The 208,025-nt window shown below is 39.7% G+C and overlaps 16 protein-coding genes across 30 annotated transcripts; 6 read left to right on the top strand and 10 right to left on the bottom strand.

The window, feature by feature from the left end:
* Positions 1-1,717: 1,717 nt before the first annotated feature.
* p2rx3a (purinergic receptor P2X, ligand-gated ion channel, 3a) lies at positions 1,718-8,061 on the bottom strand. The gene is made up of 12 exons (XM_055034768.1): positions 7,805-8,061; positions 6,828-6,963; positions 6,649-6,720; positions 6,194-6,263; positions 5,673-5,757; positions 5,490-5,567; positions 5,252-5,378; positions 4,775-4,911; positions 4,604-4,697; positions 2,876-2,941; positions 2,711-2,788; positions 1,718-1,853 (listed from the first exon to the last, which is right to left on the bottom strand). Exons 1-12 carry the CDS (start codon positions 7,936-7,938, stop codon positions 1,734-1,736), a joined length of 1,197 nt encoding a protein of 398 aa, XP_054890743.1. The 5' UTR covers positions 7,939-8,061; the 3' UTR covers positions 1,718-1,733.
* A 3,238-nt stretch (positions 8,062-11,299) lies between these two features.
* On the bottom strand, positions 11,300-22,798 carry ssrp1a (structure specific recognition protein 1a). Of its 2 annotated transcripts, none has more exons than XM_055034766.1 (18): positions 22,740-22,798; positions 22,081-22,160; positions 21,658-21,843; positions 19,564-19,669; positions 18,927-19,120; positions 18,708-18,808; positions 18,198-18,327; positions 17,991-18,094; positions 17,254-17,382; positions 16,949-17,170; positions 16,503-16,575; positions 13,645-13,780; positions 13,527-13,572; positions 13,302-13,434; positions 13,042-13,209; positions 12,858-12,955; positions 12,585-12,765; positions 11,300-11,868 (listed from the first exon to the last, which is right to left on the bottom strand). In XM_055034766.1, exons 2-18 carry the CDS (start codon positions 22,132-22,134, stop codon positions 11,800-11,802), a joined length of 2,130 nt encoding a protein of 709 aa, XP_054890741.1. In that variant the 5' UTR covers positions 22,135-22,160; positions 22,740-22,798; the 3' UTR covers positions 11,300-11,799. The 2 variants fall into 2 exon arrangements, with proteins under 2 accessions (XP_054890741.1, XP_054890742.1); XM_055034767.1 differs by having other exon boundaries at positions 22,717-22,788.
* Positions 22,799-24,807: 2,009 nt separating this feature from the next.
* Positions 24,808-42,932, top strand: clcf1 (cardiotrophin-like cytokine factor 1). Its single transcript, XM_055034765.1, has 3 exons — positions 24,808-25,241; positions 37,709-37,860; positions 39,366-42,932. Exons 1-3 carry the CDS (start codon positions 25,220-25,222, stop codon positions 40,620-40,622), a joined length of 1,431 nt encoding a protein of 476 aa, XP_054890740.1. The 5' UTR covers positions 24,808-25,219; the 3' UTR covers positions 40,623-42,932.
* Positions 42,933-71,144: 28,212 nt separating this feature from the next.
* Positions 71,145-94,918, top strand: slc43a1a (solute carrier family 43 member 1a). 4 transcript variants are annotated; one of them, XM_055034780.1, is made up of 15 exons: positions 71,145-71,378; positions 78,161-78,324; positions 78,535-78,724; positions 80,564-80,619; positions 80,892-80,968; positions 88,665-88,757; positions 89,534-89,667; positions 89,769-89,896; positions 90,100-90,246; positions 90,336-90,368; positions 90,456-90,591; positions 90,753-90,870; positions 90,957-91,030; positions 91,538-91,661; positions 92,497-94,918. In XM_055034780.1, exons 2-15 carry the CDS (start codon positions 78,171-78,173, stop codon positions 92,683-92,685), a joined length of 1,653 nt encoding a protein of 550 aa, XP_054890755.1. In that variant the 5' UTR covers positions 71,145-71,378; positions 78,161-78,170; the 3' UTR covers positions 92,686-94,918. The 4 variants fall into 4 exon arrangements, with proteins under 4 accessions (XP_054890755.1, XP_054890756.1, XP_054890757.1 ...); XM_055034781.1 differs by lacking the exon at positions 71,145-71,378 and adding an exon at positions 71,598-71,963; XM_055034782.1 differs by lacking the exon at positions 71,145-71,378 and adding an exon at positions 73,167-73,235.
* A 36-nt stretch (positions 94,919-94,954) lies between these two features.
* On the bottom strand, positions 94,955-98,280 carry med19a (mediator complex subunit 19a). Its single transcript, XM_055034784.1, has 6 exons — positions 97,925-98,280; positions 97,390-97,512; positions 96,681-96,814; positions 96,496-96,592; positions 96,318-96,412; positions 94,955-95,322 (listed from the first exon to the last, which is right to left on the bottom strand). The coding sequence occupies exons 1-6, from the start codon at positions 98,142-98,144 to the stop codon at positions 95,257-95,259; spliced, it is 735 nt and encodes a 244-aa protein (XP_054890759.1). The 5' UTR covers positions 98,145-98,280; the 3' UTR covers positions 94,955-95,256.
* Positions 98,281-98,390: 110 nt separating this feature from the next.
* si:dkey-6i22.5 (polyamine-modulated factor 1) lies at positions 98,391-100,556 on the bottom strand. Its single transcript, XM_055034785.1, has 5 exons — positions 100,293-100,556; positions 99,945-100,050; positions 99,229-99,329; positions 98,771-98,966; positions 98,391-98,560 (listed from the first exon to the last, which is right to left on the bottom strand). The coding sequence occupies exons 1-5, from the start codon at positions 100,493-100,495 to the stop codon at positions 98,495-98,497; spliced, it is 672 nt and encodes a 223-aa protein (XP_054890760.1). The 5' UTR covers positions 100,496-100,556; the 3' UTR covers positions 98,391-98,494.
* A 70-nt stretch (positions 100,557-100,626) lies between these two features.
* On the top strand, positions 100,627-103,548 carry tmx2a (thioredoxin-related transmembrane protein 2a). Its single transcript, XM_055034786.1, has 8 exons — positions 100,627-100,878; positions 101,005-101,065; positions 101,334-101,447; positions 102,094-102,170; positions 102,431-102,537; positions 102,915-102,980; positions 103,072-103,201; positions 103,303-103,548. The coding sequence occupies exons 1-8, from the start codon at positions 100,690-100,692 to the stop codon at positions 103,453-103,455; spliced, it is 897 nt and encodes a 298-aa protein (XP_054890761.1). The 5' UTR covers positions 100,627-100,689; the 3' UTR covers positions 103,456-103,548.
* A 247-nt stretch (positions 103,549-103,795) lies between these two features.
* Positions 103,796-120,086, bottom strand: zdhhc5b (zinc finger DHHC-type palmitoyltransferase 5b). Its single transcript, XM_055034778.1, is given in 13 exon segments — positions 103,796-106,751; positions 108,501-108,553; positions 108,556-109,434; positions 111,243-111,349; positions 111,660-111,768; positions 112,102-112,234; positions 112,438-112,529; positions 112,644-112,746; positions 112,869-113,041; positions 113,942-114,099; positions 114,347-114,468; positions 116,391-117,687; positions 119,954-120,086. Coding segments are annotated over 12 exon segments (2,184 nt in total). The 5' UTR covers positions 116,540-117,687; positions 119,954-120,086; the 3' UTR covers positions 103,796-106,645.
* Positions 120,087-120,948: 862 nt separating this feature from the next.
* Positions 120,949-124,186, bottom strand: clp1 (cleavage factor polyribonucleotide kinase subunit 1). Of its 2 annotated transcripts, none has more exons than XM_055034395.1 (6): positions 124,136-124,186; positions 123,410-123,684; positions 123,058-123,165; positions 122,852-122,971; positions 121,933-122,070; positions 120,949-121,859 (listed from the first exon to the last, which is right to left on the bottom strand). In XM_055034395.1, the coding sequence occupies exons 2-6, from the start codon at positions 123,680-123,682 to the stop codon at positions 121,173-121,175; spliced, it is 1,326 nt and encodes a 441-aa protein (XP_054890370.1). In that variant the 5' UTR covers positions 123,683-123,684; positions 124,136-124,186; the 3' UTR covers positions 120,949-121,172. The 2 variants fall into 2 exon arrangements, with proteins under 2 accessions (XP_054890370.1, XP_054890369.1); XM_055034394.1 differs by having other exon boundaries at positions 124,116-124,178.
* Positions 124,187-124,887: 701 nt separating this feature from the next.
* selenoh (selenoprotein H) lies at positions 124,888-127,664 on the bottom strand. Its single transcript, XM_055034469.1, has 5 exons — positions 127,565-127,664; positions 127,121-127,235; positions 125,731-125,873; positions 125,276-125,395; positions 124,888-125,118 (listed from the first exon to the last, which is right to left on the bottom strand). Exons 1-4 carry the CDS (start codon positions 127,578-127,580, stop codon positions 125,289-125,291), a joined length of 381 nt encoding a protein of 126 aa, XP_054890444.1. The 5' UTR covers positions 127,581-127,664; the 3' UTR covers positions 124,888-125,118; positions 125,276-125,288.
* A 5,004-nt stretch (positions 127,665-132,668) lies between these two features.
* rtn4rl2b (reticulon 4 receptor-like 2b) lies at positions 132,669-137,037 on the bottom strand. The gene is made up of 4 exons (XM_055034764.1): positions 136,894-137,037; positions 135,383-135,609; positions 135,066-135,299; positions 132,669-134,565 (listed from the first exon to the last, which is right to left on the bottom strand). The coding sequence occupies exons 1-4, from the start codon at positions 136,940-136,942 to the stop codon at positions 133,693-133,695; spliced, it is 1,383 nt and encodes a 460-aa protein (XP_054890739.1). The 5' UTR covers positions 136,943-137,037; the 3' UTR covers positions 132,669-133,692.
* Positions 137,038-143,835: 6,798 nt separating this feature from the next.
* LOC129362739 (equilibrative nucleobase transporter 1-like) lies at positions 143,836-150,300 on the bottom strand. Its single transcript, XM_055034453.1, has 13 exons — positions 150,214-150,300; positions 149,664-149,932; positions 149,368-149,497; positions 148,396-148,442; positions 148,241-148,317; positions 147,182-147,274; positions 146,962-147,101; positions 146,274-146,383; positions 146,056-146,199; positions 145,787-145,894; positions 145,498-145,684; positions 145,123-145,246; positions 143,836-145,043 (listed from the first exon to the last, which is right to left on the bottom strand). The coding sequence occupies exons 2-13, from the start codon at positions 149,848-149,850 to the stop codon at positions 144,921-144,923; spliced, it is 1,470 nt and encodes a 489-aa protein (XP_054890428.1). The 5' UTR covers positions 149,851-149,932; positions 150,214-150,300; the 3' UTR covers positions 143,836-144,920.
* A 1,580-nt stretch (positions 150,301-151,880) lies between these two features.
* LOC129362547 (equilibrative nucleobase transporter 1-like) lies at positions 151,881-172,419 on the bottom strand. Of its 5 annotated transcripts, XM_055034116.1 has the most exons (13): positions 172,329-172,419; positions 160,856-161,157; positions 160,628-160,757; positions 159,698-159,744; positions 159,535-159,611; positions 158,258-158,350; positions 158,031-158,170; positions 156,613-156,722; positions 156,361-156,504; positions 155,423-155,530; positions 154,728-154,914; positions 153,725-153,848; positions 151,881-153,637 (listed from the first exon to the last, which is right to left on the bottom strand). In XM_055034116.1, the coding sequence occupies exons 2-13, from the start codon at positions 161,040-161,042 to the stop codon at positions 153,524-153,526; spliced, it is 1,461 nt and encodes a 486-aa protein (XP_054890091.1). In that variant the 5' UTR covers positions 161,043-161,157; positions 172,329-172,419; the 3' UTR covers positions 151,881-153,523. The 5 variants fall into 5 exon arrangements, with proteins under 5 accessions (XP_054890091.1, XP_054890087.1, XP_054890088.1 ...); XM_055034112.1 differs by having other exon boundaries at positions 156,361-156,722; XM_055034113.1 differs by lacking the exon at positions 172,329-172,419 and adding an exon at positions 167,605-167,933 and having other exon boundaries at positions 156,361-156,722.
* On the top strand, positions 169,659-173,371 carry smtnl1 (smoothelin-like 1). The gene is made up of 5 exons (XM_055034117.1): positions 169,659-169,914; positions 171,448-172,040; positions 172,137-172,251; positions 172,354-172,505; positions 172,676-173,371. Exons 1-5 carry the CDS (start codon positions 169,846-169,848, stop codon positions 173,031-173,033), a joined length of 1,287 nt encoding a protein of 428 aa, XP_054890092.1. The 5' UTR covers positions 169,659-169,845; the 3' UTR covers positions 173,034-173,371.
* A 4,366-nt stretch (positions 173,372-177,737) lies between these two features.
* On the top strand, positions 177,738-183,142 carry LOC129362539 (zinc finger protein 133-like). The gene is made up of 4 exons (XM_055034099.1): positions 177,738-178,115; positions 179,043-179,137; positions 179,214-179,289; positions 179,401-183,142. Exons 1-4 carry the CDS (start codon positions 177,815-177,817, stop codon positions 180,177-180,179), a joined length of 1,251 nt encoding a protein of 416 aa, XP_054890074.1. The 5' UTR covers positions 177,738-177,814; the 3' UTR covers positions 180,180-183,142.
* Positions 183,143-183,857: 715 nt separating this feature from the next.
* On the top strand, positions 183,858-204,594 carry LOC129362532 (catenin delta-1-like). Of its 6 annotated transcripts, none has more exons than XM_055034086.1 (22): positions 183,858-184,142; positions 188,767-188,891; positions 190,497-190,660; positions 193,057-193,125; positions 193,649-193,768; positions 193,854-194,110; positions 195,185-195,472; positions 195,568-195,805; positions 195,912-196,134; positions 197,036-197,222; positions 197,299-197,416; positions 197,528-197,681; positions 197,897-197,914; positions 198,201-198,269; positions 199,065-199,192; positions 199,318-199,468; positions 199,559-199,751; positions 200,518-200,726; positions 200,846-200,887; positions 200,994-201,061; positions 201,224-201,326; positions 203,052-204,594. In XM_055034086.1, exons 3-21 carry the CDS (start codon positions 190,502-190,504, stop codon positions 201,281-201,283), a joined length of 2,751 nt encoding a protein of 916 aa, XP_054890061.1. In that variant the 5' UTR covers positions 183,858-184,142; positions 188,767-188,891; positions 190,497-190,501; the 3' UTR covers positions 201,284-201,326; positions 203,052-204,594. The 6 variants fall into 6 exon arrangements, with proteins under 6 accessions (XP_054890061.1, XP_054890066.1, XP_054890064.1 ...); XM_055034088.1 differs by lacking the exon at positions 183,858-184,142 and adding an exon at positions 184,180-184,628; XM_055034091.1 differs by lacking the exon at positions 190,497-190,660 and having other exon boundaries at positions 183,859-184,142.
* The last annotated feature ends 3,431 nt before the right edge of the window (positions 204,595-208,025 follow it).

Genomic DNA, 208,025 nt, shown 5'->3' with positions numbered 1-208,025 from the left:
GGTTTATAATCTAATGTGATCTGCCACTTTTGACCAAATCACTGGGAAAACAAAGAAATTTGATTTTGAAGTGCTGCAGTGTCTGTATTATCTGAAAGGCTCATTTTAATGCTTCAGCTGGAGGAGCTGGGTTCTTGCCTTTGGCATAAATCAACCATAAAATGGAAACTGTGCGTAATGGGTAAAAACAAACTTTAAATGTCCTTGTTTTTATGGCAATTTAGATCAAATTAATACTGACCAATGAATTGTGATTAATCTTGGTCAAGATCATGGCCTGCCAAGGCATAGCGCCCCCCTTTAGCTGACTGAGCAAACAACTCTTTATACGTTCATTTGTCATCACAATGTTAAAAATGACGAAAAATACAGATATTGGATTAAGATATAGAAAGCAAGAAGTGTGATGCATATCCTGGATGGGAAAACTTTGGTATTAACTTGTCTCATGGCTCTGCATAAGAAAACCTCTCAGAAATCTGACTGACATAATTCAAGACTGATGTTTTTAGATGAGTTGATGGTAAAATAAATAAGAGAGAGGACAATGGAAATGACAGTATTAATTTATGATGCATTGACTGAGAACTAAGAAAATGTCAAAATACATAACTTATTGTGTGAAACATAAGTATGTAGGGGTAAAGCTGAGAAACAATGAAAGAAAATGAGTGTAATGGTGGTTTTTTTCCCTCTAAAGTCCCTTCCAGAAATATTAACAGCATCTGTCCATTAGCGTGCACAGGAAACATCTCATATTGATCCCGAAGTGCAGCAATTATGGCCAATTTGCAAGCCTCAAGCCACACACACATGCATGCACATGCACACATATCCCATAGTCCCTTTCCTTTTCACACGCAATGATGAGGATTATTAGATCTGTACAGTGAGATACATTAAGTCTTTATTTGAGATCACAGACATTTTGCTGTATTGCAAAAAAACATATAAACTTCTAAGCTGAAAATGACAAACAAAATATGATTTTTTTAAAATCATACGATCTTAACAGACACACAAAATGTGACACATTATTACACCTGAAAGGACTGAAGGAGCTGATGAACGACAACGGACATTTTATACTCACTCACGTCCTGCGATCCAGATTTTCAAAACATTCACGCGCCCTCAAATGTTTTGCTCTAGTCCGGCTACAACCACAAGCTTTTATGTATTTTACTGGGATCAGCACAAAGAAAATCTGACACAATTAATTGCCTTCAAAAGTCACATGGTCAGTAAACAGAAGTCACAGATGCGCAATTTAATTCAACCAAACTGACAGTCTGCTAGAAAACAGGCAGCCAAGAGGGCCAGTCAAAGCCCACACATGAATCTGTGGCAGGGATTGAAGATTGTTATTCCAGCATATTCTCCATCTGGTCTGACTGAACTTTTAGTCCCTTTTTTCCTGTACTTTTAACGAAGGAGCAGCGAGAGAAACATCAGCATGTCAACTTTTTTATATTGTCATGTGTAGAAAATTTTAAAAGTGGTCTACAATTTTCTTCCTCAGACTTAAAAATTTTACATTACAAAAAACAATTTTGGTTTGTCACTGACTAAAGCTGAAGGGAATGTTGGTGAATTTTACCCACCCTGTTGAACCACCTACAACATCCTGACCGCTGAAGAAAATGGTAAGAAAGTGTTACAAGGGTGAAGAGATTAAAACTATGAGGTTTGTCCACTATGAGGTTTGTCCAGTTTCTTTCACATTCCTGGCATCAGCAGTTGGGGGAGAGGGACACGGCTCCAGAATCATTGCAGCCACTGTTTCCTCGTCTGATTGACAGCTGACTTCCTGGTTTTGGAGTGATGGATTCATGAATCTGTTCTTCTGACACCTGGGTGGACAAGACAATTAGAAACACACCACCACAAATCAGAGTCAAACTAATATCTGGTGTGACCCTCATTTGCTTTTAAAACAGCATTGATCTGTGCAGAATCGGCTTGCACAGCATGGCATTTTTATGGAAATTTATGATGAACCACACAACACTCCACTGAAACTCATTAATTTGTTTGAAACGAAAGTAATACCAGAAGAAAAACCATATTTTTAGAATGAGAAAAAGAATAGCAAGGTCTTTGAATTCATGGTGGACGCTACACTGCATGGTTCAACCACAGCTTGCCCTTTCACCTACTTTAACCTCTCTCTCTCTCTCCCTCTCTCTCTCTCTCTTTTTCTCTCTCTCTCTCTCTCTCTCTCTCTCTCTCTCTCTCTCTTTCTTTCTTTCTCTCTCTCTCTCTATTCCCCCAGGGTAAAGACTACATGACTCAACTGTGATTTCAAAATGGCAGCTAATGGACTGATGGACGTCCAGCTGTTACTGAAATGGGTGTTTTCCAAAACAATTGAATTGAATGGTGTAGTTGCAGTTTTATCGTTATATTTCTACATGTGGAGTTTTGCTGAGGATAATCGTCCTCAACGCTGCACATTATCACCAGATACACACTGACCACGACATGACTTCACATTATCAAATATGCCTGATATTCTATGAAGAGATAGAACAATTTTACCCAACTTATATCTATAAGTGCGGAGTTATCTTTTAGCCAGTCTACCTACAACTGAATTCAAGTTTGCCTTTGAGATTCATTGCTGGTTTAAAGGCAACAAGCAAATAACCTTTAAAAGATTATTTTTTACACTTCTTCACGTTACATTATTACTGAAAACACATAGTACCTCCTCAAACTTCTTTTCTTTATAGTAGTCTGCTCCTTTCAAACAGTGCAGCAAGATGAGATCACAGAGAACCGTACCCTGCCAATACAGAAGAAAAACATGTTGAAACCACTGGCGATTACAAGAATATCCTTTTCTATTCCGAGAACATTACATAGTTCATACCATCCCAATTGAGGTGACAGCAGCGATCACATTGATCACTGTTGGAATTAAGCTGAACTTTCTTGCCTGGAAGAACAAGAGAGATCGGCATAGAGTTAATCTATTTTGACAGTGTTTTTTGATCTAGTTATATACATTCTTTTAAAGTTAAAAGATACAGTCTCAATGCTAAACCTTCATTTAACTCTTGATGACTTCTAGAGGAAATCCCCCTGTGGAGTCAAAGTCAGGAGAGGGATCTAGGCACTTTATATCTGATGGTGGATTGGATTGGGTTGTGGGGTTCAGCAGGAACCTGAGCAGGAGTCAGAGCTTGATTGGTACCAGTAAGATATAGCTGAACTCACTTCCATACACAGCTCGGGCTCTGGAACATATCTATCGGAGAGACTGCATAGTCTCTCTTACTATGCAGTGAGAGAGCTACCATCGTGGGCGTAGAGATACTAACAAGCCCCGGGCTGAGTGCCCTGTTGTTGGAGTTCTTCCCTGTGAGTTAAAGAACCGAGTCTGTGTGGCTTCAAGTAACAAGAGGGAAGGTTTTGAATGTTGTCTCTTTTCATGTACAAAGCTCCAACTCAGATCCTCCAGTCTTTGAGTCCCTGGATTTGGATGTCATCTGTGAATTCTCCTGTGGCCAAGCTGGCAATGACACAGCATCCTGCAGGGTGGAATTGAGAGAAACAGACTTCTACGTCTGAAACCAGACAAGGTTTTGTTATTGGATTTCTTTGTTAGGAATAGGATTTTGATAACAAGCACAAGTACTTGATCCCAGGTCACTTTAGGTCAAAGGTTGATGATTTAGTTTGTAATGCTATCATTAAACTTGTGTTATGTCTTGGACACATGACCGTTCTCAAACTGAAGAAGAGGGGATGTAGGTCTTGGTTGTTCTTGTCGAATTTCGAAGCACCAGAGAGGCACAGGATGACCGAACAGAGAGCGGCTTTATTGGTGGGCAAGGAAAATATTTGATTGAGAGAAGAAGCTGGAGAGGATTTTGAGAAAAACTCTTGATGGGCCTTAAGAAAGTCTTGTAAAACTGACTTACATTGTTTCAGATTGGGGCTACAGCAAGAAGGTCCTGAATCCTGAATTGGGGTCTTTTTGCATGGAGTTGGAATGATCTGTAAATGTGGATTCTCTCAGGCTACTTTGATTTCCTTCCCACAGTCCAAAAAAATGGCTGTTATGTTAATTGTCTACTTCAATTTGCCCTTACAAGTGTGTGTGCTGTGTGTCCATGAGTGTTTTTCCCCTTTATCTCTGTTGGATGTGATGGACTAGCAGTTTGTTCAGGGTGTACCCCACCTGTCACCTGATGGCTACTGGTGATAGGCACAGGCTGCCCTGCAAGAAGAAGTAGGTATAAATGGTGGATGGTTCTTGTCTGTCCTGTGTGGCTCAGTCTGTGACCCGTCCATACCTAACCCTGCAATGATGAAGAAAGCTTAGAAAATAAAGGGATAGATTTTAGTTTGAAGGATCATTTGTTTCATCTGTTTCACAGTCTTGGAAGCCTGTCCAGAGTCTTCTGGTTATTGGACCAAGGGACATTTGCACCGGTCCTACAATGTCTCTGGTGAGAATTGGGCAAGCACAGAAAATGAATGAGTGGATATTGCTTTTTAAACACTTAGGTGTTTTTTGGAAGAAGTTTTGCTTTAAAAATGTCTAGTTCAATATGCATAGTGTTTTTTCTTTTAAACAAACCAAGTAACTTACAATGCCGGTCACCATAACATCAAAACGAACTGCAAATGCTTTGTGAAGACGCCGATAATCAGTTCCATCCGCCGTCTTGTAGTATTTGGCAAATCTGGATTCAATGACAAAAGATATTTAAGGAAAAGCAAAGTGAAAAAAACAAACAAACGACCCAGTACCATAACCTACCTAAAGTTGAAACCTTTGGAGAGGCTGGCATTTTGAAATGGAGCATCCAGTTGAGAGAAAGAGTACTTGGGAACACATAAGCTAATATTACGGTCCAGGTCACATCTCCACTCTATGTTTATTCCTATTTCACCGCCCTGTCAAATAGAAAGTAAACATCAAAGCTCAAAAGCTGTAAATGCTGAACCTGTGGAGTTCAAAATCTGCACCGTAGTCCACAACTATTTGCATGACGAGATCCTTTTTAATAGAGATACGATATTACATAAATGTTATGAAATACTGGCTTTTGACAACAGTATGTTTTGTCCTTCACTTCTATCATGTGATTACAACTCTACTGTCTGTTCTTGAGTACATCTTCACCTCAACAGTTTATGACTTGTGCTTATGTAGTGTTTTTTAAACAGTTTTCTTGTGTAAGACGTTTTCAGCTCTAAAAATTAAGGACAATTTAAACAGTAGGAAAAGTGAGACCTTGTTTGCCAGCAGAGACACATTCTGCTGAGCTTCATCCAGAATATACCCCACTCGAAAGATGGGACAGGAATTATCTGTGTCGTAGGTGCAATTCTTGATAGATTTTGTTGGAGAAACATTTTCTCTGAAAAATAAAAGGTTTGTGATAAAAAAAAAAACATTAAAAAAGTAATGTCTTCTTACCCAGATTAACCTATAATCTGATTTAAATTAATAAGATGTTTGTTTGACCCACCTGGTGACATTGAAGAGGGGGAAACGAATGCTGTTTTTGATGTAAATGGTGAAGTCCACAAAGTCAAGCATTGGCTTGCTGGAGACGGTGATAATATTAACATTTTAAGTGACAGAAACAGTACAGATAAGTTTGCGTCCGTGTGTGTTTGTGTGTGTGGGTCTTCGTGTGGCCTAATCTCACATGTCCACTTTGTCATCCTCTGCTGGACACCATCCTTCAATCTCACAGTAACCAGCAGATGTGTTGCATTCACCTGTAATTATACCTTTTAAAGAAAATAAAATTGGTTATCAATTTGACGTTGTCTAATCATTTTAGAACGCTTATACAGACACTTCTATAAGTGTGTGTGTGTTCAACAACGACAATCGTTACACGATGTCTTCCACAATGGACACCAGAGTCCATATGAGGGGCTATTTTGAGTTGAGCCTTGATGTTACAGGCAGTTACTGGACCGTCTAATGGTAAGTGACAACAGATGCAAAGGAATCCTAGCAAGAGCACATTACAAGAATCTGAGTAAATTTGATGGGAGTTTCATTTTAGGATTGGAAACAATGGATGTGCAATGGCATAAATGCATCATGTAAGAACTCATTATGCCAGGCATGCAGTATAAAACATGATTATAGATGACATGAGGTGTGTGAATGCCATCGCAGACCAAGGATCCCACAATCCTGAAAGGTTATACTCACCGTCAGCGTGAATGGAGCCAAGATGTTGTAGGCAGTCTGCATCTGTGCTGCAATTAAACTCTTTCTCATACTGAAATAAACGTGGAGTCACAACAAGTTTAAGTTGTTTATGACAAAGTTAATTTTATGACAAAGCAAAATGTGTCTGGGTACACACATAGCAAGTAGCATGCAAAATGATTTCAATAAGATTTAGCAGTATGCACAGACAGGAGTGTTTTACTGCATAAAGCTTTACCAGCACCAGGTCTGTAATTTGAGTCATAAGTTGTTGGTGGAATGATTTGTATGCAGAAATTCTCATGCTATAAGTGTGTCATCTGTATGTTTGCATACTTTGTTACGTGATTCCTAACAAAATACACAAACATGAGGGTTTTAAATGTGCTAGTAAATTAAAGCTTTATCCAAGTGAACTGATAAACATTGGAAAAATATTGTTTCAAATGTGTCACCTCTGGACATCGTCCTTGGAACTGGTTATCCGTTTCTATGAGTTTAGTAATGATGCTAAACACGCCTTCACCCTGAAACACACCACAGCATGTATTTTTTATTTTTTTTATTAAAGTATATGTTGAATATGAGTTTCTGTTGTTAAAGGTGTTTAATTGTGTCGTGGTGTGTTTCACACCTGAGGAGGGTAGATATAATCAGCTACGTCCATCACAGTGTTGTTCAGTTTGCCAAATCCTTTCACTTTCGTAATGACTGAGGACTCGAAGGCTGTGTCGGCCACCTGGTAAGCTTTTTCATAGAGGAAGACGTAGCTGCAGGGCAAATGAAGCGACATTCAGAGGTTGAGCTCAGTTTCAGATCTTACCTCCAAGTCTAAAACCACTAAACCAAAACTTACGCAAATATCCAGGTTTTTTTAGGCAAGAATATCAGTTCAATGTGAAAAATATTGATAATAAAAGTAATAACGATTGTTTCGGTAATAATCCAAATGCATCTCAGAAAAGGAAAGATTTGATATCAAACTTCTGATCTTTAGGTGTTTTTGTGGTTTTTCCTTTGAATTTTTTTGTTAAAACCAGGATAGAATTTGGACAACGTTTATATTTGTCTACAAAATACTTTAAGAGCACGATGAAGTATTTTATTATTAAAATATTAAAATACATAACTTTTGTTATGTATTTCTCCTACATAACTAAAGTGTTAAGAAATTAAAACAATATCTTTTTTGAGGTAGCGTCAACACAAAATCAAAATACAATTTCGAGACAGAATCACAAACCAGAGTGAATACAAATTGCAGCTGTCAATTAATATTTTCTCATGGTGAAAAAGCCATTCAAACCAACCTTATCCTATGTGGAAAAATATTAATCCTCTACACTCACAATTGGCTGGAGTAAGTAGACTGCAACAGAAGCATCAGAGTCAGTTTTTATTACATACATTAAAATATGTATGTCTTGTTTTAAATACATCTTGGCCACCTGAGTGGACATATGAAAAACTATCCCCAGAACTACATGCCCAATAATGGAGGTTCAGGTTTCAAGATGAATAGAAAAGGCTTTAAAAATATCTGGAGTGAATCTATTTTAACTCATGCATGAACTACAACTAAAGTAAACATATAAAAAACGGATTACTGACCCAACAAAATACGAGATGATGATTAGCTGCACCAGTCGATAAACGATCCCTAAAGGCCAGCTCCTCACCACCACAGACTTGTTGGTTTCGTAGGTCAGGATGCTGGTGATGCAGCCACACAGTGCTGAAGTCATGGCTGCAGAAATCCTTTGGTCTGAGACAGAAAAAGTCCACTTTTTCTCCAGGCCTTCAACCTAAACCTTTGAAAATCAGGAAAAATCTCCCCTGCTTCGGACCAGAAATCTTCAGAGTGTCTCTCCTTCTGCTCTGAACATCAGTCTCTCCCCTCTGTGTCACTGGTTAATGACATAAATCAGACCTCACCCTCTTTACTCAAAGGAGCGAGAAGAGGATTTCTATTTCCTTCTTGACCACAAATCCCAGTCTCCCATGCTGCTCTCCACGTCTCTGGTTTGAGTGAAAACACAGCAGCCTCGTGGACGCTCGTAAACACTTAGCCAGCAATCGATAAGCCATATATATCTTCAGTCATTTCTCTGCTACTGTATCAAATTCATTTAGGAAGTGTCTTGTATGTTTTATGACATCACTCTATCAGCTAAGTGTCAGTAATCTGTGTCCAGTTCACTCACAACAGCCTGGCAATAAAAGAAAGAAAGAATGTGTCCTCTGCTTCCCTCCAATCTTTCTTCGTTTTGTCATCAGAACCGCACGATTTAATGCATTTCATTGGGATTCCACGCGATAAAAACCCCCACAGAGTAGAGAACAATGGGAAAGTAAAAGAGAAACAATGTATGGTTTTAACAATTTTAAAAGAAAACTCTGAAAAGTTTGTGTTCACTTCCCAGAATCAATGACTAACTGTGATCATTTTTATTTTCAGCCTCTAATTGACTTTCTTCCAGTGTTATCTTGTTTTTTGCTCCATCCATATTATGAGCTCTGACCAGCTTTCCATATACCAGAATAAGAAACCCATCCCCACACCATAATGCTGCCACCACTATGTTTCACCATGAGAGACTTGTGTTGTCTGGGTCAAATAAATAGTTTTCCGCTACAGGTTAGGTTTTTCTTGTGTGCCTAAAGGAATCCACTTTTATCCCACATCATAAGTTACAGTATGGAAAAAAATGTTGTTCCACTGGCAGGTCCATTCAGTTATAACTAGTACTTTTTCAGCAATATTAAGGAAGTGTTGACTTAAACAGGTTCCTAATTTTTTTTCTGGAAAGCTACTTTGTAGTTCGTTTTATTTTTTTTTCAAAGTGTATTAAGATATTTGCAATAGGTCAAAAATACTTTGTAGGAGTTTTAGTTTTTTGCAGTTGCAGTGAAATATGAAAAGCTATGGAAAATAAAAGCCATCATCTAATATAATGAATATATCAAATTAAATAATGTGACTTATTTATATCAATCCATTACCCATTTATACATGTGTAGGACCACTAATAGATTTCATCTGGTGCCTTTTCCCCTCTTACCATTTCACACTACTACACGTAAAATTTGAACTTAATTGTTTTAGTTACTTTCTATGTATTAGTTACTTGGGTTGATATCCACTCCTTATGAAAATTTAATGTCAACAGGACCTTTAAAAATATATTTATAATTAAAAAATGATCTTATCCCAAATATAAACCCACCAGATAAACATCACACATGGTCAAAAATACAGACAAACTTACATTATTTTCTTTAAGTCAAACCTCTGACAGCATTAAGGGTCTGGATTTAAATGCTTTTTTAGTGGCTTAAATTTAAAAAAAAAATAAAAACTGTTCATAAATTGCATTATGTAGCCACTCAGACATGTCTAAATGCTCAATATTGATCCATTAAACTTTTTTTTTTTTTTCCAGATTTCTATACAGAAACTATAGAAAAATGAGTCACAAGAAACAAAACAGTCTAAAAGTGCTAGAATAAATTATAGATGAATGGCAGCTGGTCATATGACAGGACAGGCAGCATTACAGACTCAAACATCAGGGAGGTAATGCAATTGTGAGACAGTCAACGTCTCTTACTGTGCATTTCTGCATGTGCGTAGACTCCATGTCATTTCTTAAGTGGCCCCCATTATGTTTGTGGTCTTTCAATGGTAACCCAATATGGCGGCAGAAACACATAAACGCATGCCGTGGATGTTTTTTTTAGGAGCACAAGCTCTCGGGCAGCACATATTTATATAAGTTATTGCGATGGCCAATTATACTCCCAAACATTTACACACGAGGCACTCGCAGAGGAAACTGTATGCAGACAGAGCAGATAATTAAGGATGAGCAAATAGGGAAATACAAACATGAGGATGCAAACAGATAGGATCAACGCTGGTACATTTGCATTAGTTATGTATGAGACAGCATTAAGTATCCAGTTCTAATTAATGGTTGTAAGGAAAGTAAGGAAAACCCCAGACATTAATTAAAGAACTCCAAAAAATAAATAAAATACAAATGAAACCAACGCCAGGAAATACTTGTAGAACTATAAAAATAATTATTTAATAGACTAAAACTATTATAACTCAAAGGGAAAGACATGGATGTATATTTCTATTACTGTGTAAGAGTTTTAAACCATCCCTAAATCTCCAAATACTTTATTTTAGTATTACTTTGTGACTTCTGCTCAACAATAGACTTTTTTCCTACTACTCTTCACTCCCAGAACTTCTAGGAGAACCCTTCTCACCAAAACCATCACTTAAAATGAACGCTTGATCCGGTGATGTTTGGCTTTTAAAAGCCACACTCCAAAACCACCTTCCTCTCAGGCTTTGGGGATTTGTTTGAAACCCTCGTCTCTGCAGCGTTCTCCCTCTAAACGCGCTCAACCAAACCCAACCGACTGGTTAAATTGGCCGATGTGCCCCAGTGTGCGTACATTCAGTGGGAATACCTTGAGCAAGACGGCTCTAAAAGCTCGCTTCACGTTCTCCAGCGTAATGGGTTGGGGAGAGAGAATGAGCTGGAGGCTTACAGGCAGAAAGTTGTTGAACGCTGATATGTCTTCCCTGATGAAGAGAATGTTTTATACGATTCACATGTTTAAAACAACAACAACAACAACAAATAATTTTAATTTATGAATTGTCTGATGACATTTTTCAATCATCTTTTCTTTCAGTTGCTTTAAATTACATTCAAAAATGTCTCAGATCAGAATAGAAATAATGGAGAGACAAGATATAAATACTCTGTAAATCATGATATTTAAACTGCATATTTAGGTGTTAAATAAAATCCAGTCTGGTCGCTCCATCAGCTGATCGGCTGGCTAATGTGAACTTTCTATAGGTCAGCATTGATCCTGCCAAAATCTGTACTGCATGTCCTTCATCACAACACAAATACTATTGTGCAAGTTGTATTTACTGCAAAAAATTATCTATGTCAACCAGATTACTTTTTTTTTTAAATTTATCTTATGTAAATCCCAAAGATGTGTTGGGATTTAAAAACCCCCAACAATAAATAATCCTTTAATCTTCCTGAATTCAATAATCACACCAACCAACATATTTGATAGTTTAATCTTATTCCTGTTTGGTTAAGGTGAATAAGTACAGATCATTTTTATTTTATAAGAAACATATCAAGGCAGTCAAGGAGCTTTGGCAAAACATATAAAGACCAAAACCCCAAGAATTTATTGAAAAATTCTGTATTTATTTTGACCTGAAAAGAACAAAAAGACATTTTTTAAAGAGCACTACGCAAGAGGAACAAAAATCGATCCCCCTATACATAGACAAACTAATAACTCCTAGCGTCCTCGGAGCGATGCAGCTAATCATTCCCATGGGTTCAACTGTTTCATTATTTCACCGAGCCGTCAGGAGAAGACGAGCTCAAATATCAGCGCAGATTGGTTTCCAGACGTAGTCACAAAATACTTGATTGTACTTTTAAAATGAAATGTGCTGAAGAAGAAGGTACAACTCAAGTTTGTTGATTGGTTTGCAATCAACGGTAAAAACAGTTGGTCCTGGGTTTGTGGATGTGATCAGTGTCTCTTCAGTCAGACTCTTCCTCTGAGCTGGCAGGAGTGGATACAGCTTCCTCCTCCTCTTCCTCCTCCGATTCCTGGGTGAATAAAACATTTCAGTAAGAACCACCGGGGTTGATTCATGTTGTCACAGTGAAGATTTCAAATAAATAGTTGAATCTGAGGCTCAATGTAAACTTTGGTTAGAAACTGATTCCATTCCTTTCAAAGATACTTTATCAGAAAGGGAAATTAAATGTTAGCTCATATCTTTCAAGTTTCTTCAAAAAGTCATACTGATGCTTAACTAGTCTAAGACCAAAGTTTCTGTCCTACAATGTGTTTGGTGAGTTAAGGGAGACACAAATATTCAGCTGAAACTTAAGACATGATGCTGAAGAAATGCTGGATGTTACTGAACTCTAGTGACTGAAAATTTGTAATATTGATATGTAATCTAACAGAACTCAGATCGACTTTCAAGAAACTAAAAAAAAACTCAAGTCTGGAAATCCAAACGGCTCCTCTGTCATCAAACAGCAAAAGAAGAAACCAGCCACTAAATTTGACTAGAGTGACGTGTTTGGATGACAATAAGTAGCTACACAAATTACACAAATACAAGAGGAAAACATGTATGTGTGCTTCCAGGGAAACTGTTGAAACTTAGAAAGAAAATCAATCATAAATCTCTTTCATCTGTTAGTCAGAATTACTTTGCTACCAGAGCGATGTTTGAAAATTGTGGCTTTTTCTTTTTGTTTTGAATCAATGCTTCATTATGCTAATAACTAATAACCATGACTGGTTTTACCTTCTTCTTCTTCTTCTTCTTGGATTTGCTCTTGTGGTCGGAGTCGGAGGAACTATCGTCGCTGGTCTCAATGAACTCTCGGCTCTTGAAGCTGTCGTTTCCTCCTCGATCCTTTTCTTTCTCTCCACCGCTGGACTTTCTCTTCTTCTCGTCTTTTTTTCCACCAGATTTTCTCTTCTCTCTAAACGGTCGGACGCGTAGGAAGACAATTAGGGATGTAACACGAGCTTCATGAGGGGGAAAAAAAAAGAGACACTGAAATAAAAGGCTTACTTCCTGGGACTGGAGGTTGATCCTCCTCCGCTCTCTTTGTATTCCTTCTTTAATTTGTCATATTGTCTCTTTGCCTCCCCTGCTTTTGATTCCCATTCCTGAAAGAAACGGAAGTACAAGAGATCAGGGGTTTTGATCAAAGTGCTGCTCAATTAAAATATAAAATCTCTAGGCCATGTCTCACCTCCTTCTCGTCTTTGTTCAGCTGTCTCCACATCTCTCCGGCCTTCTTGGATATCTCTGTGATGGAGATGCCGGGGTTCTCTGACTTGATGCGCTCGCGGCTGGAGTTCAGCCACAGCATGTAGGCGCTCATCGGCCTCTTGGGGCCAGCTTTGTCCTTCTGCTTCTTCTGCTCAGACACAAGCAAAATAAAAATGTTGCTTTCATTGAGGACAATCTGAGACTTGGGAATATAGGTATTTTCTTTTGTTGCCTTCTCACCTCTTTGCGTGGCTTTCTTTCCTTTTTCTCTTTCACAACTTTAGCTTTTTTGGCCTTTTTCTTCTTTGCGCTCTCGTCTTCGCTGTCATCTCCTTCGTCGCTGCTGTCGCTGGCAGAAGCATTGCTGTCATACCTGATTGAAAGGAAAAATAGCGAATGACTCTGTGAAAATGCAAACACAAAGCTTCGATCTGAAGTTGAAAAAGTAAAAGAAAAGGCACTTACTCTTCTGCAATTTCCTCATCTTCCTCTCCAGGATTGAAAGACTCGTCTAAGGAGAAAAATAGGAACTTAGCCTTCTACTCTTTATTCCAAGGGTTCAGATGCTGAATCCGTCACTTACCGCTTCCACTTCCATCTGAATCGTCACTGTCGTTGCCCTCCTCCCTGATCTTTCCCTCAGCCTTCATCCTCTCCAGGTAGGCATCGTGCTGGTCTTCGTCAGAGTCGCTGTACTCGTCGATGTTGCCCTTCATGCCCTGGAACCAAAACTCAAAGTCAGGAGAACACCTCCACAAAACAACATAAAACTATTTAATATAGACTGTTTGCAGCTAAGAGTCGACCCGGACCCGTCTCTGGTTTTGTTGTTGGCAGAGATGCATCAACTAATCAGGATTCAATGCAGCGTTTCTCTGTGCATAATAAGCCTGGCGGGCTACCAGGCTTCACTTGTGCCTCCACCAAACTAAGCACTGTTTGTTTATTTGTTTCAGGGTTTTTAATACTCTCTTTGATAAATTGGAAACATAATATGGTCAGAATGTGAACACATCAGGAGACTGATGTCAGGTGGTAGAGACCACTGCCTATCTCTACCAGTCTATACGCCAATGCTTCTCAAATAGTGGGGCGGGCCCCCTTTGGGGGGCGCGGTGCGATACCTGGGGGGGGCGTGTGATCCTGGGGAAAATGTTTTTTTGGCCGTACTAGTATAAAGTGTAATTGCGCACAGTAGGCGACAGTGGCGCTCTCATTGTTACTTCTGTCACGTTTGCGACAGTGCAACATTTCATGACTTACAAGACAACAGGTTTGCCTTGGTTAGCAGTGTTAAGTCAACAAAAAGCTCCGACTGCGTTCTGTCTATGGCCTCCGTTATTCAACAACCCCCAACATGAAAAAGTTTTTCACAGGGATGAAAAGAAAAGCGGAGAGAGACAAAGATAATGAGACAACAGAAAGTCAACCGAAAGCTAAGAAGAGGAAATACGAGGAAGCGTATTTAGCGCTTGGCTTCACTGTGACTACAGTTGGAGAAGAGGAAAGACCGGTGTGTTTGCTGTGTCTAAAAATGCTCGCAGCGGACAGCATGAAGCCAAATAAATTAGCGCGTCACTTAAATACGTTACATCCCAATCACGCCGATAAGCCGCTAGAGTTTTTTCAGCGAAAAAAATGTTAATAAGGAAAAAATGTTATGCAGAGATGGATAGTCACGGTGGGGAGTGGGGGGCGCGAATAGTTTTCTTCTTGCTAGGGGGGGCGTAACGGAAAATAATTGAGAAGCACTGCTATACGCCAACACTATCTTCAGCAAATAAAGTGACAAGTCATGGATAATAGATCAACTGAAATGCAAAAAAATTATTTTAATTGTATTTTTATTTTCATGTTTGCCTTTTTAAAGGCTTTCTAATTGGTACTTAGGTATTGTTAATGCCTTTGAATAAACACATAGTTAGTTATATTTTCACTTTTCCTGTCAACTGTAAACTTTTTAACTCAAATAACACAGCGGGTCACAATAGCCTACCATCATGCTAATGTGAACATTTCCCCCCTAATCTTTGATCCATGGGCCAAAAACTGAAAAATCTGTTTTCCCCCAGGGACTGGCACCGCTTCTCTTTAAAGGTCATATTTAAATATACGGTAAATGATGGAATCACTCTGGTAAAGAGTGCATTTGGTCATTTCAATATTAGTTTTCAAAACCAAGAAAAAGAAAAAGGGAAGTACATAAACAGAAGCAACTGTACAAGATAGAGTACAGAAATTTAAATCTGCCTTGGCCAGATTTAAAATATGCACATTATCCACGCTATTAATAGCAAAAATAATAATGCCTGCCATCAGTGCAGGAATCTTTAAACTTACAATTTAAATCCATTTTAAAGAGATTTTGCTGTAATTTTACTTCACATCACCCAAGATTCTGCAGCCTGCAGCTCGCTGGACCTTTGATAATGCTTCTAAATAGGTTTGGCTAAAAATAACAAAAAGCTATCTGATGTTCATAAATATAGACATAATAGCATATGTAGTTTTTTTTAAAAATAAAAAATGGCATTGAAGTTTCAGGATAGAACGAATCTAATAAGAAAAGCTTATTAGAGGGGCTTATACTTTTTGACACAAGATCTTCATCTTGAGTAAATTAACTTAAGATGCAAGTAAAAAGCCCGTTGGCTCAAACTAATACTTGGCAGACATGGAAACCAGTCGGGCTACTCTCTCCTCGCCCCCACACGGTCCGTTCCAGCTCCATGCATCTTTATCCCCGGCCTTCTGGCTGACAGAAGCATCCAGTCAGGAAGGCAGCCATTAATGCATCAACAGGAAATGGAGAGGAGCTCCATTTGTTCTCATTGCCGTTCTCTGCCGACTCCGTCACCATGGCGACAGATAATCGTGACGCGGGGAGAAAAAACTTGGCAAAGCTCGGAGCCAGCAGGAGCTCGTACTTGTCAGCACAACGCTACAGGTGGTGCAATCAACGCGGTCGAGTGTTAAAGCACCAAAAGCCCCCAGGCAGCACATTAGTCAGCACAATGCAAACACACAGAGTTATCAGAGTGATCAGCCTCACACACACACACACACACACACACACACACACACACACACACACACACACACACACACACACACACACACACACACACACACACACAGTCCACCAATCCAATGATTAGCAATAATTCATTTGAGATTCATCAAGTAATTTGACAAGATTATCCCCCAGAATCCTGCTTGAATCCATCAGCGGCACACCATGCAATCAGAAATCACTCCACACCAATCAACTCGGGTTCCTACAGCCACACGAGGCGCCCGCAACCATACCCACCTTCTTCTACAGCGTTTACAGACACAGACACACAGGAGAAGGGTGACATGAATCAATATCTGTAAAGGAAAACTACTCTAATGCTTTAATTTTACAAACTGGAATGAGTTCATTTCCTCATAAATTACCTCTTTGAAGCCTCTGTTCTTGATGTTGAGCTTCTTGGCATTAACAAAGTCAAACAGCTTGCCATATTCCTCCCTATAAATAAAAAAAGACAAAGAGAATAATTTGGGTTTAATAAAATCAATATTTTACGTAGTAAAGGAGAAAGACAACGGGGAGAACGACTGCAATATACGGTGATGTCGCATCATAGGAAATGAGCAGGAAGTCCAGATTTTGCCAAATGGAAAACAATAAATTATAATATAGCCAGAAAACAGACATTTATTCTCAGACGCCTTCAGATTCCCACCCCCATTTTTCAGCAGAGCCCAGCACAACTGGAACAAGTTCCAGAAAAATCTGATAACATAGAAAGCCTTTCAATAAACAATGAAACCCGTTCCTCTTCTTCACCAGTGCAGCTGTCGTCTTTAGCTGAAACAGCATGTGAATGAGGCGCCCTCACCTCTCGATGCTGCTGAACGTGTACTGGTTTCCTTGCTTGGTCTCGATCTCAAAGTCAAAGGAGCGCGTCGTGGTGGTGCCTCTGGCGAAGTTGACGCAGGAGATTTCCTCAAAGCGCAAGTGAACCGGGGGCTTGTGGACGTAGATGAAGCCCCTCTCCAGAGGGTAGAGGAGGCCGGAAGAGGCCTTGTAGGAGCAGGTGATGCACTGAGCGCCAGAGTGGCTGTGGAGAAGGAGAGGGCCTTATTAAGATTTATTTCTTATGAAATAAAATCTTTCACAACGCGTGCTTGAGATGCATCCTACCCTTGGAAGTTTCCAGGCACAGTGATTTTGCGGTTGACCAGAGCCTTCATCACCCTGCTGACCATCTCATAAAGAGAGCCAGACATGTTTTTACTGAGTTTGCCCTCAAAGCGTTTTTCCACATCCTCCCTGTGGTAGAGTTGACAGGAAAAAAAAAAAACTGTGAATGCAAACATTTGATGGGATTTCTGAGAAGAAAATTAAAGAAGCTATCACACTGGTAAAGCCGTTTCTGCTTTACCAGAAACTGCTTTAAGAGCATAATAAAAGACAACATAGCTCCTTCAAAGCGTTGGTGCCACCTGGTGGAAAGAATGGAGATAGTAAAGAAAGCCTTGCAAAAAGTATCCACAGCCATTGAACTTTTCCACATATTTTCATGTTACAACCAAAAAGTTTATTTTTTTCATCCACAGATAAAAATCTACAAAGTGACTCTTTTACGAACCTAAATCCTACAAAGGTGCAAACAGGAAAAACATTAAATTCATAAAAATAAAATAAGCAACGTTTTAATGACAAATATTAATTTAAACATACTTTTTTTTTTTTACCAGTATATATATTAAAATAAAAGTGTATACGCCACACTTTTCATTCATTTCAAAGAAAACCCCCCCAAACAATTGTATTGCCTTTCAGTGTTGCTTTACAATGTGACAAAACATGGAAAGGCTTTTAATGACCCATCTTCATAGTTGTGGCAATAGAAATCAGCCTTCTCCTAACGTACTCACTCGCTCATGTTGAGGGTCAGGTTGATATCCTCTTCCTTAGAAAAAAGCAGAATGAGGAAGTGATAACGCGTCTGACCCTGCTTGATGGGAGGATCCAGACTGATCTATGAAAACAAACACAGGGAAGGTGAGAAACAACAGAGTGAAGTGAGACTTCAGGACAGAAATACTAGAAACCTGGAAAGGAGAAGAGAGACGTTCACGCACCACAAAGAACATCTGGCGCTGATCCTTGTGAGGCAGCAGGAAGAGTCGCAGCACCGTGGTGTAGGGAATCTTGTAGTCGAAAGTTTTACCGTGCAAGTGGAGGAATGTCGGATATATCCGAATATCATATCTGTAAGAATATGAAACCAAAAAAAAAAAGATATACTTGGAAAACATACAAACAGCAAGATAGTCTGTGTTACCCATTTGGAAAAATAAGAACTAGAAAATAACAAAAATGTTATTCTTTTTTTAATTTGAGAGCTAAAAGAGACAACAACACATAAGTAATGCATTAATCGGTGAAAATACCAAACCAAAAATTCTTGATTGGTCAAATGTCAAAATCAAGTGGGAAATCAAATATAAATCAAATGGTTGCTTTTGTTCATAACATGTTTATCCTTTAGAGAATAGGAGGATAAACATTCATATTTATGGTAAAAGCAGATTTTATATGTTGTCAACACTATGTGGGAATCTGAAATGATGGTTTTGTTGGTCTCCTACCTTCCTCTGGGCGTGAGACACTGAAGCTCCTTGAAGATACAAACAGCGTCTCCTGTGGCCTGAATGACATCAGCCTTCGACAAAACATTCTGGGCGAACGCCTGGAGGAAACAAAACACACAAGCCATTTAATGTTACCATCAACGTTAATAAAGCCAAATTAGTTCCCAGAACCGCATTTCAATAACCATTTAAAAAATGTAAACGGTCCAGCATCACCTCCACAGGGTCTTGTCGTTCGTCAGTCTGACTGGGTGGGACGTAGAATCGGACCTCCATGAGAGAAACCTCGGTGTCGTCGTTCTGGTGGAACTCCAGTGTGACTTCGTTCTTCCCAGTGGCACACTGCGAAACGTTGGACAGAGGGATCTCGAACGCCGTGTGGTCGTTGATATCAAACGACAGCAGCGGTCCTGAGAAAAGAATAATCACAGGCATCCAGGAGGTGCTGCATTATATTTGAAATTTCCATGCTTTCCCAGACTCAAATTTATAGATTTTCTGGACACTTATTGAAATAAATGACTGATTTTATAATCCACAAGTCATGAATCGACATAACTGACATAAGTGCATATGTAAACACCAAAGGAGATCAAACTTCCAGATTTTTAAGGAATCCGCATTTTTCTGTAGATTTTGTCTGCAACTCAAAAGCCTTGTTGTGGCAAATATAACAAACGTAATCTAAATCGGAATAAAAGGGCCCTCTAATCTCTTATGCGACAGAAAAAAGAATAAAGTTTGACAGGTCAAACATTTCTCCATATTGTAATTTTCTGGGTTTCAAGATGTTTAAGGACTGTGTAGAAACAAAGTGTATTTGGCTTTGGTGATTCCATGCCGGCTTGTTTACCTGAGAACTTGGCCGTCCCCCAGTTCCAGCCCTTCACAGACATGTCCTTCTCTGACAACTCCATCTTATAGTTCAACTTGAAAAACTCTGATAGCTTCTCAAAGTCCTGCAGAACAAAAAATGAAACAGCAAAGAAACAGAAAGATGAGAGGCGTAAACGGTAGACGGAGAAGTCCTGACAGACTTCATGGTGAACGGGTCAGAGCCCATTAAAACACGGCCAAGAAGGAAGCAGGAATGGTGGATAATTAATCACAACGTGATTGGGACTGTGCCGCCAGGGAACACAGGAGATGAATGTAATCCATCCGCCTCGTCTGTCCTCCGACAATCAGCTCGTTTATTTATCCTGCAGGCCCGCTTACAACTGGAGAGGACGCACACACAGCGACAAACACATGGTCGCTGAAACACACACACAATCCCAGCAGTACAAACACATGTGGAAGTGATTGTGGGAGCAAGTGTGCATAGAGAAATCAGCTAATTTACGCACCTGGGTATCTGCCTGTCCATAGAGTCATTAGAGCCAATTAGAGCGTGTGTGTGTGTGTGTGTGTGTGTGTGTGTGTGTGTGTGTGTGTGAGAGAGAGAGCGTGTGTGTGTGTGTGTGGGTGTGAGAGTGTGTGTGTGTGAGAGAGAGAGTGTGTGTGAACACTAAAGGTCATAAGGATGTTTGTTAATTTGGATTAAAGAACTTTTTGTACCATCTGTACCAAGTGTGAATACATAAAATTGGGAGTCGTTTTGCCAAAGCCAATTTAATAAGAAGAAACACATCTCACTTCCATCACAGATAAACATTCACTTACACAACATCACTACATCTCTGTCTTTTAGGCTCCATAGTCTTTCTTTAAATCTCTTAAAGTGATTATAATCAATAAAATGTATAAAAAGGTGGGTTTATAAAAAGCACTGTGGCTCTATGTTTCCTGCTACTTTTTATCCACTCCTGGTACCAAACAATGAAGAAGATAAACTGAACAACAGGCGGCTAAGAGAAGTGACAAGGCAGAACAACAATGTGTCCTCACCTAATGTAAATTTCATCCCAACATGCTAAAGCTGATGGAAAACGATGGAGAACATCATTGTGTTAATAGAAAAATCACAACCATTGTTTTAATATCAGACAGCTCTGCCAAAAAATAAGCCACCTATAAAAGAACAGTTGCTGCTTTGATGGAAACATGAAGTATTGATTGGGCACAAACAGAACGAGAGCTGAAGAGGATTTGTTGCCAAGCCTGAGAAAAATATTGCAGGAGCCGTCAGCCTCCTGGAGACGATCGCAGCTCAGCGATTGGACAGACTCTCTGGCAGAGATTCACCATCTTCCTCAGGACGTTTCACAGGGACGGATAAATCAAACTGTCTGCTCCGCACGCCAGCAGCTAAATCTCTCGCCAATTCTCGATTACCGACACTAACTGTGGGATAATAAACAATGACATCACGGCTCTTCCTCCAGAACCAGAGGATCTATCTTCCACCAAAAATATGCTGATTAACCCCAGGAGACAGTCGCAGCCTGCAGGTTGTACCCACACCCTCATCCCTGTGTTACAGTTACATCCTGACGCTCTCCATACGCTCAGAGAAAAGAGCATTAAAATCAATGTTGAGATACAAAAGAACAATGATTTTTTTTTTCTCACCATCTTGTTTTCTGAGCTAAATTGCTCCAGTGAATTGACATAAACACCGACTCAGAATAGTCAATGATTGCGCTGTTTATAAAACATGAATACTGGCGCTGGTTTCCCTCATTAATCCCATTAGAGGTTTGAGGAGAGGAGCTGACTGATTCACAGGACTCTGACAGAAACCCACACACATTTATCGCCAGTGAAATGGCAGCCCTTTTCACACCAAGCACACTGGAGTTTTTCCTGTAGGAAACAACAGGGAAATGACGGGAGCTGTTTATCAGACGGCACTTTAAACCACAAGCTTTGTTAGGAGGAAAACCCCAATTGTTCTGAGAAACATTCTTATTTCCCAGCAATATTCAATCTGGAGAAGCAATAACTCCATGGGATTGAGTCATTTGGGAATGATTAGCTAAATACACACAGAAGCAGAGCTTACCGTGTCCCTGAAGCCGTCATATTTGTAGATGTGCCCCGTGCTGGTGCCGAGTTTTATGCCGTGGCCTAAACACACGCGCCTCCACTGCGCCTGGTTGAGCTCTCCGGCCGGGATGCTGTCCACCTTCCCAGTCTTGTTGCTCTTATAAACCACATTCTGTTTGCTGAAACGCAGCCGTCCGTCATTCTGCAGGGACACAACGCAGATCTGGGTTTCTCTTTTCATAACACAGATAAAAGTCATCACATTTATTCGTACTTCACTTTTAAAAACAACTTTAGCTGCCAAAAAGGTATGTGTTTATGACAAATAATAAGGGGCATGGATCCTTTTGAAAGGATTCGGTCTTAACAGGTTAAAAACAAAATTAGGTTGTTTTCAACTTGGTGGGTCATATAGTAAAAAGATGGTGCTGTTACTTACCCATGAGCCTTTGACCTCTTGATAGATCTCGTTGAACTCTAGCATGTCCCCCATGTTGGCTGCAGGCGATGACTGATGCTCTGCAAAGAGACCGAGAACTGGATCAGATACTCACATCCACAGATTATTCAAAGCTACTTCAAAACTCAAGTCAGAAGACGTCAGGACATATTTATCACAATTGACTCAAAAGTTTTAAGTGAGCTTGTAAACTAACAAACGGCGGGGTAGCATCATTGTAATTATTGTTAATATAAAGGAAGAGTTCTTCCTATGTGATTAGTTTTCTCTGTAGTTAAATTGAGCTGTAGTACAGTTTTGCGTTTTCCAAGAGCAGAATAGCAGCTAAGCTAGCTGAAAATACACGAGGTGCACTTCTCTTTCTTAAAATGCTTGATAGGCTCCAGCAATCCTATAAGAAGTAAACGACGCGCGCTACAACACCGCCCAGCAGGGGCACGTCGAACATTTAATCAAGCGCCCGGACAGAGAAAGGCCAGCATGAGGAAAACAAATCGCGATTTAAAAGGTTTAAACGTCAAACAAAACCACTCGAAATAAACCTCATAAGCGCTTTGCAATCTCCACTCCGTCACAACACCAACTGACTCCACTTGTATCTAAAACAGAAGATACCGTATAAAAACGTGAAACGTTACAATCACTGACGAGCCTCTGTTTCCCGCGTGTAGCATCAGGAGCTAGCGCTACGTCACAGGAAGTAGCAAGCGGCGTTCGTATCTACGTCCGGCTAAGTAAAAACATTTTTTGATTGGTTTATCTACATAATAAAAAACGTGCAATTGAATGTATTGAAAGCAGCTATATGTTGTAGGTAAATTACTGGTTTACTTAATTTTGACGACAATAAGACGGAAGGGAGTTTGCGCAGATCACATCTCACTGCAGTAACAACCAACTGCCACAAGAGGGCGCACAATGATTCTGATAAGAACTTTTCCATTGTCGAGCTGCATCCTGACTTAAAAGAGCTTTAAATAAAAAGTGCGAAGAGGCGCGACTAGTTTTAATTTATATTATTATTATTATTATTATTATTATTATTATTATTATTATTATTATTATTATTATTATTATTATTATTATTATTCAGAATCAAACGTGCTATGCTCCAACTTGTTGCATAAACAAATACACAATTAAATTTTTGTAAGTTCAAGAACAGAGCAGTGTTCTTCAGGGTCTTGACAAGATTAACCTGCTGGGATAGAAAGAACAACGGTGTGGCCAGTGGAGTTTTGTATGACAGTATATTCTGTCTTCATTAAACACATAGAAGAATGCCATAAAAAAGTGAAAAAAACAAAACAAAAACTAAACACAAGCAGTAAACTAACCAACTAAATAGAACCTGCTGAATAGAGGGCCTGAAGGCCTGTCTTAAATCAAAACCCATTTAAGGCTCCCACTCTGTCAAGTAAGATTATACTTTCAGTGCTGCGCTCTCCCAAATAAATCTCCTGTTCCATAAAAAACAAGAATTGAGTCCCAGGTCTCCTCTTTGCTCCGAATAATCCAGCCCTGAGGACCTCGACTGTCAGCTCAAATAAGTAGGCCACTTTATTCAAACTCATTCACCGCTTGACTTTTACGGATTTTTGGATCTCGGCTTGATTATGGAGGATTTTAACCAAAAAAAAAAAAAAGTCTGTGGGGATTATTTGCATGAAAGCGCAAATATTATAGGCGGATATAATTTTCTAAACGTGAATGAAATGGGTATTTAAAAAAAAAATAATAATAACAAAAGCCTAATATATTTAAGAGATGCGGGAACGATTTAAGTATGCATTTTTATTGAGTTATTTCAATTTATCTTTCTAAATCTTTTGCAGTTTTATTCTCTAAAATGTTAAGATCCTCGCAGCTTTCCGTTGTTGATTCGCTTTTTCTCAAATGAAACGTCTATTTGGCTGCCACGTTATTGCGCGAGGTTTGTTTGGTGTCGTAATCCAGAGCAATCAAAAGACCTCTGACGACACATAAACTCACACCTAACGGCATTTTACACTAGCACGTTAATTAACCTAAAATGTTTAGGTAAATTGGATAAAAGAAAACAAAACAACAACAAAAAAACAAACAAACAAACAATCACTTGTTATAGAGTGTGGAAATAATACGCCGGAGAAAAATCACAGGGGAGACTTAAGGGATCCTAACGTGGGATTTAAATAGTAATAATAATAATAATAATAATAATAATAATAATAATAATAATAATAATAATAATAATAATAATAATAATAATAACGGAAAGAAGAGAGATGAAAGACTTGTCGACATCGTTCAGGGTTTTTATTCATTTAAATTTGAATTGAAAATTGAAGGGTCAACATAACGTGAGTTTCAACACTTATCAACTTAACAGTTGATCTCTTATCAACTTTAAAAAGTTATTTGACAGCAATTTCGGTTACTTTGTTGTAAACCGACTTCAGTCACTGTGCATTTTAAAGCCGTTCTATTGCCACCAGTGTGAATAAAATAAATAAAAAATAAATAAATAAATGATTGTTGGTGAAATGAAATCCACACGACAACGACTGCCTATAATTTGGAGAGGGCATCGCAGTGAGGGCTTTATTTCCTCCCGGCCTGCGGTCAGCTGATCGGCTCCTTAGAGCGCCGCGCGGATTAAAAGATCAAACGAGCGCAGTCAGGTCGTGTTGCGGCCGGGATGACGAGCGGAAGAAGAGGCAGGAATGAGTTGCGACAAGACCGCGTGGTGGAGCGGCTCCGTCAAAGCGGTGCGTCAAAGCCCGGGTGAATCACCTAGGAAGGAGGAGGAGGGAGAGGATAACGAAGGGAAGAAGAGGAGACAAGGATGGAAAAGGAGGGCAGGAATGGGAGAAAAAGAGGAGGAGGAAAAGGCTACAAAAAGCCTCCGCCGTCATGCAGTCTGTCACGCGGACCACACAAGTCAGCGGGAAGGTCCTGCGTTTGGTTCATCGCGTCGCGCGTTGAGTTTTGTGTCAAGAAAACTCGCGTCTAGTGACTGAGGGAGGACACCACCTGTTGACTTATCTCCTGTTTTTTTTTTTCTCTCTCTCTCAGAAAGTTGAGACGTCAAGAAATTTTTTTTCATCCTCAACAACAGGAATAAACAGAGCCGGAGATGATGAGCAGCTTTTGTAGAGGTAAGGCCATTATCGTCTGATTTTTATAAGCTGTAAAAGCAACTGGGAAAACTCTGCAAAAATGTTTGACTTATTTATCCTTATTTATTAATGACTTGCAAATTGGCCTTAAATGCAGGTGCGTGTCCGGTAAATACTGTCAGGGGTGGCCATGGATGGGGGGGGCACAGAATCTAAAGACTTTGTTCATGTTGCAATGAAAGGACTGAAGATGTTGGTCAAATGAAAACAAATCTTAAAGACACAAGATGATTTGAAAGACCGTGTTTATTCATTTTGAACTCACTGGCTACGAATACGACAACAGTTCTACTTTCAAAACTAAGTATGTTATGTTGGAATTATTTACATACTTTTTTATAGTAAACTATGATTGAACAATACAAAAAAATAAAACCACAAATACATGAATAAATAATTCATAAAATGGGATGGCTGGATGAGTGTGAAGTAGTACTAAAGTTGGGGGGTAACACAGTGGATTTAGAAATAAATACTCATGCACTCACCTGTTTTAAATAAATATCAATTTATTAAGTATTAAAATAAAATAATTGACGTCAGGTGTAGACGGGTGGCACCACTGCTAAAACCTGATACAGAACAAAAATTCAATTAAACGCTGAACAAATCCATTGCAAATAAATAAAAAAAAAGTGTGTTTGGGGTGAAAGTTGTGAACGTAAAATGACAGAGAAAAAAGTAAAAGTTAAAAGTCGAATGTGTGACAAGGCTGAAGGGGGTCAGAGCAGCCAGAACCGCCTGTCTAGTTAACTGTCACCGATATGAGAAAGTACATGATTCACTTTAGTCAGGGTGTGAGAGGACACACACACACACACACACACACACACACACACACACACACACACACACACACACACACACGCACACACATAGTGTTTCCTCTTGGGATGACTGGCCCGGCTGCTTCTCCTCGTCTATAAAGGAAGGGAATATATATATATAAAAAAAAAAAGGAAATGAAAGAAGGACAGAAGGAGAATCTGTGGTAAAATCATGCACTGGACACTTATTTCTCTTTTCTACTTTCATTCTTTGACCAGTCTGAGTGGCCAGAAAGTAGAGAATATTAAACTATCAGCAAATTCAGTAGAACTTTAAAAGGATAATAAATATAAAGCGAAGCTGCTTCTCTTGACACGCAGAGCAAATAAATACACAATAAGACATTGCCTTTGACTCTCAGAGCATTAATCTCTCCAGGTTCAACCGTATCTGACTCCACACCGCTCCTTTTCTGCCTGATGCTGCAGAAGACACTCTCACACTGTCAAAAGAAAAAACAAAACAAAAAAAAACTGCATGGAGGCTTGCATTAGACTCGGTGTGTTTCAGATAAAACCTTTAGTGTGTCTTGGATCAGGGAGCTCCAATCAGAGGAAACAAAGGAAGGAGGAGAGACAGAGGGAGATGTGGAAAAAAAGGGAGGATAAACTGAACCCCTTCACATCTTCTGATTCGCTCAAGCCAATTCTTCACGGTGCATACAAGAAGTCAGGAAGGTTTGGCGAGGAGGTTACGTTTGGTCGGGTGTGTGTGTGTGTGTGAAGGACAGGAAGGAGAAACAGATAAAAGGAGAGGGGAAACTGGCTGTAGAGGGGTTAATGCAGTGCAGATTGACAGAAGTTAGGAGCACCCAGAGGGGAGGAGAGGCGAGGGGAGGGGGCCTGATATAAAATGAGTCGGTCACGCTTTGAACAGTTACACATGCTGTTTACATTTTTCCCAAATTAACATGGCCCCTCGCTTCAGAAAACGCTCCCTCCCCTCCACCTTTTCCTCTTCCTCCTCCATCTCCTCCCCCTCTGTCCGACCAGACTCTTAACATGTCCTTTCCTCCCAAAAACCTAAAAAGTTCCCATCACAATACCAATTCAAATGTTTTATTAAATCATATGCAGTTAGTACTTTTAATCTGCAGCTGGTACATTTTGAGCGTAAGGTGCTAAAACATAGAAACACAAACAACTGAGAGAAAAAACTCAAATAAATCACACTTAGCACACAGAAGTGTGAAATTCAGCCTGACAATGAGACGAGCAAGCAGCAGACAATATGTTCCTTGTTTTCTCCGCGAGTCCAAATCCCTGAAGGGTTTAATCTGCATTTCAACTCCACAAAGTTTAAGAGACTGAGCTAAACTGTTTCTCAGAATAATCTCAACAACCTGCCCAAAATAACATAAAGTTATGCATACAAGGGCAGTAGCCCAGGGCCCAGCGTCTTGGGGAAGCAAAGATTTATCTTACTTTTTTATGAATGCTTAATTTACAAACCTTTCACGAACATCTGCCAGGGGACATTTTAAACTAACCATGCATCAGTTCCTACCTGCTGATGTGTAAGCCTACCTATCACGGTACTGAATTGTAGGACAAAAGGATTATAATAATTTGCTAGAGGACCAAAACTGGCTCCAGCCCTGAGCCCCCAATAGCTGTACATTTTTCTCTTAAGAAACTTATATTTGTTATGAAATAACAACTCTATACTGAAGTATGGATTCCCACTGCAGAATTTCACAAAATACAACAGAAAATCTGCTTTGTGTACAAGAGGTAGAAGAATCGAGATAAGCAACAAGATTTAGTAAACCAACTTTCATTCAAGTCAAACGGATTCCATGTCCAAATATTTGACAAACCCAGGCAGCGTCCTTATATGTACGTATCAAATGCTTTGCCACAGATGTACAGATTACAAGTAAACACACTGGAAGAATGGATTAGATTGAAAAAGTGAATGTATAAATGTATACATAAAAATATAAACTCTGAATATGCCTTTTGTGATGACTCCAGGAGAATGTACTCATGGAAACTTCTTTTCTTTTGGAGGGTAGATTTGATCTGGAGTAATTATTTGTTTACAACTGAGAGCAAAATAAATGGAAAACATGAATTGTTGTTTTAAAGATGGTGTCTAATGTGAGCTGGCTTAATTTTACAGAGAAGCATTGCTTTAAAATCCAGTAGCAGCTCGTGTCAGAGGAACAATTTCACTTAGCAGCGGTTCAGTTTAGGTTTCTACTTTTCAGTGTCTTAAGGTACTATATTGCAATCCTTCACATTTCACATGTTTGACCCAGACTCGCTGAAGCTTCACAACACGAACATTATCTGAATCATTACTGATTAAATGTCATGCAATTTGACTGCAGGTGTGCAGCAGCAAAAACCAAACGAGAATAACGTCTCAGCACTTGTTATTTAATTTATAATAAGATATTTGTATTTTTGGGACAACATTTTCCTGGGAAAATAAATGCTAAAGTGGAATTTAATGAAAAAAAAAATAATAAAGTCAATCTTAAGTTCTTGTTTTTGGAATGAGTCTTATTTTGTGTTAAACTGACTTTATCTTTGTGCAAGAAAAGCACAAAGTTTGTTAGCTTGCCATCTTGATGAAAACAGTAAATATTGTAAAATTACTATTTTTTTTCAATTGCTGACATGTAAAGCTGTTTTTAGAGTAGATGGATTATAAGCTTGGTGTAAACAGAGCTAACAAAACAACATCTACAAGTAGAAAAAAAGGCAGACAGGGCATCATAAGGAAACTATTTCTGTTATAAACACATTTTGAAATGGAGAACTTCCAAGAATGCAACTTGTGGCTTTTAGTTTTGGCACCCAAAACCTCAGAGAAGCTGCAAATTTCAAAAAACATAAGCAGCAGGTAGGGCGGCTTAGAGAAGTTTTCATGTTCCTTGAAGGTTTTCACATTTTGCTGAGTCGCGACCACAAACATGGGTGAATTTTATTCCTTTTTTCTTTTTTTTTGATAGACCAATGCAACGGATAATTGTGAGTTGGAAGGAAAGTTGTGTATTTTTAAAAGTTTGGGTTTATGTTCAGGGTTATTGTACTGCTGGAAAAGCTTCTACAGAGCATGATGCTCCTACCGCCAAGTGTGATAGGGACATAAAGTTATTTGGTTTAGCACTCATCACGTTTGTCCCACATCACAATTTTGCCTCACTTTGTTCATATTGAAATTTGTGATTAGAGATTTCAGGACAAAAAGCGAAAAAGTCAGATCTGTTAAAGATTCTGATATACTGGATTTTGTGTTTTTTATAATTGCGTGCCTTCTGCACACAACCGCTCGAACTAGATTTTATAATGGGCCATCAAAGTAAATGATGGTTAAATGCAAATGCATGCAAAACTTTGTTGATTTTCATTAGCAAAAGAAAATAACATTTTATGGTAATTTCCATTGGCCAATTAATCAATCTAATATGTTTACGTAAATTGGACCCAAAAACTGGAAGAGTGGAATTATTGACATTAATGGGAAAATTTGGAGAGGCCACTTACAAAACAAGGGGGTCTTAGTGGGGGAAAAGGAGGCGAGTCTGACGTCTAAGGCGGATTTAGAGAAAAGACTGAGATGGATGAGGCGACAATGAAATTGAAACCAAACACAGCAATAAAAAAATGAAGCAACAGGAATGTTTTGATAATAAATAAATAAATAAATAAGATTAGCTTATAAGGTGTAGCAGGAGAGACAACAAAGCGAGAAAAGAAACAAAGCAGAGGATGTGGCATTTACGACACTAAGAAATGGAGTTTCTGGGAATAAACATAATTTTTATAGGATCTCTTTTATTGGACTGTTTCCTGTTGCGCTTGTTTTTGGGTCACTGATGTTTTTGAGTGTCTCCATTGTTAGAGGTTTTATGAGCAAACGCCGACAAAGAAATCTCCAGAGAGAAGAGAAGAGAAAAGTACATGGATTAGTGCTTGTATGTCCATTTTTAGATGCGTTTTAGGTGCAGTGATGCCTTTGGACACATGGATTTGCTGCACAGTGCACACTTTGGATGCTTGTGTGTGTGTGTTGAGTTAGCAAAGGAATGTACACGCTTGATTGAGGACAGGCTGCACATAAATCTGGCCTTTAACTGTACACAGACACAAAACAATGACCCCCAAGCCCACATGTGTGTGTCCTTTTTGCCTGTGCCTCTGTCCCCTCACATCAGCGTCCTCATCCGTCTCTTTGCCTTTTATTGTTCAGCATTCAGGAAAGTGATGTGATAGACGAAAAAAAAAAAAAACCCACCAAGATATAAAATGACTGTAATCTATCAACAGATATGTGGAAAATGAAGCAGCTTGACAAAGTTTGGCTGTGATGAGTTGTTCCCAGAGACAGAAGGAGCCTCTGGCTGCCACGTTAGCTGCATGACAGTAATTATGCAAATCAGAAATCAGGATAGAGGATGGGTGTGCTTTATAAAAAAAAAAGACATACACAAACATTTTTATGTATGCACATGTGGTAGAACACGTTAAGCTCTCTTTTTGAATAAGAATTTAAATGCAAAATTTACATTGATTTATTTTTTTTTAGTTTGAAGCAGCCAAACGTCCTTGTAATCGGTTCATCTTCATCAGTATTTTTTTCCCATGAACTTTGGCTGCTTTTCCCTCATTTTCAAGTCATGTAATTTTCAGACCTACCTGATGATTTTCCAATGTTTTGGTTTGTTTGCTAAAGCACTTAACTCTGACCTATGACTCATGCAGGCATGAGAAAAGTCAAACTCCTTGCAGGCTAAATATGAGTTGAAAGTGGGATGAATGACTCAGGCAGTTTGCGTAGTATCTACATCAGTTAAAGATGACTATCAAAGACCCGCGGGTGGAAAATGCCAAATATTTTAGTTTACATATTTTCCTCATTTCTGCCACTCATTGACGACTTAACCTGACTTATTTAGCAGAATATTAAATCTAACGTGCAGAACAGAAGCATGTTTCAAAAAAGCAGTGCAGTGACACGGATATGTTTGTAAACAACCATGTTTTTATTTATTGTGTCTACAAAATAAAGTAAGCTGGAGCTAATTTGTGTCTGTAGCTTAGAAACACAATTTCTGGGGTTAATTGTCTCTGAGGGTGGAAGTTGTGACCACGGCTTTGCTGTGCAGAGGGTTTGATACGGTTCTGAATAAGATTATGCCAATTTTCGCTGTAGTTTAGATTTATTTTACTGCAGTTTTTCTCCTTTCTTTGTGTTTTCCATCGTTACCCACACTTTTTTAGTCACGCTCTTGCCATGTGGGCTATGAGTTTTTTTTAATTTTTATTAAGACGCTTGCTGAAATTTAATAAACATTAAATAGAGTCAATATTAAATTAATAGACGTTAATCTTTTGAGACAGTAGGTTTATTCTTGATATCATCTTAACTTATTTTGAATAAGATGGCTGAGTAAAGATAAAACTGAAACCTTTTTGGTCAATCGTATATTAAACCTATGATATGAGTGAAAACAAGGTGTTATTCAGACATGAAAGCTGCAGGGCTGTAAAGGAGCAGAGAAAGGCCTGCATTCTTGATCTCCACAGTAGGAGTAATATTTTATAGACTGAACATTTCAATCTGACTTGAATCTTTGTTTTGTCAGGTCAAATGTTTAAACGGTAGAAAGGGGATTCATTTGGATTTTTCTCCTATATTGTTATAATAAATTATTATTATTTGCCCTTTTGGCTCATGCCTTTAGTGCAAAAATATGTTTTACATCAGATTTTCAACAAGCAGGTTGTGTAACTGTAGATTCACCACAATCCCAGCTTTTAAAACACTTCTGTTCTTAATCGTGTTTCCACTCCTTAGTCTTCTTACTTGTTGGTGTGTGTTGGCGCTGACATTTCTGAGTCTTTTTCACCTTTTATAATATGGATCAGTTGCATTTTTTGAGCCATGCTTCATTTTACTATGAATATTTTATTTTCTGGCAATTTTTGTTGTTGTTGTTATAATCAAAATAATGACAGCTTTTGCTTGACTTCACTGAAACATTTAATGATTTATTTGGCTCAATAGTTACTTTAATAAATCTATCTACAAAGTATTTGATTACTTAGTTCAAATACTTATGTATTCGCAATTTCCACAGATTCAAAGTAAAATTAAACATCTTCCCAAAAACATATTGCTTCCTTCGGATTGTCAAATGTTTCTGACTTCAAATTTCTTACAGGCTGAAATGTAAAGTTAGGTTGTTTTTTTTTCTGCTGTAATATGATTTCAGTCTTGTCATTAGAACATTTCATGAAGTTTTAGATTTCTCCTGTCGAGTGTGAGTGGGTTGAAGCTCATTAAAAGTAATGCACCCTAACTGAATTCATTTGTTTTTATTAGTGAGTTGAAAGCAACTTTTCAGAATGGATTTTTTTAATATAACTTATAAAAATACTTCCTTTTTATGTTAAGACGTTTGTTTTAAAATTTATTGAAATTCAGAACGTTACATGCATTATCTTAAAATTGTCTTTTATTCTGTGTAACTTGGGCCAAACATTTTGGATTCCCTTTCCTCATGATGTAATTTTATTTGTGAAATTCACCAGTTAATTCTGCAGCAAAACAGCCCACAACGTAATGCAGCAACCACTGTACTTCACAAATATTTTAATGCATAGTAATCTTAGTGTATGTAAATCTCTAATACGCCTTTTATATTCTGGCATCTCGGAAATCTAAATAATTTTGCTAATCCTATTTGACCTAAACCAAAACGTTTAGTCTGACTTGATGTCAGACAGTGAGAAAAAAAGGTTATGTTTCTTTTTAGTGTATGTAAATAACTGGTTTCACTGTAACTGATATTACCTGGTTGTGTTCTCCGCTGCAGCTCCTCTGCAGCAACAGAATCAAAGCATGTAGCAAATTTAAGTCTGGAAAACACAGCTTGGGCTCGTTTACGGTTAAATCCAGTCTTCAAATTTATACCCAGATCATGACAATCTACTTTAGCCTTCCTAATCAATGTCACATGGGAAACAATAAACATAAATTTCAGCCTGATTAACAACATCTTCTGTGCACGTACATTATGTTTTCTCTCTGTTTGGGAGCTCTTTCAAGTGGTTAGAGTGATGGAGGGCAACCTTTTTTGGCAGCCACTTTTTCCTGGAGCACACCGGTTACATTTACTTGCGCATGGTTTTCCCACCGTACCAAATTCTCTTTAAGTGCTTGTTTGAAACCTCAAATGGTGGTGCATGTTGTGAAAGATGACATACCAGCGCTCTCAGATGGAAGTGGTACAACATCCACAAACACCGGGTCACTGGTTTACCAAAACACCGTCTGGGTTGTAAAGTATCCCGTCCTTACAAGGATCTTTTTGCCCCAAAACTTATCCTTATGCCCTAAACTTCAACTCTGACCTCTGACCTTCTAGTGGTGTTTAATTTAAACCTATTTGGGGGATCAGAAGCTGTGCATGTTCTGCTTTTTTGGTCTGCTCTGCAGATGGCAGCCAGATTCCAGAGTGCCACATCTGACATTACACCAGACAACCAACCAAAGACAAAAATATGATGTGCTGTGGATAACAGTGCTCCCATGTGTATGTGTGTGTATATGTGTGCAGCTCAGATATGTATGTGCATCTGCTGTAGGATGCACAGATGCGGGTCATGGTCAGCCATTGGAGGGGACCCCTGTGATGCCGTAATGCAATCCTCCCACTGAGAATGTTCTGGTTTCATCCCTGCCCTGTGGAGTGTGCTTCCACTGCCAGGTACACACAGTCGGCCTCGAACCCGCAGGGCTCTCCTTGAAGTCAGCCGATATGCCGACTGTGCTGTAGTTACTCAATCTAATATTATATAACAACAAAACAGCTTGGAGTCTGAATTATCTCAGTTTACTCGTACAAAGAGAGATTGTTTTCAGCTGCAGCAAAGGTTGCCTTCATACATGTCAGAGCTCAATCAAAACAACAAGAGCCTTTCACGTCTGGCAATCATCTTCCGAGCATGTGGCGGCAGACAAAAGGAGCTGCTAGCAGTAGTTTGGGCTCATTTTTACCAGGAGTGCTATTCCTTCCTCTCCCCGGGACTCCTTTTCTTTGCTACCTGTTTATACCCTTTTTAATGCAACCTACTTACCTCCAGGGCTGTTTACTGTGAGTCACTGGTGTTGTGGTGAGTTCTAGGGGGTAATTCAGGATGCTCTGCGGCACCAGGAGCTGCAAATGTGCAGCTGAAAGATGCGCATTGCATCTGACAGGTGATGAGGCTTTTGCAGTTGGGGAGAACGGAGGAGGCTTTGTTGGCCAATGCTTCCCTGGTTGACTGATTTCAAGGTGTGTGTCTGTGTGGGAACATGCGGGAGCTGCTTCTTGGCTAGACCTCAGTAATTTAAATAATAGTCTGGGGGAGGTTTTTTTTTTTATGCTATCAACAACTGAAGGTTAGCAGGTAGCGGAAACATTAGCAGCTACATTATGTTTGCCTCGAGATGAGCAGTTAGGGAGTTGTTTGTTCAGGTTTCGTCCATGTCAGCGCAGCGACAGGCGTTTTCTAATCTTGATTTAATTTGAAACTGCCAACTTCCCAATCTGTCATTCAATCTGCCAGGAAAACTCATTTGGCAAATATGTTTTGAAGTGAAGTTTAGCCTGCTGGGTGGGTTGAGATATCTTGGGAAATATGTGTCATCACAGTGACTTAGTCGTTATTATCGCAATTTGTAACAAGATAATTTATGCTCCCAATTTGTTCTCTTTCTAATTATTTCCCAGGCTCTGTTTGTAGCATATTAAACAAAAAAGGTGTTTGTGTGTGTTTTCTTCTTTAAATGCAGAGCCTTGCAAAAGTATCCATAGTCCTTTTTATCTTGTTACAGACTTAAATGTATTTTACTACTAGCATTTTATTTAAGAGATCAACGGAAAGTGGTTTAGAACTAGAAAATTTGTGAAAAATGGTTTTCAACAATTTAAAAAGATGGAAATTGTGGTATTCCCACCTTACTCTATTACTTTTAAAGGAAATCCAGTGCAATATAATGTACAAAGAGAATCTACCTTTGTGTTGTTAGAGAATATTAGTCAAGAAACAGCATCATGAAGACAAAGAAACACAACAAACACGTCAGGAAGAAAGTTGTGCAAATGCTTAATGCACGCTTATGATAACCATCCAGACCAGGAAAATCTGACAGGGTCAAGGTTAGCAGCATTGTTCATCCATCTGAACATGTAGGGAGTTCAGAAGAACTGCATACCCACAGGCTGGACAAGAACAACATCAAACTGGGAAGAAGCCAAGAGAGCGTTGGTAACTCTGTAGGAGCTACAGATCCAAAGCTCAGGTTGGAGATCATGTTGACAGGATGTCTATTAGTTATGCAGTTCACAAATTTGGCCCAAAGCTGTTGCTGAAAGAAGTAAATCTGGCAGTTTCTCAAAAGACGCTGAAGGGGAGTGCTCTGTGGTTTCCAGGCACAATAAAAACAATTTAAAAGAAATGTTATTTTGCGTCAACATAACATGATACAAAGAGCAAAAAAGTTGATTTTACATGACTCCACACACACCCCACTCCTCCCAATCCACTGTAAAGTCGTTTTTCTACTAAGATGAGACCAAAACTGAATTTTGTTGGCTCATGATGGTGGGAACATCAGCATTTCTTTATGGGGGTAAGAAGAGCTGATCAGAGTTGATGGAAGATGAAAGGAGCTAAAACAGGATAAAAAGAACTATGAGAAACTGCAAAAGCCTTCCAGCAGGATGACGATCCGAAGCATAAAACCTGAGTTACAGTGGATTCATGATGTGGCCTACATATATGCCAAATCTTGAAATCTGCTTTCCACCTAATTGACTATTTTGCAAAGAAGCGAGCCGTGAAACATGGTGGTGGAAACATCATGCTGTGGGAATGGTTTTGTTCAACAGGGACAAGGTTCAGAGTGAATGGAAAGACAGAAAACTTTCGACAGTGTTGGAGTTTCAGCTTCCAGTAGGACAACAACCCTAAATATACAAACAGCGCTACAGTGGAAAGGTTTGTACAAAGGGCTGTACATTTTTGTCTGTTGAGTAGTATAGCATACATAAGAACAGTGAGTTTCTACCCAACCCTGTTTGGGAGTGGGCACCGATACGGCTGAGTCACAGGGAAAACGCGTTGGCTGTTTAAGGTCATTTCTCCATTCAGCGGCCCCAATAGCGTGTTAAAGCTAAATGTTTTGAAATATGTCAGAGCTATTTCACTTTAGGTCTCGTTCTTCTTGTGGGGTCCATCGTGGAGGATGACAGAAAGAAAAGGGAGGGAGCAAGTGAGCTAATCAGGGTTAATTGGCTGCTGTTTTTCTTTTTTTTTTTTCTAACCTGAGGCAGAAAGGAGACGGAGGAGAAACTCTGGAGGAAAAGGGAGGAAGGCTTAAGTACACTGTGACTAATTTAAAAGGAGAAAGGGATTGAATTGGTGGGGCAACAGGAGGGCCGACTGAGGTGTGTCTGAGCTGGACGGAGGCTGACTGAGCGCCAGAGAGGAATATTGTGCAATGCACTTTTCACACCTAATGAACAGCAGCATGTTTTAGGAGCATGAATCACGGCTTTCTGTCTGGGCAACGACAGGATGACAGGGAGCGCCGAGAGGATGGGAAAGGATGACAGAATACAGGAGGAGGAAAAAGTGTTGTGTTTGGAGAAATTTAGCAGGGGGAAAAAGTGAAAGCATCCAAAGAGTGCAAAAAAAAAAAAACGAGAGGCAGACGTACATGAAGTACCGTACTGTCGAAAAATCAAGCTTTCAGCTCCAATTTTCTCTGTTTGAAACCAGAGATTTGAGCTCTGAAAGGTTTCAGTGCTGCTACCCCCCACTTCCTCTGATCGCACCGTCGTCTCGCTTTTCCTCAAACACACATAACATCACTGTTCACAATCATAGCAATGTAATGCTAATCCACGTATATCATGTCGACTGCAAACATTCTAGCAAACACTCACATGTAACCTAAAGCAGCTTTACAAACAGGCTAAAACCTAAACAAGAGGGCCTCGAAAAACCGACGCAAACACGTTAATGTTTGTGATGGTAAAGAAAGCCACATGTCTTTGTTTTTGGGGGATTTGGTCAGGAATGAACATACGTGTGAGCTTTTGTGCGAACCCTGAACACAGGAGCCATTTGTTTTACTGTCTAGAGCTATTAGGCAAGGTTTTATTTAAAGCTAGAGTAAACCTCCAACAACCAGAGACCTCTAAAACGAGATTGGAAACGGAAAAGGTTTCATTGGCAGTGTCGGATAACTCTGACCCCGGCAGGGTGCAACCGGGTTAAAGTCGTCGCCACACAGGCAATAAAATAAACCTGAATATTTTTTTACAATTCCAACAAACAGGGTTATGGTGAAGTCTGGACACCGCTGCTGAATGTTATTTCTGTCCATTTCGTCATTAGATTTATTACAAAACTCAGCTTCCAATATAAATGATCTCAAAACATTTGAGAAAATAACAGCTGAAATAAATTCTGCCTCTTTGTTTTTAAAACAAATAACTCTGCTGTGCGTGCTGACATTTGGACACCTAAGACATGCACGTCATTAAAGAAGCATCTCTAATTGCCGAAGTTTTAATCAGCCTTTTTTCTTTTGATTTTCCCCCCCAACAGTCCGTCATCTGCTCGCGGTGCTGCTGGCTGCTGCGGTGGCAACAGCCGTGGATCCTTCCCACAACCTGGCCAGCGAGAGAAGTTCGATCGAAAGCACATACGAGCTGACCAAATACCTGGAGTACCAGCTCAAGGAAATCAAAGACGTATATGTGAGTAATTCTTTGAGATTATTTCTATACAAAATAGTTACACACTAAGATGCAACTTTTTCATGACCCTTGAAATTTAATTGTTTTTATTTAACAAAGTCACTCTTACTGGCAGGTAACGACAAAATAAACGTACCTAAACGATTACTAAAATGCACGCGTTCCTCTGAATGTGAATCAGAATGTCCAGAAACCTTTAATTAGGCCAGTTAATTAATGATTCTTGTTTACCTGAGGTATAAATATGAAGTGACACAGAGGACTATTTCTCCTTTCTATACTAAATGGGAAAAGCAAACATTACATTCAAGTAAAACATATGCAGATCTTTACAAGTTATGGAATGGCTACAAGACAGAGGACACTTACCTAATGTCACTGACCGTTTGCATGTGACATCACTCTCTCCTAAACCCCGCCCACTCCGCCATGACGGACGTCAAAATAACCCATGCGCTCCTGCAAAGCTCAAAAAGCGCACATCTGGTAGTCTAATATCGCTTTTATAAAGTTGATTTCGCAGTAAAAATGGTCACAAAACGTTCTGATGCTCACTGTTGGGAATGTTGGAGGATTGTTTTCCTTCTGAAGACATGCTAACATTTTTTTAAAATTTTAAACCTGAAAACAAACATTTGTTTAAAATATTTGTATCGGGTACTGAGATCCTAATTTTAAAGAATTATATGCAGTTTTTCTGACTCTTCTCCAGGAATGAGAGACAGAAAAGAAACTGATATGAAAAGTTAGTTTATTTTAGCCAAACATTTGTTTTTCATTTATCCTCCTCTTACTTAAGCTGAAGTAAGTCAAATAAATCTAATTATTTAGACACTTTGAGTTTTACTTGAAATCCAAAAGACTTAAAAAGATTTTTCTTGCTGATTTATGTAACTTATTGTGAGTGACATAAATCAACCTTTTGTTTGACCTTTTGCCAGGTCAAACAAAAGGAGAGATGGGTCTCCTTTTATTTGTCCTGGCAGTAGCACTGATTTGGCCAAAAATCCATTTGGTTCATTTTTCTCAGATGACTTGCTGCTTTTCTTTTTATTATTCCTGAGTTTTGAAGAATATTCCCACAGCAGCCTTGTTCCTGAAGGATTTCATTGAGTTTCAAGCAAAGAAAAAAAAAGCAGTTCAAAGTGTTCAAATGATGTTTTTTTTTATGCTCCAAATGTTGTTGCCAGCCTGCCTCACGAGGCCTTATTTTCATAATTAATTTGCTGAGATATGGGAATGTGTCAGCAGAGCTCTGTTGATCCAAATCTGGCAGATTTTTGTTCAAAACATTGTGGTTAACCCAACTGTTTTGTAACTTTGTTGGGAAAGAAAACAAAGTCAAACTGCTAAGTCGTCATCACTCATCGCTTTGTTTAATCTGCCGTCAAGCTTGTTTTGGTGTATTTTCGGTTTGTATGTATTGATTAAATGTGAAGACAGCCCTGTTTTTAATAGACTGCTTTATATTTTTAATAATCTCTTTCTTTCTGCTTTTTCTGCAGCTGACATATCTGGGCCCGCCGTTCAATGAGAAAGACTTCTCTCCGCCTCGGCCCAACAGCACGGCTCTGACTCTGCCGAGTGCCGCCACCCGACTGGAGCTGTGGCACGGCCTGGAGAACCAGGCCAGACTCGCACAGAACCAGAGGGCCTACTCTATCCTGCTGGCTGCTGTCAGGGAGCTGGCTCGCTCCACTCTCTGCCCGTCCCTGAAAACATCCCTGCTACACTTCTGCATCGGTCTGGATGGACTTCTCGGCTCCATTTCTGCACTGATGAAGTCCCTCGGTTACTCGTCCCCCCCTCAAGCTGCAGCTGGCGAGCTGCAGTTTCCGCAGAGGGGGACGGGGAGCAACCGGCCTGCTCCGCTCATGAGCCAGAGCTTGTACCGATCCAGAGATGGGTCAAGAACAGAGTCCAGTCAGCGTGGCAGCCAGAGAAGAAGTCGGATAAAAATGGTCAGAGAGAGGGAAGACGGCGACCAGATGGATAGAAGAAGAAGGAGAACTGGGAAGAAAACGGAGGCAACCACTGCTGTGGGGCGAAGTGGTGGACAGAGGGAGAAGGGAAGAGGAGAGCGAGTGAGAAGAGAGGAGAGGGAAGAGCAGGAGGAGGTGCAGGAGCTGAAGGAAGGGGTAGAAAACTGGGGCAGAAGGAGAAGGCTGTTGAGTATAGAAGAGAATGAGGATGAGAAGGACAGGGAGACTAAAATCAGAGTTGAAGTGTCGTATCTGGGCTCTGGAGAAACCACAAACCATCAGGAATTGAGAAACCAGTACAGCTTCAGTCTGAACTCAGATCACCGAGATGCCCTCAGAGATGACGGATTTATTTTAGAATCAAACGGCAGATTCGTTTTAAAGGGAGAAAAGGACACAGATATGGACTCGGCCTCCTCTTCCTCCTTCCAGCAGCACCAACGGCGTCCTCGCTCTCTTCTCTACCCCACCCTCCCGCCTCCTCTCTCCACCCTCTCGCTCCTGTACCAGTTCGGAGTGGGTGAGGAGCACCCTCTGCTCCCCCAGCCTGTCCCTCTTTCTCTACAGAGGGGCACCTCCCTTCTCTCTCCTCCTCTGAGTCCGCTGCTCTCCTCTTCGTCCTCCTCCCCCTCCACCTCCTCTTCACTCCTGGCAACGCGGCCAACGATGAACGATTTCGCAAGAAAGGTGGAGGGCTTCTGGATCCTGCGAGAGCTGCAGAGCTGGTTGTGGAGATCAGCCAAGGACTTCAACCGTCTCAAGAAGAGACTCCGAGGCTGAGATGTTTAGGCGGCCCAGACAAGGAGACAAAGACTCGTAAAAGTACAGCAAGGCGGAAATCTATTGTTTTCACAAAGTCTGAGAGGAAGTAACCGAGATCTCTTAAAGCACATTACCATATCTATACTGAACACATCCATTCATCCCGTACTGGAACCAGTGGATAAAGGACTTTTTTTGGTTGGTCACCATTCCTGCTACTGGAACATAAAGCACACAAAGCCATGACAAAACCGTTCTGACCACACATTGGAGGTTATTGAGATAAACTCACTGAGACTGGGTCTGAGTTACCGGACTTCACGGCTCATAGATCAACAGAAAAACCACTGTAGGTGGTTAGGCTCGAACAACACAGACACGCAACACAGCCTGGCCGAGTGACCGGCAGCGAGACAGACAGAGCAGTCATTGTGCACAAGCTGATTCAGTGACCTCACATGTGTGAATCAGCAAATATTCACTTTCTCTAAAGGAAGAAGAAAAAAAATATGAATGGGCAAAAGACAAGAGGAGGAGGAAAAATGCTCAAAGGAACGATTGAGGCAGAGGGGAGGCATGAGTCAGGGAGTGATCACGTACACTAACCAGCAGAAGGGTATCGCTGAGTAATTATTGAGGAAATTGTAGTTTACCGTAATCGCACAACAGAGCCACACATGCGGTCCAAGTTAAGCAGTGAAACACATTTTATGCCCCTGTTTAGATTTGGTGCTCACAATTTAGGCTTTAATCTACTCAGATATCACCACTTTTTATAATCTTTAGAATTTTAGAGGCTAAAAATAAAAACTTAAAGCATTTTGCAGTCTTGCTCATCATATTTTAAGCTAGCTGAGGCACTTTCCCTTACAATAAGTTTTATCTTATCAAAAATAAAATTAATGCAGTTCTTTTTTGGCCAACCTAACTGGGAAACCAGTGACTGTTTAACCACCTTAGCATTAGCTACAGTGGTTAATATCAAGAGACAAGTTCAGACCTTTTTGTTTTTTCAGATTACATTTGTTTGCGCTTTAATAAAATAAAAAAATTCTTTAAAAAAAACATTTCCCCCAAATTTCAAATGAAACAATTTCATCATGCCAGCTTTGCTAAACTACATCTTAGCACTTTTTTTAAATAAGAAGTTAAATCCAGATTTTCAGAAAACTCTTTAAGATTTTGATTTCTGGCTGTTGGCCTATTCATTCATGAAAAAAAATGACAAACATCTCTTTCAAATGTTTTATTTGGCATGTTTTTATTGAAACACTACAGATACACAAACACACTAAAATCAAAAACTGTAATATCTATATTTTAGCTAATTGTATCCATTACAGGACTAGAACTTGCTAACTGACTTGATTAGCTACATGCAGTGTCAGTCTAGTTTTCTCCTTTCTGTTAAATTTCTATATGCATATGTCATTGCTTCTGTAGCCATTTGCAAACGTGTCAACACACCAAAGCTGATGCATTCCTCTAGTCTGCAAAATTTGTGAAGCTGTGTTAACCAGATCCAACTTAGGGAAACTACAAGCAATAATAGCGATTAATAAACTTCAGTAAACAAAGCTTGTCAAAAAGTTTTGTTTATTCAAGGGGAAAGCTAAAAAACAGATTACAACAAAACTCATAATATGAATGAATCCACCATTCATCTTCTATGTTTACAAATAAACATGCATCGTACATAATCTCCCTTTCTAAAAAACAACTAAAGCGGTTAGATGTTTAGAGCAATGCACCCAATCAATACACGCAAATATTATTAATCGAACATATCTTAAATTGACTTATTTTTACCTGCACACTGTTGTAGCGATATTGCTTAAGTGCAGTCCAATAAAGGGTTTCAAATAACTTGTCCTTCATTTTGCCCTGTGGCACATCTGAGTTTAACAGCTGGAGTATTTAAGTCATATGCTGGAAAGAAAAACTGAAGTAAATCAGTGAACTCAATGCCTTATGCCTTCAACTAGCCTTCAGACTGGATCACTTAAGACACATGCTTGTGCCAGGTGTTATGACAGCAAGTTCAAGACATGTTCACCACTCTGATGTTCACTTTTCAAAATGTTGAAGTAATGCTGTAAGTTGGCTTCACATTCCTAAACTCAAACCACTCAGCTTCCCCTCCAAGCAAGTTAAAACATTTTCTTTTCAGAATAAATTTGTCGTCATGTGTTTGAAATGTGTGCTGTTATGGCCAAAGGTTATGGATCATATTGCCATTATTTATTGAACAAAAATGTTTATTTATTTTTCCCTGTGTGATAATACTGTATTGTAACTTGAGAGAGAATAAATACTAGGTTTTGTACACAGCGTGGTGTCATTGGTCATTTGGGATGCAGTAAATGAGAGAACTGGACTCTGAGGTCTGGGCGTTTTCTGAAAAACAAAGCTCAGTTCCCATTTGTGGTTGAAAAAGCGGGGCGGGGGCTTAGCAGAGGTTTTATTCGTCTGTCCTTGCGAAAATTTACGACCTTTTCCTTTTCATCTTTCCCTTCCCATCTCCTAGTTGCACCATCCCACCTCCCATTTTGCTTTCCTTTCTCATCCCACTATCTCACGAGGCTCGTCTTCCCCCAACTTCCAAAACAAAAAGAAAAACTACTATTGGACATACCTGTGTCAGAGCACATAAGGACAGGTACAAACACACCTTTCCTAATCCGTCCAACCACCCGGCTGTCTTGTTGTGTCTGTTTTAATGCCGCCACTCGGCTCGCTTCTGTCACCACCTCTGCCTCTTATCGTTTCTGGTCATCCCCTGTCTCCTGGTCTATTATCGCCTCCACACCTGCTATCTTTTTCTTTCATTCTTTCTTTCATTTTGTGCTCTCAACCACACGTTTTCCCACAGGCTCTCTGGCTCTCTGTCTTGGCCTCAGGCCGGATATTAAGGGATCAATGAGAATCTCCTCTCTATTACAGTCACCTGCAAGGTAGACACCTGCACACAGCCGCATGTTTCCACCCCAAAATCACCAAGATACTTGTGCTGGATGCAAAACAAATATCAGTTCACTGATGGCTCTCAGACGAAACAGGAAAAGGTTAACCGTGTCAGACACATGACACATGTATACATGCACACACACGAGACAATGTGTGTTTTTCACATTTAGTGAGCACTGGCTGAGAGGCTGCCAGTAGTCAACAAAGGCAGCTTTGTGGGCTCCATGTGTGCACATTCTATGTGTGAGTTTGTATTGTTTGCCCCTGTGTGGGCTTGCAGGCGCAGCACGTGTGTGAATCATTATCTCTATGTGTCAGAACTTCGTTGGAATGAGGCTTGTCGTGCATAGCTATCTAACAGCCATCACTCACCGTTGCCCTCGCGGTTTCCCTCTCTGCCTGTTTCTCCCTGTCAGCGCGGCAGAGACAAATCGCTGGAACTAATACGCAATATAACAGCTGAGCTCTGTTAGAGCGACTCAGCCAGCCAGCTCTTTGACGAGGCATCGATATTATTAGCGGACTTGGTCCGCCAGGCTCAGACGGGACTGTCTGCTTGATTGACGCTCAATGATCTCATAAACGGGGAGCGATGACCTGGGGGTTATCATGGTGAAGAGCTTTTATTTGCTTCTTGGGACTTTTCTTCTGTTCTGGCTTACTGGCTTTTCCTGCTTTTCAACACTCTAAAATTTAAATCTACCAAAATAAGGAACAACATTTTCCCATTTTCCTTCATCCTGAAGCAGACGCAACTTTTAGGCCTTCATTTTGATTTGTGAGTTAGTCTAATTCTCAAATCCTAGCTCTTCCAAAAATGTTTTTACAGATGTATTAAATGGCATCAAGCCCAAATAAACCACTAAAATATGAGTTGGATTGAGCCCCGGATCATTTTTTAACCCCATTTCATTCTTAGATATGACAATCTTGAATTTTTCTATTTCCTGCAAACTACTTTATTAATTGTAATAAAGTGTTTACACGAGTTGTGAAAATAAATGGCTATAAAAATAATCAAATACTCATGTCATTTAATTTAGTGGTATACCATCATCTGAAAACTATGCTACCTTTATTTTGGTACTGATGATTTGCTCTGTGATAGATTACAACCTCTGATTCAACCAAAACACACAAAATTGCCAACTGTATTATCTCATCTGCCTTCATACACAAATGAACTCAAATGATATGCCATTCATAATCCATAGAGGTTAACGTAATGTCAGTTCGCCCTTTTCAACTATTTGGTTTTATGGGAAAGCATTCCACAAAGTTTTGGAGCGTGTTTAAGAGAAAATATGACCATTATTCCTGTAGCCGATCTGTGAGGACTGCAGTAATGTTGGATGAGAAGACCTGTTTGCACCGTCTGCTCTAAGTCGTCATAAAAAGTGTTAGGGTTACCGAATTGAGTCCCTTTCATTGGATCTGAGAGGAAATAACTGCACATCGAAATCATCACTGCACCAAACCTTACATCTGTAACAATGCATTGCTGTTCTCCTGGTAATCCAGATTAGAGAGGGTGGCATGATTTGTTCCTGCTCTGCACTGGTATCCAGTGGAAGTGTGATTTACACTGTTGCATTTGATGCTTTGCTTTGCTCTTATTGACATACGACTTGCTGCTCTGTCATGGAGACCCTTTCCATGAAACTGTTATTGAACTAATTTGAAGACCACAGTTTGGAGATCTGTAGCTTCTGGCTCTGCTGAAAGTCAGCCACATCTGCACAACATGTTCCTCAGAATCCATAACCTGCATATCTAGCGCAGCGATTTCACATGCTCACCACTTTTTGGCTGAATTGTTTTCCTTCCCAGTTGCTTCCATTTTATTGTATTACAGCTAACACTTCACCATGGAATATTTTGTAGCTATAAAATATCAAGACTTGATCTATTGCACAAGGGACATTATATCACCAAACTATATGGGTTTTCATTGAACTCCTGGGAGTGACCCATTTTTTCACAACTGTTTGTAGAAGCAGTATTTATGCCCAGGGGCTGGATAAAATACACCCAAATCCAATGACAGAGAGGGGCGACCCAAGGCTTTCCTCATTATAATGTAATTCTGACCAAACTCCCGCTGTTGGATGTTGGTTATTAGAGTCATTGAACTGCGTTTCTTCACAGTAGATCTTGAGTAAAACAGTGGAAAACTACTTCGAATAACTGAATGCCAAATCAGGAATGAAACATGGCCCTGGTGGATACAAATTGATGCAGATCCTGTGGTGGACAGTAAAGTTTTACACCTGATAATGTCAGCCACAAAAAGACGAAATGACCAGCAGCTGTTGGATCAGTTTTCAAAATCAAGCATAAATACACCTGGATTCTCTTGGTAAATGTATATGTACACTTTCATTTTGAAAAATGCTATTATGTGAAAGTTACTGTGTCCACAATAATCATGATCAGTGCTCACTGTTCTTATCAAGATACTGTTTCTTTATGTAGAAACAGCAAAGTTTCTACATAAACTGTTTGTTTGTTTGGGCAAACAAGAAATGAAAAGCTCCTGATCATTTACTGGTTCTATTTTCAACCAAAGCAGTTTTAAAAGTGTGTTAACTGTTGGTTCATGCTTAAAAGATCAACTATAACTAGCAATTTATTTTTTAATAAATGTTCATATTCTGATAGATGAAGTGATTAATATACCTAGTAAATCTGTTTCTAAAGCTGATGCAAAGAGAACGTTATATAAAGTAAAACTTTGATTTTATGCCTGTAATAATTAACAATTAATCAAAGAACAGATTGTACTGTGAGAAAGACTGCATTGATAAAATGATTCATTAAACCATTACAAACAATAAGAGAAACCTTGTGGGGGTTTTTTTCCAGCGGTAGCGGGGACAGCCCTGACGATAGCGAAACGTTTGTTCACTATAATTGTGTTCAAAATGTTCACTTGTTCACTCTGTAACTGCGCTGTATTAACATAGAAGGTGTAGCAGCAGCAGACAGCGTTGGCCAGGTGGTTTGCATTTTACACAGTACTGACGTACAGTGCTCATCATTGTAATTCAAGTCAATTCAATTCAAAAATATTTTTTCCCCCCAAAGGAAAATGTAATGTTTCATCTCTAAATAAGGTTGGCAGGAAGGCTCTTCTACAGATCCGTTGCTGAAGAGGATGCTTTGTTTCGTCCGTTAAGTTATTTTTATTTTATGAAGCCTCCCAGTTTGTGCAAATATTTCTGGAGGCTCCAGAACAGACCCCAGAAGTAAGACATCCTGCTATATCAACTTGTTCACAGTTTTAACACTAGCCCCTTTCACAAAACACTTCAAGATGGCAACGAGGCACCTTTTTTAGCCCGGCCATGTGTTTTGTAAAATGACAGATGAAGGAAGGGGGTGGAGTGCAGCCAGCCTGTGTTTTATGTTCCTGAAATACATCAGCTGACTTGTATTGGAGCAAGCAACTCCAATACAAGGTAGTGATCACTAAACCACACTTTAGTGATGAAGTGTGGCTTGTGTGAGCAATCAAGTCCAAACTTAAAGGATTAAAAGCTTGAAAAAACTCCAATGAGAAGAAGGCGGCACTCTTTATTGAAATCTGAAGCTTTTGCTTTGCTAGTTCTCTTGTTATTTTTTTTAAAGGAATAGTACGTGGAAACTTACGATGCCGATTTGATGAGCAGTACTGACATCGGTACTTCCGACACCTCCTGTGTTTTCTGATAGACCCGCAGCTGTGTAGGATCTGAAATTGTAATTTATGAATGGCCAAATGGAGCTCAGAGGGAGGTTTATTACACAAATACGTTGTGAAAGAGGCAACTGGCTCTGATGCTGCTTTCCCAGCAAATGTTAGCAGAGGAGACTGCACTTTCAAAGACGTGATGGATCAAACTGAAAAATGACAAAGGTTTGACATGCAACTATCCTGTCACATTGACTGGTGCTATTCTAGAACGAACATAGAACTGTTGCAACTATTAATGCAACTACAAACCAGAGGTATGTGCAATGCTTCATATAGCTGAAGGTTTTTTTTTTTTTTGTCATTTTTTATTTATTTGACCTCAAAGCTTTCTTTCTTCTCTTTTGTCATTAGTCCTACCTATCAAGAAAACCAGTATTCCTGTGAGAGGATTGATTTGATCAATCTGATCCAAACAGAAGAATTGCCCTGTGCACAAGGGCAATTTTAAAAAGCAGTCTGAGTTTATGCATGTGACAAACATGCTATATTCGATTTGTTTTGCCTATTGTGAACTCAAATCTGAGTTTAAGGGACACAACGTTAGGAAAAAAACCCCAAAAGAAAAACAACCCATTATGTTAAAGTTGATATTGGGTGTGCCACTAAATTAGGATAAGTTTATGATTCCCAAGCTAAACATTCGTCGAGAAACTTGTTTTGTAGTTTGTCGCAATGTTTGTATCCACATTTTCTCTAAATATTTCATGTTTCTCATGTTTCTGGTAATCAGATTTTCTAAAGGAATACGATCTGAAGACACATCACTGTAAGACCTTCGCGTTGATTCTTGACCCATCTTCAGGATTCCGGTTGAGGAAAGAATATTCTGGTCCGAATGCTGAATGGAAAACTCTTACGTCTGGCTTTTTTGTTTGTCCTACTATCCATTTAATTAGCATTACACAGAAGCAGTTTGGTTGGCAACTTAGGGTTAAGTGCTTTGTTCAAGGGAACAGTCACATTGAACTCACAACTCTCTTACGACAAGACCGGTATTCTTCTCAATGATTCACCCAAATGTCACCCCAATTTCCCAGTAAACAGTCCCCTCCACGGATTATGGCATTGTCTGTCTTTAGCAGAATAACGATCCCAATGCTTGATCCCTTAACATCTGTGCTTGACAGTGGATGTTGTGTTCTTTGTCTCTTTTGAATTTAGGTGTTTAACAAAGAGCTTCATGTTGATTTTATGTGACCAGAGCATTTTTATTTACATTTCCACAGGCAAACTTAAACAGGCATATGTGCTTTTATTGCAGGGGGACTTTGGGGATTTTAATCCATCGCAGCTTAATGTATTGTGGTTCTTGGCGACTGTGGTCTCCACTGCCTTCAGATCATTAACAAACACCATGTTGCTGTGGACTGGCTCTTCACTTTTCTCACAATGAGTTGAGTTCAGTTTGACTTTACTGAACGTAGTGCAATAAAAGCATAACCAAAGTTATATGCAAAGTAAATGGATTCAAAGGAAGGAAGAAGGATGAGACAAGATTTATTGTCCAGATCAAGTGTGGTTCATGGAGTGTTTTGTTTCCTCTTTGAGAGTAATTTTTTCCCCCTTGTATATTTCCAGTAGAAAATAATTGCCTGCAATATGTCATTCAGAATTTATTTTCATTCATGAATTACCTAGAAAGTCACAGATACATTAATCAAGCCATTTTCTCATCCTTGTTAGCTACTTTCTGTGGGTTTTCGTCTTGTCTGGATCATTTTCTCAAATGTCTCGCTTCTCTGCGTCCATCTGTGCGCCACCTTCTCCGATGGCACAAGTAGTCATTTTGCTTTATCTGAGTCACTTTTGCTCCATTTTCACCCCACGCGCCCCATTTTTCCCTGCTACAATCAGACCCTTTCACGCTTCCCTCCAATTCCCTCGGCCACCCCCGTGCTCCGTCCATCTTTTTCCATCTGTCCATCGGCGTCTTTCTTTCTCCCCCTCCTCCCTCTGTCCTCTGCTCACCTGCAGCACATAAAAATTCCTCTTTTCCTTCTCCAGAGGATAGTTCAGCCACTCAGGGATTTACTGCATTCCTCTATGCTCTCTCTCCCTCTTTGTCTCCATATCTGTCTCCCCTTGTTTTGGCAGCACTACACAGCATCTGATTAGGCTTATTTTGTCTTTTGTCTTTTTAACACATTCATATCCCTCTTCAAATCCCTTTGTGTTTTCCCTCTCCATCCCTTCCTGTCTTCTACAATAACACTCACTAATCCAATAACTCTCGCTCCAGCGAAACCCACACTGATTTTTATTTTTTTTCCCCCACTCTACCTGCTCCACCTGGCCTCTCCCTCCTGCTGGGTCTCTGCCATGAGCTGTGAACGTCCCGCCTCCACTTACTTAGCTGGAGGCTGCAGGGTTGGGCCGTGGATTCACAGCACATCCATTTTTTTTTTTAAGTTCTAGAGGATTGGAGGTGGAGGGAGCCACAAGGCCCGGGGCCTGGGATGAGGCTGATTTATGAGTTAATCAATTGGTCGTCCGTGTGAGTGAGCATAACCGCAGAGGTGTGTGAGCTCTTTCATGTCACTGTCTGAGCTTGTTGACTTAGTCCCTCAGGAAAGCACCGCGAGCTGTCACTCCCCGTGTTGTTCAGCTCTCCGTCATGTTTTCAAAAGCAATTAGGGCGATGAAGAGGGTGGGTGTTCATTCATCTGATGTTTGAATGGCTCGTATCTGTGAGCACTTAGATGTGAGGCTATCAAAGCCTCACCGAAGCTTGTTTTGAGAAAGAAGATTCATATGTCTGAACGAGGTAACTTTTGGTCACTAGCTGGGTGTTTAATGGATTGAGCAGCTCCTCTGACTGTCGCTGACTCCGGTATTTTTACAGTTTGACATTTAAGCTGTAAAATTAAATGTCAAACCCGCACAAAACTGTGGAGTGCAAATATATCAGTACATTTTATCACATCGCAACTGTGACCTTGTGAACTATGCGTCAAATGAAGTTGCAAACTGTGTCACACAAACCATCTATAATTTTGATTCATCTCGCCAGATTAAAGAGTTGTGTTGCTTTGTGTGTTTGTACTTTGCTCTTAGCTCAGTGATTCCGATGGCTACTTTATTTTTTGGTTTTATTTTAAGTTTGTGTGTGGGGGTTTTTTTTTTTACAATGAATGTTTCCAAATCTGAGCAGGAGCGCTCCACACTTTACGTAAACAAGATGATTACCACAGCATAGTTTTTGTATTGTTGTTGCATTGTCAAAGTAGTTTATGCAGTCAAAATATCTGATGACACCTTTATAGTGTTACTTCTGAAGTGGTGTAAACTACTCAGTGGTGTATAAACTTTACTCAGAGTAAACTACTCTGCTATGCTTCTGATTTTCTGGGACTTTTCCATTTTGATTAAATAACCATTTTGGTGGTTTGTCGTGTGGGAGGAGCATCCAGTATGCATCTCTAATTAGAGTTGATTTTGGTTAATTTGACAATTATTTTGATTATTTTTTGGGGTTGTTTTTCCCTCTAACTCTTGGCCAAATCCTACAGCATACAAAAACTTCCATGTCTTTTATTGGGATTTGATGCAGCAGATGTAGAAAAACTGTCACATAAATGTGAAGTGTAAGGAAAATGATACATGATTTTTATGTTTTATCTTTTGGGGTGTGTCTCTATTCGCATATCTAGAGAATTGAAATGCTTTCCTCTGACAATTTTTTCCCATATTACAGTTAGATTTATGTTTTCCCAGCTCCTCTGTTAGTGTTACTTCTCCTTTTTCTCTTGTATCATTTCTCTTCCTCTCCCTTAGTCTGTCTCCTGCTCTCCTCTCACAGCTGCACCTTGTTTCCTAATTTCTGCTGGTCCGTTGTTCCAGCCACTATTTAACCGTCTCTCCTTCAGTCGTTCCCAACTGAATTTTTACACATTCTGGGCCATGTTTGTTCCTGCTCTCGCTCCCTGTGTTTGCCTGAGTTTTGTCTATTTTTCATCAAAATATGAATGGCTCTACTTTCCCAAGCAATGTGACAAAATATGCTTTTTTTTCTATTCTGGTTCTTGTTTGGTTCTTTGAATTTAAATATCCCAAGGCACCATATTTGTTGACTCGTGGTCTCAATCTGTGGTCTCAATCTGAGAGGTTATGGATTCCTCACTAACCTCTGAGGAATCCACAAAATTTATGCTGACATTAAATTACAGGGGCCTCTTCTGGACTAAAGAGGTGAATAAAGTAGATATTGGCACTGGATTTCATTTAGGCATTTTATCAACACTAAGGAAGGTAAATTCAAGTGCATGCCACACTTTTCAGTTTCATTTGTAAAGAAAAAATGAGGATGTTATTTTTTTTCTCCTTGTGTTGCCACGTAATCCTAATAATATGCTTTTATATTGTCAAGATTTTGTTGTTTCTCCGATGGCACAAGTCAATAAAAGCATAACCAAAGTTATGCTTTTGAAAAAATATGCACACATTCAAAAGGAGTGTGAATAACAAGCGGAGGTTTCAATGCAGTTCTGAGTCCAACATCCATTTCTAAAGTCAACTGCGTAATTTTAAGGTTTCATCTCTGGATGGTGCAGTTGGAGTGAAGTCTTTTTGAAAACATCTGTCAACAGTTATCCAGGCAAATGGTCTTTAAACACCTTACAAAACACCTCAGATCACCAGTGTGTGAGGTCCTGCTGCAGCTGTGGGTTCACGGCCACATAATACACAAATAGGACGGGTCCGAAGATGGGAATAATACGATCTGCTCCCGTTAATTTAACTCTGTCAGTGTTGATGAATGGAGCTTGTAATGTGGTTTTAACACAGCTGATTTGGATGTAAATGGTGAATTTTGGCAGAAACTAGTAGAGGGATATAATACAAAAAAACCCCATCAAAGTTAGCTGACAGATTGATCTGAACGTGAATCTGTTCTTTGAAACTGTGGGTAGCTCAACTGGTTGAGCAAGCATCCCGTGTCCTCGTTCCAGCAGGCCTAGCGTTGGATCACAGACAGAAATGCTTTATTTTGTACTGAAGTTCCCAGAAAAATGCAGTTAAATTCTTCCATAATGGATACTCAGAACAAGAAAGGTGTTGTAAAAGCCATTTGAGCCTCTGGTGATGATAATATATCGTACACGAATGTCTGAAAGATTTGCTCATTCACCGTCACACACACAAATAAACTTGAGTGACATCTCACTCTTAATCCGTAAGGTTTAATAATGTGTTGACCCTCCCTTTTACAGATATAGGAGCTTAAACTTTTCTGGGAACACTTTCTGTGAAATTTAGAAGTGTCTTTATGAGAATTTCTAAGTATTTTTCCAGAAGCACATTTGTAAGGTCAGACACTGATGTTTTACGAGAAGGCTTAGCTTCCAGTCTCCACTCTAAGTAATCTCAAAGCTATTCTCTGAATTGCAAAATGAGTAAGACAATTTATTACACAATAAATGTGCTCATCCATGTATTTATTCACCAAACTTTGCGCTTTGATTTACATGAAGGAGCCGTCCTTGTCCAAAATGTTTTATTTTCAAACAATATGACAAAAAGACATTTGATGACATTGTGGCAGCCTGACTTCCATCCACTAAAAAGCGAAGATTAACAAAATGAAAGCAGGGAGAGTTTAGGATTAACGAGCAGAGAGATAAAAACACACACACACTCATCCAAGCAAAAGACACGTCTTAACAACTTTGCCGTTTCACCAACTTGTCCTGAAGGCGTTTACCTGTAGCACAGGAATCCTCGGCGGCACATTTGTTTGAGCCGTTTTAATACTGTTCCATCATTTGTAAAATTTCAAACATGATTAATGGGTTCAGGTTGAGTAATTGAGCCAAAATATTTATTTTCCTCCTTTGATTTGCCCGAAGCTTTGAGTGCAAGTCAATGAAGCGTTTTACGTGTTGCTCTGTTGCAGCCCACGTTACATGTTTGACATGTCACGGTTTGTTAGAGACTAAAACGCCTGTTTGGGACCAGCTGTCCACCCCCACAAGAGTACTTATAGTGCTCTCTCTTTTTCTCTCTAATGCACACACACACACCACTTGAAAAAGGAGAACGGTGCGGAAGGTAAATAGAGGGCTTTTAAACTGTCTGCGCGACACACAAAGACGGGAGATTACAGAACTGCAGACTCCTTTACACGTACACAGCCACACACTGGTTTTGTCATTTTGGACGAGACATTATGTCCATACTTTGGAGACGTAATTTTAAAACCAACCCTTGAAATGAAATAAAATGTGATTCTAAAAAATATGTTTTTGCCTCTTCAGCTAATGTACTTTAACACAACAGCATGTAATTTGGCATATTTCTCACATCATGTCCTTGCATTTGTAAGATGGATTGGTTTTCTTAGAGCGGCTTTAAAGTTACAAGAAAAGCAGCAGGTTAATTTATGCCTGCATGTCAGAACTTCCCACTGTGGAAGGTGCAAGTTGTGCTGCACAACTTGCACCTTCAGAAACACAATCAGGTTTTGTGGCAATTCCAACCAATACAGCAAAGACAACAAATTTCATTGCTCAAACTGAATACTGTGAAACAAAAGGAGCAAAATAACAGTCCCTGCGTCTTCCTCCTGTACTTGTACCTGTAGGAATAAAATGAAACATCCGTCAACTCAAGTTGTTTTTGTTATTATCAGGGATTGCAAGTCAAAAGGTCTCAAGTTTTTCCACCCAAGTCTCAGAGTCCAAAATCAAAGCATGCAATTTTTGAGTTGAGTGGAAATCTTTAACTATTAATTTTGAGTCTTAAATAAATAATTTGACTAAATATGTAACTTAATTATGGTCCTATGAATTTTTCAGCTTTGAAGTTATTTTAAAAGGTGTTTTTCTTTGCCTGAGCAACCAGTAAGAGGAAGTGAACTTCATCCATTTGAAATTCACTGTTTGTTGCTTTTTACAGTAAAGATTTACCAACAAACTAGCAAAATTTGAACATAATATGCAAATTGATCCATAATAAGCAAATATGATGAATTCCATACAAAATAAGTAATTAATTGTATTCCATTGTAGTTCCAACACCATTAACCTGATTACATTTACATTGTATTATTAAAATAACTAAAACTATTTATACAACTTATTAAAACTTTTTTGTGATCAAAGTCCTTCCATAAAACATTATTACTTTGTTACTGACACACACTGGAACCTGTAACCTTCCATCCTCTATGATTAAATTAGGAAACAAACAAAAAAAAAACCCAGTTAAGATAAAATGATTTCCTATAGCGTCGAGTCTCTATTCTTTGTGTAAAATCAAATATCAGGAGATCAGATGTTGTCTCTAGTTTTCAGCCCAAATGTTTTCCTTTTTATTTTTGATCACTTTCTGTTTGGTGTAAGATATCAAATCAGTTCAAATCGAAGGTATCAAGTCAAACTGGGATCACCTGTCAGTGGTGTGAACGTCCCAAGTCTTTAATTTCATAAAGTTGAGTCTTTCAGTTTGTATCTCTATTCTAAGGAGAACTTGTGACCAGTTTACATCTAATTTGTATTGAAAGCTGATATCAAAGCACACATCGACTTAAAGCTAGAGATTAAGTCCAAGTCATTTGTGACTGCGTTTCTTTGGAGTTGTCAGTAGTATTCTGTTTCCTTTGTTAATTGAGGTAATATTGAGGCTCAGATTTGCTTGTGCAACGCCAGGTGGTCTCAACCTATATCTATGAAAACTGCACATGTAAGCAAACATCCAGGCCATCCATTGACAGTAGATTGAGGGAATTGTTGTTTATTCATCAGAACCCATATCAAGGGTGATTTTTTCTTTTTTAGAAAAATGAGCTAAAAGGTCATGTTGGTACTAAATACCTTTGTACAGAGATGAGACGTCAGGATGTCTGCAGATACAAGTTAAAGACTTTTAGCAGGTATGTAGAGAGGGGATGACCTTAAACTATGTGTTTGTCAGGCCTGAGGGCAGCAACAACCTTAATGATGCGATACGTTGTCTGTGGTCTTCTGAAAATATTTCTTTGATATGGAATCAAGTTAAAGTCGGGCAAGCTCCTTATTGACAATCCAAGCAACGTCATCCATCAACTCACTGTGAAATTTATTAGCAACATAAACATAATTGTCAGACAGCTAAGTGCAAATACATACACTGAGTTATTTGTGGGGCAAAAATATTTTAGATTTTCATTTAACATTTTTCTAGATTGTGTCTCTTATGGTTCACGTCTATTTGCTGCTTTTAATATTGACATTTGGGCTAACTAGGTTTTCTGTAGAGTGTGTCCTATTGTAGATAGATGGGAGAACCAAACTCAGACAGGAAGCAAGCAAAACTGTGAGGAAAATGAACATTTTACAAATTAAAGAGTCTAAAAACTCTCAAAATCATAAAAGGGATCAGGAGCATGAAAACTAATTAGGCAATCTGGAGGTTAGAAGTGAATTGAAGAGAAAATACGTGTGCTTGAATGAAGGATTAGTGGAACAATGAACAGGTGAGTCTAATTAAGTGCATGAGCTGCAGCTGTTGGGAGGATATCCTGCGGCACTTAGGAAGAGTGGATGGAAAGCACAAAGAGACTGCAAACATAACACAGGAGGAAACAACTAAACAAGATAAGCCAGAAAACAGAGGGACAAGTAAAACAAAATGTAAACTGAACAGGAGAAAACCCATGAAGCTAGTGAAATGCAAAATGGGCTCAAAACAACACAGAATTCAAAACTAAAGTGATAAAACAGACTCTGATCTGTTTCCCCGTCAGATTTAAACCACGTTTGCTGTTTCATCTTGTCATTTGAGATTTTTCCACCCCCTTTATTTTTACAGCTTAGTAGTTATTTACTCTACCGGTACATTGAATTACCATCAGAAACTCAGATTAATATGTTCTGTCTTGCTGTAAAAGCTTCACACAAAAACTTGAGAAGCCTCTAAAACATTTCTTTTACTGTGAATAGTAGGGGTTCACTGATTCCAGTTTTCTGGCCCATCGTCAATTATCAATTTTTTTAAAAAGCCTGACTTACCGATCCCGATTTTGACCGATGCCATTTTTTTGTTGGTCTGAAATGTTGCTCAATATATCAAAAAAGTTGCCATGACATTTTAGATTTGAAGCTATGAGTTTGACTTTTAAGTCAGCTATTTCTTGTTTTCTTTGAATTTTTTTTTCAAAACTGAAAGAAGTCTGCAATCAAGTGTCAGAAAAGATACTTACAACTAATAGGTACTCTGCAGATCCCCCAAATATTCAAATAATCAACCAAATGGCTCCAGATAGCGTATTTGTCTTTTTTCAAGTGCATCAATGAACCCAACAACATTAGACACTCTTGGAAACTCTTTGAAGCATTGTGTATTATCTGCAATTAATATTAGCATAGATATTAAGGAAAGTTGTTGAAATCTATTCCGACAGAATTACACGTGTTTAAGATTAGCAGATTTAAAAATGTTTTAAATGGTTGACTTGTTTGTTTTCTTAACAAGAACAACTTACACAAAAAACAGCTTTTTACTTGGAAACAACTGTTCACAATCTCCTCCTTTATTTTCTGTAATTTCCCCAAACTTTGCCATTTAACTCTCCCAAAGTTCACCATTTAAAATGGGAGAACAGAACCTTTCCCTCTTCCCAGCCGGAACACACTCAGTGCATATCTTTTTATGTTCATCTTAAGAACCCTGCGGTAATGCGATGCTGTTTCTTCATTCCGTCATGCTGTCTCAGTTTCCTTTTCTTAAATCTTTTTTTTTTTTTTTGTGGTTTTTCCACAATTTGAGCACATCGAGACAACACCGGACCAAAACAAACTCAAGCAAGACATGATCATGTCTGCAGGGAGGGACAGACAAAGATGCTTGAAAGAACGAGACTTAACTGGAGCCCTGGCAGAGCGGGTGGTTTTGATTCACAAATTATGACTCTATGTTTGAAAAATCAAACCTAAAGATGTCCAGAAGAGAAATCCCTGCACTTTCCTTTTGGCTCACTCTCATTTTTTAGCACTGCTGTCAGTTTTTATCCAGATTTTTTTTTCTTCCTCTCTTTGACTATTTTAATGATAAAAAGACAAAACAAATGAACAACCCACAACTGCCATCTATGTATGCATTGCAAGGGCCGAGAACATTGAAGGGAATCCAAGACGAGTTGTTTCTATTAGTTTGTGCTTTCCCTTTGCATTTACTCGGTAGTTTGAACAGAGATCACAAGCGCTGGTCAGTTTCAATCTGCGTGGTTTTTGTTCTGTGTGACAGAAAGAGTTAATTCCTCCAGAAAGACCTCGGTGGGAGCTAAAATAACGAGTGACCAGAATATGATTTTGCGCTGTGGCTGGCCCTGATTGACGCATCCCACAATCAAATCAAAGTGCTGACAGCTGTTGCTCATTTGCCACAACTGTTGTGGTTTAAGGAGAAAACTGGGTGAATGGGGGGGAGAAAAAAAAAAAAGAAATACAGCAAAGACACTGAGAGAGAAAGAGGCTCGCATGTTTTTGCCCCCTTGAAATCTCAGAGGAAATTGAACTTCACCACATTTCTAGGATAACAAAGTCAGCTGTTAATTAGACGGGTTGACCAGAAACAATCTGAAAATAGAGTCGCTTTTCTTTCTGATTTCATGTAACCCTGCAATGCATTAAACATCAAAGCGGGTTTAAAATTTACTATATCACTTTTACAGACACTTGGAGGGAATCCAATGACAAATTCTCACTTTATAAAAGCTTATTTGGCAAGCAGATGCCTCACGAAAGCATTTAGCTGCTGCCAGACACAATACAATACAAATGCCACTCAAACCCAACATTTTCTCATGCCTGTTTCTCTGGAGTGACCAAAACATTTTGGATACCTCACTCCCACTGATAAAACCATTTATAGAAATCTTTGATCTTGGAAATAGATTGAGCTGAAATAATATTTTATTGCGAAGACCGCTGTCCCAGGAGATTAGTGGGGAAATAATAAACAAGCATGTTAAAGATTATAAGATCATCTCCAAGCAGCTCGATGTTGACTAATTGAAATAAAGGAGAATACGAACTCTAACCAAAGAGTTAGTGTCAGATCTGTCATCGTTTTGAGCCAATGATAATAATATTAAGACTACATTTAAGATGTGCTGATGAAGCTGTCTCTGATTGCTTTAGCAGAAATAAATGCTGCATTAATAAGGGTTTTTGATTATGTCAATGTTAAATTGGACTAGTCAAGAGGTTTTCTATCTGTGTGAATCAGTTCAGACTTAATCATATCAGTTCCATGTCCTCTTATGGACATTTCCTCATTTGACTCCAGTTTTAATTCACCCACGATGTGAATATTTTGTTTTGACTGTATCCGTTTCAGGTAACATGAGCCAGTCGCAAATGTTTTGCTGCTTTTACCTGGTTTTCTTCCATCGTTGTGCTGCATTTCACTCCATCCATCCTTCACTCCATCCATCCTTCCCTACAAACAAAAACATCCCCATAGCATCATGCTGCCACCACCAATTTCCCCTGTGAGAACGTTGTGGTCAGATTTCAGTGCAGTGTTAGCTTTCATCCATACGGTGTGGTATGTTAATCAAAATGTTCAAGTTTGGATTAATTTGACCACAGCTCCATATCCCACTTGTTTTGTTTTTGTTTTCATCTCTATGAGGTTTGTGTCAAATTTAAAAAAAATAAAAATAACTACAGTTTTCTCATAGCTTCTACTGCATGAAAGGCAGATCTGTGGAGTTCATGACTTAGTTGATCTCTAAGGCTTCTGCAGAGTTATCATGGCTGCTTCCCTCAATTTGTTATGCTTATGCGGATGCTGGGGTTTACGTTTTTCATTTTTGTAGTGTGTGGTATGCATGCTTATATTTTAAAGTTTAAACAAGACACGTTTTTATTTTAGTGTAAAAATATGAAAACCATCTCTCATTTTCTTTCGTTCTGACAATCATGTGCTGCTTTGTGGTGGTTTCTGACTTAAAATCCCTATAAGTAAACCTAAGTTTATAGGTGGAAATCTATGCAAACTATGAAAATGTTGCATCACAGTGTATTTTTCTAACTTCTGAGACCAATCCCAGCATCTCTCTCTCTCCTAAGCCTCTTGTGGACTTTCATTAAAGTATGCTTTTAAGTCGATGTATGATCTTATCACGCATCACCGTTCAGCTCGGCTCCTCTTGCCTCATTTGTTATCACTTCTAATCTTCCTCTTCCCTTCACTGTCTCCCACTGCCTCTCTGTCAACTCTCGCCCCCCTTTTCCACATGCACACATTTTTCTCCCTTCTTTTGTTGTTCTCCATCTGCTTCAAGGCACTCATTATCTGCTTGAAGTTATGGAGTTCCTTAAAAGGGAGAAACAGAAGACGAGCAGGAGGAGAGGCCTGGGACTCGAAGACCTCCACCATTACTTGCCCATCCTTCAGTCCATCTTTTGTTCTGCCCTCCCTGTCCATCCCTTCTTCCAGAGTTAGTGTTACACCAGCACTCCTGTCTGCCTTCCTTCGCTCTCCTACTCCATGTTTTCTTTCCCTGACTCATCCATCATGCGCTGTCGCCGGCGGTGGTAGCCCTGTCGTGTAATTATCTCATATTTATGCGAATATGCTTGTCCTGTATTCTCGCTGCATTGGTTTCATGCACACGCAGGACTCCCTGCACTCGGAGCCTCTGGTTTGAAAAGCTTTCAGTCATAATTCAAGCCAGAGGCAGTCGTTCGGTTGGCCCGCGGGCCTCAACGGTGATTCACGGCCTCTTTGATATTTTTTTTTTTCTGACACCAACCTAACTGGTCGCTACAGCAGGAATCCTTGTAGAAAAACAACTCGGGAGCTAATTACTTTGAGGCACCTGCATGCCTCAATCTCGGTGTAGAGGATCAGTTTTGGTAGCACTGCGTATTTTTCTTGAACTTTTAGGACTTTCCGGGGTTCGATTCCCAGCAAGGGGTCTATGAGCATGGAGTTTGCAGGGTACTCTGGGTACTCCGGCTTCCTCCCACAGTCCAAAAACATGACAGGTTAATTGGTTTCTCCAAATTCTGGTTAGGTGTGAGTGTGTGTGAGCTTAGGTTTGTTGTGTCTGTCTCTGTGTTGCCCTGCGACAGGCTGGCGGCCTGCCCAGAGTGTACCCCGCCTCTTGCCCGGAACGTTACCAGCAGCCTTCCTGACCCCGTGTCAGTTTCCACAAGGAAGATAAAAAATTACTTTGTATACCGAGAAATTATTTATACACTATTACTAAATCAATATAGAAATATTTAAACAAATATTGAATTTAGTCGATATTTAATTGTGACCCAAAGAATCAAAATTGAATTAAATTATGAGTTTATTAACAAATCCTTGCACTAATAATGATAATACAACCTGAAAGTATCCAACTTGAATGTGAATCCAGTGAAAGTTCCTGAGTTTCAGGAAAAGTAATTGCTTTAATATTTGGTGCTATCTCATTGTTGATACTGAGTGAAGATGTAATTTGAACTTGAGAAGGCATAGTGGGAGTTTAAGCCCCTAACCAGCGCCTGCTCTGCCCACCGAGCTTCAAACCAGCAGCATGCAGAGGAACAGAGAGGGAAATAATCACTCTTTGCCCTGGAGGTCTGAATGCCCCTTGAAAGCAAACCTCAGGCCGGGTTCAAACCTCCTGGACTCCATCCCCACATCTTCTTTCAATTCTGGCTACTAACTATGACATATCTCATCTTGTTGTCTTTGCTGCCAGCATGCAGTCTCCTCGTTCCAAAATCAACCTCAAAGCTTCTGGGCTTTGCTCCATCTGATTTCATCTTAATCCAATGACGGATAGTGCAGCTCCAGGGAAATTTTTCCTCTGCTTCATAGAAAATAAGGAAAATACATCTTTTTTGCACATTTTTTTTTTCATAACAGACTCAAATTATTGTGGACTTATGAAGGTTATGGCGACGCAGTTTCTAATTTTAATCGCTTTGCTGAACCTCCATCCAATCTCATGAGCTTCTCTGGTCAGTTTTCCAGTCGTACTGCAAAAAGCTATGGAGTTTTCCTCCCACAGAGTTATTTTAGTAACATTAACAATTTGAGATGTCTGGTCTTTCACAAGCTTAGACAGGAAGGACTGAGTTTTGTTACTTGAGAAGTCAAAGTAAAGAAAACTACATGGACTGCCTCTTTTCTTTGAACTCAAAATCTTGTTATCCTGATTCTCGCTCCAGGAGGGATTTGTAACTCTGTCCCCATGTTTTCTGGGTTTATATGGCACTTATTGATGAAACAACAAACCTCTCCAAATTCCCTTAAAACCTTGTTTTAATAAAAGCTTGATAATTGTATATAATTCTTGAAACAAGCTGAGTTTAAGCCAAACAAAACAGGATAGTTATTCTTTACAGGGTTTTTTTTTTTTTTTAAAAATAATTGGAAACTATGCAGCTTGGCATCGACAGTAAATATTTTGAACATATCTTGTGCAAGAAAAGTTGAATCCTCTCTATCACTTGTGCTGCAGATTAAAGAGACTGGAGAAATAATGTCAGTATGCATAGGATTTACTATGCAAAAAGATAGTTTTTATTAGTTTGGCAGGTTTTTTAGGGTAAAGGTTTTAACTCCATGAACTGTGTCCTGAGTTTCGAATTCTTAGCTAACAGGAAGGTCACCTGCTGTGGTCCTTTACTGCGGTGGCCCATCTGCTTCCAGTATGGAGATGTTGTGCAATCAGAGATGATCCTCTCCACAATTTGGTGCAACAATTGTTAGAATTGGTGTATTTTTAAGAATACAAAAAAGAAGCCAGATTGTCACAGACAAAGCCCTAACCTTCGTATAAATTCAGTCATGCTCAAAATCCACTGTATGTTGTGAAAAGGCTAAACTTTAAAAATGACAGCTGAAGTCATTAGAGAATGTTTGCACCATCTGTAATATGTATTACAGTGGCCAAGCTCTCACAATACTAGGTTTAAGCATCTAAATATGCAAAACTTTGACAGAATTTTTATTTTGAGATAGAAGTAAAAGTGCTATTTTCATCATGGAACATTTTTTCTGGTCTGCACACAAATTACTGACTTTTTCTCTGCATCTTAATGGGTAACATCAGTGAAAATGAATTAATAAATGTAAAAATGTTAAATTGTTTGGTGACTCATAAAATTTGCAGCATGAAGCAGCGTTTTACAATTTGACCCATTTGGATATAAAGATAACTGGAACTGGAGGCTCCTGATAAACAGTTAAAAGATGTGTGTCTCTACATTACGGTTGAAAACATTTTTGTTGAGTCAGAAAAGCTCGTCTGCTTCGAATTAACGAGCGTCTTCACACCAAACCAGCCGGGGCTGCAGTGGTGAAGAAATTCAAACTACTCTGAAAATGTTTAAGAATACAAAAATATGTGTTTCAGTGGTTTTATATTAGTGTGTTAAATTCAGTTTCCTTAATGTGTTTAGTCACAGCAAAATATACTGGAGACCCATTATCACAAACATGTGAATCAAACAGTTAGAAATTATCACAATGAAATCTGAAGATGAAAACTGTGGAGATTTTACGTTTAGTCCTGCTGACTTCTCATTTGATTAGTCATTTTCATCAGTTTTTAGGATTCAGTTTATGCTCAGAGTAAAACAAAGAACATTGAGTTCCACAAATTAAATTTCATGTCAGTGTCTGATGCATGTTTAAAGTTGCTTTTGTTTCCCCCCCCTAAAAAAAATGCTGTTTAGGAACCACCATGTGAGGAAACCCTCCATCTGAGAGAGATTAGCCTCAAAGTCCTGAAGACAAAGACCACGTTTACGTCCATCTGGTCAAAGTTTTATAGTTAAATTCAGAATGAAAGTGTTGAAATGAGGTATCCAGACAGGTTTGTGAGCAGCTGACGCCTTTAATTATTCTGCTTTTGCTTTGCCACAAAGATTGTTTGTAATAACATGCAAGGCGGCACACTTATAAGAACATTTGTCTCTTTTTCCGTTTTGTTCAAATAAACAGAGTCTTTCTGAATATTAACCTCACTGCTTGTGAGGTCAAGCCAATTTGACGATCGTGGATAACGCTGTCTGTGTACGTAGTTTTGGTTGTTAAAGCATATAAATCTCGCAAGTTCCAAATTAATTGTGTTATTTGGCAACTGAGGTGAATTAATAGATGTCCGGGAACAAATAAAGGGAGCGTGTGTAGGCTCTGCAGCGAAGAAGCTTGTGAAAACATTGCAGAATTGGTGCACTAAAGAATAATGGGAGATGTTATGTTCCCAGTTGGGAAGTGAAGTGAAAAGCTGTGGAGGCAGCTTCCAAATTACAGGAGGTAACCGGAGTCTGGGACCAAAGCGATGCGTCAGAAAGACGTATTCCTGGTTTGTTTTCAGTGTGAGGAAAGTGCTGGATTCCATTAAGGAGAGCGGTCCTGCTCCACATCCTGCCGGGGGGTAAATAACCCCACTGGAAACTGTTTTCCCTCACCCCACAGTTCTGCTTCCTAAATGATTGGCCAGTAGTTAATGAGGTTAAATAGACTCCTCTTGTAAAAGTGAGTTGCACACTGATTTTATGAGCCTCTGTTGCCCTCCTGTGGCGAGCAGAAAGCGTCACTGTGGATGTGGGTGACCCCTCAGGAGCTGTGAATGTGTCTGGCCACCTGTGTGTAGTTTGGAGCCGAGAAGAATGATGTGCTATGTTCCTCCGCTAATGAAATCACAGGATTAGATATGTTTTATGTTTCAAGTACCGTGAGACCGGGCCTCTCGCCCTGCCAGCCCACCAGCCATCCTCACGTTGATGAAAATTAAGACCACATTGAATTTGTCTGCGTGTTTATGTGCATTCACTGATTGCTGCCTGGACCTCATTTAAACAGAAACAGATTGAAGAATGATAATTAGCTCTAATAAGATGGAATTTCCCTTACTATGTCAAACAGCAGCCGCCGCATCACAGAGGAGGACTCAGGTCGACCAGAACCACATCCAGCCCAAAACGCGGGAGAACCGGGACACTTTTAATTACTTATCCTCATCATAATTTTCTAACTTTGTGTATGTTCTCTGACTGATGCTTCCAGCTAATTCTTCTTCATATTAAACTGGCCTTTCTGCAACCTCTCAGTTAAGGCTGCATGAATCAAATTGATACACCCGACTGCATTTCACAAATTGACGTTTAACTCACCCCTAAAAGAGTATTTTTATTTGTTTCTCCAGCTGTTACACAGTGGTTTCATTGTTTGTTTATAGGTTTATTGTAATGGTTGATATAAATCTATGTGAACATGAACATTTTCATAAAAAAAGCAGATTTGATCCAAAGGGATTTCCAGTCACAATAAAACTGTCTTAAAACTAATGCTGACCATAAACAACTCCAAAGACATTCGGGTAAAATGTAATCCCTCGGCATTATGTTGCAATGGCAGATTTCAGTCTGTATTATTTGGATTTTATGTGCCAGACCGTCACATGCAGATGCACAATTATGAAATAGAAAATAAAGATATGTGGTTTCAATGATTTTACAAACTTAACCTCAGCATTGAGCTAAATGTTTTGTGAAGGCCTCTGAGTTTTGTTAGAGAACATATAAAAAAAAACAGCATCATGAAAACTAAGGATAAAAAGCAGACATAACCATATTACAAATATAAAAAAACTATCTACAGAAACATGGGGCTATGCTCAAATAAAGAAGTTTGGTATGTAGAAGCATTTACAGTATAACGATGTAATCCAACTACATTAAAAGACCATTTATGTACCATGAACATAAACACTGAATTAAAAATAAAAGCAGTGAAAATGACTTTCCTGTGGATTTAGCTGGATTAAAACTGTTTATGGGAAGATATAAATATTTTTAAATGAGGTGGAACCAGAATGATGATGTATTTGATATTCTAACAAAAAATTATTCTGACTTCATCTCATGAAAAATTCATAAAATGAGATGAAGTGGTTCCTGATGAAAGCCATGGATCTGACTCACATTTTGGGAGGAGAACAATAAAGATGAAACATTCAGTTTTAATTTGAGTGAACTGAACTTTGACCTTGTTCTTGTGAGGAGGAACACATTGGTTGTTCTGACTGAATGTTGTAGGGTAGTTATTGAAACAAAAACAGCCTTGTAAAAATATTCAAACGTCTTTAATCCATTGAACTTTGTCACATTTTATTAAATAACCCCAACAAATTCATCTAATCAGCACAAAGTGATGCATAACTGTGAAGTGAAACAAAAGGATTACATGCAGAAAAAAAAACAGCTGCAGGCCACAGCTGAACATCTAGAATCTGATTGTTTCAACAAATTTTCTTTCCAAATAAAATCCGCTTTAGTCCGATTTGATTGAGAGCACCTGTGAACATCAGTTTTCAAGTCTTGCCTCAGATTCTCAATTACATTTAGGTTTTAGCTGTGATTAAAACGCTCCATTAAAACTCATGAATATGCTTTGATCTAAACCATCGCACTGGATGTGTTTCAGTTTTAGATTTCAATTTTTATAATTAAACTGTGCAGCAGAGGACATTAAATACAGAGATGTCACATTTATATTTCAACAGTACACCTTTTAGGTTTCAGAAACATCGCATCAGGATCAAATACTGTTCCTCAAAGCCTTAGAGGGATGACGTTGATGCCTGTCAGTCTGGAAATACCTCTAAAGTCTTTCCAAACGCTCCAGCGGCTTCTTTGAATCTCAGCCAACTTCATGCTGCTCAAGTAGAAAAAAGTCTGCTCAGTCTCCCTGCCAAAACCTCTTCCAGAGACGAGTGCAAAAAAAAAAAAAAAGCTTAAGGTCTTAAAAGGGCAATTAGGCTTCCTTTTGACCTTGGCTGCAGTCAAGCTTCATGTATCGACCTTTGAGAAGAAAAATGAGATCCATGGCAGGATGTGGAGTCGAAACCAAGAGGAAAAAATATTGTTTGTCTGAAATGTATCAAAGGATATCTTGGTAGTGGTTGAAAACAATTTGGCTTCACATTGTAGTCTTTACAAAAAACATGGAGAAAAGCAGTTAACAGTTTAAATATAAATGCATTCCAGGTGGTCTTAATTATGTTTTTTAATCCTGTGTTTGCAGGTCCTCAGCTTGATTCCAACCTATTTGGAGGTTTCCTGTTTACCAAAGATTGATTAATGTAAAAGGTTGGAAGGTTTATAAATACAAGTAAACATGTTCAGTTTTAACCAGCATCAAGCACACACAATGTGTTTCATACATGAACGTATTTCAGAAATGCATAAATAATTCTGGCCCTTAAAGGCGGCAGCACACTCTGAAATTCACACTGCAGCTTTGTGAGAGGACTCTGAACTCGCTAACAGTCCATGATTCTCCTCTTCTTGACACTTAACACAGTTTTAACAGGAGACAGATCTGATTTCAGATCTGAGCCATGTTGCATTGAGTCATTCAAAATGAGCGCTGGCGTTGTTCCTCTGAATGTGTCAGGAATATGTTCAGTCTTGACAAAAGGAGGATCTCTAAAACTCCAGTGTACTCCTCTGAACATGCAGTTACACTGAAAATAATCCACCCAGCCTCCATTGCAATGCTGTTTCTTGGTAAAATATACCAACTGACATAAAATGTCTGCTGCAGTGTAACCCTGACACATTAGAAGAGGCCTCCAGTTTGTTGTTTTTGGGTTTCGCACTCAATTTAAAATCCTACAACAAATTTTAAATGGAGTGCTAGTTAACTATGATGACCACCAGCATCTTCCATGTCCTCTTCAGAAATCAAGATGTGTTGGCGTCTCGTCACGTTTGACGGTCGGCCGTCTTGTAAATTACATTTCCAGGCCTTTAGTAACTCCATCTCACCGTTCAAGCTTACTGCCAGAGCCGCCTCAGAGCATCACCAGCTCCACGACTCGTTCTTCCTCCTTCAGACACATCGCAAAATGTCTCAACAGTTCCAGTTTTAAATCCATGGATTAACACGACAGAATCTCTGAGTGAACTGGAGATGACTTTTTTTGTGCCTTTGGATCAGTAATTTCTATAAGAACTGAAACCTCTGTGATGGTTGTCACAAATTTTTTTTTCTGCTCTGGTGATTGCAACATTTTGAGGCTGTGTTACACATTTTATATAGGATTTTTTTTTATTATTATTTAGATAAATCTTCAAATTATTTATTTACTGTGAAACATTAACTTATATCTCCTAAATAAAAAAAATTACAAATTCAAACAATTCAAAATGTCTGAGATTCTTGGCCAAAAGGTTTGAACATCCTTACAGCTTTGTAAGGATGTTTGTCAACCAACCGCTTTGCATTTCGACATTTCAATGTTGCTTCCTGTCCAGCAGGGGGCGCCAGACATCAGGAGTCCAGAGTGCGATTTGGTAGAATTCGCATCCTTTTCTTTATTATCCATAAATAACATCACTGTAAACTGTAATAATGCAACTATAACTACTTTATATCAAGTATAGCACACTTGATAAAAACTACTGAATGTGTAAAGTAATTTATGCTTTTTGAAGCCTGCAGAGGAGCAGAGCAGAATGATGAGTGTTGTACTTTGCAGTGGCATGAGAATAAGTTCTTCTCACATATAACTTCAGGGTTGATATTTGCTACCATCTTAAGTAATAAGAATGACAGCAAAACAACTTTTAATGAAAACCATAAGTTTTAAAATCTGTTTTTAATCTCACAGTAAATACAAGGACTTGATTCCAGTACTTTTTAATAAATACAGATAAAATTTTAAAATTATATCTGTATTTATTATATATTTTATCAAAAGAATGTAAATGTGCTCTCAGAAACTGAGACTTTCACAGATTTTCCTCATTATGTGCACTCTGCTCACAGTCGCTCAGCTCACATATGAATTTTTGCCTTCCCTGCTGTGAAATGAGTCCAGTTCAGCCTGACATGTCGGTGAGGATATTACAGTTAGCAGGTGAGGTCAGCAGGTGAGTTCGAAGGTCACATTTCCAGGTATCACAGCTGGAAAGAGCTCACACGAATTCCAGCAGGATTATTTCATTAAGACACTGGAGGCCCTGGAGTTCTCAGATTTACACCTGCAGCTTGAGCAAATGCTCCATGTCTTGCTGCAAATCTGTGATCAACCTGCACAAATTGCTATGGATTTAAAATTAGAGTGCTGGGGAGTTTCTTGTGGAGAGCTGCAGAGTGCAAGTTTGCAGAATGTGTGGAAACTATGATTAGTTCAGATCCTGGCAAGTATGCAAAAAATTCAATAGAACAAGAAGCTTTCATAATTTACTTCCCTATGAGCAATGTGTTGAGAGAGAACAAACTTTTTTTTTTGTGCTCGTAACACCGGATTCATAAAGTTAAGTTAGATTTATAAATATTAGTTTTACAGTCCAAAGTTTGCTTTGCAATTCAAATGTATTTTTATGCATTTTATTTCAAAATCCTTTCTGACACTGTTATCTCATTACTAAAATAGTAAGGCTTTGCTGTTTCACATAAAACATTGCTTCAGAAATCACAAGTCAAGATAATGAGTGAAGTATTTTTGAATTGAACTGAATTGTATTTATTCAGATAACACTTTCAGTGACATCCTGTACTGCTATAAAGTCTTCCTATTGATGAACAAAATACAAATGAATATTAAAAAATATATAAAAACCTAATTTTATATTGTAAGTTTTGATCTTTTATCACATACTGTGAAATTAGAAACAAGGACATTTCAAACTTTAAACTTAATTTTGAAAAAAGCAAAAATGGGCAAAATGCATTGGAGTTTTAAAAACCTTCAGGAATTTTAACAAACTTAATAGAATACTAAGTTATTTAAATTATTTCCCAGTGTTTAGCAGTTTCCTCTTTGTTTATTATTTACATACTGTGGCTTCCAGGCGTTAAATGACAGTGGGCCAACGAGCTTATAACCTTTATTACAGGTTTTTTTTTAAAATCCTACTATGTTCAAGGCATGTATAAGGTAACTATGCACATATTGACATGTAAAAATACATCTTCAGCTGATTCAAGACACTTCTTTGTGCCCTGAATGATGTCTTCAAAAATCCACGCCTCCTTTGTCCCCAGCAGGACATTTTACTTTCAGACTATTTGTATTCTTTTGGTTTATGGAGGATCTGAAACTAGAAAAGGAAGATAAGCTTGTAATTGTCATGTAAATGTATTTTCATTGATAAAGCTTACTCATAAAACTGGAACACTTCCTCATTTCTTCACCATGCTGCTTTTTCCTACTACTCTCTATTTTTGCATACTGTGCAATTACAGTATTGGTGAATTAGGCCTGTGTTTCCTCTGTTTCTGTGTTTCCTCTGTTTCTGTGTTTCCTCTGTTTCTGTGTTTCCTCTGTTTCTGCTTTTGATTGAAGACACAGATTTCATGTCTTTGAGTCTTGTTTCTAGAAATACGCTGTTTTGTGTTCTGTCTTTGTTTTGTTTTTCTGTAGGAAACACACCAGGGCCAGAGCTCCTATGTTTAACTGCGCCACATTCCAGGACAAAGCCAACAAAAGACATACTGCTGCAAACTGACATATTAATAATCCCTTGTTTAAGTGTTTCAATTCAAATTCAAAAATACTTTATTTTCTCCTATAGAAAGCCATTAACAGAACTCTGTGTTGCCAATAACAATGTTCTTTATCATAAAAAGCTCCTATTCGACCAGTGGGCATGTGATTTTTTTATTTATTTTTTTTGCTGGTTTCTCACTTCTTAGCTTCCAGCCTATAATTTTTATGAATGTCGGCAAGTCAGATCTGTAACTTCGGGATAAAGATTTCTCATTTAAACTTTTGCCACATGCTTGATTTGAAGAAGAAATTCTTGCAAAAAAAAAAAAAATCAATTCAATGTAACAAATTAATCTTCGCCAGTAAGATGATGTTTTTATAAATTGGCGTTTACTGAATTTGACTGTGCTGGACTATTAATAACAATAATTGGGTTCATTGCAATTGAATGTTGATGTAACTACACGATTTGATTGTTGTGGAACAAACAGATTTTGTCATTTCGGACAAAATCTTGCATTCCTTGCATTCTTCTCCGATGTAAATGTATTTACAGTGCGTCCAGAATGTCTTTGCACTGCTTCACTGTTTCTGAAAACATCTCAATTGCAAAGTTTGTGAAGATGTACAGTTTCCAATAGTGGCCTTTTCACTGTATTACAATTTTCTGACACTGAATTTTTGTGTTGTCATTATCTGTAAACCATAATCATCAACATTACAAGAAACAGGCTTGGATTATATTACTGAATGTGTGATGATTCTATACATTTCATCTTCTGTGATGACTGGCAATACATATTACAGTTTCACAAAATATTAATGTTTCTCAGATGCAACTTATGCTGGTTTAAACTCCTCACCATGCAAAGTAATAAGACTATAAGTGGGAGTCTTGTAAAGCTCCCACTTATGTAGAACAAGAGTCAAAGGGAAGGCTAAAGCAAACCTTTCTGACCCAAACCGACCTCTTTTTAGTTTAGCTAAAGGTTGCTGCCATTGGCTCACAGATGCACAGTGATAAAACACAAACAGAACCATTCATTTGTTCCTGTTATTGTCACCATCATCAATAATTCAACTTGATTGGCCGAAACAGAGGCTGCAGTGGCTTGTGTTTGCATTCTACTTGTGGTTATTTTTGTATTCTGCCAGTTATATTTACACTTTTCCTTGTATTTACTCTTTGCTGGCTGCGAAACAAACATGCAAAAGAACTAAGTGAATATGACACGTCATCACGCTGCGTGTCCAAGCATTTACATGTATTTTTAGTATTTGGAGATGAGAGAAGAGCATTTGTAAAATGAAAGGGGTGGTGGAGAAAAAAAAAAGAGCTGAAGGGTGGTAACTTCTCTCCACCCTTCAGCTTGAAGAGGGAGGAGAATCAGAAGTCAAATAGGGGAACAGTGGGTGTTTCAAATGAAGCCAGGGAGAACAGAGAAATGTGTGTGAGAAGAACTTAATCCTCAACAAAACAAGAAACTAACAGGGGAAAAAAAGCACAACTAACTCATGGCTTCAGGATCTTAACATTGACTAATACAAGTAAATGTGGGAGTTGATAAGTTTTTAATTAGCAGCTTGACACCATCTGAAGATTTTGTTCCTCTCACAAAGAAAACACACAACTCGAGTAAGTAAATAGTTGTTTCGTTTGTTTTTTCCTGGGATTTGTCATGTTTTTGTGTGATGTAGTCGTGATAGTGATGTTGATCGTATAAACGTGAGACTGAGCGGCAGCAGAAAGGACCGGCGACAGACACGTGGCATTCAGCTCAACAGGCGGACATAACTTTCTAACTTCTCTTTCGTCAAGGCGTTTCTTCTCTGTAAACTCGCCAAAACGCGCAAACGAGGCAAAAGACTTGGCGCGGACGCAAGAGCAGGTTAAGAAGTGGAAACTGTATCTAATGATCGGAATGCACGGATATGAGGGGAATGGGAGGAGAGTTTCTGCCATGCTTGAACTGTACGACTTCTTCCTTGTAGTAGGAACGCATTGTTTCCGTCTCAAAGCTGAGAGGAACTTCCGATGCGTAAGCGCTGCGTTACTATTGACGGGGAAGCACGCAACGCAACTGCGCAAGTCTCATTTCACCGCATTTTGAGCTCTAACATCATTTTAGCCTCAGTTTTATTGTCTCATCAGGATGAAGACACGCGTTGCCTTCACTGGCTCGTCCCAGAGTCAGTAGATCCATATTCACTTTAAATTGGGGTCAGTAAATCCATATTCACTTTAAATTGGAGAGTTAGTCATTTTACAAATGTACTGTTTTGGTAATATTTCATTAGCTTTGTTTGACATGTTGATGTTTAAAGTCCAAAGAAAAGGTCAAAAGGATGTTGTCATTATGGTCAACTTTGTAGCCTTTGCAGTTGTGGTCGTTTTGTACCGCATTAAGACATATGCAGAGGGGTGTTTCGTACAATTTAAATGTTTTTTTAAAATGCAAGGGATTTGATTTTATGAGCTTTATTAATATCTACCAGTCGGCGGAGGATTACACTTATTTTGGTTTGATTGGGGGTCACAATTTATCACCTGATCCATTTGGGAAATTGAGCTTCAGCAAATAGAAATGGGATGTAATACAAAGTCAAATAGGAGAAGAAAATAACGCCACTGAATATACAAGACAAAAGTGAATTTTTGTCTTGTTTATTCAGATAGAAATATATATTTTTAGATGTTTTTAGCTTTTGTCCATTTTTCCAATAAGGCTGTGAGATATTATCATGACCACAGCAAATGGTAGTCGGGTATGATACCGTGTTTTTCTTTTTTTGTTTGTTTTGTGTTTTTTTTGTAAGTTAAAATACTTTTAAATTAAATTCTAAATTATATTTTTGTATTCTCATTTAAAAAAAATTGCGATATCAAAAGATCAAGTGATGTGAATGGGTTTATGTACAGGGGAATGAAATGGTTTGTTTACAGATCCAAAATGAACTTAGTAAGGAACAAAAATGGCTAAATGTTGTTAGCCTACCAAAAGGGGAGCGGGAGCCATTTAAAACGGTTCTGGTTACATTTATCTCCAAGATTAGGCCGGTACGTTGACTTATCATTTTAAAATACTTACTGGAATGTGGCTTGGTTGAACAAAACTGCGTTTATCGAAAAGACAGCTAATTTTGTTTACATAAATTATACATTAGTGGAAGTTGTATTTGTAAATGTTGTTATTGGTTTCAGCTCAAACATGATGAAACCAGAAAACTAGAACAATCTTTAAATTCTAAATATAAGTACTGAACTTAAATATACAGCTTTTCTTGATCCTGTTGGTAAAGGCTCTCACATAGGCGTGTCATTGGAAACTCAACATTTTGGGGGGAATTTCATTGCTTGTTTTAAACTCATTATTACTGTTTTGCGCTGAATCAGTGAACGCAGCATTGTTGCTTCCACAGTCAGTAACCTGACCCAGGCTGAGGTCACACACGCGGAGAAGCAGCTGCCCTTCAGGCAAGGCGCCGTCAGAAGGTTTGTCCCAGAGCGCGTGGTTTATTTTCTTGGAAACACATGAGAATGAAGAGTTTGTCCTGCGGTTCTTTATGTCCTGCGGAGAATGATAAACAATGCGGCAGCAATATTCCCCAGCATGGAAAAAAAGAGCAGTACTAGGTGTGAGCGGGGGGGAAGAAACGCTTAAAAAGAAAGCTGGACACAAAATGAATAAAGCAGACATGGCCAAATGAAATACTATTATTTATTTATGTATGTGATCCAACTTCATAACGTCTCTCTGTACTACAGTGCTGTATTACTTCACTAGAGGCAAAATTGCATCAGGCATGGGCTCAGGTAATTCAGGAAACGGTTTCCATATATGGCATTCCTTCCTCAGGTTTCCGCACTTCATGCATGCTCAGCCAACACACGTTGCATGTTGTGTCAGGAGTCACAGCTGCCCATCAACACTAAGGACACATTGCTGTCTTGTTTTACTTGTTGGCAAACAAGTAAAACAAGAGCGGTGTTGACCGCTCTGCCTTATCACAACACAAAGGCTCTCATGTTCTTGTATTCTTAAAATACAATGGAACGCAAAAGTATTAACGCCCCTTGAACTTTACCACGTTTTGTTTCTGGAACTTCAAACTGCAATGTTTTCATGTTTTACTTTGTAGTACAGCAAAGTTATTTCACATTCTTCTTTGTGGGAAAACTCAAGCTCAGTCAGACTAGATAAACAAAATTACATGAATATTACCTTTCAAATTGTGCCACAGTTCCTCAATTGGATTAAGATCTGGACTTTGACTGGACCATTTTGACACGTGGTAATTCTTTGTTGGAGGCCATGCAGTTGTACTGCTGGCTGCATGTATAGGGTCGTTCATTGTCTCTTCCTCAGTCTTGAGTCTTTTGCAGCCTCCCAGGATTGCTCTATATTTAGTGATGCACCACTTTGTCTTGGTTTATCACAGGTTTTCAGATGGAACATGATATAATTTTAAAAACCTAGGCGTGTGAAGACTTTTGAAAACCTCTGTAGCTGCAGTAGTATCAGAAAGCAACAAACAGAATGGAAACAATTCAGAAGACCAGATTGTCTCGCTCCATGTCCTACTTTAACCTGAGCTCAGATACTTGATACACACTCACACACACACACACACACACACACGCACGCACGCACACACACACACACACACACACACACACACACACACACACACACACACACACAGAGTTATTCTGATACCTTAAAATCATGGCTGCTGGCTATTGCCTTCAGAGAACTGGTGTCCAGTGACGCGTAGTGTTTATCTTGTGACCTCACAATCTCAACACAGCTAGCATGGTGAGCTAAGACAGAAGCCTTTGGCTCCACTGACTGCCTTTCCTCAGTTCTACATACAGTTTCTCATATTGTACAGGAATATACAATAAGATGTAAATCTTGTTTTAAGTAACAAAAATGATCAAAAATGTGTGAGCTACAGTATGGTGGTCTTGAAGAAATATAAAAAGCATAATTATGATGTTTATTTTCGCTGCCCGTTGTTCACCTGCCGTGCTGTTTACACATCACATGATGTTTTCAATGACGATTTACGTTCTGATGTTACTAATAACACACGAGCAGGACCACCTTCATGTCTGTAGTAGTTTTTTCACCATAGTTGCCATAAAGCAAATTACTGTTAAACATTTCAGGTCTGCCAGAAATCATTGTAGGATATTTATAATCATATTATAATGGCATAACTCAACCTAAACAAGTCAGCTCAAGCACTTCCTGGGAATACATGTCGCTGCTTTGCCTTTTCTTTCTTTGGCAGTTTTGGTCTTTAGTCTTTTAAGGTAAAATAGCAGTGAAATAAATCAATATCTTTCCACCTTACAGAAAGATAGAAAAACTGTGCATTTGATTCCAGCATCCTGCTGTGAATTTGACCAAGGCTTTTACTTGCAGCTGGGAAAATAATATTTTAATGTGAAAGCGCTGAATTGTTGGCATGATTAGGAAATTCTCAGTGATTGTATACTGGTTAAAATGTTTTTGCAGTGATGTTGAGGTTTTGGGGTCAATTCACCAATATTAGTGTCTAGAGTTATGGTAAACATCGATTTGATGTGCTGACAATTAGAGAAGCATCAATCAGTTTGCCATTTTCCCCCTTAACCTGCTTAGATCTCTAATCACTGAAAAACATTTCTTCTCCTTTTTTAAATGCCTCAAAATGAAAAACTGAATCTAAAACTATCAGCCAAACTGTATCCAGAACTGATACAGTGACATACACCTGAATAATGGAGCTATAATGAAGACAAATGCTGGTTTGAACCTTTGATATGATGAGCAGGGTTCACGTCGAAGGTAATGATGCTTGAAAACTAAAAAAATCATTTATTTATATGTAACACACATAAAGTGGGGATAGCCTTTTGGGAAATAGAGATTGGGTAGGCGGGGTAGTCTGCCTGGCCAATGGGAAGTTTGATTCCCATGAATGTTTAGACCAATCAGAGAGCGGAATGCCACAGAGGCTCCACCTTCTTTCCCATGTTGGCAGCATTGATTGTGAGCGGGAGATCCAACCCTGATCAGACAGCTGAGCCAGAGTGAGAATCTTTTGGTTTCTTTCTAATATCATTTATTGACTTTGAAGGAATTTTTTTTTGTAAATAGTTATTGTTTAAATCCAACTTATAAGTTAGAAAGAGTGGTAAGTTTCAGAAAACTGAACTTCAGTTTTTCTGCTGTTAGAACCACTAAGATCAGTTGGAACTGTTGCACTTTCTGGCAGTTGATTGGCAGTTGTTTTCAGTTCAACTGAAGTAAAGCCTATATAATAATGTATTTTTATTTTACTTAATTCATTTTCTTTAAGTTAAAACTTAAAAAATATGCATTTTACACTGTCTAGTGCCCTCCGTGTCTGGAATGAGAGTCCCTGTCTAGTTGTTTTGAACGTGCCGCACTGAGATCGATCAGTTTTTTTTTTGTTGTTGTTGTGTTGTTTTTGTTTTTTTTGCTTTTTCTTCTCTTCTCCTGGATTGTTCCTGGAGTGGATTCCCCTACTGACTTTGATGGCGAGCCTTCCCACCTGGACTTAGAAAGATCTGGATTTCCTCCCATGTTGAGTGAGACCTGAACCAGGATTTAATTTGATTCATTTGTCATCTAAAAGAGATTAGAGCGCAAACTACCAGGGTGCACCCAATAGATTTAAATTTGATATTTAGCACTTGGCCAAGTATTGTTGTTTTTATTTCATGTATTTTATTGTGTGTAATTTTATTTTCTTAATTGTATGTCTTGTCCACTTGTGAGTTTATGATTCATGTTACTAAAGCTAATTGTTTTTTAAGTTCACTCAACTGTGTATGTGTGTCATTTAAACACCCATCGTGCTCCGACAGCCAAACCTATTGGCCCATCTACCTAAAACATATTGTACCCTTCTCAACTGTGTTACATATATATTAAGGGGTTTTGGCTCTTTGAGACTAGAAACAAAAAAAGAGGAAAAGCTCCGAGTTCTTTAATAAACTCATGACTTTATGCAGCATAAATCAGTTTTTTAATTCAGCTGTCGTTTCATTCCCAAACCTTTACTTTCCACTCATTCAGTCTTCCTTCTTACTTTCTGACTTCGTTATTAGTCTCATTTATGGATTTACACGAGTGAATGAATGAGAATGGTTTCACTCTGTCACCTCCGTGTGTGTGTCTGCGTGTGTGTGTGTGACTGACCACTGCAGAGATTTTCATCACGGGGTGTCAGTTACAGGGAAATCCTCCGTTTTAAATGCTCCTTTCAGCAGACTGGCTGCTCGCTGGGCTGTGAGTAATCGCATTACACACATGCCTTGCAGGCACAAGCAGAGACAAATCTGTCCCTTTGGAGCGTCCCAGTTTGTCCAGTACGACCCATGTAGGAAATAGGCCCTCATTAAGAAGTGTTTTCTGTCAGAGGGCCTGACTGCAGTCCTCCTCCCACTGCCTGCCTTCGTTTCCATTTGCCCCTTTTCGCAGCTTCACGTGGTTGGTTATTTTTGGATCATTGTGTTTTATTTAGACATTTTCCAGATGAGTGCTGTCAGATTTCTTTTACCTCCACTGTCAGAGGTTAAAGTGACCATCGGCCTGTCCTGGCGGTGTGTTCGTGTGTCTGTTCATTAGAGGTGGTCACGACTGACTTTTCTTTGTTTGTTTTGGCAGTACAGACCCTTCTGTTTGAACACAGAGCTGCACTTACATAAAAGCCACCCATTTTGTGAACCAGTTTTATCCAAGAGAGACGAAACCAGGACCAAACTGTCCATGAGAAAGGATCATTCTGCTAAAAGCTTAAGCTTTTAAGTTGCAGCTCTGATTTGCACAATAAAAGTTTAGTGTTTGTTGACTCTCATCCATATGAATGAATGTAGCTGGTGTTTCACTGAGAGCTTAATGAGGAGATTAAAAAGGGGGAAATTAATAGATAAGAAATGAAGAAACATAAAATTTCCAAATCTTAAACAGGAAATCATAGGAATGTGATTAAATTAGCCTGTCAGTGATCTCCAGGGTCAAATGATAGGACAACAATCCACTTGTTGTCCTATCATTAACCAGATTTGGACTAAGACAGATAATTGGTTTAATCTTATAAAGATCTCAAACCTGCAACACAGTTTCAAGAAGAGCTGCAATGAATGAAGTTTGAACCTTTCCATCCGTAGAAGTATACAGTACATAAAATATGTAAATATAACTTGCTTTAAAGAATGGTAAATATAATTATTTATACTTATCAAATTAAGACTTCATGATTTCAGTACCTTTGCTTAGCATCGATTTAAAAAGGTATGAACTGTATTTCAGCATAAAACAATAAAGCTTTGTGAAACATTTAATTAATTGTATTTATTGTTTGCTTTTTTTTCACAATCTTCTCTCTTTTGGGTTTCAGCGCATCAGCCATGGCCCCCACTCTCGTTCAGGCCTACAGGAGGCGCTGGTGGATGGCGGTGACGGCGGTGATTGAAAACCTTCTGTGTTCGGCCGTGTTGTTGGGATGGGGCTCTCTTCTCATCATGCTGAAGAGGGAGGGCTTCTACTCTCACCTGTGCTCAGGTACAAAGAGAAAAGCATTTTGTCGCTAAAGAACCATTCAGTTCTCTCAAACGTACTTTATCGAGGTGAAAGAAGAAGCACCGAGCCTCCTTTTGGTTTTTCATGGTTGTCTTGAAAACCTTGTTTTTTTTTCTGTTTAACTGCAGCAGCTGTTTTGGGATGTTGCTCTGTTGCAGCTGTCTGATCAGCCTTTTACACTTTATCCCTCAGGAAACAGCTCAGTGGTCCTGCATCCTAAAAACACCACAGAAGGTGCACACGACTGGGTGTTCTGTGTGGAACAGGAAGAGATGCTAAATCTTGGATTCACCATCGGCTCCTTCCTGCTCAGCGCCACGACCCTGCCGCTGGGCATCCTGATGGACAAGTTCGGCCCACGTCCAATTCGGCTGGTCGGCAGGTAGGTGTCATGAAATACGCGTTGTCCATCTGTCTGTGAAGCTGGAGTGAAAACACCACAACCAACCCATCCCTGGTCCAGTAGCTTGTCAGAAAAGAGTCAAATTAGCTAAGTGCTGCCTGGGCCCGGTGAACTGGGTCACAGATTTTTATCAGAGTAGTCATCGTCACTTTTTCTGAGCCTAGACATTTAACAGGAATGACAGCTTGCCCTCATTTCCCAACATGCATAGAATTCTTGACGCTGCAACACGTGTCTTCTTACGGCTTTTACCTCCATTATTCCTTTATTACTGCTGTGGGAGGGACGGCATTCTTAAGTACATTTTGTTATATTTGTGAAGTGAGTCATGGTGGAGCAGTTTTATATTTGTTTCTATGGAGAGCAGAGAAATTGTGCAATAGTCATAACATTATAACTCCTGCATGATGTTGACACTGATTAACCCTCGGCTGTCTCTTCATTTTGTGTGTCAAACACAAGAAAATGTAAATGTAAATATATATTTTGACCAGAATCCCTTCATTAACTCCAGTCTTCACCATACAACCACTATTTATTATTTTTATTTTAATTTAACTCCTTTTCTCAATTTTAAATTCAGGTGTCGTTTTTTTAATCCAACACATGCAGATGGGATTATTTGCCAATTATTGAGAGAAAAACTAAGTTTATTTTGGTGAAAAGGCTGAAATCAGCTGCAAGTAGATTTTTTTTAACCTTTTGTATAAAAATTGATAAATTTACACTACCCTAAAAAAAAATCTCTTCACCTGGTAGAGATCGATTTAAGACAAATAACAAAATAATTTGAACACAAGGAAACAAATCAAAATAGAAATCAAAATTAAATTATTCAGAAAGAACATTAGTACAAGTCAGAATGACAAATTGTGTTTAATTAGCATGTAAAAATAAAGTTTGGCTGCTTTGTCAGGAGAAATCCAGTTGAAACTTGAACAGTTAATTAGCCTATAAAAATATTTGGGTTTAAGATGTGTGAAAATGCCAGGATGTGAGTTTTTTCCCTCTTGATCCTTTTTTCTATGGCTGGATCAGAGGGATGTGACAAAGTTTTTGTAATAGCTGAGGTTTGTTGATGACCCAAATGACACCAGGACAGAAAGAGAGGAGATTGAATGGAAAACAGAAAAATCCTGGAGAGCATGAGGAAACCACAAAATAACCACAGCAAGAACAGCAGTGAAATCCAGGAGAAACTGAGAGACTTAACTGTGATTTCTAGTGAATGCAGATGATGGGTCTAAAAGGCAGAATAAAGGCCAGCTGTGAAGGGATAACGCAGAGGTCACTGAGGTCAACCTGAGGAAATTCAAGAAAATGGCTTATAGAGACAGAGGCCCAGTTCCTTTGCATCAAATTTCAGATTCAAGCTTCTTTTAAGTTTTGTTTGTTCCATGCAACACTTTTGTATCAACTAAGAAATAAATAAACTGAATAATGAAAATATTTGCCATTCTTTAAAAGCAAAGAATGGCAAATTCAAACTAAAGCAAAACATAAAAGCAGTCCCAAAGATTATGACAGTTTTATACAGTAACTATAAAGACTGAATAACTCTTCAACCGCATGAACAGACTTCTCCTCCTTTTTTAGTTTGCAAAATTTAAATTTAGTGCATCTTTTTTATGAATGAAAGTTCTTCAGACACTCCTTTGAGTCAGACTCAAGAGAAAAGCCTTCCTCATGCTTTCACTCGATGATCCTTCAGTTGTGTGATTCATGTAGTTATTTGTTGACTCTTTATTGACTCATCAAAGTTCTACTGTGTGTTTGATTATTTTATTATTTACACACGTCCTTCGTTTTTTCTCACAGTTCCTTATTTGCTCTGTCCTGCATCATCATGGCTGGTTCTGCTTACAACACTCACGGTGAGTACAAATAAGTTAGTCCTCTGCAGAACATCACTCTGACCTCACTGGGATACATAAACCTGTCACATTCATTCAGTCATATCCAGTAAAATATAATATATGCTCCCATGAGTCTCGGCTGTCAGATTAAACGTGCAATTTTATTTTATTTTTTTTTAATCACATCATATAAACTCTCGCATTTTATCTTTACATGCTGTTGTTCCTGCACTTTTTTGTAGTTTTATTTGGACAAAACGTAACAGTCAGATGTTCCTCATCTCTTGCAGATCTGTCGGCGCTCATCTTCTTAGCTCTCTCGCTGAACGGCTTCGGAGGAATTTGTTTGACCTTCACCTCCATCACGGTGAGACACAGCAACAGCACAAATAAACAAGACAATAGAAGTAAAGTACAGATACATAAGTAAACATTTTCCAGGTAAAAACCACACACCGCTTTCTCTGTGATTCTTTACCAAATGCAGAATTTGAGGACTTTTAGTTTTAGCCTTTCTGGACAACTCGGTGGAGACACAGAGAAGCACAGAGATGGAAATGTGATTATGCTACTCAATAATAGACATTGCCATCAATGGTGTTATTAATGTCTATCAAATTACAGTTTTATCAGGCAACTCTTAATATCTAGAACAAACCTATGCCTCTTAAAATAGAAACACCTGGCTTAGTAAATATTACTTCTTCCCACAAAGTGGTTTACATTTTTAAAAGTAACAGACGATTCAAACAAGAAAAAAAAAATCATAAATTTAACAAAAAAAAATAAAAAATCTAATGAAAAACAAGACGATGTTTCTTAACCAGCTTGAATCGAAATGAGGACAGAGGAGTTTCTGGACTCTAGATTTTTAGTGTGACTATATAGTTACTTTTTGATTTTACATGGAAGATTTTCTCTTATTAAACCTAAGAGTAAGGCAGCGACTGGTGGACTTCATAATTAAATCTATTTCTGGGGATGTTTAGTTAATTTTTTATTTCTTTTTAAAGATAAAATCATAAGACACATGTTGATCCAGCACTTATTAAAGGTTTCTGTTTCTTGTTACCTGGAATAAATGCCCAGGGATATTTTGGCAGCTGACAGCCTCAGCGTTGTTTGGGTCAGCTCAGTGTGTTGTGACTGGGAGCTGTTTATATCTCACCAGCATAAGGCTGATATATGCATGTATGTATTTATGACGTGTCAGCTGCCACCAACATCATTGGGGCTGTTTTATCAGTGCAGCTGCCTCTTGTTTCCTGGCGTGTGTTTAGAGTCATGCTTTTTGAGGGTACATTGTGTTTACCCAATCCAGCATCTGACCTCTCAGACATGGAAACTCTGTCATGCCTGTTTGGACCAATGATGGCCCATGGCTGCCCACACACCCTCCTGCACAGCTCTGCCCACTTACCTCTACCGAAAATACACAAGGACGCATTTTGTCATGCTCTGTCATCCGATGCACCTCCTCGTCCTCCTCTCTTTATTTTAACAGTTTTCTGCTCCAAAACACAGATATGACGCTCATTCAGATGTGTTTGACCAGGCAAACATGATGATACATGCTGCTAGAGTCCATTTGATACGTGCATGTAATCTTCCTGGTTATTTGCATTGGGATGGATGACATTATGCCACAGCCTCATCATGGTGCTGTGAAAACAACATCTGCTTCAGTTAAATAAACTTTATTGATTCCTCCAAGGAAAACCGCTGACACTGCTGAAAAACAGCTTACATGGCAGTTTGTAGTTGGAAACATTTAAAAACAGTTTGTTTTGAGATGAGATGCAAAGCTTGCTTTAACTAACAATTTCAAATTTTTTTTTTTTTTTTTTTTTTTTTTACTTTTCAGCCTGGTGCTAGCATTTTCAGGAGAAACTCCTTTGAGTGAAAAGGATTCAGGAGTTGCATTTTGGGTTTTTTTTGGTGACTCGGTGCACAAAATATCTTTAACTGAGGTTCAGTTCACAGTAGTTGTAGGAAATAACTTTAAGATTAGGAAAGATTAACGTCTATACGACTTTGAGAAATCTATGGCAGCTTTATGGGAAAGATTGCTGTATTTTCCCCTCTGGTGTCCAACACTTGTGCTCACATTCATTTATTTATTTATGGATGCTAGAATCACAAGTTTTTTTCTTCTTGGGCTAAACCTTAAAAGTCAGACACTAATGTCTAGATCTCGACTGCGAGGAAGCAAAGAATTTTAGGAACAAAATATAAATGGGCAGTATTTATTTCCCAGGCAAATATTGCCATTTTATGCATCATATATATACCACCTTACATAGCTTGAATTTTTGTTGAAGGACGCTGTGCTTTTATAAAATCTGGGTTTCATTTCAATAGATTTCCAACAATTGAGAAAGGGAACAAAATCTGGAAACATAACCTTCAGGGACTTCTTTAGGATGCAAAATTCAAATTTTGCCGTGAAGTGGAATATGTGAGTCGCACCAGACTTATTTTAACCTCTTTGACATTATAATACAGTTTATGTGAGCACAGCAGAGTGAGCAGGTTCAAACAGGCCGATAGAAAGCAGATTACCAAGTCCGGTTAGTGAAGCAATTAATGTGCTGTGTGACCGTACAGAAACACTGGAAAATCTGCATTTGAATGCACTTTGTGGTTGAACAGTCAAGGATTTTTAAGGCCTCTCTCAAGGTCAGACAGTGGTTCTGCATGTAATCTGGCTCATTAGGAACTTGGAAAGATTCCTGCAGCCCCAAAACACAAATACGTACAACATAAACCTTCCTTTATTCTTACATGTTACCTGCTGCTGATAAAATAGAAAATACTTATGTATAATGTGGCACAATTATTTTTTTAATCTATGCATTGAAAATGTATCTGAAAATCTCAACTTTAGACCTTTTTAAAAGCTAAATTTAGTAAAAAGAGTTAAAATTCACTTCAGGCAAACTGTTAAGGTTCGTGAATAAAAAAACAGCCACATGACACAGTGCCAGGCACCCCACCAAAAAAATAAATAAATGAGTGTGAGCACAAGTGTTGGATAGTTACTGCATCTGACAACTGTCTTCCAGATGGAAACAAGTTACTTAACACCCAGATGATGCAATGAGTAGCTTCTCATATCTTAAACAAACATGTGGAAATGCACACTTTGGTCATGGAAAGGACATCAGTCTGTTTAAGGAGGGTCACAGTATTGACATCAAACGGACAAAAAGTCATAGGTGGCTGCAGAAACTACTGAGAATTGGGTTGAGGTCTGTTCAACGCTTTATTAAAAACTGGAAGGAAAGTGAGGAATCATCATCTGAAGGCTGTGGGGGATTGGTGATAAATCAATTTGAATTATTCATTGACTCATCTGTTTACAAAGATTTAATTTTTGGAAGTTGTTTTTTTTTTTTTCTTTCTCAAATGCACTCTTTGGTTTCTGTACAGTTCAGAGACCGAGCATTTAGTTTTACGAAAACATTTCTCAGCTTGGATTTATTCGGAACTTGAATTTAGCTCAATTCCCCTGAGCTGACCTAAATTCAACCGTGAATTTACCTAAATTCAACCGTGAATTTACCTAAATTCAGCCGTGAATTTAGGTCAGGCTTGATTGAAATAAAAGCAAGTTGTTAAAAATACTTTCTCCACCTTCAGAGACTCAATGTCATAGCGTCACATGAGCAGCTCTGACATTGTTTAACCTCGCATGCAATATTCATACTGTTCATTCTGTCCCATCGGTCACACACATACACACACTCAATTAATATTGCACCTGCATTAATGTTAGAGTCACCTCACACTTATATTTGTCCTTGCCTGGCCTCTTGTCAACATTTCTCTGGCTTCATTCTGAGCTCCACCAGTTTTGATGTTTTGATGGAGGAACAGCAGCTGAGCAGAAGGACAAAGACCCACAAACTCAGATATCATGAAAAACAGAAGACGCCTGAGAGATCTGAGCCAAAACCGTCACCGTTTCTGCTCGGATCTCCAACTGTCAATTACCTACATTATGATACAACTTTTTAATAATAACCTTCAAGAATTACACGTCAGCGTGATACCACTTAACTGAGCTACAGGAATAAATGACCCACTTACATTACTAATACGATTGCAAATTATAAACAATATGTAGGTGGAACATGCCATATAACCATTATTAAGGTTTGCTAATATTTTGGTATATTGAGGCTATTTGTTCTGGTGTGCCTATGTTATACATTTATTGAAGATGTATCACTTTTTTTTTCCAAGGTAAAGAAAATGCAGACAAAAATCAATTCTACTTTTAAGTAACAGCAATAGAAATTGTAAATAATATTTATTCTGTCCAAATGCAACAATTTGAAAACTGCATTTAAGATTAAATCTTTTGCAAAGTAGCCTATATGGGCATTTCAGGCTTTGTACACTGCCCTAAAAACAAACAAAACGGCTGGAACGTGGGTATTTTTTCTGTCTAGGTCGTTAACATGGGAAAGAAAACCAGTTACAGTAAATTTAATTAAAAAAAATAAGTTAAAAAGAAAATGCTAGGATGTAAAAAAAAAAGAACTACAAACTACCATAGTCAAAATTTGACCTCAAATTTCTTTTCTCCTGTTTTAAAAGTTATATTTCTAAAAGTTGAGAACAAAAATACAAAATCTGATTCACTCTCCTCACAACCACCACAAAAACATTACTATATCTAAATAAAAAGATCCAAACATCAGATTTTTTTGGCAAGGTTCTATTCTCATTAAATAGCAAAACCAGTAACTGTAAAATGAGTTACTGGTTAAACTGTCTTCTTGTTTTCTTGGGTTTTCTTGTGAGAGACGCAGAGACGGTACAACAAAAGATAAACTGAAACACCATCTGATTTGACTCTGTTAGTTAAAACTCATGAACAATAAAATGAGAAGTAAAGCTTGAAAACCTGCTCTGCACCTTTTTCAGCTTTCCTTTCAGGATTAGTCACTCCTGTGTTTCAGCCGATGGGTGACACACCTATCTGTGATGGTTTCACAGATTCAACTCACGGTTGAATGGCAGCAATGCTCTTCCTAGCGCTGGGAACGTGTAAAAGCAGTTCTGCTTGTTAGATCAGTATTTCATGATCGATTGCCAAATCAGCTCCACCCCCTCAGCTCTCCAGAAAAAGAAAAAAAAGAGGGTTTAGAGCAGAAGTTTCTGCTGGATCTCCTGCTGGTGATTAACATGCGCTCAGTTGTTCCTTCCCTGGGTTATTGAAGCAGTTGGTGAAATTTGTTCAACAAGCAGAAAGCAAACTACAGGGAACTACAGATGTGGAAGACAGTGACACTCTGGGTCAAACATAAAGAGTCTGATAAAGCTTTGATCCAAATCTAAACATTCGGCCTTGCTCTGGTTTATGCAAGTCCAGTGCAGCTGGATGTGACAGATGAGACAATCTGTGAAAGGTTAGCGAGAACATAAAGCGAGGGGAAAGAAGAAGCTGGTGCCACTCAGCTGTGGTTTAGAGAGAGATCAGTCAATCCTGAATTTATGTTTCTCCCACTAACTTTTCCCCCCCTTTTTAAAAAAAAAAATAATAATTTCTGCCAACTTCTCTGTGTGTAATCTACCGTTCTTCCACATCGTTAGAGATGAAACACATCTCTGAATCCATTAATCTGTCATTTGGCATATTCTCAGTAATTAAAGTCCTAATTAAAGTCAGTGCCGGCTGGCAAGATCTTCCAGAGTCCAGCTGAGTGGGCACAGCTGGAGCAGCGGCTGGACTGATCGGCGGTGACAAACGAGTGACCTGAGCACCTTTTCTCTGTGACTCTCTGACCCCTGGTTAACCCTCGCATGGCTCCGTTCAGTCACCTATTAACATGCAGGGCTTTGTCATGTCTGTTCTGACAGACGAAATGTGACATTTTCCAAACTTTGTCATTTCATAACCCCCAAACTACAGTGTATTTTACTGGGATCGCTGGTAGAGAAAACCTCACAAGGCTTGCTGCTGTAACTGCAGCAAAAGACGGTTCTAGAAATACTGAACCAAGACGACTGAATCCAAATACATCCCAGACTTTTAACACTTTCCAACCCACAATTATGTTATTTTGTGTTGGTCCAATTTCTTCAAAGCAATGTTTTTCAATGCATTTTAAAGGAGAAGTTGGAACGAGGCATTGCATTTTGTTCTGCCTGCTTTTCAAAACTCTTCTCTGAACTTTTTCCTTGAACCTCTGTGGTCAGAAGAGTCCAGATCCACGGATCTAACAGCCATGAAGGTGTCAAGTTTTCCCCCCGTTTTCTGAGAAATCGCAAACGAAGACGAGTGTTCTTCGAGATGTTTTTCCTCCTCTTCCTCAGACAGTCAGGCTCTCTCTACCATGCGCCGAGGGAAACGTTTTTCTCCTGTTTACCTGCTAACCACTTACTGTGGGCTCTCGAAGTGACCTGACGCTTCCTGGTGCAATACAGACACATTAGCACGCCGGCTGCAAACTGTCACCATATTGCGATCGCAATGCAGCTTTCTCACAGACGTTGAGAATAAAATGTCAATATTCACAGAAAAGCACACTTGACACCCACATACAGAATCTCTAGAGGAAGATTTTCAATATGTGGCTCTGAAGTTCCTGGAAGTCTGTTCCTGGGGAACATCTTCCTGCCTAAAATCTCTCTGTATACTTGTATAGAGTTTCTGTTTCATAAAATGACTAGATGAACATTATTTTCTTGCTATTCTTGGTAGAAACATAGAAATCCATGTAAATTACTTTTTAAACCCTCATACTGACAACACAACCAAAATGCATGTGTAATCTGGAGGGTTTGAAAAGGCAAATCAGAACAAAGAATAACATTTTGCAATGGTGAAATGTTGCTCCCGGAAAAAAAGGTTGTACAAAGTGTAAACTGTTTTTTATTCAAACGATCCTGTGTGTCTGTGAATTAAAGGATGATGCAACATGGTGATATCTCGCTTCCAACTTTTGAGAAACGAATCAAACGGGGTATTTTCGGTGAAAATCTAAGTAAACTGGACAGTGTTGATTTTAAAATGTCAATTCTATTCAGTAATTCCCTGATGTTTAATTTGACTACCAGCTTTTCCCTGCACCTCGGGGTCTATGAGGCTGTTAAACTTGGCAGCGTTTCCCTTTTTAAGGTTCAGATATAATAAGGCAAGGTTACAAATAGCTGTGCATGATCAGTTATTAGGAGCGATTAAACACGTGTTACAGTTCAAGCTGTTTGGTTTATATTTACCGTGGATCACAGAGGATTGCGGTTTCGAGCAGCAGAAAGTGCAACTCCCAACAAGTATTGCTTCATGGCAGCTGGATGCGTATCAAAAGGCGAGTGGCCTGCAAATAAGCTATGCATATTTGCAGGGAGCTGTTGGTTAATGCACCTGTCCTTCTGGCCTCTTTTCTCCCAAATGATAGTCAGACTCTGAGCTCTGAACCTATCAGTGTCTCATAGATGTGTGAGAGGAAAAAAAAAAAGGGGTCACTGTCACAGCTCAGTGACCCCTGACACAGCTGAGGGATTGGGTGACGCCGACAGCAGGTTAGGTAAAATAGTGAGCCCGTCATGGAGGACAACTACAATCCCTCACATGTGATCTTTATAATCATGATTGACCCATTTAAACCTGCAATCAAAGGGCATTTAGTGTGTTGCCAGCACAATGGATTGTTGTTATATGTTATAATCTTCTTAGTGCTGTGAATGGGCCAGCCTAATATATGATGTGCTGGTACCTGCCACCATGTGGTTTGGTATGTTTCAGGCCGCCATTCGCAGCGGGTTAAACTCAGTGGGTCAAACAGTATGCTGAAAGGTCAGACTTTAATCCCAAATCTTTTAAAACAACAAAGCTTTGTTCGTCTGAAACTGTGAGGCTGTCATGAAATTAGAAAGTAATAAATTCCTCTGTGGGAGGAGAAAAAAAATGTAGAAAGTTTGACCCAGTCTCCTTCTTAAAGCTGATACATTCTGCCCCCTGGTGGAGAGAAAAATCAAACAGCTTTCACACATTTAATGTTCATTTAATAAGTATTATAAAAATCTGTGTGTGTGTTTTATCCCTGAAGCTCCCCAACATGTTTGGTTCTCTGAGCTCCACCATCATGTCGCTGATGATCGGCTCCTACGCCTCCTCGGCCGTCACTTTCCCCGGCGTCAAGGTAAATGATAAGATTTAACGCAGATCTAGTCTTTCCCTGTGTGTCTCGCCTTCCTCCTGCAGGTTAAAGCTGACGCAGTGTGGCTGTAGGTGTGTGCACACATAAGACCTGAGCAGTACTTTTAGACACTGTTCCTACTTTTTCTGTCCGATCAAAAGTGGACAGAATTGGACAGAAAAAGTCTGGAAAAAGCTATTAAGATATTTTATTCGGTTAGAATTTGAGGCTTTTTTCTGATCCCTGTTGTCTAAAAGTTGTCCTTTATTTTTTCTCTTTCCTTTCTTCCTTTGTGTCCTACTTTCTTCTTCTGTTTTCCTTCCTTTTAGGAATCTGTCCTATTTTTCTTTCTTTTACGTTTTCATCCTTTTCTTCCTTCCTCATTTCTTTTCAGCTTTTTGTTACACACGCATTTAAAGCCCACTACAAGATGTGCATTTTAGTATTTTACATTTTGGAAAGCTTAGTCTAGATAGGTTTGGATGTTTTATTTGCAAAATAGGAACCTTGTTGAAACTGCAAGAGATTTCTTCGTAATTTGCTTTTAAGGATCCAGATGTTCTGTCCAGGGTTTCTGAAGACCTTTCAGTTTCTAATTTTCTTTGAAGCACTTGAGGCTTTTCAGAACAATGTTTATTGTTTGTTGTACAATGTTGCTGAAGAGTATTAAAAGGACGTCTGTTTCCAATGACGACAGTGACTTGAGAACTTTGCTGCATGCACTAAAAAGACCCAATCAGCAACTTATATTTTGCAACAATCATTTCTCGTCTTTGTAGCTGATCTACGACGCAGGCTTGCGGTTCCATGTGATCATGTGGATGTGGGCGGGTCTCGCCGGGTTCGTTTTTATTAACTGCTTCTGCAACTGGCCCTCAGAAGGCTTCCCAACTCCAGACGAGGTTGACTACAGGTCAGCGAAACGCCCGCCTGTCTGCTGCAAACGTCACCAGCGGTTTAAGTCAAGCGAGCGGGATCTAAAGCTGCAACCATCTCATGTTTTGTACTCAACAGTAAGATTCTCATGACGCAAGATGATCCATTATCTGAGCAGAAGGCTGTAGGGAAGAGACTGAACGAGAAAAACGGAGACGTCCGACATTCCACGGAGAAGCTTCCCAATGGACCCGACACTGCACCAAGTGAGTAAGCTAACCGCTCATGTTAGAGGAAAACGAAGAGAGACTATTCCCAAATATGTTTACGTACTGATCAAGTTGTCTGTAAGGGTTAGGGTTAGGGTTAGGTTAGGGTTAGGTTTTTTGCTTCACAGTAACCTATTAAACTTCAGGTCCATTAACAGCATTGAAAACCACGTCACCAAAGGTTTGTCCTCCTCCCATAGATGCCGTTCCCTTCCGGCGGTCTGTGTTCTCCCCCATCTTCCTGTGGAGTTTGGTCACGATGGGGATGACCCAGCTGAGGATCATCTTCTTCATGGGAGCAATGAATAAAATGCTGGAGTTCATGGTGACCCAGGGAAAAGAACACCGTGAGTGTCCAATGAGCTTTAACCTCTACCATTTTTTTTCTATTATTGTTTTATCACTATTGTAAATTTTGTTGTTTTTTATATTTTAGCACGACCCGATAAGCTTGAGGCAGAAAACACAGGTGAGTTTTGTTAGATTACGGGATGAACCTTTAAAAATGTACCTGACCTTTTCACCTCATTTTATTGTTTTCCTCTTGACCTTTCAGTGAGTTACTACGCCTCCATCTTTGGCACGCTGCAGTTGCTGTGTCTGGCGACGTGTCCTCTGATTGGCTACATCATGGACTGGAAGATGAAGGAGTGTGAAGAGGAGAAGTGTCCCTCTACCGGGATAGTGAAGAGGTACGTCCAGTGAAAAATAACAGATGTGAGAGGTTTGGGATTTTACTTCTCAGCTTCAGGCTTCCATGTAAGGATGCAAACAGGAAGTTCTTTGAGACGGAGGACGGGTTTTACACACACGTGTGATGCAGATTAAAAATAACGTCCCGTCTCTCCCTTAGAGCCAAAAGAGACCGTAAGATCCAGAAAGTGACCAACGCTATGAGAGCCTTCATCTTCACCAACATCCTTCTGATCATTTTTGGAATCTGTAACCTCGTGGATAATCTGCCTCTCCAGGTAAACACACCGCATCACACGTTAACAATAAAATACCATCAGAACAAACGCTTACGAGCCGCCTCTTTTCTGTTTTTCTGCCGTAGATTTTGACGTTCATCCTCCACACGATGGTCCGAGGATTCATCCATTCCTGCTGCGGAGGCCTCTACGCTGCTGTGTGAGTCCTGCAGCCCCAGCAACACGACAGACACGGGATGCATTCATTCCCTTAGGCGAGGAAAATTCGACAAGATTCCTCTGTAAACCACAGAGCGAACAACGGTGCCATGTTTGTTTTTATAAGGTGGAAAACACAACAATATTCAGCGTGCCGGTATTAAAGTCCAAGCAGATTGTTTTCTGACTCATTTAGAGTTATCTTCTGACACCAAATAAACACCAAAATGAAACTCAGCTTTACAGTGTGATAAAAGCAACCAGATGTTTCAGCAGAACCAGAGCAGGTCAAATTCCCTACAGCAAGATGACATGTGCCCACTGGAGACATGGAAACAAGCCATCTCTGGCAGTAATTAACACGTTTCATATAGATGTTGCATCATCATCATCAAGAAGAAGATACAACATAATAGTTAAATATGTTACTGTGCATTGATGTTCATCCTGATGATCCTGGAGTTTATTTCAATGCCATGTTAAACCACTTATTATTTTTCCTCAACAGCTACCCGTCCAACCACTTCGGTACACTGACAGGCCTCCAGTCCATGATCAGCGCGGTGGTCGCGCTGCTGCAGCAACCGCTCTTCATCATCATGGTAACACATCTTCAAGGGGACGCCTACCAGGTGAGGAAATGCTCTCTGACCCTCATGCGTGCACACGTACCTCTCAGGTCAACATATGAGCAAAGCAGTGCCTTAACTGTCAGCCTGAAAAGGGCATAGAACAGATTTTCTTTTTGTGACAATGAATTAGAGTCATACATGATTTATAGCAAATAAATAAATAAAGAGCCGTCGGTATGTAAAATATGGCATTCGGCTCTGTTAGAATTTCATTTTGGACCACTAAGTCTGAATTTATTTATTTTTTCTGTGATTCTTTAAAGACAGAGAAAACTCAAAGCGCAGAAACATCAAATAAAATGTTGTATTTTTACAGCAGATGATTTATCAAATCTTAAGGCATTTGATTTGATGATCCAGTGACAGATTTTTTTTTTTTTTTCAAAATTACTGATCAATTAGTTGGGTGAATAATCTTGTAATCCACTTTAAAGGATTAAAGTGGATTACCAAATAAATCAGATTAATAATTCTAAGAATATTTTGACTAAAATTGATTTGAAATACTAATCCTATTTTGGGAATGATTCTATTTTTTCTGCTCGTGTTGGGAATTAGATATATTTTGTCCCCAGAAACAAATCTTTAAGGACAGGGACGCCTGAGTCCACTCCTAGAAAGCCACTTTTATAGATGCCCCCCGCTCCAACACACCAGAATAAATTGCCTAAATTTAGTCCTGCAGAGGCGTGGAATCGAGCTACTCATTTGTTTCCAGTGTGTTGGAGAAGTGATGGGATGTCGCCCATTTGATTTAGGGACATCTAAAAACTCCAGGACGTCAACATCAACCTTGTGGTATTGCTTCTCACCTGTCCCCTCGCCTGTGTTTCAGATCAACCTGGGCCTTCTGATTTGCTCGTTCACCGGCTTCCTGCTGCCGGGTTACCTGTTTTACCACCGCAGAAACCTGCTGAGGGAGCAGACGGCCAGAGACAACCAACCTGCCATTCAGGAGATGGAAGCTCTCAAGTCCACCGAAGCCAACGGCTTCAACAAGCCTCACAGCAACGGCAACGCTTAGACAGATGCTTAGACAGCAGCAGAGCAGAAAATTATGGGTCATTTTAAGCATGAGGCTGCAGAATGGACACCAGATTTTTTTTTTTCTCATCGAGAAAAATGTGTTTTTATCGACATACAGTAGAAACCAGAAGCTAACATACACTGAGGAGAGAGACATACACGCTTTATCTCACTGCCTGAAGTTAAATCAGACCAAAATCCTTGTTCCGTTAGAATCACCTACAGGATTTGTATTCGCTAAACGGCGCAACAATGACAGAGAAAAATGTGTCAGATTTATGATCAATGTCTTCAAAAGTAAGAGTTTGCAGATAGAATTATCACTACATCTTTAAACAACAATAAAAAGCCCGGATGATGATGTCATGGCTTGGGAGACATCTGATAGGTTGTCTGACATATTTAAGTGGATGTACTGTAAGGCCTCCAGCTGGTTTCTGGTTGACATGAGAAAGTTAAAAGAAATCAGCTAAAATATTTGATAAATTCTTTCTCTACTTATTGTGACGTTTAGCATGTAGATATATTGATAATCGAGACTGACCTAACACTCGAGACATCTGATCCGATTTAACTTTAAGCATTCTTTCATTCAGTGTATATAAACTTCTGGTTTCAACAGTATTATTTTTCTTTTTTAGTCATTGCTTGTGCTTGTTTTGCCTGCCACAAACAAGCTTGTTTTGTTACAAGTCAGAATTTCTTATTTGGAGAGCCGTGTCATCAGTTGTTGTTGCTCTTTTATTTATTTGGATTTAGATCCAAGAGCCAAATCAGTTTTCAACTCAAGCCATAAACCTAAAGATTAAGCAGAGGCAACGACAAACTGTGGATAACACCATACTTGAAGTAGTTTTCTGACAATCATTACTCACCTGCGAACACCAAAGAAACAACGAGGTTTTTAGGGCAGTTACATGATCTGATCAGTATTGTTTTTGTACTATGCAGAATGTTGTTTGTGCTTTTTCTACTGTATTCCCAAAGTAAGAAGAATCGAAGCAAATCAGGAAAACGTAGAGCGTGCACCTATCAAAGTAAGAAGGCTTATGAGGCATATGAAGAAGATTTTGTGAATTTTATCTGAGCCCATCTGATAATTTGAACACAAAAATGGCTGTATGTTTAGATACCACATCTACCTCCTCCTGTTTTGTCCCAGTTTCATTCACAGGTCAATGAACTCTTTCAATTATCTGATTTTTCTTCTTTTTCTTCAGATAAAGACTAAAAACATTGGAATTTACTAATGCTAATGGTCATTAGCATTATTGTTTCACTAATAATGCTAGAATCCATACATGTTATGTAATATATAGGAACAAGTTTGTATAGGAAAACGTGACTGACAGGGTGATTCTGACACAGTGTGTGAACAGTTTTAAAACACTTTGTATTGCTTTATGCACAGAAATTATCTAGTGTGTGTATGTGTATGCAAGTGTGTTTTTATACTTTAGCTGCAGTAGCAATAAAAAGGGAAATCTATTTTGTAGATGGATCACTATAAAAGTAGTCCAGATGATTCTAGCTCTATGCAGCTTTTATTTCTATGGGTCTTGCATCAACTTAGAAAAAAAAATATATTTTGTAAATACAACTGTGATGTGGCTTGTTACTTTTATAACATTTTCAGCTTGTTTTACTATAAATATTGGAGTGTGTAGCATAGGAACATAAGGATACCCTGCTGTGCTTTTAGTCTGTTTCCTTGATGTGATTTCACATCTGATTTTAGCATGAAAACTGTTTGTAGCAGGTTGTGTTCCCTTTGTGTCAGCATAAGAAAAGTAATGATCCTAAATGTAAACAAAATGTATTATCTGTTTATATTACACAGATGTAAGTTTTTGCCACTTTTTCCTCATTTCTGAAGCATGGTTTATTCTCTGTACAAAATAGTTTTGCTTTTTGTTTTGCTGTCACCTTGCCTTTCAATAGAAGAACATCTCTGCCAGTTTTCTCTGTAAACCAAAGCCATTTTCCATAAATGTCCGGTTTGACGATAACGCAGCAACTGACCTCATGAGAACAGACTAAATTCCTTTCCAGCAGTAAGTATAAGTAAGTTACATGTGGTCTTTTAAGTTGTGATCTACAACTTAAACCATATTTAAAGACTTTACAGACATCCCTCTGTACCGTTAGTTTTTGATTTACAGAATTCATTTAGGTTATTCAACATTATTTGGTAAATAAATGTACAAATAAAACGTGCAGTAAATGTGTCATTTTTGGTGAGGTGATTCAGATTAAGGAAAGAAACATACAATTTATAATCAAAGTTTATTTGATTTTGGCGTCATGGTCAAAATAAGAACAAAAATAATTAAAGAAATACACAACGGCTGTTTAGTCCATCCACACAGTTGGTTTTTTTAAGCTTAGTCTGTAACATCTCTTTCCATTTTTACCCAACATCTCTGCTCACTCAACACAAAGATGCACACATTATACAGCCATTTGTTTATCTCATGAAGCATACCTTTAATAACACAATAACCCGTAACACACACTCTTACAAAATGTCACACATTCAAACAGGCAGACACACACAGTGGGCTTTCGTCTATCTGAGGCTGTTGCTGCTGGGCTGCGATCCAGCGAGGCCGGGGTGGTCTGGGCTGTGGCGGTTCTGGTTCAGGGCAGAGACAAACACCGGTTTCATTTTATGTAATGACATTTTCTAACATTGTTCACACACGGATAAAAGTGTCAAACTGGTTTACCAATTCTAATGCAAATTAAGAAATAACCACAACATTAAAATTTCAAAAACCTTTTGGATTGTTGTCTTAATGCAGTTAATCTCTAAGAAAGTCCAAAATTGCCTTAATTCTATAGATACATAATTTCTTATGAACAAGTCCTAATTAAAATGGCAAACGCTCAGGTGCTTTATCTTGACTTTTTTTTTTTTTTTTACAAAAAAGCATGAGCAATTATTTCAGTATTTATTATTTTTATGGTCATGGAAACAATTATCTCACTTTAAAGAAAAAATGTTTATTACGCTAATTTTACTGTAACAAATAACTTTGTCATAAACAAAACAAATAACTTTAGTTGTTACACTGAATAAATAATGTATATTTTGCTCTCCATGCATCTCACATGCACAAGGTTTTAATACCTAAAACAGGAACAACTACAGAAATTTGTAGTAATAAAAAGACATTAAATACCAAGTCAGCATTGCACAGCAACAGACAGGATGTTGACCAAATACGGTGATATAATTGTAGTTTGTCACACAAACAAAAAAGGAGCTAGGAGCAATGATAAAAAGTAACACCTGTTGCCCACAATGTAGTTATAAATACATTTTCGTCCCCAGTTTGATTATTTTTAATAACTATTAACAGTTTACATTAGCCTACACTAAAATCTATTTTAAAACTTACTTAAATGTATTTATATTTATCAAATTCATTACAGAGATGTTTGATTTCTTTCTATGGATAGTGTCTGGAAAAAAGCGTCTTGTCTAATGCTGTTTTACAGCGTTAGACGAATATATGGCCTTTAATGTTTTACAGCCTTAGACAAGACAACTCAAAATGTAATCATTTTTTATCTGAGTTATAAAGAAAAGAAATTATTACTTTGATGTTAAACATTTATTCTCACCTTCTTCTTTTTCTTGTCTTTCTTCTTTTTCTTTCGATCCGGGTCATCGTCCCTCTTTTTCTTCTTTTTCTTAGGATCAGAGTCTGAGGGAGTTTCTGGAACAGAAAAGAAGCAGGTAAGTAAGTGGCTTGCTGACATGCTGAACTCACTTGCATTTAAAGGTAATAATTTGTCCTACCTTGTGGTAATGGGTCCTGTGGTCGATGGTGCTTGTGTTTATGCTTGCTCTTCTTCTTTGGAGGCTGTATGTGCATCAGTCTGTACTGTTCTGGGAGCTGGAAATATGTGCATGCATTAGTATTTAGTATCTACTCATGATGTGTTTAAGACGTTAGCAGCAGACCAGAATATGAATTAAAGTACCGGTCCTGTGTGTAGTCTGAATCCTGTGAGCGAAGCGCCAGTCAGCGGGCTGAAGGAGTTCCCACACACTGGAGGCTTATCGATCAGAGAGCGTAACGAGCTGCCGTCCTGAGTGCCCGGACAGTCGATCATACCTGCCATGCAGGTGATAGAGGAAAAAAACGTAAAAAAGCAAACTCACAAATATGTGCAAGGGACATATTATGACATATGAGTTTTTTGATAAGACCTTACAGCATCAGATTCCCACACCTGAATTAGATAATCATGGCTGAAATGCTAAAGATCACTGAAAGTAATGGGAACACTGGTGGCAGAATTGAAATTAAGCAGTAGGGAGAATGTGCCTTTTTTGCAACCGTTACCCTCATTGTAATGCTCAACAATAATGTCACCATGACGTTTCTTAATACTCAAATTGTGCTTCTATGCAATACGTATTAACATTATGACACTGCTCTACTCCTTTTCATCTCTATGCTATAATGTTGCGTACTTGTACTTTTTGATGCAAAAAGATTACTATTTACATTTAAATGATCAAACGAAAGACCAAAAGTTAAATTTAAAAGATTCCGAGCACCAATAGAAGAGACTGTAATAAAGTCTTCCTGATTTGAAAAAAAAGGTAATTTCCCATAATAATAACAGTACATAGGAAATGACAGACGAAAAGATTTTGTTTTTTATAAACTAACAGGCTGCTTACCTGGTAACTCTGGCAGAAAGTTGCTCAGCTTTTCCTTCACCTTCTTCCCACAGAACTTGTTGTAGGCATGTTCCAGGTTGTAGTGTGTGATAAGGTTGGTGTTGCCCGTCAATTCGTTTCCAACTAAAAACATAAAATTATATTGAAAAGGTTTTTGCTAACAATAGAACAAAATGTACAGTAAAGTTGTAATAAACGTCCAGTAACTTTTACGTGAACGGTGAATGTTGAATCTACAACACGGATGGTCCCTCAGGTTATATAACATTTGGTTTTAAAATGAAACATAAACGAATATACGGCCTTTAAGAACGAAAGCCAACAAACGTAAGCTTAAGATATGCTTGTCTAGATGTAAAAAAAAACTATTCAGATAAAAGAGGCTAATAACGACAATTAGCTTTCACTTGTGCCGTTAGCAACTGTTAGCAACACTGTTTACAAACTGTTTATCAGTGTATAATATATCAGCCAAACCCGTTGAAAATATAAATATCACATATTGTACCCTGGAGGCGTAATAATGTGAACGTACCAGGAAGCTCTCGCAGTAAATAGAAAGGTTCGTTTATGGCTCCGGACTTCCGCAGGGTAGGCCCTTCATCCACGAGCTGTGGTGGCATCTGCGCCGCCATGGAGACTTGGTTCTGCGGGATGGGTGGCGGCGGCTTCCCTGGTCCAAAACCTAAAGACGAAGACCCGGGAGGTCCCTGAGCTTCATTTTGCCCGAACAGAGTGGAAAACATTTCAGTCATATTTATCAAGATTAATACATTTAAAGCGTTGGGGAGGGGGGATAGCCGGTTTAGTCAAGCTTAAAGCTTGTCCATGTCGCGTCGTGTCTACGGGTATCCATGCGAGCGTCAACTGCTTTGCTTCTCTTCTTTGTGGCTTTATTTTCACGTTCCAATTTACCGTAATACTGGAAAGAAACACGCACAATACCGTAGTACTACCATTTACATACAAATGTCAAAAACAAACCAAAAACACACAAATACTGACTTGTATAATTTAATTTATTTTCAAACTGGTTGGTAGAGTAAATAACACGTGCATTTAAAAAAGTTTTCCATGTTTTCAGTTTTCCACAAAATAACAGTAGTCATTCATCAAATACATGAGCAGTGCAAAGGGAAGAAGCCAATCTTTCAAATTCAGTCACTGTGGCCTGTAAATGACAAAGATAAAAAAAAAAAAATTAACAATCATGGTTAAAATCCATACTTTTTAACTTAAGAGGGAAAACCCTCTCTGTACATTTGAGTGCTTTTTCTGTATTACTTTTTGAAATTTATAAATAAAAAATATCAGAAAACAGAATTTAACTCAAACATCAATGTTTGATGAAGTCTCTTGCAGATTGCCTCTTATTTCTTACCTTCCACTCATTTACACCTGTAGAAATCCGATGCTCAGTTTGAGCAATGCCTTCTCTCCCCGCCTGAACCCTCTCTGCCAGTGCAGCGTTCTCTGCTTGAATCCTTTTCAGCTCCTGCTTCATGTAAGCCTCTTGCTTCTGATAGTAAGGCATCAAAAAGCTGCAGATGTCCTGCTCAGGAACTCCACTGGGCCGCCTTTGACAAGTTGAAATAAATAGAGACCAAAAAGCTTCAACCTTAAATATGAATAAATATATAAACACGTTTTTAAGTTGTTTGAAGCAAACATTCTGCAAACTCACTTTTTACTCTTTGTTTGATAAGTTATGATAACCATAAAATTTGTGAGGATCTCAGCATGTTTACATGGATACATGAACCATCTCTTGTAACTTCTACACAACTGTATATAATCAACGCTTTGAAAAGTGAATGTTTTTTATCAATGTCTACTGACCATGCAGGGTCTGGATTGTCCTTGGCCTTGATTTCTAGTTTGTCCAGTTCATTAAATTTGGACTCAAACTTGCCTTCCTCCATTAGTTTCATGATGTCCTCCTTAAAGTGAAGAGAGACATAACAAAGCAGCTCATCACATAAAGACCTTAAATATACTTTAACTCCTTTTGCTAAAATTTTTCAGAAGTCATATCAGCAAGTGCAGATGAAAGATAAAATGTATATTACATAATGAAAGCATGATACATTTTTATGGATTTGATTGGACTTGAGGACTCTTGTACACCAATAGTTTTAAGCTCATCCATTTTTCCTGGAAATTGCATCTCTTATAAGGCTTTCCAACAATGGCCCGGTTACTCAAAGGTTTTTATCTAAGAAACCTTTAAGACACTCATTTTTTCTGTAAACCAACAAAAGTTTGACAGAATTATGTTGTTTTATTAATTCAGTTTGTTAGACATGGCCTCTTTTCAAAGGCAACACCAAATGTACCCAAGAGGTAGCAGTTCACTGTCAATAATGACAATTTATATCACACTCAGTCCTGAATCAAAGCCACTAAAATTCAACTTGAGAATTATTACATTAATAGTAGTGGAATAATTCTGTTTCAAATGAAAAACTACTGAAGCTTGAAAACTCCAAAAATGTGCAACTGAACAACGTCGCATACTGTTGTGCGTATGAAATAACCAAAACGGTGCTTCTCACCTGTATGGATTTCTGCAGCATTTCTGTAAAGTGCTTATGAATTTCCTCCATCCTCTTAACGTTCTTCTTGTACAATGGGCGAAACGTGCTGGCAAAAACCTTAAAACTGAAAAAGAGACACATCTGATTGTTTATGTTGTTTTGTTTACATCTGATTTGTCATTTTCAGTTGCATCTGTGAGTATGGACTAAAAATGGCCACGACGAAATAGTATGACGAAAGAAGAAAAGAGGGGATGACGTAACTAACTACAATTAAAAGCTTGAAAACACTCAAGTCAAATTTTATATTTATATATATCAAGTGAAATAGAAATAAACATGTTTCGTCGTTCTTCGACGTGTTACCTGGCGTGCTCTATGAACTTGTTCAGGCTCTTCTGAATCACTTTATCGAACAGCTTCAGCCGGTCGTACCGAGCAGCTGGCTCCTCCGACGGTTTACTGCCGGGTTCGTCCGCCGCGGCCACCGCGTCACTCCGCTTTTCGGTGGAGTCGCTTTCTTTTTGCTTGTCGCCTTCGTTTTGTCCAGAGCCGCCCTGGTCCTCCATCTTCAAATTGCTTTGTTTACGTTTTTGGAAGTGCCCGCCAATTCTACGGCAAGCCGCTGTGCCCAAAAAGAAAGTTCCGAAAGAAGAAATGTGTCCCGCTTGACGCGCAGGCGCAGTGTGTAAACCCAGACCGTTCAGCTGTCATTTCATTTCACCCCTGTGGTCTGTCCCGGTGGGCTGTCTCCTCTGACACTATGGCGTTAATCACAGGAGTGCTTGCCTTCTTGTATCATCTACCGCAGATCTACAAATGGCTGCTGAAACCTTACTACATCGTGTCGTTCCTTTTGACCGTCGCCTTCTTGGTGGTCAGGAAGGCTCCAGGGTTGTGTGAACACCTGGCGACCGACCGGGAGGACGGCAACTCCTGCGACTTCGACTGGGTGAGCATGCTGGGGCAGGGGGTCGGTGCTGCTGTTCAATATCGTGGAGATAACTGAGCAGGTATCAGATAAGAGCGCAAACAGGCAATAAGATTGTTTGTAATTGATTTTTATCCATTTTACCAGAGAGAAGTGGAGATCCTCATGTTTCTGAGTGCTATTGTGATGATGAAGAATAGAAGAGCCAGTAAGTACAAATCTTTTCATCCCCCTCCCTGAATGTTATGTATTTATGTAATTTTTATGCTATTGTAACATGAATGGATTTATGGTGAGTGGCTCTTTAGGAATCTCTGATCCGAGACCAGGCCGCATACAGGAAGTGATTCCCTGAAATCCTGCCTTTTATTGTGTAAACATTCCAGGTGCAGAGTAGTCCCACCCTCATATGACCTTGCTCAGGACTCTGAAGGCTTTTCCTGCATGCTTCAGTCAATGATTCTTCTCTTTTGCAGTAACACTGGAGCAGCACATAGGCAACTTGTTCATGTTCAGCAAAGTGGCCAATGTGATCCTCTTCTTCAGGCTGGACATTCGGCTTGGCATTCTCTACCTTGCACTGTGTTTAGGTCAGTCACGTTTTAGAGTTTAGTCATTTATCACCTTCTCTCCTAATAGATCTGCATCATAATTAATAGTCATGGACAATTATGTCCCTTTATAGAACCTGTACTACTCATTCCACAGATTTATCAAAACACGTTTCTTCTGCATCAAAATACACACATTTCAATGCATCATATTTTTCCCTCAAACATGTGGAACCCATTTAAAGTGGCATGCAAATATTCTACGATATATGTTGAAGCATTTCATGACCACTTCTGAGTGCAGTCGGGTATTTATGATGTCATATTTCAGGGCTTTTCAGACGTTTAACAGGGGTTAAACTATGTTTAATATTGGCAAAATATATTCAATTTTTACCAATCTGCTTTTAAACATATATATTTTAAATGGGACCAATTCCAGGTGTCTTGCATTTGTCCTGTCCTTCCATATCTGTCGCTATGATTATTTCACCTGACTTCTATTTAGAACATTAGATTTACTGAACTTCCCTTTATTTGGCAAAATAAAGCTGAATCACACACCCAGACAAGCAACAAAATACACATGCAGTGGAAGTTACATCTGAATTAAGTTGCTTTACTTTTGGATTCATTATTACTTAATAAGTATTCATACGTTTTATGTTTCATTCTTTGTCTCCAGCGTTTGTCATGACGTGCAAGCCTCCTCTCTACATGGGCCCAGAGTACATAAAGTACTTCAGTGACAAAACCATAGATGTGAGTTTTAGCATTTAAAAAAAAAAAATCTAGTAAGTCTTATTTCATTTGCGCTGGCACCTCATTGCTGTTATAATTAAAATTAAAAAGTGATGAAGAATATCGAGTTCTGCAATTTCACAAAAGTATTTATTTGCAATCTAGTAAGAACATATTGTTAAACTGTGTAGAACTCTATAATAGAGAAGTTGGTTGAAGAGGAAAGAGTGGAAAAATAGTTGCTTGGCGTTTTGTTTTTTAACATATTTTTGTGTCGACAGGAGGAGCTGCAGAAGGACGGTCGCGTCACCTGGATTGTTGAGTTTTACGCCAACTGGTCGTCAGACTGCCAGTCCTTCGCTCCCATCTTTGCCAACCTTTCTCTTAAGTGAGAATTTAATTTTCTCTCCCTCGGTGTTTGTAACCTGAGCTGTAACTTTACAATGGAGGCATTTTCACTCACATAAATGCTTCATTTTACGTAAACCTAAAGACTTGGGTCCTCCAAACTCTGTATTTTACTGTAATAGTTGTTTCATAGAAAATGTGCTGTGTCCTTTCAGTTTTTTTGTAAACTTTTACAGCCTGTTTGTTCACTTTTCAGATGATTGAACATCATCTTATCTGTAAAATAACTCCTGTTGTGTAGGCATGAACAAGAAATTTTCATCCCCAGATATCTGTTGATTCTTTTTGAACATAAATGATTGAATGTCAGTCATGCTGTACTCTCAGTTTTATTCTTTTTGGGTGTTTTTATTACAGATACAACTGCGCTGGACTCAGGTTTGGAAAGGTGGACATTGGTCGTTATGGAGAGGTTTCACAAAGGTCATTTTTCTACTTTTATCTTAATTGCCACCTTGATGCTACAATATTATTTATTCAAATATCCGTTCCTCCTTATTCTTTTTGAAAATAGGTACAAGGTGAGCACATCTCCTCTGGCTAAGCAGCTGCCATCACTGGTGCTTTTCCAAGGAGGACGGGAAGTTATGAGACGTCCAATGGTGGACAACAAAGGGAGAGCTGTGTCTTGGACCTTTAATGAGGTTTCTTTCTCTTTTTTTTTTAAGACACTAAATGCACACTGCCTTTTTCTGACTGGCTACTGTAAAACAAAGTTAACGAGAACACGTCTTTTCTTCGCCAGGAAAATATTATTCGAGAGTTCAACCTGAATGAGCTTTTCCAAAAGTCCAAGAAGCTGAACAAGAAGCAGAACGGTTTTCAGACAGAAGATGGCAGCGAAGAGCTTCAACAAGAAACCAATGAAAAGTCAGCAGAAAGCAAGAAAGACCAATGAAGAAATACAGAATGTAACAGGATCTGTTAAGGTTTGTTTTTTCTGGTGTTACATTTTGGTTGAATTTTACAAAAAATAAAAAAATAGAATGGAGTACTGAAAGCTGATTCATCTGTCAGACTCAAACTCCAGGGAGAACCAATGCCCAAAAAACTGAAACATGAACAAAGTCTTACTGCTACATGTTTGAATCAAAACCAAACAGAAGTTTAAGTTATTCAAGTTGACATTTTTTTCTTAATTTTTTAAATGACTGAGTTTAACTTCACAGCTGCATGTGAATGTCTGCTACCTGTATTTAAACCTGTCTGTTTACCAAAGTGAAAACATGTTCAAAAAACAAGACTCATCACATTTTTATTTAAACAGTTTGACCTTTTATTCTAAGACATCTTCTTAAAAATTCTTTATAAGGCCATTTTGGAAATGTATCTCATATACTCACTACAGATATTTGTGAAACTCGTTCCATCCGTCACAACCCACAATATCAATATTTAATCTCACGAAGAATTATACTTGCTACTCGCACATATCGTCCAGATTGTGAACCTTGCAATGAGAAGCAACGCAGGTTTGTGCCATCAATGATGTTGGTTTCTGTCACCCGCATGTGAGCATGGTGGGAATTGACAATCACACAAGAATGCACGCAAGTGAAGCAGTCAGCATGGCCAAGAACAGGAGAAAAAATAATAAATCACATGCACACTAAAGATGTAGCCTGGTTGGGTTGGAAACTCACAACACAGTTGTTTGGGTCAGTTCATACTCATGTGCTTAAAGTGTTCATTTCTCTCCTAAAGATGTGCCACATTCACACCGCTTCGACATCCTACCCCAAACACTACTAAGGGCCTGGAACAGAAAACTATTTAATAAATTAAAAACTCTGTGATGCCCAAAACAGAACACATCTCCCTTCATCTGTTATATTTTTCTTGAATGTGGGAAAAGTAAAAATAAATGAGCCCATCAATGAGATCAAAGTCACTTTTCAAACTGGAGTCACCATTAGGCATGAGCTGGTCGACTTTATGAAGGTAAACCAACGTTAGCTACTGCCTTAAAACTGGTCAAATTCTTTCATTTTTATCAAGTCATCCATCTATTGCTGTGCATTAGATGGATGGTCAGCTGGCTGAAAGATGGCACAATAGTTCCCAACTTCTGGGAAAGATGCATGTCACTGTTTGAAGACTTTTACATTCTTAAACATGAAGTGTTGCGTGCTTTTAAGGAAACCAAAAACTACCGAGCTCAGAGCAGAGCGTCTTTGAAGCAGCTGACTGCAGGCTAGCTACCTGAGCAGACAGCCTGAATAATTTATATTAGCTTGTTAGATTGTCACTTAATGAAAGAAAGGTTAAAAACTTATTATATTCTGCACAAAATGCTCATTTACTAGAGAACAAATAGTTAATTGAGACTATTAACTAGTCTATTAACTGTTTGATTGAGAGGCAGCTCAATCAAACACTTGAGCCTTAAAGTGTATTCATTTTTAGCAGCATGTTTCTTTTGAATGTAAATAATATTAAATATTTTTTCTTGGAAAATTCCAACCTCAATGACTTTGGCACATTACTGAAGATTAATCACCAAAATACTACAGGAAACATACAAAAAGCTGAATACAATTTTTATGGTTTGAGAAATACTTCTGTAATATTGGACATGACATTTTTATGATGTGAATAAATGCTGCTTTTTTCCATTTCTTTATTTTTTTTTAGATTAGCTGATCTCATTTCATATCAGAAATAAATGTCTCAAGTCAAATAATAATAATTTTTAATTGAAATCTGCATAAATAATTTGCAGGTTAGGTGTGTATTAAGATCAAAACAAAACAGTTGTTTTTCCGTTTAAAATAAAGTAATATCAAATATCTGTTTGAAGTAGAAATACTGTGAAACTCGTAGCTCATGTTATGACGTCAGAACCTCATACCAGCCCATGCCTAATAACTATGAATGGTCAATCGAATAAAAACAAAATAAAAAAAGCCAGACTCTCTTTGCTCCATTTAGTGGCACCTTGCATAAACATTTTAATATAAAGATCTTCAGACTAGTCTGCTGAAACTGATTTATTTAGTGCAGATTATTCTGTCTGGTGAAATAAATAAGCCCTTCCCTTTCTGCCCACTATTTGTCTAAACATCCGTTAAAAAAAAAAAAAGGTCGCTAGCATTCAAAACTAATTGACAATTTACAGAAAAGGGACAATGAAATAAAACAAAAACACTAAAGACATACGACGCTCCTTAAAGCTACAGACAGATTTTGCATAATGCTTCTAGCATAAAACATTACAAGCGTACATTCCACAAACGATGCTTGTGCTGCGACTGTGGGGATTCAAATTTCTTTGTGGCTTTCTTAAAAAAAATATTTTGATTATTTGCCACACCTGGTGTCCAGCAAGGATCATCTCCATCTTTGGATGTCAACAAAAAAAAAATCTCCATCAAGAGCTTGCAAGTGGCTGATGCAGCCATCAAATATAAAGAAGTCACAAAAAAGAAAACAGGCAACTGATCTGAAATAGCTTTCATGATTAATTACATACAGTTCATCTGCCACCATTATCTTCCATATCTGACATTTTCACTCTATAATAATCTGATTTTTTTTTTACATTTATATAAAATGATATTAAAAAAAAATACAAAACTTAAATGATACTGTTTATAGCTTGGACTCATCCATCTATGAGTGGTCCGTTTAGATGTTTCTTTTGGTCAATTCCTTTTCAAATTAAACATCAGCTTTCCTTAAAATGTGTTGGACACTTTTGTCAATACCTTGTCTGAACGTAGCAAAGGAACATAACAGATCATGGAATAGGTATGCGCGTTTGATAGACATATCTGTACCCAGCCGTAATGACACAGTCACATCAGTCTATGGCTCACAAAGTGGCAAAAATGGAGAGAGCTGATCCAGAGAGAGATGAATCAGCGTCCCTGCTTTCTCTTTGTTCAAACCTGAAAGGCTGGCGGAGACGATTGGCCCTTACAAAGATAAAACAAGTACCAGCCATTTCCTGGAGTCCACAGCAGAAGAACCGTTCCTCAGAGGCGTTCAGTCATGAATAATCTCCGGCTACGGTTAAGAGGCAAGTGCAAGATGTGACTCTTTTATCCCCCCCATCCTCGTCACGGATCACTCGGGACTGTCGTCACTCAAACCGATATCTCGTACGTGGTCCCTCCAACGCCGGTTACCTTCTTCACCCCGCCCACCGGTTTGGATGTGGTGTGATTGGCCAAGGCTGGGCGAGAGGTGGATCTGATTGGATGTTTATTCAGAGGCGAAGGTTGAAAAGAAAGGAGAGAGAAAGAGGTGAGAAGTTTGGCTTACGAATTCACAAAACATTCAAACAGCAAATGTTGCTCCACCAAACCACTTATAAAACACGTGATAATCAAAATTGCCTTGCAAAAGTATTTAAACCCCTTGAAAACCACACACTTTAATGTATTTCAATGAGATTTTAAGTAACAGACCAACATGTATTCATGGACTTTTAGTCTGTTTCCTGTAAATAAAAATAAAAAGGTTGAACCCTATTATCTTATTCATAAATGCACTCCACCTGTGTGTGTTTAAACTGATTTCATAAGTTTGAGCTTATGAAATCAGCTCTTCAGTTTGTTAGAGAACATTAAGTAACAAACAGCAGCCAAGTCATGGAGACGTTTAAAGTCAAGATATGTTACTAAATGATGCTCTGACTGGGGCTGGGAGATATGACTGAAAAATAAAATATGATTTGTTTTTGTACAAAATTCAGTTTCTTATTTCAACTGATTTTTTTCTTACCCTTTTCATTAAGAAAAAAAATGACAGGAAATATCTTAGAAACTGGGTTTCATTTTAACAATTCCTCATGTGAGTTGACCTGAATTCAAAGGTGAAATAAATAGAAGCTGTACAACAAGACAGTCATTCTTCTGTGGGTTAACATCACTCTGGAAACCCAAGAAGTGTATTGGTGAAAGTAAAATCCAGACTGTCCAAAATTTAAATCTTCAATAAAAACAAAAATTGATTTATCGCCCAGCCCTAATTCCTCATTTCAAAAATGCAAATTGATCAGGTCAGGCAGGAAGAGCAATAATCAGAGATACAGCCAAGATGGCTCACAGTAACTCTGGGATTCGTGTTGCAGTAATGGTTTTCTCAGGCTTGGAGTGGGAAGATGATTAGAGGTGATGGGAATAAACTAGAGAAAAATGACTTGAGATGGGCCGACGGTCACTTTCCAGTAGAACAACCACCATAAACATAGCCAGAGCTACAATGTTTGGATTAAAATACATTTGTATGTTAGAATGGCCCAGTCATAATCCAAAATTAAAGTGAAATGATATGTTGCAATATTTAAAAATAAATGCTGAGAGAAACTCATATTTGAGATGTTTTTATCAGGCGAAAAGGACAGAAATAATCCAAAGTATTTTGCAGCTAAAGGTGGTTTAACAAAATATTGACTCAAAGCGGGTAAAACAGATGCATGGCACACTTTTCAGATTTTTATTTGTAAAAATGTTGAAATCCATGTGTCGATTTTCTAACACTTCACAATTGTACATGGCTTTGTGATGGTCTAGCAATTCAAATCCTGATAAAATACACTGAGGTTGTAACATGATTAAGTGTGAGAACGTTCAAGGCGTGTGACGTCTTTTGCAAGGCACGGCGTATTTTGTGAGTAAAGACAACAGAAGGTCCCAATGGACCACAGGACAGGAAAAGAAACCAGTAGAACAACACATGCTGTGAAATCAACCAAACATACTGGCATGCTTCAAATATCAAACTACAGATTCCAACTACTGAAAGAAAATCATATTTCTGAAATCACAACCAATCAGTTGCAACAATTACGCACTGAATGTGAACTAAGTAGGAGGAGAAGGAAGACTCACACAGATCAGGAAGGAAGAGACAGGCTGACACAAACCGGGAAAGAAAAACAGTAGAGAAAGGAGAAGAGTGGCAGGCTGACGACTCTGGTGACGGATCACTACTCACTGTGGAGCCTGTTGCCCTCCTCCAAGTCCTCCCCCCCCAGCACTGTGCCCGCCCCCACAGGCCGGGGCTTGTGCTGAGACCCCGACTCCCCTATGTGAACCGGGGACTTGGTGAGGGAGAGGCCACGGGGCGGTGGGGACACAGGGGGGTCGAGCGAGCGAGCCCCAGGGGAAGAGGACGAGGAGGAAAGGTTGCGGGGGATTCGGGAAGTCAGGTCCTGGTTGTGATGGAGCAGGTGGCGGGCTTCAGGAGCCCCAGAGGAGGAGGACGGGGGTGGGCTGACAGCACGCAGGTAGGCCTTATGGGGGGAGGAGAAAGTGGTAGAGCCCTGGAGCAGCTGCCCCTCCCTCTGCTGAGCGATCTGAGCTGAGAGGAAGGGCGACGTGTAGCCCTGCAGCGGGCCGCCGGGCGGCACCACCCCGGGTCGCATGCCTCCGGCTGTCGACAGGAAGGGAATGTGAGGCTTCTGTGGCGACAGCTCATGGGCTGCGGACTCAAACTCCGGGCTCTCGGATGGCGTCAGGAGGCTGTCGTAGGACAAGCTGCCATTCCGAGGCGTCTGATTGGCTAGGCTTTTGTAGCTGGTGTCTGTGGTGCCCTCCGATTGGAGCGTGGCCAGCGGGTTATGAACAGTCTGAGCCGAGCGCAGGCTGGACGAGCGCGAGCCGCCCGTGGACAGAACCAGCGAAGATGGGTAGGAGGTGTAGGAGCGCCCAGCCAGGGAGTAACCCGACACGCCCCCTGACACCACACCAGCCATCCCGCCAGGGCCCCCAGGGCCCTCACCCTTTTCCCCTCCCCCTCTGCGCACCCCTACACCTCTTCCCACCACTGTGGCCCCGTCCAGGCTGCTGGGCTCCGAGCGGTAGCTAGGCTGGCGACTGGACTGAAGGATGGAGGGCGATGGAGAGTCAAGACTCTCCCCGCGGGTCATCTGAGGAGAGGAGAGAGGAGAGGAGGAGAAAAAGACCACAGGCAGAGAGGGAGAGAGGCAAGGAAGAGATGACAGGGGGCAGAATGATGAAAATTTCCATCTAAGCTCAGAAAGAATAAAGAAAGTACAGGTACATATCAATAAATTTAAAAGTCAGGTAATTTCAGTAATTTAACCAAAAAACAGGACTCTAATATAGTCATTTCACAGAGAGTGGTGTATTCCAGGGTAATTATGTGCATAACTTCTGTTCATTTTGATTTTGCTGGTCATTGCCTTCCTGCAAAATTCAAATCTCACTTCACTGCTTCGTCTGGATTTCTCCCATTAAAGGGGATTCCCTCCAGTAGAAATTTTGACCAGACCAATCAGCGAAGGAGATTTTGTGAATGATGTTGGTTTTATGCGCTGCTTTAGAACTGAAGTTTATCTGTCATTTTAGTGATGGCAGCGGAGGAAGTCCATGTTGGCCACCCTTCCAAATATTGCATTAACATCAGCACTTCTCTCTTCACAGGGGAGGATGGTTGTTTACAGTGCAGGCAGTTTCTGCAAGCATCACACTGCCACATTAAATATGTTTTGGACAAACGTTAGCCACTGGATAAACTCCAGAGTCCCTGCAATCGTTTCTCTTTAGAAATGTTAGATTTTAGTTCATACAGTCTGCTGACTTGACAGCTGTCCAACCACAAAACAGTGTGGTTCAAAAAATTGCTAAATCCAAGATATTGATGGAACGTTCAGTGGAAGAACCAAGGACCATAAAACAAAGGTAATGAAAGAATTTAAGGCATAGTCGGAAACTGGAGTCACTTCTTAAGAAGCCACACGCACCATTTCCACGGAATTGAACCAACACTGTTGCGATTCCTGGACTGACACATATCTACATATGTAGATATGTGTCAGTCGCACAACAACAAATTTTGCTGGGTAATAAATTGTCCCAGGAATTATTGCAATAAAGTCGGTTTGAGGCCATTTATTCAAAATGAGCTCTGACAAAGCATAATTTCATATGATAAACTGAATTGTTAGGAGTTAATCAGCTGAAAGCCATGACCATCAAAATGAACAAAAATTGTCACTCTGTGTATAACAAAAATATGAGCTGCACTTAAATTTATTTATTTATTTTTTTACAATAGCAAGTTGAACTCTTAATGATATCATAATTTATTGAGATGTACCTGTAAAGAGGCTTTGCACAGATTGTAAAAAGACAAAAGAGTGGTGGGGAGCATTGGATGCTTAACTGGTGCTCTACTCCATCATCACACTACTGAAGTAGAAACATTGACTGGTTCGAGACTCCGTGTGCAAACACATAAATGGAAATGCAAATACATATGAAAGACGAACTGCACATTCCAGTCAATGCAGTCTGAAGGGAGAGGGTAGATCCAGTCAAACACACAGACAGCCAGGGGGATACGCACACACACACACACACACACACACACACACCAAGACTTACTGCTCAACCGATGGCCACTGATCAATTTCAAGTAAAAACAAGAAGAAGGGCATTTATTTTACAAATGAAAGCAGAAGGTGGACACAACTGCCTCCACACCACTTAAAACTTCAACAGGACGGCGCGTTTTCTGCTCTACTGGTATCCTTCTCATGCAACCAGGTGAAAACTGGAAAATTAGCTTTCTGTCAAATTTTGACATGTTTGTTTCTCTTTAAAAGACTGTATCAAGAACTCCCCCCCTAGTTTCCATCCCAGCATATAGTTCCAGTACTTACATGGCATGCTGTGAATAACCTACATCACTGCTTTGAGCATTTAAATGTACCTTGCTTGGATGCGTGACACCAGTATGATTCTTCCCTGGGCTGCTGTAGGCTGGTCGGTACTTGTACATCGACGGCGTAGGTGGAGCCTCTGACAACAAGCTGCTCGCTGCAACACAACGAAGCAACAGTGACACTTATAGGAGTTGCAGGAAAGATTAGAAAACACATTTATCCTAAAGAATCTTTGCAACATTTTATTGTTAACTTTTCCTTTTACACACATCAGGTGATTTATATCTCTGTAGTTTTTCTCTCTTATGTATTTTCAGGACCAGAATCAAGGCAAACTATTTCAGTGCACTGAACATTAGCTGTGCAGGTGAGGTTTCAGGTGGTATTCCTCTACATTTCTCTATGCTAAGCAGAAAAAGAGAAAAGAAATTCCCCCAGATCTCTGAAGGGAATTTGCCTCTGACCTTCTGTGTCAGCACGGGGCAGACCAGGGTAACGGAAATCGGGCTTCGGAGGAGGTGGAGCCTCTATGTCAGCTGACTGACTCTCCATCTGATCCAGACTGCTCTTAGACTGGAGGAAAGACAGTTAGTTGTTAGAGGCGCATAAACTGATGAGAACTGAATGAAAAACACAGTGATGAGGCTGCTGCATCCTTAAAAACTTCTGGAACTATAAACTCCTGGTTTGGTACCTAATACAAAATTTTGTTTTGAAATGTCTAAAAGGTCTGACTGATAATATTTGCTTTCACAAAAAAAAAAAAAAACATTAAAAATGTTTTTCAAACACAAAATGTCAGAGCAACAGGCCTGCCTGCTTACAGAGTGATTTTCTGTCTCATAAAAATGCATCTTAAAAAATATTAGCCGTGTGTTTAGGAAAGTCAACGCGAGAGTGACTCACTCTGCTGCTGTGTCGGTCATTCTGAATCCCGTTGTCCAGAACCTTAGCTTCTAATTGAGCCTCAGTAAGAGACGGTCTAAGAAACGGTGGCTGTACTTCCACTGTCTGACGGTTCCACCACCGGCCCATGTACCTATAACACACACACAGATATTTAAGCATCATTTATCAGAAATTATGCTGCAAAAGGTGTTCACAGGCAATTCCCACACTCGTATTCCAGAAACAAAACACAGTTGAAAACAAAAAAAAAAAGATTGAAAGTGGACGCAAAGAATAGAAGATTGACTCGAAGCCAGGAAGTGAACACCAGCAAATACGAGGAAAAGTGCTGACCTCGGTGCCAGCGGGCTGCAGAGAACATGTGAAATATTCCTCCAGCAACCGTTGGTGAAAGGGTTAACACCTCCTCTGAACTTCCCCGTCACCTGCAATGGGAGAGAAACCCATGTACCTTCTCAAGTGCATTTCAAATGCTTGAAGGAAAAAAGTAAATGCATGTCAGTGAGAGGAAAAAATGCACATAAAGCACTTCCTTGTACCTGTTCATTAGTGGTCCTACCACGGGCCACCAACACTACGTGGAACCCAGTTAGGCCAGCAACTGGGACAAAAAACAGACCAGCAACACACATCACAGCCATACTGGTAAAAAGGGTTAAGGAAATTTTTAGAAATGCAAAGAAATTAACCAAAATGAAGAAGAAAATACATTAAAAGTAATTCAAATAGCCTCATTCTGCACCAAGTCCCCACTTAAAGGATACGTAACAGCAGCATGCGGCGTGTCGAGCTGCTGGCGGTGATGCAGGACGTAAACCAAGCCGAAGCCAAACACGTCCATAATATGGGTGGTTAAAGACAGTAAAAACAGGAAGAAATAGCGGTAATTCCTTCGGCCAATACAGTTGTTCACCCAGGGACAATGGTGGTCAAAATCCTGGGAGAGAAAAAAAGATAAAATTCAAAATAAATATGCAGTATCCTCCTTTCTTCTCCTTTTTAAGACTCCTTTTTAAGAAGAAAGGAGGATACAAAACAAGGGCAGTTATGAAATTATAGACGCATTCAGCCTCCACTTCTCACATTGACCATCAAGAACATGACAAATATCTGGAGTTTATAAAAACCAGGACTGAAATGGGGATTTAATATCAAAATTAATAAACAAATTACTTTGAAGAACATGTATGAAACGCCTTGAGAAAGTACCTCCACCTCTTAATGTTTTGTGTTTTGTTGGGAGTGGTGTGTGAATGGTTGTTTTTAATGCGACTCTGCACTACTTGATGATTGACTAGTGACCTGTCCAGAGTGAACCAACCTCACCTTTCACCCAATGACTGCTGGAGACAGGCAGCACTTCCATCAACCAGACAACAATAAACGGTTGTAGACAATGGAAACATTTTCTTGGGATTTTGTGTTTTTTTACAACCACAAAAATCTAAAAAGTGTGGCATATTTTTATATTAGGTCCTTCTAATTCTGATAAACCTACATAAAACCCTTTTGCCTTCAAATGTAACCTAACACAAGATGCAGACAAGGGTGATCAGTTTTGATCACAGCAAATATCTGCAAAGCATTCATTCAAAGGAACTGAATATCTATGCAGGCCCGAATTGTTTGCAGATTTTTCTGCTTCCACAATAAAGCACAACTTTGCGAAACTTTAAGAAACTAGTGTGTGTCGCAGCTTGACTGAAGAGAAAGAGATAAACAACAAATGCCAAATTTAAAAGTGAAACCAAAATTGCAATCTTATTTAAAGAGCCGAAAAATTTCCATAAGTTGGGTGAATGTCTTCACGTGAACATGCACGTGTTGGTGTGCATACCTCCACACAGTTGTCACAGACAGAGCAGTGTGAGCAGCGGGGCGGGCGGTAGAAGCGGCAGGTCGAGCACCACTTCATTCGCACCTGGATGCTTCGGATTTCAACCGTCTTATAGAGAGGAGCGCGGAAATCATCTTCCTTGTCCTCGTCTTCCTCGGCTGCAAACACAAAACATGCAAAACGAACTGTAAGCAAAACATTTGTTTAAATGAAGGTGTGTTCAGCAGCAAAACGTCTGAAACTGAAAGGACAGAGGCCGCTGAAGACCAGAACTGCTGACTCCAGCTCCACATCATGCTGCTCCCATGAGTCACAGCAACATTTGTAATGACTTATGTTGTGCATCATGCTCTGAAAGTATTGCAGCACTTACATGTGTGCACACAGTGGCTACCACATCCTTACCTCTGGGGAAGACTCCAGGATCCATGAATGTAGCCATGCAAAAGTTGGCAAGTGTGAAAAGGAAGATTACAGCAATGTAGATGGGAATTATACTGGAGATGTACTCCGATAACCATGGGGACCTGGAGAAGACATTCAGGGAAAAAAAAAGGGGAACATGTTGCTCAAATATATTCAGATTTCTAGATTGTCATAAAGACACAAAATGCTCTTTTCACATCCCATCTGCTCCTGATGAGGAATCTTTGAGAAAGGCAATTTAACTCCCAAACACCTCCACTGAGACTGCAGAGGAACTAAATTTATAGCGCATGCAAAGCTCAGAGGTGTGACTGTGAAACCGTGGGAGTGTCGATGAACAGATGGCTATAGTGGTCTGTTAATTCTCTCTCTGAATAAATGAAAGTTACAAACCACAAAAACAGCAACTTTTAACTCAACATGATGGCTTTCAGATACAGGGGCATCTTAACGAAGGAGTATCTTTGCAAATTCAATACAGAAACTAAAAATCATACAGGGATTCATTGAACAGTGTTATATTTCAATCATTTATTTTAATTTATCCCAGAAAAACTACATTAAAAAGCAAAAAGGAATTTTAATTCAGAATATTATATGATCAATGTAGCTTACACAATCATGGGGAAGACTTGACTTAACAAATGTTCTGCCACATAAAGTCATTGCTAGCGAAGGATGTTAACATAGAGCAGTAGCCAATCATATAAAGGGAAAGTTGAGTGAAAGAAAAACATAGTAGGGAAAACAGCAGGGATAAATAGAGTATTGAAAGGATTGTGAAGTAAGGCAGATTGAAGAGCTCAAGGGAGATTAAAAAGGGGTCACCAGCTACAGCGAGTGATTCAAGAGCCAAAACACAGATAAATGCTGGACACAGCATACAATTATTCACCCGTTGTGTTTGAAACTCTTAAATGAGGAAAAGCTGCCAGAAGAGTTTTATGTAGGTTGAAGAAAAAAAAAAGCCTCAACTGCTATTCAGTGGTTTGAACTCCGCTTTACAGATCAAAATAAATTTTGCATTTCAACATCCCAGAATTTGGAGGAAAAGTTGAGAGGCATGAATCCACAATGTTTGAGGTTCCCTGGGAAGTTCCCACAGCCAGGGATAATTTGTGGAGTCCCACAATGTCCTCATATTGGTCCACTTTGTCTTATTAAGTGAAAAACCAGTACAGCATCTTACTGGATGTCTCAGAGCAGTTCATGCTTCCCTCAGCTGTGAAGCTTCATGAAGGACTTGACAATTACCAACACCACTAATACTTGGGTTTCATGACCGAGCAGCCATCAAAGCTATGAGGTATCATCAAGAGGAAAACGACAGACGTTAAACTCAACAGATGAGCTGTGACTCGTATTTAAATCAACACATCAGCAGAGGAACCGGTCCATCCAGAAGGAGGCCTGACCAAGGAAGGAGTGCAAATACCAATACATATTGGTTTCCATTAACTTTTAGTCATACTCATATAAATCGAAAGAAATAAATGCTTGAAAAGTATCATCCATTGATGTAATTAATCTATTCTGCAGGAGTATTACTTTATGATTTGACTTACTAAAAAAATTCACTTCAAAATTATATTTTAATATACTGAGATATACTTGTAGTTATCCAAGTACTTGTACTGTCCCTGTCACAAGAATCAATAAATCAATTAATCACATGATAAATAAAACAAACTCAATTTCCATTAGCATTTTTTACAGTCCTGGTTTTTCTTCTTTTTTAACAAAAACTGGATGATAAAAGTCTTTCAAATGTCTTTCAGTTCTAGTGTTAAATGTTCATTAGAATTGAAAGTTTACTGATTTTTTAAGAATGTGCTCTTGCTTATTAATTTGCCATTCTGTTACTCAAAACAACAATATTATCGTTTATCGCAATAACTTCTGGAACAACTTATCGTCCAGCAAAATTTGTTATTGTGACGGGCTTAATGAACATAAACCTGTAAAGAGATTCATCTTTTTGAAAATTACAACAGGTTTTATAAGTAAAAAAATAAATACTCACGTGAAGCAAAAGAAGAGGGTTGTGGACCCAACCAGGAAAGTTATGGCTGCAGACACCGGCACGTATCGGCTGGGGCGAAACGGACGGGGAGGAGCAGAAGCTGGGCCCCTTGCCCCTCCCCCAACCACCCCACCACTGAAACTGGGCATCAGTGACGGAGAGAGGGGGGGAAGAAGAGAGGGAGGTAGATATCAACTGTCTACCTACTGTAAAGGGGAGGTTACAGGTCAAAATTAAGATGGAGGTGTTTAAGAGTCGGGGCCATGGCTACAAATCTATGCAAAGTAGAAATTGAGTGGAAACATGAAGGATTCTCTGTGTGCACACTTCCAATGTCTCCTGACTTAGAAATAAAACTGTTTTCAAAACAGCAACACACAAAACTTGGATGTGCACAGCTCCTTGTAGAGAATTAATTTGAATGCATACATTTAATTTCTATACAAGAGCAAAATAATACAAAAATATATGTATGCAATTCATAAATATTACGGAGTATGGCTTAATGTATCTGTATTTGGTGCAATAACGCAACAATATCAACACTGCTGTGCATATATGAAAATAGAGCAAGAAAACTCAAACACAAAACCAAAACCAGTGCAGTGTTTTGTTAAATTTGTGTTGCTATGCTTGAGTTTTGATTATCAAAGGATAACAGTATAAAAAGAAAACAAGATGAGAGAGGTAGTCCATCAGACAGAAAGCAGAAGCACGTGGAGGAGAACAAGTAGAGAGGATTGAGCACAGCAGCTGCTGATGACTTCTTCCCAAGAGAGCTTATTTAGGCACTGGGTGGGTGGAAGAAACTGAGGATGGCGGCAGGAGGGACACTTCTGGCATTTCAAACTCAGTCAGGAGGAAGAACCAGCTGAAACAAATCCACTTTTAAGTCAGGAGTGGAAAGCTTCGAAGCAAAAAGTCCAGATGGGTTTTTTAAAGTTGTCAAAAAAGTGTTAATGACCTTGTGTTTCAAGGCTTTTAAAAAGGTTAAAAAAAAATAATCCAGGAAGAGCCTGTTTCAGTTTTCACTTGGTCTGCTGATACAATGACAGAATCAACTCATTCCATAAAGAAGCCCAATGGAGTTCAGCAAGGTGCCACTGTGCTTGCTTTGGGATGGGTGTAGCAGGGACCGTTCCCACCTCCAGCTTCTCTGCAGAACGCTCTCCTCTCTCATTCTGCATCCCTTCAGGAAAGTCTCACACAGCTTGGGCGTCATGGAGATGGACACATGCCAGCCCTCTTCTTTTCATTGATTCCAGGTCCTTCTTCATGCCCCGGCGCTGTGGATCTACTGCATAACAACATAAATGCAAAACATTAGAAAACTATCAACGTGCAAGTACAAAAAGCAAAACACAAATTATCCAAATAATTTGAGCTTTAACAAATAGTAAATTAGCTGATGCTGTCTGCTGGTAGGATTGCACAAAAACTGCTGACTTGCATTTCTGAATTTATGTTTTGGAGTTGTTTTGCAGTTTTCAGACTTTTCCCAATCTTACTACATATTAGGAATAGAAATAATAACAGGTTATTCCCAGAATGCCTGAAAAAACAGCAAAAATATTTTTCTTTAACTTGTTTTATCACTGAAGACCTGTACCATTAAATATTAGAGGGACTACTGATAAACTATCCAATAACGTCTGTAAAATACAAATAACTGATGTATTAAACTCTATAGCAGGGGTGCCTAAAGTCAGTCCTCGAGGGCCGGCATCCTGCATGTTTTAGTTTTCTCCCTGGTTTAACACACCTGGACCAAATGATGGCTCATTAGAAGGCCAGAGAAGAACACTGACATGCTGAAAAGGTTGTTAGTACTACCAGGAAGAGAACTAAAACGTGAAGGATGCCGGCCCTGAGGACCGACTTTGGGCACCCCTGCTCTATAGTATGCTAGGAACGGACGGTGGTTCGCAAAATATTCAGGTCCTTCAAACTTCTCCTCTTTTTGTCACATTATAGCCACAAACTTTCATGAGTTCATGTGACAGAAAAACCCAAATTAGTGCATATTTATGTTGTGTAAACTGGATACATAGTTCCAATACTTTTATTCATAAAAATTTGAAAAGGTGTCGTGAATTCTTATTTATTCCCATTTACACCTTTTCCCTAATTAAAATACAACCAAATACATTTAGAAGTTCTCTTATCAGTAAATCTAAGTTCATTTATGAGTTATTTAAAATCAGTAAAAACTGAGCTCTTCTGTTGGCCTTTGTGGACGAGTGACGAGCCAACTTGCTGAAAAAAATCCACAAGATGTCTATGAAACTCATCTCTGGTCAGGTAAAGTCAAAACTACAACTTTCTGGCAGGGATACGACACAGTGCATGGAAAAGAAAAATAATAACAACTGTTTCTTCCCAATTTATATTAATGCAACTCTGCAACTCTGTTGTGGTCACAAAAAAGGTCCCTCAAAATAAAATACATGAAAAAACATTATGTGGAAAAATGTACTCAGGTTCAAGGGGTGTTAACACTTTTCCACAGTGCCATGCAATCTAGCAAAGTTGATTTAGTTGTAGGGAAAGATTGGTTCCATTCTGATTTCACAATAGTCTGCCTGACACAAATTACTACTCCAGTTCTTTTCGCCATTCCTCAGAAAGTTGTTAAACTGCCGGCTGTCGGCCAGCTGTTAACGTCAATGCCCTCAGGAGGCAAAAGGAAAACACCTCCCGATACTGGAAATGCAAAACACCCCTATGACACATACACACATATCGCTCATTTATTTCATATCCAGAAGAAAAACTCGTCCGTGTTGTGTGAGCCAACCGCAAACAGATCCGCTGGTAATGGTGTAATCTGATAGTGTGATAGACACACCCCTCTGTCCAACAATCATCTGTACTTGGTGGTGACAAGGAGCTGGAGCCGAGACACCGTCTCTTGTTGTTAATCATCTCGTCTGACCCACAACAAGCCCCTCCACCCCCCACCCAGACTATAATGGATGTTAATCCTAAAATCTCCGTGTCGAGCTTTGTCAGTCATGTCACCACTGCAGCCTACTGCTCCACTAAGTGGCCGATTGAGTCCAGGTTTTTGTTGGGTTTTTTCCCCCACAAACTGAAACCATTTTCTGGTGTATTGTTTGAAACCGCACAGGAGATGTTTAAAATGTATGAAACAATGAGACAGAACAAGACGTGAAAAGAAGGAAGGCCAGGCGAGCGTGAGGATTCAGTGAAGTCAACTAACGTTCCCCATAATCTGCTCCCAGCGGAGATTCTCGTAAAAAAAAGGGGAAAAAAACACACAAATACTACTCCTTTGAACAATCCTTGTGTCGGGTTTCATTTAAAGTGAGTACTAACAACAGCAATATAAGCATCGCAATTACTCACAGGCTCTTTTTACCCAACCTCGAAAGTTTTTTTTTTTTTTGCGACACTGCTCAGTCTTTTACCACAGCTACTGAAGTGAGCTAGCGTCAGTTCTCTGACTAGCTTCTCGCCGTGAAGCTTTCATTGAAGATTCGAGGGGCAAACGTAGAGAATTTTACCCGAACAGTCACTAAAGACAGCAGCTAAACACGTACCTTAATGTCGACGTGTAGAGTTGTCTTCCCTGTGGTGTGTGTGGGTCGTTTTAGTCCTCTTTGAGTTAGCCACCAGCAAACTACTTAGCCGCTTTCTAGGCCGACATCGGAATCCAGGAACTGGCCTGTCGTTTCCCAGGTTGGAGGAACAGCCAATCAGAAGCAAAGGGGGCGTGGCCTCCAGGAAAAGCGACAGCATACGTTTTTAACTAGTAAAGAAATAACTACAGTATGAAAGAGGACTACCCGATGCTTTTTAACAAATACATACAGGAGCGCAACTACATGCTTCCTGATGTGTGTGCAAACACGTCATCGGCATCCCCCGCTTATAAGATACAGTAATTAAATTCAAACCATTATGGTATCTAGGTTTTAGTTGCCTCCTTAATTTAAATATTCATACCTGGGATCATCTGAACTGAACCCCATTCTGTGTCCACATAGGAAATGAATCACGCATGTGCAAAGCTGCTTCGTCAGATTTTCCTACCGTAGCACTGATAGATGGCTATGTACTACAGAGAGAATTACGGCCACTGAAAAAAAGAATTCTGACTTTAATCTCATAATTCTGAGGAAAAAAATAAATAAATAAAAATTTTGACTTTAATCAAGGTCTGAATATTGCCTGAGTTGGTACGTGTTTACACACCAAATATGAAATAAGTTCTTCATGTCATGCTCCAAAACATTTACTGCCATAGTGTTGCTACTGGTCACCACCAAACAGGTTGGTGTCCTTTGCAGCAGTAAAAACAGACACAATAAACACTGGATGTGGACCACACAAAATGTCAGCCATTACTCCCATTTCATACACAAACTTAACAGGTAAAAAAAAAAAAAATCTACAACTTCACTTAGAAGTGATATAATTTAAAATTTTTCAGAATTTAGTAAATTAGCCATCAGTTAGGATAGATTACATGATTAGCTTTTGGAATTGGAGGTGTGATAGCAAACTGTATAATTAATACACGGGGTTTCTCATAGTTAAAATTTATTTGTACAAGAGAGAAGAAAAGACATTCTATAAAACAGATTATCAAGAAAAATATTTCAGCACCTATAAGTGCACAGTGTAAACAATAAAGGAAAGTATTCATTTTAATTCTATCTCGTTTTCTTTTAAGTCCTTGCAAAGCACTTAGAAAGTAAAAGTGCTCACAAATATGATCATTACTTCATCCCAAGTCCTCTTCTCCAACATGTGGTTTCATTTCATGTCCATAAAGCGGATGTCCATGATGAGCAGCGTGTGTCTGGGTAGTGGTCTGGGTGCAGGTGACAGCACTTTCATCACCTGCGCCTGAGTGTCAACGTTTGTGACCACAATGAATCCGCAGACGGGGCTCTCCACAATGCTCTTCCTGGCGTCTTCATCGCCGTCGTCGACGCTGCTCACACTCAGCATGTGATACGTCAGGTCCCTCCCTGGAGTTACTGGCACCAGTTTCAGCTGCGTGTCGTCCTGTGACATTCCCAGCGGCAGGCAGGAGTCTGGGATGGACGGCGCCCCTATTTTGTAGATGCGAACATCTGAGAATCGCACTTCAAAAGAGAAAGGGAAGAAGGACAGCCCGCGGAAGCCATAGAAGTACTCGCGGATCTTTTCATCCCGTGCCTCCCGCCGGCACTCCTTGGAGCGCTCCACCACTCCTCCGGACTTTGGCAGCAGCACAACACGTACAAAGTGCGGCAGGTCCCGTTTGAGTTCATTGTAGAGCCTCTCATGGTCCAGCACAAGCACCACATCCACCTGGAAGGTGGAGGCACAGTGGACCAGAGCCTGGTACCCAGAACCCTTCACCCAGCCACAAGTGTTGATGATGCAGCCACCAACACTGGCCTTCCTGTTTACCTCACAGCGTTGAGAGAACACTTCGGCCAGGCACGACGTCAGCTATGAGGTTAGATAAGAAAGTCAGACAAATACAAAACAAACCAAGTTGTAAATGCAGAATCTTCCTTCTTACCTTGTTGTAAAGTTTGATGTTGGTTCCAGGAGTCGTAGAACCAAAGTGATAAACTAAAGGAGCCTGGACAGAGAAGCCCTCCTCCACGTCTGCAGGACGCTCGATGCACAGAGCTGATACTGTCCCTGGAACAGACACCTGAGACAACATATTGCAGTACACAGCTTAGTCCTCAAAACAACAACAACATAGTTTTAAAATCACAGGAAATTAGGAGAGTAACATAATTCACATCAATTTATGGCTCCTATGATTACCATAGATTCACCTGGATACACATCAACAATAGCTGCACAGAAACAGAACTCATGCAACACTGATATTAGTGTTACAGATTCTGAATGCAACAAATCTAATCTTTGTTATTAGCCACTACAATAGATCTACCTCTCCCTGCAACCGTTAGCACCTTATAAGTTCAAGACTCCTACAATAAAGCTGGTGTTATTTTTATTTCTTGATTATTGTATTTTTTTCCAAGTCCCAAGCAATAATGGTGTGCCTGACAATACCGCATTTAGTTGTTTAGGAGGATTTTCTTTGCCCCTTATGCCCAAACTTTATATATATTTTGTTGGATAAGAAGCTAAACTTCATGAAGAGCTTTGGGCTCAACATGATTGAAAAGAGGAAAAGAGAAGACTGAGGAATATGTGGATTTGTCCCAACCAACTACAACAGTACTTCATAACATTTCATTTTCATATTTCCTTATATCATGAAGCATTACTGAACAAATTCCTTCAAATAACTACGTATTTCAAACATACATATGACACTACAAGTTATTTGTGTATTTCAGCATTATTCATCTCACTGGAAATGGAGTGATAACAAATAAGGTAGTTGTCCTCTTACAGATCAACAACCTTACAATGCCATATTGATATTAAAAAATTAAAAATGAAAAGGCTTTTACCCCACTCTGTCCAACATCCAGTTCCACCAGCGTAGGTCTCCTTCCAACTCTCACAGCATAGCTGAGAAGCAGCCGGCACACTGTGGACTTCCCCACATCTGCAGGTCCCACGACCATCACCTGGAGAACAAGCATTTAGTGGTCTTATTATCATTTTGTTCTGAAGCGTTTATGAAGAGATCTAAAAGATTCTTATTAAAACTTACTCTGGGTCCCCTCTCATTTTCCCGCTCAGCTTGTTTCCTCATCTGCTCCAGGGCAGCATGGGTGTTCAGGTAGAGCAGCATAGGAGTATCCTTGGACACATAGGCCACCTGCAGTGATAACAACACTTTTATTACCACGCTACCTGAATTTATTAAGAAAAAGAGAAGGAAAGACCTCAAGCAATTTCAAAGTAAGAGCGCAATCATTAACCCAACTTCGTAAATTATTTCCTGATTTGCAACTACTGCAGAACCCAAGTTTTATTCTTATCAAAAATAACACTGGTTTATGTTTTATTGCAGATAAGAATACAAAATGAAAACTTTCAAACATCTACACCAGGCCCTTTACCTCTGGCTTTCCATACAGATTCACACTGCAGCCCTGCCAAGTGAAAACTGCGATCTTGGAGCCTGGTCCGAAGGTGTACTTCTTGTTGCGGTTCAGCTCAGAGCCAAACACCTCAGCCATCCCCGTCAGGAGCTCCATCTCCACCTGATCCGCGGCCTCTCCGGCCTCCACCTCGAAGCGAAGCTCTGTCTCCTTCTCCAGGTCGAACCTGGTGCACACCTTCCCCGAAGAAGACGCATCTTCGCTGGTCTTTTCCACACCCTCTGCTGCCATTACTGTCGAGCAGAAATCACATTCCATTCAGTGATTATCTTATACTTTTAGAAAACGCTTCATTCTGCTTCAGCAAACAAAAGGAGGTAGTTTTTGACAAGCTTTAGGAGAGGAATATTGTTGTTTTAGGTAAACGTGTCTTCCAAAGCAAAATAACTGAAAATATGCAGCTATTAATTATCATAAAAAACATTTATGTATAGAAAAAGCGAACGGATGCCAGAATACACGATACAACTTCGTATTGGGTTAAGATACGAAGACAAAACGAGATGAAAGTAGAAAACAAACTAGCTCTCACTTAGCATGCCGCTGCTAATCTACAAAAACAATCAAATAAAACCAGGAATAATAACACACAAGTGCGCCACATGGCTCCAGTTTTCTCAATAGGGTGATTAATATGTTGCTTTATGTGCTGCGTAATACTCACACGTTAGATTTAAAACTTACTTCTGGAGGACAAAAAAATAGTGCAGCTCTCAAGAGGAATCGCTGTCGCGTAATGATGATGTCACGCAAATAGAGGACATGCTTTTTTTAAATTACTGCCCCCCTGCGGACAGCATTAGCTCTGCAATGTCCTATTTCTAAATAGCTTTATTAAACTGCTTTATTGGACCATTCCAAATAGCCTGGGTTGTTCAAATAACCAAGGATTGTTCGCTTTACTGGAGCGAATAATCCAGAGGCTCCTTTCCTCATCGATTTAGTTACTTTTTTGAATGAAGTAATTTTTGGTTGATACAAACGATTGCTCCTACAAGAGCAAACTGGAATACTTTTTCTCCACCTATATAGAAATGCACATTTCTAATCATTTACCTCACTTGCAGTACACTAAGAATACCAAAAGCCAAATTGTGTTGAGGTTTTGGACTCTAGTGTGTAAGCTTGTAGTGTTAGACATTCTCAACAATTATGGATGACAAAAAATGAGTTTGTAGTTGTGTGAAATATGGCTTGTTTTAGAACTGATAATGAATAAGATAAAGGTAAATTTAGGGAAAGAAATTCACAAGTTTAACCAATTTTTCAAAAAAATATCTCTTAGAATTATATTAAAATGAAAACATATTAGAATATTAACTTTTTTCCATGAAGCTGACTGCATCAATTCATTTATTAGTGGTGAATATGTGATTGTTTGAAGACAGATTCTAACATTAACTTATTTATTTACTGAAAATAACTCACAAAACACATCAATAAAATTACTTTATTTAGGTTAAAAAAACAACAAAAGTTTTCAGAACTGGGATGTAGACAAACTTTGCAAAACATAAAGTTGCATTTGCTCAGATGATCCACTAGGTGTCGCCGTGCGTCCAGGAGACTTCAGATGGAGCTGGGCTCATCAGAGGAGAGACTGAGAACATCTCATTGGTCACCCCTCATCATTCTGCTTCCACCAGTCAGATCTCCAAGATGCTCAGCTACATAAAGAAAAAGATAAATATCTCTTGAATTTCACTTAAGGCACACAAAATGTGGTAACGGATGTAAAAATGCTTGATTAAATGGTATTATGAGACAATTTAAATGCTTGGACTAATATCTGCCTACACTAAAAACATGTCAGCTTTGACCAACCTTCACTTGGTGTTTATTCAGTCTTAAGAGCTTCCTGCAGAGCAGCAACAACACTGTCTGGCTGGGGAAACTTCAGCTTACGAGGTGGACCCTTCTTTATTCCCGTCCAAAGAGATGTTTCTTTAGGGATGACACAAAAGAGATGAGTTATTCGAACCAGCAAGTCAAATCATAAGTATAAAGACAATAACTGGAAATATCTAACAACAAACAACTGAAGCAGGTGGAAAAACCAAGAAAACGTCAAGGGATTATTTTTCTGAAATGTTTGGTTTGATCTCCCACTTAGGGAAATTTTTACTTCAACTTTGAGAAAAAATGGACAGTCAGCTGAACGAATCATGACGATGATTCTACGATACGAAAGGGCAAAAACTTGGCAAGAACATCGGTGTTCCCTTGGGGAGACCAAAAGGCCCCGTTACTCTTGGCGCCTCCATCTCATCCCTCCTCACCTTTGCCTCCGTCCAGCAGCGTGATCTCAAAGCTGTTCCTGCGGGGCTTCTCAGGGTTGAGGACCACCGCCAGCCCGGGGCGGGCAGCCAGAAGGGCAGATTTCACCTCCTCGGCGTTACGCCCATACACTCGTCAGCTTTTGCTGCAGGACACAGAAGATCAAGAATGAGCAAAAGCCCCACACATGTACTTCCTGTGGTGGAAAAGAACGGTTTAGATGAATCATTTCACAAGAAAAACAGTTATGGTGACCTGGCTCTGACCATGTGGCTGAAGTAAACATGCCTGGTTTACTGGATGTCAAGATATAAATCCTATTTAAAAGAAAAAAGTAATAATGTTGAGTAATTTTAAACAAACAATGAATCTCAGGACATTAATTAATTATCAGGAAGTTGCATATTTACACTATAAATCCTAATAGACATAATAAACTCTTCCTTCATAAATGGTCTTCTTTAACCCGGCTCATTCATCCGCTGGCTGGAAAAGAATGGGCCGCATTATATTTATTTGCAAATTGTCTTTCAGGGAACGTTTAATGCCAGTTACGAGCAAACTCGTAAATATCCACTCGAGATGAGACATCCCAGAGTAGACTGTGACGAATAAGTGTGAATGTAAACAATCCGTGCCGTTTCTTACTTCAAGGCCAGACCATTTTACAGACACGTTGTCAACTAACATCATTGTGTGTGTGCAAAAAGTACGTGTCAGATGTTAAATGAAGATACTTCAATTTGAGCCATTGTTTAAAGAGAGTTTGGAAAATCATTTCCTTTTCCAGGAGTTTTAAACGACTGAATCACATCATGTTATCAAGTTCTGCTGGAGTCACTTGATTCAGCTGAGTTGAAGCAGGAAAACATCGAAAATACACAGGATGACAGCTATTGAGATGTATTTTCACGTCCATGGGTATTTCCAGAATTCAGTTGCTTTCTTTAAAAGTAATCAGTGAATGATTTCAGTAGAAGGGTGTACAACATGGCTGCACGGTGTTCTGTCGCCTAGCAGAGAAACGTGGAAGTGACCTGGCTCACTGTAATGGATGACCATCAAAAAGTTTTTTGGAAAATATTTTAATAAGTGTTGCTTGCCTGAAAGTGGATGTGATGCATCAGTAAAAGACAGGCAGAAATTGAAATATTGGAGTTAATGAACTTCAGAGGTCTTTAGATCCACATAAATATATTTTACCTCTCATTTTTAATTTGAGGTTCAGTAATCTGTCTTCTAATAACATGAACTCTTGTGCTCCTACACACTAAACAAATACCTGTCTGCAACTTTGTTTGTCCTGTGAAGATCTGGGGACATGTCCTCTCATTTAACACCAACTCTTCATTCATCTATTAATAATAATAATAAGCTGATAAAAGAGCTCACCAGTGTTCAATGAGCACTTTGAGGCCATTTTGGCCGCCCTCCTCCTCTCCTTTCTCCTTCTTCTCCTCCGTAAATGTCTGAACTTCCTCCGCTTTGCGCTTCGTCCCTCTGCGGCCTGAACGCAACAAACACTACAATAAAAACAGCCTCAATTCATCCGTAAATGCTTCAAATTAATGCCCGTCTGGATTAAATGAGGGATTATAACGCCATTACATCTGCAGTCCGTCCTAGAATGGCGTCCGGAAGCGAGTTCAGGGTTAAAAATGTGTTCCGGAACTTAATTCAGAGGCTTTCAAATGACAAGTGACGTCACGAAGAGTGAAGCTAGCGACACAATGTGCAGATAACCCTTTAACAGGGAGATTAGCGGATGGCGCCTTCATAATGTGAATAAAACAATCAGCTTTTTCCCTGCGGTTTGTCACAACAAAACACACCCACCTGCTTTGGGCGCCATGTTTGTTGGAGAGGTTTCGCGCTCAAATCGACCGAACCAAGAACCGCAGCAGGGAGAGGGGAGAGTTTACACGGACTGAACCATTCACACCAGGGCGGGGGTTTCCGCCCAGAAAACACGTCATTAAACTAGTCAAGTCACACCCTTTAGAGGACCCTTTTGTATCCAGTAATTACACGAGAGTAAAACCTAAAACACAAATCATAACATCTTCAGTTTTACCTCCATGTTTCCATCAATTTTGTACAGTTTTTGCCATTTTTGCTGACGCTGGTGACCCGCGAAAGGTCAGGAAGATGCTGAAATAAAATCAAAATGACTTCCAAAAAGTATTATTTTAAGGTTTTGAAAGTGTATCCGGTCAGGTTTTTGTTCCTTTGTTTTTATTTTTCTCTTTCTTTATTAATATGGTAAACATCCACATTTTCTTCTTGGACAATTTGAGCATGTGCCAAATTTTTTGGGTTTGAAAATGATTTATCAAAGTCTTACAAATCAGAAATTTGAACCAGGATGTGCACAAGTTTCAGAGCCTCTTCAAACCGTTGGGCTCCCATATTCTTTCATCGTTTTCCTAATCCAAAATCTGGTCTTATTTGGAGAGTTTACAAGACTGAATCCAAGACAGGCATCAGGAAAGAGGACTAAATCCTTCCAGAACAGCAGACGGATGTGACTGAATGCTCTAAAGTCAGGAGCCAATTCGGCGTTCCCGGAATAGCAACGCTTGTCCGTCACTGTGGATATGACAGTGACTTTTTTGGGCACATAAAGTTGGTTCGTCAAAGGGACGTCACAAGTTGCGTCTATGCCAGAAAAATACAACTCCCCAAAGCGAGGCGGAGTGACTCACAAAAGCACATCTAATCACTCTTCTATTGTCCTTTGTTACCAACCACCTCATCGTTTCTTCTTCTCTTGTCTCTGGCTTACAATTATATCTCACCCTTTCTGAATCATGTCATGCAAATAGATACAGCAAATCTCTGCGGTTTCTGTGGGTCTTAGCCTGTCTTTGCAATCTGCAGCAGAGTATTTTTAGCAGCTTGCAGAAGGATAGAGAGGGGTGGACAGACTGCAGGACAGATGTGCCCTTCCTTCACCTCGTCCCCCACTTTTACCCCAAAGTGACTCAGAAACCGACATTGGTCTCATCACAAATGCTCATACCAGCAGCATGTTTACATTTCTATCCAAATACAAGCCGGTTTAGAGGAGTAGGAGAACATCAGAAGGCGGACCATTCATGACTCAAAAATCATTTTTGTGAACCATCTATCATTCATCCATTTAGAATCTCCATATAAATCACATTATACATACCTGACTTATATGCTTCAAATCGCTGCAAATCATTTATGTGTCAACATACAGTTACCAATAAGGGCTATCATGAAAGGTACAACTTAGAGGAATCTTCTGCTATTCACAAATTCACTGAAAATATGACATGATACAAGCTCAACTAAAAAGTAATAACCTGTTTGATTATTATGGTTCAGCAATTGAGTTTGGACTGATTCAATTACGTCTGTGTGGAAAATGTGTCAAACCAAATTAGCAAATTTGCCAAAGGTGCTCTGCTAAAATAGTGATGATTGAGTGGATCCCTGATTCTTGGAGAGGGTAATTTAATTTTATTTTATTTTATTTTATTTTATTTTACTTTTAACAGTGGTGAATGAATGTGTATTATTTAATAAATGATTTCATACAAAAGGATTTCTTTCTAAAAAGAAAAATGAATCTCCAAATAGCTGTTCTTTTTTTTGTTTTTTTTTTTTAAATTCATTTTCATTGAAGTACCAGAGCAGACATTTGCTGCTCTGCATTCACTTTTGCTGGTATCCAAAGCTGAGATATTCAAATTCAAACTCAAAAATACGGTATTGATCCCAAAGGCAAATTAGTTCAAATTCTCTGTAGATTTATGTTAGATAGTGTTGATTGTTGGCTGAAAAACTCATGTAGCAATAGCTCATCAAATTTGAAAGAAAAGGGTTTTTCACCATTTAAAGTAGTAAGTTAAATATTTTCCTTTCTGTCAAAGACTGAACTTTTAGACATTTTCCTTTCCAGCAAGTCTTTTCCTGCCTGCTCCTTTCTTGGACCTTCCTGGTGGAGCCCTGATATATCCGCTGCAACCAACACGTGCGAAGGTGAACGTCAGCAAATACCCAAGACCTACGCACATGAACACGCCGACTGGAATAAACCCAGGCAAGAAAAGCACAGCCAGATGGGAAGAGTGTGAAAGGGATGTAGATGCGCTGGAGTGATGGAGCTTGAGATGAAAAAAATGAGATGAGATGAGTGACAGCCATATAAAGGCACGCAGATGCACAAAAGAGACGCTGAAAAGCTGAACATGGCTACACTGGTTGCCAGATGGGTGGAGAAAGAGTGGGCACACATTGTCAGAGTGATTCTCGCAGCTTATGACCTGGTTTTTCACCGGAACAAACACAATGAAAGTCCAAAGAACTCCCAGTAAGGGAATGTCTGCAAACGCCTACAGTTTTGTCACAACAGAGAAGCTCTGAAACATGGAAAGGAAAATCACAATGAACTTGCAACTCTGCAGGTGGTCATCTTTCAATGTTCAACAGTGAATGTCCTGTTACATAAAAGTCGTAATATTATTTCCTGAGAGATCAAAGATTATTAGATTTCTGGGAAATATCAGGTCCAAGTCAGCAACTTTATAGCAATTTTCAAGCAAATTTCAAATACACATTTAGGCCTAGACTTAGAGTGGTTTGATACAAACCGTCCCAGTGTTGCTCTGGCTGTACATGTAGGGCTGATGTCCTGCAGGAAGGTGATCCTCCACCACAATAACAAGTCTTTTACAACTGCTGACAGGTTTTCTTCAGACTGCTCTGTATTCAACTTTGTTCATCCTCACATTAACTTTGATCTGAAAATTATTCCCAAAGCATGATTCTGCCATCTCCGTGGTTCATGCTTTGGTGATGGAGGCTTTCTTTGGTCATTCAGTTAGTTTAGGTGGAGATGTTTCTTGACAATTTTGCAGATGTGCCAAAGTTTGCTCAGAAGATTGAACAGTGCTCTATGAAATGTTCTAAGCTTGGAATATTATTTATTGACATAATTCTTCTTTAATTCTCCCCCTGACTTTCAACCTGACCTGTCTGCTGTGTTTCTTGGTTTTCAATGCAAGGAGCTTTCAAGGAGTATGAGCTCTTCAAGGCGCCGCTTAAATACTTACATGGACGGTTGTTCATCTCCTGTGTCTTTGTGTCAGGCCCCTATACAAACACTGGAGCACGTAACGATGAAAAGACAAAAGTTTTTCAGTGAAATCTGAATAGGTGAAAAGAAAACATGTAAGTTAGCCAATGAAATGTGTTACATGGTCACATCAGGTTGCATTATCTGTAGAGCTTTCATTAACCGGATACACATTTTCTGGCGTATCGGTACAAATAAGGGGGGACATTAAGTAAAGATGTCTGATTTGCTCAGTTCATTGGGTTTCAGACTGTTTCATCTCTCTGAGCAGTTGCTAAGGAACCAGGAAGTGACTTGCCAAGAAAACAGTCAAGTAATCCTTTACTTTTCCACAACATATTTTCTCACAAGCTGCCAAATAATTAAAGCTCAGTATTTGCTGCCTTTATTCAAGCTTTGATGACAGACTCCTGAGTACATTTCCATGTGATCATGAAGGCCATTTGTTTACACATACATTTAATTGAAAAGTTTGGTGAAGAGTCACAATGTAAGAGCTGTGACTGGAGTCAGTGCAGCATTTGGCTGCTGTCTGAACACATTTGTCTTTAATTTTCTGAAATAAAGAATATGTTTTGAAGTGGAGAAATACTAATCAGTTTAAATGATCAAATTAGTAAACTATTCCGTAAGTTTTCCATTAAAATAGTAAAAGTGGATCCGATCATGAAAGTTCTCTGAAGTTTGCGTTTCAGTGTGTGTGCTAGCATCTCGGCACAGCGCATGCATGACTGCAAGCACCATGATGAACATATTCATGTTGAGAGCGGACCTGTTGAGGGGGTGTGCTGATTCCGACACGCATCGTCACATTTTGGTCCTGGTGCGTGTTCCCCATCCTGCCTCTTTCCCTGATTCATGTCTCAGCCCACCCACTAGCCCCCAAACACATGCACATTCAGACTCCCTCTGCAGTGGCCTGATGTAGCCGCCATCTGTAAACAGCAAGCAAAGAGTGCTGGGCAGCGAAGTGACCGGCGCTTGAACTGGTGACCTTCTTCACTCACACTCCCAGTCACACTTGAACCTCTAATGCTGCTTGCACACTCACAAAAAAACATACCATCCATCCACCACCTGTAGTTTTATAAACAAGTTCAGCACTGACAAAATGAAGACTATAAAGTTCAAAGTACAAAGTTATTATAGATATTTGCCTGCTTGTTAGCTATTTCATGTATATGTACTGTTACATAAAAAAGAGCTGAAAACTGTTTTTTCTCTTATTATGAGAATGGAATAGAAAATGTGTGTGTTGTGGTGTGGATCTTGTAGACTTTGCTGTAAATTAATTTCCCTTTGAGGCCAACAAAGTGCATCAAATTAAATAATTGTACTTATATGTTTTATTTACCTCCTAAGTTCAATTTGCACTTTTCTTTATAATTGTGTTTTTATTTAATCCCGTTCAAACTTTCTTTGTGGATCACTGTGACTTTGTCAAAATAATTTATATAAATAAGATGAAAACTTGCAAGAAAGAACTACATTGCATGTAACTAAATGTTATTATTCTTAGATGGGAGTCCTAAGTTGCTCTATTTGGTTAATAAAACAACTTATAATGACCAAATCGAACAATTTATTCTTCCCATATTGAATGCTAAATAAGACATATTTCAGCAAATTTATGCAAACAAATTAATGACATAATAATGTGAAAAATAATTATATATTATGCTTGTATACATGTGAATCTCTTTGACTTCATTTCATAAGGCTTATTTTAATTCCAATGTCAGTTTCTAATGTGGCAAATAAAGATACCGCTTTGAGAAAAAAAAAGGTTCCTGAGACTTTATAAATTCAGTTTTTTTTTTATTAAATAAAACACTTCAACAGCATCTTCCATTGAAAATACAAAATCCATCAACATCACAGTATAATCAGTTTAGAAATTCACTGTCATAATTTAGACATGGAGAGTTGGTCACAAACACATGGCCTTAATCCACTGCAGTAACTTTTCTTCCACAGACACAGGAGACAGAAAGCTGCAGCTCCATCATGGAATAAGCAGACACATCTGGTTGCTTGCCACGATCTGTTTGACCATATTTTGCATATATGTTGGTGAAACCAGAGGAATCGGTGGACTGGTCAAATCCAAAGCAAGTCATGCATTTTCAAATTCTCCTTTTTGTGAAAAATGTTCTGGTTAGAAACACAAAAATAAGTTTTACAAACATAATCAAACAGACAGAGAATCAGAGAAGTCCAGGAAACAACATGAAAGCAAATAAGACTAGAGTGACGGTTGAGTGAAACTGTACGAGCTAACACATATTATTGGGCTTCCTTCCATCAAAATCAATGAACCTAATACAAACTGTTCTTACTAAAAGTACAAATCCTGTTAATCCTATGTACAATATATAATAAGCTTATCTGCAGTGACTCTGTGCTGTATTTACAGGTGCTTGTTTGCTGGTAAGAGTTTGAGCCTTTTCATCACTTCCATTACTTCTCAGGATCTGCATATTTTTCTAACATCTGGTGGTGCCATACTGTCTGTGAATCCCCTGCTCTATGCAACTATCATGACATAAACAGTGATTAGACAATCACTCGATCATGGAGCCTGCATCGTTTGGACTGGAATATCACAAGTAGCATCTGAAGACCCCACCAGATTACTTGCACTCACTTATCGTTTTCTGCTTCAGCTAATCTGACCTCTGCTCTTCGCTCTGAAACAGCTCCCTGCTGCCTCGTCCATCTCCTGCATCACTGAATCAACCCCCACGAATGTGCAGGAGGCAACTGAAGGGAATCAAGATGCAATTTCTTTCGTGTGAACAAGAAAGAGCAGAAGGAAAATTGAGAGGAAAGAGAAGGTGTGAGAGGAGAAAACAGCTCAGCTTAACAGGAAACGGAGCAGGAGTGTTACTATGAAGAAGGAGAGGAAGTGGAGTCGGGATGGAGTGATGGTGGAAGAGGAGGATGAAGGGAAAGCTGCACTGTCATAGCTGGGAGCGCAGTCCAGCTCGATGCAGCGGATGGAGGAGTCTTCGTTGCCATAGTTGGCCCAGTACTCTTCCTGATCCAGCTTGGGAAGAGCTGCCTCATCTGCAGACAGTTCGTACTTGTAAGGTAAGGTTTCAGCGGGCTTCTTGGGGGGATACTGAGGCTTTACGGGGGAGAAGGGTAAGGTCTTCACACTCTCTGAGCTCTTCTGGAACGAAGCCTTCGATGAAGATGCAGGCTTGTGCTTGGAGAACCACCAGCGGGTCTTGGTGCTGAAGGTGGTGGTTGTGCTTCCGGCCATGGAGCCGGGGTCAGGCATGGGGCAAAGGGCGAAATCCATTTCACGCAGGAATCGGAGGTCCTGGCCACGACGCTGGGATGGGGAGGTGCACACGACTTCAGAGGAGGAGATACGGGCTTTGCGGAACCACTCCCAGAGGGGACGGGACTCACAGCCGCAGGACCAGGGGTTGCTGTTGAGGCGCAGGAATTGGATGCCCTGGGTGTCCCTCATGGCCTGGCCTGGCAGCTCGACCAGAGAGTTGTTGAAAAGGTAAAGGATCGTCAGGCGTCCCAGATCGCGGAAAGCCCGACGGTTCACCTGCCGGATGCGGTTGTCATGGAGAAGGAGGCGGTCCAGGTTGACCAGGCCTCTGAACACATTCTCAGAGAGGGCACGGATTCGGTTCCCGTGCAGGAAAAGATGGGTCAGGTTGACCAGATCTGAGAAAAGGTCGTCCTGCAGAGAGTGGAGTTGATTTTCCTGCAGAAAAAAACCCAAATATGAGAGAATTTAGTGAAAATGCAAAAGGAGAAGTTGATGCTGATTCAATTTGCTTTAGAAAACAGCTGCAATGTTTAAATGCGGGATGTGTTGCTGAATTTTCACTAATTTTATTGACGATTTGTTTGTTTGTTTTGCAACTAACATGCTCTTTTTTCCTATATTTCTGGATTTATCCTCTGGCCTTACTAAAACTGAATAGTTTGTGTGATTAAATGAGGCTAGATCACTGGCGTACATGTGTTGCTTTGGTTTTCTGAGTTTGTATTTGAATGTGTTGCTTAGACTAAATCTTCCAGCAGTGTGGAACACGTCACTGTGTGTGTGTGGGGGGTGTGCAGCTTGGATGCAAACTTGCGTCAGTAAACTAATTCTGCAACATGACTGTCTCCTGTTGAAAGCATAATAATAAATCATGAACATCTCAAAAATGTTTTTACATTCCTCTGTGTGTGTGTGTGTTTGCATGCCACATTTACCTGCAGGTAGAGAAACTGGAGGCTGTACAGCTTGTGGAAGATATCATGGGGGAGAGTGGCCAGCTTGCAGCGATGCATGTGCAGGCTCTGCAACTTCTCCAGGCCCCTGAATGCTCCACCTTCCAGGTGCCGCAGCGAAGGGTTGTCGCCCAGGTCCAGCTCCTCCAGGATCCTGAGGTTGCTGAAAGCTCCGGCCTCAATCCATGTAATGTTGTTTCCATACAGCCAAAGCACCTGCATGGGGATTTAATGGTGAATGTGTTAGAAATAGAAATTCTTTAGTAACAGGAAACGTTTTCTACGAGTAGGGCGCTCACCTGTGTCTCGAAGCCAAAGGAATCTGCGCGAAGCTCTGTGATGCGGTTGTTCTGCAGGAAGACTCGTTGGGAGTCGTAGGGTACTCCAGCTGGAACCATGGTAAGGTTCTGGGACTGGCAGCTGACCGTCATAGGCGTAGGGTAACACACACACAGCCTGGGGCATGCAGAAACCCCGCCCGGCTTCACCACCACCAGCCACAGAATCAACCAAAGGGTCAGTCCACCTGAAGGTACAGAGGAGCAGAAGGAGGTTTTTACTAAGCTGGAAAACATCATGATTTACAGGAAGACGGTTTTACAGAAACTAAGACTGAGGAAGGGATGCTGGTGTTGTTACGGTTTGGGAACCTGCATTGTCTGTTTATGAATGAACTGTCTGTCGATCAAACCTGTTGTGATTGCATGTAACAGTACTGTTCCATCACCCATGTCATTTTGATACTGCCCATATATAATTCAGAAAAAAATCAGTCACCTGTTCATTTCTAGATGATCACGTTACACAGGTATCAGTGACCCGGTTGCATAACTCTGGCCTTTAACTAGTTTAATTGGCAAACTTGGCACTAATCTATGTCCCAGACATTTTTAAATATTGGATCATGTTCTTTGCAACATTAAATCGACACAGACTTCTAGATCTCATGTTATTTAAATTAAATGGTTGTTTCTGCTGGGGGAGATGCCAGAGGAGAGAGCATGTACAAGCTACAACCAGTACCCAGAGCGGGATCAGTTTCAGTTTTAATTAATAATTCAAAAGCCATTTGGCAGCACTCAGATAACACCCCACAGAAGAAGTAAATGCGGGAAAAGTACATGCATTAAATATTAATAAGGTTCCATTCATCAGTTCTGCGCAAGATTTTCCACCATCTAACCTTCTGACCTTTTAACAAGTTTGGTTACGTGCAGAATCTGCAGATGATGTGGAGAAAAATACACATCTTCTGAGTGTTAGAGTTTGAAAGTTGTTCGCGCAAATCATGGATACAGGAGCATCACTTCAAAGTTTTAGGAGTATGGGCCAAACTAAAATACAAAACTCAATTTTAGTTGTTTTTTTTTATGCTAAGACTCTGGATGCAAAAAGAGAGAGAGAGAGAAAAAAAAAACTAAACTTTACAACAGAACCAAACTCAGATTTGCTCACCTAAAATTATTTTAACTATATTATTTTTTCTTGAACAAACAAAAGTGGCAATCTTATTTGCTATCAGAACTTAACAATGCAAAATGACACATTTATAAACTCAATAAGTTTTTATTTAAGCTAATGCTATTTCAAAAGTTTGAAAATAAACCAAAGTTTCTGTGCGTAAAAGCGTAAAAAGTTCATTCGCCCAGAGAAAAAGACACAACTATATGAATTATTGTTGCTTCAACATCTAAATATCTACTTTAAACCCATAAAATCTTCCAGCAAACACATACGACAACCCAAATCACAAGATCAGATTAAAAGTTAACATCCTCCTCCCGCAGGATAGAGATGCTGCGCAACTTACTCTTGAAGTTGTGAGCGCTGGAGCTCCTCACGGTCCTACGGGTCTCCATCTCGAACCAAAGCCGAAAGCGAGTTAGCCTGCGCGGCGTGGAAGTGCCTGCTTGCTGCTATCTCTGCTGCGGTTCAGCTCTGGTGACCGAGTCGCTGCGGCTTCAGGCAGTGACGTTCTGGATTCTCGGGACGCTTTTTATACACGCGGCCGGCGCGTCGCCCACGGCCGTGGGCAGCGAAGGATCCTCTCGACGTCAGCCGGGTGGGAGGGTTATGAGCCGCCGGAGGAAGCGCCTGGAAAGGACGGCAGTGGAAAGCAGAGACTTGGTGCCATCCAAATATTGACAACCGCCTGCTGAAGGGGAGATCAATTCTTTATTACCGATAAATGTGGGAATAAAGATCTAATTTCCTAAATGCATACATTTGATTAATTTTTAATAAAATTTTATATTATATAAACACAAAAAATACAGACTTTTTGCTTGATACAGTCAAAAAAAATCCTTTAAGACAAAGCACAGTGTGGGAGAATTGGTTGACTTCTGCTTGAAGCTGGAGGTGGGATGGAGGCCGTTTTGGCACAAAACCAGCTCTCTGCCTCCTGGAGTTCAGCCAAAGAATTTACTGTAAAACTACAACCAATTAAAAGTGCTGTGATTTCACCTGTGGCACATCATGCTCACCACCAGCGGTGAAAAAGGGAGGTTGGTGAACTCATTTGGCATTAAAACTAGAATCTCATTACTCTGCTTCGGTGTAGGCTGGTTTGGAAAGGAGCCCAGAGCCGCCTACACCTCACAGCAACAGATGAACATGAAAGGAAAACCCAGCGGTGGAGCAAAAATGACCAAACCCAACATATGGATGAGCTACATTATGTGTGTGTGGCCGAGGGATGACATAATACTGACAAATCTTTGTGGTACAGTACAAACTGCACATCAAGTTAGTCATCAAAACAAAGTGTCCTTTTTAATGGCCTATTTATCAAAGTGGCACTTGGCAAGAAGTGGATCTATATGTTTTGCTTAATGTCAATTTACAGACATACCCGTTAATACTTGGATAAATGTTCTTAAGGAAGATTTGCCTCAAGAACACACTTTTTGAAGCAAACAAAAGGCATCAGCTATATTTGTGGGTGAATTTTGAAACATTATCTAAGCAGGATTGACTAATTAACTTAAACATGCTTGCTTATTTATTATTTATTTACTATGTATCCGAATTTTCACAATTGCCCATGAATTTCAGACGGAATTGAAGTTTGGGCAGTCCATTCAGGAAGGTAATCATGAGCTTTTTAAAATGAGTTTTGATGTATTGTTGGGATACTTTTCCCATTGTAAAACCCCAAACTGTCTAATTTGCAACTATGTGCCTCCGCAAATGAAAGGAAACTGGTCATGATGCTACATAGCAACCCAAGAACCTTTTTCACAACAAAACCTTTTGACATGGACCGAGAACGGTCTGGCCAAAAGTGAAGTCAACAAATTTGCACCTGCTGACAGAAAGTGATGCCTTCTGGGAGACAGTTTTGCTGTTAGACAAGACAGATATTCAACTATTTGGGCACAATGGCCAATATTTTTGCGGTCTGTCCGTCTTCTCTTGTTGCTGTGTGGTGACGTTGCAGGCAAAAGACTCTACATGCTACAGACTTTGTTTGAGCATCAAAGTTTTATTACAATACTGCAGCCTAAATCAGCATGGCCGAATTGTGAGGAAATCTTGACCTAATCGTAATGAAATCTTCCTGATCTCTGAGCAGTTTCCCTATTGTAGGGCTCTGCCCTGCACACATTCTCCAAAGAGAAAGAGAAAAACAATAAATCAAATGAAAACTATTGAGTTTCTCTTAATTTATTATGCAATTAATTGATTTATTGTTTATTGTGTCAGGCCTGCCTGTAGCATTTCAGATAAGAAGAGTGAGCAAAGCCAGAATTTCGACGGAAACTTTAAGATTTCCTGTAACACGATGAGGGCAATTTATCCAAACATAAGAACTCGTTTGTATAAGTTTGAAGGTATTTGCTGTCGTCTTCGATTTGGCTGTTGTGTAACGACCTGGAGGAGAAGGCACGGTGCAGTCCGGCCGTGGGATGGAGGTACTGTGCATATGAAATAAAGTGTGTCAGGGCGAAGAGGGTGGGCTGGGTTTCACTCACGTGCAAGTCCTCCCTAAATGTCACAGGTCACTGGCAGGTCCTCCATGATGCACATCATCTGCTCCCATATCACCAGAGCCTGCTCCATGGAAGGTCATCTGCAACTCCAAGCTGGGCTCGCAGTGCAGAGAGTAATTAACTGCGCGCCTGGAATCAGACCACTTGTTGGCTGCGGTGTTGTGAGAGGGGGAGGTGGACAGCTCACCAAGCAGCCGGCCTCCGCAGGGGGCTGCGGAGCTGAGAAGGTCACCCGTGTGTGTCTGCGTGTGTTTATGCACAGATCATTTATTCAGTGGCCCTGGAGTAACGAGGGTAGGCAGCTGGCTCTTCGTGTTCAAAAATGTGTGCGTAAATACAAACAAACTTGTTTATCAAGAATCCAAAAGGTGATTTTAAAAGCGTTCCAAAAGTGAAGTCAACAAATTTGTTGAATTTGTTGAATTTGTTAACCTGCCGTCACCGTACTTGACCATAGCTATAAGGTATTCGTAAAATGTTCAATCAGGAAGGAATGCATCAATATTTAAAATGAACACAGACATAACTTGACAATAATAGTTATCAAAGATTATGTTTTTTTGTTTGTTTTGAAGGTGACACATCCACATCATTCTGGTGTGGTACCACACCTTGCATTGTCAGTTTGATTAAAGATAAATGAATAAATATATTCGTCGCTCTCCCATGTATCCTCTCACTTGCCTCCTGTGACAAAGGGACTCACGGGGACTCTGGCATTTGAACTGGTGTAAACACAGCATGCTCATGGACTCTGTCCCTGATCCTAAATTAACATGCAACTGACTGTTCGTCGCCCATCAACCCACAAACACACACAGACACACCTAAACACAGTGTGTGTGCGTATGTGTTCCACACGTTCTGAAGATCATGTGGACAGAACTTGCTTCTGCCCACCAGATCCAAGGTCAAGCTGAAAGTTCAAGAAGTACACAATTAGAGATTTGTCTCTAAGTTTCTAAGTGATCCTCGGCCGTAAAAACACACAGCAAAGATGCAATTGCAAATAATTCTCACAAATTGTAGCTTTTGTTGGGAGAGAGAAGCTGATACAAACGTATGATTCACGGGGAACGTGGGTGCCGGACAGCAAAGGTCTGAGAAGACTTTGTTAATGAGACAATGAATCATTTGATATTTAGTGTCAGAGGAGAAGCTGATATGTATAAAGTTCATATTTGCAACTGATTTAAATAAAAGTGAAAAGTTCGTCAGAACGTGTTGAATAGGTTAGGAAACTTTACCCTAAACGTGAAACACTCATCGATGCGTCGTGCCAAATGAGATTATTGATTACTGAACATTATTTACAGATAATAAGTCAAGGGAAATATGGCTATATACCTTCAAACCCCTAAAAGTAATGAAATGTTACGCTCTAAATTGGTCGTGCTTTCCATTTGCTTTACAATGTTACGTTTGTTAAAATTAGAATTGACAGTTTACATGAAGGGTTCTTTAAACAGTTAAAATAAATAAATAAATAAAACCAGCTACTAATTATGGTTCAAACATGAATAATTAACAATGCAGCATTAAAAAAGCGTCCCATTGCAAATTATTGCTATGAACTCAAACTGGAAATAGGAAGACTCAACAAAGATGTTTTCTGTCTTTCACCTTTGCTACTGTGATTCAGTTCATTGAGGTTTGCAGACCTTTGTTTCTGCACCGCCTCGCTCTCCTTTAGGATCTGGCCTTTAAAAAAAAGTTATTTCCTTTCTACGTCATTTTGTTTCATCTGCTGCTGCTGCTGTTCCCCTCTGCCCAGGATCCGATTTCAGCCGAGCTTCAGATCAGATGGTCTCGTGTTTCACTGTAGACATCGTGAGTATGCAGAGGAGTTCCTACAGTCAACTCAATGACTGCAAGATCCCCACTTCCTGTGGCTCTAAAACAAATCCAGATCATCAACCTGCCGTCACCGTACTTGACCATAGCTATAAGGTATTCGTAAAATGTTCAATCAGGAAGGAATGCATCAATATTTAAAATGAACACAGACATAACTTGACAATAATAGTTATCAAAGATTATGTTTTTTTTTTGTTTTGAAGGTGACACATCCAGTATTGATAGAAATGTTGACTTTATCTCTTCCGTACAATTTTATTGCAACATATTTTCCTCTCATGTCTTATGTGCAGGTTCAGCTGTTTTTAGCAGTACAGTCACAAATTACAGCTCCTGATGGGTCATTTTAGCTCTCTTGTTTTCATTAAAAGGCTTTCATTTTGTGTACCTAAATATTTGACAATGGTTTGTTGAATTTGAAGTATTTTGTATCCATGATCTGCTAAAAGAAATTTAGTTGCTCTGGTCCATCAAATATGGAGTTGATGTTATATCAGCTTTTATTCATTTCTCCTACTCTGTAACTCATTTCCCTCCGCCTCCTCAGCCTCTTCCTGAGCCTCTCCACCGTTTTCTTACTAACTAATTGTTCACCAGTTCAAACCAACAGGCTCTGCCAAGGGTTTTATTCAAATAAGTCACCCACTACTTCAGTATGTGTCACCGCAATGAGCATGTGAATGTGATATGGGTCCAGTCGAAAATTATAACAGAGCAGAAAAAAGCAGCAGCTGTTTGAGCCATCTGATGATGGATGTCTGTCACCAGAGTGTTCCTATCAGACTTCAAATATCAGGATGAGCAGGAGATCATTAATCAGGGCTTAATTCAGATTAAATTAAGTTCCGCATTGTCTTTTTCCTCAGGACTTCTTTTATTTTAAAATTTTGATTGTGAAATAAGAAAGCTGTTGTCCAAACTCTGTTAGCTTTGGGGACTGTTTGGTTCAAATCATTCTTCAACCCGAGCTTTGGGAAAATGTTGAGACATTTTTGATTTTTTGATCACATTCCACTGCAGAGCTGTTTGTGTTCAAATATTAGTAGTTTTTTTTAACAGATACGCAGGTAAAATACAACCTAAGGACAAAAAGTGTGCATTCAACTTTTTTATCTGCATGGATTAATTAACAGGACAAGATAAACGGATTAAAAGAGGTTGGTCATGTCAAGGTTAGTGGATCAGTGAAAGAAAAACAAAAACAAGGAAGAAACTGGTAATGATTGTAAATAAGAGGAATCAGAGAGGAAAAAAAGGAGGATTTATTGTCATGACCTACAGCATATAGACGCTTTCAGATTGATTACTGAATGAAAAACATGAGATTTGTTGACATAAATGCCGGTGTGTTGATGTTGCTTTCATATTTAGCATAGATGTCACAGTTCAGAGGTGAGGATCATTATGTTCTCTGGTTCTGCTGCTGCTCGTCAGACATTCTCCCAGTTTCAGACATGATTTATCTTCCTATTAGCTGCAAGGCGCAGACGGAAACAAACACATGAATGATGACAATATGAAGCTGTAACATTTGATTAAAGGGAACAGACAGTCTGAGTGAGTCTTTAAAATCTGGCATGAAGATGTGGTGCGGCAACAAGTCACCTCATTAACAGATGGGGACATTTTTAATCTTCCTCTCCTGCTGCCTTCATTCCCGACTTGGACCAGCTTTTATGCAAGTATTTATTTTTAAACGAATGAGAATCTGAAGCTGAAATCACCAATGACGCAGAAGTAACATACGTGCGTGCGCACACATGCATGCACACAGAGACAAACTCGAGATGTGGAAGAGTTTGTGGGGACGCATAAAGTCTTTTTTGGGGTTGTGTTGGCGCACAGCAGGTGTTGTGGGGGAGTTTCCTTTACATTAAAAAAAAAAAAAGCTACAGATTTTCTTTCTCGACCATCCTGCCCAGTGACAATCCTCCCAACAAAATCTGTTTTATTTGGATCACAGACATCAAGTAGATCTCACAAGCCGACACCCGGATTGAATCTCATTCATAAAATTTCCTCAATGGAGAATTCACTTCACAAGTTATTCTACTTCCAGCATTTTCATTTTATTATTTTGCTGATGAATTTTATACAGTTGTTTTCCACTGAAATATAACTAAGGACAGATTTAATTAAGCTGGGTGAGGAAATGTGACGCTGCATGGCTTCTCATTCCTGCATGCAGGAAACAGAATCGACAGTTTACCGAGTTATTTTCTCAAACACAAACATCTCATGAGACACTTTATCAGTTTTAGCACAGCTCCCTCTGGAGACGCAAAGGTTTTTGTGCAACTTTTCTGCATTAAGTTGAAAGGTTCCCCAAAGACAGCAACTAGCATCACAAAGAGCTCTAATTATTAAAAAAACAACAAAAAAAAAACTTTTTGGGATTTTGTGTAGCTTTTCACGTTCTTTGCCAGAGTAACAACATTTCAGAATATTGGACAAAGTTGTCATTGTAAATGTTGCACTTGTAATTGATTTGTCTTTTATTTCATCTTAGTGTTTTGACAAATTCCTCACTCTGTGAAATATATCAACTAAAATATGCATTAAAAATATATGTCATTTGTTTGTGTTCTTTATTGGTTCTGAAATATTATTATTTCATACTGCACAACATTATTTACAGGTTTGATCACACAAAAAAGATTAATTGAGAAACTACTCAGTACCTGAGGCTTTGATAAATGCAACAGAAGTTAAATTAAAATTAGCTTCATAGAACAGAGCTCTTGAGCAACAACCTACCTGAAGAGGAGAAATTAATTTAGTGTTTTTAATACAGATTTGATCATATATCTATAGAAAATCAAACCTGTATTGCATATGATGATTTACTGCACACGAGTCCTGAACAACGATTCAAAAATATATACTTACCTTTTCTAAAGCACTGAACCCATGATATTTTATATGAACAAAACAGTTTGGTGATTTTTGTTTTTGCAGAGAGGTGATTCCAGTATTTGTGTTGTTTGTAAAACGTCTGTCGTAAAGCCAGCAGGTGGCAGAAATGTGTTTCCTTCCCGTAACTCCGGTCCACTGGCCAATCTCTGTCCCAGGAAGCTTCAAGCAAAGGTTTCATGGCAAACAATCGTCTGGAATTTTATTCCTGACATTTCTAATGAAATCATTGTACTGAAGATTTGTGGAACTTTTGTCTTTTTTTATGCAAATAAAATAAGCATGACCTGAAAACCTCTTTTTTAATAAGAATTGAATCTTGCTCACCTTCATGTTGTGGTATGTGCTGCCGAAGGAACAAGCACCACACATAAAACCTCAATCACAAATGACAGATTATAAACAAAAGAAATAACACAAAGCATTAATCAGCTACAGAAAAAAAATATATACTAGATGAAAGATAAAACAAGACCTCAAGAAAAGCATGTTAGCATCATATAATCAACTTTTGTTTGATTTTTTTTTATTTTCCCACTGGGCAGAGAAACTAGAAGCATAACCAGAACATAAAAGTTCAACCTTCCTGACCGAAAACCATTTGTTTATTTTTCAAAATTGTAATTCAGTCTGTAAATGAGTCTGTTCTGATGTGAGACAGATCTGGCAACTTTTAGCACCTCTGCAGAATCAAGATTTATGCTCATGTGATCTTTGGGTTCGACAGGAGAAACAAGCTGTGTGTGTTGCTGAGTTACATTCTCCCTTTCATCAACAGGGCAGCTAAACTGTGAGGTTTTAGGCAAACCGGTATGGTTGTTATGAGATTATCCGGTAAACAAGCCTCATCCGGTCTGTAATGTTTTAAGGCAACCCATAAACAAAAGAAATAACATGAACACATGAATAAGTGTTCATTTCTTACTTGGGAGAAATTCTGTATATAAAATCAGCTAGATTAACAGTTGGGTTAACATTCAATTCAAATTTATGCCCATAATTTATTTTCAAACCCAGCATGGTGAATCTGTTTGTAACAACTGGTACAAACAGTCCCATCAGCCAGCGGGCTTCAAGAGGAGAAAGCTGTGATTTTCCTATTGTCTCTCAGAGAGGCACGTTTTCGACAGTGGAGGTAGACAGAGAGGGGATGCATGAAGGCCAGCAAGCTGAGCAGCGTCAGGCTGATGTTCATCTGCACACATGTGAGACATGAGAAAGGAAGTAATTCAGGGGTCACTGCCAAGTTAGCTGAGAGACAGGTCAGCACTCACGTATAAAGGATCTCCACCCAGAGCTCCGTTCACCAGAGCGAAGCAGGGATACTGCAGCAGACAAAACGACGCAGCCAGCGACGTACCAAGACCATACAGCTTCCCGAAGTGACACGATGGAAACCTGATCAACACATAAGGGTCAAAAACTTCATATAAAAATGAACTCTTTAAATGTACGGCGTTCCATTTCTGCCAAAATCGAACCCTGTTAAGTGAAATAACATCTATTTATTTTTAAGCAAAAAAATTTCACAGGTCTTAGCTTCATAATATGTCTTTAATCCTGAGCTACTTCTTTTTTTCTTTTGTCTTTTCAAATCACAAACATGCTTCCTGCTTTTCAGATCACTTCTGGCCGAAGATGATACTCACGCCACGCTGATGAAGGCTGCGATGCCACCATAGAGGAAGGAGCGGTTCAGCACCTGCAGGATGAAGGTGAGGTACTGAAGCGGCAGGGAGGGGATGGAGGCACACAGAGAGAACAAGACGCACTGCAGCGCCGTCAGGAATAAAGAAAGCACAGACGCCCGCAGGTCGGCCTCCTGCTCCGTCTCCCCTACGAGCATTGACAATCACGTGTAACTATCTCACAGCATCGGTCCTTGTCTTTCAGGCTTCAGGATTCCTGAGCTCCTCCTGTACAAGCCCAGCAGGTTACCTGCAGCTAGAGGTTTTCCCTTGTGCCTGTCCATGATGAGGCCGTTCCAGGGAGCGCACAGCACAGCGCACAGCTGGGTGAAAGCAAAGGCGTTGGTGTACTGGCTCACTGCTCAGATACATGCACATACCAAAAATACAGTCAGCAAACAATGTTTTGATAGGAATCCCATAGGTTGAGTTGACTGCAAAATAGCAGCAAAACCTTAAAAAACACAACATATTGACTCAAATAATTATTTTTTCTGATGAGAACAAGGAAGGCGTCACCCAGAGAGGTATCTCCTTCTGTGAGCCTGAGCAGCATGGGGTTGAGGGTGCCAATGAACAGGAAGTGCCTAAACTGCATCACCGACAGCCAGAGCAGGTGGCCCACAAAGAACCTGGACAGCAAACACTCTCGGAAAGTCTTCTCTGAGAGGGACAGAAGTTGATGAACCTCAAGAAGATGGACCAGGAGCGAAAGCAGAGAATGGCGGATTACAAACCTTGTTTGGGAGGGACGTCATTTGTAAACAGTGTGTCCTCTGCTCCTGTATGTGCACAGACGTTTGCAGTCACCTCACTGTTCATGGTCTCTAATGCACCACAGGAGACCCTGCAAATAAATTAAAAACAAGTCCAACAGGAAAGTCAGTCACAGTTTCAGTTTTATCTTTCGTAAACATGAATTTTTGTGTTTACTAGCCTCAAGATGTTCAGAGACATTGACTCACAACCATCACAATTTCTGTTCGGCAAAAAATTTATTTAGTTTGGTTGTTTTTAATTTAGGAATCCAGAAATCTTTAATTTATAACTGTATATTTTGCTGACTATTTGAAATGTCTTTCAATCAGTCATTAGAAACCTGTCAATAGAGCTTGAGTCATGTGTGAAGAGTTTGAGAAAATAAGTAGTTTGTCATTGTTTGTCTAACCAAGTATTCTTACCAAGTGTTTTTTGCCTCGTGTGCAAAAATATTAGACAAAAATAGAAGTGAAAACTTTGTTTTACGTCAATAATTCTTGGACATCGATAAAAAAGTACTAGTTCCACAGACAAATGTCTTTTAAACTAAAAACTAAAAAAAAAAGTCATGAGTTCTTCTTTTTAATATAAGAAATGTTTTCACTCTAAATAACAAGACTTTTAAAGGAGACTGAACGTTGCTACACGCGGGCCGTTTGTTCGTACCCGTACGTGTAGCGATCAGGCAGTGGGTGAGGAATGAAGGTTCTGGGCAGCAGGAAGAACGTCCTGAGGATGTGGACGACGCTGCAGGCCGACAGGAAGAGGAAGGCAGCGCGGAGAGAGACGCCAGACTCATGCAACAGCTGCAGAGACAAGAAGACTTAGCGGCATCCGTGAGCTGTTTACTCTTGTACAAAAACTTACTTTCTGAATGTTTTGTTACCTTAATGATGAGGAAGAGTGCTGAGGAAGAATCAAAAGCTCCATTATAAAGATTGATTATGGTAGAGCGACGTGAGCCAAACAGGTTTCCAACCTTCAGGAGGCAAAAACAAAGAAATATTATATTGAAGCTTTTGTACAAAACTTGAACTCAAAGGAAACCGAAACTGCATTTTGAAGAGTTGAACTTAGGGATACGACGAGGAGACGACACACAATGGCATCTTTCACTAAGCATCAATTCCTCGTGAGGCGATTGGTGGTCTGTCTACACAAGATCATAAGCCTGGTGTCACAAAATCAGCCCGAAAAAAATCACTTAAAGACAAGCAAGTCTTTGGAATGTGGGTCATGGAGAAGTTAATAAGCGGTTCCTGGTCATGTGTCTTTTTTCTAGTTTCCTTTAGGGGATCATTTACTGACAATAATACTATTTTAGACATCGCAGAAAAGACATTAAAAAAAATGAGTCAGAGGAAGGACTTTAAGTTACACCTGCTCCTAAAGAGTCGATCATGTTACCTTTAACCTTTATAGACTTGTTATAGTAAATGTGCACAACACTGCAAGACATTTTGAGTTAATAATATATCCTAAACTCTTCAAAGTCTGGAGAGTGTTTTTAATCGTGCATCGTCTTTATTTGCACTCATCACCCTTGGAGCCAGAAGGCCATGGCACAGTGCCAACGTCTGTTTTGCCTGTTTCGTGAGGTTTACCACTAAAACCCTCACAAATCAAGTCCTCTCAGCCAAACAGACACACCTAACATTTTCACCAAGTTAAATGGGCTGAACTTTTTCAATCATTTTGAACACTCGAGGCACTTTACACTAGAGTCACATTCACCCATTCCCACACCAATCGGGCACGTCAGCATGAGGCCGGTGAAAGCTGGAATTGAACCTACAACCTTCTGATCACAAGACAACTATGCTTCCCACAGAGCCACAGTTGCCATTCAAGCAACAAAAGCTTCACTCACAGCCTGCGCTCTCTGAACCTCTGCACAGTCATCCCTGATCTTTGTGCTGACAGACTTGTAGAAAAGCCAACGCACCTGCATGTTTGTGATCAGGAATAAAATGCCTCCCACAGCCAAAAGAGGGAGAGCTGGGAAGAGCAGGAAAGGCAGAGCTGATGGGAAAGGAGAAAGAGATAAGAAAGAGACGCAGCAGCTTTTTTAAGCTGGTAGAAATCATCATTGTTTCTCACCTGGCGAGGAGAGCGCCACCATCAGGGAGCCAGTGGTATATAGAAATCTGTTGAGAGATGGGACTGTCTTAGAATAAGCAAAACCGCACAGATTATAATTTTTCTTCGTTTTTCAAACAGATGATCCCAAATGAATCGATTTCACATCATCTCTTGTCCTCGTCAGAACATTTTCGAATGGAAAAGACAGAGCAGAAGAAAAGATCTGTGACGTTTTGATCCAGCTGCAAGCAACAGTCTGATCAGCTGAGTCTACTTTTAATTTGTTTTTGTCAACAAATGTACCTGAAAAAAAAATTCTGTGCAAACCAGAACCTGATATTTTCACAGATGTTCAGGTGGCTCTGAAGTATTATTCAGAAAATTATCTAATAAAAATAATTCATAGAAAGAAGTGTATGCACCAAGTCCTGTTAAAAAAAAAATCATTATTTGCATTTAAGACTCTTGACAAAGAGTGACTCCACTATGAAAGACAAGCAGATTATTTGCTCTACTCAGAAATCCTCATGAATAATCTCATTTGCCCCGACATTTTCCAACCTCACATCAACATTACGCTACATGGCAAATTATCTTGGATTTGAATGGATTTGAGTTTGGCGTGAAGTTGAAGATTGTTGTCTTTCAGCAGCATGAATCTGCTCCAAAGACATGATAGTGATGGCTATCATGTCAACAAAACTCTAAAGTCTTCTGCAGTTTTTTCCTAGAATTACCCTGAATTTAGCTCCACGTGTTTTCATAGAAAGTTTGTGCAGCTTCCCAACATCCCACAGCAATATCTTGTTTCACCATGACGTCTTCACCTTGATGTGCACAAACCAGGACATCTGTATTTAAACTGAGACAACTTGATAATTTGCCTGACTGAAGTTAGGCACTGTAAGTCTCTAAATGGATGAAAGTTTTACAGGAGCATGCAGCAAAGAAATGGATATCACTGTGGTTTATGAACACAATTTTACTCACATTGCCAAGAGTCGAGCCACTGCGGTACCAAAGTGATCGAAAATGAAGCCATTGGGCAGCGTGAGGAAGTTGTTCATAAAAGTGGCGATGGTGAAAATAAGTGAAAGCTGCTCATCTTGTGCACTGCAGTCTGTTGGTAATACAGAGAAAGACATAAACAAGACAGCGGTGTATGTAGATGCATAATTGATAAACAGGTTAACAGGTAACAATTTTGACAACAATGCAGAAACGTTTACAGTTGAAGCTTAAAATTGAGACGAATAAACCAGCAGCAGTGGAATCATCAAGCTGACCTAATATCTGAGTGCCATTGAATCCTGTTGTGTTAAAGCACAGAGAGCTGAAGTAGCCGTCCTCCTTGAGGACAAAAACAAGAGAAGCCCATCCGAACACGGCCCCGGCGAAGCACAGGCACTCCACCAGGCCCGTAACGAAGGTGAGGCAGTGTCGCACCGACAACTTGTTCTCCAACACCTGCATGCTCACTCAGATGCGACTGTCAGCAGCAGCAACAACAAACAAACTCATTCACACAAGCAGTTTTGGTGTCTGCACCTGCCTCCTGACAACCAAGAGAAGAGAGCATGTCTTTACTTTGCCGGCTTCCTTAAAGAGAATAAAGGTTTGGACAAGTTTATGACACAGATGATGAAGAAGCACAGCATGTCTAATGTTTTAAAGCAATATTATAAGAAAGAACAGATAACATCTGCTGTGAGCCTGCAGGGAATGCTGCAGAAACACCCATGTCAGAAACAAAAACTAACAGTTAAAGTCACAGATATATGCAGAAGTAACCATTTTGCACTGCGAGCGCATAAAAACCTGCAGAAACACACCAACCTTTGTCAAGTTGCAGTTTTCTGAGAGGGTTGCCACAGCTCAAGATTGCCAGCCTAAATACTTTCAGGAAGAACAGCTTCTTTCTCGGGTCACGCAGTCCTCCTTTGTGTAGATCAGCTCTTCCCTCCTCTTCCTCACCCACAGTGACCTCCCTCTTCTCTTTAACCAGGCCTCTGAAAAAGCCTCATCCTTGGGCTGTTAGTCTCTGTGTAGAACAATCTTTCCTGTTCAAAGCCACATAGTGGATGTTGCAAGGTCTGGACAGGCAGCTTCTGTCACAGAGTCATTTTGGTGGAGACACTATGGATATGTAGGCAGATGGAAATGCTGACAAGTCTTATCAGGATTTAAAATGTGGCTGCCATTAAAGGCGATGAAACTTTGACTGTGTTAACAAGCATTTGATCCATTTGTATTTGAGTGAAGCAGAAGAACTTTGGCTTGTCAAATGCAGGTTCGAAGGGGTCACGACAGAAGCCATACATATTAACGGATGGAACGGTTAGGAGGCACAAACATTAACCTAAACTGAGAAATGCCACAAGATGGAACGTGACTGAAATGATAATGAGCCTATATGTCTGTGGGATTATTGATTAACATTTCCTCTAACCAAGTTAATATGTGTATGAGTGATGATGCAGAAAACTGCCAGAAAATGTAAAAAAAAAGGAAAAAAAGGTTAAAATTCTGAGCTATTTATCAGCTCTTGTTCAGCTCCCTCTGGAGCCAGAAACATGCCTTTGCAACTTTCATTCTTGATGCATTTGAGTCAACAGCATTTTGCCTTTTCCTCTAGAAACTGACCGCATTGACACACTTCATTTATAAAACCATAAATAGAAGCTCTTATTCTTCATTATTGTTTCCTGGTTAATTTTGGTAAATTTATTTAAGAGTTCCTCTTCCTTTAACTCTATTTTCAGCAGAAACATTTTTGTTTTTCATGCATAGTTGAAAACAAGTCAATCTTATTTGATTGATGTATTGATATCACATCTAACTTTCTAGTGTTTCATTGCAAGTTGAAAACCCAGCTAACTGCTCTGTTAATTATACAAATCATTATTTTGTATTTTCTTAAATTTTATGCTTTCAATGACTAATTATCAGAAGTTTAAGTGTCATTGCAGGTAAATAATCTAAGAATAAATATGCTGTATCATGGTGGCAGTATTATACTTTGATTGTGAGAAAACTCTGAATGTTAAAGTCTGACAGGCCACTTTTCTAAAAAATAACACAACCAGAGCTATGCTGCAATCTGATTAAACTAAAATTTTAGCGTTTGACTAAACTGACCGTCTTTTCAAACAGAAAGAAAATGCAGCAACTTGCAAACAAGTTAAAAGATTACTTTTTGCAGAAGGGACTAATACTCTTCATAAAAATACAATTAAAAAAAGAGCATCCATTAAAAAAGTAGTGGGGAAATTGCAAAGTAACAACTCAAAATATACAACCAAAAATATCATTTAATCAACAAAATTCCTGAGGCTGCAGCTGTATTAACCAACAAAGCGTCCTAAGGAGATTAACATCAGTCAATATTGCAGCTTCAATACTTTACAATTCCCCCTTTTGAAATGTAAGAATAATCCAGTTGCACATTTATCAAAGTTAAATGCATTTCGGAAAACTCTCAGATTAACTCAGCAAAACAAACATTTTGAGAACCAAAATATATGAAGTTTTTATTCAGGATGGATTTTTGTTCATGAAATCGTGTCCATCAGTCGTGTTACATGAAAACAATGGTACAATTGCACTTTTGTTCACAACCTGTAGGTGGCAGTAGACCTCAGTTTAACAAAAGCAGCAGAATGTGAAGAACATTAATTCCCTTCATCACACATTTAATCAAAAGCTACATTTTGTTCAGCAATGTGATATCTCTATCAATATCTCATTTACAAAAATACTGATCGGCTTTAGTTTGGCACTTTCCCTCAAATATAAAATGTCCCTTTTTGATCCTTTACACATTTTAACACAGTATGTCTATATATGTTCACTATAAAAACACTGAAATAATGACACTCCACATAATGGACAAAAACACGACTTCAACATAGTAAAAGGAAACGTTTTTCTAGTCAGAAGGAAATAAATCTGCTGTGCAGCCAGCAGAGGGCAGAGATGTTTCCTCTCTGATGAAGCGGTTCAAATCTTTGATGAGAAACTTTTATACTGAAAACTTTATTACGGTCATCGTAAAGGTACTTTTTCATAATAAAAGTAAACTCTCTTCCTTTTCCCTTTCAGGAATAAATGGCACAAATTAGGCATCAAACAACAAACATACAACAAATGTGTTTAAGTAAAACATATGAATGACCTACGCAGAATATTTGTGCAAAAAAGGAAGTTATTTCAAGCATCAGATGACTGAGTAAAAACATAAAAAGGTTGTTAGAATGAAGTGAAACTTGCAAAAAGTAAAGGAGAGAAACAAACGTTCACGTTTTTAGTAAATCTTCCTTCTCCCTCTTAATCTAAAATCCCTTTTTCTTGATGTGACAGGGAGTCTCTACTTGTAGACATAAATCTTTGCTTGTAAAGGAATTTCTTTGAAATGCAAAAACAAGTTGCTATCAGCAGGATTGAAATTTCACAATATTCCTGATTTATGCAACAGGTATTTTAGGACAAAAAAACTTCATGTTTTTCTTATTTATTCACCATAGTAATGGGCATCTGATATTCTGACTGCATACGAATAATTTTCTATTTCATTATCCCAGAGTGTAGAAGGACATAACGCTACCAGATAGTGAGGCTGCATTCATGGATGGCAAGTTTTAATTCAAATGCCATCTGTGAAAATGTTGCTTTTACCTTAGAAGACGACAGCAAGTTATTTACCTACATGCAAGGCTTTAACTATTTATAAGCAGTTATGCATGCTTTCCATCCCTCAACTGTGACATCATATATCTAAATGCTGCTAGAATAAGTAGTGAAAGATGATCATATTTGTGTAAAACTCTAACAGATTGAGTGTGTGGATAAAATACAAGCCTTGTATTATACACGGATCTTTTAGAGATGGTAGACTTTTGTCTGGCATTAGCTGGACGCTCCTGAGATTTCAGATTGGCACAACTTGACAGTGTGACTGTGAGGATTTGTCATTTTATGCCCCTGTGGGACTCATTGGACTATTTATAAAAAGAACTCTGGCTCAAGGTGAAACTGTAAAATGATCACAACATTTCCTGAAAATAAAGTTCTTTTAGTTTCTAGTCAGGTCCTCGACCACCAAGGCGAAGAGCTTTAAACAGAAATCACCATCCTCGTTTCGCGCTCTTTAAGATGAAGCTTTGCTCCTTGCTCTCTCAGAGGCGAGGTTTCGACAATGCATGAAGACGAAGACGGGATGTATGAAGGCTAACACGCTGAGCAGCGTCAGGCCGACGTTCACCTGCACACACGTGAAGAGGGGAGGCCATGAGAGGAGGGTTCACAGCTGAATGAACATACAACTGATACAGATGAAAACTGTGCTCACGTATAAAGGATCTCCACCCAGAGGTCCTTTCACCAGAGCAAAGCAGGGATACTGCAGCAGAGAAAACACTGCTGACAGAGCCATGACCAGACCGTACAGCTTCCCGAAGTGGCAAGATGGAAACCTACAAAAATACAACAAATTAGCTGTAAACAATTAGCTGTAAACATACATTACATGATCAATTAAACTCAACAAAACCAAAGATCCTTCAAGGAGGAATCTAACTCAGAGACCAAAAGCTTTATCAGCAGGAGGGATTCCTGTGAACTAACGCCTTAATGCAATCAGCTGGACTTCCTCAGACAAACTGTCAACAATCTGGATTACATCATCAACCGACTACAATTGCATTTCAGATTGAACTGTACTGTTTGTTACTTAATCTAAACATGATAACATGTTTAGGACCGAATAAGGTTCAGGTAAGAACTGAGACTAAAATGGTTTGAGACAAAAACTTTTGCTTTGAATTTCTGCTGCTTAAATAAACTGAACAGAACATGATAGCAAGTTCTGTTATCATGAACATGATTTGGATTTGGATACCAATAAACAGCTCAGCTGTCAGAATAAAAATAACATTCAAACTTTAAGGTATTGAACATATTTTTCATTGAATCCTCGTTGCTGTAGTAAAAATGTTTTTATAGGTTTGATGTAATGTTTCAATTATAAGTGGAAAATCGGCATTTTTACCAGAATAAAAGCTTGAAAACATGAGCCTTTCAATGACCATATAATTTATGAGCAACTGAAATAAATAAACGTTTAAAAGTCATTCTAATTTATTGAATATGAATGTAGAGGTACACTAAACATGCACATAATTTTTTTGGCACTAAAAACAGGAATAAACAAACACAAAACATTTCAGTTTCTTAATGTCACCAAACACGAACTACAAAGTGTTTGTGGTTTCACTGTCAAATCATGTTTATGCAAAAGGAATTTAAATTAAGTCTTGCACCTCGACAATTTCTGCAAACGCATCCATACTCACGCCACGCTGATGAAGGCTGCGTTGCCGCCGTAGAGGAAGGAGCGGTTCAGCACCTGCAGGATGAAGGTGAGGTACTGAAGCGGGAGGTAAGGGGTGGAGGCACACAGAGAGAACAAGACGCACTGCAGCGCCGTCAGGAATAAAGAAAGCACGGACGCCCGCAGGTCGGCTTCCTGCTCCGTCTCTCCTGTAAACACACAAATATAGATCCTCCTGTGAAGTTTAGCGACTCCATTTTGTCATTTCTCCCCTCCTGCTGTACCAGCATAAATAGGCACACAGTGCATTTGAGAGAGATGTTTAAATGCAATATTAACAATCTCTTAGGTTCTATGAATAAACTGTGTTTTATATCCAATAACTAAAAGGCAAGTAGAAATATTATGACCAAAATAATTACAAAACTTTATTTTTAAACCACAAATAAGAACTGATGTTTTTATTTGTCTGCATGCATTTTGTTTTGGTTGCTTCTCTTGTCAAATGCCATCCTAAAATTTGTGTAAATTAAATAGTTTTAAAATCAACTAAAATGGCTTCATACATCATGAATAAACACCTACCGGTATGTAATTTTATAAATTATTCAGAAAAACCTCAACTTGTTGATGTGACTAATAGTCCCCTTTACTATATGGAAAACGTTGCTGACATATCTCATTTTCATTAGATAAATGTTTTGAACTGCGTCTCACCTGCAGCTCGTGGTTTGCCTTTATGTCGGTCCATGATGAGGCCGTTCCAGGGAGCGCACAGCACCCCACACAGCTGGGTGATGGCAAAGGCGTTGGTGTACTGGCTCACTGCTCAGACACATGAGAAGAAACAACACGGTGAAATGCACACATTTAACGCACCAGCCGTCTGACGTAGCAAGTACTGAAAACGCATTGGAGAAAGTAGCATCAATTTTGGCAGTGATGTAAGTGTTGGATTTTGTTGACTTTTATTCTTCTATTTCAATGTTACCAGCTCTCAGTATTTTCATTGTGGCTTGGTTTTCTGTGACGCTGCAAATCCAGATCCAAGTTTTGCATTCTTATATCCAAAACTACTGACTTATCTAAGACTTTTCCACACTTTTCTGATTCTATAACTTATTCTCTAGGAGATAATCCTGGTATTTGGTAGAGACTCTTTGGCTTCTTAAAGTATTTCTGATCTCGTATATTTTGACTATGGCATACCTGTTCACTGAGGTGTTCTCAAATATCAGCACATGCTTTTATGTACTATTGAGAGTAGTAAAAATCAGACTACAGTTATATTTCCTAATTTCTTACGTCCTTCAGTTTCTGTTGGATTCAAATCCTTTGTCTCCTTCAAGGAACCTGCTGCACAGATTTAAAATTTTATGTGTCAAAGTCCAGAAAATCTATGTTGTCTGCAGAAGCGCATCTTTAAAGTAAATGACTGATGCACACTTTCCTTAGGAAGACCCATTATAAACAAAAGAAGACAATATAAATCTATATTTGGATCTGAAAATGCATTTACATGCATCTCAGACCTGTATGCAATAACACAGTGTGAACTAAAGCTGCGGAAATTTGGAAAACATAACGTCTGTATGGATCACAGTCCAGATTGTTGATCTGACACTGAGACAGTGAGGCGTTACGAAGGGCGATACCCAGTGAGGCCTCTCCTCCGGTCATCCTCTGCAGCATGGGGTTGAGCGTGCCGATGAACAGGTAGTGCCTGAGCTGCATCACCGACAGCCAGAGCAGGTGCCACATGAAGAACCTGGACAGCAAACACTCTCGGAAAGTCTTCTCTGAGAGGGACAAAAAGAGACACAAAGTTGTTAAATGCAGAGGAACAACAAAAAGAAATAAACCTACACCAGATAAAAGAGATAAGTAAATAACACTCTTCACTGGACCTTGTTTGACAGGAGCATTTTTTGTGAAAGCCGTTTCTTCAGGTGCTGGATGCGCCTCACCGTTTGCCGCCACCTCTGCGCTCGCAGTCACCGAATTACCGCAAGTAACTCTGCAGTGGATGTGGGAGCGATTAGAGAAAAAGACTCAAGTTTTCATTAATTCTTTGAAATAACTGATACAGAGAAATAGATATTGTCTGAAATCACATACTGTCTATCTCAAACATATTTTCCTTGCTGTAAAAAACTTTGCGGCTTTTAAACTATTAACTAAATTGCTCTGATTACATTAAACCAGGTTTTCACCACACACAGCCTGATCTGTGATCTGGGGTTTCACTTCTTAAAATAAGTGACCTGAAATATTACATGTTAGATGAAGCAAATTTTCTGCTGAAGTTTATTATACTGTAGTTATTATAGGGTCTAGAAGTGGGAACATAGTTATCGGCATCTTTGTTTTTCACCAGCAGCAGATTATTTTCTCTGCATTATATCGACTCAGTGACATTTGTCAGCTGTATTATTTTAGTCTGTTCCTTTCTTTGCTGGGCTACCATCATTTGAGCATTCACAGGTATCATTTAAGTGGAAAACGAGTTTTTTTTCTGCTGAATTCGCACCTTTCATCCATGTGCTCTCGGAAGAGAGAGAGAAACTGAGATTCTAACACCTGAAGGTAAAGACTTTAAAAAAATTCCTATTTTTGGATCCGTCTGTTTCTGATAAGTAGAAGGCAGAACTGCACCTCAAATCGAGAAACAAACTAGTTTAGGATTAATTATCACATGACAAATTTAGAAAAACAAATGATTGTTTTTGTTTTAGCTGTTTTAGGAGATGCAAGAAATGTGATATAGCATCACATTTTTAGCAGAAAGATCAAGATATTAAAAAAATGTGACAGACCAACACAAGATGCAGTATGAATATGAATTTGAAGAAAAATGATGGATGGTTTTTGATATTTTTTACAAATAAAAATGCAATTACACCCCTTCAGTCTGATACCCCTAAATAAAACTGTGCAGTGCAGTGGGTTTTAAGCCTGTTCTGGCTGAATCTTGAATGTTTTAGATATCTCCCTACTTTCACTCAACTGACTTCAACAAAATAAAAATTTAAACAAACTTGTGCAGGATTTGGTGAATAAAACTCAAGTCCAGAGTTGAATCTCTGACCAAACTTCACTTATGCCCTGAATACTTAGGCAATTTTAGGAACAAAATTTACTGTCTACATGTGCATAAATAGTAGAAACCCACAACAAAAGACTTCTACAGTAAGTAAACTTGCTCAAGCTTATGAGGTGTCAAGATATTTACAAAGTACAACATGTGCATGTTGCTGACTCCCATTTTGATGTTTCTTCATAGTATTTTTAAAGATGTGACAGTGTCTATGCAGGCTACTCATACCCATATGTGAAGCGATCCGGCAGCGGGTAAGGAATAAGGTTTCTGGGGAGCAGGAAGAACGTCCTGAGGATGTGGACGACGCTGCAGGCCGACAGAAAGAGGAAAGAAGTACGAAGAGAGACGCCAGACTCATGCAACAGCTGCGGAGAAAAAGACATGTGATGGAGATTATTAGTGGCACATATATTTGCATGTGGAAATTTTAAAAATGACATGATAAATCTCACCTTGATGATGAGGAAGAGCGCTGAGGAAGAATCAAACGCCCCGTTGTAGAGAGTGATTATGGTGGAACGACGGGAGCCAAACAGGTTTCCAACCTGCAAGAGACATAAAGCAGATTATTGTTGCCTCACAGTGTCGATCTCTGTGAAGCAAGTGGAATTTCACCAGGTTATTCTCTACTAAAGCCCAGTTCACACTACACGATTTTTTGCCCCGACAATCGTAAGGAGATCTGTGTTCCTGCTGCACAACATCATGAATTGGATGAAAGATGTGAAGCAGCCTGAAAAAACAGGAACTTCCTTATTATGCTACCACGGAAGCGCTGGTATAATCTTTGTCACAGAAAGTCTTCTGCAACACTCTTGCAGTGTTTCCTCAGAAAGTGGGTTATAGATGAATAAAAAAAAACAGTTCCTGACTAAGTCACTGTTTTAGACCAGATGTCAAACACAGTGACAACATGAACTCATAAGCAGCTCTTCAGTCCCTTCAACAACAAAAACCTAAAGTTATTTAGGTGCCAATAGCAAGTATTATCCTGCTGTTTCAATTGCTGTAATATGTGCAAAGTGTTGCATCACCCAATGAGAATAATTTTCCATAGAAAGTAGCAGGATGAGCTCAATGTGGGTGTAAGTAACTCTTTATGTTCTTTATGATTTCCTCCGCAAAGTCCAACAGAAATAAATCATTTTAGATAAAGATCTGCAGATCGGGGTTTTGATCCAAAAAGGAATCACATGATTTAGCCAATTTATCTTAGTTTCTGACATCCATGTTATTTATATTAGCCTTTAAAAAAACAGTTTCAAAAGACAAAAGACATTGTGATGTTGATGCCTTTCGGTCGACGCTTTTGATGAATGGAAAAGTCTTTTGATTTTTCAGTATTTCATCAAAAATTAGAACCGATCAAGAAAAACAGATCAAATTGATCAACTTTTCTCCCACTTGTAGCATCTCTCATTTCCTATACAATCATTTTAAATTTCAAAAAGGTGAGACACTTTTAGTAATTTCTATCAGTTTCTACCAAAGAGGGGCAAAGTGATTCATTCTTATTGCAGGGGTCAGAAAATTAATATACGATTCTAATCATTACACAGTGAAAAAAGAAGAAAACACAAAACAAAACAAAAAAACAACATTTAATTTCTCCCTAAAGATGAATAATAGTTTTATGTCCAAACCTTATGACAATACAAGCTTAGTTCTTTTACAGAGCAGCAAATCAACACAAACAAATCAGCCGTTCGTGTTTTGGAGTCAACGTTACCTGAATATTCGTCATGAGAAGCAAGATGCCTCCAACAGCCAGAAAAGAAAGAGCCGGAAAGAGCAGGTAGGCCAGAGCTGATGGAGGATAATCAGACTGATATCACAAACCTTTCTAATTTGCAGGAATTAATTTGATAGAAAACTGTTAACTATTTTTTTACCTGATGAGGAGAAAGCCACCATCAAGGTGCCCATGGTGTAAAGAAATCTGAAAATGAGACAGAAAAAATGTGGCTTTTGAATTTCAAGATGCAACTTACACAATGATGAGAACAAACTTGGATTTAAAACATAAATTAATTTTAAGCTCGGAAAACAGAAACACCGTGGAATTCAAAGCAAACAGAGATTCTCATGCAGATTTTTTTGCTTCCAGTGGATTTTAATTTCCTGCTCTTAGCTTGCACTAAGCACACTTCATCCTCAACACCATTTGACCCTTTTATATTTACATTCCTTTGGTCTTTATTTTTTCTCCACCCTGTTTCACTGGAAACATGTGTTGACTTAGTATCAGGCCACACCAATGGATTTGGACATAATAAATCAGCAGCTTTGTGCTGATTTATTAGAGATGATAAATTACAGGTTTAGAAAAGGTACGCTGAAAATATGAAACTTAAAATAACCACACCACCTTGACCCTACCCCAAACCAAACAGAGCAGCAATTATAGCTGAAATATATATTTATTTACATTTAATTTGTCCAGGGTTTCTCTTTCAATAATCTCGGCTCTTTTTGGAAGGAGTTTGAAAACCAGAAATTGTATTTATTATATTTATTATGAGTTTATTTAAACAAGTCAGTAATGCTGTAGAATGAAACTTGAATCCTGACATCTATCAATGAAATGAGGAAATCTGCAGGTGGAACTTTGTTACACAGTAAAAACACTGGCATTGGCTTTTTTTTTTTAAGAAAATCAAAGGGTATTCTCTGGCATCGTTTGCATTCACTGATGCAAACATTCAGTGAATGCTGATTAAATTATGTTTTTTGTGTGTTCAGATACTCTGCAATTTACCATCTGAAACAGTTTTAAAGCGGTGTTCATCTTTGGCTCCTTAATATTTAATATTTTCACTCACATTCCATAGAGTCGAGTCAATGTGGTACCAAATCGATCAAACAGGAAACCATTGGGCAGCGTCAGAAAGTTGTTCATGAAAGAGGCGATGGTGAAAATGAGCGAGTACTGTTCATCCTGTGCACTGCAGTCTGTGGCCAAAACAAAGAAATATGTTAGAAATACTAAAATATATATGAACAATTAGTGCTCAAAATCAAACATTTTATCCACAGCAGATAAAACTCACCCAGAGTTTGCGTGCCATTGACTCTTGTGGTGTTAACACACAGGGAGCTGAAGTAACGGTCCTCTTTGAGGACAAAAACAAGGGCAGCCCATCCAAACACGGCTCCGGCGAAACAGAGACACTCCACCAGGCCAGTGGCAAAGGTGAGGCAGCGTCGCACCGACAACTTGTTCTGCGGCTCTGGCATGGTCACTCACTTAAAAACACTCGGCAGCAGAAAAACTCACAAGCACATGTGAGGCACCGGCTTTTGTGTCAACATGCACTTCTTCCCACGTGGTTTCAGTCTCAGCACTCTGAACCTACCAGGCAAAAATAAATAAATCACAAGAGAAGGCGGCGTTTTCATCCAGTTAGTTTCATCAGAGAATAAAAGTTACACATCACTTCTCGTTTTCTCAGCAGCAAAAACTCTCCTGCACTGATGTTTGAATTGAAGATTATGATTATCATCACAGCTGGAAGAGAAAATATCTGTTATAAATATTATAATAGGTAACCACCAGTCATTTTCTTGTGCTAAAATGGACGTCAAGAAAAAGTTCAAAAATAGAGCCAGTCATTAAAAAAAGCACATAAAAAAAGCATAAAGAAGTGATGAAAGACACACTTTTTTTTTCTAAAAGTAAGGCAATATCCTTTAAAAAGAAGCACACCTTTCTCTGTTGTTTGCAGCAGCTGAAATCAGCCTCCCTGAAGGATCTCTACTACTGCAACTCTGGCTACTACCGCTTCCTTTATGCAGGTCAGTTCCTCCTTCCTCTTTTTTACCCTGCAAGTACCGCCCTACGGTTCACAAATGTTTGGGGTTTTTTCTCCCTTTTCCAGCAGCTCACAGTTCTGCAGCAGAGAAAGCCCTCCGCATGCTCAGGCTGCCAACTACTGTGAGAATAAACACTCCTGCATTCCTAGCTGGCCACACTGCAGAGCCACAGAAGCTACGAGGCCGCAGACGGAAATGCTGCCGAAAGGCTAAACCTGCACAGTTTAGCAGAAAAATAAGGGCTGCTTATTTTCCTGAAAATAAGCAGCCCTTATTTTCAGGAGCTCCTGGACCCACAGTAAACATTAACGTCTGAATACCAATTATTTTCTTTTACTCTCCTATGAAATACACAGTATCTTTCCACGGACATGTTCTTTATCAAGCGAGAACATGTGATGCATGAGATGCTTCAAGTATTTACATTTTTATTTGCATTTGCAAATACTGACTCTAAGCACAAACTATGGCCTTTGTGTCCCAGATTTAGAGAGCAGGAAATAATGAAATCATTTAAGGACGTATAAACGTACAATTTGAGACATTTGATCCTCTGGAAAAGGAGAAGCAAACGCTAAATAAAGCTATCGTACAAACAGACTCTAAGTTCAGACCGGGCCACAGTGCTGAATAATGCAAGGATATGTTCTCAAAGGCATAAATCTGCCTCAACATCATCTGATTCAAGAGGTGAAAACTCTGCAAAATTAACATGTTTGGTTATCAGTAATGAAAAGGTTTCAGTCTGCAATCAACAAATAAAACAAGATGAGGAATGGAGAAACAAGATAAGGAATGGAGAAAAGTAAAAAAAAAGAAGAAATTTGAGACATGACTTCCAGAATATTGTCCATTCTGATCATTTTTCTCAGAAATGAATCAACTCTGAACTGCAATAAAAGGAAATTAAAATGACTGACACTACAATCCTTCAGAGCGCACAATAAAATCGACCCAACACATATTAGACGAAGCAAGAGAAAAAGGCAGCTAATAAAAGTGAAGTCAGCTGTTAGGTGAAGCTAAATGAAACACCAGGTTAATGACAGCACCGCGTATTAAAATCAATGAAATCTTTATTAATCAGTTTGTATTAATCAGTTTGTGTCAAATTAAATATACCCTGCACTTTAAAACTCTTTCATTTTTCATAATGTAACAAACACATTTCTGTGATGATAGTGAAACAGAAAGAAAAAAATATTTCAATATTCATTAACAATATAAATTCTTGATTAATAAGAATCTGAAAAGTGTAGTGTGTGTATAAATTCATCCCCTTTTAGAGCGACACCTCAAAATAAAATCCAGTGTGACTGCTTTCACCGGTTCAATAAATAGGATCCGCTTCAGTTTAAGTCCTGCTGTTCTATGAAGACGACCAGAACGTCTCGGTGAAAAGTTCAACGCAAAACATCAGAACGCGACATTATCCACAGTAAAACCTGACTGCAGCACAATCATGTTTGTACAAACATGGTAGCAAAATATGTGAAGTTAAATCCAGGGCAATCCAGGAAAACAAATTGGTCAATTTTACAGAGGACTTAATCCTGGGGCGTAGGTCCACCATCCGACAGGAAAACAACCTGAAGCAGCCAGAGACACAATGGAAACTAAGATCAAACAATATTCATGTTTTCAAAAAGATCCAGTCAAAATTTAGACTTGAATAACATCGAGACGACTTGAAATTTGATTTGATTTTACAGCACCTTAAAAGTATTCACCTCCTTGGTTGTTTTTCATTTTTAAATGCGTTTACAAATCAATCACGAGAACGAAATGAGTTTTTTTCCACTCATTGTGAGACTATCGGCTCTAGTTGGCTAGAACTAGGCCAGTCACTTCAAAGGGGCTGAATATTTATGCAATCTCTCATTTATTTTGTAAAAACAATACAAATGATAATACATCCGAGGTTGTGAAAAGTTTTGACGGCGCTTTATTTTGTAAAGATGTCTGCTCGATGTGAAAACCATAGGACTAAGAAGAGGTGCATGCTTTCCAGACAAATTTAAAAACTATATAATTTACACATATGCACCACTTAGTGTTAATCCGTACTATCATTATTTTTGTTGTATTTTGGAAAAAAAAGGTGCAAAAGCTCAATAAGTGTGAATACTTTAAAATCTCTTGTGTGATCATAAAAATGTCCAGGTGCAAATTTGATGATTCCCTTCACTGGAGGTCAGAAAATGAATAAATCTGCTGCCGATTAAGCAGAAACACAATTATCTTTCTGAGTATTGTGAAAGGCAAAAGCAGAAGAAATTAGATCATACCAGAGCATGTGATACAATATTACAAAACTTTCACTCTGGGACACAACTGATAAATATAGAAATATTTTAAATGTTGCACATGAAACCATAGAGGGATATTTAAAAAATGCATTTTCTCATCAGTTTGGACTCATTAGAATGTCATCAGACGAAAGAGAGAAATACAGCTTTGTAAAACCTGTGTCACAGAAACCCATTCATGCACAGGGAGAACATGACAGCTCCATGCATGAAAACATGATTTACATTGTAATCCAGGTTTCAATAGTTTTTTGTTGTGTTTGTGGATCAGCAGGATTTTGGAGGCGGACATGATTTGGACAGATAAGGATCACAGTATGTAAGATAGTATGAGATACTGTGGTATGTCATACTATCATATCATACCACAGTGTGTGAATTTAACTTCACAATGATCTCCTTATCACAAGACACCAGATTCTGGCACGTAAACCAGCTGCTTCTCACTTCCTAAAACCAAAGTTTGACCCGGGCATCACAACCTATATGTGGGTGTCAATAACGTAAGAAGACACAGCCATCTTAAGTCATAAAACACATGACAGTACTCTGAATGACAATCCAGTCACTACAGTTCAAACAAAAATACTACTATTGGTTTTTATTACAAATTAACAGACCCTCAACATTTCTAACTGCAACTTATCAGTTTCACTAAGAAATGAAACTGTGTTGTTTGTTTAATATAACCTAAAACAAAATTACAATTTAAAACGTTTTGTATAATCCTTTAATAATAATAATTTTGTAAATTTCAACATTATTCCCCCTTTAAGTTAGCTAAAATTACATGTGAGATGCACAAGATGTTCCTCTTTGTTCCTCAGTAGATTGAAGCAGGTTTGTCAGGTTTAAATTTAAGACATTTAGTTTGGTGTGTTGATGACTGCTGAAGTGAATGTGAACATCATGTTAATATGATATAAACTATGAAAGTTAGAAAGGTCTCAAAATAGCTCAAAAATCAGCAGATCCACTGCTTCAAAAACTGCGTACAAATGGAGAAGGTTCAAAACAACAGGCGAATTGCTCAGCAAGTCCGTCTGAGCAATCTGACCCTGAGAGCAGACAACAAGATGCCACAATAAGTTTCCAAAATCTCTAAAACATCAGTAGGCTTGTACTGGTTGCACAAGACTAGCTTCCATCTGTACTGCAAGGGGAAAACATTCACTCTGCAAGAACGATGTTTGCCAGAAAGCACAAAGACAAAGACCAGGACTTCAGGCTTGATGTTCTTTGAAGTGAATCATTTGGACTCCAGAAGAGAAAAACTGTTTAACATAAAGCATATGCAGCATTCCAGGATTAGAACCTCATACTAACAGTAAAACAAGAATGTCAGTAATATCAGCAGAAAGCAGAAATAAGCCTTCAAATGCATCTTCAGCTGCTGAACTTAGAAACATCTATTTGTTTTAAACCACTGCCTGCCTTTCTGATGAACAAGCTAAGAAAATTCCCAAAGTTGCAGACAGGATTTTAAAAATGAAACGCACAGTGGTAAACACTGGAAAAAAAATCTTGTTTGTCAAGAAAACTTTGCAAGCTGATCATGTACAGTATATTTAAGTTTTTCTGACTTCTTTGTGCATTTCTTGCAAGTCCAAGAGAAAACAAGCTGACATCGGATCTGGTGAAGGTAATATGATTGATCCGAAAGGTCATCTAAAGTCAACAGTGATATTAGTGACCTTGAATTTAACACTCACTGCACACTGTGCTGTTTAATATCAGCTTGATTTAAAGGAATGTGTGAAAGCATGCTGAATATTTTATTAGATTCTACTGTGATCTACAAAGACAGTCGGACAAATTACACAGATTCCAGTTTTTTAAGTAGCTACACTTGAAAAAGTAACTATGCATTCTTTCTTCAAACAAAAATAAAGCGGGTCTACTTGGCATTCTGATAAATGAGAATAATGCCGCTTACCAATAAATGTTATACTCCTGACACATCTGATTGTTTCCCATTAAATTATCTCACATTTATACTGGAAATGCAATTGTGGATTGAGCAGCAGAACTGAGTATGTGTGTGGTGTCCATTAAAAATAACCCAAGTTCTCTATGCAATGCCAAACACTTAATTTCCAATTGGCTTGTTGTCGCCTCAATCATTTCATTTAATACTTGAGCCAACCGGATCTCCACTTTTGGTTCTAAAACTTCAGATTTAGCTTAGATAAGTCAAAACAAGAAGTGTTAAATAGCAAGGATTTCTTTCTTTTTAATGTTAATTCACAGCAAAAGGATACAGTTCCACTAAATTCAAATCAATCTCATGTTCTGAGAAGTCATGGAAAACATGTGCTCTGTTTGCATGACTAGCAAAGCCCCCCTTCCCCCCCTCCTCTTTTGAGTCATCAGGAAAAATGCAACTATCAGCAATTTCTACTCCTTCAAAACATCTAGATATTTTTAATATTCGCTTTTTCAGGAAGAAAAGCCAAAATAGACAAAAAACCATGGGACTGCCACTCTCCATCATACCCTCTACTTCTGTGTTTTTCTTTAACGTTCATGTGAAAGTGAAATGTAACAACAATATGCTGTATATCACTCATTTAAATATATACATATATAGAAATGAAGCTGTTACAAAGCACATTTGAAAGTTTAATTAAAAACTTCCCGTGTTCAGTCTGTGTGTTACTAAGTTCTGCTTGTATTTCCTTTACAGACCAAACTGAAGTGAGCTAAAAAAGAATAAGCTTAGCTGATCGATTATTTAGTGGGAAATCATTGACCTGGGATCAAACAGAGTCAGACATGAGCCCATGTGCAAACCTACGCAGTATGCAGTAAAGTGGATTCACAGAACCAACTGCATTACAACTTAGTCACTGCATTATATCTATCCATCTTATTTAATCTATTTTATCTAGCCTATCCATCCTGGTGTTGCTACAATCGATCAGAGCCACACAGGCACAAAGGAAGCAAATGCACCCGGTGGAACATTTTCATTCTATTGGCTGAGAGGTTGCCAAGCAGCGGTTACTTTTCTGTTCAAAGCAACTGAAAATGTAAGCACGAGTATTAAAGGTTTTAAAGAACAAATGACATGCAATCCTGCTTTCAGACTGAGAATATGTTCTTCTCGAAATGCGGCAGAAAAGTGTAAAAAGAGTGGCCAAGTCAAAGTGCGATCAAATTAGATTCCTTATCTTTAAAGCCCTCCATTGCAATGCAACTGAATAAGAGATTTTTTTTAATTTATTTTGGAGTGAGGATTTTTTTTTTTCCGTTTTTGAACACAAAGGCAGAGCACACACATCCCAAAAGAAACGGAGACGTGTTCTATAAAGTACTTTTCCAGCTATTTTCTCCAAATATGTCAAACCCATTTGCTGTTTAATTTTAATGACATAATTATGCACCCATTGGTTTCAAACTATCACACAAGATCCCAATGAAACCCACTGAAGTTGAGGGGTGACAAAATATAGAAAATGCCAGGGGGCATCGATGCTTCACCACATGCTGTTAATCACCTCACATTGTCAAGAAAACGAATTACCTCACATCAAGACCTGCAGTGAAGCTCAGAGGTCAGAGCTCTTTTTCTTGCAACCTGAAGAAACCTAACTGTTGCAAACTGATGAGGTTGTTGCACGAACAGATAAAACTGACATATCTGCGTGGACGTATTGACACTGTGTCTGTCCTACCTTAATCTTTGACTCAATTCGCCACCCAGCTCCTGTTTTCATCTCGTGGGACAATGTGCTGAGCAGCAGCAACAGTGAGAACGTTTGGAGGTTTTGCACTTGGTGCTACCGCCTGTTATCTCCAGATGAACTTTGTAACATTTTCACACAGACTGAAGGCTGCGGATTTTACCCCATCCTCCCCTCCTCTTCTCCCCCATCACTGATAAGCGACGCCTCAGGGCTCCATACAGTAAAAAAAACAAATGATCGAAAATAAGGTGTTTGAAAACAGTTTTAAAACGACTAGGGTTTTTGACGATGGCCACTTTGATCAAGCGGTCAGCAGTACTCGCCTCTCTGCCAGACGGCGCTGCTCGGATGCGCACGTCAACAGGTGATGCGCTGCAGTCGTGCATCAAGATCCCACAGCGTTGAATATTTGCATCCCTCCTTATGGAATCATTGGACGGGAGAATCACTTACATGGCGTGTTGAGATCCCCTACAGCGACTCCATTGTCTGGGACTGTGTTGTCCCTGGAACCAGACAGGAAAAGCCCCACGCATTGGGTGGGCGAGGCCCACATGGTTTCCAAGCATCCTCAGGGTCCGAAATACCCAGAGTGGGACCAAGAGGCACACCGGGGCCTTGTTTTTCTTTGCTTTGTTTTCTTTTATTTTTAAATTCAGGTCTGTTGAGAGCATAAATGATGTAGTCAAGAAACAGAAATAAAGGTTTTGTACGGATCACATAAAGGGAAATGAGGGAGAAAGGGGGAAAAAAAAAAACCTCTTCCGCCCCCTTGTGGCTGTAAGCATTGCATCATTTAATACAGGCAGTACTCTGAATGTATCAGATTTTCCGTCCTGAGGTTAACTCCCATCAGAAATATTTACCTATTTTGCAACTTTTTGCTGTGTTTTGGTCTCCTTGTTAGGAGTCAATTATCATCAGCTGTATGTTGTTAGGCAGATAAGTTCTAACTGAACAGGTTTTGTTCTTGGAAGCATTTATGAACCATCTTGGGTCGGGTCTTCCACCTGTTCTGCCAGCTTCTGGTGTGGGTGGCTTGTTGGGTTTCCCTTCTCCCTACACTATTCCTTCCCCCTTTCCCTGCCTTTACCCTAATCTTGACTACAGGCATCTGTATGTTCTGTACCCTCCTGGCACCTACCTTCAGCAAAAATCATGAGGACAAAGACTACTACCAGACCATCCACTATCTGAAAGAACATGGCTCTGATGCTCCCCAAAACCCTGGCTGTCAGCAGCAGCAGAGGCTCTGAGATGCCCATTTGAGGTTTTGTTGTTAAATATATAGTATGCTACAACCATTGTCTTAACTTTATTTTATCTTGTCGATGCAGTCTTAAGGATGTACCATGTCTTAAACTTTTTCCTCCAACCTATTGTGTCAGCAATTTACAGTTTAAAAATTAAGAGTGCAAAGCTTGGTGTTCAAAACCTGAGATGCAAGCTACAAACTTTTTTTTCCCTTAACTACAAAGTGTTGAGGAAATTTTGTAGTTTCCTACAGGCTGTGTTACATGGTACTGTCTGCTGCTGTAGGACTTGACTGGGTGAGATGCTTGTTGGAACAAAGTTCTTTAAGAACTACAGCAGCTCGTGCAAATGTCTCCAAATCTTGTCCAAAAGGTTTGTCGTGGAGTGCTGCACTCAACAGGAACAAAATACATTTGCTGAATCATAGCTATAGCTTGGTTCTTTAGAGGGTCCAGCTCAAGCATATCACAAATGTTTTGCTGACAATGTCTTGGGATTTCATAGGTTTATTTTCAGTGTCACCATAACATGATGTCCTTAACTCAAAGTTAAGGATAAACACCCTTTCGTTGCATCACTGCTTATGCACCAATGAAGCCTATCTTGAGGGAACTTGTACATTAAATGGGTTTGCTGCTTGTTGCTCTGTGTACATTTGTAGCTTCCACAGCAGAGGCAGCTGTCAGGCCAGTAGGACTGGGCCTATGCCACTACGGCTCTATTTTAGGAACTCGTGTTCAAAAGGTCAGATAAAGAATAGGAATCCTCACAAAGCAGGGGGTGGGGGATGTTGGCCAAAAGGAGGTGAAGGCAGACGACCACAAACACATCTCTGATACAGAGCTGTGTTGCCTGAGAGGGTGAAGCAGAAACTGAAATGTAGAACAAGTAACCGGATTTAAACATATTGGATTTAGAGGAACGTAAAGAGCAACAAACTTGATAAAGTAGACAAACTGCTTTTATTTGGATATCATGGATGAAGAACCACAAAACCAGGAGAAGGAAACGATTTGCCAGTCAGACACCACCAGCAATAGCCAGGTCAGTTTTGTGCTTTGCTTCACATGTTTGAGAACAAATTCAGCGATTGGCATTTTAGAGTCCATACAGGGATCGCTCAACCGGAGCAGGTGTCATGAATCCGTGATTCTGACTGCATATGTCGCGTTGCACCTGTTCTTACTCTTTACTGAATGACTCATTCGTTAAACAGGGTGATGCACACTGGAGCTTCCTATTCTTGCTGATGACTTGGTGCTGGGAAACCTGACCCTATATGAATGTTATTGTGGGAGGTCATTAAAAAAATATGGAAAACACGGCACAAAGATTCAGATTAGCCAACTCTAAAATACAAGTTCAAAAATTAGGACCTCATATTTAAATATTTACTCTTAGAAGTTTCAGATATTAGGTGGTGTATGTTATGAGGTGGTTTAAAACTAGTTTTGGTTAACAATATTGACCAACGTGCTACATAGATGATGTAAGCATATTATGAAACATTTAACAAAAAAATGTAACCCATTTATGTTTGAATCCAGTGAAAATAAAATATGCTGTCTGACTCTTAGTTGGGTAAAGCGTTGAATGCTTTTGTGCACAGTTCTTTGCAAATGCCTTGTCTCGTCCTTTTATGCTCGCTCTGCATTAAGCAACTGTTGCATCTACATTTATCAAAGCAATGTATATGGGATCCTTGAGAACTATAACCTATCAAAATAGTATACTTTGAATTTATTTCACTCAATGTATGAAAAATAACATGTCTAATTTGAACATTAAAAAAAATAATAAGAAAAGTACCACAGCTTACAACTTCCATCCCAAAATGTTGTCCTCGGAGGAATAGAAATTGGTTAGGATGTCCAACAACAAGCAAGGAACTGAAAACGCTGGAACCCCGTCGTCTCTGCGTAAGTTGAAGATCACCTTGGATTGAGAGCATAAAAGCTAAGAGGGAAGTGGTCTCTCCAAAAATGAACACTGTTGAGGTCGACTAAATTATGCAACTGCCCACATGGACAAGTCAGATGTTTAAAGGAAAAGTTTATGGTCAGAGGAGACGAGGACTGGGCAAAGCAGCTACAGTGATCAAATGTGTTGGGGGAGGGGGGCTCAGCTGTCATGCATCATGATAAGGGTCTGCTCCAATGCAAGTGGTACATTTCCATTGCACAAAGTAGAGTGCTATTCAGGAAGAAGTACTCCTAAATTATTTAAATTGATCTTATTTATACAGCTACACGACTGAAATACAAGTATTCACGCAGTAAAATGATCCCAATCATCCAAATACTTTGGAATGTAAATCAGCCGACCAAAAGCCAAATGTTGTCCTTAAAAACTGGGACAGCGGCAGGAAACCAAACTTGTTAGATGGTAGAATCCATCCAACAAGTGAAGAGGTGAACTAATCAGTCAGAATTGTGTAAGACGCTTGTTGATAGATTTAAAAAAAAAAAGGTGTGAATTCAGTTATTTGTTGCATAACTTTGAAATATAGCTTAAATACGGGCATAATTAATGACATTCACTTTGAAATGCTATTGTATTTTCTGTCTTGTTGTCCAGCTGGACAAGCCAGCACTGGATGGGTGTAAGGACTCAGAGGACACCACAGAAGGTCAGAGGGTAACTGATGTTGCAGAGAGCAAGGAGGCAGAAAAAGCACAAGATAAGGCTAATGCTGAAGATAAACACAACAAGGAGGATGTCTCTCAGTGTGCTGAAGAGGGTGGACAAGATAAAGAGAATAAGTCCACAGCTGATGACGTGAAGGAATCTGAATTCACAACAGAGGAACAAGATGGGAAAGAAAATGTGGAGAATGGTGACAAGAAAGATGAGCAGGTGGATGAGACCCAGAATCAAGAAAGTGGGAACATCACGGAGGAGATCAAGGACAAGGAGGGAGTGAAGGTAGAGAACCAAGGAGAAAATGTGAAAAACAACAAACCAAAAGAAAGTGAGGAGGGCAAACATGCAAAACAGGAGGAAAAAGTGGTGGCCGACAAAGGAAAGGTAAAGGAAACAGAAAAACAAGTGAAGCCTAAAAGAAAGGGAGCCCCTCCCTCCTCCTTCTCTCGACCAAGAGCCTCTGCACGTTCCATTAGAGCGTCCAATAGAAATGACATTATTGCTAAGTTTCAACAAGGTGCTCCAGAGTGAGTAACAGCCAAAATATCTATAAACTCTTACATTAAAACGAGATTCCAAATAGCTTGAGGAAATTGCATTTTCTTTCTCTCTTTCGTATGTAGGACACCGATAGCTCGCAATTTCAAAATTCAGAAGTCCGCTACGGCAACGGCAACTGGAGCTTCCATCAAACAGAAGATTCTTCAGTGGTGCCGCAACAAGACACGCAAATATGAGGCACTTTCGACCTGTTGAACCCATCAAAAGCCCATCAGATTCAGGTCATAATGTCAGTGTCAAGAAGAAGACATGACCTGTACTCTTCTTTGATCCCCATAGGGTGTGAACATTGAAAACTTCTCGTCGTCCTGGAGTGATGGGCTCGCGTTCTGTGCTCTGATCCATCGCTTCTTCCCCGATGCTTTCGACTACAGCTCACTGAAATCAGAGGAGAGGGAGAAAAACTTCACTTTGGCCTTCCAAACAGCAGAGTAAAGATTGATGCATTTTAAACATATTAACAATAAAATACCACCTTTAAATTCAGGGTATCTAAGATATATAATGGAACCACATGGTTGCCATTCAATTCTGTAGAAACAAGGTGTTTCTCTGACCTTTGTGGCTCATCAGATTTCTCTCTGCTGCCTTCTTCCTCCAGGTCCCAGGCTGACTGCTGCCCTCTACTGGATGTGGCTGACATGATCATGATGGGAAACCACCCAGACCCGATGTGCGTGTTCACATATGTGCAGTCCCTCTGCCACAGCCTCTCTAAAATAGAGAAAGAGAGGAAGGACAAGGAGGAAAAGGAGAAGGCTGGAACCGAGAAAGGAGAGGAAGAGGAAGGCAGTGGTGCAGCAGGAGAGGAATCATGTGCTGACTGTGAGAAGATGGAGAACCAAGAGGAGAAGCTGGAAGAGGACAAAGAAGCAAAGGCAAGGGAAGAAGAGGAAGATTGCCCAACGAGGCATCAGAATGAAGATGCTGAGGGAATTTTGGTTGAGGCAGAGACTTAGAACAAAACTGACAGGAAACAAAAGACTGAAAAGACCAAAGATTACTGTTGATGATGACATAGTTCAGTGTTGCATACAGCTGTCTCAACTCAGATGCCAGTTATTTAATGTTCCAAATATATGGATATTTTTTGTCTGTTGTGCTGTGCTTACCACTCTCTATTTTAATTAGCTTTTTTTGGAATCTATCCAAAAAAGATACATTCTTCTCACAAATGTGTGTAAATAAAAAATATTAAAAAAACTATAATGAAACGATGGATTACAAAGAAATCATTGAAAATAAAAGATGTATTGGTGGATTTGTTACTGAAAGAACAAACATGACAATAACTGCAGCATTAATGTCTTTTTTTTTTGTTTGTTTGTTTAGCTTACGTCAACCAATAAATACTCAGTAATGGTACATCAGGATCTCATCAATCAGAGGCATGCAGCAGGCAGGGCTGGCTTCAGCACATGCTTCCTCTCCAAGTTTCTGTGCTCTGGTCCAGTACACCAGGAGTGATGCAGAGGGTGCAATGGACTCCCAGAAGATCCAGAACACGCATTCAGATGGAAATTTGGTGTAGAACCGGATCTGGTCATCGGAGGCACAGTAGCGGCTAAAAGGTGTGGCGGACAAATCCACTTTTTGACGTCTGGCCTCCAACTCCTTAATATAATCCAGAGCTTCATCAAGTGCTCCTGTAAAACCACAAAATAAAATAGCAAAACATTCGTTTAGCAATAAGTTTTAATTATATATTTGAAACGTTACTTCTGTGAAGATCAATACATGTTGTGAGTGGGAGAATAGATGTATACAACCAGACATAATCTCATAATTTTATTATTATGTGACCATTATAATAATACTATTACAGTAACAATTATATATTTTACTGAAATTATCTTACATGGAAAATTTATACAATATACTATCTTTTACCTGCGGGTGGATGTGCCATATAATCATGGTCCGCAGTAGCATCTTCAGTCTGGCTAGCTTTCTGAGAGGACAAGCTGCCGTTTCTTAGCCCTCTCGAAAGCAGACTCTCTCATTGCCGGTGCAGTGAAGTTATTCCAGGCAAACAGGGAAGGAACAGCTTCACTTTTAAGGCGGCTGGTGGTGGATCCGCTAACAAAATCCTCGGGTGTGAAGCGGCGGCTACATACGAAAATGCTCCCCGTCTTTATGCAAAAGTCCGGACCTTCATCTCTTCGGATCGCCTGGATCCACTGCTTCCGTTAGTCCGGGTCCTTCGGGAATGCATGATATGACAGATAAGGCTGTTTTCTTGCCCCACATGAACAACCAGGGACCGAACAAAAACAACTGCGCCGAGACTGAGCCATTTTACTAGCCTTTTAATGCTAACGATATAGCCACCGGAAGTTGTCCAACATCAACATCCGCCCAGGCCCCGCGCATGCGCACAAACGATCCGATCCCGCGCATGGGCACAAACGCCCCGATTTCGCGCATGCGCACAACCACCCGGCCCCGCGCATGCGCACAAACGACCCGATCCCGCGCATGCGCACAAACGACCCGATCCCGCGCATGCGCACAAACGACCCGATTTCGCGCATGGGCACAAACGCCCCGATTTCGCGCATGCGCACAACCACCCGGCCCCGCGCATGCGCACAAACGACCCGATCCCGCGCATGCGCACAAACGACCCGATCCCGCGCATGCGCACAAACGACCCGATTTCGCGCATGCGCACAAACGACCCGATCCCACGCATGCGCACAAACGACCCGATTTCGCGCATGCGTACAATCACCCGGCCCCGCGCATGCACACAAACGACCCGATCCCGCGCATGCGCACAAAGGACCCGATCTCACGCATGCGCACAAACGACCCGATTTCGCGCATGCGCACAAACGACCCGATCCCACGCATGCGCACAAACGACCCGATTTCGCGCATGCGTACAATCACCCGGCCCCGCGCATGCGCACAAACCCGATCCCGCGCATGCGCACAAAGGACCCGATCTCACGCATGCGCACAAACGACCCGATTTCGCGCATGCGCACAACCACCCGGCCCCGCGCATGCGCACAAACGACCTTATCCCGCGCATGCGCACAAACGACCTTAACCCGCGCGCACAAACGATCCGATCCCGCGCATGGGCACAAACGCCCTGATTTCGCGCATGCGCACAACCACCCGGCCCCGCGCATGCGCACAAACGACCCGATCCCGCGCATGCGCACAAACGACCCGATCCCGCGCATGCGCACACCACCGGCCCCACGCATGCGCACAAACGACCCGATCACGCGCATGCGCACAAACGACCCGATCCCGCGCATGCGCACAAACGACCCGATTTCGCGCATGCGCACAACCACCCGGCCCCGCGCATGCGCACAAACGACCCGATCCCACGCATGCGCACAAACGACCCGATTTCGCGCATGCGTACAATCACCCGGCCCCGCGCATGCGCACAAACGACCCGATCCCGCGCATGCGCTCAAAGGAACCGATCTCACGCATGCGCACAAACGACCCGATTTCGCGCATGCGTACAATCACCCGGCCCCGCGCATGCGCACAAACGACCCGATCCCGCGCATGCGCACAAAGGACCCGATCTCACGCATGCGCACAAACGACCCGATTTCGCGCATGCGCACAACCACCCGGCCCCGCGCATGCGCACAAACGACCTTATCCCGCGCATGCGCACAAACGACCTTAACCCGCGCATGCGCACAAACGATCCGATCCCGCGCATGGGCACAAACGCCCCGATTTCGCGCATGCGCACAACCACCCGGCCCCGCGCATGCGCACAAACGACCCGATCCCGCGCATGCGCACAAACGACCCGATCCCGCGCATGCGCACAACCACCCGGCCCCGCGCATGCGCACAAACGACCCGATCACGCGCATGCGCACAAACGACCCGATCCCGCGCATGCGCACAAACGACCCGATTTCGCGCATGCGTACAATCACCCGGCCCCGCGCATGCGCACAAACGACCCGATCCCGCGCATGCGCTCAAAGGACCCGATCTCACGCATGCGCACAAACGACCCGATTTCGCGCATGCGCACAAACGACCCGATCCCACGCATGCGCACAAACGACCCGATTTCGCGCATGCGTACAATCACCCGGCCCCGCGCATGCGCACAAACGACCCGATCCCGCGCATGCGCACAAAGGACCCGATCTCACGCATGCGCACAAACGACCCGATTTCGCGCATGCGCACAACCACCCGGCCCCGCGCATGCGCACAAACGACCTTATCCCGCGCATGCGCACAAACGACCTTAACCCGCGCATGCGCACAAACGACCTTAACCCGCGCATGCGCACAAACGACCCGATCCCGCGCATGCGCACAACCACCCGGCCTTGCGCATGCGCACAAACGACCCGATCCCGCGCATGCGCACAACCGCCTCGGCCCCTGCGGGTGGATGTGCCGTGTCGACATGGTCCGCAGTGGCATCTTCAGTCTGGCTAGCTTTCTGTGAGAGGACAAGCTGCCGCTTCTTAGCCCTTTCGAAAGCAGACTCTCTCATTGCCGGTGCAGTGAAGTTATTCCAGGCAAACAGGGAAGGAACAGCTACACTTTTAAGGATTTTGTTGGATCCGCAACAAAATCTTCCGGTTTGAAGTGGCGGCTACATACGAAAATGCTCCCCGTCTTTATGCAAAAGTCCGGACCTTCATTCGCCTGGATCCACTGCCTCCGTTGTCCGGGTCCGTCGGGAACGCATGATATGACAGATAAGGCTGTTTTCTTGCCCCACATGAACAACCAGGAACTGAACAAAAACGACTGAGCCGAGACTGAGCCATTTTCCTAGCCTTTTAATGCTAACGCTATAGCCACTGGAAGTTGTCCAACCCCACATGAGCTTTCAAACCCCGAAGCGTGAAAAAGGTCTATTACGTATTTTTCTCCAGTTGTTCTCAGTAACAATGCCAACAATGGCAGCTAAATCTTTGTACCTTTCCTTCTCCTGAATGTCTTCTATGCACAACACTTTTCTACATATGGTTGTTTAAGTGTTTTCACAATTTTCTGAGACTGGTCTGCTGTACAAGTAAGTATCATTGCCTAAAGGTCAATGCTGATTTGATCAAACACTTTTTTGTAGAATTACACCACATTTCTACCTGCTGGGGGGTTTATAAGATTTTTCGTACTTTGATTAGTTGGCAGGTAGCAGGGGCTTACCTGAGGCACATTCATGCAAATTTAGCCACCTACTATTACTATATTGGTATTTTATTGGATTTTAGGGACAGCATTTAACCACATCTAGTATTAAATTGAAAATATAAATTGGTCAAACATTAACTGGATCAATCTACTTTTGACAATCTTTAAATTATAGTATGACGTGATATAAATTAGCTTTTTATTTTCATTAGGATCCCCTTAATGAACACAATTTATAGGCTAAAACCAGGTCTGGACTGAATGTTTTACACTAAAATACACCTAAATATTGATAAATGAAAACATATGAACGCTGAAACCTTTAACCTTTTCAGTTAAAACAAATTCATCTATTTAACACAAAACCTTGGGTCTGAGGGCATATTTGACAAAGTTTTCATCATTTCCACTGATCCAACAAGAACTTTTGAACCAACAACAAGCAGTTGCGTCTTCTTTCTAAGCTTTACGGTAATCGCCCTCTTTACTAACCGGAAGGAAGACTGTTGTGTAGCTCGCTTTCAGGGCTAACGCACACAGACAGAGGCCCTGCGGTGTTGTTTTCCAACAAACTTCCCAGTAAAACATGTCCGCAGACATGCCAGCGGCGCTCGGCGGCCTCACCATGGAGTCGCAGCTTCTGTCCATCATGAACGTGTTGGTGAAAGCCGCCGTGGCGGAGATCGTGCAGCTTTTCTCGGAGAGCTCCGAATCTATGCGGCTGCATCTCAGCCAGAGTCTGAGGGAGAACGAAAACCTGAGGACGAGGATGAAGGTGATGAGGAGCGAGCTGTTTTCCCTCAAGCTCCAAGCCAGGACGAACCGACCGGCCAGCCGCTTCTCTGCCTTCAGGGGAAATGTAACCAAACCTCGGCCAAAACCGCAGGGTAACGACCCTCCTTTTTCCCAGCAGCACTTTCACTCTAACAACAACAAAAGACGCGCCTCACGTGGGGAACAATACGTGGTTTACCAGCAGGGCCGGTCCCATCATTGTTTTGGGGCCACAGGATTTCGGGGCGCCAATTCCATTTTCTTGTAATTTGCAAGCCCTGTCCTTGGTTAGGCTCCTCTGAGTGGACATTTAATAATGATACAAAGAAAATTACAGCAAAAGAAGACTTTACTGCTTTCAAAAGTTAGCATGTGAACCTGTCATTATAAAGAAACTTATTTAAATAACACATAAGTAAAGAAGTAAACAAAGAAACTACAAAATAACAATCCATAAAAGATGCTGCCACTTTAAATGGTCAGACATTTATCTTTGAGCCATTTTCAACATGATATATGAAAGCAGTTATATATCACTAGCCTTGATAGTCTGAATGCATGATACTACTATTAGCTATTATTTATTAAATAGAACAATAGAACTGCTATTACAAAGAGCAGTGACATTGCAATAAGAACAAATGTTGAATATCTGCTAATAAAGACCTAAAATTCAATGTTGCCTTTTACATTATACATCTTAGATATTTTTATGTTCTGGAGTTATAGTGTTTGTGTCAGTTTATTGTCAGAACCAGATGGAGGATATCAACATAATTTCCCTTTTTGCTCACGTTTTTGTTTTTGTATAGGCGTCTAGTATTGCTTTAACCTGAACTGTCCACCAGAGGTCTGCATTGGTGTTGTGTTTGTCACAACAAAGTACATTTGAAGAGTCTTCTCGATAGAAAGAAGTCTGTGCCTCATTCATCTTTGCAGTGTTTTTTTTTTTCTCACAGTTCTTAACACTAATGCGGGCCGTTCATCCGTCTTTATACCAACTACTGTTTTTGACCATAAACTTTCTCCTTTCTCTTTAGTGTTTCTGAAGCCAGCACAGGGTGATAAAACCGTTCTTGAAACTGCTTCCACCTCTGCTACCCAAACCAAGTCGTCCTCCGCAGTCCAAGTGCAGGTGCACATAGTTTTATGTTGTTGTGAATCTGTTTGAAGTGTTGATTTGCTCAAGTTTCTGCCTGATTGTTTGCCAGTGTGCAGATGTGGACGGTCCAGAGGTCATTCTGATCAAAGACGAGGATGATGTTGTAGGATCTGCGCCTGACATTGGTGAATCAGCTTCACTGTGCTGTTTGCTGTTCTGTTTTATAGGCAAGATAACCATAAATATGTAACAAATAAACGTTTGTCTTCCTGTTTTTTTTTTTTTTCTTCTTTTAGGTCAAAATAACTTTGGAGAGGATTGCATGCAGGCTGCAGGGAATGACTCATCCGGCTCACCCTGTTTGATCAATAATAACAAGCACCTGAGGATCGTAAATGTTCACAGCCTAGGAGAAGCACCTCTGCAGGAGGACAGTGACATCCTCTTTTCTGCCTCTGAACTTCAGGCGTTGAGCGTTCTGTCTGACCACAGTATCCCCCCGGAGACGATTCTTAATTTCACGAGTGGTGCGAATGGCCGAGTACCAGTAGGAGGGGTGCAGGAAAACTGTGCAGAGGTGGTGAGAAACATCCAACATGAAAGAGATCCTTCCACTAGGAGATCTTCAGCAGCAGGGAACCAAGCATTAAATTCCCCCGCAGTGGATGCAAATGGACAGCCCAGCCACTTCTCTCAACAGCAGAACGTCCTCCCCAACCTGACCAGCAAATCCCTGGACTGCGGCTTTTGCGGCGAGCGCTTTCACAGCCGCGAGGAGCTAATCGTGCACCGTGCTGGCCACACCGGTGAGTCGCCCACGCCTTGTTCCTTGTGCAGCAAGACCTTCGCGAACAAGACCACACTGGCCATTCACATGCGGATTCACACGGGCGAGAAGCCGTACGCCTGCACGCAGTGTGGGAAACGCTTCACGCAGAACGGCAGCCTCAAGATCCACCTGAGGACCCATTCTGGAGAAAAGCCGTTTTCGTGCAGCCAGTGCACCGCCAGTTTCAACAACCCGAGCAACCTGCGCAGACACATGATCACGCACAATTCCACCATAGGGTTGTGACCCTAAGTAAGTGGTCAGTCTGGAATGATTTCCAGGAATGATTTCCTGGAATAACGTTTTGTTTATCATAAGAAAACAAACCGCAGCAGTGTTGTTGAGTCAGAGTTTGACATTTCCTTGCTTGCAGCATAATAACTCCCGACTTGATCCCTGAAATGAAAAAAAAAACCAGAAATGTGATTCAAGTATTTCAGAGCATTAATAAGACATTTACATTTTCTTCTTATGTTTCATATTTAAAGCCCCAGAGTTAAATACCAAACCAAACTTATGTAATTAATTGGAGAGCCATAAAAGCTGGATATTAATTTTAATCTTTCGACTTGATTCAGCCGAAGAAAAGATCCAGATTTTAAGCGTCATCGTTCACACAATGTCTTGACAAGATGCTGTGTGAATAATGATGTTTAAAATTCAATGATTCAGTTAGCTCACAGTCATGGGAAAAAGTTACGGTGTTGACACAAATTTTGTGATCTAATAAATCTAAATACAAAAGGTGTCTTGCATATCACATAAGACATTAATAAAAGTTTTATTAATGTCTTAATAAGACATTAACAAGCCTTCTGGTGCATTGGTGGTCCTCTGTATGCACAAGACTGACCTTACATTGTCATAAACACGATATAGCATCTGTCATGAACATGAATGTTTATGACTGTTTTCATAAAGTGTTTTTTGGTAAATAATGGCACTTTTAATGCAAAGTTGATTCTTTTAATTGACTTTCATTGTAAGTTTTAATGCAACTTTGGGTAAAAATGTCTATTTATCAAATAATGCTACGATGCCGCATTAAAAGTGTCACTATTTACTGAAAGACACTTCATGACAACAGTCATAAACATTCATGAAGACTCCATGTTCATGTCATAAACATGTTAATGTCATGTTTATGACAGCGTCGTGTCAGTCTTGTGACGCGACATATGAGGTTTCTTAATGAGAAACCTCATATAGCCACACAAGTGCGTCAACACTCTCACAGGTGTTTATTGATGCTCTCTATAAGGCTGTGGTTGCCACTAAATACATTGGGTTATAATTAGTACTGTGTACTTTCCATTATATGTATATGTTGTTAGTCACTGTGAGTTCTCTCTTTCTGCAGGTGTTTTCTTGTATTCCCTTTATCATTCTTTCTCTCCTTTTCTTAACTCCATGTTTCTCCTTTAGGCCAGTGTCGAGCTGGCTCTGCACTGTCGGTATTGCCATTGTGCATATTTTCTGGAGCTTGCTCGACACCATAAAACCATTTTCTCTTCAACAAAATCTCTTGAAGTGCTTGAAGACTCCTAAATGTTTATGTAAACTTCAACACTGCTTGCAGGTTTCTTTATGTATGAGCCCAATATGTGAACCGTCAACAGTTGCTGCATGTGTTTTTTCTTTCTGCTGTCTTTCTGCTAACTCAAAATCACAAAGGCCTCTATCACATTTCCTTTTATACTGCAGTTAATTAACTAATTAGATACAAATATGTTAGTTGTTCTCCTTTTTTATTACAATTAACTGGTATTTTTAGCGAGTTCATGAATGCAAAACATTTATTTTGGTTATTTTAAGCCAATAAAGCTCATTAAGATGAGAATGACTGACCTTTTTCCATAAAAACAGAAACAGCCGTGTGTCACTGACAAAACTTTAGATCATGACTGTATTTACATCAGCAGTGTATTTACATGTGGTTTATTCCTAAATAATTAGTACTATTTAATTTTTGTGTTATGAATTTTATTGATTGAAAACAATTTTTTCAAATCTTTTTCTAGTTTTTTGTTTTGAATTTTTCTTCACGTCATTGTTTCAGTCATTTATAGTCTTTTTTTGTTCATTGATTCTCTTTTGAATTTAGTTCAGAATATTGACAAAATTAATTAGTTTAAACTTGATCATTTTTAAGAATTGTTTGATAAATGATTCAATTAAAAACATTTTTTTGTAGTTATCAAAAAAACATATTTCAGGTCAGAACACAAAATGTATTCTGAATTATTGAAAGCATTTTGCCCAGGCAGATTTTATTGTTGATATATGTAAAAACTAAAAGAACTACAATACCAGAAGTAGAAATATGTTACTTTCCCTTTTTCAGATTTGGGAGCTTTATTATGTTTATATTTTAGATTCCCAAAAAATCTTTTAACACGGACTTTAAAATAGATCTTGATTTTCTTTACTGTATTTCATTATCAGTCCAATGAACTATGTAGAACATTTCAATATAGCTTTGAGACGTGTTTTTCATTTCAGAATTTCTCTAAGAGCAATTTTAAAATTTAGAAAAGAATGATTGTTCTTGTCTGGGTGCAGAAGGTGCGCTGTATTTAAAGATCCTTCAACACATACTATGCATTTTGAAATAACCGTCTGAGTTTTCATACATAGCATAATGAATTGTAAAAATAGACAAAGGAAGGAAACATTTCCTTTTTTTGTGATTGTGTGCTATTTTCATTTCTAAACAAACTTCCTCCAACTTTATTGCTGATTTCCAAGTTTTTATACTTATTTGTTTGATGTGCTCTTTAGTGTTGGATACTCTGTCATAAATAATTTTCCACACTGCACGGCCAGGGGGCAGCACTATTGTAAATATTTCTTGTGTGTCTAATATTTCTCATTCTGAAGAGCGTTGAGGGGGGCTCTCAAGGAAACTGTGGGGAAATTCCTTGCATTGTTCTTCTTTCCACTCAGCCTTTCTTAGTGTGAATCATGACTGGAAAGATTTTTTGGATTACTTCATCAATGTATTTTATTTATTCACATGTTTTTGATTTTTCAGAAGTTAACTATTTAGCAGCTGTTTTGTTTTTGTTTTTTTAATGGAAATTTTTTTTTTTTTTCTTTTACTAATAAATTTTTTCAAAGTGTAGTGTGTATTTGATGCACACATCCTGAGTCAGTGCTTTTTAGAACCACTTGTCTGTGCAATTACAGCTTTAAGTCTGACTCTACCAGCTTCATATAGCGAGAGATTGATATTTCATCCTATTCCTCTACACAAACATAATTTTAACTGAATGGAAAGCTTCAGCAGATACTTTTTTTCCCCAAGTCTTGCCTCAAAGATTTTATTGGATTTATTGGCCCGGGCTTTTCATCTTGAATATTCTTCGATTTCAGTCATGCTATTGAAGCTTGTATGCTTAGAGTCACCCTACTGGAAGGCAAATTTCACACCAGGAGAATTAGGTTTCTTGTAAAGGCCTGTTGTTTCACTTTTTATTGAGGGAAATCAGAGTAAATGGGACTTAATACAAATATATTGCCAGACTTTTCAGATTTCTATTCATAAAACAGAAACAAAATTTATGAACTTTGAATTTTCTTTAATTACTTAATGGAAGTAAAACAAGCAGATTTCATCAAAGCACGTCAGGAAATGCCTAATATAGACATCAAGGAATACCAAAGACGTCAGGGAGTTTTTCCACTGAAGCGAGTAGTTAGTTGTAGCGTTGTTTTTATGTGCCAACCATTTTCTCGTGTCAACGTGGAATGCTGCTCCTGCTCCCCCACGGAGTGCACCCAAGCTTCCCCTTCGTGACCATTGTTCTTGGGCAATCAATGAAATGACATCAGTGTGTGTTCAGAGGCGGAAATACATGGGAGGAGACAGGAGGCGGCACTGCAAACGGAATTTAAATCCCCTATTTTACAATTGCAATAACCAACCTGGTCACACAAGGAGATGTGTGTTTTGATCGAGAGGGTTTAGTCGTAGATTTGGTAAACTGTTCGCGGGGACGACGCACACCTGTACGACACATTCCGGGTGCGACGTGTTTACCGTAAAGCCCTTGAAATCCCGCCCCTCCGTTTGGTAGAAAACTGATGTCGCTTGGTTTTCCACAAGGCTGACCCACAGGACAGGGAAGGAGGGGGAGAGAGAGAGGGCAGAAAACACTAAAAAACGGAGTAGTCTGGAAGGGGTCGGGGCTGGTTTTCCCTCAGCAGGTGAGTAAATCCTTAATTATTCCCAGATGTTTGGTCGTAATTTGCGCTTTTCGTGCCTCCCTCCCGTTACTCGCACATTTTGAGGGCACTGCAGCGTTGCCAAGGAGTGGTCGCTTTTTTCGACAGATGAGCACGACTTCTCGGTGGCTAACGTTGGCTAACGATGCTAATCTGAAAGTTCAAACAGATTAATCTCCCAGCGAACTGTGCGACGCCAAAGACCATATAATACCAGCGAGTACGACTGCGAATGCCAGGATAGGTTTTCTGTAAACGCCGCTTGGCCGCTATGTCTAAATAATTTAGCGGACGATGTGTTTGGTATGCTAACGTTAGCTCCCCTGTCGGAGGGCTATGTGGGTTATTGTGATGCTAACGTTGCAGGACAGCCAATCCAGGTCATTTTGCTGCTGAGCGAGCATTCAACTCAACAGAGCTGATTTCTGTCTCATTTAGCGGGGCGGTGGCGTTTACAAAGCTCCCAACGTGAGTAAAACGCACAACTCCTAAACAATTGGTCTTTTTTTATGATGTATTTCTGCTGTTTGATGACGTCCTCTTCATTGCTGCTGACCCATATTGCCAAATAATCTGTGTGATTTCTAAATCACTGGAATGCTGGCTGCTCCTAACTTGAGATGCTTCTCATTCTGGCTCCACATTTCTGATTATTTTAAGGTTTGAGAGAGAGAGAGAAAAAAAAAAAGATTAAACTGATTGTTTATTTCAATTTCACACCCACAGTGGAAACACAGTGTGCCACCGGGTTTTCCTGCAGGACTGAATAACAAAGTAAAAGGAAAACATATTTGAGTTGTTTAATGTTAGTTGATGACGTCGTAAGAGGTAAAAGAATTGACATCATCAAGTTGCACTTGTAAATACTAGTAAATAAGTAGACTGGCGCCGCAGAAATGAACTAATTGAGTCATTCTAGTAGTCTTCCTCTCATGTGTTGCCAGATTGTCCTATAATTGATTCAGCGGTCTTAAAAACTGCTCAAATGTTTTGCTAGAGTCACACAGACTAACACAGACGTTAATTTGAAGCAAGAACCTGATTAGGAAAAATTCAAATTTATGACCTTTAGTCAGTCTTCATTAAAAGCTTTTTTGTCTTATCTTAATAATCAACTAGATGACAAAACAAATGAGCATTTTTCTATAATGATGAACTACTGAATACTGACCCAAATTCAAGAGAATTTGATTGCTTTAAAGGAAAAGTCTCAATAGAGCCTTAAAGCATATTTTGCTATTTCATCACCTCGACTCCTTTTGTTGATGACTAAACCTGACCGTAAATATTTAAGGCATGATTGTGTGTACATTAAAAAATGTCTTTGCGAAATCCATTCCTCCGTGTAGGTGGTGGTCGGTCACACAGCCTGAGATTATCGGTGAACCTGTTGGGTGGGTCTTGTGTGAACGTGTTTTGTTACTGGAAGAAGGGAAAAAAAAAAAAGCATGGGTGTGGATAACCGTCAGCGTGAATGTGAACGTGTAAGCTAGCCTTTTTCTTCTTTGTAAACACCGGTTTCATGCAGACGTATACTGGATTATGGTTTAAAGACTTCCATTTAAGCTTTAGGTCCATCCAGGTAGCTGTTTATATAGTAGGTGTTTGAACTTTAGGTGCAACAGGCTCAGGTTTGTTGTTGTTCTGCTGGTGCCGCCACTAATAACACCACACGCCGGGCTCTCCTGGCAACTTGTCTCCAAGCCACCGTTTGATTGCTGACACATGCTCTGGACATAGCCTGTGATTGTGTCTGCTCTCTTAAGGACTCTGGGTTAATCCATAGAGAGCCGTACCGAAGGGTGTCTGCATATGTGCGTACATGTTAACTTCACATGTGTATGTGTGAGGAGGTAAGTGGATTAGTGGGGTAAAGCTTCAATCCCATTACAAGTCTTGCTCAGCTTTAGCATCACACTGACTTCAACATCAAACGACGGTGTCGGTTCGGCTGAAGTCGCTTGGCCAGATGTGGATTTCTGTGAGTGCTTCTCTTGTTTCGGCAGGTGTGAGCGCTCATTTCAACAACTCGAGTTTAATTAAGTCGACAAGGCCTTCATTGATGGTTACGCATGCGCATGATCACAGATGTCTTCTGGCAGGGTTAAGTGAGTCATGCTGACTGATGGCTGCAGAATCAGACGGGAATATTTGACTCGTGGTGTGTCAGGGTTCAATCAGATGTTGTTGACCTCGGAGGCGACGTACTTGTCGTTTTGAACTTTTGCTGCTGTCATGCTTTGGACGAGCGAGCGTGACCCTTCCTCTGTGCCCTCTTGTTCCCTTCAAAGTTTGGAAAGCACTGTCAGGACTTTTGGGGACATGTGACTGGTTGTATTAAAAATTACACTGTTAGATTCATCCTGTATCATTATGGATATAAATTATAGTTTTTGTCTCCCTTTATAAAGGTCATAGAGACAGAAGTGAAAATGATGAACTATTTTAACAAAAATAGGAAGTGAATTATGTTTGTGTAATTTAGTCATGGGGCAAATGGCGCACCGTGATCCAGAAAGGCGGCCATCGGCGAAGGTCCTGTAGGTGGCGGTTCTGTCGTGGAATCTGTTTTTCAGGGAGCTGAAGATCCATCTCTGATGTTGAATCCATAACATCCTGTTTCTCAGGAAGCTGGCGCGAGGGGAGAGGGGAGGGAGCGGCTGTGGGACAACATTGATTGTTTTCATTGTTTGGCGAAACGCGCTACTAACTTTCAAGGCCAAAACCAACAGCTGCGAGAGACGTGGGGAGTGGACAGAAGCCGTTCGTGTCCATAGAGGAACCAAATTTAACCCTCTTCTCGCATGGACACACACACACTCACTCACACACACACAGGCCCGCTCAGATGTGTGCGCTGATGTTATCTCTACTCCCCCGGCTCGTTTCACCTTGCTGTCTGTTCTGTCAGTTGCACAAACTTCACATTGTTCCCACCAGCCTCCCAGACTGACAGCTGCAAATTCCCTCCTGCCTGTGGTTAAACTCCAGTCACTCACACACTCCATGCTCTTACAAAATCACACTCCCCTCCAAGCTTCTTAAGAAATAACAATCATGGTGTATTATTCATTCGTTGCTTTCTCTTTGCGTATGAAGTTGAGAGCTTCTGGATGGTTGAAAGGGTGGCTGATAAGATGTTTTTCTTTTTCTTTCCCTCGTGTCACAGTGACCGAATAAGTCGCCTTAAAACGCAACAAAAGTAAACAGAGATAGCTGAATAATGATTAGCCACTGTTCCTAAGTGTTACTCTGCTTTTCAGTGCAGACAAGAGTGGGCTGTGAAGTTGAATTGGCCCAAAACAATGGCAGGAATGCAAGATTAGCCATTATCCTTTATTCAACAAGCCCAACCTTATCTCTATTATTTCTGATGCTCTTTTATCTTTATGTTTGCTCCTGCATTCCCTTTTGTTTTCCTACCTGAGAGTCCACTTTGGGTTGTGTAGCACAACAGCAAGCCCTATCTGTTGTGGATAAAATGTGCCCTTTCCTGACTCTGACCAAATATGGTCATGTGTGAAGCAGCACTGCAGTCTGCTATTGGTTCAGGTAGAAGGCTATGACTCCTACTGTTGGGTTTGTGACCTCATGTCTGTGTCAGTCGCTCCTATCCCGCATGTAAATCCAGCTCCCAGTGGTTGTTGCAGATTTTCTTTCCTTGGGAAATTTCACCTAAGCCACTCCTGTTCTCAGTAGGCTGTCCTCCCTCCTTCCCGTTTTTGAATCACCCTGCTTGCCACACCCCATGCTGGGAATAGAGTGACACTTAATTGTATTTTTAAGAAATCCCCAAGAGCACATGGAGTCTTCCTGATGAAACCACGAGCCCTCTACACGGGCATCACAAACTCTGATGGGACTTGTGCAATCTGATGGAGGTGAAACTGTGAGTCACTCATCACCATCTCTCGCTCTCATTATGCCGCCGCTTGTCTCTCCATTTGCACTTGTTAGTGCTTTAACCTGTCAGACCCAGAAGCACCTGCTGCTTGAAGTGTAAATGCGGGACATAGTTGGTTGGCCAAACCCTTGACACTGAGGTATACGTCTGTGCTTGTTGACCAGATGCAGCGAGAGACAGGAAAACACAAATCGAGCCGCTGCCCCTCTCGTCCAACCGGTCGGGCAGGTGTGTGGCAATGGCTGCTGCAGCAAAGCGTGGATTAGGAGATAAGGGCATCCGGGATAAAAGGCAGCTTAGTTGAGAAAACAGCTGCATCAGGTTGGCGTTTTTCACATTTAAAATGCGACTCCACCTGAGACAGAAACCCGAGTTCTTTGTGGCCGTTTCGATCTCTCAAACACATTTTCTCGTTTCTGCTGACGGTTAAATTTTCTGTGGCTGAGAGCAAGCTGCAGGTCGGTCAGCTTCCCACAGCTAGCTGCTGTACGCAGGCCAAATGTTGGGTAAATACAGGGTGTGTCTGAAGGCTGGGGCTACTGTGCATCTGCCTCTTCCACTCACACTGCAAACACAGCTCTGTTGACACGCGCGTTCGCCTTTTACTCGCCATGTTGCCGTTTTTCAGACTTGGACATTTAATGAAAAATGTCTCCTTCACTATCTCTGTTCTTTCCCCTCCACCTCTGTCCTTCTCTGTAGTTCATCCCCCTGTTTGTTTTTGCTTGGGTGTTGAAGAGGCCTTCTCCACATGTTCAACTAGAGCTCCATCTCTGAGCGCAGCGTGACCTCTCACCTCTTCTACCAAGCCACGCCCACAGGTGAAGGTGTGTATCCGGGATTTTTGCTGAGCTTTTTATACACTTTGTTTGCTTAAACTGCAGTGAGAAATGTGAACTTCTTGTATTTCTTTTTTCAAGCCAAACTGAGAAATGAACACTTCTCCTTTCGATTTGATGCTTAACTTCCTGGTGAAGTTTTATGCTGTTGTTTTTTTTTTTCTTTGTCAAAGTAAATTTAAGTAGTGTTTTAATTAAAAGGGCAGTGACACTTGTTTTTTTTTTTCAAAATATCTAACAATGCTGAAATAACAAAAAGTAATGTAGCCTACAATCAGTTTCCATCATGCAGTTTCCCATAAAACAAAGTCTTGTCTTGACACGACTCCTAATGTGGCAACTTAAAGCAGTCAGAAGCCTAAAGTGGCTCCTCCATTTGTGCATGAAGCTCGTTTATCAATCTGGATGCAGAAGCAAACTAAAACACTGACAAACCAACATATTGCATTATTTATCTTCGGTGCATTAACTGGAACATTGAAGCATTTCTCTTATCGCTGCCCCACACTACTATGACGCCAGTTTGAGCACTTGACTGTATGATAACCTTCATTAAAATACCACTTTATTGGAATAGAGACGTTTACAGACTGATGCAAAACCTTATCTATTTGGTTTTATTTAAAACAGAAAAGCTTGAGTTCTTCCTACTGCGGCTGAAATATATTTTAGTAATGATGTTTAGATTTTAATTCTGATGCACTGAAGAAAAATGACTAAAAATTAACATGTACTTTTATACATTTTGATTAATAAGCTGACATTAGATGACATGTTTGTCATGTTTTGTTCTCATGCAGCAATTTACCATCAACTTCTTCACACATGTGGCTTTAGTTGGTTGGTTTGAAACCAAACTGCATTAATAAGAGAGCTGCATGTCTTCAGTGCCTACCAAAATATCCTTATTGAAACTGGACCTTTTAACAAATTAAACATTTTTCAATTTCAAGATTTTTTTTTTGCTTCATCGCATTTATTTAAAAAGTCTTATTACACTTGTGTGAAAATTCTTTTGCAGTTTGATCTATTTTAGTCTGATATTTGAAATGGTTTTGAAACCACTTGCTGTAGATTTGGCATTACATCTGAACTGTTTCCTGGTGCAGCGTAAAACCCTGGAGTTTCATTATTTTGCTTTCACAGGTTGGATGAAAGTCGTGTAAAGAAGTGGGGAGAAACTTTGAAGTCAGACCCGGCTTTTTCAAAGGAAAAACATAATAATCCACTGTAGTCTCAGGGATTTTTTTTTGATGCAGGTTTCAGATATCATGCCTTTATGGTTGTGACTAATGTTCTTTTATAGTTGAGGTAAAAGCAAGACCAACTCTTGTGCAACCTTGATGCCAACAGATATCTAAGATGATGCCTAATTCTGAGTCATTCTCGGTGGTTTTTCAGCTGAAACTGGGCAGAAAAGAGTAACTCTCTTCTTTTCAGTACCAAACCTCTGGATCATGTAGAATCAGATGTAGCTCCGTGTTGTTCTGGAGTATCAGGTTTTACTTTAAAAACCCCTCCTTGTGTGCTGCTGTGTTTTCATCTGTATGGCTGTCTGTAACGCCCCCACTCTCACCCCTTGGGGCTGTTCAGTGTGTATGGAGCAGTGTGAGAACGCAGCGGCTCTGTTGGAGTCAGTCAGGGAGCAGGAGGTGCAGTTTGAACAGCTGACCCGGGCTCTGGAGGAGGAGCGGAGGAGAGTTGGCCTCCCTGCCACCAGCCCCATGGCCCTGGGTCACCCCTTCCCTCTCACACAGGTAACGCGCCCCGAAGAGTTCAAAACATCCCCATTTTCCCATCTTCTGCATCATGGATCCTTCTCCCCCTCATCTGCACCATCCAGTGAATTTAGTTTTAGTCCTTCAATAGCCTCCATCAGTCATTCTTGCCCTCTCTCTCCTCGGCTCCACCTCCTCTCCATCAAAACTCTGCAAACTGTGCCTTTTTGTGTGTTTTGCAGTGAGTTTCCTCTATTTAAGCCCTGGTTCACAGACATTGTTGCATGCCTTCATACTTCCTCTGCCGCTGACGTTTTTGAGATGGCCGTCACTCTTTCAGCACTCTGTCACTCACCGGATGTTCTCTTTAATGTCGATGAGCTTCTTTTGTTGCCTGTTCTGGAATTTCAGAAATGCTCCTCCTTCCTTTCAGCATGATGAAATGGATCTGATGGCTGTGCATGTCACTTGGTTTTCCATACAAAGAAGTACAAAGTAGTTTACAGACACGATATTGTGTCATTCCAGTTCTGCATTAATCATTTTTTTCTTCTGAGATTGAGTTGTTAATGTAGTCCCAAAGTAAGTTTTAATTGTTTTCTTATATTTAAATGCCTTCTTAATATTTGGCTTTTACTGGTGTAATTGATGCAATTTTGAAGCGTAGTCATTTAAGTAGAATAAACTCCATCCAGTATTTTTGCTTGCTATTCTGGTTTATTCAAATGGACTCAAACTATTCAAATCGTTGCCTCAACAAAAGAAATGTGCAAATAAGAGCTGAATTTTTAAATACATGATCAGAATTTGCTTTTTTGCTGATTTGAAGGAAGAAACTAGTGATGAAATGTCCAGACTTATCACTAAGCAATACTTTATAATATTATTGCTATTTTATTTTTTTTTACATTATCCTTTTTTCTAAAGTTCAGACTTTTCCAACTAGTATTTTATAATTTGATATTGTTTTGTTTGGTATAATTTATTGAAATATAAATGATTGTTTCTTTTTTTTGTTTTTTTATCAAACAGACATCTGCTGCTGCCTTTGCATCAAAAACTTGACTTTTTTTTTTTTTTTTTTTTTTTTTTTTTTTTTAGTAAAGTCTTGATAAACTTAAACAGGAAATACAAACTTTGCTAAGCTTTATGATTGAGATCATTTTTTATTTACAGAGTTTAAATGGATTTTTCTGGATTATTCACCATCAGATCTAATCTTGCCTGAATCCTTAGAAGCTCTTCCAGTAGGGAGAAAATACATTTTGATGAAATATTTTTTTCTTACTCTTACATCAAAGAAAAAAAAAATCTTAATTTATTTGGGTGAAAGTCTTTGCCACATCATAGCCTCATTGGCTATTACTGGAGCTGGTTATAAACATTCATTTACAAACATGAAAGTTTTTTTTTTTTTTTTAAACTCCAGATCAGACTTTTAACTCGAGAGTCTCTTTCTCCATCACACCCAAATCAATGATTGGGTCATTAATTGGACATATTAGAAGTTGACTGTATCTTGACACATTCCTACTTTTTATTTTATTTTTCTAAAGTAAAAACTTTTAAAGTTTAAATGTTTAATCCAGTCCAGATTTTTAAGGTAGTATTAATTTTAATGTGTCTGTGTTTATCTCAGCTTTCAGCTGTGTTTTTAATTTGTTGGGCGGGTAATAAAATCCAACTGGTGTTTGTTTTGTAGTCACGTGACTGATCTCAAAACAATAGAAAAAATGTAGTATGTATACAAATGTGACATTTTTACATCGATGTTGATGGAGGTGAACTGAAGTTTTCCACCAGGACAAAGTTCATCAGGGTCGGTAGACTAGAAACGACGACCTGTAAAGGAAGTGTGCCCCACTGGATATAAAAACACTGCCTTCCCTGCCCGTTAATTTAAAATAACAGGCCTTCCTCCTAGTTAGACATGACCCCTAATCTGGTGTGATGCAGTATGAATGTGGCCTGAGTCAGAAGGTTGTCTGAGTCACCATAACTGTCATAGAGAAACTGATAGTAACTGGGTGGATGACTGATGGCTGGACAAGATATCTAAAGCAATGTAGCGATGCTGTGTTTGCATGACTGATATTTCAGGGAGTTTATCTTAAGAATGAATGTTGGTCACAGTTTGATTCGAGTTTGTGGCAAGAGGTGGTTGCGTAAGAGAGCAGAGCAGGAGGAAGAGGAGTGCAAGAGCGTTTGTCTGCATTCCAAAATGTTTGCCTTTTTTTCTGTGTGTCTGGCGCTGATTCACTGAGCCATTAACATGCAGGGACAGGTTGGTCAGCTCTGACTGGGCTTTAGCAGCAGCTAGAGGAACTCTGATTACTTTTAAAAAAGCACACAGTTTTGTCGACTAATGAATATGTGTTGAAGCAAACTGATGTGGTGCTTAATATGATGTTCACAGTGCTTCTTCTCCATCCTAGAACGGGCGTTTAGGGGATGCAGACATAGAACGTCTGAAGCTGACTGACTCGTACATAAACGGCACGCAGGTGTGTTTTTTTATTTTTTATTTTATTTTATGCTTGATATAGGGCAACTGATTGTTTTAGTAATTGAACAAAATGTCAGTGTACAAATTTTTCATTCAACCACTAACGCCTTTTTTTTTACACAATATTATAAATTCATTGAAAGATGCAAATAAGCCAGTCAGTTATTTTTTCATATATATATAATTTTATTTTTTTGTACTTAAAATTTAATATTGTAGGATATGTCTGCAGCTGAAGAAATACTGTATTAATATGTTATGATGTTTTTATTAATAATGGGATAGCAAAAGATGCCTAATTTATTTTTTCACTTGGAAAACTATGCCACTTGAATTCAGTGTTGAACAGATTTACCATTTTTTTATTTTTTTAATCTTAAATACAAAATGTGGATTATTTGTACAGTTTTATTACTAGATTGATGATTATTTCACTAATAAGTGAATCATAATGAATTTGATTAATTGTTTCAGCACCAGCTTGATCTCTGTGTTTTTGCAACATTTGCTCTTGCATATAGTACAGAATGGTGGACCCCGCACACGGAGCTCTTGATGATGGCTACACACCTGAGGATGAATCCCAGGAGGTACACTCTGTCTTTTCTGAGGAAGGAACCACCCGGAGGACAGATAACGGGGTAGAGCAATGTTTCATGCTTTCATGGTTTTTGTATCTCTTAGAGAGTTTTCCTAAACTAATGTGTCTTGGCTTTTCTGTGTCAGATGAAGAAACCAGTCTCGCGCACGGTCCCGCCCTCTCAGTCGTCTATGGATGGGATGTTGTCACCAGCTATGGGGGTCTACAGCGCCACACTGGACAGGCCATACAGGCCCACGGGGGTTGGGGACTACCCAACCGCGACAGTACCCCGAAATTATCACTATGGTCCGGTTGGCGGCTACGAAGACTACCGGCCAGGTCCGCCGTCGGAGGCATACACCAGCCTGAGCCGGGGCTCGCACATGGATGAGCGCTACAGGTACAGAAATACAAGCAACTCGGAGGAAGTACAAACGCAGAACTTCAACGTTCTGCTTCGTCCATCACATTTGTTACAAAAACTTTTTATTTTTATTTATTTATTTTTTTGGAACAGAGCATGCTCTGCAGAAATTTCAGTTTCAATATGAATGCAAAACCACTGGTAGACACTAATAAAATGCTTGCATGCCTCTGCTTTTTTATTTTTATGTTCATTTTTTTTGGTCAGCTCCATTACTGTACTTGCATTTAACCAGTGGCCTGGTTAAATTATTGAACGTATTATTTCCTCTTTGTTTTCTTCACACGTTGCATGTTAATAATCAGCCAGAAACTTGTAAACAGGCCTGAGAACCGAGAACACTTTACATGTTCTGTTTTCTGTACATTTGAGGAAGCTCAAATGTGGCAAACCACTTTATACCTCTATTTTCCGTGTAAATAAGTGCCCAAAGTAAATGTGAAACTGCTTTAGTGTTCACCTGGACCACTGTGATGTTTTTACAAAGTTAAGATCTCTGAAATGTGCTTTTCTCTTCCATCAAACACCTCAGTTGTTTGCCACACAGATAAGATGAAACCATCTTATCTGGATTTATATTAAAAATATTTAGCTACAATTGAAAGAAGACAAAATTAACTTCCAAGTAACTTTTCAGAATGAAGTGGGAGCTTGTATAAGTCAATTATTTAATATTGATGAGAAAGTGCTAATTATAAGTGAAACAATCTGCTAGTGGAGCAACACATTTTTTCTATGTGACAAGTTAAAATGTTGGCAGATTATTTCCTTTTATAGCTAGAACTTTTTTACCAATATTAAAGAATTGACTGAAACAAGCTCCAACTTCTTGCTGAAAATTACTTTTAAGTTAGTTTTGCCTTAAGTGTACTAAGATACTTGCACTAGAATCTAGTGGTAATATTTGATGTTTTTGCAATAATTTGCTTCTAACTCTTTAACTAAACCTCAGTTCATAAATCTTGAACTATTCTTGTAATGGCATTTATTCTGTTGGAGGGAAGCATTTCACAGATTTTGGTCTCCATGATTCTCCTCCTCGCCTCGCAGGCCTGTCGATGGCTACAGAACTCTGGACTCTGGCTACAGGGCCCACAGCCGCCAGCAGCTGGATCCGTACGCAGCGCAGCCCCAGGTGAGTCGCATGAGGGCTCTGGGGTCAGCGTTGGATATGAGGTATGGCCACGCCCACTACGGACTGGAGGATGATCAGCGCAGCATGGGGTATGACGACTACGGCATGGGGCCTCCACCCATGCACCCTGGAGGTTATGGTACAATGCCTCGCCTTGGGCCGGGCCCTGTTCTGGGTCCAGGAATGGACAGACGCAGACTCAGGTATCACAAAGTCTTGCTCTTATTGGATAATTTCTTGAAGCACCAGCTCCAGGATGCTCTTGAAAAATATTGCTCCATCTTCCTGAAATCTGCAGAAGTTGCGAAGATACTTTGGACAGTGATATGGGAGGAGTCGACCCTTATGCATGGGGGGTTCCCGCAACGTTGGAGAGGGAGAGCATGGTTTCCCTGGACAGCATAATGAGAAAGGGCCCTGCCACTTGGAGGCAGCCAGATCTACCAGAGGTGATCGCCATGCTGAATTACCGTCTGGATCCTGTCAAGGCCAACGCCGCTGCCTACCTTCAGCATCTCACTTTCAAAAATGATAAGGTGGAATATTGCTCAGTTGCATGAACAATAATTAATTACGATCCAATATTTCAGGTTTTGTTGCTTAATATTCAGGTTTTTACATAAGGTTTCTAACCACTTTTAGGTGAAGTCGGAAGTGCGCCGCCTAAAGGGCATTCCAGCCTTGGTGTCGATGTTGGATCATCCCAGTAAGGAGGTTCATCATTCAGCCTGCGGTGCTCTGAAGAACATTTCATACGGGCGAGACGCAGACAACAAGATCGCCATCAAAAACTGCGATGGTGTTACTGCCCTGGTCAGGCTGCTGAGGAAAACCCACGACCAGGACCTCACTGACACGATCACAGGTCTAACCTCTAACTGGGTTCTTGGTTTAAAAGTAACCTTTTGTTTTGCTTCTTTTTCTTTTAGAGCTGAGCGATAACTTGACTCGACTGATCAAAGTTTTGGTTTTTAGAGACCATCAAATTAGTCCTTTGTTTTCCATAGTTCAGAGAGATGTCAGGATGCCCACAGCCGCCATCTGATTTGACAAGCATGTTTTATAGTTCAGATTATTTGGACATTGAAATCAAGTCAAAACATGTTAATCAAGGGTTAACATGTTTTTTTTTTTTTTTTTTACATTACAAGAGTACGGTCACTGTAATACGAGAATAGTTATATGACAAAAGTGATGTAATCCATAATAGTCATATTATTTCTAATAATTTTAAAATGATTTTTCTTATTTAGAAAGGTGTCTTCATTCTGCTAAAACTATGTCATACTTTTTGTAAATATTTTTTTTACTGAAAGTGTGGGGAAAAATAAAAGATTAAAATCAATTGGAAATAAGATCTGGTATGAAGAAAGAGTTTCCATACCAGACAAAATACCATATAATTTATTATAATAAGAAAATACATTATATTTTTCAAGGTTGAATCAATTACAAACTCGAAATATCTGGCGAGTGGATGAAATAAATGATCAATTTTTTAAATTTCACTCCTGAAAGCTTAATTGATTATTAAATATGTGAAAAAATTATATGGTAAAGTCAAAGCAAATGTAACGTACTGTCTCATGAATCAATAAAGCGCTGAATTTCATGCTTTTTATCCACACACACTCTACAAACCAGTCATACCAAAGCAATCCATACTTCAGAGATGCAAGAGGCTTTGCTGTTCCACACAATCTGCTTAGTTTTCTCACAGTTAGACCCACATAGCAAACTTAAAATATGCTCTAATTTTGCAACAGGCACCTTGTGGAACCTCTCCTCCCATGATTCGGTGAAGATGGAGATAGTGGACCACGCTCTGCACGCTCTCGTCGACGAGGTGATTGTTCCTCACTCAGGCTGGGAGAAAGGTGGAGGCGAGGAGAGCTCCAAACCACGACATTTGGAGTGGGACACAGCCTTGACCAACACTGCTGGCTGCCTTAGGTATTGGATGGAAAGTGGAGAGAATTGAGAGGGAAACGTGAAATTATGTCCTTAACTTTTCCACCTCGTTCATCAGGAATGTCAGCTCAGAACGGAGCGAAGCCAGACGAAAGCTGAGGGAATGCGCAGGGCTGGTGGATTCTCTCATGTACATTGTCCAGTCACAACTCAACCACAAAGATGTGGATAATAAGGTTATTATTATTATGTTACTGGAATCTGCACATTTTTCATCTATGCATCTTTAATCCCTAGGTTCTGTTTTTTTCATCATGATGAACTTTTGTCTCCCCATGTTTCTGCAGCTGGTGGAGAATTGCGTCTGCCTTCTGAGGAACCTGTCCTATCAGGTTCACCATGAAATCCCTGGCTGCGAAAATTACAAAGACCTGACTCCTGTCAACCATGGCCCCGCCTCAGCCCATAAGGGAGGCTGCTTTGGTTCACGAAAGGGCAAAGGTCAGTGTCGGGACAAGCTTTCAGTCCAAAATTTCCTCTGTGTTTGAGACTTCTGCTGTTTGAAAGCCAGGCAGTCGCTGGTTGGTTTGAGCTTGCTGGTGGCGGAAGCACCTGTTGCTGTTTTTCACACTCTGCCACTGTTTCCCTTCTCCTCTCCCTGCTCCCTCTGTCTTCCCACCCTCCTTCATGTCTTCCTATCTCTCTGCCGTGTTTAGATGAGTGGTTTTCCAAAGGTAAGATTTTCCTCTTGGTGTTGTCTTGAATGCTTAAGAGCTGCTGCCATCATCCATTTTACTAATGCTAAACAAACATCAGTGAGAAACAAAGGCTGTTAACTCGTGTCAGACGGGCATGAACATTCGTCACTGAAACGACGCTGCATGCCGACGGTGCTTTCATCACTCGTTGTCATTTCTAGAAGTAGGACACATAAAGCTAATTTTGCCTGCATGGGATATTTATTTGATCATTTCTCCGATTTTTAATTTGATTAAATTTTATTTTTGTTTTAATTTGCAGCAAAGAAGGATGGGGATGATGGAAGTGCAGAGTCTTATGATTTTCCAAAGAGGACAACACCTGCCAAAGGTATGACCAGTAATTTTTTTTTTTATTCTAAACATCTGTTTGCTTATCAAGCTCAAGAGTTTGAATATGCGGACATGTTTGTATTTATCTTCATTTTAGTCTGAAAATGTTGAGTTTGTTTTATTGAGTGACATTTAAAAACCTTTTAACGTTTAAACCAGAGGTTCTCAAATTTCATGTTCAAAGGTTGGGGAAACAAATCTAGATCAATAAATTGTGATCAAATGAATTTAATCATCACTAAATCTTCTAAAATAAGTCATACTCGTGACCGTAGGCTGCTGTCATTTTGACAGTAAAGTGTGATGAACACTCTTAATTTTGTAAAAGATTTAGCATAAATTTAATTTCCTTTTGTGCCTCAGCAGTTAAAAGTGCCTTTCTATAAAAAATAAGGCTGAGCTATAAAAGTACAGCTATCAGTAGTATAGCAAGTGACGTAAATCTCAGATGCCCAGAGTGAGTCATAAAATAAATCAATAGATAAAAATTGCATTTATTTCATTGATAAGTTAAGCACACAACTGCTCTATTTATGTAGCAACCGTGTGCCCGCAGTTATATGGCGGGTCGGTTTCAGTCCCTGGACCTTGTGTCTGATACATGTGACTTTACTGCAACGCTGTTTCCCAAGGTCTTTAGCTTCCCAGGTAGCTGGAACGCAGCATTGCTTTTAGGTCAAAGGCCTCTCAGGAATCTGTTTGACCTCGAATGCTGTCTGAGATGATGTGTCTTCAAAACATGAAGTCAGCTAAAGGTTCATCAAGCGCTGTTCATTGTTTTGTTGACAATCAGGTTATGAGCTGCTGTACCAGCCAGAGGTGGTCCGTGTTTACACTTCCCTGCTCAAAGAGAGCAAGAACCCCTCGGTGCTGGAGGCGGCGGCCGGCGCCATCCAGAACTTGTGTGCCGGACGATGGACCGTAAGTATGAGATGCTTCAACAACTAAGTTACCTTTTTAAAATGCTTGAATTATGTTAATCCTGCTGTAAAGCTTTTGGAAAGCTTTGATTTAGCTGATGATGATGATGATGTGTATGTGTCCAGTTTGGTCGGTACATCAGAGCCATGATGCGACTGGAAAAGGGCCTCCCCATCGTGACAGAACTGCTCTCCCATAATAACGATCGTGTTGTTCGGGCAATGTCTGGAGCCTTGAGGAACCTCGCCATCGACAACCGCAACAGTGAGCTCTTGGGTAAGATGATCTTTTACTGAAAAACACGACCTGATGTTCACCTGCGCCGTGAAAATGAAGGAGTACTGACTCGGGTCTTTTCTCATGTAGGCGAGCATGCTCTGCCTCACCTGGTGGCTGTCCTGCCTGGAGGGCAGAACCAGTCCAGGCGCAATCTGTCAGAGGAAACCATGGTGTCGGTGCTGAGCACGCTCACTGAGGTGCTCGGCAACAACGTGGAGGCAGCAAAGAAACTGAGACTCGCATCCGGCATCGAGAGGCTGGTGCTCATCAGTAAAGATGGGTAAGTGTTTCAGGATTACAGATTTAAAAACCGTGTGGGGATATTATGAGAGTATGTATTCTGAAATCGAATTTTTAGCTCAGAAGAAATTAACATGTTAACGATAACAGCTAGGCTTTCTCCTGAGATAAAAGTGTCAAAATTGAAATCTTTTGTGTGGCTTTTGGAGAGGAAGCTGGTAACTAGAATTGAGCCAGGATGCAGCTTTGTCACACAACCTTCACATCAGCCTGCAACTTAGAAATGTCTTAATATTTTAAAATATTATGGGGTGTAAATCATGAGTATACATACTGAAAGCAAACAAACTAAGCACAGGGCACTCTAGGACACCAGCTGATAAACTCACTTTGCGATTAAGAACTTGGAAATGATACAAATTGAAGGATTTTAAGAGTTTTTTTTTTCTGTAGAACAAAAAAATTCAAATAAAGTGACTTTTTTTGACCTGCTTTCCATAGGTCAAGAATCGATAAATTTAGTCTGTTTGAAATCTCAAATTGTGTTGAATGCAGCAAAAATGTTTAATCTGATCAGTAGCTTAATATTAAACAGGCCTTTTCAACTTTTGCTATTAAAGTTACAAGTCAAAAATGTTGCATGGCTCACAAGTTTGAATTGGGTAACTGTCCCACTTTCAGACCAGAATCGAGTAATTACTTGTTCTTTAAAGCTCAACATCTCCCTTTAGTTTGTCTAATAAACTGTCTTGACAGTCTAAGCTGAACACTTCTTTAATTCGGGCACTTGTTCGGGTTTCTTCCAGCAGCCGCACTGACCGTGAGGTGCGAGGAGCGGCTCAGGTGCTGCAGCTCGTCTGGGCTCACAAAGAGCTGCGCCGGCCGCTGGAGAAGGACGGCTGGAAGAAGACTGACTTCCTGGTGAACCTGAACCCAAACACCGCGACCACCAACGGACCCAGCACCAGGCAGAACGGCACCTACGAGGACAGCACCACGCCGCTACTGGACAGAGGTACGGACATCATTTCTGCCTCTGAGCCTGAATATGCACGTTTCTTGAAATTAAAGTTTGTGAAATCAAATGTATGTTGCATATTTTTATTGTTGTTTTTCATGTCTGCTTATTTTTAGGAGATAAGAGGGATCTAATTCCCTTGAATGATCTTGGCCCTGGTTAGTATATTAATCTCTTCTTCTCTGTTTTTGTAAATTGGTATTAAAGTCACTCTATGAACGTACTGATCTGACTTTTTTTTTTTTTTTTTTGATCGTTCCTCAGATTCCTACTCTACACTGGACCAGAAGGAGAGGAGACACACTCTAGACGAAACCACAGACACTTTACCGGTACTTTAAAACCCCCGTTTCCTGCCTGAACTGTACTAATCCCTAACCTGATGCACCGCGCTCAATATTTCCTCGCTGTGACCTTTTTAATGCAACTTACTGACACTTCTCTCACAGTCACTTCCTGTCCACCTTCTTTCTCTCTCTTCCTCTGTCACTCAGCGAGGGGTGTATGGGAGCAGAAAGGGCTCCCTGCCTCTGTTGGACTCCTACGATGGTTAGCCCCGCCCCCTCCCCTCTACTCCCCTCTGCATGTAACAGCATGGTATGTCCAACTGACCTCTAATCCTGCATGTTTACTCTGAGCTTCTTTTGTCTTATTACTTCAGACCCTCGAATAAACTGGTGTAAATCCACGGTGGTGTGCTGGAACAGAGGTGGAGGTTTATTGTGGTCATGTTTAGATCTGTGACGCCCCCTGATGTCCTGTGATATTGCTGTAGTTTGCTCCTGATCCGGTCCTTGTGCGTTGTTTCTATCTCTGGATAATACAAGTTTAAACGCTGGAACGAGTGTGCAGTGGTGTTGTCACAATATCATCATTTTTAAAAAATTTTTACGGTCGTGAAATTATTTTTGCTTTCTCAGATTTAATCATTCAAAATATACAATAGGAGTAAAATATTTATCATTACATGACCCAAATCGAAATATTACTAATTGAAAACGCTACATATTTTTGGAATATTTTCTTTTTATATGGCCAGAGGATTCCTTTAACTTGATGTTCATACATGCTTCTCTAATGGATTCTCTATTTCTCTGTTGGCGGGTTCATATACAGTGGTGTCTATGAGCGCACCCTTGTGGTTATCCTTGAAACTGCACTCTATGTCCCAGCCTGTAAGAAGATTTAACTTGTCCGATTTTATTTTTTGGCACCACTTTGGAAAACACATATTTAGGGCAAACACCACTTGCAAGTATTTGGATCAAAACCTTTTTTTTTTTTTTTTTTTTAGATTCATGATCTGTGACACTAAACCATCAGGGACGATTTTGAGTTTATTTTCCAGGCATTTTTATAAAAGACGTGGTTACAAATTCAGAAAAAAAAATTATAATTTTATCATCACGGGTCATTTTAAAAATCATAGAGAAAAGTTTATGTAGTCTGAATCTATTTAGCCTTTTATTCTTGCAAGCACAGCTTGATGATAAGTCCAGTCACAGGATTTACCACTTCATGTATACACAGTCACAGAAGTGTTGATTTAAAAAAGCTTAATGTTTAAGTTGGTCTTAATTCAAGCACTAAAGTCTTTAAAATGTCAGAATTTCTCCTTTTAATTTAATTTGATACATTTATACAATCACTTTTTTTGTTAAATCTAGATCGCTATAAAAAGTGTGAGGAAAGCATAAAGTTTAAACAGAAGCTTCCTGTGTTACTGTGTCTTTCATTATCTTAAAGATGAAAAAAAAACCATTTGATTTTCTAGAGAATAAAATGAAGAAAATTTTCTTTTCAAAAATAAAAATAATTGTTGCTGTTTTTTGTTGAAACTGATCAAAGTTCAGACACTAAACAAATAAATTAAATGCTGAAACATTTCAATAAGGTAAAAGATTGATACTCAAAAATGTTATTATTCTATTCAGTCTCCCTAACTTTTTAAATAAACATTGTTACATTTGATTAATGGTCACAGAAAACACTTGAAAACCAATCTAATCCACTTGGTCCTGCCTTTATTGTACAAAGATGTTTAACTGATTTAAACTAAGTGTTAAATCACTGAAGTCTGAGCAGATTAAATCGCATTTAATCTGCTCAAGTATTTAGTTTAACGTTTGCTGAAATCGATCTCATCAAAATAAGTTTTCTTTCGCTCACCAGCTTTAATTAAACACGTTTTATTTTTTAAAAATTGTGACAGCACCAGTGCGCAGCTGCCATGTTGTATCAGTGTTGTTGTTCATAAATACTTTTTTTTTTTTCTCAGTGGTTTTTAATTAGCATGTTTTGCTGTTTTTTTTGTTTCTACAGAAAAACTCATAGTGTGCATCACCCAGACTGGGCCGTCCCTGCCCTACCACTGCTACTGAGGAGAGCAAGGAGGCAGACATGGACGCCGTCTCCTCCTCTTCCTCTGTCTTAACCCTCCTCTCTGTCGCCACACAGCTGGGATCTGAAGATGAGGATCAGCATCCAAAGAAAGTGGTTGCGTTTCAGAAAAACAGTTACAGACGGCACACACACACACACCTGTTTCATTCAATTGTAGCAGCAGAAATATATTCAGTTTATAAATTATAGTTGTCTTCTGTAAAGGCAATCACCTTTGTTGACAATCATTTTATTCTGCAGCCATCATCCTGCTTTTTTACCCCGTTTCTTTCTCTCGCTACTAAGTAAACAGATATTCATGCTCAATATGTTGCTGCCAGCCCCTGCATCCAAACGATGGATTTGTCTTTAGCCGTCTGTGTGGGGGAATATAGTGTACATAGAGAAACAGGATGACTGCATTGGTTTTGGCGCATTAATTTAAATTGTCCCTTTCCTGGGAATGCTGGGAGACTGGATGCATCCACAGGCCGCCCTGTAGATGGAGAATGTTTATATAGGAGTTATTTTCCTGTCTAGAGTTATTTTCTCTCTGTTGGGATGAGCACAGACCTGTATAGTTGTCAAAATGCTAAACCTGTGGCCGTGTGTGTGCGTTTCCTGTGTCAAAATGATTATGGACCCTTGTTTGTTGTTTTTTTATTATTATTATTGAGTAATGTCTTTGCTTGCATGGACCAGACACATTTGTTAATTGTTTTTGTCTGATTGTCCTCAGTTTTGATTTTTTTTTAACTGTCTTATGTTCCTGCTGCCTCTTTTTCCGTTTTTATTTTATTTAATTTGTTTGTTACTCCTGCCCTACCCCCAAGTAGAAAATAAGTTTCGAGCCGCTTGTTTCGTTTTATTTCTGCCTGGATTTAGCAGACTCGTCCAGTACAACGTGTCAAACCTGGTACTGAGATGTGAAGCTGTGACCAACACTACTACATGTTTAACTAACCAAACTTTTCCTGTCTCAATACTTAAAAGAATAAAATCAGGTGAACATTCTCTGACTTTTCAAATAAGAGTCTGCCATGTAGCCATTTATACCTGCACCTCTAAACCCGTTTTGCGTCGTCTGAAATATAAATTTCGGAGGCTTTTGTTACTCAGAGGAGACTCGAGTTTCCTGCAGCTTTGGGAGAGATGCTCTATAATTTAAATTTTGGTCTGACCCATTTGTTTTGTACTTTGTGTCCAGTGTGTGTTTTATTTTTGGGGGTTTGTGTGTGGGTGAGAGCATTATGCAATTTTTTTTTCTTTTTAATTCAACTTTTACTATGTTTTAAAAAGCAAAAGAGACCAATTTTTTTTCTTAATCTCTTCACACATAGTATATTTGTACTGTTGCCTATCCATGTAAAATTATGACGTACCATACACCTGCCTTGGCTCTGAGCAGTTGCTTTTTCAGTGAAGTATGTAACTGGTAATACTGTTTGTTTTTTTTTATAAATAAAGATTTTTTCTTAGACAAGTTTTTGCCATCTGTGTCGTGCTTTCTCTGAGTTGTCTAAGAAACGGCAACATGTCAAAGCTTTTTTTTTTTAAGTAAGTCCTTTTAAAACAAATGGTGATATTTTATATTAATCAATTTTGATTATGATCTTGATTCTATTAGTCTAGTTTCAATATATTCTTTCAATTTCAAGTGACATTGATGTAAAGTCATTTTATTCCCTCATCAGAAGCATACTCTTAAGTATGGAAAATTTATAGAACAGTACTCCTTCTTAAATGTATAATTAATTAAAAAGTAAAACCTTTTTGTGTTGAGAATTGTCTGCTTTTGTTTTCTATCAAAAACAAGTTGCTACTTTTGTAACATTCATTTCTCTGACTGACGATTGATCCCTCAGATTGAGTCTCTTTAGATTTTTTGCCGTGTAGATATTTAATCGAGTATAAATTCCCCACAAGAGATCAGTGGGAACTTCTGTCACCAAACATTTCTAATTAAAGAGCCGGTGTGTCTCGGTAATTTCATCCCCTGGCACTCGTTGGTGCAAGCTGCAAACACTAAAACTTGACCCTCTCTGATCTTCTCTCCCTAACATCAGTTTGCTCTGTGGAGCCTTTTGAAGTTTACTTTACGGATTAACTAATTGTCAAAGCTTTCTAATCCAGACAAAAAAGACTTGCCTTTGAACGAGCCTCGTTTCTACTCCCACAGCTCCTGCATCAAACACTTTGAACATGTTCACAACAAAGCAGCCAAAGGCTGAAGCGCTGACATTCTCAACTTTTCTGTTGTCTCCTGTTTCATATTGACATGATTTTGTGCTTTAGGGTTGCGCTCCAGTACATGTCTTGTCGTTTTCAGTATGTGGCACATTCGAAAGGCAGCTGCTGGATCACGAGGGGGCTTGGGAAGTGCATAGCCGACTGTAAATGGTTTTAGTATTAGTCAGGCTATAGGATTTGTTATGTGTCAGCTAGAGAGCCAGATTTAATTTAATTTTACAGGCTATGATTCCACAGAGCCAAAGATCGGATTGCTCACTGTGTCTTTTAGCAACGTAACAGAGATTGAGTGTTCGAAGTTTCCCCATGTCTGAAAACAGAAGTTTGAATTTGACCTAGTTTTTACGCTGCTTCACCCTTGTAGGAACACGTTGTCCCTTTTCAGCTGCACTTACCTCCTCTGAACATTTCACTATTAAAGTGGTAAATTATATAGTGTTTGCAGCCATACTTACTTTTTTAACCCTTTGTCTTGCTACAAACCACAAAAGATGCCCCTTATTGGGATTTTATGCGATAAATCAGCACAAATCTATAAATGTGAAGTTGAAGGAAGAGGAATATATATCTTTCAATATGTTTGTTGAAATAAATAGCAAAATTACAGGTCTGTGAGTGTTGGAGACCAGAGAGCTCAGCCGGCTGGTCAGGGTTGAAGTTGTGAGACGAACAAGGTTAGGTCATAAATATTTCAAACCTTGAGATTTCACCTGAACTGTCAAGTTTTTTGGCTTTCATAAAAAAATTTAAAAAAAACATTTAATGACAAGAAGAAAATTTAAATACAGGGTAATTATGAAAGAAAAGCTTCACTAGACCTGAGATTGGATTGAATTTCAAACTCCAAACTTCACTGGAGGTGAGAGATTGAGATTGCAGGAGGTTTCCCCTTTCAGCAGGATAATGGACTTAAACATGCAGCCAGAGCTACTATGGATTGCTTTTGAGCAAAGCGTATTATTGGGTTAGGATGACAGACACTTTAGCTAATTAACTGAGCTTAAAATGTCTTAGCCAGGATGGAGAAAAATGTTGGTTTCTACACCTGCAAATACCTTCAGCTGTGAGAGCAAGAAAAGCTCATTCCCGGATACTTAACACAAATGAATGACCAAACTTTTCACATTTTATCCGTAAAACAAACCTGAAATTCACCTCACACCAATGCTCTATGTCCATCATAAAGGCCCCAATGATGTACATTCATGTTTGTGGCTCTAAGATGACAAAATGTGAAAAAGCACTTTTACAAGACACTTTAAATGTTGCCATCCTGTTGACATGTTCTTAAGACAAATTATATTTTTAACCGCTGGGTTTAAAATACACCAAATAAGCATTTAAACAGAGCTTTGAGATGGTATAAAGTTTTTACTAGCTGTAAAATCCTCCAGCTGCACCAGCTGCACCAGCTGCACCTGTCTTAATGTAAGAACTCTTTAGTCAAAGCTGTATTATTAGAACTGTAATAAACAAGTGAGAAACATTAACATCCTCTCACTGGTGAAAGCACATTTCTGACCTGCAGGTGTGTGAACGTCTCTGTTAGCCACCTTGTGTACGTCGGTGTAAATGCATGTGTGTCTGAATGCGCGCGCGCGCGCGTGTGTGTGTGTGTATAATATTTTAACCTGTTCTCCTGGCACACACGCAGCCGTTAAAACCGAGATCACCAAAAGTAGCAGCACCCTTCCTTACACGTGTCCTGTCATTGGGTGTCAAATCTATTTATGGCTTCCCTGCTGCTCTTTGATTCCTCTCCGTCCGTCCGAAGTTCATAGTGCGCAGTTTATCCGAGAGGAGGATTCGACTGGGAGGCCTGCGGGACTGGTTTTGTGAGGGATTTTATCTTTGGATTAATCACAGCAGGAGTCCACGTCAGAGGAACCACAGCACAGGGGAGATTAAGTTTGACTTCATCCTTACTTCTTCATAATCTCGCTGACTGTTACTTTTTTTTTTTTCTTTTTTTCTGGGGGGTAATGTGAGCATCTACAGTATCCGTTTGGGTGCAAAGAAAGGACTTGTATCGCAGTACAACCCATGGATTCATCCGAGGGCCCCTCTCCGTCCTTTACAAATTCACCTGAGGAGTCTTCGGATAACACTCCGGCCCCAGACTCCTCCCGTCACACAACCCACACGGGCCACCAGAGTGGGCTCAGCAGCCTTAGCTATGGAGTCGGTGTTGCCTGGCACCACTTTAGGCCCTTCCTCCCCTTCTTCCTCATCAGCTTCATGGTCGTGGCCCTCGTCTATCTGATGCAGGCTATCATCTACGGGGGGCCCTTCAAAGACCCGCTCTTCTTTGTCAAGTTTTATGAGCGATGGCCGCGACCAACTCCTCCACAAGAGTCTCCATCCCCTACAAAGGTTTTCACTACAGTCCCCTCCCCGTCCTTTGTCCAAGTCCTCAAAGGTGTGCTCAGACTCAACGACACATCGTAAGCTGGAGAAGATGCTTCTGTCATTGTAACCAAAGAACGTTCCAAATACTGACTGGAGGGATCAGACCAAAACAGATCTTGTTGTTTGTGTAAAGTTTTATATGGTGCCACTTCTATGGAAAACATTAAATGGGAGAAGAATGGTTCGGGCCTCCATTGATGCGTCTGGGTACAGTCACCAAGAAATTACATCTGAGGTATTCGAGTGATTTCTAAG

Source organism: Poeciliopsis prolifica, unplaced genomic scaffold (assembly GCF_027474105.1).
Source record: "Poeciliopsis prolifica strain line A6 unplaced genomic scaffold, Auburn_PproV2 SCAFFOLD009, whole genome shotgun sequence".
Taxonomy (NCBI): Eukaryota; Metazoa; Chordata; class Actinopteri; order Cyprinodontiformes; family Poeciliidae; genus Poeciliopsis; species Poeciliopsis prolifica.
This window is presented reverse-complemented; position numbering and strand designations above follow the sequence as displayed.

Excerpts from the sequence above, each read along its gene's own strand:
- clp1 (XM_055034395.1), bottom strand. The coding sequence starts at position 123,682 with ATGGCAGCAGAGGGTGTGGAAAAGACCAGCGAAGATGCGTCTTCTTCG. Across the intron at positions 122,071-122,851 it reads TGGATGTTGGACAGAGTGGG|GTGTCTGTTCCAGGGACAGT; the intron begins GTAAAAGCCTTT and ends ATGTTGTCTCAG. Across the intron at positions 121,860-121,932 it reads ACATCAAACTTTACAACAAG|CTGACGTCGTGCCTGGCCGA; the intron begins GTAAGAAGGAAG and ends CTAACCTCATAG.
- slc43a1a (XM_055034779.1), top strand. The coding sequence starts at position 75,766 with ATGTTGGCAGCATTGATTGTGAGCGGGAGATCCAACCCTGATCAGACA. Across the intron at positions 75,825-78,160 it reads GATCAGACAGCTGAGCCAGA|CGCATCAGCCATGGCCCCCA; the intron begins GTGAGAATCTTT and ends TTTGGGTTTCAG. Across the intron at positions 90,369-90,455 it reads GCTTGAGGCAGAAAACACAG|TGAGTTACTACGCCTCCATC; the intron begins GTGAGTTTTGTT and ends TTGACCTTTCAG.
- clcf1 (XM_055034765.1), top strand. The coding sequence starts at position 25,220 with ATGATGAGCAGCTTTTGTAGAG. Across the intron at positions 25,242-37,708 it reads GATGAGCAGCTTTTGTAGAG|TCCGTCATCTGCTCGCGGTG; the intron begins GTAAGGCCATTA and ends CCCCCCCAACAG. Across the intron at positions 37,861-39,365 it reads AGGAAATCAAAGACGTATAT|CTGACATATCTGGGCCCGCC; the intron begins GTGAGTAATTCT and ends CTTTTTCTGCAG.
- ssrp1a (XM_055034766.1), bottom strand. The coding sequence starts at position 22,134 with ATGGGGGACATGCTAGAGTTCAACGAGATCTATCAAGAGGTCAAAGGC. Across the intron at positions 13,573-13,644 it reads TTCAGATGGAAGTGGAAGCG|ACGAGTCTTTCAATCCTGGA; the intron begins GTAAGTGACGGA and ends TTTTCTCCTTAG. Across the intron at positions 12,956-13,041 it reads TGAACAAAGACGAGAAGGAG|GAATGGGAATCAAAAGCAGG; the intron begins GTGAGACATGGC and ends CGTTTCTTTCAG.
- LOC129362739 (XM_055034453.1), bottom strand. The coding sequence starts at position 149,850 with ATGCAGGTGTTGGAGAACAAGTTGTCGGTGCGACACTGCCTCACCTTC. Across the intron at positions 148,318-148,395 it reads GGTGGCGCTCTCCTCGCCAG|CTCTGCCTTTCCTGCTCTTC; the intron begins GTGAGAAACAAT and ends CTTTCCCATCAG. Across the intron at positions 146,384-146,961 it reads CCTGATCGCTACACGTACGG|GGTCTCCTGTGGTGCATTAG; the intron begins GTACGAACAAAC and ends ATTTATTTGCAG.
- LOC129362547 (XM_055034112.1), bottom strand. The coding sequence starts at position 161,042 with ATGCCAGAGCCGCAGAACAAGTTGTCGGTGCGACGCTGCCTCACCTTT. Across the intron at positions 160,758-160,855 it reads CAATGGCACGCAAACTCTGG|ACTGCAGTGCACAGGATGAA; the intron begins GTGAGTTTTATC and ends TTTTGGCCACAG. Across the intron at positions 158,171-158,257 it reads CGCTCTTCCTCATCATCAAG|CTGTTGCATGAGTCTGGCGT; the intron begins GTGAGATTTATC and ends TTTTCTCCGCAG.
- LOC129362532 (XM_055034085.1), top strand. The coding sequence starts at position 190,451 with ATGGCTGTCTGTAACGCCCCCACTCTCACCCCTTGGGGCTGTTCAGTG. Across the intron at positions 197,417-197,527 it reads ACAAAGATGTGGATAATAAG|CTGGTGGAGAATTGCGTCTG; the intron begins GTTATTATTATT and ends ATGTTTCTGCAG. Across the intron at positions 200,888-200,993 it reads CTTGAATGATCTTGGCCCTG|ATTCCTACTCTACACTGGAC; the intron begins GTTAGTATATTA and ends ATCGTTCCTCAG.
- tmx2a (XM_055034786.1), top strand. The coding sequence starts at position 100,690 with ATGGCGTTAATCACAGGAGTGCTTGCCTTCTTGTATCATCTACCGCAG. Across the intron at positions 102,538-102,914 it reads TTTGCCAACCTTTCTCTTAA|ATACAACTGCGCTGGACTCA; the intron begins GTGAGAATTTAA and ends TTTTTATTACAG. Across the intron at positions 102,981-103,071 it reads TATGGAGAGGTTTCACAAAG|GTACAAGGTGAGCACATCTC; the intron begins GTCATTTTTCTA and ends TTTTGAAAATAG.
- si:dkey-6i22.5 (XM_055034785.1), bottom strand. The coding sequence starts at position 100,495 with ATGGAGGACCAGGGCGGCTCTGGACAAAACGAAGGCGACAAGCAAAAA. Across the intron at positions 100,051-100,292 it reads AAGTTCATAGAGCACGCCAG|TTTTAAGGTTTTTGCCAGCA; the intron begins GTAACACGTCGA and ends TCTCTTTTTCAG. Across the intron at positions 99,330-99,944 it reads TGCTGCAGAAATCCATACAG|GAGGACATCATGAAACTAAT; the intron begins GTGAGAAGCACC and ends CTTCACTTTAAG.
- med19a (XM_055034784.1), bottom strand. The coding sequence starts at position 98,144 with ATGACTGAAATGTTTTCCACTCTGTTCGGGCAAAATGAAGCTCAGGGA. Across the intron at positions 96,593-96,680 it reads TCAGACTACACACAGGACCG|CTCCCAGAACAGTACAGACT; the intron begins GTACTTTAATTC and ends ACATATTTCCAG. Across the intron at positions 95,323-96,317 it reads AAGACAAGAAAAAGAAGAAG|AACCGCCACAGCCCAGACCA; the intron begins GTGAGAATAAAT and ends GCCCTGAACCAG.
- rtn4rl2b (XM_055034764.1), bottom strand. The coding sequence starts at position 136,942 with ATGGAGACCCGTAGGACCGTGAGGAGCTCCAGCGCTCACAACTTCAAG. Across the intron at positions 135,300-135,382 it reads CCTTTGGCTTCGAGACACAG|GTGCTTTGGCTGTATGGAAA; the intron begins GTGAGCGCCCTA and ends ATCCCCATGCAG. Across the intron at positions 134,566-135,065 it reads TCCAGTTTCTCTACCTGCAG|GAAAATCAACTCCACTCTCT; the intron begins GTAAATGTGGCA and ends TTTTTTCTGCAG.
- smtnl1 (XM_055034117.1), top strand. The coding sequence starts at position 169,846 with ATGGATGAAGAACCACAAAACCAGGAGAAGGAAACGATTTGCCAGTCA. Across the intron at positions 169,915-171,447 it reads ACACCACCAGCAATAGCCAG|CTGGACAAGCCAGCACTGGA; the intron begins GTCAGTTTTGTG and ends CTTGTTGTCCAG. Across the intron at positions 172,041-172,136 it reads TTTCAACAAGGTGCTCCAGA|GACACCGATAGCTCGCAATT; the intron begins GTGAGTAACAGC and ends TTTCGTATGTAG.
- p2rx3a (XM_055034768.1), bottom strand. The coding sequence starts at position 7,938 with ATGACTTCAGCACTGTGTGGCTGCATCACCAGCATCCTGACCTACGAA. Across the intron at positions 6,264-6,648 it reads TCCAAGGACGATGTCCAGAG|TATGAGAAAGAGTTTAATTG; the intron begins GTGACACATTTG and ends CGTTTATTTCAG. Across the intron at positions 1,854-2,710 it reads AAGAAAAGAAGTTTGAGGAG|GTGTCAGAAGAACAGATTCA; the intron begins GTACTATGTGTT and ends TTGTCCACCCAG.
- LOC129362539 (XM_055034099.1), top strand. The coding sequence starts at position 177,815 with ATGTCCGCAGACATGCCAGCGGCGCTCGGCGGCCTCACCATGGAGTCG. Across the intron at positions 178,116-179,042 it reads ACCTCGGCCAAAACCGCAGG|TGTTTCTGAAGCCAGCACAG; the intron begins GTAACGACCCTC and ends CTTTCTCTTTAG. Across the intron at positions 179,138-179,213 it reads CCTCCGCAGTCCAAGTGCAG|TGTGCAGATGTGGACGGTCC; the intron begins GTGCACATAGTT and ends ATTGTTTGCCAG.